Source organism: Botryllus schlosseri, chromosome 2, assembly GCF_051294905.1.
Source record: "Botryllus schlosseri isolate E-star chromosome 2, Bs_hap1, whole genome shotgun sequence".
NCBI classification, from domain to species: Eukaryota; Metazoa; Chordata; class Ascidiacea; order Stolidobranchia; family Styelidae; genus Botryllus; species Botryllus schlosseri.
Window position 1 is genome coordinate 7,597,900 of NC_137237.1, and position 222,193 is coordinate 7,820,092.

Genomic DNA, 222,193 nt, shown 5'->3' on the forward strand with positions numbered 1-222,193 from the left:
TGTATCACGGTAACTGATCCTATTTGAGTAATAATATTGACTAATTTTGGCACCTCTGAGTATAGAAGTCAATGAACTTACACTGACCATTCTGGGGATGCGGAGGTTAAAACAACCAAAACGGTAAAATACATCTGGTCGGACATAGTTGATTCTCAATTTACTCCAAAAACGTAGATCTTACTCTATATTCCGAACATATCGGCGCCAACGACACAAGAACGTGGAGCAATTAAGTGTGCTTCTATAAGATTGTCACTATACTAAAAATTGGGGTCGGCCCCTTTATCTTATTTTCAGGATGCTTGTGTGAGAGACTATGAATCACTGATTTAGGCTCCTCCTCGCTACATCATCCGTGTAAGCAGTGTCTTATAAAAGCCTAGAAGTGGGCAGTGCTACAAGTCGGCAGCTACGGAATAAAACTGACGAAAATTGGCCTGGTGTAAATGACCATAGTAGTCGACAAACATTATGAATATCACAAACAACACCAACTGATTTCCTATGCCGAGATGCATGTAGCCAATAGGTGTTTTATTTCCAAGTTTATAATAGCCCGGATCTGGTATGGACTATGGACAGATTATATAGTAACATGCGATCTTTTTATAGGTCGAAGGCTAAGAACATATTTCTTCCCATATGCAGTCGTGCGGATCATTGAAACCAAAGTATTCCAACGCGTCATCTAAATTCCATAATCCGTCGTGACGCGGGTTACCGTGTAAAGGCATCGTGAGCAGACGTTCGTTATGAAATATTTGTAACTTCATTTGATCTGTTAAATTGAATATAGCAATTTACTGACTTGCAATTGACTCGAAATCTGAAAATTGGAAATGGCTTGACCTGACTCGAATTAAAATTTGCAGTGATCCGAATGACTTGCGACTCGGTAGTGACTATTGAAGCCAGCACCATCTCTTAGGCGAAACATTTCTATATAATTTACTCACCGTCACAAACTGAAGTCTGAAAACCGATGAATAGATCCATACTGGTAAAGAAGCTATATATCACTAACCATCGCATTTGTTGAGGACGAAAGCTACATTCCCGCTACCTGGTATGAGATTGGACATCTTGAATTTTCGATTCAGTTTCGACCGGAAATCTCGGCCGCGGAAAGGACCCTCGTCCTTGAAACAAAGAAGTCATCATATTTTAAATTATATGGTGTATATTCAATTTAAGGAGTTTAGTTGAAATATAGATTATGAGTGGATTTGTCCAGCTATAAAACTTTGGATAGCTGCGTAAACCGCGACAGAACTGTCTGTCTATGGCCCGCGACTCGTATTGTACAATGTACCATTGTACAGTGTACAGTAGGGCTCTTCAAAAATGACTCTTTTTCTCAAATCGTACTGGCTACTTGATAAAATTGTTAGGTTACCTAATTTAAGCCTACACACAAAATTTGGTTCAATTCCCGCCAGTAACCGCTTTGCTACAGGAGAAGAAAGTTTCTATTTATTATATAAAATTAAATAATAAAAAAATTTGAAAATTTTCTGTTCACCTCATGAAAGAGTTGGGCTGTCTATAGAAACGATGCTCACCAAATTTGGTTCAATTCCAACCAGTAGAAGCGCAGTTATTGCCGTCGAAAATTTTGGATTTGAATAAAATAGTATTTACGGTGACCGATTCTTTGTTTATTTATTTTAGTTGTGCTCACCGTAAATACTATTTTATTCAAATCCAAATTTTTCGACGGCAATAACTCCGCTTCCACTGGTTGGAATTGAACCAAATTTGGTGAGCATCGTTTCTATAGACAGCCTAACACTTTAATGGAGTGAACGGAAAATTTTCAATTTTTTTATTATTTATTTTTATATAATGAATAGAAACTTTCTTCTCCTGTAGCAAAGCGGTTACTGGCTGGAATTGAACCAAATTTTGTGTGTAGGCTTAAATTAGGTAACCTAACAATGTTATCAAGTAGCCAGTACGATTTGAGAAAAAAAGTCATTTTTGAAGAGCCCTACTGTACAGTGTACAGTGTACAACATGTACGTACGTACACTACAGGCTAAATTAAGTTCCAAAGTAAATTATAACAAGGTAATTACATACCGAGGCGCACCAGACCGTGGTGATAAGAGTCACTGAGACTTTTTACAATAATAATAATAATAATAAATTAATAAAATAAAATTAATAAAATCGGTCAGCAGCTGTAATGTATTGTCTGTTTCGTCCGATCCGTGTGTCCAAAATATATTGAAACTTAAAATTGCGATTGATATCGAGGAATTTGACAGCATGAATCCGATGTAGGATTCATCTATACCTATCATTGAAATTCTCTGAATACTGTGATTAGCATTAGATTGTCAGCTTCATCAAAATAGTTGCATAAGGGTCGGGATAATATATTGTATATACGAACTAACCTCTATCATCTTCATCTCAGTCAACAGCGATAGCAATGTTGGCTTATGAGCGAAAATGAAGTGATTTGTCTTCTGTTCATTTGACAAGGCTTGCGAGCTGGCATTTTTCAGGGCAGACAATATGTAATGTTTTAACACACATGAGTGCCTATAACTGTTGACATGTCCGAAACTGCGCTTCATGTAGTCCCTCATGTCTCTTGAATATTCCAAAGCTGTAAGTGGGAATAGGGAAATCAATCAATGCCGATCTCAAAAGCTTACATCACATTGCAAAGTTTCGGTTAATTGTTGGAATGCCGCTCCTCAATAATTACATATATCATTCTACCTAACAACCACATACCTTCCTTGTCGAGACGGCTCAACGCCAGGCACCAAGGGCTATCCTTTCCTGTCGCCCACTGTTCCCGGGCGCAACCTTCCATGTATATTGTAGGTATGAAAGGCGTCCTTACGTTTTGCGGAGGCACTCCTAATCGCGCTGCTATATTTTTGCCAATTTTACCTACCAATTTACCTGAAAATATGGATTTGCTGCTTTTTGTATTCTCCGCATTCACAATAGTGGGGAATTTTGGTTTTGTTTCTTAATTAAGGTCTAATCTAGTAATTCATCTTGATCTGCAATAGCAATAATTAATATTTAGATTGAAAAGCTAGTATTAGCTTCCTGAAGCTATATATAGTCCTTCAAGTTCAGCTATGCTTATGAAATGTTCCCGAAATTGCTTATTCATACAGTCTATCCTATATATACATAGATTACTGAATGTCGCAGGAGATGAATTAAGGGCACATTACCGTTGAGAAAACGGCTCACTTTTCTTCCCAATTTTCTTCTGCCGACCGCGGTGCAATTCTCCCACGACATGGTTATGAAGTTGTCAATATCTATTTCGTATCGTTGTGATAGCAACGACGCATTTCTGAATACTCGTGCAGACTCCTTCGTGCGTTGGAAATTCGATGAAATGAATCTACAGGTGAAATGCAGAGCAACATGTTATACCGTTTTATGCTTCGGTTTACGATTATCTTGCGTTAGATAGGCCTGTAGGATTCCGGTTAATATGCTAGCTGCCAGGTTAGTTTCTGTTAGTGTTAAGTGTACGGTTAGGGTTAGCGTGGACTCCTTTGAACGAATAAATACTCGCTGTGTTGACACTGACTATTTTGAAGGCGAGCGGTATGCGCATTACCAGCGTGTACTCAAAGGTGGTGTGGACGGTGGACAGTGGGTACTCGAAAAATCACGTGACCGTCACACCCAGAGACCTTTTGTCACTTTGTTATCGTCGATCCGTATGCACTATGCAGTAGTAATTATGGACAAAGTCGCTAATGGTCTTTGTCGATTTTGACTGTGTTCCATATCGAGATGGGTGACAGGATTTAGCATGGTATATTTTTATGTTGTCATGTAACACTGTACCAAGTTTCAATGCTTTAACTCAATGATTAGCGTAGTAATTTCGCTGTCGAAGTCTGGATAGATCAGCGCGCACCGATATATTGCCGACTTCGATAACGAAATTACCAAGCGAATCATTGACTGACAATCCTGAAACTTACCCCGAACTTAGATGACACAGCCAAGATGTACCATGTCAAATTCCGTCATCCATCTCGGTATGGAACACTTTCAAAATTCAACCAATATCGATTTTTGCGAAAAATCCTTCATGCGATAGCCGGTAGGCTCAATGCCACATCTGCACACGCAGACCCTGGCATACTCGACTTTGAAAACGAAGTTACTACTGTAATTATTGAGTCACAGCCTTGAAACTTGATACAGTGTTAGATGCCATCATGAAAATTTATGGTACGAAATTTTGTTATCCATAGCCGTATGCAGCACGATCAAAATCTACATATACCAATACTGTCCTTCGCAAATAATCTGTTATGCGGTAGGCTGAATGCCAGTTGAATGCATCTTACACCGAACCAATTTCAAAGGCTGTGACTCGATGATTACGATGTATTTTCGTTATCAAAGTCGATTATATCAGGGTGCGCGCTGTTCTGACATCCATCTTACCGTATGACAGATATTTCACAAAAGCCGCAATTGGTGTATGTAGATTTTGAATATGTTTTGTTCCGAGATGGATAACAAAACTTCGCAATAAATATTTTGATGAAGGCATCTAACACTGTACTGAGTTTCAAGACTATGACTCAATGATTATGGTAGCAATTTCGTTATCGATATTTCGTTAAGTCGAGCAGGGCAATATATCGGTGCGCGCTGATCTATCCAGATAATCGACTTCGACAGCGAAATTACTGCGCTAATCATTGAGTTACAGCTTTGAAACTTGGTACAGTGTTACATGATAACATAAAAATATATCATACTAAATCCTGTCACCCATCTCGATATGCAACATAGTCAAAATCAACAAAGACCAATGGCGACTTTGCCTTTAATCATTGCTGCAGACGGATCAACAATAACAAAGTGATCAAAGTTATCTGGGTGTGACGGTCACGTGATTTTTCGAGTGTCCACAATGTCCACACCACCTTTGAGTACACGCTGGTATTGCGTTACCTTTGTCCTTGATGGTTTGAGAACAATTCGGGATATACTGCTGCGAAGCGTTGGCCCAATCCTTTCATCTCCGCTATCCCGGTAACAGCGAGATCTTGATCCAGTGAAGCTTGGTACCAATTACGCCACTCTATAATTTTCTGACGAAATTCACGAGTGGATAAAATCAATAAGTAAAGAGCGAATATGCTTGCATCCTCGCGAAGTAGACATGTTAAACGCAGATTTTGGCATTAGGGCGGATTTAATCCCCCTGGCAGGAATACACCTAATTTCCTGACTCGTTTAATTTTTTTAAAGAACAAATTTACTAGTAGGCTATGCATTTTCACTGATGTTATAATGGAGTTGAGATGGACATTACTATTAATCAATACCGCACTTATTTCAAAATATGCCGGTAAAAACGATAGACTTGTCGGTCATGTTTGTTATTAGCATATTTCTCTGCATAACGGAGAACGAGTTATCAGTAGGGCGATTGTTTTAGGATATAGTAATTGGTGAGTGAGGTCCAAGGTGTTTACAAGCTCGCTCCGATATTTCAAATCTGAATCTTGACTGCATGGTGTACACTGTGCAGTAGGGCTGTTCAAAAATAACTTTTTTTCCTGAATCTTGCGGGTTACGTGATTAAATCGTTAGGTTGCCTTAAAAAACGACGCACACCAAATTTGAATTCATTCGAACCAATATTCGCGGATTTCGTAGAGTTTGAAAATTTCGAATTTGCCTATGAATGCAAAAAAATTTTTTTATAAAATTTTTCTTCCAACCCCATAAAATTGTTGCGCTGTCTTCAAAGATGATGCAAAACAAATTTGACTCAATTCCAAGCCGTAGAAGCGGAGTTATTTGAGCTTTTCGATGATAATTCTTGGATTATCCTTGATTGGGGGATAATCCCAGAATCGTCATCGAAAAGCTCAAATAACTCCGCTTCTACGGCTTGGAATTGAGTCAAATTTGTTTTGCATCATCTTTGAAGACAGCGCAACCATTTTATGGGGTTGGAAGAAAAATTTGAAAAAAAATTTTTTTGCATTCATAGGCAAATTCGAAATTTTCAAACTCTACGAAATCCGCGAATATTGGTTGGAATGAATTCAAATTTGGTGTGCGTCGTTTTTCAAGGCAACCTAACGATTTAATCACGTAACCCGCAAGATTCAGGAAAAAAAGTTATTTTTGAACAGCCCTACTGTGCAGTGTACATGTACATTGTACATTGGTTCTTATAGCACAGGGGTTATCAGCGCATGGGTGGATCGCGAGATGTTTCCAAAACTCAGATTTGGGTTGTGGTCTAAAAACGCGACGCAGTCAACATTATCGGTATGAAGCAACAGCACTCCAGCAGTATATAGCCTATACACTGAACTTTAATACTACTAGCAACCAACTGCTGCTGTTGAGCGTTTTTCTCTATTAATTTCAAGCTACTTCGTATAAGGACTGACAGATCCAACCAAAAAAGTAGAAAAGTACCAAAAATCTAACATTATGTACAGCAATGCCAAATTTAAATACTTGCGGGCTAAATGTTGCGATTATTAAGCTTTTTAATATCAGAAAATGTCAAAATTTTATTTTTTAGTGCGAAATCCTCCGTTTTTTAGGTCAATAAATAATATCCCTAGTTATCAGCAATCATGACACTTAACGCATATAAGAACCGTCGGAACAGCATGTTCGGAGCGATGAGTTTGAGGTTGCATTCTCAGTCGCATAGAGCACGTCTAGTAGTTTGGAAATGGCCGGGTCACATGAATCATGCAAAGTTGATTAATTTCAATTAAATTATATTTATTCGGTGAGGCATCACTTGCTTTCGCGAGGGGTATAGGCCTACTCACCGTGAGGTCGTCTTTACAAAGAGTAGCTTTGCCGGTGATGTTCAATATTGATTGCAATTCCACTAATTGACGGTAAGAATCACTTGCGGCCTTCCCAGGATGCCTGGAACCATGCCTCGCAATTAGTACCACAGATTCGGGCGTGCAGCCTGCGATTATTTTGAAGGGCTTTAACATTTTATCGCCTTTATGAGATGTAGGCTGTAAGCAACCCATACCGACAACAGGCCGTAACAGCCGTACACCAAACCCCTAAATTGAGGGGTGGGGCGAGCTCGAAGGGCCCCAAAATAATCTAGTAAACAAACATAAATTGTAAACTAATTTTAGGTAGAAATGTTAGCTTCGCAACTTCGTAGCTCATGAAGGCGGCAAAACAATTTACCCGAGGTCCTGTCTGATATCCCTATTTCTCCTCTGACTGTGTCGTAAAGAGTTGCGCCATGGAATTGTTTGTAGGGATATCCAGCCTCTCCAATATGATCTTTTGAACAGAACCCATCCGATAGCCGTGGAATCGTACATGCCATAATAATGCATAATAATGATATGGCCGAAGGGCTGGATTCGTCCGCCATGTCACGAGGATTTGGTTAGGACAGCACGAGCTATAAATCAAATTGTTTGAAATACATAAATAATATTTTAATATATATCACTATTACTCGGCTGCGAGCCTGCCACGATGATGAACTGTGGGTAATTCACACAGAGGCGGTCGGTAACGAAGTATTTCTACTTTTTCGATGTGGTCAAGTAGTTTTTCGCTACTTGCGGTACTTACTCAAGTAAATCTAATTTCCAGCTACTTTTACTTCGTAATATTTTGTGATCTACGTTCTTACTTTTCTATATTTTCAGTTTGTCAAGTAGAAGTAGTTTAATCCTGTAATCAGAAACATAGCCTGAGCTTGAGCAATTTCGGGGCTGTTTTGAAGGAGTACCAACATTGGATTTTCATAATAGTTGAGTAAAGCCCAGAATTTTCACGCACTTCGCGGACCGTGGATATGGAGTGACAATCATGTTTTCACTAAAGTATCGCTGACTAAGAGTTAGATAGCGGGTCGTGTGGTTCCGTTCACACCGTACTGTCGCCCATATGGAATATTTCATCACAGTAAATATTGCCCATCATCATAACGTTTCAAACTACCGTTTCGCAATCTCGCAGCAATATCGTAATCTAGCATGGCGTGTCCTAATCTGGAAAAGTGGACTCCGACTTTTTTTAGTGTTAGACTTGTTTTAGCATACCAACGTTTAAACTTCCTGGACAAAAGACATGAAATATATTTTCCACTTTTCTGAAGTATAGTATTTGTATTTCCCAGTATCATACTTTGAGTTTTAATTGGTTTCAGTTCTTTTGTCTGGAGAACATACATGTTGATGTATATAAAAGCAAGTGTATAGTAATGCCTCTATTTTCCGAAAATAAAGCTACACTATATATGGCATTTTTACGAACCGCCATATTTTTTTATTAACATATACTAATCGCGCATCATATCCGATACAACTTCTCCGTATTGCGTTTCGACTAAACTACGGGCCTTATAATATGGTGGATGGCACCATGCCATGATATTTTCTAAAACGGTCAAACAAACAATTAGTATCGCATTTTCTTATCAATACTATCATTTGCATCTCGGCATCACCATTGATGCCAAAATGCCTTGAAAGCAGCATATTGAATGCACAATATCAAAACTAGCTCGGTGTGTGGGAATAATGACCCGTCTGCAATCTTTGGTTTCTAGATCAATACTACGAACCATCTACTTCTCTCTTTTCCACTCTCACCTGCAATATGGAATCATAGTATGGGGATATGCATGCACAAAATTTTTGTGCAGAATTCGAACCCTGCAAAACCGTGCGATACGATTGATCTAATCTGTACCTTTACGTACCAAATTATCGTCTTACTACCGTGAGCATCGAATTTTGCAAGTTGACGAACTATATCGCTTCGAAGTATCAAAAGTTATATTCACAAATATTTTTCCAAGTTTGCCTCCTGTGTTTGATGACTTTTTCATACAAGCTAAAAATGTCCACTCCCTACATGAGATCCTCGTCAAAGGGAAATATCTACTTACCCCCACCCAATAGCAACCTAACTAAGAGATCTATCGACTACTCGGGACCTATCATCTGAAATGCATTACCACCACATATCCGTAAATTGCTTATATTAGATTACAAAAAGACCTGCTTAATCCCCTCTTGTCGTTATACTAACACTGTTGCCCTACCTCGCCCAGACATTGCTTCATTGATCATTTACTACCATTGTTTAATTTTTCTGTTATTTTCCTTTTTTTAACTAACATTTTTTTTACAGCCAGACTGTATAGAGTCAAGTGTGTAACACGAGAAATGGTCAAGTGATTGTGAGCCTCACAGCTCAGTAGTGCCCTCTCTGGTTGGATTTTCCCCTCGTGTCTTGATAGTCACTTGTTGAAGTTGAGTCGCTTTGTTGCTTGTAATATCATTGGATCAGTGATTGAAGTTAGGCTAAATTTAGTGATTCAACGTGCCATTTAGGGCATTATTTGTATTGTGTGAGTATTGTATAAGTTTAGGCCATCATTCAGGTGATTGTATTTTGTTTAGATTGTAAGTTTAGAGCCTAGAGAGTTAACTGTTGTTAACCGCTATTGTGACTGTTGCCTCGACGTTGACGTGATCTTTCTATGTAGTAAATTGCTATCCTATTCTGTAACTGTTTGAGTTACATTTGACCGGGTCTCAGGGGTAGGCTCGGATTGTAGGAAGCAAAGAAAGCGAGGTGGTAGTCTCAATTCGAGTTGGCAAGCTACTCGACAAGCCTAAATTGTTACAGCCAAAACTCTAATCAAGTAAATATAACGAACTATCGTTTGAGCTAGGCAACGACCAAAACGTCCGTTATATTTAAGTTAACAACAATCTCAGAAGTGATAGAAACGGTCGTCCACAGTTTGATATATCCAAGTCTATTGTATAGACTTGGCCATTGTTGAATATCAATTGCTGCAAGTGGAGTACCGGTATTGTACCATTGACAACTGCTAGTTGCATTCGAAGAGCTGACATTGAATTGATTGTTAGAATCAGCTTTAGTAGCAGTTGATACAAATTCGTAAGTCTATTGAGGCTGGTGTTCCCAATAGAAAATTTGACTGCTAAGCCAAGGGTTCTCAGCAGAAGTATTTTGCATTTGAATGAGATATAGGTTCTCATATGAGGCTAGTGTCCTCCATACATGAAATTGTCCTAGTTGTAATTGAAAGTGGAAGCAAGTTCAGGAGTTGTTAATTGGCCCACCATATGTAATAAGCAAATTAGTTATAGTTCACGCCAGTCAAAACGGTAATGTGCAACTGAGGTTTCCAACGTCTCTCCAATTCGTAACTGATGAAAAACAACAATGACCATGGCAAGAATTAAGTGTGTGTCTGAAGAAGAATTGATTCAGAAGTTGGCCGGACTGCATAGAAGATATGAAAGCATTGAACACGAAATATTGACCCGAGACGTAAACATCAATCTTCTGAGACATCAAAGTGATCTACAGTGTATGTTTCAAGAATATTCTACACTCTGGAGTTTATACCTCCTCGGAGTCGAAGATGATCTAGAAAAGATTGCATGTCATAAAGATCATGATAAACAAGTGAGATTTTATCATGAATTCCAAACTAAGTTGGAGAGATGCATGCAAGAAAGATCGAAACATACACGTTCGAATTATATTGGAAGCAGTCGTCATGTGTCTCGGCGATTTGGAAATGCATATTCTGCCAGCATACATGATACTGTAAACGTGAAGAGAAAAGAAGCAATCATCCAAAAGAAAATGGCTCATTTGAAATTAGCTCATCAGTTCAATCGCGAAGTTTTGGAAGATGAGAAATTAATGATTGAACGTAAAACGTCACGATTACGATTGAAGCAAGACTTTGAACTTGCTTGCGTTGAAGCAAGTATTTGGAAATCCTCAGCTAACGTGCACAAGCTACATTCATACTCGCAGAAGAATACTGAAGAAATGCCTGTTTGTCAAGGTACTGCTCTGAAGCAAAGCAGTGTAAATACAGAGAATCCAGTTTCTCCTGCCCTCGTTGGACTTGCTGTGAAAGGCCTTGGCAACACTGCACAAGTATTTGTCAATGGGACAAGCAAAGACAAATCTGATGTGAAAGGTCAGGATGTGGAATGTCCAAGTAATTCTGAAGCTGCAGTATTCAATTCCACTGAAGTCGATGTTATCGTCGATCCTGTCAATGCGTCACACCCAATTGAAGATTGCATCAATGCAAATACTTGTGTTCAGGACCTTGGTATTTTGAAAGGACAACGTTGAGGACTGTGACACAGAATGTTCTCAAACCACAATGGTTAAATTTGACAGTGCTAGGTCTCGTAAATTTCCTGATATTGGAAAGGCGCTGAAATGTATTCCGGAAGACGTTCTCCATGTGAACAGAGTTGATAATCATATTCCGGAAGATACATTGTTGTGTGAACACTCGGGTTGTTCACGTGATGCAAAGTTTGAAGGTGAAACCGAATCACCTAATGCGCATGATGAAGTATCAATACTTCACAAGTCAAGCCATCCTGATCCAACTGGTAATGGTCAGGTAGAAAAGATACCTGTGCAATTTGTGCATAGAGAAGTGACAGGAAATCAATTCACATTTGAGAAACGATATTCTCTTGATGCCAATATTGAAAAGTTGATGACACAGGTGTCAATGGATTGCGCATTGAATTCAAAGATTGAAGCATGCTCTCGTTCCATAACTGGTGACGATGGGATTCTCGATGTGAGTGCTAATTTCCAATCGCAATTGTTGAAGGATCCACAAGGGTATTCTGACAGCACTGAGTTTGATGAAGAAGCATCTCTTTATAATGGGGCTTGTCTTCAAGAGCTTGCTCTGTTTGGTAGCATGGACAAATCAATGTTGGAGTTGGCTGCCATTTGGATTGGCACTGACATATTGTCATTATCCTTCTTTTATAAGGAGGTGCAAACCGAAACAGCTTTGGAGACCTTGAAGAAGATCGAGTGTCTGGTGAATGCCATTGTGCGATGTGGATCGAACTCCGATGTCTCCCAAAGAATAAGAGTGGAACCTTTCCTCATGGAGTTCCAGTTTTTCGTTCGTACTTGGTTGATTGTACAGCCAGTAAACAGATGGTTGTTCGAAAATGTTACTTAAGACTGTTGATATATTTGAGAGATTTACTGAAGTCTCACCAACCTTTTGAAGAACATTTGACCTATATTGATAGTGACATTGTGGCATGAGTTGATTGGTAATTTGAATTACTTTTCTTTGGCTTGATAATATCTCGTGCTATTGGGTTAAGTCGATGTATTCTCGTAATTCCTACATCTGTGGGGGGGAATGTAACACGAGAAATGGTCAAGTGATTGTGAGCCTCACAGCTCAGTAGTGCCCTCTCTGGTTGGATTTTCCCCTCGTGTCTTGATAGTCACTTGTTGAAGTTGAGTCGCTTTGTTGCTTGTAATATCATTGGATCAGTGATTGAAGTTAGGCTAAATTTAGTGATTCAACGTGCCATTTAGGGCATTATTTGTATTGTGTGAGTATTGTATAAGTTTAGGCCATCATTCAGGTGATTGTATTTTGTTTAGATTGTAAGTTTAGAGCCTAGAGAGTTAACTGTTGTTAACCGCTATTGTGACTGTTGCCTCGACGTTGACGTGATCTTTCTATGTAGTAAATTGCTATCCTATTCTGTAACTGTTTGAGTTACATTTGACCGGGTCTCAGGGGTAGGCTCGGATTGTAGGAAGCAAAGAAAGTGAGGTGGTAGTCTCAATTCGAGTTGGCAAGCTACTCGACAAGCCTAAAAGTGTTACAGCCAAAACTCTAATCAAGTAAATATAACGAACTATCGTTTGAGCTAGGCAACGACCAAAACGTCCGTTATAAAGTGTACCTGTTTGATGCGGGTGCGATCAGACAAGTTGACCCTCAAGGCCGTATCGATCATTCCTATCTAATACCGAATACTGTGCATGTATATTTTCTGTACCACGATCATTGCCGTCTGTTGTTATGTATTTTGGTTGGATGAAAATAAAGACTCTCTCTCTCTCTCTATCATTTGCATCCCATGATGCGTACGAATGCTCATATGATGTCGAAAATTGATACCTCCTGGGACGCATCATGAATCAAGCTCTCTACACCTTCCGCAGAGCTCAATTCGCAGCTTTTGACAGTCCATGCGAAAAATTACGACCGTTTTCACAACTGCTTACTTACTTGCGTAGACTTAAAGTCAGTCAATTCTGCTTCTACTTCAAGTAGTTTTAGGCTGCTTTTAAACTACTACTTCCACTCGTAAGTAAATTTTTGCGTCGCTACTTCTACTTTTACTTGAGTAGCTTTCTTGACTACTTTGACCACCTCTGTTCATATTGTTCATGAATGTTTCGTCACAATTTCAATGAATGCATCGACTTTTTGTGTATTGATTGGTAAATATCGGCTTTCCAGCTGATAACATTGCAAATGACAGATATAAGCCAAGTGCGCGACGGGTGCAAATTTGGCTGTATAGGAAATGTTGTCAAATTCAGACATCACTGCCATATTCAGATATCAATTCAGATATCACAATTCGCTCATAATTACAGTAACGATTTGCATCTTATGGTGCATATAGTAAATTCTGAGATAGGGCGTGAACAATGTGAACATTGAACAATGAGCATCAACCTATCAAGTCATTGCCACAGCTTTCCTTTCCCGCAGACTTCACCCTCGCTGTACTCCGCCGTTCGGATCTGTTTCTAGGACTAAGACACTAGGCAGCCTATGTAGGCTAAAGAATAAATTAGTGTTATTCGATCGTCGAAAATAGGATTAATACAGCATTAATAAAATTTCGATGATAGCGCGATTATGCGCAATGAGTCAACGTAGCCAACCTCGTCTCAGAAATATCGACCACGTTGATACAGATCAACTGAACTGAGCTGGAGCTTAGGATCTTCTCCGCTACGCTAGGTGAATTTCGGACCCAGCATATCATGGACTGTACCGGAAATTATTGACGGCGATTGGGAATAGAACATACAGAAAGAATGATGCATTCGCGGTGATGCGACAATGATTCGGAAAGTAGCCTCTGCAATATCAACTCGTTTGATGTCGTTCTGGTGAAGGTTAACTATTTCGAGTCAGATTCAGCGATTCGTATAATCCAATTTAAATACAAAAGATGTATCACAATCATTATATTTTGTAATTTCTCGATTCAATATCAATTCAAAACACCACAAGAATTTCCATTCCATGAAAACAAAGGAGGTGAAGTCCAGCAATCAAATTCCCACGTTGGCCTACAGATATATATTATAGTAATGAAATATAATATTTAAAGCCATACACGATGCTACATAGGCTACACACTCAATGTGAAATAGCCTTCGAAAGAAGTTTGAAAAATTCAACCCGGCAATCCCAAAACACGCGAGAAAGCACCATGATAGACCGTTCGGATTTTGTCGTTGTTTGCGGTATTCGTGATGTTTTCGAATCCAATGGGTATTTACACAACTCAAGGGAGGCCGATATTTTGTTACTATGATTTCGTATCTGTATACTTGTAGCACTTGTAGCCAGTGTTGGGATGACTCGAGTCATGACTTGACTCGAGTCAGACTCGAGTCACCTTTTTCGTATGACTTGACTTGACTCGAGTCACTTTGCTAAAATGACTTTGACTTGACGTGACTCGGCGTATCAGAAATGTGTATTGACTCGTGACTCGGAGCAAAATTCACGAGTCAATTTCAAGTCATCAAGTAATCGGTGTCGATAAATATCACTGTATCTTCCATATGTTCGGATTGTTCGCGAAACGCCTCCATTGTTCTCTCACAAATAAATTGAACGCAAATGAAGTGATCGAAGCTTACAGCTTACGTTGTCGTAAACTAGTATAGTAAAGAAATTTAATAGCAAAATGACTATTTCTGTTATCTGTTCCAAACCTCTTGTTTTATTTAAATAGAATAGAATATGATTTATATAGTCCTCAACCATTGGCGTAGGCTCGAATTGTATCATATCAATTTGTAAAGGGGTATGTATTGCATCTTATCCATTCGGTTCTCTATTCTCTATTTCGCCTGGTAACTATAACTGAGGCTATGCAATTACTTACGTAGTTTAACAGTGCTACGATGTGAGCGATACAGCCCCTTCTTGCGTGTATATTTAGGTCTATATCCGTTCATCGGTTCAGAATAAATGACCACTCAATATGTATTTGAGACATTTAGCAAAATTCAATGATGTAATCATGCCTCATATCCCGAAACGGCAACTTGACTTGAATTGTGACTTGACTCGTGACTTGACTTGACTTGACTCGACTTGACTCGAGTCACCTCCAAAAGTCGAGTGACTTGACTTGACTCGAGTCACCTTCGAAAATCGATTGACTTGACTTGACTCGAGTCAAAATGTGCAATGACTCGAATTGACTCGTGACTCGAAGGTAGTGACTTGATCCCAACACTGCTTGTAGCAGGCCCACTTCCAGGCTTTTTTCAAGACACCGTTTACGCGAATCGGATGGCGAGGAGGCGAGACTAGATAAACCTCCAACATTTTATGAAGTGATTCTGTAGTCGACCTCGGTAGGACTCTTACGCGCGACCCATTGACCAATGACCATTGGTGTTGTAGGTGCGCAAAGGCTATGGCACCACCAGGCTATCTCACCACTAGGGTCTGACTTCTTAATCACCAGGTCGTGGCTTCAATCCACTGAGCTATCACCTACTATAGATAACTATAAACTCCGTAGGTTAGTTATCTATAAGCCTATAATCCCCCGGTCGAGTCAGACCAAGGTAGCATAGAGAAGAAAAAATATGGTGGTGCTGACTCGATAACCTCACTCAGATGCTCTATCGCAGTGCTTTTCCACCTTTTTGAGCTCCATTCGCACTTTTTTTGTAAAATAAATTTCGTTCGCACAAACTAACCGAAAATTGTTATGCAAAAAGAAGATGAAGATACTTAACAACATTTTGTTCAGATGTGCGGCTTGGCTTTTTCGCTCATTTTGATTTCAACTATTTCATTAAAACCTTTCTCGGTCAGACAAGTTGGTAGGTTTTGTAGAAGAACGTCTACGTCTACTAGTGCTTAGTGGACAGTGTGCATCAATTGTGTTATTTCGTCGTTCCTTGCATCTCAGACTGAAAAATATACCACTTGAGCCGTAGCCAGAGATGGCCTCGATCCAGTTCAAGAGCCGGAGTAGGAGCCAGTGATGAGCGGATGGTGCTTTTCGAGACTCCGAATCCCTCCGACAACTTTAGTCTCCGAGGAAAACTCCCTCCGACTCCGAAGAGCCCAATCCCAGACTCCGCGATACTCCGAATAATTTCGTCAAGTATCCGAAATTTTATGAACTACAGACACTGCTCAACGAAAATGCCTTGCTAGATCACCAGGTTAAGATAGCTCGTGTCAAATCATACCATTTAACCAGTTATATGTAGCATTGGAGTGGCAAACATGGTACACTTGGTTATGTGTTTTACTAGATAAATGTGATAATATGGTTAGCCTTAGAGTATTGTCTACTCTCCAGTCCCCAATTGCAATGCAGATGGCTGATTTTTATGCACTTGGCAATCATTTTTGCATGTTACCCGTCATATTACAACTTTATAAGGTGTCAGCTGTCTGTGTTTTGGTTTGTTATCAATAGTGTCTTCTGGTCAGAGCAATCCAAAGATATCGGGGACAAAAGTTACAAAACTCCGAAAATCTCCGAAAAAATATCTGTAGTAAACTCCGACTCCGCTCCGAGTGTCACAAAATCGGCAAAACTCTGCTCCGAATACACTCCGACTCCGCTCCGATGCTCATCACTGGCCGGAGCAGGATTGCATCGATTTTTAGCTCAGTGGATTTTTGAAGAAGCCGGACTGGTTCCGGAGATTGAATTTGCTTTGAAGCTCGGATTTTAGCAGGATTTCACCAATGAAATAAGAAAAAATTAGCAGAATATTAGCAGGATCATTTCGGACTCCGAATTTTAAATTGCCAGCCGGATCCGGACGGATTCGGATTCAGAAATTTGCGAATCCGACAATCTATGGCCAGGCCATAGCCACAGTACCGTACTACTGCAGTACTTAAAATCAAGATTACCAGACCACAATCTGACATATCGACCGCGCCTACCGACACATGCAGCATTCATTTTGCTCGCTTCCTTATATGTTATCTTTTCCTAAACCCAGTGCGCATTGTGCATGCCTCAAGCTGTGTCTGATTAAAAGACTACTCCAAGTCGTTTCGGCACCCTCTTATCTTTTCATTATATCGCAATCTTGTAGTGTATTTATTTGATAAAAATTTTAATAAATTGATGACGATGAAATTTTCAATCAAAATGATTCTGATACCATCGGCGTCGTCAGTAACGCAAATCACGTCGGTTTCGTCGCTATTTTAACCTAGGCGACGCGTGTTGTTTACTTTTTTGTGGAGCTTCTGTGGTCGCGTGATTAGGGTTGTGGACGTGGTCGGTTACCTGCCCTGCTGGTCATTTCTGATCTGGTCTGTGTCAGGTGTCACGATGTCAGTCAGTCAGACATTATCCATTCAACGCACAAAAGGAATTGAATTGTAATGAAAAGTCAAAGCGAAATGGTGTAGTCCAACCTTGTTTGTTCGTTTGTTTGTACAAATATACCGTGGTTCCTTTCGGATTCATGAAGTATAACTTAATGGATAGAGTTCATTTTGGAATGACACACTGTATGCTGTAACGTATCCGATCTTGCTGGGCATCATTACTGATTGCGTCTAAGAGTCTAGTTCATCCATTCTTCATTGTTTTTTTTTCCTTTCTATTATGTTCTGTCCAACTCCAAGGCCACTCTGCGGATAGTTGGTTATCGACTATGTGTTGATCACAACTAAAAAGAAAAAATTTTAGGCTAATTTCTTGGTTATTGAATCGATTGTCTTGACCACAATAATGAGAACTTCCATTATTCTATTATATATACTTCAATCAATGAAATTTCAGTCGGTACGGTAGTAGATCAAATTCTAACATGGCATGGCAACATTCTCAGTGCTGTAATAGATGCAATCATAAATATACTTCAAGATTGGACATTTTTCGGCACTTCTTCGTTATTCCCCACACATCCAGAAGTGATCACCATGAAACCAATAAATGATTCCCATGAACATGTGAAATTTTATAGACGTCAAAATGAATTGTTTTTCGCGTTGGGGTGGGATAGACGGATATTAGGGTTGAGGAGAGGGGAGATATTAGGGTTGGGGGAGAGGGGGATGTTAGGGTTAGGGGAGGTGGGATATTAGGGTTAGGGGAGGTGGGATATTAGGGTTGGGGGAGGTGGGATATTAGGGTTAGGGGTTAGGTTAGGGTTATGATTAGGGTTAGGGGAGGTGGGATATTAGGGTTGGGGGAGGTGGGATATTAGGGGTTAGGTTAGGGTTAGGGGAGGTGGGATATTAGGGTTAGGGGACGTGAATATTAGGGTTGAGGGAGAGGGTGATGTTAGGGGAGGCGGGATTTAGGGTTGGAGAGAGGGGGATGTTAGGAGAGGGGTGATATTAGGGTTGGAGAAGAGGGTTAGGGACATGATATCCCACCGCCCCTAACCCTAATCATAACCCTAATATCCCACCTCCCCTAACCCTAACATCCCCCTCTCCCCCAACCCTAATATCTCCCCTCTCCTCAACCCTAATATCCCCCTCACGTAACCCTAATATCCCCCTCTCCCCCAACCCTAATATCTCCCCTCTCCTCAACCCTAATATCCGTCTATCCCACCCCAACGCGAAAAACAATTCATTTTGACGTTTATAAATTTTTCTGTTTATGTTCATGGGGAAACATTTATTGGTGTCATGGGGATCATTTTTTCGATGTGTGGGGAATAACGAAGAAGTGCCCATTTTTCTTGATTGTTTTTTTTCTGTACCCTTTTAGTTGTTTTAAAATGCTTTGCTTTTTTGCGTCATGTGAATTTTAATTTGTCTTGTAAGATGTAAATAGACATTCAAACTTGAACAAGCTCTCAATTTGATTTGAAAATTATATAACGAAGTGATCCCATAACTATATCATTGCCTTTGTTGAAACATTAAATTACTGACTCCATCAATCTTGATCAATATGTTTTACAAACAGTTGAAAATGTCTACTTACACTTACACATGCATCACGTGTCACGTGACGTTTCCGCACGCGGAAATGCAAAGGCAGCATTACAAAACCGATTGGCATCGGTACAACTTGAAGAGAAAAGTAGTCGGAATGCCGCCCGTAACTGCCACCACATTCCAAGACAAAGTGAAAGAGCACAAGGTCACTTCCGACAACGACAAAGAAGCGGAAGGTATCTCCGGATTCTGTTGCAAGCTCTGTCAGAAACGATTCGGCTCTCACAAGGCTTTCGAAAATCACCGCAATTCCAAAAAACATCGCGCTCGAGAGACCAGCCATCTTCAAAATATCGAAGAGAACATGTCTAGAGATGGCGATGGAATAAGGGAAAAAGGTGACGTCTTAATCGAAGATGAGATCAAAGTTCAGAAGATGTTAGCCGATGCCAAAGCAGACATGGAGAAACCGAAAATAATCAGGAGCGCAGACACAAAGACAGCTAGAGCGTTCGCGTCTGGAGATAATCCGCGGATGCAATGGTTCAAAAAGCAAGCGAAAGCTTTAGAAGAGACGGAAGATAATGAAGATGGATGGGAAGACATGGAGGAAGACGGCACAGATGAGGAAGCAGAAATGGTGGAAGACGCAACAGAAGTTGATGAGGATGCTGACGTTGAATCTTTATCATCCGAAGCCATATCCTCAACCAGCCAACGACACATACCTGTCAACGAGTGTCTGTTCTGTTTTAAAAACTCAAAAACCATGGAATCAAATATCATCCACATGTCTAAGAAACACGGATTCTTTGTGCCCGACCTGAATTTTGTAATAGACTTGGACGGCCTCTTGAATTACCTCGGAGAAAAGGTTGGCGTCGGTAACGTGTGCTTGTGGTGCAACGAAAAAGGGAAAGCTTTTTACAGCATGTCTGCTGCCGCGAAGCATATGAGAGACAAGGGGCATTGTAACCTTCTTTTTGGAGGCGATGCTGCTTTGGAGTATGCCGATTTCTATGATTTTGGAGAGATGAACGATGATGATATGGATTTTGAAGACGATGAAACGACTGAAATGCCTTCTGGAGAAGAATCTCAAGAACTTGAATTGGTATTACCTTCTGGAGCGTCAATCGGGCATCGCGCATTGATGAAGTATTACAAGCAGAAGTTTCCTACTGTCGACAGAAGCTCTACGAAAAAACAGAGGACCTTGACGAGGCTTTTATCGCGGTACAGAGCTCTAGGCTGGCATGGAGGAGTCCATTCGCCCAATAACCAGATGCAGAAAGACCTCGCTTTCTTGAAGCACAAAAAGACCAAATATCAGCTGAAACTGTCTGTTAATAACAACAAGACTATGATGAAGCACTACAGGAGCCAGATTTTGATGTAGATATATTTGCGACTATGTGTCACTTCATTTCCGTGAAACACCAATACATGCGAATGATGCGATTAGAAATATAGCCGTGTTCCTTTATATGTCTCCAGAAATCAGCTAGGTACTTAGTCAAATCAGATCAAGATATATCCACTTACAATACACATTATTTAATGGTACCCGCCTGAAAGCAAGTCAGTTTGCTCCACTGTCAGATGTCAAGTGTTCTCTACTTACTGTGTGGTCTGGCGTCAATATCTGACTCGATCTACCAATACTACGACTGTGCTTGCAATAATATTCGTTTCAATATCTCAATTTGTCACTGGTCAAAAGCGTTGTATTCAACTTCAAAAATCTCACGGAGTACGTACAATTTTCTATAGGGATGTAAAATTATATGAAATAGCTTAAAATGCCACTGGAATATGATTTCTAATTTGCATTATAAAGGATCATAATAAATGGCAAAAATTCTGGCTAAGATTGTTCAACGATACATCAATTCATGAAAAACTGAAAGTATGGGTGGGCAGCATTGAAATAACAAGTAGAAATTTGATCGACTAACAGCGAAAGTTTACATTTTGTTTGCACTGCGTGTATAGACACACCATTGATTTGCAGCTGCGTCAGATTTCTTAGTCAACCCAAATACGCAAATAATTCTGAGCAACAAAGCAGTGACACTTCCATTCAACAATTATACTCATGAATAATATACCGGTATTCATACTGAAATAAACCGGAATGTGTTCGGCTGACACTCGTCAGGAGTTATGGTCAGCAGCTAGTAGTGTTGGCAAGAACATTGTATATCAACAATTGTATCATCGAATATGACGTCACGATTGTTGATATAGAATGTTCTTTCCATTTTTCCACTAGTTGCTGGCGAGCGTCAGCCGAAAATATTTTCGTGTATTTCAAATGCATTGAATATACTACTCAATTGTATATTGAAGTTCTGCACCTCCAAGAAGCTCTTCAGATTATACTCTACATCTGCAATATCAGAACATATACGATATCATGCCTTCAAGAAAATTTGTGTCGGTAAAAATTTAACAAGCATACAGAAACTTTGCAATTGTTCATTAGTAAAGCATAGTCACGGCGATCACACTAGCCAACTTTTGACATACTTGGCAGACAACTCCCGAGCGACCTTCAAGTCCTCGGGATCTTCCGGATGATCCGGGTACATGATCGCACAATGTGCTGAGCTCGGAGCATATAAAGCATGAAACGTTGGATTCACATCATACTGTAGACTCGGTGTGTGGTCCGGATGAGGCAAATAGGACATGGCATGCCACGGGTCCACCCCGCCGTTGAATAGACAGGCGTTGGATACTTCTTCCGCAATCTTTTTCGCGCCATAATTCGCGTTTGACTCGCTTATGCCGTCTTTGATATTCTCAGGCGAGAACTGCGGTCCAAATATTTTGTCGCACATATCAAGAAATAAGTCTAACGAAAATCCTCGGAAAGGTTGTTTCGAACTGTCGGTCGTCTGGAACCAGCCGAATTCGGTGCAAGTCTGGAAAGGTGTTGAATTTTCTTGGCTATCCAACTTGAAATCAAACTATTTTTAAAGATACCTGAAAGGTCCATGTCCTTCCAGCATCAAATATAGGATTTCTCATTTTCTTGATGAAATTTTTATAACTAGAGTCGACGCACTCGCCATTGCCATTACGAATGCTTCTGTATCGTCTGGACAGCTGAAATATCAAAATGTATATGTTCTCAATCAGAATTTATGACAAGGATGTTGATGCATACCACTCTCTTTCGGCGATAAAAGCTTCCAAATAAAGACGGTATGGTCGCATATCGAGCAACCTCATCGCCAACACTTTCATCAGTCATGTGTCTGCAAACAGCTTGTATTGTCACATTTCCTCCTGCAAACATATAATGAATGTAGTGTCGACTGTTTATAGCTAGTCTAGTGTGATCCATACCAGTAGGTAAAATTAAACACCTGTGTATGATTGAACAGTTGTAAAACATGAAAAGTTCATTTTATGTATTGCAAAGGATGATTTCTTCAATCAGATTTAAAGTACTAACCTGTCGCGCCTTCAAATGCTCTGTTGTCTCGATTGTATTGCACTGTTTCGGCTATTGGGTCGTAAATTGTACTTTGGAAGTATTCATCGTCACCTTCCTCTAGTGGCTGGCAAAGGTTAAACGTTTTCTGAAGTTCCTTACGGCCATCAGCAGACTTCAACATCTGCTCCACTTTGTTTGTAGCCACGGTGATACTTTGGACGCAATCTCGTCCACCAAAATTCGTTAAAGACCTGGATATGGATACAGTAATTTGACTTGAGAAAGATTATCATTGGTCGACACGATTTGATAGACTATAATATACCATCACCATCATCATCATCATTGGTTTATTAGCAATTTTATCAGTTCAATACACCACAAAAATGCGATACAATGAAAAGATAGGAAGGCGTCGAAGCGACTTGGAGTAGTCTATGGAATCAGACACCCAACTTGGCCTAGGCGATGTAAAGAGGAGGCATGCACACTAAATGAAAAGTAAAAAAGATAGTATAAAAAAAGCAAGCAACAAGAAATGGATGGCATGTCATGAAAGGCAAGATCGATAGGTCAGTCGTGTTCCGGTAATCTTGAGGGTGGACTAATATTCATTTAGTAGTAATTGCTTGTATTTCGACTTGAATGTGGACATGCTCGTCGACAGTCGGATGGCCGGCGGGATACTGTTCCCCACATCGGGTCCGGCATATTCGATGGAGCGATGATCTTTTCGGTCGATCATATGATATTTGGACGACGTGAAAGCGCGTGTGTTGTACTTGTGCGCTTTTGATTCCGAAGTAAAAAAGTCACTGAAATATTCGGGACAACGACCGCAGTGGAACTGATACATAAACTTGGCGATTTCTAGTTTCCGCATATCATCTATGTTTAGGACACCGAATCTCTTCCGCAGTCAATCTATCAATCTAGATATCCCAGATACCGATGTATTAAGAAACATTTATATATAAACATTGTCGCCTGTTATTCAACAGTATGGAAGGGCAACATAACAAGGACACAATGAGAATTGAGTACCCAACGTTTTGTTTTGATAAAATAGGGTGTATGTTGTAGTTGTACATACCACTCCCCACTAAGTGCAGATTTGCAGACAGCAAACAAAAATAACAAGTTGCATAAAACAAAGGAGATTAGCGAATAGTTAGAGTACGGTAACCATAAATAACAGTATATCAAGTATACCAATTGCTATGAAACACCTATCAAAACCAATACCATGATGTTTTTAATTGCCCTCATTAAACACACCAATGACAAATGTATGCCAACTACTCACCTGTTAACGACTTCGTTGTATTCAAAAAAATTCATTTTTGCCAGAAGTGGAGCACTGGCTGACATTGCCCCTAAATTGCATAACAAATATCCTATTACAGCTCATGAGCTAAAAATATGTTCATTACTTGCCTCGTATTAGTGTAGGATATTTCAATCTCATCCAAAGTGACAAGGATCCCGGATACGATCCCCCAAAAGTCACCCAGTCACTAATGCCCGTTTCAGCTGTCTTGTTTTGAATAAACCTTGCAAGGTCAGCAAGCGCTTGTTCACTCGATAGGTATCGCAAATTCTCAACTGATGTATCATTTGTCGGTTTACTTTCTCCATAGAATCTATGATGTAGATAATGCATGTTAGTCATATTTTCCAAGCATTTGCTCTCCAAGATATAGAAACCTGTGCTCCACAATGAAGACCATTGCTCCCACATCTTTGGCGATTTCTATCCAATGACCTTTGGTGAGCCATGCTGGGCTTTCAGGACCCTCACCTCCAATCTGGATGAAAGCTGGGCCACCCGATTTATAATATTCGTCGGAGGCGAAATACCTTTGCTTCCAGGTATTATGGTCCTGTAAAATATGCCAACAGTGTCAGTGACGAAATTTCACGATTGAAACTGTGTTCTCTTACTTCATAGTTGAAGTGATCAAGTCGTTGAGTATACCATTCCTCTTGTGCCGAAACACAGGATATGATACAGATTACAGACACCAAATACTTCATCTTCACTGGATTAAATTGGATGAATCTTAAAGCCTGTTATAAAAGATTACATTGATTTGTCTTTTAATTATGTCACTTCAAAACATAACGTTACAAGGCACTGAAACAAAATCACCTTGTTGAAGAATGTTACTTAATTAGTTCGATAGTTCGTTTGTTAGTTAATTTTATTTTTATTTATTAATAGTTATCGAGTGTGAAAATTGCTCCTGTCCTGGGTGGCTCGGCTCTGAAGACTTTGTCATATCGAGCCTCCCGTCTACCTTGCAAGTCGCATTTCACTGTTACATTTTTGTAGTGTAATGTTGGTATGTAATACGCATGAAGATTCTCTCTGTGACTGTGTGTGTGTGTGATAGGCCTCTGTTAGTGTTAATTAGGTTAAATGCACACATGCACATTGCACATGCCACTATAAGATGCTATATATCCTTATATATGCCTAAATATTATTGTGGTGTATTGACCTGATAAAAATTCCTAATAAACCAATGATGATGATAATTTATACCGTAGTACGTTAAATCTTAAACTGACATATTGCAATTTAACTACGTTAGAAATGCCAATACGCCCACGATGCGCTACGTCTAGCTCTTGAGAACTACTCGATTAAGTCACGAGTTCATCAAACATTTTCCTGTGTCAGAAAAACACATCAAAATTGCAGCTATAGCAGAATCTTGCCACTGGACTGTGACAACAGATAATCACGGCTGGTTTCGAGGGGAATCCCGGTCACATGATTGCTGCATTTGTTTTGCAACGCTTGAGCAACCTCGGGCTGCCAGTAAAATTTGTGTTAGCCGTTTGCTGGTACTGCGTGCTGGGACGTGATGTCTGATTCACGCCTTGTGTCTTATATATTGTCTTTTTCCGTCATATTCCACCACGTTAGTTGCAGAAATGTCTTAGTTATCGTAGCAGATGATTACGGATTTGAATCGGGCACGTATAATAATACAGTTATTTCTACACCGAACATTGATGGGTTAGCAAAAAGAGGAGTCGTCTATAAGAATGCCTACACCGTCGTTAGTAGTTGCTCCCCTAGCCGTTCCGCGATTCTCACCGGATTACCTCCGCATCAAAACGGAATGTACGGACTGCATAATGGTTACCATGACTTCAATTCATTTGCCAAGGTAAGAAGTTTGCCGTACATCCTGAAGAATAGTGGCGTGAGAACTGGAATTATTGGGAAAAAGCATGTGGGTCCAGAAGAAGCTTATCCATTTGATTACGCGGAAACAGAAGAAAACAACTCAATCATGCAAGTTGGCCGAAACATAACGCGTATCAAAGAGTTGACTCATGAGTTTTTGTCACAAAATAATACCGATCCTTTCTTTTTGTACATTGGTTTCCATGACCCTCATCGATGTGGTCACACTAATCCGCAGTATGGCGTGTTTTGTGAGAAGTTTGGAAATGGTGACCCTGGCATGGGTGTGATGCCAGACTGGAAGCCAGCTTATTACCGACCGCAAGATGTTATCGTTCCTGGTTTTGTTCAAGACACACCTGCTTCAAGAATGGATTTGTCAGCACAGTACACAACAATATCGCGGCTAGACCAAGGAGTTGGATTAGTACTAAAAGAGCTTGAAATATCTGGGCATGCGGATGACACGTTGATTATATTTACCTCGGACAATGGTATTCCTTTTCCTAACGGTCGGACCAATCTCTATGAATCTGGAGCTAAAGAGCCTTTCATCCTGTCGAATCCAAGTAACAAGAATACCTGGGGCTCTGAGTCTAACATGCTAGCAAGTACTCTCGATATTACACCAACAGTTTTAGACTGGTGGCAGATTCCATATCCGCAGTATAAATTATTTGGTAGACAAGTCGATCTGGAGGGACAATCGCTATTGTCTGATGCGCTACAAGATGCCTTTGTGTATGGCAGTCACAGCCTTCATGAGGTGACAATGTATTATCCCATGCGATCTATAAGAGATCACTCATTTAGGCTTATCCATAATCTCAACTACATGATGCCGTTTCCAATAGATCAGGACTTCTATCTATCTCCGTCATTTCAAGACCTGCTCAACCGCACTCGTTCTGGTGAGGACACGCACTGGTTCAAAAGTTTGAAAGAATACTATTACCGTCCAGAATGGGAGCTGTATGATTTGAAAAATGACCCGCTGGAAATGAATAATCTAGCTTACATGAACGAATATGCCGATCTCGTGAAAAAATATAAGTTTTCACAGATGCAATGGTTGAATGTGACGCACGATCCATGGATCTGTTCTCCTGGCGGTGTCTTGGAGGATGCGGGAAGTTACAAACAGCATCCCGTGTGCATGTCGATGCAGAATGGACTCTGAGAATGATGTCTTCATTTTATTAAAGTGCAATGATGGTGGTATTGAATATTGGTGCTTATCAGAACCTATTTTATACTTGCCCTTGAACTGTATAGCATTTTCATATTGACTTTTTTCACTCTGGTTTTTAATGCATTATCATATTTTAGCTTTCTTATTTTCCAGATGGTGGGCTATTGATAATAATAACAGATAGCTACAGCACACTTTCGTAAACTTTGAAGTAACTCAAGACAATTCCAAGGAAGCTTTGTCATAAAGAATCCGAAATCCAAATCCAAGTACTTTTGAGATGATACATTGATTTCTTCAAACTCCCAATAGCAAATAGCGCATATTAGCCTCCTGATACTGCAGTCATGTGGCATTTGGGTCACCGAGACCCGTAGTGGCCCCTCCAAATTTTCAACTTGGGCATTTTAACTTCGCTCGTTTTCATACTTCCCAACATATATTCGTGACGTAATTATTATTCCATACCCCCAATTTTCATCCCTGCTACGCCTACAGAGACCACCCCACATGGAAATGCTACTTGCTACTTGATATGGTGCTTTAGAACAGTGCTTTTCGACCTTTTTTTGGTGTGGTGCTCACTTGAAGTTGTTGCGACGAGTAGTGCGTGGTTGATAACGTCATATTTCAGAGGCTAGTTACTGAACAAGGTACTGGTGCACCCAATGCATAATTTAATACACAATATGGTGCACCGTACACATCGGTTGAATAGCACTGGTTTCGATCTTCTGAATTTATCTATAACCTGAGTGATTTGTGTTGGCGTTGATTTTCGTGAGCAAGGATCAAAAGGTCACTATTATCCCGACATAACGTTACGCGGCATTTTTAGCGTGATAGTTAATATTTAACTTTCAAATCATGGAACATAATCAGTACTGGCTGCTGCATTTACGATTCTTATGTACTGCTGACTATATAACAGACTTTATAGTATAGTATAGTATAGTAGAGTGTACGGTTTCTAGTAAAGTACAATAATTATGAGTGTACCGCTCAATCAAGAAGTAGACTCGGACGACTGCTTGAAGGAATACAAGTATGTCTTTCAAAGAGACTTGCTGAGAGGAAAAGTCGCGTTCGTAACAGGCGGCGGGTCGGGTATAGGTTTCCGTATCGTCGAAATATTAATGAGACACGGGTGCGATACAGCGATCGCCAGCAGGAGGCTCGATCGAGTGCAGACTGCCGCTAAAAAGTTGGAACAGGCCACCGGCCGCAAGTGTCTTGCCATTAAAGCGGACGTGCGCAATGCGGCCGAGGTTGAACAAGCGGTGGATGATATCCTTCGACGGTACGGACGTATCGATATACTAGTCAACTCGGCTGCTGGCAATTTTCTATGCGACGCTGAAAACTTGTCGTACAATGCCTTCAAAACTGTGATCGAGATCGACACGATCGGTACCTTCAACACCAGCAAGGCAGTGTATCAAAAGTATTTCAAAAAGAACGGTGGTAACATCATCAATATTACCGCCACGTTGGCGTACAGAGGCGACGCGTTGCAAGTGCACGCAGGCTCGGCGAAGGCCGCGATCGACGCGATGACCCGGCATTTGGCGGTGGAATGGGGCCCGGACGGCGTTAGAGTTAATAATATAGCCCCGGGTCCTATCAAGGGCACGGAAGGCATGCGAAGACTCGGTGGGAAAAGCCCGGTCGCGGAGATGATGTATTCGTCAATCCCTTTGAAGCGCGGAGGACAGAAATGCGAAATCGCGGAAGCCGTGGTGTATCTGTCCAGCGATGCGTCGTCTTACGTAACCGGCACCGTTCACATTGTTGACGGTGGTAGTTGGTTGACAGCGTTTAATGACTTCTCCATGCGCAAACAATTTTTGCAGTCGAAGATGTGAGGGCTGTTCTAGTTGATTACATTTTTGACATCGAACCTCGTTCACCCTGCCGATATGCTCGAATTAATATTTTTTGCAATGCTTCCGTGTTTGCATTGCGATCGCGGTGTTTTGCAGTCGTTTTAGTGCTGTTAATTTTATTTGAAATTAAACCCGCTCCTTTTAAATAATCAAATTTTACTCTACAAATAAATATCTATTTACATGACCTGACAGCTATGCTCGTGAAATATGCCAGATATCTCGCTGAGCCAGTATGAAAGAAAATATGGGTCGTGGAGGTTACCATGTTGAATGTAAAACCGCTAAAAATAACACGCATCTAGCAGAGGTACTATTCGGCGGCAGACATTTCGGTGCTTGGACACTGGACACGGAAGGTACGACCAATCTATACCTCGGCCATTTTTGACCAAGATTTATCGCCGTCATTCATTTTGAGAGCGAACTTTGCGGATTCGCATATGTTAGCCAAAACTCTGTGTGTGCTGTGCTGATCTGGCGCCGAGATGAAGTTGCGAGAGAGAGCGTTTTTTTTACATCCAACCAAAATACATAAAAACAGACGGCAATGACGATGGTACAGAAAATATGCATACACCTGATCAGACTAGTTGACCCTCACGATCGATACGACCGTGAAGGTCAACTAGTCTGATCACACCTGCATCAAACAGTCTGGCTGTATAAAGTGTTAACTTGAAAAAGGAAAAGAAAAAAAATTAAACGATGGTGCCTCATGTAGTCTATATACTCAGGGCCGTAACAGAACTTCATCAGCCAAAAACGTGGGCCCCCCATGTGACGATAAACCGAACTTCTGGGCCCCCCAGACCCCCCTCAGGATATACGCTCTTCCCCGCTACTTATCTTCTACATTTACAGAGTCGGCTCTTCTCGCCTAAACGCTCGTTCGTGTTACATAGAGCGTTCGTGTTTTTTTAGTCAACCGACCACAAAGTAGGGGAAATGTACCATTTTTTGAGAATTCTCCTTCGGTTTTGCAAGTCTGAAAATTCTGAAAAAGTGTCCTCTTTTCAGATTTCCAAAATATGGTAACCCTATACTATACCATATATACCAGTGGTCGGGAACCTATGGCTCGCGAGCCATATATGGCTCTTTTGGGTATAAGATATGGCTCTTTTCCAAATATTTATTTTTGTACTGAATTGATCAATATTGCAGCAACTTGTTAGTACATTTTAATCACGGCCAGATAATTATTCTCGTGGCAGTATAAACATGTCTGTTAGAGGTAAATCCTCAAATTTAAGTTACTATCGCGCCGGCGACCAATATCAATCGCGAATTCGATGCACCCGATTCGCAATCTTAGATTGCACAATACGTTGATTGATCAAAGAGAATAGCAGACATGCCGACGCCCATATGACAACGCAGTTTTCAAATACACATTGTCTTCCTGATCTACGGCGCGAAATGAACTGCCTGTAGACGTAGAATTCACAATTACAAACTCGAATTACAAACAACGCCATAGCTATCCACGTTCTTGATTGCTAAGTAGCTCTGTAGTATCGGCGATAAAATGTAGGCGAGATATCGCAACGCTATGTGTTACCGCCGAATACTTTGAGAATTGAAAAGTCGATCAGTATTTAGATTTTTGGAATCGTTAAAGCTACACTCGATTAATATCAGTTATAACAAATTCTAAACTATTTACGATGAATTGCGTTATCAATGATGACTTGGCCCGTCTGTGCCTTAGCTGTCGTTTCGCGCTTTAATTTCGAATAATAAATATGCAAATTGTGTCATTTCGGGAGAAAAATGTTCAAAATCTTGTCGTTCATGAACATCGATAGAAAATACCAATAGTAATTGAAGGTTTCACAATTTTCGTTCACTCATCATCCTGACGAACGCGGAGGTACTGCACTGCCTTACTTGCCTTCCCTGATCCGACGTCACTGATGTATCATAGCTTAGAGTAGGTAGGTAATTAGCCATATATACTGCTGTAGTGACCATGCTCGACTCCACGTATGCATGTGATCACTGGTTTTCGCGTTTAAAAGGTTCATCACCACGAACCTACGTTCTCGTAACTCAGGTTTCGCGTGCTTAAATAAGGCAACCAGCATGATTAGAACGAGTTTTTAAAGAGACGTGGTGCACACGACGAATCCAATGTAATGAGTTCGAATTACTGCTATCGCGACGTCACGAATTGTCGATTGTGACGTAACAGGTGATTGACATGTATGGCTCTTTGAGAGTTAAAAGGTAAAAAATAAGGCCGATATGGCTCTGCGGACAAAAAAGGTTCCCGACCCCTGATATATACTATAGTTACTATATACGCACCCGTAGGTTGTGCAGTGTACATGCGCTGTGCACTCCGCCTAGACCAGGGGCTCTCAAACAGTGGGCTCTGGCCCACTGGTGAGCCACAGAGCTGTTTCGAAAATTGTAGATTTAGTGAAAATTTAGTTATATTTGTTATGTTATTCGCTCAATACATACATTCATATTATCGAATTATACGTAGCATACGTCAAGCTTTTCAACCGACTCTCATAAGACTTTTAAACTGTTCGTCATGCGTTTCCAAATCCTAATTCTTGAAATAATGCAATCAGCGCACGTGATTAGCGGTTATCCTCACCTCACAAACGATGTTATGTCAATAAGCAATGAAAGATATGGTCGAAGGCCGTCATTTCAACAAGATTTGGAGCACCAAATATTTGCTTACTGAAGTCAGCCGTGAACCGGTCTTTTTAGTTTATGGTGAGTACCGAGCAAGGAGTATATAATAGGGTGGAGTGAAAAATGAAAATTTTGAATTTCAATAAAGGGTCTTGATATGTGGTGCCAAATGGTAAACAAATAAATTCTATCATAATTTTGGGTTCGTACACCCTCTAGTGGTCGTGCAATTTCACTGAACGAGCCAAAAACAACTAATTTCGCCATATCTTGATCATCACTTACACTAGAAAGTCAGTTTTGGGCTTAAAAGATGCAGAAGCAAAATGTTCCTATCTCACTTCCATAGAACTTGCTCTTAAAAATGAACAGAAAAAAAGTTACAAGCAAATTTCTGATTTTATAGGTAAAATTAAGCACTGAAGCAGTGGGTAGGATGTCAAAAGCGTGTAGTGATTGATCTTATGACTGAGCAACATACCCTATCAATTAGAACTACTTTTCAAAGCTTGCTGAAACAAATGAAACCCCCTACAAGCATAAATAGGGCTCGGGCATCGAATAGAGACTGCAAAAACTGTATTTAAAACAGCGTACATTGGTAGTGCAGCGTCGCGATATCGGTAAGTTTATAACAACGGCCCTCATGAGATTTCTTACCAAAATGCTGTCGTAGGGTTTGTATCATATTTGTCACAAAGCTCCTGAATGAAAGCACAAAAATTAAAAATACACATTCAAAACAAAAACATCAATTCTATACTGGAAACAGAAGATTTTTGTAGCAGTATCACATGAGTATCAGTGTGCACGAACATTAAAATCATGTTTAGTATTGAAAGATTTCATCTGCTTTCAAGACTTCAGTTTTTGTCTGATGAGGCTATCGCTACGTTCAAATCCTGACATATGGGTACGGGGTAGATGCTTCAGTAACCACGTTTTAATGTATTTCCACTGCCTGGTTGTGGCAAGGATGACTGAGCCGTAAAGGTGATGATCTTAGGTTTTCCACCTCGACATCTGACAAGGTCGAAATTGCATGCGTCTGTTCAATATCTTTGTGGTTTAAGTTGACAATTTGGTGGAAAGATTAAGCCTTGATGTTGATAACTGGAATTTGGAAGAAACTGATGCTCAATGTCGCTGTTTTTAGGTTTAATGTCATTTATATATATCTTCCTTCAAATTCATAATTGGAATTTGGTACGGCGTGGCTGTTCTGCGCATAGCAGTAATCTTGTTAACTGTAAATCTTCGGACGTTTCCCTCCTCGTCACCAAAGCATTCCCAGCAAAACATTTTCTGGATGTTCTAAATGAGCATTTCTTCGTAGCAAAGATAGTGCAAGATAGTGAATTCGGGTATCAGTCAGCTTTGTGACACGGGAAACTATATTGTGGAAATTTTTAGCACCATCAACAATGGATTTGTGCATTTTTATTTGAAACCATGACGGAAAATAGACCTCCATGCAGAATTGAGCAAGACAGCTCGGATTTCTCGATGGACGAATCTGGCCCACATGGTACTTTGAAATTTGAGACGTGAGAGTCAACCATATTGAATGAACGATGGGCCCAGCCTCTACATATTTCAGATCTGGTTCCAATTGACGACTTTGAAGGAGGGTATATAAATGAAACCAAACCCTAAAGCAGAAACATTGACACCAGCATCAGATTCTTCCAAATTCCAGTTATTAGCATGAAGGCTTAATCTTTCCACCAAATTGTCAACTTAAACCTCAAAAATATTGAACAGCCGCCTGCATCGCAATCAAGACCTTGTCTGATCACGAGCTGGGAAACCTATGATCATCGCCATTAAGGCTCAGTTATCCTTGCCACAACCAGGCAGTGGATAGACATATGACAGTGGTGACATAAGCATCTGCTCGATGTTTCAGGATTTAAACGTAGAGATGGCCTCATCAGACAAAAACTGAAGTCTTGAAAGCAGATGAAATATTTCGATACTAAACATGACTTTATTGTTTGTGCACACTGATACTCATGTGATACTGCTACCAAAAATTTCTGTTTCCAGTATAGAATTGATGTTTGTGTTTTGAATGTGTATTTTCAATGTTTGTGCTTTCATTCAGGAGCTTTGTGACAAATATGTTACAAACCCTACCACAGCATTTTGGTAAGAAATCTCATGAGGGCCGTTGTTACAAACTTACCGATATCGTGACGCTGCACTACCAATGGACGCTGTTTTAAATACAGTTTTAGCAGTCTCTATTCGATGCCCGAGACCTATTTATGCTTGGAGGGGGTTTCATTCGTTTGAGCAAGCTTTGAAAAGTAGTTCTAATTGATAGGGTATGTTGCTAAGTCATAAGATCAATCACTACACGCTTTTGACATCCTACCCACTGCTTCAGTGCTTAATTTTACCTATAAAATCAGAAATTTGCTTGTAACTTTTTTTCTGTTCATTTTTAAGGGTAAGTTCTATGGAAGTGAGATAGAAACATGTTGCTTCTGCATCTTTTAAGCCCAAAACTGACTTTCTATTGTAAGTGATGATCCAGATATGCCGAAATTAGCTGTTTTTGGCTCGTTCGGTGAAATTGCACGACCACTAGAGGGTGTACGAACCCAAAATTATGATATAATTTATTTGTTTACTATTTGGCACCACATATCAAGACCCTTTTTTGAAATTCAAAAATTTTTATTTTTCACTCCACCCTAGTATATAATTTGAGGCTAAGGGTGAAAGATCATGCGGTGAATACACATATTCTCCCGATACGTACCTGCTAGCGAAGCTACCAAAACAACAAGACTATTTTACCAAGCCACACAGGGCTAGGGACACAGCCTAATATTAACGTACCCTCTCAGCAACATATGTGTTAGTTAACAATGTAAAATAGGGTCTATAGCAGGGCCGGCCAACCCGTGGCCCGCGAGAAGGTTCTGAGTGGCCCGCGACGTAATTTCCGAAATTAGTAATATTATCAAAACTGGATTACACAAATTGTGAACTTGCAAGGTCAACCAAAAATTTGATTAGTCTGGCCGCAACACTTCAGATGTGATGACAAAAGTATCAGTTCCGACGCATTGGCAGATCCATGAGCCAGTCACATGTTGGTAGATCTTCGCACACTACAATAAAGTAGAATAATTTGCGATAGATTTATCAAAAGTAAAAATTTTCTGCACGCTTCGCGCAACATTTTATCACTCAATTTCTTGCTTTTATATTGTTACCCCTTTCTGAAAATGAAAGAACGCCTGATGTATCAGATTGAGTCTAACTATCAGATTGAGTCGAACTATATTCGCGATTACGAGACGAAGTGTCGTTCAACATATACGACCTTGCGACTATGCGACTATGAAACATAGGTACAAAATGATTGACGCATGTTGGTCGAAGCTTTTGATATCGATATGTCCAGGTGCGCCGAATAGTCCATTCTTTGCAAACTGAGCCCAGCGATATACAGCAGGCTCGCAATATAGTCAAGTGACAATATTATTGACCTATGAACTTCCAAAAATTTTCGCGCTTCGCGCGGCTAGTGGCCCGCCCAATAGTTCGTCAATAAAATGTGGCCCTTTGGCTTAAAAGGTTGGCTACCCCTGGTCTACACGCTTCGCGCAACATGTTGTCACTCGATTTCTTGCTTTTAATATTCTTGCCCCTTTGTGAAAATGAAAGAACGCCTGTATCAGATTGAATCTAACTATATTCGCGATTACGAGACAGAGTGTCGTTTAACATATGCGACTTTGCGTTTGCACTCGCAGAAAGACCCTCGACTATGAAACCTAGGCACAAAATGAGTGACGCATGTTGGTCGAAACTTTCGATATCGATATGTCCAGACGCCAATAGCCCAGTCCTTGCAAACTGAGCCCAGCGATACTCAGCAGTCCGGGATATAGTCAGGTGACAATATAATTGACCTGTGAACTTCAAAAAATTTTCGCGCTTCGCGCGGCTAGTGGCCCGCGCAACAGTTCGCCAATCGAATGTGGCCCTTTGGCTGAGAAGGTTGGCCAGCCCTGGTCTATAGTTTTTGTCTCGGCCCTCCAACGTAATATTTTCTGCTTCACATTTGGCCTGTCAGGAAAAATAATTATACGCATCCCTGATTTAAAGTGTGAATGAAGTTATGGGTCGTGGCGATTACTCCATATGTATGAGCGCTAAAAATACTATGTAGGTACCGGAGAGTTGCTGAAAGTAGTCATCGTCGATACTGACGTCGTAAATTTCTAGTCAGATATACCAGTAGAGATTTTCAATTGAGAAAAATCTAAGTATTGAAGGTCAGTCTATTTGAAGCGCGCTACTTCGTTAGCCTACTGACTGTGACCGCCTCTGGCGGCAGTGAAGGTATTCGAAGGTGACCGAACTCGCACTATCGTTCTGGGTTTGCGCAATGCGAACCGTACCGAGCCAGCGTTCACTCCCGACCACGGTATAGAATTGATTACAATATTTTATACAAGGATATATATAATATATATATAAGATATCTGTACGCATAATTTTACAAATGCACAAAGCAAATGCCAGTACTAGCGAACTCATTACGTTTCTCGTGTATCATTGGCATTTATCATGTGTGTACCAAATGTCGCGATCACAATTGTGTAAAGTAGGCCTATCCAATCCAGTCCCCGCAATAAATAGTGCTCAGTCGGCTTGTCAAGAGAGGGAAGACAACTGAACATGTTGCAATCGTTCGTGTTACATTCCGACTACACATATCATTTCATATTGAGCGAAAGTCTCTAAAACCATATTTGTAATTTGTGATTTGATTTTCGTTAACGCAACACTTCACGAAGAAATGCAGTCAATAAGCGGCTACTCGGTGAGGATGCTTGCGCGAGGAATTCCCGATATGTGCAGTTTCACTTTGACGCACGCCATTGGCGTCGATATTAGTGAAGCTCCCCGTATCCTGCGAATCTTGCGACTCCATTGATTGTTTTGGCTGTTCAAGACAAAAACGTCATGGATTTCCCGGGATTCGAACCGCCCACTAGAAGACCTGCAATGAGAAATATCAGCTCAGCTCATTATGAAGTTTTTATCTAATCAATACACCACAAGATTGCGATGCAATAGAAAGATAGGAAGGCAAATGGCACCAAGGACTTTCGTATTATCGATTTCTATAGTCTTTGCGCCTTCTGCTGTTCTAATTTCAATACATGATGCTAATCACAGTCAAAGCCACAAAGTTGAGTGGTGTCGAGAAAAGAAAAAAAATTGATGAAAATAAAATTAGAGTCACTGTATAGTCCTGGTCAAGGTATAGGTCTATAAACTCTGTACCGATGCTCCGATTACAAAGATATTCGAACAAAGTCCTGCCTTATATCCTGCCTACCTTTCAGTAATGTATCCACCGATGGCGTGGATTTCTCCATTAAATTCTGTTGCATGCTGCGCACATCTATTTCCCGGAAAACTCTCTCCGTAAATCCATCTTTCACTGTCCATGTCCAGACGAAATTCTTCAACGCTGTCAAGGATACCAATGTCGCCGGAGCCGCCGAGAACGAATATTCTATTTCTCGTGGAATCCGGCGTGGCGGCATGCAAAAATCGCGGTGTAGCCAGAGGGGCGACTTCAATCCATGTATCGGTAGAACAGTCCAAACAAAATACGTTTCCCACGAGATTCTTACAGCAAAATATAAAATTTAATTTCGACGTGTGCGCTACGACGTCTGATGGTGGTAGGGACGTGTTAGGAGAGAGAGATATGGTATTCTTTTTCGCCTGCACCATCGAGATGCTTTGACGACGGAGATGCGATACGGCCTTTATAGTAAGGTCATCTAGTCTAGAGTACCCCCGTTTTTTTCTCCTCCATGCTATCCGTGACTGCTGAGCGCCTAACAGGATAGATGCGGATACCAGTTTTTGAGTCTTTGGTCTGACCCGGTCGGTGATCGAACCCACGACCTACCGATCGGCGAGAAGCCGGACGCACAACCATTACACTATCTCGCTCGGTATAATCGGATATAATCAATGTAACTATATTTGGATATCCTGCTGGTATAAGTTGTGGAATTTGGGATGAGCATTGCTCGATTATATCCTTTATTCTACACCATATATATATATTTATGAGTTTATAGTCAATTTATACCATTACACTGCGACGTCTGATTCAATCGATGTCATATTATGCTATTACGGTTTCAAATGTCATTCCAATCAAATCAGTTGTTGATGTGGAAAAGAAATGTGCCCTACTTTTTGAGCTGTTTTTCCTCCTGTTGAGTATATCATATCTTTATAAGATGCTGTAGCGTGTCCATAAACTGCCATAGGCATGGGTGTGGCCTCACACCAACTGTTATCGTCGATTTCGTACTTATAGACGCTACTCACTACCTCCCCATCGGCTAACGTTTTCCCTCCTAGATTAAAAGAATAAACAACCGATGTTAAATATATCGTAACTATGCACTGGCCTATGCTTAACTACAACCATGCGAAAGCCATGTCGTCGATATAGGCCTACTGCTATCCATATGGGAATGCGAGAACAGAATGCTGACTTAAGTCATTCGGACTCTCGAAGAGGCATCTTCAAATGTGCAATCTATCGCAAATATACTGAAAGTTCTTAGACAACTAAATTGCAAGACTTGAGTATGAGTATTCAGTAGCCTACACTTACAAAATTAATCCAATATAATTTGAGAGAAGTTGTTCTACCAGTCAACTAGCTTTCTATAGAAACTCTATTCTAGCCGAGAACTATAGCGTATTCGTTTCATATTCCACATAGACATAAGTGTCAATATCGTTCACGAACCCATAACGTAGAGATAGCCGCATCCGTCTCCGCAAGCCGCCATACATCGTGGCGTGGGCATTGATGCACAAGACAGCCATGTAAGCGTGCCGATTTCCAAACGGAACAGCTTGGTTCTCACCTTCAGCGGTGTAGATCTCTCTATTTCCAGGCCTATGGGTGTATAATATTATTTGGATGGTTGTACTAGAACACGGATGAAATTTTATATTACAACCTCCCAGCAGAAAGACAGACCCGTCCTCGGTGGCGTGAGCTTCTGGATTCTTCATCATCGGAATATCTGGCGACCATCCGAACCGGCAAGTCTGCCCGTCTTTCACTTGGGCTTCTGGTCTTTCAACTAAACAACCGTAATATTCGGATCTTCCGTCCGGGTTCAAGGCAAAAGTTCTTCGTCCGTTCGAGAATAGCAACAACTCTCTTGTATTCATCCCAGCTCGCGGTGTAATATTGAGGGGAATTTTCACAGCCTTCTCAACCCCCTGGATGGGCAGCAGATAAAAAGGAATACCGCTGCTGGTCTCGCTGTCGCCATCCAATCTCTTCGTGCCTCCTTCATTGATCTTTTTGGACATTATGTAGGACTTTGCACCATCGATTTGTATTCGCACAAGAGGATGCTCCAACACCATACCTTCCTGCATATTGCAGAGAGAATCCATAACAATTTTACAGATATAGAATTATACATGATAAAAGATACACACTAACAAAATTGTTCTCGCACCTCTAGAATGCATTTATCAATAAATTCCTCCTTGATAAGGGCAAAGCGAATGTGTGAGAGAACTTCTGCGGTGAATTTACTTCTGCCATTGAGATCGGATACTAGCCATGATAGTGCGGCTTCGTACACGATTTCTTCACTTGTTATCTACATTAGTAAAAAGTAAACGTGTGATAATGAAATCTAATAAGAACAAAATGCATTTCCTCGTCCCTATCCCAAATGTCCATTACAGGTAGCATGTGTAGAGCTGATGAGCACAAACACTTGGCTGCTAGAATCCCAATCGAATACTGATTTAAAATATGACTCTACTACTGTGAGTTGCACTCAGGAGACTATAGATATTATTTCACAAACCAGTCCTATTGTTTTATGGCCTATAGCACCAACGAAATTGTGCAACCTCGATATGCTATATGTATGTGCGTCTGCGTACAAAACACACAATACGTTGCACGCTGTGACACTGGGTCAGGTGGGTATAGTTTAGGGTTACCATACGTTCTCTTTGTCCTATTTTTTGACTTTTTTGAAAGTGACCTCAGAGGACGCCCTAATGTCCTCTTTTTTGAGAATTTTGTATAAATATAGGGTAAAATTGGAGCGGGATACAGCAAATCAGCACTGAAGTAACGCTGCGGCGGGTATTTCTGGAGCGGGGACGTGAAGTTGACCTGTTTTTAGTCAACCAACCATTAAGTGGGAAATATTTGCCATTTTTCAGGATTTTCCTCCGTTTGTGCAAGTCTAAAACTTTTGAAAAAGTGTCCTCTTTTCAGACTTCCAAAATATGGTAACCCTTAGTATAGTTAAAAATGCGACCACTTGAAAGATGGTGACTATAATGACACTTAGCATTGTTGAGCTTATATTCTCTTTGAAAATGTACCAAGTGCTTTTTAACATAAAAAATACCTTACGGTTCTGAGATTAGAATCTGAAATGTTTGGTGTGCATGTCGCTTTGGGGGATTGTGGCGTAAGCCACGAGAGAAACTCAAATACTTGGATTGGACTCAAATCAGTCTGGTATTATAATTTCTATCACACGTATCACCCGTATCCCCAGGCCCAGTAGGGTATAATTAAGGAACTTCGTCTGCCACCGTGCTTTCTCTAAATTATTGAGACAGGAATAACTTTCTCTAAGTCACCCATAAATCGTCCAATCCAATGATATCAATCAGCTCGTGTTTGCTCATTTTCAACCAATCATCTGTCGCCGAAACATCCCGAAACCGTTTACTGATGAACCTTAAAGCTTCGCTTTGAAGCCTGACGCAGCATATACTTCGCGCCAGCTGATACATCGAAACACAGTTGTTGACGTCAACCCGCGTGATCATGTACTCTCTGCTGGTATTGTAAAGACTTGTCATCTGAAAAAATATATCTGTACCACTCAGGGTTGTAATGAGTCGAATCATGACTGGACGCGAGTCCCGATTTTCTGATGAATCGACTTGACTCGAGTCATTTTCTCAAAATACGGAAATGACTCGTCCCGACTCAAGTCATTGCGCATGACTCGAACCAAGTCATATGACTCGAGACTTAGACGGCCAAGGCCGACGTTTCATTGTAATTTCGAAGAATAGTAAAGTAAACCGTATTGGGAGTTCATCTATTGGTATTGGTACTTGAAACGCGACCGGAAACTATTAAAAGTGAGGAAAATTAGTATATTATAAATGCGAACCATTCCATATTACCAAACAGAGTTATAGCATCAGTGGGTTTAACTAGACTTTATCTGGAAACTGAGCAGACTCGGACTCGAACTTCTGCACGATGACTTGGACTCGGACTTGACTCGGTGGCGAATTGACTTGACTGGAGCCAAAACTACAGAAGTGAGATTGACTTGTGACTCGGAGCCTTGTGACTTGGTTACAACCGCCTGCGTACCAATGAGAGAAATATATACACTGCACTCAACTATACCCACAGTTTGAGTGTTGACATGACCTGACCATGACCATGACCAATGAGGCTGTTACTAAAAATAGAAGTTACAGACTACAGAAGTTATCAAGTTTTTCACGTAGGCGAACCTTGACACACTTAATTTTTTTCTGCATGCACAATTTTTTAATTCTAAAAAAGGTTGATTCAGTTGGCAACTAAAACGTTTTATTGTGGAGTCAGAGTTCTGTGAAGTAAATATTGGAAGTCGGAGATGAAGTCGATGTGTTTAAAGTTTCCGGAGTCGCAGTCGGCGGTACAGTGAGCAGCAGACTGGTTTTGATAGCTTTTATTCGTCTTCACGAAGCCTACTAAAGTTAAACTTTGACATTTCAATGCTACGAAAGCTACGGTGTAGCAAAGCAGCATGTGCCACCCGAATTGTTGGAATTTTTGTATATTAATCGCTATTCGTGCTGTATCGACTATATATAGATTATAAAGCAGCAAACTTATGCCCCATGCTGGATTTGACTGTTTGCTGGTTTTGCTGCCGCCTAGAAAATTCGGTAATATGGTAGGCAGTGGTTCTCAAACTTATTTAGACACGCACCCTTTATGATAGTGAAAAATTTCGCGCCCCCTTATCAAGATATCACAAAATGCAAACAGAATGCTAGCAAGGATAGTTTGATTACATGGAAGGTTATGACTGTTGATGAGGGAATTCTCAAATATGACATTCGGACTGTACACAGAGTTCAGTTGACCGCGGCTTCGCGCCCCCGGTCAAATGCTTTCACGCCCCCCCCCCCCAAGTATATGAGAACCACTGTGCTAGAGGTTTTGAAGTGGTCGATGACCCTAAAATATGTTACTATCAGAATGGGGGCATGAATGTGCAGTGAAATTCGTGCGATATCCACACCAGAGAGAGAGAGAGAGAATCTTTATTCGTATACATTACATATCAACATAACACTACAAAAATGTCACAGTGAAATGCGACATGCAAGGTAGACGGGAGGCTCGATATGACAAAGTCTTCAGAGCCGAGCCACCCGGGGCAGGAGCAATTTTCACAGTCGATAACTAATGAAAAAAAAAATTAAAATAAACTAACGAACGAAAGGGAAAATAAGACACAGTATCATGGACCAATTTGAAATACAACGCAAATACAATTTAGCGTAGTTAGAGATAAGAGATTGAAAACATTGTTTTTTAAAAGCACAAGAGTCTAAATTGCGGAGATTAGGTGGCAGCTTATTCCAAACATTGACACCAATAAAACTGATTGAATTTTGCACTAGACTGGTAGAGTGGTGTTGCTCAGACAGAGACAAGTTAGAAGAAAATCTGGTATGATGTTGGTGGGTATCTGAAGGTATCTTGAACAGATTATCAAAATATAGTGGCAGTTCACCAGTATTGTCCTACGTAATACACACTCGATTCTCTATTCCGGTAATTATAGGAGCATGACAGTGCCAAGTAGTATAGATTTGCTTTTACGTATAATAAATCATTGTTGCCAACACTCAATAACTCAAACACATTGAATATTGCCAATATGAGTTCTAAATATTCAAGGTCACCAAACGAAATGAAACAAAGGTTATGATGTTCAAGTAATCAGTCTACCTGAAGAAGACTGCATGACGTCAATAAAGACTGTGCGTTGTCATCCGTCAGGGCGATTCTGCCCGTATATATATAGTCAATAATTGCTTCCAGAGACGGCCGATCAACTCCAGATATTTCGATCTCCCCCTTGCTCTGCTCAATCATACCATGTGAAAACATTGCTCGAAAGTAGGGCGAACTGGATGCCAACATGAACCTGTCACATATGTTAAAGACGACTCGGACTGGTTCGTGGTAAACAGACTTTAATTTCTAAATTAGTAAATTCTATTACACTGCACAGTGGATTGCACAGTGTATAGGCCTACTATATGATTGTACGAACCCCTCGAGTAAACTGTTTGCCACATAGGCTACATACTTATAACAATGAGACAGAATAAAATCAAGTAACAAACTTGTGACAAGGCTCGAGACGTTGTCCATCCACAATAAGAACCACGTCAACAAGAATTTTATCTGAGCGAAGCGCATTTGCATTCGCCATCCCGATCAACTTTCCGTCGTACTGATTCGTTGAACGATCCATCACGGTAAAGTTTACGAAATCGACATATAATAGGTCCAGTTCACGAAATTAATGGGTCCCTCAATCTGCAGTCGCTTTTACTCTACTACAGTACAAATATTTATCGCAGTGTCTGAAGCGTTGCATCGTTTGCCTAAACAACACTTCGTAATTTTGCAGCTGTTGCAGATGAGTATGCGAACTGTACATTCGTGTGATAATGATAATGCTTTCTGAAGCTGAGCTATCCCATGTGATTAGCGAGATTACGCGGGTGAATTTTGATAGCAATCCATCAAAAGAATTGAACTTGAAAGTGATTAATTTATTGATTTGTGGTTTGTATATGTCCACCAATCATTTAGCGAATCCAGCTCAACCTGAGCCATTATATTCAGCTTGCATCATACAGTTGTAGTGTGGGCTATGGCCTAATTGCATTCTTCCATATATTATTTCATCTTTATTTAATGCAGGGGTGGCCAGCCTTTCTGATATTCGCGGCCGCATTTCGATTACTCATTCAGCGCATCCCACGGCCGAATTCCCGGGTATAGTCGTAATGAACTAACTGGACGCCAAATACCCATGTTAAACTATCCGTGTCCATTTTCCGATGAACTCGGGAATAATCTATTTATTCATATCGGCTTACAATACGCACCGAAATCATGAGTGGTCCGGTTATGAATCGTTACTAGGAATCGATATATTCGCGCTAAGCGCGAAAAATAGTTAAGATTCACGAATGAATTTCGCCATTAAAAGTAGTAAACATTTATCTTTTCTCAGCCAATGTGCTCAGATTCACCGGTAGATTTGATGGAAGGGGTGCTTTCAAAAATTTAGGGAAAGTTATAAATTATGATGGATCTTCAGGTCGGGCAATTCTTAGTAGTCACTTTGTTGCATGCTGTTATTTACATCGAAGAAGAACTGTGGCATCGGGCACAAGGTCGAGATGGATGCCATGCAGTTTATGAGACCGCAACTGCATGGTCGTTCGACATCCTCCTATCTGTTTATTGCATCGAATTGTGTAGGCCTATTATGCATTGTACATAGTGTGTGTCTCGTTCAGATGAAAATATCACCTGACGATTATATCGATTATTATTTATCGACATCCCATCAGTATTATCGGAATGTCGGTATAGTGAAAAGATAATGGAATCACCCAAACGGAGCAGAAGCAAATTTCTTTCGATTCCAAGTTGATATTTCTATATGGGGCGCATCATTTTCCTCTGCTATTCATATATATGTACTGTAGGGCTCAGATTGCAAATGCCATTATTATATTAAAATCGTAAAACGATGTCGTATTGAATCGCGCGCAGCGCGAATAAAATTTCAAGATTAATTAAAATCTTTCGAAAATTCGGGAGTCAATTCGTAAATTCAATGTGCATGTCGACGGCCGCCAGAATTACCTGTCGACGGCCGCACAAATTCCCTTCTGCGGCCGCATGTGGTCGTACGACTGCAGGTTGCCTAGGGTTACCATACGTCCTCTTTTTTGACTTTTTTTTTTAAAGTGTCCTTGGAGGGCGCCTAAATGTCCTCTATTTTAAGAATTTATCCACTTTTTTGAAAATTTTGGTCCAATATAGGTGAAAATAAATCAACTGAGATGTAGGAAATCAGCACTCAAGTAACGTTCCGGCGGGTATTTCGAAGTCGAGCCGGAAATTTGACCTTTTTTTTAGTCAACCTACGGAAAAACTGATCGAAAACCGGTAAATAGGGCTTTTTTAGTCAACCGACAGCAAAATCGGGAGAAATTTACGATTTTTTCCGGATTTTACTCAAGTATTGTTACTCTGAAAATTTTGAAAAAGCGTCCTCTTTTCACATTTCCAAAATAGGGGTCGCCCACTCTTGATTTAATGCAACGGGAGAGTGTCGGTGATTGCAGATTAAATTAAACCTTCTGGACATTCGATGTTGCGATCGCAATACAAAATTTATGTAGGCAGGTCTCCCACAAGCGCTGGCAAATCTGACGTAACCCGTTGTAGTTGTATATATAACAGGGGCGGGCAACATACGGCCCGCAGGCCGGATCCGGCCCGAGGAGGGATTTTGTCCGGCCCGCGGACAGTTTTCCGTCTTATATGACAATGTGACCCGCGGCTGCCGAGATTACCCGCTACTTGCTCACTACGTCAAATTTTAGTGACTGTATGTTATTATATACATGTATGCGCACTGCGCAGCGTGTGAGAGTGGAGCTTACGCATAAGTTCGTCGAAGCGGGAAGACTTGCATTATCGGCATTTATGATGTACTCAACCCTTATATCGTTTGTGGTAATCATGGTGTTTGTCGACTACAATGGTCATTTACACCAGGCCGATATTTCTTATTTTTCTTTCCGTAGCCGCTGACTTGTAGCACGGCAGACTTCTAGGCTTTTGTAAGACACCGCTTATGCCAGGGGTCGCCACCTCAAAACGGGTCGCGGGCCACTTTTCAAATGTCGTAGAAGCAGTGGTCCGCATGAATTCAAAATCGAGATAAAATAGGCCGCACAGTTGAACAACGACGCTATCTCGTCACCTACTCAGCCCTAATGAATGGATATCCTGGTAAATTTATTGTCCCGAATGGTTATCGAACGCATTCACATCTTAATTAGTGATTGCACCTTGTGGTGATTGATCAGAGAGAAGCAGACATGGCGGCGCCTGTATGACAATGCTGTTCTCAAATCCACATTGTCTTTGTCATTATCGGCGAGAAATGGCTTTGAAGTGACATTGCTGTCGTTAAAATACATTCATTAAATACGATTTACACCTTGTATATGTTGATAAATGGGCGAATAATGTATCGATTCAGCAGTCCGGCCCGCCAAGTATTTAATTTTCCTATATCCGGCCCGCCGACTGGAGAAGTTGCCCGCCCCTGATATATATAACGTCGCTTCAACTCATTTGCACGAGTCCATGATTCGATAATAATATCCGATATTGAACAACATCCAATATGTGAATATGCAAGGTACGAAAGCACAGTGGGCCTATAATCGATGGTGTAATCACAAAATGAATTTAGTGTAGAGTTACCATACGTCCTTTTTTAAGAGGATTTGTCCTCTTTTTTGAGAATTTTGGTTAAATGCACGTGGGGAAATTGGACTGAGATGTAGGAAATCAGCGGCCAAGTAACGGTCCGACGGGTTTCTCTGGACTTGAGCCAGAAAAATGATTTTTTTTTAGTCAACCGACCACAAAGTCGGCGGGAAAAATTTACGATTTTTTCGGGATTTTACCCCAGTATTGCAAGTCTCAAAATTTTGAAAAGTGGCCTTTTCCAGATTCCCAAAATATGGTAACCCTAATTTAGTGTAACACTTTGAGTAATTAGCTGTTGCACAAATATAATGTCATGCAATATATCTCCTCTAACGTACGGGCTCTCTCTACCATTTAACTATATTTAGCTATTCCGAAGAGCAGTTCTGATTTAGCCAGATCGTTTGGACACACTTCTAAGTATGTGATGCAGTATGCCCATTGTAAAGCTATACTTGACGATACACAATATAGCATCAACTAATTCTTGGAAAGGGTCGAATCTATATGAGAGAATACAGCGAAAGCTTATAGCATAAACCACATATCTTAACGTGACGCAAGGGTTACACACTTCCGTGCTGCGGATGTTGAGTTTCGATCACAGCTTTTGCTAATCACGGTGTTCCAACATCTAGGCTTTTGCGGAAGAGTAATCAGGACCAGCAATACCATCGTTTCGATGAAGTTAGTCGGAGTCTCCTACCTTCATTTGACCTCACAGTAAAGTTTATCTTATGAGGACATCTCCAGAGCAGGGCACCATTTACATAACGTCTCGCTAAGATATATTGCAAGAACCCTCGGGGTTCGCGGAAACATAAGTAGATACATCAATCGGTGGGAGCTCAATATATTAAAGCAAGATAGAAATCAGAGCATAGCGAAATTGCGCACCGTATTCGATCGTATCGATCAATTGAGGTTTACTATCGTCCAGTATCAGTATCAGTTTATTACTATTTTCATCATTTCGCCTAGCTAGGCGAAGTAGAGTAGCGGCATGCACACTGAATGAAAAGTAAAGCAGAGGATATAAAAGGCAAGCGACAAAATGAGGTGGCATGTGGCGGAAGGCGAGATCGATATGTTAGGTCGTGGTCCGGTAATCCTGCAGGCTGACAAGTATTCATTTAGAACAGGGGTGTCAAACATCCGGCCCGCGGGCCGCATCTGGCCCGCCAGACAACTTCATCCGGCCCGCGAGGTCATTCTGAGTAAATTGAAAAAGTATCGTATTATCCAGCACATTTCTAACAGAAGTTGAGGTTTTTAGTAATAAATACTTTGACGTAAATAATTATAATCCCTCAAGACAGTAAATGTCGAACATGTTCATAGGCCATTATTCCATCTCTCAGCTGTGTCGAGTTATCACACAAGTAAACATCAGGAACAAGTCGGTGACATTGACACTACATTCTGTGAAGGAAAAAAGTGCATTCTCAGCTCGGGCCTTTTTGGAAAAATTGATCAAATAATAGTTATCCACAGAGGCGGAAACGACAATCCGAAATCGTTGTATGTAAAATACAAGGAGAGTATGATAGCTACACGAAGAATATAATTCAAATATATTTGCTCGCACTGCTGTTTACCTTACTCAGACCCAAAAAGCCCCAGCCCCTATCTCCATAGAAACTCGATTGGTGAGTCGTTGATATAAAAATAATGAGGCGCGCGTCAAGATTAAAATAAGGGGGGCATAGAAATATTCCAGCTTGTATCGTCGTCGGACCACTGTTTTAATGATAGGCTATAGAACTGTATTCAATCGGCGTATCATCGTATTTGTGCCAATTCCATTGTGTGCGAATAACGGTGTTGCTCGAATAGAGCCCTCATTATCCGTGATATAATGTTTAGTATAGCCTACTATTTTGCATGGCGCTAATGGCATTCCTGTCAGAAGCAAAGGTATAGAATTGAACGTAATCTGTAATCATTAACTGATCCGGCCCGCGAACGATCAAAACTTTTGAATCCAGCCCGCGACCCAAGTTGAGTTTGACACCCCTGATTCAGAAGAAATTGCTTGTATTTCGACTTGAATGCGGACATGCTCGACGACTGTCGGATAGCCGGCGAGATGCTGTTCCACAATTGAGGTCCGGCATACTTGATAAAGCAATAATGCGTTTTCTTGTATTCCGTCCTGATCATGGTAGTTCATAGTGGAATATGGTATCGAAATCATAATTCTGGTTCATAAATTAACCCCAAGTGGCAAGGAATGTATATGTTCAGTATTTCAGTACAAGGAATCATCTTTGACTACTCGACTGGAATCATAAGAATCAATATTCGATTCACATTCGAGTACTCGAATCGTCAAGCCTAGCTGTACTCCTGATCTGGGCGTTGATCGCTGCGGAAGTGGCCGACTGGCCGTGTCATCAAGCAATTATTGCTTGCGAGTGCGCTACACTGAATCATAATTAGCCTTAATACGATTCATGGACAGTGGACACTGAACAGAGTGACTGAATGGTTTTTTCAACACAGGTCCAACACTACTACCGAGTCAGCACAGTCGAAACATGTTCAAGGGAAAGACAGCAGTAGTAACTGGGGCTTCTAGTGGCATTGGCCGAGCGATCGCGCTGCATTTTGCCAGTGAAGGAGCATCTCTGTTGGTCACCGGGAGAAACGAAGATAGGCTTGCGGACGTTGCATCGGAATGCACGGACAAGGGCGCGGCCGAGGTAAAACGCTCTATTGATAGAGTTGCTCTGTTGTTTGTGGTGTTCATGGTATTTGAAGACTCCTATGGTCAAGGTCACTTGAGTTGCTCTGTGAAGTAATGTTGGTGAACTTTAGGGAAACATTACTTCCTCCTCCATGCCCAATTGCCCATATTGCATATGTAATCATCCGCATATTGCACTGCGTATTTGCGGAGTGAACAGATTTATGTAATGATAGTTTATCTTATGAAGGTTTGTTTCAGGTCGTGCAAGTTATCGCTGATCTCTCGAAAACTGAAGATGTCGGAAAGCTTGGAAAAACTGCCCTGGAAGCTTTCAGTGAAATTGATATTCTTGTGAATAACGCAGGTTCCGCCGTCGTGTGTACTTTCCAAGAGGTAATTTGAATAGGTGCTATTCCTGAACTGAGTATACTGCAAGTTTAGTAGTTCGCATGCAGTGCACTGTGCAGTGTGCAATCACGCTAAGCGAGGTACTTATATTTAGACAACAGTTGAAGAATTCGAAAGAATCTTGAATGTTAACGCACGTGCCCCATTTCTACTGTGTCAAGTCATGCTTCCTGCACTAGAAAAGTCTGAAGGTACGGGTCCGAGGGCATATCTTCTAGTCTTGGAAGCCTACTGAATCAATTTTTTTTCAGGCTGCATCGTCAACGTATCCAGTCTTACTGCATCGCAGATATTTCCCAAGGGACTAGCGTACGGCATGAGCAAGGCGGCTTTAAATCACTTTACTGAAGCTCTGGCGTTTGGTAAACAATCCATCTTGCTTGTACTTAACAAACTTCGGAAGGGTGTGATCATGACGAAGGCTAAAACCCCGTTTGAATTTCAGCTGTTTATTATTTTTGAAGTAACACAAGATTCGCAATCATAGCGAATGTGATAAAGCAGCTAGCAAGAAGGCGACACGGGCAGACAAGAGTCGCGCTTGTCAATATTGATTAGTGAAGTCTGAAATTGAAACATTGACCTCGGCACGTGAAAATTTAGATCCAGATTCCAAAACTGTCGCTACCGCTTAATATCACATGAGCCTTGAGTCTCCCTTTTGCGGTATCTCCTTCCCTCTGACCCTGTAATTGCCTTTGTAATGCTATACATCGGACTATAACCCATACCAGTGGTTCTCGGGCGTTTTAATTGACGGTCCTATGTCAATTTTTTTCAACATATCGGATCAACTACTTTCCTTTCCAATTGGAGTGCATTTTATAACAGCTTTGGTAGGGCTTACTCCGTGCGATGGCGGATACTTCTTGTTCTATATGTCATGAATTTCGCATAGGACACTGGTTTAGGTGAAAATTAACCTTCCAGGCTGAATTAACGTTATGATATATTCTACCTTGCTCTACAAAAGAGCTCAAATGATCGGAAGACTCGTGCCGCACATTTTTCAACATATGTCTAGTCGCGGGCAGAAAGCGTCGGATATTCTAGTAAATATTTATCATGGCTGCGGCTATGTTCAACATCTTGATGTTTCGACAGAGTGTTCGAAAAAAGGTGTGCGGGTGAACGGCGTCAGGTGAATATATAAGTCTTCTCGCTAATTCTTATTTGCCACAAATGGTTGTACATGTTTTCCAGTCCAGGAACAGTGAAAACAAGACAGCTCGCTGGGGAGGGCGGCGAGAACAAGTTATCTCAAGAGGAAGTCGATGCGGTAATTGGTTTTTCTTTCAACTGTCTTTCTATTGTCATTATTGTATGTCTACGACTGGTCTGAGCGTACGCCAATAGGACCGTGATGATTCTGATCCCAAGATTTGTAATCCAATCTAGCAGATTGAGGAGAGCCTGTCATAGGCTACATCGGTGCTTTTACATCTGTGGGATGGTACACACTTGTCGAGGTGAAAATCATATAATTGTTACTTTTTTCTGACGTGGAATATTTCAAATGAACTTGATAGGAATTTCAAGTGCAGTGGCTCCCCAACCTTTGTTGCTGTGGCGATATCGTACCCCAACTTCTGTCGCCGTGGCGCAATCGTAATTGTAATTGTCTCGCCCCAGCTCTGGTGAACTATTTGCGCACTATCAAAAGTACGGCTCGAAAGCGAGTGTAGTGGAAGGCATACAGTATGCATCGTCATGTCGTAACCAGTGGCACGCGGGAAATGACGTCGAATTAACTCCTGCTTTCTTTCTCCGAACAATCATCATATTTTCGTAACAACGGCTCGATTAGCACGGGGCGCAAGGCAGTAGCAATACATACCATCATTACTGACTCGCATTCTGCGAGCAAGCATTTTTCACTCGTGGAAAACCCGCTGTATTTTAAAAAACAGTGCTGGGTGGTTCTCGAAGACCTGACAAACCAAGCACTAGACCAGGGGGTCTTGAAGGTGGGCCACAGGAGTAATTTGAGGTGGGCCACAGAGCTATTTGGAAAATTGAAAAAATAGTGGAAGTTCAGTTACATTTTCATATTCATATATTCGTAAATATTTATTCATATTATCGAATTATACGTATAGGCTAAACTTGAAACTTTTCATCCGACTCTGATGAGATGTATACAGTGGCACGTATGGAGTCGCAATGTGCAAATCGAAAATGGGAGGGGAAAGGCGGGGCTGTTGTTCCCCGCCTATGACAACCTGCGTCCGACAGCAACGACAATAATTTCGATTATATAATAACTGGAAGTTAATGCTGAAGTAACCAAGGATTCCCGCAGTGACATTCGTCGTATGCCCTTGAAATGGTACTCTGACTGAAATGTAGCTACTTGATGTAGATCTATGGTAGGCCCAATTCGTCAGTTCGTATTATTGTGACATTAAAATAGCCACAATTGCAATTGATTATCATTTATAAACTTCCTATGGAAATAGATACTGTACCACCGCAACGAATCATAAAGGATTAAGAATTTAGTGCAGCACATTTTGTCTTTGAAGTCGGTCTAAAAATGTCCGGCCTTGAAGTCATTGTACATAATGTAAGAGGTGCATGAATGAATTGATTGTATCATTGGATTTATAGTTCTCACATCGTAACTTCAATAGGTAGGCCTACAAGACACACTATGTACATTGTACGTACATTCTAGCTAGCACATAAAATCTCTTTCTCAACTTCTCTGTTGCATCCCATTCACCAAAGGATTGTTTGAAGCGGGCCCAGAATGATAATAATATTCCCCACCGTAGTGAAACTAGGACCCCAATCGCACAGTGGATGGGGGTATTGGGTCTCACGACTTGAGTGGAACAGCGGAAGTTGGCCTACACAAAGAGTTATATACGTTCCTCGAGGGCCGTAACTGTCGCACCCTGAACCCCCCAATCAGGGGGAGCTCTAATGGGCTCAGAATTATTTCGTTGGTTGTTTGTTGGCGGATATTTATTCGACGTGGGAAATTTTCGTCGCGCGTAACTCGATTTTACGTCCCGTGGTAAGGCCTATATTAAATCTGATTATTAGGAGATGTGTAGATTTTAGAGAAACAAATATAGCGGCGGCACCGATAACCACACATTGCACAGGAATATGACTCTAGGGGAGCCACAGAGCATTTTAAACCCGAAAAGGGGCCATGGCCGAAATAAGGTTGAGAACCCCTGCACTAGATGTTCCTGTACAAAACCGAAACACTTAGTGCCCTATAGTTGAAATCAAAACGAGGGGAAGATAGTTGATACACTTGATGGCCTAAATCAGTAGACTACTTCTCACACGTATGAACGAAGTATTATCGAGGATCTTTTTTCCTTTTTGTATAACAATCTTCCGTTTGTTTGAGTGGGATGCCGAAAAGGTGGAAAAGCACTGGGCTACACGACAGGCCTGTGTGGAGTCAAGACGAGTCTAGCTAATTTTCGCCTGCTAATTTTCGCCTAATGGAGCGAGTTGTAGCACGCCTCGAAATCGGAGTCGTGAATTCTATAGTGGATGGAGTCGGGGTCGTGGAAAATACTGACTGGAGTCGGAGTTCGTGAAAATGACCCTGACTCCGACTCCAACTTAATTATGAAAACGAATGCTTTCAATTGCTTTCACAAAGGTATCTTTAGATTACGAATACTACCTAAAATAGGGTTTTCATGTAGCATCAATCCAGTGTTAGGATAAATCAAGTCGTGACTTGACTCGAGGCACCTTTATCGTATGATTGGACTAGACTTGACTCGACGTTTGAAAATGCAGCTTGACACGTGAAGAACTCAAATTTACTAGTCAATTTCAGTCATCAAATATTTTGTGTCGATAAAACTCCGCCGTATCTTTCATACGTTCGGATTGCTCTCGATACGCTGGTGTAACCTGCGAGAGCGACCGCAATTTCATTCATTGAATGACTTCGCATTTTATTGGACCCACCATTTTTCTATCACAAATAAATTGACTGCAAACGAAGTTTGGAGCTTACAGCGTACGTTGTCGTTAGCTGCTAAGTATCCTTTAGGGCGGAGCGGATCGACAAATTCTCTGGTCCGACTCCGATCCGGTTTGTCAATTCTCTTGTCCGGCTCCGGCCGTATCAGGAAAAAGTACTGATCCAGCTCCGGCCAAAATGAACCAAGTCCGGCCGGAAATCCGGCCCTACACGGTGCGATGGTTCCGTGAATTTATAAATATGGTTCATTTTTATTTTCGCACTGGCTTGGCGGTTACTTGCGTGTGGTTGGTTGTTTTAAATGATTCTGGCCTTGTCAAAAAAGTACTGATTCGGCTCCGGCCGTATCAAAAAAGTACTGATCCGATCCGATCCGGCTCTGGCCAAAAATGAAAAAATCCGGTCGGATATCCAATCCGGCTCCGGTCCATGCTCCGCACTATAGTATCCATCTGTGTTCTGTCGACTGGTCGTTGGTGCCCGGTGCCCAACTTTCAAACCTCTTGTATGATTTAAATTGAATTCGAATTTAGTTCATTGCTAATCAATCATTAGCCTAGGCTTGTATTGTATCCCATGGATTTGTAGGCAAATTTAGTAGTGCATCAGATTACTTCGTTTCAACTATCTGTGGTTTCGCATTCTATTCTCTATTTTGACGGATAATTATAAATGTAGGGTATATACAGTTGCTTGCGTAGTTTACCAATTTGACGCATGCGTGTGAGCTGTACAACTCTTTTTTGTCATCAGTCTTTTTATTTCTATATTCGGTCATCGATTCAAAATCGATGGCAAATGCAATGACTCAATCATACCTCGTACTTCGAAAGACAAATTGAATCAAATTGCAACTTGACTCATGACTTGACCTGACTCGAGTCACCTCTAAAAATCGAGTGATTTTACTTGACTTGACTCGAGTCGAAATAAGCAATAATGCGAGATGACTTGTGACTCGAAGGTAGTGACGTGATCCCAACACTGCATCAATCATTGTTGTTGGTAGCGATATAGATGAAATTGTACATTATTTGTAAATTACAATTCAGTTCCATAGGGGAAGAAAATCGCAATATGCATCTTCGCGATACAGTCACAAATTGATGCAATTTTTGGAATCATACCTTGGTACTGTGACGGAGTAAATGCATCATCTGGTTTTGTAAAATTGATGTAAATATAAGTAAAACGCTGATTCCCACTTGACAAAATTGAAAATATGTGTAGTGTAGCTTAGCTGCTTCCGTCGAACAAATGATTGAGACTGCATGTCTTAGTCCTTGAATATTTGAGTAAGTGCATAGTAGGGATGGTGTGAACCTCTGAAAGGTTCGGGTTCGTGTGAACGCGAACCATTTTGAAAGGTTCTGTGTGAACACAAACGTGAACCTCGTGACGTCATATTGCTAATTCCAACCGTATCTTTCCTATATTAATGTACACGATACCTAGCGAAGACTCGGGCCACATAATGTCACATTGCTGAAGTACATATTGGCGTTTTAAACGTCGCTAAATGTATCAACCGCGGTTATCAAAGGATATAATAATCTCATAAAACCAATACATTCCGTCGCTTTGCCAACAATTTCGACGAGGACTTGCCAGGGAATATAAGCTTACGCCTTAACGGTCTTAGCCAGATTGGATAATGTGTTCGGAGTCTGAGTATTGCTACATTTATATTGAGCAGAGTGTAAAACGGGTTTCTATACTCGCTACCGATACCATAAACAACAAGTTATATAGCAGTAGCCAGCATCTTAATCGCACGGATTTGGTTTTAATGATACAGTGAAGATATGAAGTCAAGATTGACCCCGTACGCCCGCTCGATTTTTTATATCAGAAAACGATATCAATGCCATTCATTAGTTGAATAAGCCCCATTCGCTGACTACGTATATCGCTCGTGATGTTGTGTGATTGCGGGTCAAGCGCACAGCAGAGAGTCACTAAATATTCACAAACGGAAAGCTGGATATTTCGAGAAGTTTTTTGTAACAAAAAAGCAAGTAAAACTTCTAAGGTTGTCAAGGTGCATGCTCGTTTAGCGTTGATTTTTTATGCTGCACGCGCCATGCATAGAGTGACCCGCAGTTGAAATGCAATAAATTTGAACCAAAGATTTTATAATGAAGTGTAAATTACAATTTATTAAAAAGGTTCACAGTGCAGAACCTACCAAGGTTCTGTTGTGAACGCGAACCTCCAAATTTCCGAGGTTCACACACAGAACGCGAACGTGAACCTCACGTTCACACCATCCCTAGTGCATAGACATATGCTATTTCACTACTTCCTATTTTATTAGTAGTGAGTGTGTGCCTGGAATCAATGAAGTGTGCAATAAGAAAATTAGTAAGTTACATCTCTGTATTAGTTACTGACTAATCTACATTTTAATTAGAGTATGATTGGATACAGGATTGGATGTATGTCGTGTATGAATGATTCAAACAGATTAGGATATTAGAGAGTCCATGTTATAAAAACTTGAAATATGAACAAGGGAAGGGTATTTTGAGATGCACTATTTCCTGTTTAATTGCATAGTGAATAATTCGAGCTGTGCCACAGTGAAACAATTTTGCATGACATCGTTAATCATGTGTTGGCATGATTCATGGTTGTATGGCAGTCATTTAAACGTTACTATGGCTTGAAATTTTTACAGTAAATTGGTAATACTGTTGGAGTCGGTACTTTGAAGACTCGGGAGTCGGATTCGGTAGATTGAAAATGTGGTGATTCGGTATAATGAAAATATCGGGAGTCGGAGTTGAGAGTCCGTGGTAACATTTACCGACACAGCCCTGCTACATGATTAGTCGAACACGCGGGGTAAAAACGACTTTTGCCTCTTATTCCAGACCGTGAACTTCATGGCTACATGCCAGCCACTGGGCACGCTGAGCGGGCTCATCTCTGCAGACGACGTCGCAAAAGTCGTGTTATTTCTGGCTTCACCATCGGCAACCTGTATCACCGGGCAGACGATCGTTATCGATGCGGGATATCACCCTTACCATGCAATCTAGTTACTATCATAGAACCGGGATCAGCCGTTAATGCGACTCGACAAGCGAAAATAAACAAGTACTAAATGTTCATTGTCCAACGACACTGTTTTAACTTTTCGACGGTAACCGTGTCAATTTCAGAAGTTGACAATTTGCACAACTGGAACTGTTGCAAGACTTTTAATCGGTCAAGGATTTGACCCGTCTCGCCGAGAGAGATAGGGTAATGATAGATAAGAGCGTCTGTGGGTCGTGTGTCCCATCCGCGGTCGGGTAAAACTGGCATCTGAGACTTTCCTGCTAGACATTCACCATGTCGGGTTCTATAGCATGTAGAAAACTGTTGGTGGTGCAGGTAGACTAGAACGCAGGTTGTATCATAAAGACCCGTGATCGGCAGCCGCTGGTCCGCGGACCCGTGCTGGTTCGCGAGGAGCTCGTTGCTGGTCCGCGACAGGTTCGTACACTTTCTCCTAGCAGTCAAGATCACCAGGGAAAATTTAGGGAGATAAAAGTTACTCATTTTCATGTTCAATCGAGCAAAACATGTTTTTAAGTGTGCAGTTTGCTGCACCCTTTACTGGCCTTGAATTGTATGAGGGCCAATCAATTTTCAACGTTGAACATTTTGTGTTACGTGAAAGTGGCCATGCGCGCGTTGTAATAGTTTGGGGCAGGGGTTTTAAACTCAGATGACGTCGGGATTGAAACCTTCAGATAGCTCGCGGGCTGCTCCAGTCAAATGATTCCAAGATGTTACCTCAAACTCATTCCAAAATGTTACCTCAAAATCAATGTCCTTGTTTTTCATTTTAATACTTAGCCTAATCAATAGTATATTACATTATATTACGGATGATAGGGAATCAATTCTAGCAACACCTTTATTCGCAAACAATGAAATTGGCAATGATGCGATGATTGGGCGGCTAAAATACAGTTCTAAACCGACAGAACAGTGGCTCCAACGGTGGTGTAAGTTGACATATTTCTATACTGCCTTCGTTTTAGTCGTATAATGGCGTCGACCCTGCGTAAGCGTTGTAAGGCATCTCAAGGTTTCATAGCTGTAAATTCGAACGTTGGAAGCTTCATTATTATTATATCGCGATTCGGGTGAATCAGAAGTGAAGCAGTAGCGCGACCACAGATATTTCAATTTATATTTCTGTGTAAATATATTATATCCTCTATGTAACCTGCATGTAAGGGTTTCCCATTGGTGTTTTCGCTTGTGTGAATAACTCACCGCAGTGTGGCGGTTATAAAGTCACCTATGAACAGGACTGTGGAGTCGGAGTCAGAGTTTGGGGAATTTCTCCGGAGTCGGATTCGTGAAAACTGTGGTGGCTGGAGTCGGAGTCGTGGAAAAAATACTGACTGGAGTCGGAGTTAGTGAAAATAACCCCGAATTCGACTCCGACTCCAACTTCTTTATCATGTAAACAATTGCTTTCAAATATATCTTTTAAATTACTTATAACTATAATAGGATTTTTATGTTATCAATCAGTGTTATTAGTAACGATACAGATCAGGGGCAGCCAGACCGTGTCCCGCAGTCCAAATGTGACCAGCGAAAAGGTTTTGTGTGGCCTGCGAGGTAATTCTCGAAATTAGATATAACATCAGCGAGTTCGTCGGCGATGAAACATTTGCGCAAAATCACAGAGGCATGTTCACCGATACCGTCGACATTGCTATGTCTAAAGCGCCAAATAATCCTGTCCTTGCCAAATGAGCCGATTTCTATGCAGCGGCAACCCCCAATATATGCAAGTAATATATTTATTGATCGAATTCATTCATTACCTTTGAAAAATGTTCGTCCCACGCGCGACCAGGGCATGACTGCACTGCACACTGCACACTGTACAGTGTACAAGTACAGTTGCACACTGAGTTTTAATGACATAAATGTTATCAATTTTAAAGCGTAGTCATATAAGTCTTAATTGTTTTCAATGCTACCGAATTCGGTTCGTTCCTATCGGGCGACTAAAAAAAAAGGTTATCAACATTCAAGTAAATCCATAAATCTCATGTGGCCCTTTGGCCGAAAACGTTGGCAACCCCTGACATAAATAGAATTGAAAATTATCTGCAAAATACAATTAAGTTGCATAGAGGTCACAAATTGATGCACTTTTTAGAATTATACCATGATATTGTGACACAGCAAATTATCGTCTGGTTGTAAAATTGATGTAAATATAACCAAACGCCCCTTCCCACTTGACAACATGTCGTGTTTGAATGATTCATACATATTAGGTTATTAGAGAGTCCATGTTATAAAAACTGATAAAATATGAAAAAGGAATGATATTTAGAAAGGCAATCTTTCATGCAGAGTGAATAATTCGAACTGTGCCACAATGAAACAATTTTGCATGCCATCGCTAATCATATGTTTGCATATGTTTAATGGTTATATGATAGTCATTTAACCGTCACTGTGGCATATAATTTTCGAAGTAAATTGGTAATACTGTTGGAGTCGGGGTTGGAGTCAGAGTCGGTATTTGTGGAGACTCAGAGTCGGTATTTTTAAAGACTCAAGAGTCAGAGTCAGTCCATTGAAAATGTGTGGAGTCGGAGTTGGAGTCGGTGGTAAAATTTACCGACTCCACATCCCTGCCTATGAACAATGAACATAGTATACTCGATATTTGCTGTCTTGAGAGATTATTTAATTGATGTATTTCATTGTAAAAATCTCAACGTTTGTTAGAAATGTGCTGAATAATACAGGCATTTTTCAATCTACTCGAAATTACTTCGCAGGCCGGATGAAATCATCTGGCGGGCCGTATGTTTGACACCCCTGGTTTAGGGTTATTAATATTACCATTTTTTGTGGCTCAAATTCCGGACACTCTTTAGCGGCCACTAGCGGATTCCCAAATTACGTCTATATGACGTCACACTAGAAAAGTTTTGCATATAGTCCAGAGGTGGTCACGAATCACGATCCAGTTCAGGACATTTTCAACCCCCTCCCGCCCAAATAAACACTGATCTTGAGCCCACCATAGGGTAATCGATGCAACTTTTGGGGGCTTGCTATTAGGGATGGTGTGAACGTGAGGTTCACGTTCGCGTTCTGTGTGTGAACAATGAACATCCGAAATTTAGAGGTTCGAGTTCACGAACAAACCTTGATAGGTTCTGCGCTGTGAACTTTTTTCATACATTACAATTTTGACTTCATTATAACATCTGTGGTTGAAATTTCAACCGCGGGCCACTCTATGCATGGCGCTGGCAGCATAAAAAAATCAACATTTAAACGAGCATGCACCTTGACAATCGTAAAATTTTTACTTGCTTTATTACTAAAGTTTGCTCGAAATATCCAGCTTTGCGTTTGTGAATATTTAGTGACTCTCTGCCGTGAGCTTGACCCGCAATCACACAACATCAAGAGCGAAATACACTACTATTGGTTCTTCCGTATACTACTATATGATATGATTTGATATTCTCTCCGTCCACATGATCAGGGTTAGCGGAAGAGCTGCTGGAGGATGACTTCGAAAATGCAGGGAGTGTGGGTCATGTTCATGACACACCGATAAGATTATTTATCAGCCTAATGCCGGTACGCACCACTGAGCTATATAAACACCACGCATCCCCCGTGGTTTCCAACCTTGCATGGTCGCGACTGCATTTCCAATTTCTAAATGTTCCATGGCCCAGCTCAAAATTTGATGAGCATGATTACTAAAAAAAGGTCAGCACCTTTGCCCAGACTTACTGGCGGCTTATTTAGGAAGCTGATTATACGTTCAACATCTTCGCGAACCCCAGAATAAAAGCAAACGACCCCGACCATTAGAACCACTATCTTTGAAAAAAAAAAGCATTTAAGCGTCCTTAACGGACTCTAGGAATATACCGGTCTCCTATAATTGCGATTACAATTAGAATTATTTCAATAAGTGAAGGTTATATTTATTTATTTTTGGTTGCAGTTTTTGCAAGGGTGGTAGTCCCCATGTTAAAATCAAGATGAGTGATCCTAAATCGCGCGCAGCGCGAAGAAAAATTTCATGTGGCATAAATCTTCACAAAAATAATGCCTTCAAAATTCCGGACATTTAGGCATATTTTTTCAATATCCTTCCGGACGCAGTTTGAACAGTGAAATTCCGGACATGTCCGGACGCATGGCAATTGGCAACCCTAGTATAGTTTCCTAATTGTTGAGTATCCGCTCCTTTGCAAAATCAAAATATGGGCCTAAATACAAATAGGCCTACGCATGATGTTCAGAATTGAATCAATATTGAATTGAAACTGTATTCGTGTGTGCTGCCAGCGGTAGCGGGACCATTAGGCAGCAGCTTTTCGGCGATAAAAAGACACCAAGGCAGACTTGGACAACTAGAAAATGTTCAGCTTTTCCAAATTAGATTAGAATTAGATTACTGTCATCTCGATCTAATGTAGTGAAATTAGACAACTAGAATGATCTAGTCCAAGTCTGCACCAAGGCAGATATGTTTTAGCCAACACTGAGAGATCGCCGGCGAAAACGAATCATTTTGAAGCCGGCACGCAGAGCAAGAAGATTGCCGACCTCTGGTTAAGTCCATCCTCAGAGCACCTCGATGGTGCAGACACAAATATCCGATCTATCTCCCTCGTACGAACATGACTGTACTCTTAGTTCTTGCTATGCCGAGTAGCTCACACACGCCAAGTATTCAATTCACCCACGCCCGCTCCCCTAATCCTCAGCTGTAACTAACCCAATCGCCGACAAAGCAAGACAACAGCATCCAAGGTGTCAATGGTACTGTATTCCAATACTAAACAAGACTACCGCACTCATCAATCGGCATTTCTTTACAAAGATGATGCACGTTTAAAACAAAACTCTTTTTACAATTAAAAGCTTTTTAAGGAAATACGTGAAAATGTAGTCCAAACACGCGACGAGATAGATAGACAGAGAGCCATGTCACGCAACGGATTGTACCAAGTTCGAAGTATCAAAGTCGGCCGAGTACTATTCGTAACGTCGAAAGGCCGTCGCGCGTACTACCCAAGAGGACGGGAGAGGCAAGGCAAAAAGAAATAGTGTTAATTAATCTCACGCGCGACCGCGAAACAACGGAATCGTCTACTGAAATGATGGTAATAATTAGGAATCGTGAATTATTGCACAGATGGTCGTCAGACTCGTGCGACCTCCTTGTCGCGCAACAATCAAATCGCTCGACCGCGAAGAACTATTAGGATCGCGGCCTTTCGTTCAGCAAGACACGGGGCGGGCTCCGCAAGTATAGGGCTACAGGCACAATGACTCGAGCAGTCGAAGCTGAATCGAGCATTTATTGCAACGATTAGGGTTGTGAGAGATATTTTGGAGTACTGAAAACCACGCTCCTCGCCACAAAGAGTTAATTTATCAACGTGAACTATAGGATTAGAGTATTTTCCTCTGTGGAAGTCTTGATCGGTCGTGATGAAACACGCACTACAAAAGCTACGCACGTTCGCGGAAATTACATTTTTGCGCAGTCGCGACCGTCCCGCAGCATTGCCACACAGTGCAGTGAAATGGTTGCGGTCGAAAAATACCATCTTTGATGTGATGTAAAACTGACATCATGTTAGTGCAGGTCGCAAAAAGGGACATATTCAAACTATTCGCATAACTTCATACTCGATTCAGAATCTTACCACTAAGTACTAGATTTTGCCCGGTCCAGCCCTCGCACCATTTCATCAGCACGTGATAGCTGCTTCCCGCAAAAACAACAACAACCGACAGGCAATCGCCGACATGATAAGTACAGTACCGCGTAGTGCATAAAAAAGCGATCGTGTTTGGCGAAGCGCTGTCTGGTAAAAAGAGAGAGTCGAGATAGTGGCAGCGTTCCGGCCTGGTGTCGTCAAGCGATGTCCTCCGCGTCGGGCCAGCTGCGGTCAACACACGAGAGCGGTCACCGTGAGCGTCGCCACCAAGCAGCGCCAGCAGAATCGAAAGAAAAATAGGCCTGCGAGTAAACAAAAAAACGCGGCGGGCAAAAATCAGGCTTGCGCCAAACGAAGGAGCAAAGTATCGCAGAACGGGGAAAGAAAAGTCGAATCGTTTCCGTTCCGCGGCGGCATGTCTCGACTACATGTGGCCTCGCAGCAACTCGTTGACGTCGATGCACGACTCGAATTGGTCCGGCATCTCGTCGTAGTCCATGCTCGGGTTTACGTCGTTATGGGGGAAATTGCTGTTACTACCGGCCTCGGACGCTCTGTAACGGAGTGCAACGTGTTTTGTCTGGTGCGTCATCACGGCGGGCGCGCGTTTCGGTATATCGATTTAGTCGCCGGGAAAGTGAAAAAACGAAATAAAACCATGCTAGGCGCGAGAACTCGGAAAACCGCGAATTTAATGCGGACGTGTTCAAAGTACCCTTCGTTGGTACTCGGGTAGAATCAGAGACTACCGAACAAGCAGAAGATTAAGTATTACGGACGTAGTTTTGCCTAGAAAACTGACAAGAAGTGGGTCTACTATTATTATTGTCCAGTAAGCACCGAAGTAGGCTAAACTACTGAGAGTATACGCACCATGTTACTGACAACCTCATGTAAATGCTTAACTATTTCTGTGAGAAAGCAGGGCTTTTGAAGAAGAACTTGTAGTCCGAAAAGGTGAGTAAGGCGTAAGCGAATCGAGAATTCACCTAGAAGCCATGCTCTATAAACAGGCCTATATCGAACTTATTGCTGCGAGCTGCTGCTAAGACTGGCGGCATTTGCAACAATAGTTTTATGTGAGATTAGCTTGTTATTTTCTATAAGTGCAAGGCAATTTGATCTGACCGTGTCGGAAATTCAGTACTGGCGTACTTTTGTTTCCTAAGCAAACATCCAAACAGCAATGTCAATAACGGATCGTTAACGTTGCGAGGTTAGTAGTGTTACGAGAGCCAGTGTTATGTCTCTACGACGTACAGGCAGCATTTCACATGATATCGAGAATGCACGGGGCGTGTCGGCTGGCATCAAGGCTTACACATTGCAACGCGGAAGATTTTCTCAAATCCCTACATTGGGTTCAGAATTACAAGTGAAGTCTTCCCAGCTATAATATTCTCAAAGTGCCACAATGGGTTAGGATCAGAGTCCGGTTTATGGGTGTGGGATGGGTTTTTCTGGTCTTTAGTTTCTCAATCCATCACATTGGGCTGGGAGTGGGTTCAAGTTTCCAAGATATAGGACAATATTTCAGTTTATTATTTGCTTAATGCATCACATTGGGTTGAGATCGGCTTCAGGCTTCAAGACAGGAAAAGTTATTCCGTTTACATTTTGTCCGGATATAATTTTCTCGAGGCACTGCAGCAAGTTTAGGATCCGGGTCTAGTGAAAGGGAAGTACCGCCAGAAAAAGAGTATGCGCGTGCCATCGGACTCGTACACGACAGCAATCGACCGTCATAAGCGACAAGTCAAATTAAACAAAGCATGCATGCATTACTAGTAAGGCTCACCCGTCGCAAAATAAGAAGGCGGGCGGCGATCCGCTGGACGAGCGTGTAAGTATGCGGCAACAGTCAACGCATGCACATATGATTCCATGCAAAACAAAAAGGCAACGAGACGCAATTTAGTTTGCGAAATTGCAGCCCGATTATAACAAAACGTAGCGAGCGAGTCCAACTTAACAGAAAAACGAATGCATAGTCGAATGAAAATACTCACACGTCAAACGGAATCGGATTCCCAGAGTGCGAATTTGAAGGGGGCGGAGAATTGTGAGGCAGTATCGACGCTTCGTAGGTGCTTTGCGGCGTGCTGGGGGCGCTGTTATCGCTGAAAAAGCTTCCGAACTGGCTTCTGAACGCGACAAGTATGATGTTTGACGAGTGCTACGACGCGATAAGTGTGCGCCGGAAATACTCACCCGGGATTCGACATTGACGGTATCTTCTGTATGAGATGTGTCTTGACATAGCCGTCTTGGGCTTGAACTGAAAAGAGATGCGTACACGATGTTCTTACGCCGGCAGATTTAGACAACGAAATTATTCTAGTTGCCTAAATAATGCGAAATGTCGGTAATCTTATCTACTCTAATTCGTGAAATGTCGCTATGTTGTAATTCTAATCTAATTTCGGGTAGGCCTATTCCTGGAAATTCTCCACGACGACTGTATACTGCAAAATGAGCCAATCTCGGCACAGACCGTGGTAGACATTTGCCATTCTCGTGCTTATCGGGCATGAACTCTGATTTGATACGAACTGAACTTAATGTATGTTGAGTTCATTTGCGATTAAAATTTAATTCAGTAATCCTAATTCTAGCCCAATTGGGAATAAACTGTGTCTCGCTATAATTCTAATTCCAATTTTATTTGGAAAAGTAAAAAATTTTCGAGCAGTCCAACTCTGTACGGCGGCGCCTTGAATGGATTTCAGCGCCAAAACGGTGCATGCACTGCATCCGTTATGTAGGCACAGAATTATCGGCACTTGCATTTTCCCATGTTCCAAACCAAGTCTGCAACATCACTACCGATAAAACACTAGGGCTGGGGATGGAGATTCTCGAGTGGTTGCCCGACATATGAGCATGCGACACAATGGAAAACGACAGTTCAACATGGGACACTTCAGCATGTGACTTCATAGTCTAAAAGCTTTCCCTAACCCGAAACATAGCCCTGAAATTAACCCTTACATATATCCTAACCCCAAGCCTAACGCTAACCCAACCATATATCCAGCCCTAACCCACCCCTAACCTGTAATTTAACCCACATGCTCATACGTCCGCGGACCGATTCGAGTACCAATTTCCTATATATGTGTCGGAGTGGTGAAAGTCTATGATTTCAAGTACGTTCCTCATTATTTATTGATGGAAATTGTCGTTGCGGTATCGTATTGCCACTGTGAGAGCCTTAAACCCTCAACACGAGATGGCACATCACCCAATACATGCAGTAGTGAGCTACCAAGTTCATGGCAACGAATTGAATCGTTATTACATGCTACTATCCTAATTTCAAGCAATTCATATAAGTAATTGTAGCTGGCGTTATTGACTTCGTGAACGCATATTAAGTATGTATTTGGCCGCTTTTAGTCGTTACGGTTGATGCATCATAATGCGGTAATGCGGGGTGCTGGAATACTCAAAGCTTCATAATTGATTCGTATCCAATATTTCACTGCGTCGGCCTTATTTATTAATCAGAAAAGCCAGGCTGCTGTCCACACTGACACTGAACAGGCCGCGAAAAACACGTCGAGACGGCAGACTCACTCGAACTGCTGTCCGACTTGTTATAGTATTGTCCGAAAGCCTCGTCTTTCATCTTTGTCGTGTCGTCTATCTTGCAGAGGTACATGAGCTGGTCCAGGTCCTTGATACGGTCGGGCAGCGAACGAATCGAATAGTCTCGCAGCGTTTGCGGCTGTAAATTCCAGACCTTCGCCACCCCTGCAAACATCATGGTCGTTTCCAGTTTAGACGACAATGTTTCACGACCGCTGCCGACTCGTTCTGGTTGACACCGGTTGTTATGATCCAGCAACAAAATATACATAATCAGATCTACGATACGGCGAAATCACACATTTGACAACAATATTTCACGGCTGTCAGCGAGTCTCGCAATTCTTCCTAATTGACGCCGATTGGTTCAACCCGTCTACGAATGGGGCAACAAAATTTGCACATTCGAATCTACGTTATGTCAAGAATGCAGACTTGATGACGCGATATACAAAGATATCGTTTGCTGTTCAATCGACACCGACACAAACGCATCAAAGTGGACACTAGGGTGGTCTAACAAACGAATTTTGTAAAGTTGTAGGTCTGACCCTGCCTAAATGCTCCTGTGACTGTTGTTTCTGCCTGTCTCACAGAGAACGAGGTGCGGCTGTAGATTGCATTTGGAGTTGTTGCTGACCTCCGCAAAATGTACCGTAAGACCCTGAAGCAGACCAAAATTATTATATTGGTCATCATAACACCCCAGCCAATGATCAGCTAACAACCAGACGAGGGAACCCAGGCTTTCGAGCATTGGCCCAATAGCAACTATTGAAGTGAGTATATGTGTTCTATACCTAATATTAGGGTTACCGGGTACCATATTTTGGAAATCTGAAAAGAGGACACTTTTTCAAAATTCCGAGTCTTGTAATACCGGAGGTAAATCCTGAATTTTTTTTTCATATTTCGTGGTCGGCTGACCACAAAAAAAGAGAAACTTTCCAGCTCAACTCCCAAAATACGGTTTTTCTTTCACATAATCCGTTGGTTGACTGAAAAAAAGCTGCCGAAACAGCCGCCAAAGCGTTACTTCAGTGCCAATTTCGTGCATCTCATTCGAATTTCGCCCTATATTTGAGCGAAATTCTCAAAAAAGAGGACAAATCCTCTTAAAAGAGGACGTATGGTAGCCCTACCTAATATGGGTAGAAATTCGGATTCATTGAGCGCTGAGCCCCCTGTAAACATTAGTGAATAGGAATAAAATTGACACAGGATGTATTTTAACCAAAAGGAACATTCCAGCAGGATCAGACCAACGACTTTCCAAAATTCGTTTTCAAGGAACGCACTATCAAGATACTGAAGAATGTTTGATCGCATCAATCAAAACATACCATGATCCTCGGCGACCCAGGCGATGGTGAGACCGCCTATCTCGGAGTCGGAATATCGCAGGAGAAAGGTTCTGTTTGGCTTCGACAAGAGTTTATCCTGCGATTCGGCCTTACCGATAAATCCGATGATCGCTCTGAGAATCAAGAGTTGACCTGAGATTTTGAAACCAGACGAAGTCATACCGATCTCGGAGAGACGATTGATGGGATCGGTACCAGCTGGCAGACAAAAACACCCCAGATGAAAATGAAAACGTGTGTATTACGGCTGTTCAAAAATAACTATTTTTTTCATATTTTTAGACTGCTTGATAAACTCCAATTCCAATTCCAAAACTGTAGAAGCGTAACTATAAGAGTAGTAGATTTTGGATATAAAAAAATGGTAATTACGGTGGGATATTCTATCATCAAGAATTATGGAATTACCTAGTGTAAATACTGTTTTTTTAAATTCCAAAATTTGCTACTATAACTTCGCTTTTATGGGTTGGAAATGCGCCAAATTTGTTACGTATCGTTTTTTAGACAAATTGACAATTTCTATTCGCTAGCAATTCTTGGAAATTTGTTTTTATTTTATCTAACAAATCTGAAATTTTCTACTCTCATAGTTAAGCTTCCGCAGGTTAGAATTGAACCTAATTTGATGTGCAGCGTTATTTTCGCCAACCTAACAATTTCATCAAACAGATAGACAAATTTGAATATAAGTTATTTTTAACAGTCCTAGTGTATATAAACAGTGGAGGCCTACCAGAGGTGGTCAAAGTAGTCAAGAAAGCTACTCAAGTAGAAGTAGAAGTAGCGACGAAAAAATCTACTCAAGTACAAGTAGAAGTACTTCTTCCATAAGCAACCTAAAACTACTTGAAGTAGAAGTAGAATTTACTGACTTGTACAGTACTCAAGTAAGTAAGTAGTGGTGAAAACGATCCTAATTCGTTCACATTGATTGTAAAAAGGTGCAAATTGAGTTATGCGAAAGTTGTATAGGATACGGTGTGAACACTTTGCGTGATTAGTAAACGTTAATAAAAAATATGGTGGACCGTAAAAATGCCATATTGTGTAGCTTTATTGCCGGAAATTAAAGGCATTACTACACTTGCTTTTATAATTCAACATGTATGTTATCCAGACAAAAGAACTCATATTAATTAAAACTCAAAATATATGATACTGGGAATTAAAAGTGAAATATAAATACTACTTCTAAAAGTGGAGCATGTATTTCATGCCTTTAGTCCAGAAAGTTTTAAATGTGGTGTGCTAAAACAGCTCTAAAACTAAAAAAAAGTCAGAGTCCACATTTTCAGATTAGTACACGCCATGGACATGCTAGATTACGATATGACAAGTAAATGCTAGATTACGAAACATCAGTTTCAAACGTTATGATGAGCCATATATACTGTGATGAATTATTTCATATGGGCGACAATGTGGTGTAAACGGAGCCACGCCAACCCGCGACCTAAATTATATTCACCGATACTTTCGTGAAATCATACTGGTCCCTCCGTATCCACTGCGCGAAGCTTTACTCAACTTTTGTAAAAATTAAATGTTGATACTCCGTGAAAACAGCCCCGAAATTTCTCAGGCTATCTTCCGGATTGGAAGATTGAACTACTTCTACTTGACAAACTGAAAATAGCGAAAAGTAAGCAAGTAGATCACAAAATATTACGAAATAGAGGTAGCGAAAATCAGATCTACTTGAGTAAGTACCAGAAGTAGAGGAAAACTACTCGAGTACTTTGAAAAAGTAGAAGTACTTCGTTACTGACCACCTCTGAGGCCTACACCCTTTTCGGTTTAATTGGGTGAAATAACGTACCCGTCATTCCAGTGAACTTGAAGGTGTTTGCTTTTCGTAAGCTCCATCACGCCGTTAAACCACTGCCAAAATGTGAAGTTCCTCTTTGGTAGCGTTTCCCTGTTGAACTGCGCCCACGAAATGTTCTTCTCGGAATTTGGCATTACGGGTTGTTCTGCGGTACACAACGAGTAATTTCCCTTGGATCATCGCAAGACTTGGAATAGCGCAACGCGAGTATGAGCCACATAGTGAAAAGGATTCAAAATAGCCTTCATTCCTTTTCTATATATCGACTTGAGAGTATAATGCACAGTGGAAATTGAATATTGAAGTTCTGTACCTCCAAGTTGGAAATTGAAAATTAAATAGGAAATGCAGTGTAGTAGTGTACCGCAGACAACGTCACGCTTGTCCTTAAGATATTGTAAACATGACAGCAGAGGTGTCAACATTCAAATCGAAATACACGCAGGTTCTATTGGTTAAATACTAGTCAGAACTTGAGATTACCAGACCGCAATCTGATATATTGATGTCGCTTTTCGTTTTGTCTTTATGTTATATTCTAGTACTTTTCATTCAATGTGGAATGTGCATGCCTCCGCTTTACTGCGTCTATGCCAGGGTGGATGTCTGATTAAAAGACTTCTCCGACTTCTTTCGCCACCTTCCTATCTTTTCACTGTATAGCAATCTTGTGGTGTATTGATTGGATAAAATTAATAACAAACTGAAGTGAAGGTGGTCAGTGACCAAGTACTTCTACTTTCTCGGAGTACGCAAGCAAGTTTTGCCTAGTTGACTCGTTTTTGGATTTTGTGAGGTAGAAAGTATTTTTGGACTATGTTTACATCTCTTTATGAGTGAAATTGTCATATGAACTTGGCAAAACAGCACTGTGTCGCAGTAACTACACATATTTTCGAAAATTGCGGCTCACGGCTTCTATCTCTAATTGAGTACCAGAGCTGACTACTGCAATCCCCTCTGCATGACTGCGTCATACACTACATATCTAAAATGTTGACCCGCATTTTGCCATGCTTCCATAGAGCGAGATACTCACTAAAAATTTTGTAGGCAAGATACTGTTTCGCTTGTGAAGTCAGTCCCCGGTCACTTCTGGTTTCGTGCTTCCATTTATGGTCGAGGGCCTCGATCAATTTCGCCCACGGTACTTTGTCCGGCACTTGAAACGGTATCCGCCCCTGACACAAAAGCGACAGTGATTATGGAGACCAACCCGCTATCGCAACATTCTCAAAGCGCCAAAGTACACTGAAAGCCATCAAAAAAGTGCGTCATCTTTCCTTACAGATAGTATCATAATAACGGATAACCTCTGTCGCCCGTGGTGCTATTTGGATGAAGTACAAAGAAAGAGAATCACTCTGACCAAAATTACAATACATTAAGGTGGACGACTCAAGAATAACCTTGCAAAGTCTATCATTACATTGTCATTTGTGGCAAGTTGATCGTGACAGGGACAAAATACAAAATTACAGTGACCAACTCGTAAGATATACTAAATCACTAGCGATATCGCGGCGTCAAGCTCGACGTCATACTAATGCGTAGTTTTCAACAACCCAAATACATTATCGTGATTGAGCATGCGGACTTGAAACAAAATTACAAGGACGGCTCACACATTGAATTAGTTAACGCTCCTCAATTCCACCTGAACGTAAGTGAAATTCATAATTGACTGGTTCAGATTCGCAAAGGCTATAATTACACCATTTCAATGTCATGCAAGTAATCATAATTTTCTTCAGATTTGCCACGAGTTAACGCCACAAAATTACCCGTAACGATCGACAAACATTTAAAATTGAGTTAGCAACCCCCGGCTATCAGTGAGAGGCTGCAAATTATAGCGTGTTTCCGTTTCCATGCCGGTACCTCGTTGGCAAAAGCATTATCCCACAAGATGGTCGCTTTGGCATTGCATTCCTGGCTGACATTAACAATCGCAACAATGGGCAACGATATGGCCATAGGCTGAATGCAAAGAGAAATAGCCGTTAGCACGATCTCGATGTGTTTACCTGTTCGGCAAATGCGTTGTCCCACAGTATACTGGCGGCTGCGTTCGCTTCTTGATTACCATGGACAATCACGACCACAGGAAGAGATAAAGTCTGGTAGAAACACACGACAAAAACCTTTAGTTACGTAGGTGAAATGATGTCAGACAGAGTCCTTGGAATTGTTTAATAAACAAAATTGGCATTACATTTTCGGCAGTCACAAGACCACACTTGAGCCTGGCTTCAGGCAAAATCGCTACCACTTTCGGTAGTAATCCGTAATTCCAATAACAGCGTAGCTTGATTAACCATTCAACCGAGAATAGATCGAGCATTAATGTCTCGCCGCCTTGTCGTTCAATTACAATAGGGTACGTAGTTTCCTCAAGATATTACACTCGTGTTATATTGCTTCCTGCGAGCCATGAAAATATGGCAACTTCCTGCCTCAAAATGAACGCGCACGCGCCAGATCAAGCCTCTTACAAATCCGTATTTAATTAGGTACTATAAGCTAATCTGTATCGTGTAGGATTGAACAGTGTCTTCAACAACATGTAACTATGGACGAATGGTACCAACTCTATCATCAAAGTAAAATGGTAGGATCAAGTTGTGATGTCATTCCTCGAGCACTTGAGAAGCCACTCGATATCAGGACGTTCTACAACAATGATTCTGTTATCAACTGGTATCATTTAAGATGACATAATCAAACGGTCCTACTTGAAATTCACTCGGAAATTCAGAAATAAACGTAGGCCGATCGAGGCGCATTGTCAAAGAATTGTTATTTACTATGACTCCTGACATTTGAAGTCTACGCATTCTACGCACGCACAATTGCAGATAACTAATGAGGTATCAAATCCATCCCGTCCAAGTCTTGACAAGGAAAAGGAAACAATCAGTATCTTGCGCATCAAACATATTGTTGATGGGACGCTACCAGTAGACTCGGTAAATGTATCTACTACAAGTGGTGTTCAATTCTACAATGCACAATCTCAAAACAAAACATTAACACCGGATTCCGTTATATCCGGTTGAAATTTAGATATAAAACGCGGTGGCAGCTAAAAATAACAGTTGCATCCACCGGTTTGTCTTGGACAGGGCCTTACAAAATGATTAATACTGAGCGATTTGCGCAAATATTACCCAACAAACGTTTCAATTATCAACGCCCGAATGAGATGCACCGTTAAAAATAACACCAAGATAAACTTAATACGAATATCTTAATTTAGTTCGAAAAATTCCAGATACATAGTTTCCACATTCATTCATCCTTGGTTTCGTTCCGAAATTTAATATTACTAAATCCGCCACAGAGAAGCATGCTGTTATCAAACGTGAATATCTATAAATAACGCACATCATCATAAGGTACATCACAATGGCCCCACGGTGGAAATACATAATTTATTATTCCAAGGAATACCAATGGGAGCAGTTGGATGAGACTATCACACAATAGTAGACCGCTTTGGGAAAACAGTAGGCATTTACTGTAAAAGCGCCAACGTATGTCTACACTTGGACATCTGTTCTCGGCAAAACACAAATAAGCAGTAGTAATAACCTAAATAAACACCCCAGTGCGAAGATTCTGCTATTTCCTGTTTTGTAGAAGAGAAAATGATGAGACATTACGAATACTGAACAAATATAACTATAAACTATGCCCAGCGTGTTATGTTATTTGTGTGTAGGATTGTTATAAGTGTAGTTTCCATGAACTACCTGCATCATTGACTTGTTAATCATAGAGAAGCGCAGGAAACTAATGTGACATTACGAATACCCAAAAATAGAACTACAAACTATGCATAGTCAGCCGAGTTACTTGTGTGCAGCATTGTTACAAGAATCGTTTTTCGTACTACCTACCGATGTACAATAGCCAGAAACTATGTATCACAATGCATCACGACACGATTACCGACAATAGGAGAGCGCACCGAAACTTGTTCCCTTCATCCTTGGGTGAGGTTAAAGCCAGCGGCATAGTTAATAGATTTCGAGAGAAGAAAAACAATTTTCATGCAAAACCGAGACCCCGCGAGCCGCGATTACCTGCCAATGAGCGTCTCATTGACAGCGTAGATCTAACACTGCGGCATTCAACGGGAAGCACACATCCTAAACAATACCGAGAATTCTTTATGGCAGCGTCCAATTACCGCGCTAAGACGAGGTTAGCATTCGCGTTGTAATTGTGGCACTAATCAAGCTCACCCGAACTTGAAACACCAGTTCGTTACCGCCCACGCTGAACTGCGATTGAAACAAGACGGTGAACTTCTCTTCCGTCACCGACTCGGCGCCGCGCTTGTCGGAACGTTTTATCCTCCGCAGAGACTGCAACAGAACACGACGTAACACACGCCGAAAGTCATTTCCTGAACATTAGCGCGACATACCATGTTCCTGAAATTGACGCTTAGAACGCCCGACTGGGGATGGTACTCCATCACGCTTTCGCGGTTCAGAATTTCGCCGCTCATTTCGCTCAGGCTGGAATTGTGAGGATCGGGATGTAAAGCAATGCACGCCATAATGGCTAGGGTTCAAAGTAGCAAGCCTATCGTAGACTGAAAACAAACATGCATTCATTCACATTTTATAAACAACATGGGGGCCGAAACGGTTCGTAGAGGTCACCGGCCAGCAGAAGAATAGTGGGTGCATTATGCAGGGTTGCCATTGGTATGGATAAAATACCAAGGCCAGACAAAAGTTCTCAAATGGTTAAATGTGAAATATGTAAACTGATCACAAAATTAAAAATAGGTCAACTCCTTGGTTCAGCCAGTCCTAATATTATGCGTTCTCGGCCATTTTGCCGGGCTGATGGTTAAAATAGTTCATACTTTAGTACTTTTACGACCTCAGTGTCAACAATGAGGACAAATCTTGGAAGTGAGGACAATGTAGTTTTACAAGATATCTTCCTTCGAAATGAGGACGGTATGACATGACAACCCTGGTGATAAGTTTGTGTTCTTGCCACGCAAAGCGTTTCTACAATGTCCACTGTTGTAAGATGACAAACTACAACACTTCTCAATATAGCACCATTGTACGATTAGTAGTTCACAGCAGATCCTACTGACAAGCAGAAACTACTAAGGGAAAGCCATCGTTTATTTACTGCAGCCAGCACAACATAACCGGACCAATAGGATTTTGAGAAAGTGACAGGTTATGACCGTGTTACGACTGATATCTATTAGTCTACTCTACTAACACAGAATAGTCAGTGCAGTTGTCTGGCACTGGCGAAAACAAGAGTTAAGTTTCAGTATCGAAGATACTCGCACTGCTTACATATCGTCAGGTACACGGCTATTTATCATATAGATCAATGGATGGCAACTATGCGATTCCGACACATCCTTTATACCAAAGTCACAAACCGTCAACTTTATATCATAAATTTAGGAACATCTAACAGGAATAGTATTATGTCTTATAGTAAGAATCCTGGTTATTACTCTCGTGGAAATTACCACAAAATCATGTCGGAAAGCGGCGTTTCTTACGAGCATTAGCACACGTATCAATAATTTATTCATAGAACAATTAATAATGGGAAATGGTGCCGTGCAACATGAATCTTCGACGCATTCTAGCAATTGGAACGCAATTGCTGAATTGATGGCTACAGACCAAGGATCGCAATATAATATCCAGTTCCATCAAAGAACACACAGAGGCATAGCAACCTTTGCAATAGCAGACTTGGCATTACTTCGGTATTCAAAATGCAGAAAAATACATATTTGCTGAAGTCTACAAAGCCAATACCAACGTACAGCGACTTCTACTGTCCTAGGGGTGCTGATTTTAAAATAATGATGTAAATGCACAGAATGCTCCACTAAAGAAAAACACTGACAGCCAAGGTCATAACAGCATAATAAGCCGCAGAGTGGTATACAGACAAATTAGAACGAGTTGACCTGCACCATTTAATAGAAAACAGCTCATAAAGTACTATTCCTGTGGTACCGACATGATTGCACAGCAGGGGTGTGCATGCGTAGATTGTATGACATCGAGAACAGATGCCTATCTAATAACCAGCCCAGTGGTTCTCAACCCTTTTGCCCTCATGGACCGTGATCCTTCAACAATCAAAATGAATCCCAATTTTCATTACGACCGATGCACGATACTCAAATGTATATTGTGATTTGTGAACTTCAGTTCTGTGCCCCCTTTTGCTAGCTCTTATTACACGACCTCCAACTTGATCGTGATTGTCCGGTAAAAGAAATGCGATGCATCTCGCTATAGAACTCCATCGTAGTGCTAGTGTCGTTTAATTGCACTGTCGGAATTTAACGAAGTTTGTTCAGAAGTCTCCGCAGTTTCCACATATAAATTGTTCGAAAAGAGTCGTAGCCTACATTGAAACAGTTGCACCATTGTTACATACGCCCAAACTAGACTATAAACCCTCTAGTACGACATAACGTAGAAAATACATTGGCAGCTTATCAATCAATTTATAATTTGATGTTTCATTCCACTAATTAATGAAAAAGCGTCAGTCTTTTCGCATTTTGGAACTGAGATATAAAATTCTAGTACAGTTAGTCGACGGATAGGAAACTTGACACGGGCTGGCTGTTGAGAACCACTGAACCAACCTGTTTTTGAGCCAATTGCTAACTGAGCCTTTTTAAATATCAAGATCGTAAAGTCGTAGTAACGTTCCACCATTACAAATGAACTTCAAGAAGTACAAGACATCAGTGCAAGTCGCAGAGTCAGATAATTGCGCAGGTGTATCATTTAGCATAAGAATGCGAACAACCCCGTTCCACAGTATAATAAGACTACACCGGCATGTTGAAAGCAGCAAATCCAGAGTTAATTAAAAGCAACCAACCTCCTGCTTTCATTTTTTAATAATGCTTTGGCTTGCGCCTCGCTGATGATGCTGGCTTTTACCGTAGGCGGATTCATATGTATATTGAGTTTGCCTCCCACCAGTAACCTGATGGTAGCTCCGAAACGTGTCTGCGTCTTCAGAACTTGCGGCGGCTGCTTCTCGATTATAAAAGTGCTAAACAAACACACGCAATCAATGACCTAATTCAATCCGCATTATGTTAACACGTCGTCGCGGCCTAGGGTACTTACACCGATTTGGCCTACTTCAAACCAATAAGATACATGAAAATACGCCAGAAAATGACACCAGGAAATAGCCATGAAACAATCGACAGAATTTAGAGAGGCAAATGCATTCCTTACATAAGACAGACTATAAGCGATCAGCCGCATCACACTTGTTGGGATTTAGACATCGACGGTCGTCCATCCTTGACGGAAAATATCAAACAGTGACATCGACTGCAATTGGTAGTGGTAGCTTATATATTTTTCTTTGCTGATGGAATCATGGGTCATTGTATTGTGCCAACAACTTTAGTTGAGATAATTGGTAAAATGGTGCTAACTGTAGCACCATAACTAATACCACTACCCAAAACAAAAACAGAAGATTATGGCAACGGCGGTGTCAACAGTTCACAAAACAATGCTGTTGACAAGCCAGCAACGGTACCAACACATAGGCAGCTGAATGATACTTTTACGACGGATTGGTCCATTTCTACCCCAAAGCCGAGAATCGCTACCGAGATAAAACTACACAAGATCTCGACAAAATTCACAGCACATGCCGTTATAAAAGCGATTATACATTAACCATCCAATTATTCGGATATTTCACCTCCACCCCACCTTCCACAGTAGACCTTCGAGAATCGCCAATTTCAACTTTACACACTACTAATCATCTCTTAAGTATAGCTCACAGGGCAGATTTCAATTTCGACCAGGGAGTACCCTCACACATATTTATACAAAGGTCATGGAATCATTTAGTATCACTGAGCTACGATCAATCAGTATTCCATGATCGACAATAAAGGGGCACTGCACTATAAAAGCGATGTGGTCTCAAATTGAAGGGTAAAACGAAAAAAAATATTTTGCCACAGCCATTTTCTTGAGAACACCACCGTCCAGCAGTCACACAGAGATCAAACTTTATAGTTGTTAGCCGAAGTTGTGAAGGAAATATGTCGTGCACGCCAAGGTGGTTTAGATACCGCGTTTAACGGAAGATGTTCAGTCAGGAGATTTATGTCAAAATCAGGCCTAGTGTATTCTATTTCTTTACGACAGAAATAGATCATGTCCTATTGTTATGTATAAAACACTGTTAGACATGATTTATTTCTGTCTTGAAGAAATAGAATACACTATGCCCAATTTTGACATAGATCTCCTGATTGAACATCTTCCTTTGAATGCGGTATCTAAACCCCCTTGGCGCGCACCACATATTTCCTTCATAACATCGGCTAACAACTATATAACGTTTGATCTCTTCGTGACTGCTGGAGCGTGAAGTTTTTGTGGAAATTTCAATAAGTTACAGCTCGTTACGGTGGCGTTTTTTCCGTTTTGCCCTTCAATTTGAGACCAGGTCATTCTTAGAGTGCAGTGCCCCTTCAAGACACGGCCAAAAGAAAAGCTATCAGAACACCAGACTGGTCGTGTATGTCATGGAATTTTTAGCTGAGAATCCGAAGGGGACGAAAAAAATAATGACTGAACGTTCAAGTATATGGCTATGACGTTATCGCGCAGATCACCGGTACCAATGTAATATTTCAGCAAGGCAGACACTATGACGCGCCTACATAGATTACGTCAAGGGCAACAGCACCATTCGAATAAAACCATCCGCACCTCGTGACTAGAGTGGACAATAAAGCCGTGATAGTGGAATTCAATTCCGGAAGTAGATCCCGACCCGGATTGTTGATCGGTAGCTGTTGCCGTTGCAGTTCGACCTTCTTAATTTGCTGACGGTTCTGCCAGATGATTTCGGCTAGTCTTTCACACCTGCAAAACCAACAACGTCCTGTCGACGGCATATTTTGTACTCGCTCGCTGGCTTTCACACCCGACCGATCATCTCAAAATCGCAGTGAATTATACGTCACACTGGCGACATGATCAATGTCGTGGAACGTGCCAAAACAAGCTTGATACACACACAACCTGTTACAGCCAGCGAGCTATACTCAATTTAATCATAGCTTGTCAAATTGTTTGAGCCAAGTCTACTCTACAAATCTACATAACGTTCATATTATGCAGAGAGTTGACACATAACAGGCAAACCAAGTACGATTATTGAAGACAGCACTATGTAAACAGTCTTTGGTACCTACTAAAATAACTGAAAACAAACAAAAGCATACACAACATCTCCTACGTAACGCCATACCATTGTTGCAGCTGATCAAGATTGTTTTCGTGCTGGACGCCATTGTAGGCGAGCGCCTGGGCCCGTTTCCACTGGATTAGTTCCTCCTCTAAAATTTGACTCTGAAGTTGCGACAGCAAAGAGAACGTTTCCTGATGCTTATCGGCAACACCCTGAATAAACAAGGGAATAAAACCACGTGAAACCACAGACGGAACAAGTCATGTATAATTTGTGGCTCGACCAGATAAGAAAAAACAAAGTATAACCCACGAAATGCAGTATCCGTTCATCATTAGCTCGAGACTTGACATCAGCCAAAACGAAGACACAGCGGACCAATATTTAACCAACATACCTTCACTAAATTCAGATTAACCATAACCATCAACTTAGTTGACCCTGCATGTTTCCACCACAGGAATTAGCACTTTCGACAACACAGAAGACATCACCACGCGCTCTACGCTCTATTTTCGATCGTAAAGAGACCACCTCGCCTAATCCAAGGCCACAGAATAACTCGGTAAACATACCATTCTCAGCTGAAGAAGTTTCTGCGCTTCCAACCTCAAGAGCGAGTCCACGTCGTGTTGTTTTCGGATTAGTTTCTGTTCCGCTTGGATTCTGTCTGGGTCGCTGGGGAGGAGCTGTTGCACCTGCTGCAAATGCGCTGCAAACAAAAAAACGCTGCTGTAGGGAGTTGTTATCAGATTCGAAACCATAGCTTGTCAACGACAATGGCCTCAAGGTGTATTTTTGACAGGAGTATTTAATGCAGCAGCCTGCACGTGCTGATTTTGCAATCAGTAGAATAGTGGGGATTACATACCTGAACTGGGATATTATTATGAAAGACAAGTACAAAATCAAAATCTGTACGGTAGTTCTAAATCAAACTGTGCTGTGCAATTCCACCGAAATCCTATTGGACCATATTACTAAAACCATATCACAGAATTCGAATCAGTACTTATCAAACTGTAGCGTGTAATTCGACAAAAAACATATTTGACCATATTACAAAATCCGAATCTGCAGTTGTCAATAAACTGTGCTGTGCAATTCGGCCAAAAACAAACCAACAACACTATTCAAGCGACATTGGAAGCAGCAAAATGCATATAGATCAATTCATGTTTCTGCCTCTTATCCATTAGCCTCAAAATGACACGGCAGCACATAGGCTACTAACAAAAGTTCCAGTTTATTGAAAATGAGAACAGACAGGATAGAAGGACATATGCTTCTACTTAACTATCATATTACAGAAGAAATCTAGGTAGTTATATTTATATACTAAATTATATAATATTGCATACGTGGGCCTGGTTGATTTAGTCTCCAAATAAAGGAGTTTGTATACATCTAAACTCCATGTTGCAATATTTAAAGTTGTGCAAGTCCAAATGAAAACTTAACTTTGAGTTCCTATCATCAAAATCCAGCTCTTTCAGCAAACTGACATGAACAAACGGGAAAAAAACATGTCTTATACATTTTTCAGATCAGATCATTTCAATGTGGTGACAACGACCTTCAGTAGTATATTCATTTCAAATTCAAGACTACATCACACATGTTAAAGAACACTATGCATGCAACACTCCTGCAACACACCCAGATGAAAAATCTGCACGCATCTAGTTCTTCAAAATTCCATAATACTAAACACTAAACAATAATTAATCTCAGCTTCGCAAACAAAGTTCGGTATTTGCCCACCCGATTACCACGGATATCCAGGAGAAAATACCATCTCAACTCAAACACGTCATGTTGTCAAACAGAACTGGCAAATCAGAGAATAGTGGACTTCATGGAACCCATCGCAGGCAACAATCTTACCTCACTGGCAAAATACCGCAAGTTCAATTGAACATTATCTCAATAACAATATCAACATCAGCAGAACATTAATACGCCATTAAAATTTTCTTCAAGAACCACTTTTTGCCAGAAACTGATTACAATTACAAACAGTGAGTCAGACATGTTGATAGCAATCGGCCTTGCCACAAAATCATATCAACGAGATCGTAGTTGCGGCAAGGTAAAAAACTTTGAATTTTAGAATGATTATACCCAGCTTTGGTGCAGCTGGACAATATTGGCATATTGCTTTATCAAAATTCTTCAACTCAATATTTTAGGTATATATATTGTATTGAACTCATCAGAGGACCTCATAATAACCTCCATGGCAATTATCAGCAATAACTTACTCCGAAATGAAAGTACTTCAAGCGACAAAATGTTAACAGCCCAGACCCCATTTATCAGAGCTAGGATAGACAAAGCCTCGCAATAATTGGCACAACGGAATCGTCATTACATTACAGGTACTATATTTCATGAGAAAAGCCTTTTTAACTTGGGACGCGCCATAACTGTTGGCAAAGGGTGCTGTGCGTTAGAGAGGCCTACACAAAAATAGCAAAATTGGCATGGACAACTGCAGTACACATTACCAAGCATAAGGAAACGCCCATGTCACAAGTCTATTTATTTCCGACTTGGATACATACCAGTCTAATATTTGACAAGTGATCGACGTAACGTATCTGCACGCATCACTAGAGACACACTATCACAAAATAACTTAGTCGCATGCCAACGAGAATGTAATGTCGATAAATGACAATGCTATACTGTATCCATAGCCTAATGGAATAGATATTTCTGTCACCCGTCACACATTTCCACAAATATTGAATGTTAGCACAGAGCTTGTCAGATAACACAAAATGACAACCCTGTTTCTGTGCAAAACAATCAGAAAATAGTCAATGGAGAAGCCCCAAGAATTCATACACACTTATATTTCCAAGTAAAACGCACACCCGCGAACAATCATACTTATATCCATATACTTACAACTGATTTTAAGACTCTCTTGATAGTGAATAACGAAATATTCCTGTTTAGATTGTAGTTTCCTGAGGTCATTGTCGGTGTCACGAGTCATGTTTGCCAGTGTTTCGAGCTCCTGGTTTATCCGAAGCACCTTCTCGGTATGTTGCGAGAGATGCGTCAACGCACCGCCGTCTCCTAGCTGTTAAAACACACCGAGCGTTTGCACAGAGTGCATGAAAAACAACACAAAAGCTGCATCACTTACCGAGTTTGATTGATTGACAAAACTGGACTCAGTTGCTAAAATCTTTTTGGCGGTTCTGACCAATTCCAATGGAGCTGGACCGTAAATATTCTGCAATGATGGAATATCGGGCTAAATTATAATTGCCGGTAACGGAATCTCAGACGTATGCTCATAGAGTCAAACCGAAATGGCAATATGTATGCAGAATAACAAACCCGTCTCAAGTTATCATTTGCAGGGAAACTGAACTATGAATCATCATAACAGGATAGATTGACAGATTTTATTTCATGTTACCGGAATATCAATAAAGCTCCAGTATGCACCGACGCAGGTGCCACCTGCACAAGTTCCCAGCGGCAATATTTGGCAAGAGGATACAATAAATGTATAAACCATAAAGGTAGGTAACTGGAGTAAAAAATATTTGATAGAAATCTCTTTTACCATAGGATATCATCTCCGGCACGGAATTAGTGAACCAATGCACTCAAAAATAGAACTACATCAGCGGAGAACACTGGTGTTCGAATCAACGCTAAATCATTATACCTAACTGCTTACACTTGAAGACAGATTAGCGCAAATCACAAATTACATGCAATGCGCCATCCAGCTGTTCATTATGATATCTGTTTTGATAAATTAGATTTAAAAAGTCATCGGGTTTCACCCTTCCATTAATCTTCATATAGGTAACTGCACTGCAGACTTGATTTACGACGTCCCAGATAAAATATTTACAAAGCGCACCTTGAAATGGTTAGCGATCTCACTGAAACGCAGTCTTTGAAGGAAATCCCGCGCCTCTGTGAGACTGTCGCATTGTCTTTCAATATCGGTCAAGAAGGTGTCCAAAATATGCCTCGCGTGAAGTTCATCGTTGATATTATCCGGGTCTAATTGATCCCTGGTGGAAAAAGATAAGTCTTGGTGATCGAGTGGTGGGGAGCCAAAAAAGACATTGCACAGACCATCGCCTGCTTTCAATGAGATCGGCGAAATAATGACGGAATTCAATAGGAAAATTCGGACCGTACAGGTTCTGAAGTTGTTGCAATGCATCTCCTTCCAACTCCCGTACTTGGGCCCACAACGACATCCCAGAGCCTTGATTGTGGTCTAAAAAGCAGGAACAGGATGAAGCGGCAATTACAAACTGTAGTGTATAGCCTACATTTATTAAGATATTGAAATTGCACATCTTGGAGGGGTCACGTCATGGTGATGCATATTTTATCAGCATAGACAGAGTTATCGAATTACCAACTATGGACCCTACTCGCGATGATTTAGTTTATTGTAATTCCCCACAATGTATGTGGGTGCATGTTCAATATAACTGATAAAAAGTTGTGCTGATTGTGCAGAAGAATGGCAAATCGCAAGTAGCGAGAAAAGATTTTGTCAAAAGACTCATGAGCATGAATATTGCTAAAATAGTTGAGCATATGCCTGTATTTATATTTTGACTGTATCTTAGCCTGATTTAAATTTCGTTGAAATGCCCAAGACCAAGCTAAAACTAAAACTAAAAAGCTAATCAAAAAAGTTACGATTATAAAATTTCAACTCAATAGCAATAACACCATTGAAAGAGTGATTAGATGTAGCCCATGAAACGGACGACTAGGAGATCCCCTATCTAGACTAAACCCCAAGGCACAATTTAATGAGAAGAACCATAATCGGAATTGTGAAAAGAAAACCAAGGAAGTCAATAAGTATGAAATTGTAATAAAAATGTGATCGAAAATCACAAAAATTAGTAATACAAAGTTGTAAATAAATTACTAGAATCCTAGATCTGTTTTAGAAAATAAGAAAGGTTTGCGATTTTGTAAATCAAAACCAAGTGGGCTAACACTACACAGTTCTAATTATCAACTCAAGCATAAAATCTTTTTGACCTTAAAATTGTGCTTGGTGTTAATTGCTTCATGCATGGGTGGACACCTCTTCCTGGGTAAATATTTCAATCCAACAAAAACCACCATTCCTCAACAAATTTTATAGTGCATTTCTATTGTATTATGTATTTTCTCAACTTGCTTCTCAGACGCTAGACGCTACACAAAGATTACAAAGATGAAAGACTAATAATAATATACATACATACAGGGGTATGGTCGATACAGCTACTGTTATACACACATTAATGATGCCATACAAAGAATCAATAACAAGCATTGTTATATAACATATAATTGTGGAAAAAAGAGACCAATTGCCATACGTTAGGAAGTAGGCCTACTTTGATATAAAAAGGATTATCCATAATAAAGTTGCATAACAAAATAGCCTACTTGGAAGCCACCAGAGCGCAGAAAACTGATTACAGGCAGAATTTGACATGCACATTAACATAATAATGCAAATTGTGTGCGAGCTTATTGCAAATAGCGACAAGGAATGAAACCACATGACGTAATTCACAAAGTAAAAAAATTAACCTTAACGTCATCATCAACATTCCACATCCATGAAATTTTCGAACCGAATCTACCATAAAGAAAATACACACTTTACCTATCCCGGCCGGTTCCATCTTGATATTAGACATGCCATTTGGCCCATTTCGCTGCATAATTCACAATTTCTAGCCTTCGGTAGAACTCAGCGGGAAAGAAAGCCAGGCAATTATCCCTGGCCGCTATGAAAAGATAGCAAATTATAGATAAAATTAAAGGATCAAATTGTACACTATCAGAACTTCAACACTAGTGATTAGAAAAATATGCACCTCGGACAGAAGGGACACGGGTCTTGGCAGCACGGTCAGCTATACTATACTATATCCAACATTGCTATAACTGGAAATAGGCACAGCGAGCCACAATTAAACCGTCTGAAAACTGAAACTGCTTAGTGCTATCACTATTATTTACAAGGTACGGATGCGACGAGTCAGTTGCTAATGATAGCGCATTTCGGTTTTTATAAGCTAACAAATCATTGGCGTAACGAGAGATCGAAATAACTAGGACGTAGCGAGCAAACAACAACTTCCGCCAACGCTGTAGGAAAATCCGAAGCGCTGATTACATCTCGCCGCGATGCTGCAGCGAGCCTTGCGGCGCCGACACTGCCGAGAGCGTGCCATTGTTCCAGCGCGCGATTTGAACTCAGTTTCCTGTATGCGAATGCACGATCCAATTAATTTTTACTTCTTTCAATAGTTCGCTACAAGCGGGTAACCTTCAGTTTCGATATTACCCTGTCTCGCGGCTAACAAACACGAATAGTTAAGTGGCACCGTCACAAGCCGACCGATTGCGTACGGGCTGATATTTAACGTTCCTAGCTACATAATACAGCACGATAGCTACTATACGCAGGCTGATACGCAACGCATCGATCGATTTTTGGAAGCATGGAATATGACGTTTTGCATATGCCGAGCGAATCTTTTGTTAATACGTCTTTTGTACTCGCCCAAAAATAGTCGGGAACGCGTCACGCCGATGCGTATGCCGAAATCCTAGCCTAGACTGACAGCGAATCCCGCGACGCTGATTTATAGCGTTTGTGATTAAGCCAAATAAGGCGTAAGATGGAGGCAAATCCGAAAATGTCATCGTTTTACGGTTGCTGTACAAGTGTACTGTACATGACTTTATAGAAGCCGAAAAGAAGCCTTGCAAAAGCAATTAATCGAGTCGAGCGCATTAGTCGCCCGAGGCTAGGGTGCCCAAGATTAAACAAGCTACCATCATTCTCCCCACTAAACTATTAATCGCCGTTGACTATTTAATGTGTAGTGTGTGCCGTACTTGGTACACACTGACGTAGATCTGCACGAGAGCCTGCACCACCGCGACTAGTAAATATGCCTTTCCGTAGAAATGCGGACTGAGGTATAGCGGAGAAGTATGGAAATCTGCAAATAACAGCTCCATACTGACATCTCACTAATAGAAGCACGACCACTGCGAGATTCGCGGCGAAACTGATGCTTTAATAGCGTGGCAGAACCCGTATGACATAAGGCTCAAGGCGAAATAACGCTAACGGAAAATTCGAAATGCACGCGAGACTATTACGACCTGTTTTGATTTAATAATACCAATTCGACACGAGATTATGACGGGCGTAATATAAAAATAAACTGGCCGTGACTCTGCTGGTGAGGAGTCCAAAACGAATCGGAGGCGATGATTAATTACTCTAGCGAGGGCAATCTTTCTTCGCAAACTTACCGCTTTAAATGGGAATCGGGAGGAAATAATATCCGCGCAGGCGCAACAATTGCAAATTTCCTCGTGTACGGGCACCAAGTTATTCTTTCTAGCACAACAATTTAGCCATGTGAAATCGGATCTCGACTTCCGTCTTGAAGCATGATCATTATTATATAAGTTTATTAATTTTTTACTTATTAATTCAACCATAACTTATTTTCCAGTTGTAGGCCTACTCAGGCTGCAGTTGACTTGACGATTTCGCATTACTTCACTGAGACACCTAATCGTTTTTGCACTATTTTGATCAATTATTGTTTAGAGTGGACTGTTGCTATAACAAAATAAACTTGATTGATTTATTCTAGAAATTAGCCTTTTGAAGTACTGGCATGGCGTTGGTGGAATAAAGGTTAGAAGTAAAATAAGTAGTTAAGCTCAAATAAAACATTCGATCATGTGTGTGACGTAATTAAAAACAAGAATACGTTTATCGCAGACCGATTCGTCGCAACAAAAGGTCAGGCATTGAAAACAGGGGTGCCCAACTTTTCCCAGATGGGCTGCGTAACTACGTCTGCATTACACTATTAGCTTACTCACAACCACCGAAGACCTTATCATCGCTCAAACTGTCAAGATTCTGCGCAGTGTATATTGAGGTGCTGCCCTTTAGCATTGGAAAGTCAGAGCTTGTACTGGCTTATTGTTTGGTGTATTACTGAGCAATGATTTAATATTTTAACATCCTTTTTATTAGGACAATAATCACCAAAGAACATTTGGTTGTAATCTGCCCGCGACATACATAATGGTTGGAAGAATATCCTTGCTACTTTTTGCTGATAGATGGTGAAAAAACCAACAAAGCTGACATGTTTGTTTATTATTACTATTATTTCCCAGGCAGGTTATGAGCACTTAAAAAAGTTTTAAATATTGGTTGCATAGGCACAGATTCTTATCTTTTTTAATCAAGTTTATGGTTGAATGTTTAAATTATTTATTTACATCTATTGCCTAGACCAGGGGTTATTTAGGGTTGCCCGACATATGAGCATGCGACACAATGGAAAACGACAGTTCAGCATGGAACACATCAGCATGCGTCACTTCAGCATGTGAGTGTATAACCCAATAACTTACCCTAACCCGAAACATAGCATAACCTAACCTAACCTAGCCTAACCTAACCTAAACCCTAACCCAACCATAAACCTAACCTAACCTACCCCTAACCCGTAATTTAACCCACATGCTCATGTGACGCATGCCAAATTGTCGCATGCCGAAGTGTCGCATGCTGCAATGTCGCATGCTCATATGTCCACGGACCGTTATTTAGATATGTATCAAGCTATAGGTCTTAAAAATGAGCTATGCTTGGAAATCCTAAACTAAACTAAAAAAGTTACCATGCGCAAATGCCAGCCATGCATGACATTCCACACCTGCAATCAACTACATAACCGCCAAAAAAACAAGGCTGAATAGCGGAGACCACAAATACTTGAAATCAGAGCAGCTCAAATGAATAAGATTATCAGACTAGATCAGTGGTTCCCAACGTGGGCGATATCGCCCCCCAGGGGGCGATTTGGCGGTCTAGGGGGCCGAAAACGACGAAGGGGGCGATAGGGGGGTGAAAATGGACAAAGGGGCGACAGGGGGCGAAAATAGCAAAGGGGCCGATAAGGGGGCGACACGTCGCGTTAAAACGGCTATATCGGAGTCAAGTCGGAGAAATGACCTTTTTATTTTTTTTTTTAGGTAACCCACGAAAAATTGGTTGCAAAAGAGTAAAACTCGGCATCGAGCCTCTTTTTTTTAGTCAACCCACCGGTGATATTACAGTTTGTATGCCCATTTTTCGGTTCACAGAATTTGGGGGGCGATGATCAGTGTTGAACTTGAAAAGGGGGCGATGGGTCAAAAAAGGTTGGGAACCACTGGACTAGATGAATATAATTATATGTATTCCGCAGAATTAAATCCTCTCCCCCTCTCTCTACATAATTAAGTATAAACTGAATTATTGGGCAAAAGGAGTCGATGAGAAGGGTGCACACTGCACAGCTGCATGAAGATGTGGAATTTTCGGTAGTATGCTTTGATACAATAGTAAGTGTCGTTTTGAGACATTGGTCAATAAGCCCCACTCTCTTCTCTTTAGCAAAAAGCATACTAAAATAGTGTAGAAATGGAAATTCTCGCATTTACCTGATTTCTTTTCAAATATACATCAAGATTATCAAACCGTCTTTAATAGAAGTGCTATATACCATTTTTGATGTTACACACGTTGTACCATCACTAAATAAACCACCCATAATACTATACTACTTTTACTTGTTCTTCGACCAATGATGCACCGGTATTCAGAAAAATAGAAAGAATTTATAGAATGATAATTTCAGGTTAACCCAGAAATATACTAAGGTAGCTTCCAGATTCTAGCACTGTTTGGATCAGGGTTCATTAAATACATGGCTTGAGACCAATTGCTCAACACATATACTGCATGTCGCAGGAGCTTCAATAATATCTAGCAAAGTTTATTTCATATCATTTATTTAAATATGCATGATTACCTTTCTATATCAGATTTCTGTCATTTCAAGTAAAAAATAATTATAATCTCAGGTAAATCATGTACACTGTACAGTAGGGCTGTTCAAAAATAACCTTTTTTCCTGAATCTTGCTGGTTACTTGATTAAATCGTTACGTTGCCTTAAAAAACGACGCACACCAAATTTGAATTCATTCCAACCAATATTCGCGAATTTCGTAGAGTTTGAAAATTTTGAATTTGCCTAAAAATGCCAAAAATTTTTTTTTTCAAATTTTCCTTCCAACCTTATGAAATTGTTGCGCTGTCTTCAAAAACAATGGAAAACAAATTTGACTCAATTCCAAGCAGCAGAAGCGGAGTTATTCAAGTTTTTTGATGAAAATTCTGGGATGATCCACCAATCAAGGATAATCCCAGAATTATCAAAGAAAAACTGAAATAACTCCACTTCTACGGCTTCGAATTGAGTCAAATTTGTTTTGCATCGTTTTTGAAGACAGCGCAACAATTTCATGGGGTTGGCAGAAAAATTTGAAAAAAAATTTTTTTTGCATTTTTTGGCAAATTCAAAATTTTCAAACTCTACGAAATCCGCGAATATTGGTTGGAATGAATTCAAATTTGGTGTGCGTCGTTTTTTAAGGCAACCTAACGATTTAATCAAGTAACCAGCAAGATTCAGAAAAAAAGGTTATTTTTGAACAGCCCTACTGTACAGCATGAAGGAAATATTGTTCTGAATCACTGTTCTTTTGAAAGTAGACTGTCACATAAACGTGATCAACTGAAGTGCAACAATTGTCTGTCAATAACAGACTTGGATACTTGATTATCAGATGACAAAAATTGATGTAACCTACCGTGTCAGTGCTGGTGAATTATACCCATTTGGTATTTGCCAAGTTACAAATATAAATATCCTATACCTGGCAATCTTCTGTTGTGTACACTTACACACACATGCACAGAAATTGTGTCACGCCTAACGATGTTTATTTATAGTACGGTACATTAATTAGTACAGTGGTTCCCAACCAGGGGGGGGGGGATTTTGAACTTTTTAGGAGGGAATCTGGCTTTGGCGTTGTATCGGAATATACTCTGGGTTCACATTGTATGGTGAGTAGCGTAGTGGTATAATCCACAGCTGCAACACCAATAGCTTGTGGGTTCGAGTCCGACCGAGGACAATTCCAGAATTCCTGCTTAAGTGTTTGGGGTTTATCTAGGCTCCTCCTTGCCATCTAATCCGTGTAAGCGGTGTCTCATAAAATCCTAGAATAGGGCCGTGCTATAAGTCGGCAGCTACGGTAAAAAAAAGAAGGAAATTGGAATGGTGTAAATGCCCATAGTAGTCAACACACACCATGCACACCTTAAAACAAACATACTGGGTTCACAAGGTTTTTAGATTTTATGGCAGAACTCTCAAGTAGAAACTAGTTATTTACAATTGTATGTTTCTTTGGCGGATTTTAAGCTGGGTGTATGTTCAAATGCCTTCCGTGCATATTACACCCCCTGGTAAAGTGAGGCCCCCGAGACGATTTCGTCGGGCCCGCGACAGCCCCTCGACCTAATTGCTACTAAGCAGGAAAAAGTCCAGCCGAATTCAGCGCAAGGCCGCTACCTTTTCAAGCCAACATATGAGCTAACGTGAAAAACATCAAATTCATCGACACGACTCAAGGCCATAGCAAGCGGACTTGGTGATTTGTTTTTCGTCCGCGGCTACCCGACAGGTAAAAATGAACAAGTCAAATTTAGCTGTACTTTACCAAAGTGTAGTGCGGTCCGCATTCGACATAGTTCGGACATATCTGAATATGTTTGGCGAGTAATTGCTCAGTCAACAAATGGTTGAGCGCTAAAAAGCACCTTTTTCATAGGGGGGGGGGAATTTTAGCTCAAATATCGGCCAAGGGGGCCACGAGACGAAAAAGGTTGGGAACCACTGAATTAGTACATCATCAGTTGCGGTTAGTTCTGAAATTGCACAGACTGGGCATGCATGCTTTGCAACAATACTTCACTAAAATAAGTGAAAAACTTTCACCGAATGGCAGTTAGGGCATAAAGTCACTGATGCCTCAATTAATACATATAATATCAGTCACTTATATATATTTCCTCACCTCGAACAATAAAATAACTTGACTATGGCCTCATCAAGATGTGGAACTAGCAATGGAAAGAGTTCGTCTGTTGAATAGAGGCAATAATCTTGAGCCTGTTGAGTATTAATTTTACTAGTTGCACGACAACGCTGTATAATACAATACATACATCAAACCCATTACCCATGTAATACAACACATGACCGAAAGATATTCTGGTTGCATATTCTGTTCCAGTTGCAAAATTTATCAGGTATAAGCGTATAACGTTGAACAGTTAACAGTGTCAACAGCAACAATACCACCGAAACTTTCGAGAAATGAAGGTTGTGGATGAAATTTCTCTCTACCAAAATAATCGAACTTGGTCTGCACACCTCAACACCGCATTAAAGCAATATCATAGTACAATGTCGTTATATAACTGACATTGGGCTGATTGTAAAACATCACTATAGGCCAAGATAAATTATTTTTCAGCAATGTAAGAGAGAATTGGATCCTAGGGAGCCAACCCGTAAGTCATAACCCAAACTTCATGATATTGCATGTCTGTGGCACAGATCTATACCAAATTCAGCATCCCTTGACATTGTTGTCAGATTCCAATCATGAAAGTATGACAGCAACATCCCACAATAATGCCAAATGCCATTAAATAATGCCGAATTCGGAAATATTGAAGAATACTATCATATAGTGTGTATCGGAAAGACAGCGAAGATAGGTTGCAACTCTATAGAAGATTCGCTGTTTTCTTCGCAATGGATCATGGCATTTTGTAATCAACAGCCCTGAGCGACATTTTTATATCCCTCAAGTAAGGACTTTCAGAGGTTTCAACATTTTAAGGTATTTACAATAGGATGTGCTATGAATTCTGTGTCATCAAGGGAAAATCATTCAGATGAGAAATATAACAGCCAACACTTATCATATGAGTGATGACGATAGCTCCTTTTTGTTTACATCAATGATACTGGAATTACCTATGACAGGAATGTCGAACAGACGATTTCATCCTGCCTGCAAGACATTGACTCAAGTTCACGTTCATGATAACTTGATTAGGCAGAATAGACTAGACCCGAATGGTGTCCAAGCGACAGAACACTGGTGCTTCAATCGGTATGGGTGGGGACATGCGAGCATGCGACGCGTGAGTATGTAGGTGAAAGTTAAGGTTTAGTTTTGTCACTTTTGTGATTATAAAGTGGCATTCTCAAGTGTTGCATGCTCAAAATGTCGGACAACCGTTTAAATACATAGTACGCGGGTAGCATAGCAATAAAATACGCATGGAACTGAATCACGAAATTACATGTAAATCTATGAGCCATAAAAGCCACGGTACCCAAGGACTCTTCCAGATACATTCAAGCATGTGCAATTGTACGTATCTTTAAGCAATCACATAAATTTTGCCAATGGCACACTCTAATGCAGATCTGAGGGAACTCTGACATTCCTGGGCAGAGCTTTCTAAAGGTTGTTGTCGTCGTCTGCCCCCTACTGGTAGATAGTTCGTTGTAATCGTCTACTTGTGTGATTCTCAGCCGTATTCGTACCGGGTAGCGGGCAGTGATGAGAGGATAGTGTTTTTCGATACTCCGAATCCCTCTGACAACTTTAGTCTCTGAGGAAAACTCCCTCCGACTCCGAAGAGCTCAATCCCAGACTCCGAAGAATCTCGTCAAGTATCCGAAACATCCATATCAGTAGAGTTCGGCTATTCAATAACATTGTCGAAGAATCCCAAATGTACAGCTCCGCTGAGAACAGCTATGCACTAGGATATCACTAGTTGTATCTCTGAAACAGAACGAGAGAAAAAATTAATTTAAGACTGTACGTGCAAGCATCAGGAAGGAACTAGCAAGGGTAGCACACACAGAGAACACCGTTAACTTGAAGCAGTGTAAATGAAGTTCATCTCCCTTAGGAGGTATTGCATCTAAGACCCAAAAATATCGGGGGAAAAAGTTACAAGACTCCGAAAATCTCCGAAAAAATATCTGTATTAAACTCCGACTCCGCTCCGAGTGTCACAAAATCGGCAAAACTCCGCTCCGAATCCATCACTCCGACTCCGCTCCAATGCTCATCACTGGTAGCGGGCAAACAATCGTATCACAAAATATGACGGATGGGCGCATTAGCAAATAAGTCGGCCCGGATCTTTTGAAATAAATACGGCCCACGAACTAATCTTCCCCTGATTGATAATAACGCCATAGCCTTTATAAAGGCTATGATAACACTGTCGATTATAAAACACACCAACAAGGCAAAATTTAATGTAATTCTTCACCACAGGGTGATCTAGGCCGGGTGCAACTACAGATATGTTAACACGGTAATTTTACTGAAAAAGAAATACATTTACCATAGTCGTTTAGTTCAAGTTCAAGTTTATTATTCACAAAATTTCATCATTTCAGAACATCACAAGACTACGATACAATGAAAGATAGGCAGGTGTCGAAACGACTTGGACGGGCCTAGGCGATGTAAATAGGAGGCATGCACTGCGCACTGAATGAAAGTAAAAGAAGATAATATAAAATGATAAGTGACAAAATCAGGTGGCTTGTGACGGAAGGCGAGATCGATATATCAGGTCGTGGTCCGGTACATGTTAAGGCAGGGGTTCTCAACTTCCCTCGTATAACGGGCCGCATTTTCACACTAAAAGGCGCCGCGGGCCGCAGAACATTATCACCATGTATTTGTGAACCACTATTAAATTTAGGCTACTGTAGCCTATTTACCAGTCTTATACGGGAATTTAGTACATTTTTATGCATTCTAAAGCATTAATGGAGAGCGTTCGTAAGTTTGCAGTTGCTGTTTTTTGTGAGGATATCTACAAGTGGCGCAAGTAAATCCCTTCATGGAGCGTACATTCTATTCGTTTCCATGTTGGTATATGTACCCTTCAAACCTTTCCACCAGAGAACCGAACTCGCTGTTTCAATGCGTGAGCGAGCAAGTATAAAATTACGGTGACATTTTCGTTACAGAGGTTATTATCACTTTGAGCTCTCAGTGATATGAGAAGAAGTCAGATTTTCGGGGACATTTGTGAGCAAACCAATCAAATCTTCTCCTTTCCTTCCATGGCTGGAGCCATACACCAGTAGTTACAGAAGCCAGCTTTTTCAAATTTATGTTTTTCACTGGTCCCCTTCCCACGTTTGCCACGTCAGCATTTCCTCTGGAAATATGTCTACTCTGATAAAACGCACCTGGATAATTTGCTATGCAATGTGTGTGCACTGTGTGCAGTCGATGAATTCGTCCAATGCTAGGCTAAAGTAGTCTATGCGTGGCAACGTACTATGTTTCAAAACATGCGATAAAAGATCGACTGAGATAGCTGGTACTCTTCTGGTGACTGTTGAATCAGACAACTGTAGCCTCGAATTTTGACAGGTGATGTTAGACTCGCTGCTAAATTCCGGAAACAGCGAATATTTGCCCAGTACGTTAAATTGATATTGAAGTCACACATTCTCTAGCAGACTCTTCGGTTTATCGATAATCCAAGCAATTTTGAACAATGCGTCCGTCACGTCGTCGGCAATTTTAAAAATGCCTCGAAAAATGGATTGCTGGGCTTGAAACCAAACTAACTCCTGATAAAACTATAGTGCTATCATTTCAAGCTTCTAGGCTTTGTTACAACAACTGTTCTTCCATAACAATACTGGAAGAACATAACAATACTGTACCAGTAGTAATTGCGTTCATATTGAAAGATGTCGCGGGCCGCAAAGGAATCGTCTGCGGGCCGCATGCGGCCCGCGGGCCGCGGGTTGAGAACCCCTGTGTTAAGGGCTGACTAGCATTCATTCAGAAGAAATTGCTTGTATTTCGACTTGAATGTGGACACCGGACAAGTGGACATGCTCGACGACTGTCGGATGACCGGCGACATACAGCTGTAAACGACTATGCAACTATGCATTTACTGCGTACCACCTGAAATGACCTCGCGTACATATAATATATTATATACGTTGCAAGTTTCTGTGAGAGTCTACGCTGTTGCTAGAAGTGGAAGCAAAGTCGGTGACGAAAGACATATTTTCCACGTGATTTCTAAAGAAATAGGACTGAGAGTCGCGAAAGTGCATCAATTAAGAAATAATGCTAGCTGGAAATTTCCACTGCGCTATATAAAATGTAAATTTTGGACGCGATGCTGGATATGGATCAGTGCTTCACATCGTAAACAAATCAGCCAAGAAACAGAAAAAATCCCCTCTGATACTCATCAGCGCATTCTAGTGTCAGCCTTCTGATGTTTTGTTATGTAATACAAAAAATGTCCATACAGGATCTGGACTCTGGAGAATGGGCAGTTTCTTTCGTCGATGTACGTGAGCGCGTCGTTGTAGTGTTCGATGGCGAGCAGGTTAATATTTACGCAGCTGTTCGGTTAAAATGTGTCATATACTAACATGAACAGGGTCGGTATTTACAGTCTTAATTGACTATTCACTCTGAAGGTATTCCGATAATCTTAACTTTTGATGGAAATCTGCTGGATATGGATAGTACTTTCGTTTTGTCACCATTGCATCGCAGTCCGGATGAAATCGCCCGTTTGACATGCCTATCTTAGCTCATTCAGTGTTTTAACGATCGAGAGAGTGAGAAAAAGAAATTATTATTCATCGCAAAATATAAAATTTCAGACGTAATTCATAAACTGCAAATGACGATAGATCGACCTGTCGCAGTAACGGAAAGCATCAGCTCATGAAGACTTTTGATACAAGCTGTATGATAGTAGAGGTATAGGCCTACTCATGATGTATAGGTATTAGTAATTGCAGGATGAAGATGCAGCGAATTGATCTGGTGATCATGCAGTCTCCTGCAGCCGTTAAGGCGTAATTCCATCTATATTAGGGTTACCATATTTTGAGAATCTGAAAATAGGACACTTTTTCAACATTTTCAGACTGATAATGCTGGAGTATAATCCGGGTAAAATGGTAAATATTTCTGAGGTTGTGGTTAGTTGACTAAATAAAGGCATTTTTCTGGCTCAAATGCCATAAAAGCCTTATTAAATAAGAGGACAAATTCTCAAAGAAGAAAACATTTAGGCGACCTCCGAGGACACTTTGAAAAAAGTCAAAAAAGAGGACAAATCCTCTTAAAATAGGACATATGGTAACTCTAATCTATATTATGTACATTGTGGTCACAACAGCGAATAGTTAACATGTCATAGTAAAGAGAAAAGTGCACAGGATCAGTCAAGTCATGTAAGAAAAATGAGAAATATATCTGCTCCAAGGAATATAATATTATGTTGACTAATGTACATAACGATATATTAGTTCATGATAGGAGTACTTGTAACTTTGCAAGTGTAGGTTTTTTCAACTTTGGAGGATTCAATAAGAATTGTTCCTATAATATTGGAGGGAAAGGAGTTCCTTATTATATAATAAGACCGTAATATGCGATTGTGTAGCCTACTCATTTTGTAACCGAAAGATCATGGTTAGTCTTATGTACTGATTTTATAATCTATTTTCCATGTATTTTAGAGCGTGCTATTAAATGATGAAGATATGATATTTGTTCCTGCACAACTATATCCACGTACGTACAGGTACAACTAAGGGGCCCATGAATGAAACTTAGCAGACGGCATGTTTTTGCCGGTGTTTCTTTATCTGTACTGTGCATGGATACCAAACTATGCAGTTGGAAATGTAGCAGACATCACTGGATGCAGTTTTAATTGCTCGAAAGAAGTTGAGATTGGATTCAACCGCGGCGGAACTCAAAATTTTAATTTATGTATGGAAACATGTGTTACCAAGAAAGGGAAACCATGGCCATTGCTCATTAACAGTAGTACGTGTGGTAAGACGGGCAAAACTTCGGGCAGCAAGCAAGTCTGTGCAGCAAAGAGTGTTTATGCTCATTATGTGTACCGTACACATAAGACGGATTCATCATCTGAAACCAGGGAATATCTCCTAGTTTACTGGGAGCCATGCGCTATTGCCTCAGAACACTTACAGGGTTACATGATATCATTACAAAACTATGAATTGAGTGGATATCATAGTGATTGCATTCAGATTGCATTATCACGGAACTTGACCCAAGAAGATATGGATGACGAATTTGCAGCGTTATTCTCTCAGTTTCGACTTGATTATAATACTGACTACAGAGTTACTGTGCATGGTCTGCCTTTGCAAGATGATAATATTGCGACAGACTTTATTTTCAAGTCATCGCCATGCCCTAGTTTGAACGGATTTGGCAGCTGTCACTGTGGACTGCCGTCATACCGCCCTGTACCAAACCCGAATATATCTGTGAATGGCTACTGTGTAACAGTATCAATAACGCCACTGCCATCTTGTTTTGAAATTCGTAAATATGAATTGTACATATTTCTCAATACAACAAATCAAGTCATTATGAAATTTGAACAAGATTTCATGGGTGATGAGATTTTAACTGCACGGTTTTGTCCTCTCTATCCACCTCGCAATATTCCGGAAGCCCATTTCGCTGTGAAGTATAGAGCATTAGATTTTAATCATGAACATGCTGATAGTAGAAGTGTTCGTCTGAATATTATCGACTGGATTCCAAGTCGGCCAACTCTACAGATCTCAAAATATGGCCTGAAAGTCACTTTTCATTGTGCACCCACGACATATGGAATCAACAAATATCAAGTTAGACTATTTCACAATGAATCGCAAGTCAAATTGCTCACAGTAAATGCATATTGTAGCGACCAGGGCAATTTTACAGCCCTAATAAAATCTCTTGATCCTGGAGAATACTCATCGCAAGTACGAGAATGGCGTAACTCATCGTACAATGCAGCTGCTATGTGGAGCCCATTGTCAAACACTGTTAAATCAGACAATGTAAATTCACTGGACGATGGAGGTGCTACAAACAGTGTCGCAATTCTTATTTCTGCAATAGCAGTATTCTCGGTTGTTGCCAGCCTGGTGACTGCAGTCTTGTGCTGCCGCCACAGAAATTTTTGCATAAAAGTTCAAAGGCTGCCAGAGTCTTTAAGACTCACCATTCACGCCCAGCCCGATCATACTCATATTTGTCGAACAGTGTGGGTAGTTTGGCAAACTGATTATAAGAATAGTCACGCTAGTGATGTTCATGCTGAAAATGTGCGACACTTGGCTTCATTTTTAGCGAACCAATGTGGGCTCAATATTATTCTTGATCAGTACGAAGCTACATCCGCACCGAGCTTGTCTTTGTGGTTGCAAGAAAAGCAAAAGGCAGCAGATACTGTCCTGTTCGTGTGTCCTCACCAAGCAATATCTAAATCTGATTGTTCAATCGATCAACTCATGGGAAACTTTCTGTCGGTATATAATTTGTATGAGAGTGCTTTGTTGTTTGAAAACTTGACCGTGAAGTTTGCTTCGGTGGTTTTGCCATATTCGCAGCCTGCGGTTTACAAAGAAGCGAACCTTCTGCTGCAAAGAATTCCTTCTTTCCAACTAATGGACGATATTGAAAGCCTCTATTTTTTCATACAAAGCCGTGGAAAAGCAGGCCCGTACGGTCGCTGTCACTTAGAAAACGTCAATAAGCATGACTATTCCAAAACGGCTGAAGGTGCCAAGCTGAAAGAAGGGTTTCTGAGAATGCAGCTAGTTCTGATTGATGATTCATCAGGCTTGTTACCCTCGGGCGAATCTCTTGTGATTGAAGATGTGCAAGAAAGAGATATTGTTGTTAATGACATAGCAGACCGGGAAGCAGATTTGGAATTTTCTGATAAATTCGAGCCGCTTCCTCCGCCCCCGATACAGCCCGAGGAAGATGCTGACAACACACTCTACTTGATAAATACAAGCGACTTGTTGAGCCAGCAACCGATTGATAGCGAATGTGTCGAAGCAGTTACATTCGATAGCAATTGTCCGTTGTTGCAGTCGAGTCCTGTTGGTACAACTGTTATGATTTGATTTTGTTATTTTCGCTGTATTGTCTGTTATATAATGTGTGCCACACTTTTGCGACCGTGAAAATATATGCCACGCTGTTTGTGCAATTAGTTTCTGTACCGGTACTCTGAATATTGCTCGCTTGCTAATCCCACTCTCTTGCCATTTGCGCCAAGCCGCGTTCAAAGACTTGTCTCGAAATTTTAATCATACCAAGTTGTGCAAGTCTTGCCTCATTACCTACTTCTGCTTTTTGGTACCCCGTCATGGTGTTTACATCTTTTTGACGGTACTGTTTTTTAGAATCGTTCACGTAAATAGTGGTACGTCTGAAAATGTATGTTGCAATTTGATATCAGTGTTCTTTCTATTGCTTTTTAAATTATGTGTCAGGTGTCGTTACTAGTGAAATCGCATCTCGGTTGTGCTTACTGCTTACCATCAATGAGTTGGCCATTCATGAAATTATTACCTATTGGAAGTATACTGTTATGTTGCTGTTGTTGTGGAAGGATTTTGTGCTATGTTTCTATTTGGGTGCCTGTCTGAATAAATGAATTTGATAGATGTGCTACTCGCTACTACGGTATTGGTTTACCAGAAATGACAAGACTCATTACAGTTGCCCGTGATTTATGATACAGCTTCGAATCCCATGCAGTTATTAGGCTAGTGATTTATGACACTTGAACCGCTCAACTGCAGCAGTCTTTCCAGAAATGAAAAGGCGTGGCTTAGTTAGATCTTTGCGATCTATTTTGAGACTCTCATCTCCAGCAAATTCTAGCTTGCTTCATGGAGTCAGTGATTTATGTCACTATCTTGAGCCAACCAGCTGTACGTTGGTGACAATTTCTTTGTTGCTTTGTTAAACCATACTGACAGTTATACTGTAGTTATGTACCATGACTACATCTGATTCGATGATCATCTTCACTGCGGTCATATCGCTGGGATTGTCTGTTGGTGTTTTACGGAGGCTCACTTGCTTTGAATGTATAAATCTTGACTGCTAGTCACCTGACATGCTGCATCACTCATTCCCTTGATGACTACATACGCTTATTTCACAAGTTTATTAAACTATACTCGAAGACACCCATTATTCTCAGATAGCAATCACTTGAATGAAAACCCGCCGATCTCAACATATTTCGACACTTGATCAGATGGTACACAAAAATTGCCACATTTCAATGTTACATGAATTGATAAATGGCGTGGAATGATTGCTCAAAATCGTTAGTGGACGAGAATGTCGATTCTCAATGCAAACAGTGGTGGAAGTTGCTAGCCTTCATTCACCAAGTATAGACATACCCACAAATGAACAGTGACCAGCTATGTATCGTTTAGTGTCGGTGCTACGTCACCATGCTGCGTGGAGGCCCGAAAAAGCGCTGTGATTTGATTTCGGGAGGTTGTGCAAATAAAAGACGTAAAATGGAACTACAAGAAATACTCGACATGACATTGACCAGCCCGCCGGCTTGGCTCCATCATCGGTTTGGTAACAATCCCCGTTGCGTGAGACCCTCAAACCTTTTGTAAGTGTAATTGATGAAGACCCAATCCTTCGAATCGTCAATCTCTTTGCCTTGCAATTGCTCTGTAAAACAAATAGCAACATTAGCCTTCGTTGAGACATTTGATCTGACAACACTAAAACATGAGCTTTCAGTAACAACTACATCATTAGCTTCCAAGGCGATATTAAATCATGATTTTTCAGATTGCATCCCCACTTCTACCAGACAACCGCTTTCAAACTATCGCCGACAGTATTGCTAATATTGTTCAATTTATAAATTGATGCTATGTGAATCATTCCTGCATTGCAATTCTACGAAACGCAGAATGCTGTTACATCCCGCAAACATCTCGGTTAACAAACAAGTAACAAGTTACAGGTTAACAGTTTCCGAACATGTTGAAATCCTGTTGATGAGCCATTGTCCGTGTTCTTAATTGACCTGGATAATTCAAGTATTTCCTGTGAAAATCGGATTCTGGTACTGTCACGGTGGGATTAGCGAGAACAATTTGAATATGTACATACGCCAGGCCGATCATTACGGATGTGGACAGGAACATGAGATCCTGAGAGCACTACTTGAAAGTCTCTAAGGTACAGTGGATATACATCCACCATCATTTCTCGGTAATATGGGGACAGGATATATTGAGGAAATTCAATGCTCGGTGAGAAGATGGCAGTGGCAGAAAAACTATTGGTTAATGTGGCTTACGAACAGGGCCATTCATGACGATCAGTGGCAAAACTCAGTAATGAATGTATTGACGATCGCCTAGTGGTGACAATCTAATCTGACTCCTTTGAGTGTGAGAACAATGCCGCAAATGACCAATTGAAGCTTATCGCTTTGGTCAAGTACTCTGTTGATACTTGCGCCAATGAAGAAAATTTATGCGAGTAGGTGACTGACACACAACGACTGCACTTCATAAGATAGCGCTATTAATATTTCCAAATTCCTGTCAATGGAGACAGTTGAGCAATGAATGTTATGCCCAGTGGCGTATCCAGGGGGGGGTTTTAGGGGGTCGGAACCCCCCCCTTTTCAAAATCCTAAAAATTGATGTCAATATAGCCTCTAATATTTGCTAATTTATTAGTTTAACATATTCGTTTTTACGTATGAGAAGGCGAATATGGCGTCTTAATGTTATTTAAGGGGACTAACACCCCTACAAAATATTGGAATTATGCGCCGAATTAGTCGAAAGGATAAAATAGGTCATTATAATTCGCTAATTCCATACGAATTCTGCGCTTGTTCAGCTACATTTCAGCTGTGGCAATTGCTGACGTTCTCAACTTTCTTCCCTCGATTTCTCTCTCGCCTTGCTAAAACGAGAGACGCACTTTAGGAAAATCTAATCTAATTGGGCGACGCGATACGTAATTGCAAAGACGAAGTTGTCGGCAATCAACATCGCTCGCGAATTCGCTGCACCTGCTCGCCTTGAAATCCTAATCAAGAATTGCACACGGCGTGTTGATTGATCAGCGAGACGCAGACACGACGGCACCAGTGCGACAATGCTATTCCCAAATCCACATTGTATTCGCGATTATTGGCGAGAAATGGCCTAGGATTGACATTCACATTTCAAAATACAAGCCTAGCAATCCACGTTCCCGATTGTTAGGTGGCTTGCTGTCGTCCAAATACAGGCCTATGTTGTCGCTGAACGGGAGAATTGAGTAGGCCTAGTAGTAAAGGTAACCTAATTATATCGGCTGACAAGTTTCTCGGTCGATCAAGTTATTATCCCAGTGTGTACTCTGTATTAGTTGACTGACTTGCGTGCTTGCAATTAAGGTCTAATTATCTTCGCGCACACTACACGCTCAGCCGTAGCCGTAGCCGCTAGTAAAGCCATCGAAAAGCACACATTCGTATACGACGTACACTGTTCACACCACACCTCTCTGTGGCGATCGCGATCGCCCTCGTTTATGCTACCGCCCTATTCTGCGCTTGTTCGTCCGCTGCGATACTACCGACCGTGCGCATAATATCGTCAAAACCCAACAAAATCGCGCATCTCTGACCGGAACCAGGCGCTTGAAGACGGGCGGCGTTTGCCGGCTCATGACTAGATGTGACCCTTTTACGAATTTCTTTCAATCATACCGTAAAAGAAACGCGATTTTCAGGCAATGTCCGTATCGTATTCGTACATCTCCCACTCACCGCAAATCTCTGTTTATTATTAAACTATGATATCTAAATATTCGCCATGGCGTGGAGACGAGTGATCGTAATGATGACGTCACAATAGCCAATTTCGTAACGCAAACCCCCCCCCCCTTTTTCGCGCTCTGGATACGCGCCTGGTTATGCCTAAGGCTAACCACTGCTAAATTGGTCTCTGATGTTTTCGCCCGAGTATGATAGCGTGGGATGGTTGAATCAGTCACTAGATTGATTCGATTCCAGCCCGGTAATAAGCTACGAGTGGAACATTCAAGTACCACTTGTCACACATGGAAAGTGACACCTAGCTCAGTCTAAGTCCTTTCAACAACTACAGCGAAACTGATGCAAACTAGGTTTGAATGAGTCTTCTGCATTTGGCGCAGAGGTCTGCACTGTACAGTCTGCCGCTTGCTACTTAAGATAAATTGTGCGGACATGGGTAAGTGTGCCCACGGTCCATCATGAATGGTCTGAGTGAGATCAATCTATTATGTGTGAACGATACCAACAATTGAAGTCGTGAAGTTGTTCCGGGGGGGTCAACTCATCTTCTATTTTTTAGCACGACACATAGCTGCTGCTTGATAGTAGGGTTACCATATGTCCTCCTTTAGAAGGAATTGTCCTCTCTTTTCAGGATATCAAAAATGTTCTACTTTTTGGAAATACGTTCTCCTTTATCGGTTTTATCAATATGTCCCGTAAAAATATTACAATCAGTAGTTTTCTAGTCTCGTAATCTACATTTTGTTAGCCTACTCTGGCACTTGCTTCCACCCGCCTTACTAACGGTGAGGTGAAGAAGGTTACTTTTAGTTTTTCAGAGTACTCAAGTACGTTGTGCCTTCCTGCACTACTCAATCATTAGGTTATGTGTTTAGAATGCTACCGCTTCTAATGTACAGTGTTTCAGGCCGAACTACGTACTTTTACACTTTGTAGAAAAGTTGAAAGTAGTTTCAAGTCAGGTTTACGTCACTTTTATGAGTGGAATTGTCATAACAGCTTGGCGAAATCGCCCCTATATCACAGTAACTGAACATATTTTTTTGTACGCGGCAAAACTGCACCCTGCAACTTCAAAATATCCGACAAACTGTCAAAAGTCTGGCACCCCACGAACAAATCAACTTCTCGAAACATCACACTCCAGTCCTTCTTCCGTCTGCGTTTTCTACATCCACTTGAAGTACGATGAAAATGTCATGGAGACTGCTACTCCTACCATGTCGTTGCAGTGGATGCTGCATGTCCACTTTTTAAATTTTTAGAAAATAATCAAGTTTTTGTACAATTTTAATTTTTTTCGGCCATGGTTATGTTTGTCACATGTTTTAAAGTAAAGCGACTTTACAAAATCTTCTCAAAATCTGTAAAATAGACAGAAGCTACTCCTGATTTCACAGTGACGAAGAAATTAAGCATTTAATGTGTTACTTTTACTTCTACTTCATCACCAACATGGGTTCTCTGACAGCCTCTGCCAACATACCAGTTTATCAGAGTGGTGTTTTTTTGACGAAAGTATAACCTACCAGGTTTGATCTCGGAATCAGGAAATTCATCAAAGTTCGATGTGTCCGTCAGGCTTTTAATTTGCACCGGCAGCGCGGCCGGACGATCTCGTATATGCTCCCAGTCGACACCCCTGTAACCGCAACGTCCACATTGAATCTCCCTCCGTTTACGAGAAAACATAAAAGCCTACTTGAAAAATTGATGATTTTTAATTTCTTGAACGCAATCAATGCCGAGACGACGGTCCGCTTCGATGCACAATGACAAAATCAGGTCCCGGGCCACGTCGGAAATTGGCAGTTCCGGAGGGAAGACGAGATGCTGTCGCCAGTGCATCACTTTATGGTACGTTTCTTGTGGGCTTTCGGAGCAGAATGGCGGGTATCCTACATGTAAAAAGGAACAGACATTGTCACTAAGCTTACAACATTAATGACAAAACTCTTGCTCTCAATCCATGACAAGGCGTTGTCTTACAAAAGCTTAGAACAAAAGGGATCACACAAAATACCTTATCGGACTGGTATGAATTGACTGTAGAAGCCGAAGCACCGTGAATACGAAACAAAGATACCAGGTGCTGCCGTGCCCTTCAAGGGGCTAAGTCATGATCCATGTTTGTTTGGTCAAGTACTACAGTAGTTGCCTATACCATAGCCCAATTCCCATGTAAACCTCTTCGTTAGTAGCCTGAGCTAACCGGCTTCAAGGTTTTCGAGCAGCGGTTCTCCAACTTTTCGAGTTGGACTCATTGCTCCCTTATCAAACTCGACATGACTTTATCGTCCCCCCAAAAGCCAGAGCTCATTAGTAAGAAAGTAAATCTACTTTTCTAGAGTCCTCAAGAAGTTTCATTTACCATTAATACCTATTTCAGTAGTTTTGTTGTATTTTTTTAACAGTTCTATTGGAGAAATACTTATTTAGGGATACCTAATTTTGTCAAGTTGAACATAGTTTTTGGATGCATTACAATGGTTTTGATGTGACTGAATCAGCACACAGGCTTAGGCCCAGATATGCAATAGAGTTGAAATCTCTAACTAACGTGACAGAATTTAACAAGGTGTAAATGCATTTGAGTCTATCACTTTAGTATGATGTCCATTGAGGGTGTTCAAAACAAAGTTTTTTTTTTTTCAAATTTCATCGGCTTAGTTGTCAAATCGCCAGGTTACCTAAAAACGTTGCACACCAAATTTGACTCAATTCCAACCAGTAGATACTGAGGTCAGTCAAATTGAAATTTTGATGATTTTTGAAATAATAGTATTTACGGTGACCAATTTCGTCACACCTACATGACCAAAAATCGTGTTCAAGGTATGCCTAAAGAGGCAGGGATCCATGTCTTTTCCGCTTGTTTTGATCTTGACAAGGGCCTATCGTGGAGTTTGGATGAAGACATCGCCAGTAAACGAAAAAAAGATACGACACGGATTAGCTAAATTAGTCCACTTCATTGAAATAGTCACGTTAAAAGGATGGTGACATAATTTTCAAATAGAGTACTTCACGCACTGAAATTAACGACAACGAAAAAGAAACGAACTGACAAGCAGGTAAAATATGGGTGAATATATTTCTAAAGTGATAGTCATATCTAGAAGTATTTTCGTCGGACCAATTTAGATTTCACAAAATCTATCCCGGTCATGCAGGGCATACCGATGTCTCTCTGCCTTGATTCGAAGATTTTACTGATTGCAAAATCGCCATTCCCAAAATCTCATCCACAGAGACATCAGCTGCATTCCTCAGCAACTCAGTGTTCGAATATTTCTCTACTACTTGATATTGACCGATGCAGTAATGGTGCCAATGAATAGTATTTATGAGTTGAAAAAGCCTTTTTTTAACATCCCTATATTTTTTAACGTCTATCAAAATTCATCTATGCAAGAAACTGAAAGTGAAGGCTGGCAGACTTGGTATTTTCGCCCCTATTGGTGCCTTTTTCTTCCACCAAATCAGCCACGTTGATAACCACTGTCCACTGTTATAGACATTGTCAAACGTATTCGAAGTGATCCGAGGAACAACCTCGTGTGGATTAAAGGCCTTGGAGAAAAATATTTAACCTAGTTCGATATTGAATGTTGAACTAATGGAGTGATTAGGTCTTGTTTCGAACTTTCCAATTGCAATAGAATATAGATTTAAGAATGTCGAGATGGTTATTAAAAGAACACAGCAGCGTACCTATCAGACACTCATACATGATGACTCCAAGCGACCACCAATCGCAAGTCTTTGTGTAGCCAGCCTGGTGGAACACCTCGGGCGCGATATAATCCGGAGTGCCTACTGTTGAATACGCAAGCTGCCGTCTCTTGCTCTTCCAAGTTTCGGCCTTTCTTCGAGAATCATGAAGGCTGAGCGGTTTCGAGGCTAAAAGCGTAAAAATAAAATTAAGGGAGTTGTAAACACAAAACGGCACGTATCCGTCCAAGTAATGACCAGAAATAGAAAATGACATTCAGGGGTATGTACTGAGGCACAAGTATAGAATTACGAAATACAATATCCATTGTGACAATGGCGCCGCAAAGAGCTATTAAAAGAGACTTTTGGGAGAAAACAACCTGATGATACAGTCAGTTGTCAGATAATAGTTTATCACCCAAAGCATTTCAAGCCAACACTCATCAATTGTAACCTTACGAACATTCAAAATCTTTGCACAACAACAACCGGTAACTTCTTCTGACCGTGTTTGCATTATCAATCTCTCGTTTTATGAATTTGAAACTTTACTCGTTGTACCGTGATGTCACGATTAGCAATACCGATTATTATTGACAAAGTTTTTGAATGTTCACATTATAGCTGATGGTAGCCTCTGATGACTGACAGCTCGAAAAGCTTCAAGTAATAAATATGAATCTTTTATTGAACGGTGTAATATAGAGATTCTCATCTTGCAAATCACAAAAATTTTGCTGTATTAGGTTGTGTAAGTTCGGGTAATATCAGGTCTGAAGAGCTTCTTGGAGGTACACAGCTGCTCTATACAATTGAATAATATATTCATATTGAAATAAACCCGAATATTCTCGGCTGACACTCGTCAGCGACTAACAGAGAATTGGAAAGAACATTGTACGATTGTTGATGTACAATGTTCTTTGCAATTCTCTACTCGATGCTGACGAATGTGACGATTACCCCTGACAAGTGTCAACTGAAAATATTAGGCTATATTTCGATATGAATATACTATACCAGAAATCTGGAGCACTAGTCTAACCATGCTACAATTACTGCTCACTTAAATCCATCGGATCCGCTCGTGTCAAATCCCGGTAAAAATCTGTACTGTGCGCTTTCTTCAGACCCGTGCACAGACCGAAATCCGAGAGCTTCACATGTCCTCGGTCGTCCAACAGCAAGTTATCAGGCTTGATATCTCGATGTATGAAATCGAGGCGGTGTATGGAATCTATAGCGAGGATGGCTTCCGCCATGTAAAACTGCGTCTGCTCTTCGGTCAAAGTGTCGTATTTCATCAGAAGTGTCATCATATCACCTAAAAGCGGCACAAATCAATGATGCAGCGTGAGACCGATTTCCCGACAGTGTGTGTCAACAAAAATCAGGTAGGATTTGATATGCTGATCAATTTCCAGAAGAGCACTCACCCCCTGGGAGAAATTCCATGATGAGGTACAGATTGTAGGTGTCTTGGAAGGAGTAAAACATTTTCACGACCCACGGGTTCTCGGCTTGCACTAGAATATCGCGTTCTGCTCTCACGTGCGCAACCTGAATCGATTCGTACACTCGAGAATGATTTCTCGAGAACCAGTGTAAATTACGGTACCTGTTCCTTATCCATCATGTCTCTCTTTCTAAGCATCTTCATCGCATAAATATGCCCGGTGTCTTTCTTCTGTACCAAGTGAACCTGGAGATGGGAATTTTGGTTGGATTTTAATATCTGCACCGACGAAAAGCAGGTGCTAGAGTTGGGAATCAAGTTTGGATCAGGAATGGGTCTGGAGTCGCTTGGATCTGCAATTTTTTACCCACTAATAATCAAAACTGGAGCTATTTTAAAATGAGTGTGATCCAACGATCTCAAGTCTTATGTTGATTACCTATTGCGGACCATTTGCATCTTTTCTAAATTAGATTAAAATTAGAATTATACTGGTAGCTATAGTTTTTTTAAAGTGAGACAAGAATTAGAATAGAAGCCACACAGTTTTTCTGAATTAGATTGGAATTACAATCACTGAATTTGCAAAAAACCTGGAAATTTGATGAAGTTCACTTCATAACAAATTACAGTTCATCCTCGTATGTCTGTACTGCAATCTTGACTCGTTCCGCACAATACATACAGTTCTCCTGTATCATTTTCAGAGGAACTAGAAATTACACTAAAAATAAAAATTATAGTGTAGAAACATTTCAGAAATTGGATTAGAAATAGAATCAGAGCATGAATAAACATTTAACAGATTAGATGCGAATTAGGTTACGGCCGTTCACTCTAATTAGTGTAATTATTCAACTATGATTATCTACCTGTCCAAGTCTGCTTGTAAGCAGTTTATTAGTTCGCTTTTAATGAAAGAAAACTTTGACTAATCGAATATAAGAAACACCAAAAAAGCTAAGATAACAGCAATAGAACCAACGCAACTACACAAGATAATGTACGGTGGATGAGAAACATGTAAACAAATGCAATTATTGCGTTTGACAAACGATATTATGACACCATTACTAACGCACAAAGGTAAGTGACACCAGTACCAGCTTGATATCCAAAACACGTCACATGGACAGCATGGTGTACATAGTACATACCTCACCGAAGGCCCCTCGACCTATCACTTTCAGCATATCAAAATCTCCGAGACCTAGACGAGTTCTCTTCAGTCTTAAAAACTCCGTTTCTTTCAGAGCATGCTGCTCCCGTCGACGGTCTCGCTGAAAGATAATTCATAATCCTTATTATTCAACCACTCTCACAGTCCTAAATTCACGACTTGTGATTGGGCCTACCAGTCATGAGTTAATTCAAACTGCATAGGTAGGCATATTGTTCTAGTTAAGCTGTTATATTGGGAAGAGTGTGAGCGTTATTATTTACTGAGATGCAATATGTAGCGCGTTTTTGTTAAGCATTGTAAATGAACAAATAAAAGACTTCTTATACATTTTTGTTAACAGTACAGTAGGACATTATTTGAGTCGTATTTAGTGTCCAAACATGTGACGTTACCCACCTTGAGGTACCAAACGATACTAAAATCAAAATTTTGAGGGCGAATGGGACTTTTTGTTTAATTTCAACCACTATATTTCAGTAAAAAAATACAATCCTTCACAGTTCACATAACATCAACTAGTGCAGAATATATAAACCTGTTATCAGAGTATTGTAATCTACAGCACTATATAAAAACTCAGTCATGAATTACCATACTTCAAGTCAATATATCTCATCTTAGGTGCCACTCAGGCATACCTACTGCTAATGCAATTTTTATGACCAATCTATTTGAAAGAGGCACTGTAATGTTAACCCAGAGTCTTAATGCTGTCGGCCGAGGGCTCAACAGAGGGATTGTTACAGTACATTTAATTACGCGGAGTCAAGTACAGAGAGAGAGAGAATTTATTCGGTTCCTCTAAATATATTTATATATACAGAGTGAAATAAAAAACAATGTAGAGTAGAATCAAGCTGTAGCGAAGGAATCGGGAGATAATTAAATCTGCCACAGCCTGACTGGAGACTTGTTGCATTACATGGAAACTCAGAATAAAATAACACACTCGTTTTACGGTAGTAAAAACAGAAGAATATTGAAGTAGTGACACTCTAACTAATGGTCAAAATGATACAGTGGCTCGTGTATACAAGATAATTAAGTTATAGGCTACAGCGAGTCTGCTACCTGTAACGAGCTCAGACTTATTAATATCAGAATCTATCATACAGTAGAATGGAAGGAGCACACACCTCATCAACGGGTAGATCTTCATGATTCATGGTTTTCTCCAGGTTACTCAGCCGTTCCTCCCTTTCGACCTGCTGATTCAGCAGATTGGAATAGAATGTCTCAATTGTCACTTTGGCTTTTGTCACTTTGTCCAAGGTATGTCCGCTCAGCACAGCATTGTCATGAGCAGCCATCTTGCTGCGATGTGATTTCCAAGCAGTGAAAGATCAGGGTAACCTACAAATGAAGTAGACGAAAACCTAGAAAAATATTGAATGGATGAGCAAAAAATAAAAGTGGTCTTTTTTGACACTGAAGTATGGAGTAAACATGAAAAGCACTGTTAAAAATTTTCATTCCACAATAATGACATACCAATATGTTTATATCGCAAATTATGGTATAATTTGTCAAGTAATCACGCATATAACTCGTGACCGTCCTACTGACAATGCATTGGCAAGGTGCGGCAAGCATTTACTAGAAAATCATACTTGTGCTGCTAACTATCAAGAGGACATGTTCTCTATATTGGCTAAGGGTCGCAATTTATTTCATTTGTCTGTTCTTGAGTTCACCGTCATCACTATGAGTAAACCTAGTCTATGCCAACAGAAAGAATTTGTGTATCATTTGAAAATCGCGCATTAACTGTTTTGCTTCGCTATCTCCATGCCAACGCATCAGTTCTCTCGTTTTCCTTACTTTGTATATTTCCTGTGTGACGTCATAATTAGCGATATATATTGTTGCTGAACATAGTTATTCGAATTCTCGCAATACTGCTGACGATATCCCCTGACGAGGGTCAGCCGAAAAGCTTCGGGAATAAATATGAATATTTTATTCAAATGCGTTTTGATGTTCTGTACTCCTAAGCGTCTCTTTGTGTACATCCTGAAAATGGATTATTGGATAAGATGATTGGCCAAGTTAATTTTGTAAATTGTTTTAGTATCAATCAACAATAGATAGCCTAATTGACTGGATGAAAGTTATCCAACCTTGTTATAACTTTACAATCAGGCATACTGATTAACAAACACAAAAATTATTTTGCTTCAAGTTATCAATGACAAATAAAAAGAATATAGAAATAATGAACCAGATGAATTTAACCTTCCCTTAGATAGCCTAACCAATCGTCTAGTACAGGGGTTCTCAACTTTCCTTGTATAACGGGCCGCCTTTGACAGCAAAAGACGCTGTGGGCCGCAGAACAATATCACCATGTATTTATGGGTTACTATTAAATTTAGGCTACGGTAGCCTATTTACCAGTCGTATACTGGCATTTAGTACATTTTTGTGCATTATAAAGTATTATTGGACAGCGTTCGTAAGTTTGCAGCTGCTGCTTGTTCTGTATCTTCTAGCGGCGCAAGTAAATCGCTTCATGGACAGTGCATTGCCTTCGTTGCCAAGTCGGTATATGCAACTTCAAACCCTTCCACCAGAGAATCGAATTCTCTGTATGAATGTGCGAGAGAGCAAATACAAAATTACGGTAACTTTTGCGTTACAGAGGCCATTATCACATTGAGCTCTGAGTGATATGAGAAGAAGTCTGGCGTTCGAGGTCATTTTTGAGCAAACCAATCAACCCTTCTCCTTTCCTTCCATGCCTGGGGCCCTACACCAATAGTTGCAGAAGTCAACTTTGTCAAGTTGATATTATTCGCTGGCCACCCAGTATTCGCTGGCCCAGTATTCGCTGGCTAAGCTTGGCCACCCAGTATTCATCTGCATATATGTCCACTCTAGTAAAATTCAACCAGAGTTATGCAAAGTCGGTGGATTCGTCCCACGCTGGGTTAAAGTAGTCCACGCGGCAACGTGTTTCAGAACATGCGATAAAAGATCGACTAACATTGATGTTACTCGTCTGGTCACGATTAAATCGGACGACTGTGTCTTCAAAATTTGTCAGGAGATGTTGTCCTTGCTGCTAAGTTCCGGAAAGAGCAAATATTCGCACAGCAGGCCTGTGTTAAAGGATTAATTGAAATCACTCCTTCTACAGCAGATTTCTTGGGTTAAGCGATACTCCAAGCAATTTTGAACGATGCGTTTGTAACGTCGTCGGCAATCTCAACAACCGTTCGCGGTGAGTCAAACACTCTTAAAAATTGTAGGCCTACTACGTGGCGGGATTCTCCTGAACCAAAGTCCAGCCGAATAACGATTCGAAACTATCTGAAGTCGACCATATATCAAGAAACGAGAACACATTAAAGCAGTGGTTCTTAAAACTTTTTTAGACAGGCCAGCCTTTTTTTTTACCTTATCGTCATATAGCAAAATGTATCCGGAACGCTAGCAATACAAACGGCTAGTTTGATGGCATGGAAGGTTATGGTTGTTGATGAGAGATTTCTCATGAAGGAAATTCGGACTATACACAAAGAAATAACTTCGAATTGGAGATAAATTGCGCGCAGCGCGAATATTTTTTCAGTTGACCGCAACTTCGCGCCATTTCCCCTGTTCTGACCCCCAGTTTGCAAACCACTGCATTCAAGAACGAATAATCAAACGAAACAAAGACGGTGCAATAAAGTATCTGAATTAATATGTAACAATACCGTGTCAGTAGTAATTGCGTTTATAATGAAACATGTCGCGGGCCGCAGAATAACCGTCTGCGGGCCGCGGGTTGAGAACCCCTGGTCTAGTATAATGTTGAATTCTGCACCAGAATTCAATTTGAACGAGTAGCCCAGAAACAATCCTTCACACGTAAACACTAGTTCACAATGAGTCTACATACATAGAGGCTTTCATTATGACACCAAGGAACGAGCCAGGAAAGTCAAACAACCTAACCCACAACATCCTCATTAAGGAAAATCGTTCCAAGAACTATATACCGTGAAGTGAATCGCAATTAGGGAAGCCAGTGCACATGATCAAGATATCGGGACAATAAAAGCTTCAGTTACAAATTGACAGAAAAAAATTGAGCCATTGAATGTAGACCAATGTCACACGGAATCAATATTACACAATTGTTATAACAAGATTAAATTGCATGATGGACCAATCAATAACACATCAAATATGACAACCCGGGCAGCCTATTCTGTGTGGAATCACACCAACGACATATGTAAAGAAAACATTTGGTGCTCTGGCATTTCTTTGCTATCATGGTCACCGCAGATTAACAGTTTAGGTTCACACTCTATCCGAATGAAATGAAGGTTATCGAAAGCATGACTGTATGATACAACTACAATTCAACTTTCAAATACCATATACTACAGGGTACAACCATGACGGGTAGTCATAAAATTATGTCACTTCCGATCATGTCATATTTTGCGCAAATCTTGACATTTATTCACACAATTTCAGTCATTGAGTAGGTTGCCGTTGAACTCGGCACTTGGTGAATTCGGCCGGACGAACTCGGCCCTTGGTGAACTCGGCACTTGGTGAATTCGGCCATTGGTGAATTCGGCCATTGGTGAACTCGGCCATTGGGAAATTTCGTAATAAAGTGTATTAACAGCTATTAATATGAATTATTAAACTAACAATAGTATTATCAAGTGATTAACAATCTTTTAAGGAGGTCAGGGCATGCGTAGATCACGCAGTCACGGCGTGATCAGATCACTTAATCACGGATTGCGCAAGCGCGGGAGATAAGATAACACGACGTTCGCACATCAACCACGCGTAGTCGGCTCTACGGCTCAGTATTGATTTGACTTGGCGTGGGACGGACGGACGACTTTTGAGAAGATAGATATCTGTGTTTTATGTAATAACGAAGTTTTAAAGGATCACCAATCAACGTTTCCCACTAACACGAACAAAAATTTATAAACGTCAAAATAAATTGTTTTTTGTGCCTTTGGAGAGACGGATATTAGGGTCAGGGTGGGAGTATTAGGCAGTGTTGGGATGACTCGAGTCATGACTTGACTCGAGTCAGACTCGAGTCACCTTTTTCGTATGACTTGACTTGACTCGAGTCACTTTGCAAAAATGACTTGACTTGACTTGACTCGACGCCTCAAAAATGCGGATTCACTCGTGACTCGGAGCAAAATTCACGAGTCAATTTCAAGTCATTAAGTAAACGGTGTCGACTAAATCCCCCTATATTATGTGTGTTTTGGTTGTTAGCGATACGCCGCTGTCACTTGTGAGAGCAACCAGTCTTCAATATTTGTAAGTTTCACTGATCATCCATTGTTACATCACAAATAAATTGACCGCTTACGAAACCATCACACCTACGTTGTCGAAGAAGCAGTAGATTTATCTAATCGCATCGTATCTCTGTTTCTTAGGCAGCTTAGTGCTTACATTGCGCAGTGCTCACCTTTACCAACACTCTTGTATGATTTAAATCGAACGAATATACTTTATGCCTTTATATTCGCACGGAGGTGTAGGTAGGTAGTGCCTATTGTACCACATCAATTTGTTCAACTTCTTGAGGCTTCGTATTCGATAAAATCAGACTATAGCATGTGGCTATACAGTTACTCACGTATTATATTATCAGTTCTACGTTTGCGTGAGCGATACAACACCTTTTTGCATCAATATTTAACTTTATAATCGTCATTTGATTCAAGATAAATAGCCAATTAATCTATCCTTCACACTGCTAGCAAAATGTAATGACTTTGGATCATCACATATACTTCGATAATTCAATTTGACTCGAATCGTGACTTGACTCGTGACTTGACTTGACTTGACTCGACTTGACTCGAGTCATCTCCAAAAAACGAGTGACTTGACTTGACTCGAGTCACCTTTGAAAATCGATTGACTTGACTTGACTCGAGTCAAAATGTGCAATGACTCGAGATGACTCGTGACTCGAAGGTAGTGACTTGATCCCAACACTGGTATTAGGGTTGGGGAAAGGGGGATATTAGGGTTTGGAAGGGGGATGTTAGGGTTGGGGAAAAGAGGGATATTAGGGTTTGTAAGGGAGATGTTAGGGTTGGGGGAAAGAGGGATATTAGGGTTTGTAAGGGAGATGTTAGGGTTGGGGGAAAGAGGGATATTAGGGTTGGGGAAAGGGGGATATTAGGGTTTGGGGAAAGGAGGATATTAGAGTTTGGGGAAAGGGAGATTGGAGGTGGGTTAGGGTATCCCAAGATTAGGGTTGGGGATGTTAGGGAAGGGTGGAATATTAGGTTGGGGGATTGGAGGTGGGTTCGGCTATCCCAAGATTAGGGTGTGGGGATGTTAGGGAAGATATTAGGTTGGGGGAAAAGGTGATGGGAAGTGGGTTAGGGTATCCCAAGATTAGGGAAGGGGGATATTAGGTTAGGGGAAAGGGTGATTGGAGGTGGGTTAGGGTATCCCAAGATTAGGGTTGTGGGAAATGTGGATATTAGGGGAAAGGGGGATTGGAGGTTGGTTAGGGTCAAAGTTGGGGTTAGGATATCCCAAGATTAGTGCCGAGTTCACCGGCAAACATTCCAGTAACCAATCATGGTGACCGGTACCGCTACGCGATCTACCACGGCACGTGATTCTTCTTTATCTGAGATATATATTTAATGCATTTTTATTACAAAATTTCCCGATGGCCGAGTTCACCAATGGCCGAAATCACCAAGTGCCGAGTTCGTCCGGCCGAATTCACCAAGTGCCGAGTTCACTGGTAATCATTGAGTAGATATTTCATGATATAAAATATATATCAAAACCACAGTTCGCAGCGAAGTGTCTCTGCTAACTAACAGCAAAAAAACTCCATGACTTCTAATCTGATGAAAATAATTAGTCATTGCGGTAAAATAAAAATTATTAACCTCATAGCCTACTATACTCGTAGTCTCGTACGATAGTCATAGCACACCTCAAAATCTCTACTCTTGATTGAGCCTTACCTTAGCCATTTTATATTTATAAATATTTCCTCGTATCTCACCAAGCCATAAAATTAACCTACTTCAACTATAGTATAGTATACTAACTAGCCTTCACCATAGAAATTAATCTAAACTTGAATTCACTAATTCACATATACCCACGTAGGATATTGCGGACTTGCGGTTATATATTTCAGCCGACTGAGGTCATCCCTGATGTGAATTAGAACAGAAGATAACCATACTACTTAACATTCATCAAGAATTGACTAGTATAATGACGCAAACACGAATCGTCATACAAGGGTGCAATTTCAAACGTCACAGTTAGTGAGGAAGCATAGGAGTGATGGGTTTTGTATCATCAATTCATCATAAGCTCCAATTTCTTCACTAGATGAAATACATACGACGGAGATCGCAACCCTTTATAACAAATAAAACATACCGCACCCCAACTTCCAGTCATTAGCCAATCATCCCTATCGTTCGGCGACAACGCAGTATAGTACCAGATCATAAAGATGAAAGCAAAAGTCCTATCATGATAGCGGCACCAAATGCCAAATGGTTAACAATGAAGCCGCGCGTCGCCCCATCGTAGTAGGGATTATATAGGAAAATGAGTTATTATATTCCTGCTTTACATGAACATAACGAGACATTTACTTATTTTTAAGAATTGTGACATCATAAAGTGAATATAAATTGACAAGAACACAATTTTCAGCATTTTTCGATTGCTGCCCTATAGGTGAAGCCATGGCCGGTAGCACGGCGAGGCTTCGACCTAATCTACCACAGTTCTCCTTTTTGGGTGCAATCAGACAACTGTTTCGGGAGAATAACCGAAGCGGCAAAAAAGAAGGGTCGCAGGATCCAACAAGGAATATACGACTCTCCGTTATCGAGGAAATGAGCGAAACATCGATTGCTTCGTACTCCCCGAAACAACAATACTCGGATTCAGAGTCTGCCATTGGTCGCATGGTTGCAATGAGCATGAAAGGTAGCTCAAGGTGCGTATATCTAATGACTGATCAAGGAGTGTAAATTCCTCATGTATAAACCATATTCATTCTTACCGAAGTATCCTAGTTGCCATATAGTGCTTCCGCAGAATTGACTTTCCTACAGTAAGCCAAGTGTATCCGCGTATATTATTTGAAAACTACTGTGGCTCTGATTTTCGAAATGTAAATATCCCTAGATTACAATCCAATTCAATTTACCATTATCATCATCATTGGTTTATTAGCAATTTTATCAGTTCCATACACCACAAAAATACGATACAATGAAAAGATAGGAAGGTGTCGAAGCGACTTGGAGTAGCCTATGGAATCAGACAATCACATTGGCCTAGGCCAGACCAAGGCAGAGTGCGGCCCGCGGAGCTATTCTGAGTGACCCGCGAATAGTTGCTTGAAATTCAAAACATTAAACCTACTTTTTCATGTTCCTGCATGGACTAAAACCATAGCTGTGGAAACTAAACCAAACCGTTTACTTTCAAGCCTGTTCAGTAATATGTCAGGATTCGAGTACTGAAACTGAAAGTTAATTTATCAGCGAGAATAATAGCTTCGGTACTATTTTCCAACGTGGAAGCCATGAAACCTCGATTGGCCGTATCGCAGCATACGAAACATATAGTACAAAGCTGCGAACGTTACTGGAAATACACATTTCCCAAGTCATGATCATCCCACAACATTCTCACAAAGTGCAATGAAATCGGTATATGGTCGAAAAATACCGAAGTATCTTTACTGTGATGGATAAGAGGCGTTATATCCTTTGCGGTGGCATAAAAGGTACATATTTGAACTTTGACATATCACAATAGGTTGTGACGTCATAGTGAGTGATACTCGAATACTCGACTTGACTCGAAGCATAATACGTGATTCAGTAGCGAATCACTCAGGTAGGCTACTCGATTTTCTCCAGCCATACCTAGCCTATATAGCATAAGTTACTATGCGTCCTCGTTTAAGAGGATTTGTCCTCTTTTTTGAAAGTGTCCTCGGAGGACGCCCATATGTCGCCTTTTTTGAGACTTCGTCCTCTTTTTTGAGAGTGTTGGTTAAATATAGGGCAAAATTCGAGTGATAAACAGTAAATCAGCACTGAAGTAACGCTCCGGCGACTATTTCGGGAGCTGAGCCGGAAAGGTGACCTTTTTTTAGTCAGTCAGCCTACCAACCAACCAACCACATTTTTCCGGATTTCACTCCAGAATTTTAAGTCGGAAAATTTTGAAAAAGTGTCCTCTTTTCACATTTCCAAGATATGGTAACCCTAATATAGCATCCCTGGCCATAGCGTAGTACTACAATACCTCATTATCTGGCACTACCTGGCGGATCCGGTTCGATTCCCGTCAGAGGTTTATTTGGGCTCCTCTTCCCCCGCCGTCGCCGTTCTTACGGCGACAAAAAAAGCCCAGAAAAAGACCCGACGAAAGAAAGCACTCACAAGGAATGGAAAGAACTAGTAGAAAGGGCCGCGGCTTCAAAAAGATCAACATCGAAAAGAACTGTGACATCGGGCACTCTAGGCCGAGGTGGATGTTGAGTAACGGATCGCTACTGATGCGTGTCGTTCGACATCCTCCTATCTGTTCATTACATCGCATTGTGTCTTATCGTATTGTGCATTGTGTGTGGCTTGTTCAGATTATACGATTATAAAAAAAACTTGAAATCCCGTTTGAGAACTAGTGCCTATAGGGAGCTATGCCTGGAAATCTATCTAGTTATCGCGGACACATCACGTCAGCCGGGATGGCCCGTATGTGCTGACTGCATTCTATATTCTATATATATAATAATATTTTTGTCAGTTCAAAACACCACAAGATTGCGAATCGCGATACAATCAATAGAAAAGATCAGGTTGATGTTTGCAATAAACAGTGTTCAGTATATGTCATGGATATTATCAACCCTACAAAACACATAGGCCCCGATGGCATATGCATGGCTTACATCAGACCAAAAACGAAGAATCGTTTATTAATTTCAGGCCAACCGACGGAAAGCGGGCAAAAAGGTGTCCGTATCTGGCACGTATGATAGAACGTCTTAGGAGATCGGGACGGGCGTCAGCGGAGCCGGAAAATACCCGAAAACATCTCGGCGAAAATATCGCTACAGGGAGGCCGATGGAATGGGAGCCGCCTAAATATTCCGGAAAAGGTGCCCCCAAGCCCAGGCCGAAACGAAGGCCGCCGAGATCTGAACGGTGGGAGAGAGTGGTGCATTCAGTCAAACATTCCTCGACCAGAGCTTTTAGTAAGTATTACGCCTGGGCAAAATAGAGTAACTGAACATGTGAACAATTCGATTCTGAATCGAGTATTATTAATGAAGCCTCGATTCAAGTCGAGTATCACTCATGATGACGTCACAATCATGTGAATGATGCGGAAAATTCAAATATGTACCTTTTACGCTACCACAAAGAATATGGTTTCAGTTCTACATCACATAAAAGATAATTTGGTAATTTTTTCGACCATACCTTAGATTTCATTGCACTAGCCTGTGGCAAAACAGATATGTCATTTCCACTAAATTTTTCTTTACAGGCTCCGTGAAAAGAAATGAGAAAGGTATTTGCACGGTTCTTCGAGTGATCGCCGTGATGTCGTTCTGCGCATGCGCAGCCGGAGTGACGTTTCTTGCGATTGCATTGGGTATGCGTTGTCAATTTTCGCGCGGAGTTATCTGGCCCGCGTGTATAGGGGTAACCAATCGCTGAAAGTCGCTCTTGCTGGTTACTACCTTGCATACGACGCCGCGGCGGTGGTCAGTAATCAATAACTTCTTATTTTTCCGAGTACTCGAAGTAGATTTTAACTACTAGCGGTTATGTCTTGAGACTATACTATCTTCCACTTGGAATTTTTAGGCAAAGCCACTGAATTTTTTCACCTCGGAGTTTGAAAAGTAAGGAGTAGTTTTGGAATGCTTGCATCAATTTTATGCGTGAAAACGTGAAATTTTCATGACAAATGGGCGAAAGAGTGCCTGTATTGCTGTGACTGAATATATTTTCAAAACTGGCACCTATAGATTTAGTATAATTACAGTTATGTTACGTTAGTCCACGGCCATGGTTAGTCGCAAGGATGCATCTTTCAATCTCGAAAGTGGTCACCTCCGCGATTAACCGCAAAAGGTATGCGATCCATCGACCAAATCTACTATGTCAAATTACTATCTTGAGTATACTTTTAAATTTTAATATCTTGATTCCCCTTCCACTTCAAATAGTATTGACATGCCTCTTAAACTGCTACTTCTACTTGTAATTGATTATAGAAATTAATGCGCTACAGATATTTCTACATGAGTGACAACTCCAACTAATTTTTTTTTACCGCCGCCGCGTCGCGATTCTATCTCAAAATACGCATTTTGACAGGAGCGTCTCATCTACTCATGGGTGACTCAAGTGCGGAACAGCAAGGTTCCATGCGCCAGTTCCTCTTTACTCTTCAGGTGCGTTTCGCATTTCCATCGCTTGCATTTTCATGTTGAGTTGTATTGATTTTCATTCAGTGTGCATGCTACATCTTTTTTACATCGTTTACCCCGGAGGGTTTTCGACTCATTCCCCTCCCCTGTTCAGTTCGACATAAATTTTCGCCCACCTTATTTACGGAGCCAAAAAAGAGGACATATAAACGGGAAATTTATTTACTCAACTCTGAGAAAGATATAAATGCCCCGAAAACTGGTTTCCGCGTCTACTTTCCATTGCTTTGACATTTTTAGTCCACTTTTGCGTCATATGCAGAATATGCCGTCTTCAAGCGCATTTTTTTGGCCTTAATAATTAAATTTGTGTCACTGGGCGTTCTAGCATCTCCTCTCCGACGCCCTTTGGTATTTTCACCCCCTTGTTTCTCAAAATCGCCCACTGGGGGCGATATCGCCCACGTTCGGAACCACTGGGGCAGCCCCAGGTATAGGTATCTGATATTTCGAGACTACTCCAGGTCGTTTCGACACCTTCCTATCTTTTCATTGTATCTCAATATTGTGGTGTTTGTTAAAAAGTAAAATTAATATTAAATTGATGGTGATGATGATCGCTATTTCAGGTTCAGGAGATAGACAACGCTGACACGGAATGGAGCAGTGACTTGAATCAACTGGACTCGCCGAAGGCGCGAAATATCATTGATGCGCTAAGTCCAAAAGTGAATAGTCCTCGGTCAGTAGTCTGTTTGTGGTCACAATCATAGGCTGTTTCTTCAGATCCGCGAGGCTTTCGATTCGGAAGGATTGAATGCGGAAGACATACGCGCGACTGAAATTCGGCCAGTGAGCGTGGCCTTCTACAAAGTGTTCAACAACACGGTGTCGTCTCTCACGTCTAACGAGGAGATTTCGATGGTATCTAGTTATAAGGACGATAACGGCAAAGGAATTGCTGAGGATGACAGGGTATAAAGTGCACGCGCTACAATCTCTACCCAGCTATACACTGTAAACGTAAACCAAAATAGTGCACAGGGTGAAAATCTGATAAACGCCGCTTTATGGTAAGATATACTTGCCTTTCATACCCGTTACAGAGGGTGAAATTGAGTCAAATACACCAATCATTATGGAGGTGGAGATACATCTCAGGGGTAATATGCTAATACGTGTAATAAGCTAATAACTGTTGATCCGACGATGATATCGAGAGTTCCAACCATTCCATATCGTATACGCCCGACTATATCGGGTGCAAATCGTCCGTAGGCTCATATACTACATGCTTTTTCGAAAGTATTTACACAATTATGACATAATTATACAACCCTCCACTCCACACCAAAGTAGGAGTTGTGCATCGGGATCTCAAGAATTATGAAAATGTGAATCGGCACCGCTAAGATTCGGGTGAACAATGTACGCAAATTGCACCCCCCACAGTTTTAGCGAAAAAAGTGTGTATTCGCTCGCATCTTAAACGTGGTACGGAAACAGAGTCCAAATCAGAATTATGTCGCGATTATAAATCCTACACTCCTTTACGTACAATGTACATGCAATATTTGGATGAAACTGTTATGTTTGATTTATACCGTGGTGTAAGTCGGAGATATGTTCTGCCTTCGTCTACCACGGGTGTACTGTATATTCACACCTGTATATCACGGGTGGTACACGGTTGTGAATGCGCACTTTTTTTTCGCTAGGAGTGCACATATAATCCACGCCTCAATCTAGCTTTTCCCCGTCCCGCTGGCGAATACATGATTACTGAATCTGCCTTCGTCACAAGCAGTTGCGTCACTATTTGTAGCCTATTCCCCAAGGCCATCGAAACGTCATCCGGATTCTCTTCGAAACAACCGGAGACCCGGCCAGCAATCCAGGAATGGCGTCGCAAGTCGGGGATACGGAGAACGAGAAAATAAAACTGATGCTCGACAAGTACCTGGGCAATCAAGGCGTCGTAGCCAAAGCCGAGTCTTTCGCCGGTAGGTTTTTGTCACGGCGCGAGACTGAGATGATGAATTTATCGTATGCGACCGTTTAGTGTCACCCGAATTCCGGCGATCCGCGAGGACTTTGCAAAAGCCGTCGGACGGCGCTGAAGCAACGGTCGATGGCGGTAACAGTAAGTATAGATAACTAACCTACGGATAGATACACAACCCCCGTCGTCACGCTTGCTTGCCCGGAGGAAATTACTGCTCAGCAATCTGAACGCAACATCATTGCTAATCCCATAGCTGACGACCCGCTTGCCTAAATTCAATAAAGTTGATCTTATTTGAAAGCTACTGCGGCACTGATTCCGAAAATATACATTAAAATCCAATCAGGGCAATGTAGCTCCCTTGAAAATCACCTCATAGTCTGAAAATCGGCATTGTTCCAAACAATCGCAGCGACATAGCACAATGACCATAACGATGGCCCTTGCGTGGTCGCGATTGTTCATAACAATGCCGATTTTCAGACTTTGAGGTGTATTTAAAGAGGGTTCCATTGCCCTGATTAGATTTTAATGTATATTTTTGGAATCAGTGCGACAGTATCTTTCAAATAAGATCGACTTTATTGAATTTAAGCTCGCGGGTCGTCAGCTATGGGATTAGCAATTATGTTGCGTTCAGATTGCTGAGCAGTAATTTCCTCCGGGCAAGCAAGCGTGACGACGGGGTTGCGTATCTATCCGTAGGTTAGTTATCTATACAGTAAGTGATATCTATTTCTGCATGCAATGTTCGCATATGGTCGCATTGATCACCCGAAAGTAGTGCGCTCAAACTCAGTTTTCTATATACAGATTTTAAGGCCAAACTGGCCAAGTGGCCATGGTCATGGTCAATAACGCCTAAACTGCAAACCTATCGCTGGAAAGTAGGTGTATATATCAGGTTTCCACCACAACACACGGTGTAAATTATTTCTATCCCCATAACAATTGGTGCCAAACACTGAATTTTATTACAATTAGACGGAATTACACCCTTTCTCCTCCTATGAATTAAAGCCACGTTACGGTAATTGGTAATGCGATTTTTTGACAGGTCAAAAAAAGTCAAAACTGTAGCGTTACGTAAAAAAATGTCAAATTTTTTTACAAAGTTAAAACTTTTTTTCAACCTGCATTCCGTTTGTATCGTAGATTTTGCACTGTGGGTAACTTATCATTTGACATTTTACAGCTTGTAGCCTACTTTATAGGCATACGGTTGTATACGGCCCATTGTCTGCTCGTTGTGAAACAGAGACATTCAAATGAAACAAATAGGTTGACATGGTGTTATGCTCAACGCACTCGGTGGTAGTATATAATTTCGATGATATTTCAATTAAACAATTTCACGATCTCGTTATGATCATACCTTGCTGGCAAAAGTTGAGGAAACCGCTAAGTCTATTCGTGGGCTGAATTTGTAAAATAACTTCCATTTGTTGCTTTTATGTCCGTTTTTGTAAATTTTGCTTCCAACTACGAAGGGAATTTAAGCATCATCAAACTCAAACCCGTTTTCGTCTGTAGGCATCTCCATAGACTGCTACAGAACTGGAGAATCGTTGGGTGTCACCCGTTCCACCGTGATATGCCCGCCAAAATGCCGGGATGTCAAAAACGGCGTCGTCATAGGAACCGACTGGTATTATATCAGCTCCATGATTTGCCTTGCTGCTATTCATAGCCACCTTATCGAGGTAAGACACTCATTTGGAAATGTGACAAAGGCTAATATTCATAGAGGTTCGTGAGGAGGAGATATCGGCTGGGTTATTGCCTTACTAAATTGTGGATGTGTGTAAGACTATTTAAAACAAAAATCAATTTGAAATAAACACGTTTAAAACATGTCTTCGATTGTTCATTTTAACCATGACGTCACAAATTTTCGGTTGTTACGTCACGGTGGATTGGCATTGTTAATTGGTTACGAGTCTTACAATCGGAAATACATTTCATAGTGTTAATACGGTTCAGTATCGAGTTCGAGTTCGGTTAAACTCACGTCTTTGAAACTCTTGGGTGATATCGAAGGCCTCAGAGACATATATTCTCTTTGCATGTAGTTAGTGTATAGAGCCGGCTATAGCGTCACAGAACTAACCTTCTCCATACACTATACCAGTGGTCGGGAACCTATGGCTCGCGAGCCATATATGGTTCTTTTGGGCATAAGATATGGCTCTTTTCGAAATTTTTGTTTTTGTGCTTAATTTATCAAAACTGCAGCAACTTGTTCATAAATCTTCGGCACCACCAGTATAATTTTTCTTGCGGTATTATAAACATGTCTTTGAGAGGTTTATACAGTTGCGTAATCGGGGTTTGGGGCTCGGACCCCCTTTTCAAAATCCTCAAATTTAAGCTGATGTATCGCCGGCGACCAATATCACTCTGGATTTCGATATACCCGCCACGAAATCTTGGATTGCACGATACGTTGATTGATCAAAGAGCCCATATAGGAGACATGGCGGCGCCTGTATCACAATGCAGTTTTCAAATACATATTTTCTTACTGATCTACGGCGAGAAATGAATTGTCGTGGGTTGAAGTGACATTCACAATTACAAATTCAAATTACAAACAACGCCATAGTAATCCACGTTATTGATTGACAACGTGTAGCTTGGTAGTCGCTTTTAAAATATGGATGTGTGCCGCAACGTTATGTTACCGTCGAATACTTTGAGAATTGAGAAATCGAATCGGTATCAGTGCGACAATTACATTCGATTAATATCAGTTATTATAAGTTCTAAGATATTTCCGCCGAATTGCGCTATCACAAGTAAGGCATGGCCCGGCCGTGCTTCACATACGCCTTACCTCTTCTTTCGCGCTTTATTGTCGAACAATTTGGTAGTAGAAATGTTCAAAATCTAGTATACAGGTGAGGCGCTGGCTCACTTGCCTCCCCTGATCCCACGTCATTGACACATCACACATTACAGTGGGTATGTATACTGCTGTATAGTGACCATGTCTGGCTCGACCTACGTATGTCATCATGGGTCCTCGCATCTAATTTTGTATGAACAACAATTATCAACCAATCAATCAATCAATCATTTTTTATTTGTCACACCAGTGAAAATCCGGTACGGACCAGGATGACGACGAGGGGCCGCAAGGCCTTAGTACACAGTCGCCACCTGAAGGAGTATACACATTATATTCAATGGCACAAAACAAATGACAATAAATATACAAAACTACAAGAAAAGCAGAGAAAAAAAATTCAACAAGGATATACGAGCTATAAATATTACAGTCTCAAGACAGCAGTGCAGAAAAGGGTCAATAGAGTAGATTATACGGTACTTTCCAACAATAAGACAGTAGTCAACCAGACTACAAAGCCATCAGGAATAACATGCAACACGAGAAGATGCATTAACTGTTAAAAGCGTGTAAAAGTATATTCACTGCTACTACGTATGTTGGAATTCTAAATGTTAATCGTCTTGGGCTTCGAAAAATATCACAGGCCACCCAGTGCAATACGATTAGAAATATATAACTTGCAAAAGATCTATGTAACTCAAGTTTGGTATGATCATTACTCAAATATGACGATCAGCATGATTAGTAAGAGTTTTTACCGAGGAAATAGGTGCAAACGACGAATCCCGTGTAGTGATTTCGAATTTGTGCTACTATGACGTCACCATTTTTCAATTGTGACGTAATAGCTGATCGACATGTATGGCTCTTTGGGAGTTAAAATGGAAAATATAGGCTCAATATGGCTCTTCGGACGAAAAAGGTTCCCGACCACTGCACTATACAGTATACATGTATCTTGAGGAAGTGAGTAAGCCCCTTTAATGTCGAAAAATTTAACTAGAGATGTGCCAACATCACGAAGTCACTGTGAAGAATGTGGAACACGATGCCTATACTGCGTAGGCCTATACTTAATAAATAGACTTTAATATTTATCACATACATAAACGTATTTTTGCGAATAGTGAAGCAGTGTACTTAATACATAACAAGCCTATCACGAATATTTAGAACGATGCGGGCGGCAGCGTTGAGTACCTTCAATCGGGAAACGCGTTTCTCTTCCCGGGCTCCACAAAAAATGAGGTAACTTCCACAAGCCTCTTCAAATACGGACGCAGGTTTTATATCAAAAGTACGCCCATTAGGTTTTAGACATTTGATTTTACGCCAACTACCTCAGCGTTGAATATTCAGGACCGGGTCCTAGTTGGACGACCACTACGATACCTGCGCCCCAACCTACTGTTCTACCTGGACTGCAGGGCACACGCGGAGTCGTAATGACAGGTAAATCGGACTGTTTTCATTGGGAGGAGATTTTGACAACGAAACGGTACTCATATATCCCGACTGTTCCGTATAGGTCAGATGACAGCTATATCGCTTGATGGAAACCCACTGACTTATACATTGAGTTTATCGTACAGCTCAGTGCTGAAAGGAAAGATGACAGCTTTGTTGCAAAATAAGGTATTTATAGCCGTGTTTAATCTGCTGATATCAGTAACACCAACGTCCACCATGATAGGGTTAATAGCGAATTTTGTCGGCAAAATCTCTCACTGATGGAGATGACATCATAGCCCTCACCTTGAAATATAGACTATGTTTATGTCACTTCAGTTCTTCCCCCCTAGTCCGTGCGTAGTCGCACCCTAAATTTGATACGCGAGAGCGGAACCCAATACCTCAGAATTCAGAAGCCCCGTTCTCGGGGTGTTGATCGCCTGGACTGCTGTGTTTCAATTTCGAGTGAATTTGAGCCAATCATTGTTATCAGTCGGCGTTTGTCTTTCTTTGTATATATTCAATTGCAAGTCAGGTTCGTCTGGTTTATGAAGAATTTTCATCCTTTCAAAACACCACACGACCGCGATACGATGAAAAGATAGAAGGGTGTCGTATCTACTGGGAGTAGTCGTTGAAATCAGACACCACCAAGGGCCTAGGCGATGTAAAAAGGACAAACTGAGGTGGCATGTGACGGCAGGCCAGATCGATATGTCTGGCCGTCGTCGGGTAGACTTGAGGGCTGACTAGTATTTATTCAGTAGAAATTGCTTGTACTTCGCAAAAGAGACGGTTGGTTGGATTGATTCATGCTCTAAATCGGGGGTCATCAACACACAGCCCGCAAGGTCAAATTTTGCGGCCCGCAACCTAATTTGAGATTTCGTAAGAAAATTGATTTCAGTTAAAAATATTGTTGTTGTTGTTCAAAATAAGATATTCTACGCACTAGCTGATACGGCTTCGGCGATAATAAGAAATGCATATTCATTGTACTGTAAACTTGTAATGCCGTGGAGCACAAAGCCTCAAAGACAGGCTATAAGCACCACTGATGTGAATGATAATAATAATAATAATGTGGCGATGCAAAATAAACATTGTACCGATAGTCATTGGCGCTACAGGGGTCGTGAGCAAAAAACTCATGAGACATATCCAACAAATTCCGGGTAACGTTCGATTCGACATGATCCAAAAGATCACATTATTGTGTACTGTGCACATTCTTCGGAAGGCCTTGAATGCACCACTGGACTAAAATTACACTTGTGAATCACAGCATAATTTCTGTAATTCCGATTCTTCATCTTCAATCATCTCTACCTCTGCTCTGTAACCCTTGATAATTCTTCATCTGCTGCAATTCTGTAATCTGACTTCTCCGTGTATTGCATAGGAATAACAATTTGAATGTGTTACTGAAATTTTAAAAATTTACTCCAATCTCGCCATTTTCCTTTGGGGGCAGGTTGCTCCCCGGATTATGTGTGTATCTACCAGTTTTACTGTGAATAAAGAATATAATAATAATACCGCGGTATCCATTCTATTTTCGTGTGGCACCTTTGGGGTGTGGATACACACTACACAGTAACACACTCTTTTGTCTAATAGTGAGGTATGTTCGCTGGTAAGCGTTTTAATATGCCGTGTTCGATTTGACTCGAAGCAAATACACCTATGCTATGTATATTGTATATTTGCGCAAGTCTCATGATTATAGTCCGCCAATTTCCAAATATCTTTCGAGCTCTTCTACTCACTGGAGGACATGAGTTTCCGGGTCGAAAAAATACGAGTGTCCAACTTTCAACCAGACACCGGCACTGCGATTGCACTGCGTTTCTCCTTCGAGATGCAAGGCAACTACGCGAAAAATGCCATGGTAAGCGATACGCACGTTGGCGTTTAGCGTCCGAGAAAGTAAAATTTGACCCGTACGCAGGCGATATCACCGTACATGCCGCTAAACGACGAGAATGAAGCGGACTTGACCGCTAAACTTGCGGTGAACTTGATGGAAGAGGGTCTGGGAACATCTGGACTCGTTGCCGAAGGTAAAGCTATTTTATCTGAGACAGAGGTGTGTGATTTGCCAATCGCTATTTAGGCCAGCAGTGATCAACATAGTCCGTGCTGGTACTCAAAAAGAAGTTATAGAAGTTTTACAACTTAGTAAATTTCTACTCAATCCCAAGCAGAAGTGTAGTGACTTATAAGACATTTGAAAACTACTTGAAGTGGATGTAGTCTGGGGGCGGATATCATAAAGTTAGGTGATCCAGAAGAATGCTAATAATGGTGTGATTAAAAACTGGTAATCGTGGCGCATTTTAGGCGGAGATCAAAAAGTTTGCTGTACCGGAAGAATGCTAATCGTGTGATTAAAAACTGCTAATCGCGACGGATAAAGTAGGATAAAGGTTACGCGCGATGATTACTCCAGGTGTCCCGAGTTTTCAATTACCTGGTGTTATCTATTGCATCACAATGCGAAAACCCTCCTCGCCCCCTCATCCTCGTTAAGCGGTGTCTTACAAAAAGCCTAGAAGTGGGCCGTGCTATAAGTCGGCAGTTACGGAAGATAATGAAGAATGTCGGCCTGGTGTAAATGACCATAGTAGTCGACAAAGGCGACAACGTGGTTTGGCTGTCAGTCGTCATTTGTTGAATCCTTCGTCCAGTCCTTCGTTACTGACCATGACCACCTTTGTTTATGAGGCTGAGTATTGTGAAATTAACTTTTATGGTCAGACTTCACCGATACAGGGTTTTGATAAGAATTTGCGAAAACATTTTAAGGATATTTTTTTAAAAAGACGAATTTATCTGTATGTCCAGTGTTTGTTTTGTCCGGCATGCGAGAATACGTGTCCGGTCAATACCGAGAACGCTATTACCGAGAAGGACAATACCGAGAATGGACACCACCGAGAATAGACATTACCGAGAATGCAATATTTGCAATGTTATGTATATGTATATGCATATGTATATGCATATGAACAGGTCGTGTGTGTGCATCACGGCGTTGCCACATTCGGTATCGATTCTCAGATATAAATTTCTCGACAAAGCCCGTCCCACTAAGCTAGGTTCTTGGCACTCACCATTCTCGGTAATGTCCATTCTCTGTAATAGCATTCTCGGTAATGTCCATCTCGGTAATAGCATTCTCGGTAATAGTATGGAAACGTCGTAAAGTCCGAAGTTTGAGGGTGCAATATCGCAAATTCTCGAAAATCGTTATGTTTTTTATACACGCTGCGGTTTTGTGGTTTTCTGTGACTCGACGATCTGACATTTATATTCCAGTTAGCGACAATGTCAAAGTCGCATGGTCGGAATTGGACGGCACAGAAACGGAAGGCGACGATAACGCGAAGTTATTCTGCCCGTAAGTGACATGGTTTGGTTACTCACGATACGAAATCAAACGCTCCGTTACGTTACCACATCTATATAATAGGTGTACGGATGTGTTCTTCGTTGTCGAGACGTCCGCATTTCGATCAAAGACAGACGCGAACAACGTGTTGAAGATGCACGAAAGAGTGTTCAGGCTTGCAGAATTCGATCAGGTTGGAAATAGGCTATATATTACCGGACGCGGTGAAAAGTAATCAGTATTGCTACTCAAGTAGAAGTAATGTTGAAAGAAACTCAATTCCAAGTATAAACTAGCGATTTCTAAGACGTGCTAAAAATATACTTCATGTACTGTACAAGTAGTAAATAAGAGGGGGCTATACAATCAACTTTTTTCAACTCTGCTCGAGTGATATAGAATGGCTCGCATTCATAATATTGTAATTTTCCTCAGTCCGAACAGTTTCTGGCCCTATTTCCAACTGTTTCATACTATTACCGAGAATGCTATTACCGAGATGAACATTACCGAGAACGGATATTACCGAGAATGCACATTACCGAGAACGGACATTACCGAGAATGCACATTACCGAGAACGGACATTACCGAGAACGGACATTACCGAGAATGCACATTACCGAGAACGGACATTACCGAGAATGGACATTACCGAGAATGGCCAATGCCAAGAATCTAGCTTAATGTAACGGACGTTTGTCGAGAAATTTATACCCGAGAATCGACACTGAATTTAGCAACGCCGTGATGCACATTGCACACACACGACCTGTTCATATGCATAACATGCCTGCCTTGCATATATTGCATTCTCGGTAATGTCCATTCTCGGTGGTGTCCATTCTCGGTAATGTCCATTGTCGATATTGCCCATTCTCGGTAATGACCATTCTCGGTGGTGTCCATTCTCGGTAATGTCCATTCTCGGTGGTGTTCATTCTCGGTAATGTACATTCTCGGTGGTGTCCATTCTCGGTAATGTCCATTGTCGATATTGCCCATTCTCGGTAATGTCCATTCTCGGTGGTGTCCATTCTCGGTAATGTCCATTCTCGGTGGTATCCATTCTCGTTAATGTCCATTGTCGATATTGCCCATTCTCGGTAATGTCCATTCTCGGTATTTTGCTTCTCGGTAATAGCATTCTCGGTATTGACCGGACACAATTTCCAGGTATCAGGACTGATAGACGAAATACCAGTAATGTGGTGACTTTACTAATCTTCGAAGACAATGAAATGCCAGTCTTGGCCGTCCTAGTCTCGAGTCATGCACAATCACTCGAGTACAAGTCGAGTCAATACACAAATTGACTCGAGTCGAGTCATTTTACGCATTTGAAAAAATGACTCGAGTCCTGTCATCAAATACTCTGATGGTTTAGAAATGCGTCTTAATCTAGATACAGGGCCGTAACAGCACTTCGTCAGGCCCCCCCCAAAACTTTGGTCTTGGGCCCCCCATAGTGTTATAGACCGAACGTCTGGGGGGCTTCGCCCCCCAGACCCCCCTCCGGCGATACACTGTTTACCACTATTCATCATTTTCATTGGGAGTTTCTTTAGTCAATCAGCTTTAGTCGCCTGAGCGCGCGAAGCGCGCAAAATTTCTAGTATTCAGGATTTCATCGGTCAGTATGATCGGGAATTGCATACATTGTTATCGATTTTTATCTTCTCTCTGCTCACGTAATCAGATTTGCCGGTAGAGCTGAGTGAGGTGTGTTTGAAAAGGTAGGACCACTCAATAATAATTAAACATCTTCGGGCGTATACCCGTTGGCAGGAACAAAACAGCACCTCGTCAGGCCCACAAAAACGTGGGTCTTGGGCTCCCATAGGGTGATAAAACGACCCCCCCCCCCATCACGTTGATCGCGTTTGTCACGAAATTACCCGGACTGTATTGTGAGCCAGCGCGAAGCGCGAAAATTTTCGATAATTTATGATAAAATCGGTCAATTAGATCGGCGACTGCATATATAATATGCTATCAATATATTGTCCTCTCTACTCACGTAATCAGATTTGCCGGTAGAGCTGAGTGAGGTGTGTTTGAAATGGTAGGACCACTCAATAATAATTAAACATCTTCGGGCGTATACCCGTTGGCAGGAACGAAACAGCACCTCGTCAGGCCCCCAAGAACGTGGGTCTTGGGCTCCCATAGGGTGATAAAACGACCCCCCATCACGTTGTTCACGTTTGTCACGAAATTACCCGTACTGTATCGAGAGCCAGCGCCAAGCGCGAAAATTTTCGATAATTTATGATAAAATCGGTAAATCAGATCGGCGACTGCATATATAATATGCTATCAATTTATTGTCTTCTCTACTCACGTAATTAGATTTACCGGTAGAGCTGAGTGAAGTGTCTTGAAAACGGGAGGGCCCGTAAATAATGAATAAACATCTTCGGGCGGGCGGAACCGTTGATATGACTTCGTTACATGATGTTATTTCGTGACTTCCAGTCTGCTATATCAGAAAATATAGAACCGCCCAAACGTAGGCTTCTAAACTAAGAGAAGCACACGATTTCAAATTGGTATTTCTTCACTGGCATAAAATTTTTCCCAGCGGGATGGTATTTGTCTTGTGAGGTTCAGATTGCAAAGACAGGAACATTCGGCGCCAGTCATTTAGGCGCCTATGGACAATTAAACCTATATGTATTTTGTATATATATCGAAGTATTTGATCTGCATAAGGGCATAGGCCTTTTCGGCCAAGCTTTTCTCGCTGCCAATCGTTATGGCACACTTCTTGGAGTCGCATGTTATATGGCCTAAAACTTGATTGTATGTCTTGGTGGGTCGTGGGCGGTAATGGCCCAATACCCAATAAGAAAGATAAATGGCTACGTGAATTCGCGCGCAGCGCGAAATAATTTTGAAAAAATTGCATAAATTTTCAAAAAATACTCTATGATTTATGCTAATTCACGAAATAATTTTGGGCCCCCCATCGAGCTCGCCCCCCCCCCCAATTGGGGGTTTGGGGTGCGGCAGTTACGGTGCTGTCTAGATACCATTTCTTTTAGAATTTATCGGGTTTAAAGGTGAAGGTGCTATAGTTGTCGTTTTTATCGTAATCTGCTCAAATATTCAATATCTGTCGGGCTCTATTTACGACACTGCAATTACAGTACTTTTCGAAGTTTTGTTACCATGATACCAGGGCTATTTCGCTCTGTTGTTATGATGATTATTTTTCGACTAATAGATTGTGTCGTCATAAAATTCCATCACATCACAATGAATATTGAGGTGATCTTTTCAATTTGATATGTTCATAGAAAGTAGAGTGAACAAGTTGGATTAGAGTGTCATGGTAATGAATTACGCGTTTGAATTTACACCTAATTTCTGGAATTAGGAATGTTACATCCAAGCGCACGTTAAACGTTACAATTATACAAACAGTTCAATATCCGATTCGGCATTGCCGTGTCGCAAGCCACGGACGTCCCCTATCTGCGACTGATCACCGACATCGGCGACCTATCTGTGGAAGACTCGCTCACGAACTTGGAAATGGAACTGATGTCGGCCGCCGCAGGCAACGCCAACTCGGCTGGCACAGACACTCGGGTTTGGCTGGACTCCTTCAACGTAAGTCTGGTTGTTCCAATCAGGGTTGGTCAACTAGAAAATGTTGATCTTTTCCTAATTAGATTATAATTATAGCCACACAGTTTTTTTCAAATTTGATTGGAATTAGAATTTCTGAATTCGTGAAATGACGTTCCGTTCGATTTTTCAGGCCAGTGGTGATATTGCAGGGTTACCATATTTTGGAGTCCAGACTTTCCAAAACTCATAAAAGTTAGTCGGCTGAAATTGCAAACAGCTGATTTAGAAATATTTACTGGAAATCTTGTGTCTTAATGTTGACTAGAAAAAAAGGTCATCACTCAGATTCGACTCCCGAATGAGCCTCTCGAACGTCCGCATTACACTGTAAATAAAAAAAGGTATTCCTCCACACCTATAAAGGTGTTACAAGCAAAACACCCCATATACCTCTGGAGGTCGTTTATGCCATGATTCACCTACCTCCTAAGGTGACCAAGCTACATTCCCACCCCTTAGCATCGTCGCCTACTTGGGTGTATTATTAGTTATCTCACCTTTGCTGAACCCTATGGATTCCATAAAACCGGCTCAATTTTCAATCATATATTGTAACAACGACAATTGAATTGCGGCAATAAATGAATCAACGAAATAAATCGAACTAGAAATAGCTCAACAGCAGAGGTGGTTAGTATATATACCGATTTTGCGTCATATGCCGATCTTCAGTTGACCCTGTCAATTAGCCTAGCTGTAATAGCTGTAAAGGAGGACGAATTGCCAAAAGTTGGGACATTTAGGCGTCCTCGGAGGACATTTTCAATTTCTTGAAAAAGGGGTTACAAATCCCACTGTAGGACAATATGGTAACCCTATGATATTGGCGAACCAGGTCTATTGCAGACCCACTAGTTCAGGATAACGATGATATCGTGCTCACCAGGCGTGTTCTACTCGATAAATTAGGCCAGAGACTATAGCGAGCGCACAGCAATCAACGACCTAATTCCCGTGCAAATGAAAAACAATGTCAGCGAGAGATCGTGTACCATTGTACGCAGTCAATTCTCGCTACCTGGCAACACGCTTCTCGCTGATTGGCGCTGATCGCAACATTGATAGTTCGAATTACTGACTTGCAACTGAATATTAGTGAGATAATGGGCATTACAAAGAGGCGGGGTTTCGAGCTCGAAAGGGGGGTTCAACGCCGCAAAAAACGCTGACTACCCGCCCTATAGTGCAAGTATAGACAAAATCTGCCTGAAGTGCTTCGAAAGATCGGAGTACTCGGTTCCTGTCGGAGGTGGTCAAAGTAGTCAACAAGTAAAGTATGATACTCGGAATTGGAAGTGATATATAAATACCACTTCTTAGAAGCGGATAATATATTTCATATCTTTTGTCCATAAAGCTTCAAAGGTGATCTGCTAAAACAGGTGTAACGTTAAAAAAGCCGCATTTTCTAGATTAGCAGGACACGTCATGGGCCGCTAGGTTACGATATGATAGGTAATTGCTAGATTGCGAAACGTTAGTTTCAAATCTTATGGTGGGCCATATTTACTGTGATGGAATATTTGATATGGGCGACAATGCGGTGTGAGCGGAATCAAGCAATCCGGTACCAAAATAATATTCACTGTTACTTTCGTGAAAACATATTTGTCACTCCATATAACTACTGTGCGCGAAGCGCAACAATATTTCTGGGTTTACTTGACTTTTATGAATATCAAATGTTGCTACTGCGTGAAAACAGCCCCGAAATTCTTCAGGCTATCTTTCGTATTGAGGTAGGCTTACCATATTTTGGAAATCTAAAAAGAGGACACTTTTTCAGAAATTTGAGACTTGCAAAACCGGAGAAGAATTTTCAAAAACCGGTGAATTTTTCCCACTTTGTGATCGGTAGACTAAAAAAAAAAGGTCATCTTTCCGCCCAGAGCTACAATAACCGCTTTTCACTCCGAAATACCCGCCGGACCGTCAGTTATGTGCTAATTCAAGGCATATCACTCGCAATTTGCTCTAAATCTGACCTAAATTTTCAAAAAAGAGGACAAAATCTCAAAAAATAGGACAAAAGGGCGTCCTCCGAGGACACTTTCAAATATGTCAAAAAAGACGACAAATCCTCTTAAAAGAGGACGTATGGTAACCCTATATTGAGGGATTAAACTACTTCTACTTGACAAACCGAAAATTGCGAAAAGTAAGTAAGTAGATCACAAAATATTTCGAAGTAGAAGTAGAGAAAATCAGATCTACTTGAGTAAGTACCAGAAGTAGAGGAAAACTACTTGAGTACTTCCAAAAAGTAGAAGTACTTCGTTACTGACCACCTCTGGTTACTGACCACCTTCATTAGCTTCATTATACAAAAGGCACCCCATAAGCTTAGCTCGTTTCGCGCTATACAGTTCTCCTGTAGCATTTTCAAGAAAACCAGAAACTCGATTAGGTTTAAAGTAGGAGCACAGAAGCATTTCACTATAGAAATTAAACATGGAACGGCAACGGCCGATTTTGCAGCTTCGTTCCGCTTCGCCGAGGCTGGAGTGGAGAATTGTTTTGCGTAAGCGACAGTAGGATTTCTGGCAATCCAAAAGCTATCTTCCCGAGCGCAGATATCACTGAATTTGGTCTTGATCGAAAGCTACTGTTGCACCGATTCCGAAAATATAAATTAAAATAATAATCAGGCACTGATCCATCTACAATCCGCCTCCATAACGATGACCCGTCGCGACTCTCCGATTGTTCGAACGATGCCGATATTTCAGACTTGGAAGACGGATTCTAGGTGGATCAGTGCCTGGTTATTATTTTAATTTATATTTTCGGAATCGGTGCAACAGTAGCTTTCGATCAAGACCAGATTCAATAATTTCTGCGCTCGGGAAGATAGCTTTTGGATTGCCAGTAATCCTACAGTCGCTTACGCAAAACTATTCTCCACTCCAGCCTCGGCGAAGCGGAACGAAGCTGCAAAATCGGTCGTTGCCGTTCCATGTTTAATTTCCATAATTTCACAAATTAGATTACATGTATTTCGTTCTAATTAGTCTAATTAGACTCCTAGAATTATCTGATTGTCCGAGTCTGCCGCGACGACCCTTTTCTCATTTTCAGGACGTACAAAATCTCCGGTTTTTCAACGAAGACCTGCAGTTTCGCGATAAATTACTGGTGATCTATTCCGAATCGCCGTTGAAGCGATCGTACGCAGAAATCTTCAAGACCCTGAAATCGAAATCCGTTAAAATCCTCAGCGTCGGATACGACAGAGAATCGGAGTAAAGTGGTTATTCTGTGGCGCGGCAGCGCTTCTAGCTTGAAAACTCTCTTTTCCCGTTCAGAGACGATTCGTACGAACAATACGTGTCCAGCCCGACGCAGGATTTCTCCAAGAGAGCGAGAAGCGTGACCGACTTGAAGGAATTGGCGCCGTACACGATCGACGTTATGCGGTTAGTCACGGTATATAGCTGTAGGGACGTGGTCTTTAATCTTTCTTAACCCGGCGAACCCAACGTTTTTGCCTAACCTATTCACAAAAACAAACCACCATATTGAATATCGTACACTCGTAGCGAAATAAGTGTATATTCACACCCAAAGGGTCGTAAAGAATGATACAGAACCATACTCAGAATGATAGCGCGCTCACGGTCATAATTCCCACGTGCGTTCGTGCACACCACAATTTGGATGAAATGCTGAACTCTATTTATACCGCGGTATAAGTCGGAGGTAGGTTCTGCTTTCGTGTGTCATGGGTGTATATTAACACCCTTACATAAGGGGTGGTACACCGTGAAAATACGTACCCTTTCCGGTAAGACTGTGGGCCACGAAACCAAATTACACATCCGTATAATGCATTTCTAGAACACCAGTGCACAAAATGAACTGCGCGCAACAGTGTTAAAAGAACAACACCATAGTTTTGACCATGAACGAATATTTTCTGCCAATCGATGAGATATCTGCTGGATGAGTCGCGTGTGTGTCTTGGCATCGATACTGAATGTGGCAACGCCGTTGTGCACACACACGACTTGTTCATGTGCATAACATGCCTGCATTGCATATATTGCATTCTCGGCGGTGTCCTTTCTCGGTAGAGGCATTCTCGGTAATGGTTTTCTCGGTCGGACACCGTTCATCCAATTTGGCTCGATTCCAATCAGTAGAAGCCAACGTAGAGCAACTGAAATTTTTGAATCCCTTTTCGAATTCACTGTCAATGCAGGAAATTGTTGAATTGCCTAAACGATGCAAACCAAATTTAACGCAATTCCAACCCGTAGAAGCGAAGTTATTTAAGTTTTTCATAAACAACTCTACGAATTTCCACCGTCAATGCTATTTTTGCAAATACAAAACTTTCAACTGCAAAAATTGCTATGCATCGTTTTTTTCGGCAATATAACAATATCATGAGGTTGACAGTAAAATTTGAAAAAAAAATTCGTAATAAATTCAAAATTCAGGGTTGTAATGACTCGAGTCATGACTCGACTCGCGTCAGACTCGAGTCGCAATTTTCAGATGACTCGAGTCAATCTGTGTAATGACTCGACTTGAGTCATTACGCATGACTCGGACCAAGTCATATAGACTCGAGACTCAGGCGGCCCAGACCGACATCTCATTGTAATTTCGAAGGATAGTAAAGTCACCACATTATTGGTATTTGGTCTACTATTCCTGATACTTGGAAAGTAGGGCCAGAAACTGATAACAGTGAGAAAAATTAGTCTATTATAAATGCGAACCGTCCGATATCACCAAACAGTTATAAAACGTCGGTTAAACAAGACTTCAACTGGAAACCGAGCAGTCAGCACAGTGACTTGGACTCGGACTCGAGTCATAATACCATGACTCGGACTCGACCCTCTGCTTGCTGACTTGGACTCGGACTTGACTAGATGGGGAATTGAAAATGACTCGACTTGACTTGAGTCAAAACTATAAAAGTGAGATTGACTCGTAACCTTGTGACTTGGTTACAAACCTGCTAATATGTCGACCTCGCCTCCCGACACATGCCGTCTCATTTTTATCGCTTGCCCTTGTTATGTTATCTTCTATCGCTCTTCATTCAGTGTGCATCAATTGTGAATTCCTCTTCTTTACATCGCCTCTAGGTCCCGTGGTCGTGTGCCATTGGACCCACCGGGTGGTGACCGATGATACGTTCGAGCAACAAATTTTAAACGTTTAATAATATTTTTTGAATAGGAGGATATCCATGTAAATTCCCGCGATAGTTAGAGCTTGTATCTTGAGACAGCAAAAGATCCGCTATTCTTGACTGAAGATTTGAGGGCTAGAGATCATTTTGCAATTTTTGATCCATCGGTACCACATCTTCCCTACTCCTATAGCCGCTTCGACACCGCCTATCTTTTCATGTATTGCAATCTTGGGGTGTTTTGAAATGATGAGAATTATCAATTATAATAAACCGAATTTATGCACCGATTTTTATTTAGGGAAAACGGATATAGGCTATAACCACAAATATGTATCTTTCAATAGGAAGTATTCCTGTTTGGAGGCTGTCGACGGAGTTTGCTCGAAGACAGTGAACGTGACTATTGGCCAAAGTGAGTATTTAAATGATTTGAATTACATGTACTCATGTTCCCGCGTGTCGGTCAATGCATAGAAGACCGCGTTCGTGAATATGTGATATGTGCTCTTTACTAATGTGTCGACACTTTGTGGAATTTGATCTCATGACGATACCATGTACCTTAAAGTTTATAGATTTATATTGTTGGCCAATATTCTTATACACAGATATAGCCAAAAGACGACTTCGATATTGCGAATTAAACCACTTGCGTTGTGACTTGTGATAGCTGAACAAACATAGTCGACAATAACAGCTCAGGGCCAGCAAGTTACAGCGTCAAAACTAAAAAGGAAATGCTTTTTGTCAATGTCACCCGAACCTTATCATGTCAAACAGAATTACGAATTCATGATTGTGTCGCATGAACACTAGGGCTCTTCAAAAATGACTTTTTTTCTCAAATCGTACTGGCTACTTGATAAAATTGTTAGGTTACCTAATTTAAGCCTACACACAAAATTTGGTTCAATTCCAGCCAGTAACCGCTTTGCTACAGGAGAAGTAAGTTTCTACTTATTATATAAAAATAAATTATTGCCGTCGAAAAATTTGGATTTGAATAACTCACCGTAAATACTATTTTATTCAAATCCAAATTTTTCGACGGCAATAATTCCGCTTCCACTGGTTGGAATTGAACCAAATTTGGTGAGCATCGTTTCTATAGACAGCCTAACACTTTCACGGGGTAAACAGAAAATTTTCAAATTTTTTATTATTTATTTTTATATAATAAATAGAAACTTTCTTCTCCTGTAGCAAAGCAGTTACTGGCTGGAATTGAACCAAATTTTGTGTATACGCTTAAATTAGGTAACCTAACAATTTTATCAAGTAGCCAGTACAATTTGAGAAAAAAAGTCATTTTTGAAGAGCCCTACATTGAACAGTCGCGTCCTTTGTGCAGGTGGCGCAAGCGGAAAAAACACGATAAGGAATTCGTACGCGCGCGGTATACCACCTGGCGTCGGTTTGAAGAAATACGGAGAAATTGGCGGTAAGGATTTACAACTCAACATGCTCAATTCCGCATCAGCCGTATAACCGATGACGTCAACTTATTTATCGCTTCCGCGTCTATACGCCGAGAAATTCCACCGGGAGCAAGTATTCTCGATATGCAATGCCAGTCACTATATTGATGACGTTACAGTGTCAAGAATCAAAAATTGATAGGCTACGGTACTGCTGAACTGGTATTACTGAACTGGCCAATAAAAACGATATAGATATATAGCTTAGAAGTGTTGTAGCTAATATATATAGTGGCGTGACATCACGAAATGTCACATATCTATCAGTCTCAGGAATATGGTAACGCGAAGGACCTCTACTCAGTGGTGGCCTACGATCGGGCGGGGGGGGGGGGGCTGGGCGAGACTTCCGGGGGGGCAGAACCCGTGTAGCGGTCGACGCAACGACTTGTTGCAAGACACGCTGGTATAGTGCTCGATTGGAGTCAATCAATCAATCAATCAGGTTTATTAATATTTTCATCGTTTCAAAACATCACAAGACTGCGATACAATGAAAAGATAGGACGGTGTCGAAACAACTTGGAGTAGCCATTAAGATCAGACACCCACCTTAGCCTAGGCGAAGTAAATAAGAGGCATGCACACTGAATGAAAAGTAATGCAGAGAATATAAGACGCAAGCGACGAAATGGGGTGGCATGTGGCGGAGGGCGAGGTCGATGTTAGGTCGTGGTCCGGTAATCCTGAAGACTGGCTAGAATTGATTTAGAAGAAATTTTGCTTGTATTTCGACTTGAATGCGGACATGCTCGACGACTGTCGGATAGCCGATGCTACAGTTCCTGTTTTACGCACTAGCAGACTGACTTATGACCGCTATAGCTCTCTTGCAATCCTGATCACACACGCAGATCCAAGGAGCTTTCTTTAATAACATAGAACAGTCAAATAGTAGTAAGTAGCTGTCAGAAACTTGTAGATTTACCAGGATCAAATCATACTGCAATATAGGCCTATTAACAAATATAAAAGAACACAGTGAAATGAATCTAATTGTCTATATACGATTCTGCGACTGAAGCGCGAGCACGCCCGCTACAAGCATTGCGAAATGGTAGTTTCAAGAGCTATGATGGGCCATATTTACCGTGATGAAATAGTTCATATGGGCGACAATGCAATGTGAATGGAACCACGCAACCCGCTACCTAAATTATATTCACCGATACGTTGGTGAAATTATATTAGTCTACTGTGCGCGAAGCGCAACGAAAATTCTGGGCTTTACTCAACTTTTATGAAAAATAAATGTTGATAGGCTACTCATCCGTGAAAACAGTCTGATTGGATGATTAAACTACTTCTACTTGACAAACTAAAAATGGCGAAAAGTACATAAGTAGATCACAAAATATTGCGAAGTAGAAGTAGCGGGAAATTATATCTACTTGAGTAAGTACCCAAGTAGTGGAAAACTACTTGAGTACTTCAAATAGTAGAATTACTTCGTTACTGACCACCTCTGAGACTATTGATATCTCCAACTCTATATAAATTAACTAAGATCCGTTTGTCTTCTTGATACTACGCTCATTTGCTTCATTTAGGAGCGGTTTATAACGGAGAGGTGCTGGCCAAGACAAGTCAAAGCAGACTCACTGAACCAGACGCCAGTCAGGCTTTTTACTCCTCTTACGAATGCGGAAAGTCGAACGGAGTCAGTCCAAGGAGTATAATGCAAGGAAAGATAGTGGGTATGCATCAAGAACATCTGGACAAGCACTGGGCTTTTGTGTACGAAGTAAATAATATTTGTCGCATTATTATTACTGCAGGAGGTGAGAACGCGGTGTCTCATGCGTGGCCGTGGATAATAAGCATCAACCGGCTTCGATCGAGGCGCGATACGCTGACGGATAGAGAAATATATACGTATAACTTCTGGGTGTGCGGAGGAACGATTATATCTTCTGAGTGGGTGGTCACCGCTGCCCATTGCTTTGCGAAAGGAAATGAAAAAAGGTGAGGCCGATGTACATAATGGACGTGGACCCACTGTATTCCCGTGATTTTACATCATCGGTACGCATTATTAGTCTCGATAAAATGGCATACAACAGTTACCAAGATCTTGTGGCCGCCGCGATTTGGGCCTGTACAAACCACGGCGGATTCGCGTGGCTATCACCACTATTGAACTAGTAGGCTTACCAGCCTCTCAGCTTATTCGCAGGTACACGACTTCCTACAAGATCCTCACTGGGGCTCATGATCAAGAACTGCTTAGTAGCATCTCTTCGGACGATGTTTACGACATCAGAAGGATCCTATACTATCCCTTCTATGACGACACCAAAAACAAGTTTGACGTTGCGTTGCTACGAACGAGCGTAGGTAGAGCCCCTAGCGGTACAGCTCGAGAGATATAACACCGCAGAATTCCTTTTTACAGAGAGTAATGAGATTCCGTCGAGAGGTATCGCCAGCGTGCTTGCCTAACCCGGACGTTGTACCATTCACCGACAAGCCTTGCGTCGTGGCAGGGTGGGGCTACACTAGCACAAAAGGTTTATGATGTTAGAGAACGGAAATTGATTTGTAGGGAGTCCCTGTTACTTAGTGCTCCTGTGATCTGGTGGCCATAATCTGATACGACCATCGTATATGCACGATCGTTCACCACTCAACAGCGGTCTGCAGCCTAAGATCTGACCAAACCAATTCATAACTTTTCGGCCTAGCTATCCACAGAAAGGAAGCCGGCGTAGATGTGTGATACCGATCGTGCAAATAGATGTGTTGCACGACGCGGCTACCCTTTCATCTCGTACAGCTTTGTCCATAGATATGAGGCTACTGCAATGTTACGAGACGCAGAGGGTTTACAGCAGGGGTTCTCAAACTGGGGTAGCCTACACAATTTTTCTGGCACTGTGAAAACAACGATATATTTATGGGGCAAGTGAGAAAGAATTGTAAGCTTTCTAAATGCAGCGTTTAAGGCACCATGATTTTATATTGTTCCGCTTACAGTTGCGAGCTAGGTTTTTTGTGCGTTGCGCACGATGAAGAAAATTTCGTGTCAGATTTTAGGTTGAACCTCGGTTAAACGACTTAAACGTATTCCTTTCCAACACACTCTCACAAATATTGTATTTACTCTTAAGAATTCATGCATTTAGTCTTTTAATCTACTAAACTTTGCGTGGTATTAATTTCAATGAGTACCCATTCATGCAGTTTAAGAGTAAGGGTATGCGGATAAAAATAAAGTGAATCTCATTTGTATTTGTATTTTGTACATTCACAAGACCAAAGCTCAAAACCATTTAGCAAATACTTCCAAGCTATTTCAAAGGTGACACAGCACGAAACATATTGAAGCAAGCCTTGCAAGTCATAGAAGATCCAACTAGATGTCAGAAGGTCTATCGGAGCCTTGGGTACGATCCCAATTACAATACCTGCTCAAAAAAATCGGAAGGCAACACCGTCGATATGCAGTGCCGAGTATGTAGTGTCTTGACTGAGAAATTTTTTGAAATTATAACGCTACATTCATCTCAACAGGGAGATTCCGGAGGGCCTCTGGTGTGCTTTGAAAACAACAAGTGGGTGTTGTACGGCGTTGCGAATTACGGCCCCAGGGATTGCGAGAAAGGAGGAAACGGCGTTTTCTTGCTCGTACCTAGTGTTATGGAGTGGATTTGCTGTTATATTTCAACTAAACTAGTCCCGTGCACCAACACAATATGCAATACAAAGCTAACTTGAGCAGGTGCTGACATCATTGACTATATTGCTGTTGAAGACGAAGTTCAAAGTCACCCGCCAATGTACAGTACAATGTACAGTACAGCCGTACAGGCATTGACAGCGATAAGCACACACAACATAATCCGAAACACAAAATAGCCGATATACTAAAAGGAATGGAATTGCCGTCGCAGCCATACTGTTACATAGATCTATACAAGCGCATTCAGCGATTCTTGACAACAGTTCAGGAACACCAGTTTCCAAATGCAAACTATGCTCAAGACACCGCGGATAATATAACTTGCGCAGCAATCTCTCCATTGCTACGCACAGTCAATTGCATCGTCACTCCGTCTCTGAGCACAAGCCTGGCCCTGGCCAGTACTTCAAATCCGCCCCGGTACGTCCCCGATAGATACAGCGTGTGAGATGACTTTCCTTCCGGGACCTTGTCCGACCTCTCGCACGCTTGCATTCCGAGGTATTTTGTAATATTCTGCACCGCTTCCTGCAACGTCTTCATCGACGATAGCGCGTATGTCTCTTCCAATTCAAAACCGTCCTCCAATTCATCCCAGGCTGCGCTGAAATTAGACTTCAACGTTTTTTGCACGTGGTCAGCGACAGTGACGTCAATATCTTCTATCTGATAACTTTCTTCGTATCCTTCCTCGTCTGTTTCGGACGTGTTAGGATCGCAGTCCTTGATCATCGCCTTCATCGTGCAGCCGAGAGTCGTGGTTACTTCTGCGTCGTCGTCATCAGGAACCGACACACAGGCATATGTAATTCCAGGCTCGTTATATTTGAGCACGGGACAAGGGACGTACGCGATCACGTCAAATCCGTCGCTTGGCTCAATCTGCACCGTTACATCCTCCAAGACTTGGTCGTTCAACGTGTTGACGCAGTCAAACTGAAACACCATATGCTTTTCGAACGTGTGTTTCACACAAGATATCACGTATTCCGTTTCAGGCTCTGTAAGCTCGACTGGTTTTGACGATTTGAAAAGCGGCCCCAGTATTGAAAACTCTGTGATGCGAGACAGCTGTTCTGCGTAAATCTCTTGTCTCGACGCTTTCGGCTTTTCGTTGATAGTAGCTTTCTTCTCCTGATCACGTTTAGCAGGGGCTGTCGTCAGCGGCACCATCTTCAAGCTGAACGGCTCATCCGGCAATTCTTTCGTGTACTGATTCAGACATTGTTCTAACGAAGGGATCGGCACGATAAGTCCGCTCAAAATGTACGTCGTATTCAATTTCTTGTCCTTCTGCAGCAAAATATTGTAGAAAAACGTGGCTCTATCTCTCACTTCATCATCGTCATCGAGCATGGATCGTCCCAGAAGTATAAGCACACTGGCCAAAAGCTCATCGGAACTCGCCCCAAATTTAGCGAGCGCAGTAACAGCCGCAGCCCGCACCGCTTCATTCTCCAGAATAATACGGTTGTATATGAACCTGATGTATTTCGACGGGTTACTGGTCGCGGGCCCCTCTGCTCCAAGAAGATTGATGATTTTCGTTGCCAGCACGGTATGTTCACAATCCTCGATGAATTCACAAAGATGTTCCAATCCCACCTCTTTCGATTCTGGGCTTTCTTCTATGATGCTAATGATGCAATCGACGATCGATTTTTGGTAGTCAAACCCACCGTCTCGTAACATAGAAGAAAGGTAATTCATCATAGTAGAATGCTGCCGGGGGTACTTTTGGCAAAGAGCAGAAATAGCCTGAACCACCACGACTTTGAATTCTTCCGAAATCTCAGACATGAAGGAGCTAATCTGTTTCATCAGCCTGTCAACACTGCTTTCGGTGCCGGTTTTCAAAAGCGTTGTAATCGCCAATGTCGCAATGCTGCGATTTACATCGGTAATGAGATTTTCCAAATCGAGGTTGCACGCTATAACAGCAGACGGATGTTTGATAGCAACTTTATTCAACGTTCTCACACCTGCGTAACGAAACGATGCTTTCGGCGAGCTCAAGAATAGCTGAAGAACGGAAACAGCAGGGGCTAATTCACGGGCCGTACAATTTGGCATATTGACGATAGCAGACGCCGCTTCATAGATAACAATTTCATTTTTGTTTCGAAGACATCCCTCTATGAAATCAAAAAGTGGGCTGTCATGGCCCGCGTCATTTTCCTCCAGCAATTTACTAGCGATGCGGATCAGCAGGCAGTACGCAAACGGGGACTTCAGTCCACCTTTCATCAATTTGGTCACCATTTTCGACGTCCCCAGTCGGTCACTTTTTCTCAAGTAGTACAGCAAACCGAGGGCGTGATATTGCACCATGATATTGTCACTCATGCAAGCCTCTTGTGCCTCATTTGCCCATCTTTTGACAACATCAGGAGCTTTATTGGCTAAATGACTGGATGAAACTAGAGCAGCACTTGATACAGAATGCACTTTATCCACGATTGCCTGCTTCATGTAACGCTCGATCCCTTGCAACGTGCTTACATCAGTGATGGCGCATAGCGCCCTCACAGCAGCTGCCCTGAACATATCTTCTCTGCCGTTCATGTCCTTGGTCAAACTTTGTGTCACAATAAAAGCATTTTCGGTCATATTTGCCATTGCTTTGATGGTCAAATAGCACATTCGTCTCATTACAACATCATTGCATTGAAATAACTTGGTCATTGCAAAGAATGTGTCGGTCGCTTCATTTGTCGTGAAATTTTCACCCTTGTTAATCAGATATAGAATTTTCGTTAGAATTTCACAACATCTTCTTGCATTGATTGGAGTTTGATGAAATACCCTGGCCTCTTGTAAAACCGCAGACCGATCCATCGATGAGAATGGATTAACACCACCCAGTTCATCGTCTTTCTTGTCACGTCGCATGATCAGAAAATAAACTATCAAATTCGAGTATATGCTTAGAAAGATTTGGTCAGTATTATACACAAGTACCAGTAAAAAGGTATTAATTTCAAAACAAATAATAGATATGGAACAAGCGGAGAAAAATGAGCCATCCGACTGCGTATAATGTCATATCGGTAATTTTAATTGTTCAAAAAAGCATTCCAATCAAAACACATCAAATCTAAATATCGGATATCAAAGTGCATCAAGGGGAGTGTAGCGGCTTCAAAACACAACATGGTATGAAAAAGAACAGCTATAGTAAATCTATCAAAGTATATGCATGTTTAAAATTGCAAAGAAATAAGATGTATCTTTGGGGTCCCTAGGCTATCCAGTGGATCAAGTAGATGAACCACAAAAGCTAAAGATTTGAGCATTCCAGAGTAGGCAGCATTAAATCAATTAATATAGCAAGTTTCTCTACTACGGCCTGATTGGAATCGCTGGCCTTTTTGACTGTTATATCAGGTGAGCAGCGATGATTTTCCAAGTTAAACTAATTTAATGAAAAATATTTGAAAAATAAAACATAGTCAGCACAGGACACCGATTCCATACAGGTACTACGGTATAATATAATAAACACTCATGAATCGTACCTATTCAAGTCTCGTATGAAGACTATAGTTGTGCAATGTGCATTGACTACTCCCTGCCGATTCCAGCTCAAATATCCCTTCTCTTCGAATCCAAGAACTAGTTTTAATATTTTTCAGCATAGGCCTAATCACTCAGACGTGATTAGACGCACTCATGCACAATGAGCGTTTCCACTCGAAAATGAATGTCAGAGTTGTTTGACAAAGCATTAAGTGGCTGCCTATCTGCGAAGGATCAATACTGGTTAGGATCTTTTACTCCAAACCAGGAACCGCTTAACCTAGCCCGAGAATGTATCAAGTTTCGTGGGGAATAACAGTCGGGAGTCGGCGATCACGGAAATTGAAACACATAAGATTTTTACACATTCATTGTTCAGGGGCATAAACTGAAGCGCCGATATCTGGCAGTTGTAATATCGGCATTTGTGCAGATATTTACCCAGCTAAAACGTTCAGAAAGAAGTGAAGCACCTCCTTACCCTTTTGTAAAGCTGACAATGCTCCTATTTTGTTAGCTTCGACAGAGGACAGTCTACGATCTATTACTATTGCCTATTGAAAACTCAGTATGCATTCATAGAATAGGTTGCATGTAGATTCTGGTTTGAAGGTACCGTAAACTGTAATATAATTGAATGTATGGAACTACAATTATCATATCAGACGGACTCGAAAGAAAGAGGGACTACCGGTATTCCTAGCTAATGTCCTCATGACATCACGAACTTTATAATATAGACTCTAGCCTGAATTCCTCCACGATAGTATCTGGCCTACGTGTGTGAACTGGACTATCGACGTTTGCGAACCACATGCCGCAACCGCTTTGCAACGGTGGCTACAGTCAAATTCTAAAATTCAGAAAAGCAGCTTCACAATCCCAACCTAGCTGAATATCGACTCGACGAAAGAAACCCGCAATGAGCCACATACACGTGGAAGTCGTTACAACGAAAAGAATTGCTCAAGAATCATGAAAAACGGATCACAATGCCATTCTGAGACTAGAAGGGAAGTATCGAATGTATTCATTTGATACTGGAGCTCTTGACTTGTTCTACGTCTCTACACCACAACATCAAACACGAATCACGATTCACAATGAAATGAAATCAACGATCAAAAAAACGACTAAACACCAATGGGTTGAGGGTTGAGTCCGATTCCCTTACCTTGGAGGTTTACCTACATTACATTCGAAGGAAAAGCTCTTCCGCATAACCTGTGTCTTACAAAAGTCTTGATTGATATGGGACCACGTTACAAGTCAGCAGGTCAGGAGTCATACTGATCAAAAATATCGGTCTGGTGTAAAGTGACAATAGATGCCGAAATACCATGAATATATATATCGATATATGTCAACGACATTTTTGAAACCTCCTCATTGAACACCACACTGTTCGCTGATGATACTCACCTCCTCTCTTCCGCATCTTCGACGGCAGAGCTGGATGCCCTGACTGGTGACCAAATGCCCAAAGTCCATGAGTGGACGGCCCAGAACAACCTTTGCATAAACGCCTCGAAATCGCAATTGCTGACAGTTAATTCAAAAAATAACCTAACCGTTAATATCGCTGGTCAGCCCGTTTCCAACACAGATAATGCCAAATATCTCGGAGTTTTACTGGACTCGAACATGTCCTGGAAGAGTCATATTCAGTCCCTAGAAACTAAATTATCACCGAAGTGCGGCCTGTTCTACAGCCTTGGGCGCTTCATGCCAGCATGGGTTCTTCTGATACTCTTTAAATCCGTAATCCAATCGAAGCTACATTATGGCATCCTCTGTTGGGGGGCTGCCAGTAAAACTGCACTCAAGCCACTGCAGAAACTACAGCATAAAGTGCTCCGAATCATAGCTAGGGCCCCAAAGGGGCCTGGCTGCCCATCCAATAAGTCGCTGCTGAAGAGATTCGGCGTCCTAAACATAGAAGATATGCGGAAACTAGAAATCGCCAAGTTTATGTATCAGTTTCACTGCGGTCGTTGCCCCGAATATTTCAATGACTTCTTTACCTCTGAATCAAAAGCGCACAAGTACAACACACGCGCGTCCACGTCGTCCAAATATCATATGATCGACCGAAAAGATCATCGCTCCATCAAATACGCCGGACCTGATGTGTGGAACAGTATCCCGCCGGCCATCCGACAGTCGACGAGCATGTCCACATTCAAGTCGAAATACAAGGAATTACTACTAAATAAGTACAGTCCATCCTCAAGATTACCGGACCACGACTGACCTATCGATCTCGCTTCCCATGACATGCCGCCCTATTTCTTGTCGCATTCTTCTTCCATACTATCTTCTTTACTTTCATTCAGTGTGCATGCCTCCTCTTTACATCGCCTAGGCCAAGGAGGGTGTCAGATTCCATAGACTACTCCTTGTCGCTTCGACATCTTCCTGTCTTTTCATTGTATCGCATTTTTGTGGTGTATTGAACTGATAAAATTGCTAATAAACCAATAATTATGCTAACGCAACGCGCTTTAACGTAATCGTCAGGTTGTATATCTTTTTTTCGCCCATTAGCCTACACAGATAATGTAGTCTACGATGCGATACACAAGACGATGCAATAAACAGATAGGATGGCAGTCTCTTTGACTTCAAGTTCAAATTTAGGGCCCGATGTTAACTTTTCAATAGTAATTCTTTTTTGATTGTCATTATCATTTAGACCAGTGATTCATAATTGCGGCTCCCAGATAGCCTTTTCGCGGCTCTCATTGACGTTTGAAAATCCCTTAAAAATATTTAAAAAATAGTTTTACAAGAAAACAGTAAAATTCATAGTAAAAAATTACCCTTGCTTGGTAACTATACTCTGTCGCGCTTGACAACTCGAAAGATCTTACCAGGACGGAGCAATTAGCTGTGTTTATTAGGGAGTCATGCCGGATATTACGATTTGTGAAGAATATATCACTTTGCGTTCTATTCATGGCTCAACTAAAGGAAGAGATATATTTCGTGCCACTCTAGAAGAAGCACAGTTGCATCCATCAAAGTTGGTTGGAGTGGCAACGGATGGTTGTCCTTCCATGCTTAGAGCAAATCAACGGCTCATCAATAAATGGAGAGACGAGTAGTATCTTGCTCCGGAGACGTGGCCTCATTGCATTTTACACCTAAGTCACTCAACATGGGATATGGATGTGGTGACAACAACAACAGTAAACTGTATTAGAATAAACGCACTTTAGCATCGTAAATTCTTCTTTCAATCGAACTCTACAAGGCACCAAAAAGCTTGTATATTACAGCAACTGCATTAATTAATAAGCTTTTGTCTTTGGAATGCGCAGCTTGCAGGTGCGGGCGTTTCAACACATTTTCCAACGCTATCTGACCACCAAACCAATTAAAGTATCAATTGATGCATACAACAGGCGTAGCAGCAACTTGAGTGATGAGTTCAACCGCCGCATTGACGAAATGAATGCTTTTTGCTCATGATGAAAATGTTTTCAAACCCTGTTGCAGTTAAAAGCTGTAAACCAATTGTTGGGTTGACTCGAGTCATTACTTGACTCGAGTCAGACTCGAGTCAACATTTTCGTATGACTTGACTTGACTCGAGTCACTTTGTAAAAATGACTTGACTTGACTTGACTCGGGGCTTGAAAAATGTGCATTGACTCGTGACTCGGAGCAACATTTACGAGTCAATTTCAAGTCATCAAGTAATCGCTGTCGATTAAATCACTCGATCTTCTGTGTGTTCGGATTGTTCGAGATACGCCGGTGTCACTTGTGAGAGCAACCATAGTGAGTCACTGATTCTACTTTACACTGATCCTCCATTGCTGCATCACAAATAAATTGACCGCGAACAAAACTATCACAGCTTACGTTGCCGTAGTAGTACATCAATCAATCTAATAGCAACGTGTATCTGTTTCTTAGACGGCTCAATGCTCAAGTTGCGCAGTGCTTATACCTTTACCAACCCTTTTGTATGATTTAAGTAGAACAAATATAGTCTGTGCGTTTATATTCTCACGGATGTGTACATGGGTGGTGTAGGCTATTGTACCATATAAATTTGTTTCAACCTCTCGCTGTATTAGGTTCTATATCAATCACGTGTTTTATTAGCAGTTCTACGAGTGCGTAAGCGATACAACGCCTTTTTGCATGCATATTTAACTTCATGTTCGTTATTTGATTCAAGATAAATGTCCAATTAATCTGTCTTTCACACAGCTATCAAAATGTATAGTGACTTTGAATCATCTCTCATACGTCGAAAATTCAATTTGACTTGAATTGTGACTTGACTCGTGACTTGACTTGACTTGACTCGACTCGACTTGATTCGAGTCATCTCCAAAAAATGAGTGACTTGACTTGACTCGAGTCACCTTCGAAAATCGATTGACTTGACTTGACTCGAGTCAAAATGTGCAATGACTCGAGATGACTCGTGACTCGAAGGCAGTGACTTGATCCCAACACTGTGTAACCGAGAGACACTTCTTGGAAAACGGCGAAATGAGGTTTCTCAACAATTACCGTATAAGCAAGTATAGCCATATTACCACGTGAATAGAATTTTCGGAAACGTTTTTGTATGTGTACCGCGAATAACTTAGCCTATATATCTTTATCTGAATAGTATATATTCATATGGCAAATAACCTATAGGGTTACCATATTTTGGAAATCTGAAAAGATGACACTTTTTCAAAATTTTCAGACTTGTAATACCGGAGGAAAATCCTGAAAATATGGTAAATTTCTCCTACTGCGTGGTCGGTAGACTAATTAAAAGTCAGCTTCCCGGCTCAGCTCCCGAAATAGCCGCTGGAGCGTTACTTCGGTGCTGATTTACTGTATCTCAGTCGAGTTTTGCCCTATATTTAACCAAAATTCTCAAAGAAAAGGACAAAAACTCAAAAAAAGAGGACATTTGGGCGTCCTCCGAGGACAGTTTCAAAAAAGTCATCAAAGAGGACGTATGGTAATCCTAAATCAACCGGAACGTTTTCAGTTGGCACCAGAGGTGGTCAGTAACGATCGAAGTATCTTTACTTTTGAAGTACTCAAGTAGTTTTCCGCTACTTGAGCACTTACTCAAGTAGATCTAATATCCCGCTACTTCTACTTCGTAATATTTTGTGATCTACATACTTACTTTTCGCTATTTTCAGTTTGTCAAGTAGGAGTAATTTAATCATCCAATCAGAAAGATAGCCTGAGGAATTTCGGGGCTGTTTTCACGGAGTATCAACATTTAATTTTCATAAAAGTTGAGTTAAGCTCAGAATTTTCGTCGCGCTTCGCGCACAGCAGACTAATATGATTTCACGAACGTATCGGTGAATATAATCTAGGTAGCGGGTTGCGTGGTTCCGTTCACACCGCATTGTCGCCCATATGAAATATTTCGTAACAGTAAATATAGCCCATCATGGCGTTTGAAAATACCATTTCGCAATCTAGCATTTACCTATCATGTCGTAATCTAGCAACCCATGACGTGTCCTAATCCGGACAAGTGAACTCCGAGTTTTTCTTAGCTTTACACCTGTTTTAGCAGACCACTCTTGAAACGTTCTCGACAAAAGACATGAAATATATTTTCCGCTTTTATGAAGTAGTGTTTATATTTCTCTTTCAATTCCCAGTATCATACTTTGAGTTCTAATCAGTTTTAGTTGTTTTGTCTCGAGAACATATATGTCGGAGTATAGAAGCAAGTCTAGTATTGCCTCTATTTTTCGAAAATAAAGCTACACTAGATGGCATCTCTACGACCAGCCATATTTTTTATTAACGTTTACTAATCGCGCAAAGTGTTATCACCGTATCCGATACTACTTCAACGTGTTGCTCTTCGACCAAACTGCGGGCTTGGGGAAGGGCGCCATAACCTGATATTTTATAAATCGGGGTGTTCAAGTAAACAGAGGATTAGTATCGCATTCCCATATCAATGATATCATTTTCATCCCATGATGCGGACAAATGCACTGTCGAAATTTGATACCTTCTGTGATGCATCATATGAATCAAGCTCCGCACCTTTCGCAGAGCTCAATTTGCAGCTTTTTAACAGTCTATGCGAACTCATTACGATCGTTTACATAACTACTTACTTATACTTGAATATATTTAAAGTCATTCAATTCTACTTTTACTTCAAGTAGTTTTGTGCTGATTTTAAAAGGATCGTACTTGAGTAGATTTTTGCGTCGCTACTTCTACTTCTACTTGAGTATAACTTGACTACTTGACCACCTCTGGTTGACACTCGTCCATTTCAATTTCAATATACTATTAAATTGCATAATGAAGTTCTGTACCTCCAAGAATCTCTTCAGATCTTTATGTATAGCGTTGCACGATAAATCAATCAGGTTTATTAATATTTTCATCGTTTCAAAACATCACAAGACTGCGATACAATGAAAAGATAGGAAGGTGTCGAAACAACTTGGAGTAGCCTTTAATATCAGACACCCACCTTAGCCTAGGCGAAGTAACGAAGAGGCATGCACACTGAATGAAAAGTAATGCAGAGAATATAAGACGCAAGCGACAAAATGAAGTGGCATGTGGCAGATGGCGAGGTCGATGTTAGGTCGTGGTCCGGTAATCCTGAAGACTGGCTAGTATTTATTTAGAAGAAATTGCTTGTATTTCGACTTGAATGTGGACATGCTCGGCGACTGTCGGATAGCCGGCGAGATGCTGTTCCACAATTGGGGTCCGGCATACTTGATAGAGCAATGCGTTTTCTTGTATTCAGTCCTGATCATATGGTAATTGTTCTTCGTTGACGCGCTTGTGCTGTAGCCTACTTGTGGGCCTTTGTCTCCGATGTGAACTGGTCGTTGAAATTTGAGGGACATTGACCGCAATGGAACTGATACATATACTTTGCAATTTCTAACTTTCACATATCTTCTGAGTTTAGAACACCAAATCTTTTGAGAAGCGATTTATCAGTTGCACATCCAGGTCCCCGTGGGGCTTTGGCAATGATACGGATGATCCGATGTTGCGCAATAGCACTGTGGACTACTTGACTACCATGATTAGATAACCGGATATTATATATATAGAAATCGGTCTAAAAGACCTGTATACGTTGCTGGTGGTATTATAGTAATAGACGGAGGTTGAAGAATTCATAATTGCACAATTGACTCCTCACATGATCGCCAACTTCCCATAATAGGCCACGAGTAGACCTGGACGAAGGCATACTGATCATATTTTTAGTAGAGCTTCTTGGAGATACAGAACTTCAATATACAATTGAAATGTTTATTTATATTGAAATGAGCCCGAATATTTTCGGCTGACACTCGTCAGGGGTAATCGTCAGCAACTACTAGAGAATTGGAAAGAATGTTGTATATTAACAACCGTATCACATGATATGACGTCACCAGCAGGAAATGAGATCTCAAATAGGAGAGCGTTCAATGTACTATTGCAGTGGTTCCCAACCTTTTTTTAGACACGCTCCCCTTTATGATAGTGAAAAATTTCGCGCACCCCTTATCGTCATATCACAAAATCCAACGAGGATGCTGGCAACCCCAACAGATTGTTTGATGGCATGGAAGGTTATGAGTGTTGATGAGAGAATTAAAAAATATGAAAATCGGTATCTATATAGAGAAACACGCGTGAATTGGAGGAAAATCGCGCAGAGCGCGAAAACTTTTTTCAGTTGAGCGCTTCTTCGCGCCCCCTTCAGATGCTTTCACGCCCCCAGGTTGGGAACCACTGTACTATTGTAAGATGGTATACGAACTCCTTTTGTAGACAAAGCCTGGGCTGATGTATTTTGATAAAGGTCGACTCCAAGGCACACAGATGAAAGTTAGAGCGGCCCCTTCCGATGACGCGAAATCTGTCGCCTCGATAATTTTTCGCACAAGCACGATTGTCCAACAGATGTTGGCCAATGGCAGAGTTTATGGCCTTTGATCGCTCGACATCAAGCTTAAGTGGATGAGACAAGGGTGAGCTTTTCACCGAGCGTGATGCACGTGTTCTGATAAATCTAGGGACATGGTAGTTCTTCAACACGTAAAGACGTGCTTCCTGCACTTCAACAAAGTAATGTATAGTGTAAGAATTTAAGTGCCACTGTGGTTGTGGCTAAGTCGGAAGAACGATGGCAATGTACTATTTTTAGGTGATACACGAACTCCTTTTGTTGACAGAGTTTTGGTTGGTGTATTTTGATAAAAGTTGATTCCAAGGCACACAAATGGAATTGTGAACGGCCTCGATTTCGAATCGTAGGTCGAGGCCGTTCACAATTCCATTTGTGTGCCTTGGAATCAACTTTTATCAAAATACACCAACCAAAACTCTGTCAACAAAAGGAGTTCGTGTATCACCTAAAAATAGTACATTGAACGCTCTCTCATTAGAAATTTCATGCTGGTGACGTCATATTTTGTGATACGATTGTTGATATACAATGTTCTTTCCAATTCTCTACTAGTTGCTGACGATTACCCCTGACAAGTGTCAGCCGAAAATATTCGGGTTCATTTCAATATGAATATACTATTTAATTGTAAATCACATTATAAAATGTATTATACATAAATATCCGGATTCCCTGGATAGCATTCTTCTCTTTAATTGGTTATACTTACAGGCGATCTAGCATTTTTGAGGTAGGGTTACCATAGTTTGAAAATCTGAAATGAGGACACTTTTTCAAAATTTCCAGACTTACGATACTGGAGTAAAATCCGGAAAAAATGGTAAATTTTTCCCGACTTTATGGTTGGTTGACTGAAAAAAAAAAAAAATGTCATTTTTGCGACTCGACTCCAGTAATATACACTTCAATCGAATTCTCCGTCGGTTTACTAAAAAAAGGTCAACATTCCGGATCAACTCCCGAAATACCCGCCGGACCGTTACTTGAGTATTGATTTCCTATACATCAATCGAATTGTTACTTATATTTAACCAAAAGAGGACATTTCGGCGTCCTCCGAGGACACTTTCAAAAAGAGTTTTAAAAAAAGAGGACAAATCCTCTTAAGAGGATTTTGCTTCTAAGAGGACGTATGGTAGCCCTAATTTAAGGTAGTATAATGTTTAGGGTCTAGAAGCCAAGACGTCCGATCGGTCATTTGCAGCGGCAGACGTATGATCTCTTTCGAATATCTTTTTCTTTGGTATTTATCGGCTACCCTTTCTTCATTCCGAACTTCTTCATCGGAGTCTGTGCTCGGACACACTGAGAGATCAGAGCTTGAATAAGATCCATACCCGCTTTTCAAAAATACGATTTCTTCGTCTTCATTGATTCGTGACGGTCTATGTTTGGTGTGCTTGGATTGGTGGCTCTTGGATTGGTAGACCTTCTCTAGCAACTTGACATGTATAAGCCGTCGTAGCCTAGATATTTCTGACAACTTTGACGAGTAAAGAACTTCCAGTCTGTGAAAATATATACGACGACTGTCAAAATTAAAGTAATCTGGTAAAAGATGTATATAGTTATGTAGATGGGTAATTGGGCATCATCACCTGAGCATATCGTCCGCTTCGAAAATACTTCGATGTTTCCGCAGCACATCGATCCGAATCAAACCTTTCTCTATGCTTTTCATTTCACGTATTGCCACCATCAATTGTTTAGAGAGTTGTTGAACTTCCAGAGAGCTTTGCAGGATACCTGACTGAGTACGGTGCCTTTCGAGCGTTTCACTAGCTTCTTTGATTGTTTCCCTCAGCTGCCGTATAGTTGATTCACGTTGCTGAAGCCTTTTAATTGATTAGGTTATATATGATCAAAATGTCATCCATAGTTCAAAATGAAACAGTGACCGTTCTGATATACCACCTATAATAGTTGTCCTAGCGCAAACGAGCTCTCATGTGTCATATCTTACTTTAACCTTCCCAGCTCAATTTTCTTCTTCATGGCAAATGTCTTCTGCGTGAGGTCCTCGATTGCCCTTCTCTTCTCGAGATCCAGAGAACTTACCTTTGCCTTCAATTCTATTACTTCGACTCTATTCTGCAAAAAAAAAAAAAAGTTGATCAATAGCACGTTAAATCACGACCTCACTTTCCATGACCTTTGCTCAGAAGTATAGGAGTAAATGCTTCTCCGATAGATTTAAAATGATCGATATATGTAGCCTATCTGATATGAATGACATCTGAGCTATGATATAGCGCTTACCTGCTTTTCCATTAGCTCAATTTCGCAGCGTACCGTTCCAATTTCGCTGCGCATTTCATTTATGATCGCATTACGTAAATTTTTCTCTTCCTCCCAGTTCTGCCTTTCTTCCAGCGCCTGGGGATTTTGCCCATCGTCATTTTCTGTTCCGGGAGTCATTGCCGTTTCGGCATCTGCCATTATGACTCTTGATTCTGCCCAATTATCCTTTCCTTTTGCAATCTAGGAGAAAATAGGAGTGGTTAAGGTTCGGGAGCGAGAAAGAGAGTGACATTAAATACTACATAGGCATTGACACAAAAAGGGCATTCGACCAAAAAAGTACAGGTCAGGTAAGTACCTTGCTTTTCAATTCGATCTCAGTCGCCTTGATAGCGTCTGCTCTAGCTTGCTTTATCTTGGCGTCAACCTTGATGGCTTGAATGATTTTCGTGCGTATGGCACTTCTTTCGAAACTATTGATGGAATTAGACGTACGTCTGTTAATGGACCTACATAGCCTACTTATCTCGTGTAAAATGAACTTGAGGAACCTTTTTTTCAGTTTGCTGATTTCTCGCTCCCGCTGCTCGTCGGACTGCTGAAGAGTTACCGTCATTTGCTTCAACTTCTTTTCGAGTGCGACGCTTCTGTTATTGCTTTCCATCGCCATCTGTTGCAGTTTTTCATCTCTTTCCTGTTCAAATGTAAATACTGTGACGTCACTGATCGTTTGAATAATACGAAAGTGTTAAAATTGTCAAACCCCCGTATGTACGGTTGCATTTAAAACAAAAATGAATTTAATGCAAAGATGTTTAAAACAGGGCACTTGTTTCAAATATTTTTTTTCAGTCATTGCGTCAGGAATCTTTAATTGTGACGTCACCGCGGATTGAAGTTGTTGTGTGGTTCCCAAAGATTATAATCGAAAATATAAGGTCAACATGGGTCCTTTAACGAGAAAGGTTTCCGAGCCTTGTCTTGAACGGGCCAGAAAATATATTTGAGGAGAACTAAATCGCCATTTAACATTTTACGGTGGTCGGTCATCATCATCAGAAGAGCCATTCCGTTCCAGTTACCATATTTTTGTGGCTCAAATTTCGGACATTATCTGTCACAGTATCAAAGCTTTGCCTATCAAATTTATACAGAAGTGGAACTATGGTTGCATCTAAAACAAACGGTGTTTTAAAACACTTTGTTTAAAACCTGCTTTACACAGTGTTTTAAACAAAAAGGCCTTTTTGAAAAACAACAAAATTGTGTTTTCGAGGTATATCGATATGGGATGGTTGGAACCCTAAAAACAGTCAGTTCAACAATATAATAGTACATATATTTTGTCAAAGGAGCTATATTTACCCTATATTTTCAATTTTCAATGTCAATCCACTATGACGTCACAACTGAATATTCGTCGCGTCATGGCTTGAAAAAAACACAAAAAAAAACATTAAAAGACATGTTTTAAATTAGGGTCTTGTTTCAAACATGTTTGTTTTACAATGATTTTTGTTTTAAATGCAACCCTAAGTGGAAAATAGGTCCTGAGTTTGGCCATCTCTATGCGAGCTCAGATGATTGCTGTTATAGTGGTTTGTATTGTCATTTGGTCTGCAACAAATGTCGTCACGGGCCAGATGAAATTGTCTGCCGGCCCGCCGGTCGTGTGTTCAACAGCCCTGCTATAATGTTAGGTCACTGCATCAAAGTGGTTGTGTGTTGTAACAAGCACCGAAACAACATTTGCTCAGCCCCCTCCCGGCCCCCCAAAAAAAACAAACACTGATAATGGCCCTCCATAGGGTAAACTATGTAACTTCTAGGATGCTTACTGAATGCATCTGCTGGTTGTTAAATTTTGTGAATGAATTCCGTCAATAACATCAGTTCCTCCATGTATTACTAAAAAAATTGAATCTCTCTCCTCCCAAGTGTTCGGAGTTAGCTGTACAGAGCTGGTGGTGGATGAACATGAAGATGAAATATTATTTCTTTTGTGGTAACTATATGCCCGTCGGCCATGCTAGAGTGCATATAGCACTGTACTGACGTAAAGTTTTAAGTACATAGTTGTTAAACTGTGTGGCCTATTTTATCTTGATATTGGATTCATGCGGACCGCGGCCTCTAAGAAATATGAAAAGTGGCCCGTGACACGTTTTGAGTTGGCGACCCCTGTCCCCTAATCTAGTGCAAAGTCGTGCCAATGATCATGCCACATTCTTTATCGAAAGTATTTACTCAATTATGACATAATTATTCAACTTTTCCAAAAAAATGTGTTGTTTGCATGTGTCTTTGCTTCGCCATTTAACTGTAAAATAAATTCTATCTCATAGGAAAGAGGAGCTATTTACGCCGTGAGGCAGGGAGCGTCTAACTAAAGTTAATCTGCCTGGCCAATCCAAATAATAATTTCCGTACCTTGTAAATATCAATTATTGGTTGCGTTTCAACTTCCAACCGTCGTAGTTTTGTTTTCAGATCTCTTGTTTCAACTTCGCTCTTCTTCGTTGACGTATCCGCAATGGTCAACAGCTCGCGTATTTTCACTTCCGCTTTCGTCCTTTCCTCTTCCATCTGTCGAATGAGAGCTGTGCTGATGCTAAAGAGAGTCTCATATAGTAATTTGATTGCGGTAAATATATCATGGCGAGTTATTTGATACACATTTACGACAGGATCAACTTAATAATAATAAGAAGGCAGCATCTTACTTCTCTTTATCACGTTTCAATTGTTCGTTTTCCGTCTTTAAGTCTGAAATCACCGCCTCGAAATTTCTGGTACTCGCATATAATTTTTCATACTTGCCTCTCCATATTTGCACTAGTTTTATAAGTTTGTCTCGTTCACTTTCCTGAAACTGAACATATTTTCAAAAATTTACCACAAGTTAACTTCAATCTATTCAATTCAATACAATTATTTTTATTTATCGCCGTTTTTCTGGTATTTTGAAGAGAGAGAGAGAGAGAGTCTTTATTTTCATCTAACCAAAGTAGGCCTACATAAAACACAGACGGCAATGATGGTGGTACAGAAAATATGCATGCACAGTATTCGGCATCAGATAGGAATGATCGATAGGACCGTGAAGGTCAACTGTAGTCTGATCACATCCGCATCAAACAGGTAGGCCTACACTTGACTCTATACAGCCTGGCTGTAAAAAATGTTAGTTAAAAAGGGAGAAGAAAAAGTAAACGATGGTAGCAAAAATAAATGAAGACATGAAATTGCTAATAAAATGGTGCTGGTTATGAATCTGAATCGATTGAGGGATACCTGCACGGTTTCTTGAGACGCTATAGTTGACTTCGACTTCGAGCGCTTCATGTTCTCTATGTCTGCATATTACGGCGGACAAAGCACGCAAGCATGAGCTTCTTAAAATGTAACCCACGGTCCCAGCTTGTTTCGATGTGTTTGTGACAACATCGGTGACATTTGTATTATTCAGAGCACTAAGCCGATCATGAATAATTAACTTATCGCCACAAATGCGAAAAGAATTGCTCTGACGAACAATTCTATAGATATAATCCTTCCCTATACCTATAGACCAGAACCATACATCGGGAGGCGTGCGCATGGGCAATTATATGTAAATTGAATATACGCAGATGCGCTTCTAAAGCATAGTTTTCGTCCCCCTCCACGAAGTGAAAGAATTTTGAATGCATATTGATTCCTTTTGTTCCCTCGCGCAGTTGCTAATGTGGAATGGTTCCTATTCTATATGAGACGCAAAGTGGATGTATACTGTAGGCTACATTGTACAATTTCGCTTGACTTGATCGTTCGTGTTCTCTCTTCCTTTCTTGAACTAAACATCCCCTGGTCGGTATCCATGCAACTCAAGTCTAAACTTATCATCATTGGTTTATTAGCAAATTTTATCCGTTCAGTACACCACAAAATGCGATACAACGAAAAGATAGGAAGGTGTCGAAGCGACTTGGAGTAGTCTATGGAATCAGACACCCACCTTGGCCTTATATGTGTTGTTTGAAGAAAAACTTGGTTTGGATACCATTCCACTTCCTCTATATACAGCTGTACATCCAATTTCTTTGCGATCACGAGACGGACGATTTATTTGTTTTTATTGCAACATCTGATGGTAAACGATACTAAAAATTGCGACAGTCACTATCAAAACAGTTACAGCACCAAGTACGAATTGCCGAATTCCATAATGTCGACGGACATCAGTTCGTGAAATGTGACTAAAACTTGAAACACCATAATTTTCGCGATTTTGTGTCAGCTTTATTTCCTGAAAATGCAAAAAAAGTTATAAATCGAAATTGAAATTGTATGAAGTCGAGGACAGTTAAATATTGTACGTAACAAGGGGGAGGCATATACAGGGTTGTAACCAAGTCAAAAGGCTCCGAGTCACAAGTCAACCTCACTTTATAGTTTTGACTCGAGTCAAGTCGAATCATTTTCAATGCACCACCGAGTCAAGTCCGAGTCCAAGTCAGCGATCAGAGGGTCGAGTCCGAGTCATGGTATTATGACTCGAGTCCGAGTCCGAGTCATTGTATTGACTGCTCTTTTTTCCGTTAAAGTCTCGTTAAATCCACTTTTTGTAACTCTGTTTGGTGATATCGAATGGTTCGCATTTATAAATAATAATTTTTCTGACTTTTAGCAGCTTCTGGTCGCATTTTCAAGTACCAGTACCAATAGACGAAATCCCAATAGTCTGGCTCTATTACAATTCTTCGAAATTACAATGAAATGTCGGTCTTGGCCGTCTGAGTCTCGAGTCATGTGACTTGGTCCGAGTTATGCGCAATGACTCGAGTCCAAGTCGAGTCGATACACAAATTGACTCGAGTCGAGTCGAGTCATTTCCGTATTTTGAGAAAATGACTCGAGCCAAGTCGAGTCATCAAAAGATCGTGACTCGAGTCATTAGTAATGACTTTTATGGATCACCCTCTATTGAACAATCCCAATACACTTCACAAGCAACATTGATGTTATATGCCCAGGGTTGTAATGACTCATTACAACCCTGGGCATATAACATCAATGTTGCTTGTGAAGTGTATTGGGATTGTTCAATAGAGGGTGATCCATAAAAGTGCATTGAAGCGTCACACACAGCAGACTTGTCGGAAATGCTGATAAATACTGTGTCATCCCAATTAGCCTCCCACGTTTCTCATCTATGCGTTGCATTTAAAACAGGGGGTGTTTTAAAACACGTTTTGAATCTTCTTTAAAGAAATGCTTTTTAAATTTTTGTTAAAGTTGTATAATTATGTCATAACTGCGTAAATACTTTCGAAAAAACATGTAATGAGCTTATTTCGGACGACTTGCAGTAAATTGTCGACGCCTGCAAGATGGAATGGTTGGAACCTTGGGAATCGTTGTAGTTTCACAGGTTAAAGCACGTCGTCAATACTCTGGAATGTAATGGATGATCCGATAATGATGATCGCCAACCGTAAAAATGCCTTACGGTGTAGTTCTGGTCATACATATTTTTGACCCATTTATGACAGGGGTCGGAAACCTTTTTCGCCAAAGGAGCATTATTGACTCTGTATTTTGAATTATAATTCTCAAGGAGACGTGTAACAATGTCAATCCACTGTGATGTCACAATTGATGATTCGTGACATCGTGGTTAAAAAAAGCAAAAAAGAAACAAACAAGCAATAAAACTTGTTTCAAATAAGGCCCATGTTTTAAACCTGTTTGTTCTAAATTGATTTTGTTTTAAATGCGCAACGCTATCTGCAATCGTGCATGGCTATATCGGCGAAGCTTCTCGCTATATGTGACATTGGCTATAGTCAGGTCAGTGATACAGTTAATAACAAACATATTTCCCGTGGATGCAAAGTTCATGTTCACCCAAGAGTTCCAGTGTGTGAAGTTAATCCGGTATGACCGTGACCAGGGCCGTAGCCAGGAGGTTTCGGGGGTCGACCCCCTTTTTTGAAACGCGAAGCCCCGTCCTTTGAAATGACCATTCTGATGCTAATATTCAGTTGCAATTCAATAAGTCGTATTATCAGTGTTGCGTGCGGCCAATTAGCGAGAAGCGTGTTGCCAATTAGCGAGATTCGTCTGTGCAGTGTGCACGACTGCACGACGCACGGGCACGATGTAGCTCGACGCGATCTCCCGCTGAGATGATCGCGAAATTTAATTAAATCATTGAATAACATTGATTGGCGTGCGCTCGGCAATCGTCGCTGGCCTGATTAATCGCGTCTCCAACTATAGATAAATAACCTCTAACCTCCGTGGGTTAGTTATACTCCATCATGCCTAATTCCGCAGGCTTGAAAAATCGCATCTGGAATAGGCCCGGTGCGCACTATACCATCGCTGACCTAATCGCATATGCATTGGTATGGCGCGCACGATATCATCGCTGGCCTACAAAATCACACCAGCGATAGGCCTGGTACGAAAGATATCATCGCTGGTCTAATTATCGTGTCTCGGGTCTAGCAGGCTTTGAGTCTTATCTTTCGATGACTTGGAGACAATGCCGTAAGTGCATGCTGATTAGCGATTGTGAATAAAGACATCGCGAAACTGAATGACATCGAATGTCTGCAAACATGTGTGTGGGTCTCCCTGTGCGTCGGTGTTGGGATGACTCGAGTCACTTTTTTCGCGTGACTTGACTTGACTCGAGTCACTTTGCAAAAATGACTTGACTTGACTCGGCGTTTCAGAAATGCGGATTGACTCGTGACTCGGAGCAAAATTTACGAGTCAATTGCAAGTCATCAAGTAACGGTGTCGATAAAAATGGCTGATCTTGCAAATATCCGTATTGTTCGCGATACGCTAGTGTGACATGTGAGAGTGAGCAATCACTCAGTGATTGTGGATTTTACCGAGCCTCCATTGCTTTATCACAAATAAATTGACCGCAAACGAAGTGATCGGAGCTTACAGCTTACGTTGTCGTAAACTAGTAGTAAATTAATTTAATGGCAAATTATCTTTATTCTATAGACTGCTCAGTGCCCGTTGTGGTCGGTACCTACCTTAACCAAACGTCTTGTATAAATTAAATCGAATTTTAGTATAGTTCATCAGTTTATACTCGTCAACCATCGGCGCAGGCTTAACTTGTATCCCACGGATGGGTATATAGGTAGGGTTGCATTTAAAACAAACGGTGTTTTAAAACACTTAAAACAACATGTTTTAAACAGTGTTTTAAACAAAGGCCGTGTAAAAAAATTGTGTTTTTCAAGTTGTAAAATTATGCCGTACAGATATTTCGTCAAAGGAACTATATTTACCCTATATTCTTAATTGCTGATGTCAAACCACTATGATGTCACAATTGAATACTTGTGACGTCATGGTTTCGAAAAAACAAAAACAAAAAAGCATGTTTTAAATTATGGCCTTGTTTTAAACGTGTTTGTTTTAATTTGATTTTTGTTTCAAATGCAACCCTTATCTAGGTGGCTAGCGTATTGCATCATAAGGTTTCGTATTCTATTCTCTATATATTGGCTGATAAATTATGGACTGAGGCTATACAGTTACTTATAGGTAGTTTAACAGTTCTACGTATGCGTGAGCGATACGTATTTTTTCATATTTATTTAACTCTATATTCGTCCCTCGATACAAATTTCAAATGGCAACTTTCAAACAGCTATCAAAATGCAATGACGTAATTATGCCTCGTACTTCGAAGAATCAACATGACTTGAATTGTGACTTGACTGGTGACTTGACTCGACTTGACTCGAGTCACCTCCAAAAATCGAGTGACTTGACTTGACTCGTGTCGTGTCACCTTCAAATATCGACTGACTTGACTCGAGTCGAAATGTAAAATGACTTGAGATGACTCGTGACTCGAAGGTATAGTGACTTGATTCCAACACGTACGTACGTACTTGATTTCCGCTAATTCTTAAACACAACCATCTGAAGAACCGTCTGAAATCGGTGCCATTGTAGAACAGATTCCATAACAACTCGGACATTTTGACTTTGCGCAAATCATCGCCGAGGCTACGTGATACGCGTTGACAGCACTTCCGGACTCGTTGGCAAAGCTTATCATACTTAACCCTAATGAATTGATGCAATATTAGTAAACTCGAAAAAATCGAAACACCCCCCTTATTTTTCGGCTGGCTACGCGCCTAGGTGTGTCGTCACAACAAAATCGTCGAAAAAATCAGCTGCCTGCATATAATTCTACGTGGGCAGCGGGATAATAAAATGCATGACGAGATTCCTACGATATTGTGTTAGTAAATCATATCACTTACGTTCAAGTGATTGTTATCAATATTATCTTCCGCTCTGGTCAAACTGTTTTGCCTGGAAACAGATTGAAATTTTGCATTTGTGGTATACAGCTTTTCACCATGCTCTGCCGTCAAATCCCCAAGATTGTGACTTCCTCGGTCACAGAAACCAAAGACATAATTTCCCGGAGCAATAGTTTTTTCGCCGAGGCAATAACTGCAATTTCTTTGTCGAGATCCATTTAGCAGTGCCCCGCTCGCGAGAATATTTGTGCCGAATGACCAATTTCCATCCAAATGCCTCGACCAGCAGTGATGTTTTATGGTTTCGTTTTGATTGTTCGACCCAACACAGAAGCAATGCTTCCGAGGATTTAGTTTATTTAATTGCTTATCGCAATGATTACTGCGTGATTCGTTTCGGACCGATTCACAAGTATTCTTTGCCTTACTGGTGATTTCCTTTGGCTCAGTTTGACGAACCCAGCGAGTAACAGGAGCTTTCTTATTCCTTATCGGAGCATCATGTGAATTTTCCTGCCCGGTATCAAGACTGGTTGGCACAAGTCTCCTTTTTGTTATTACTTTTTCTGTAAATTTAAGACCATTCTTTTCCTTGGACTTGATATTGCTGCTTTTCCGCCTCTTAGGGAATTTTGAGCTCTCGACCGCATTATTTGATCGTTTTTCAAAATCAGATATCCTTTTTGATATGTCATCAAACTTTGTGTCAGCAGTGGTTAGCATTGCGCGACAAGACGGATTGCGGTTCTTACTCTTCATTACTCGCATCTGGCCCGCGGACTTCACCTCTCTATCACTTGGTACCCATCTTGAAAACGGAATTTCTGCTGCTTTCTCATACACCTTCAATCCTGATGAGGAAATCGGTCTTCGCGAAGTATTGCAGCGCACTTTGCTTGGAATGTCAGGCAAATTAACAGCATGATCGTTATTAGGAAAAACCCGATTCTGCCTCTCACTCTCACGTGAATTCAAAATATGTCGAAGTATCGAAGATGGATCCATTTTTGAATTAATTTTGGGATAAAACGCAGCATTCCTGTATGCCTGGTGTACCACATTTCCTCCTTTCGGAATTTGACCAAAATTTCGCGAAAAGCAATGAAAACTGGTATTTATTTCGGGCTTTCTTTCATGCGCGCATATTTGTTCATTCCGTGCTTTACTGTACTGTTTACTTGACAGGTCGTTCCATGCATCGTTATGGAATGTACTACGCCTTGTCTGCAGTCTATTTTCAACTCCCACATTTGCTATATAGTTTGATGACGCTGGAACTCGACTACGGCTGTATTCTGATACATTCATATTTGGCTATACTCCGTAGCCAGAATGTGTAACTAACAACCATACCGAGTTATACATTGCGATACTGCTAATGGCCAAATTTCGACTAATTTAATAAATTACGAGTAGGCCTATACAGACTAATCGATACATCCGACACCAGTAAGTTAAAGGGCACCATTGGTGCATAACAGCGATAAGGGTATATAGTAGGCCTACTTGAGTGCACTTCATAATTTAGCCTATTATCGACCTTCTATATGTACGTTTTAATTGGTCATATGTATAAAGATATGAGTCAGTTTTCAAAAATTCACCTTATGTTAGTTACACTTGAAGTTCAGAGTTGTCGGATATTTGCATCGCACAATGCATATTACTTACAAGTAGGGCGATATTTTTGACTTGTCAAAATTTTGTCAAAATGTAGCGTTAGGTCAAAAAATAATTTAAAATTGTTTACAAATCAAAAATTTTTTGCAACCTGCATTTCGTTTGTATCGTAGATGTTTGCACTGTCGGTGAACTTATCATTTGACATTTTACAGCTTGTGTTAGCCTACTTCATAGGCCTACCGTTGTAGACGGCCCATTATCTGTTCATGGTGAATCATCGACGGTCAAATGAAAAAAAATTGGTTGACATGGTGTTCTGCTCAACGTACCGCAATATCCTAACTGAAGCAAGACCGCGTGAACTTTGGTTCTTATATCAAAAAGCGCATGATAAAAATTGTGATGTAGAAAATATTGTCAGAATGAAGCAACACGGTGTGTCACCAGCAGCAATGTACGCACAACATTAGTGTTGCCAACCAACAACTACTGCTGTTGAACGTCCTTTCTCTATTCTCGGCAAGCTATGGCCTACTTAGTAAGGACAGACACTTTCTACCCGAGAATGTAGGAAACTATCTTTCGTTGTACTACAACAAATTTTAGTTATTTCTACCATTATGGTGATGGCGTGATGTAACTACCGGAATTCTTCATAGGTTCTGATTTCATTAAAATAAAGTTTTTTCATGTAAACATTGTGGGAAACACCTAATTTGCATACATGAGGTCAAAATCGAGTTTTTTGAGGTAAAAAAATGTCAAAATTTTGATTTTTAAGTGCAAAATTTCCCTTTTTTTTAGGTAAAAAAATCGCCCCACGTATCATAAGCTTCGCTTCTTAGCATACCGCGCAGATTTTGCATTAGTTATTTCACAACATTCCGTTCACTCGTACGATTATATAGTATATTCATTCATTTTCTTCGCTTTATATGGCGCAATCGTAGATTGGTCTTTTGGTTGCGAACTCAGATACCACAATCTCTTTAATACCACCCAGCAGAACAGAATCAGAGAGACGCTAACTACAGATAAGCAATAACATGTTGGCCCATGGCCTAAAAGATTTCCGCATGTTTGCGGGACATTACTTTATTTCCATGTCTACATGGTATTCAAGCTGTTCCTATAATTAAAAACCCGTTGATTCGTAAAATATATTTATTGAAATATGAAATAAAATGTGAAAACTCGAGAATATCAACTCAAAACCTTCTACGAATTACGACTAGTTGGCAAGAAAATGTTTTGAACAGTTCAATCAAGCAGACGGCATCGTTATCTGTGCGCTGTATTCCAGAATCGATCGATTTTAGCAGTTATCCATCTAATCTTCAATATCCTGCAGCTCGTCTTTGTTTCTGTCGTCACTCTCGTGATCTTTCATATCCGACGTCCATAGAGTCAGATTGTCCCTCAAAAGTTGCAAAATTAAGGTAGCGTCTTTGTATTCGGACTCGTCCCGTTGTCCAACTTCACTTACGGCGTCTTCGAACGCGACTCTTGCTAATTTACAAGCCTTATCGGGAGCGTTAAGAATTTCATAGTAAAACACCGAGTAATTCAGGGCGAGCCCTAGCCTCACAGGATTGGTGACGGGGAGATCCTTTATCGCCAAGTCGCTCGCTCGCTTGTACGCCTGTAAGCTGTCTTCGGCCGCTTTTTTGCGTTCGTCCCCTGCCTGGAATTCTGCCAGGTATCTTTTATAATCCCCCTTCATTTTGTAATAAAATATGATCGCTTCCGCGCTAGTGCAATTTGGGATAAGACAGTCATCCAGTAGTTTCAAGAGATTGTCGCAGTGGTTTTTCAATTCGTTTTCGACTTCCCCAATGTAGGACCTTAAAATCGGCTCGTTTTTGCGGTCTTCCTCTCCGCTTTTTGCCGCAATAGCACTTAAGATACGCCACGAGGCTCGGCGAGCTCCAACGACATTTTTGAAAGCAACCGAAAGAAGGTTTCTTTCTTCAACCGAAAGTTCAATTGTCGAGTCCTCGACAACTTTCGTGACATACATTGTCATCTCATCATAACGTTCGACCTGTTCCGCTAATTTTGAGTTATAGACATTGATGTCCCTTTCTGAAACTCCAGCAATCTCCGCCATATCTAGTGCCTGGCCAGCTATGCTTTCAATGTACGAATTTACAGGTCCTTTTTCAAACAAACAGAGGAAACGCGATACGAAACCACGCCATCACCGAGGTATCGCTTTGTTGTTAGTCACGCATCAGCGATTGTAGAGGTAACGGAATTTTTACGTCACAGTCTTTCGTGTTGTGCATGTTTGTGATGCAGTATAATGTAAAGAACGCTGGAGAATGTAATCGGTGTAAAGTGGATTTTGCTCCTGACTCGTTTATTTTCTCGTCTAAACGCATGTGTAAAAATTGCTGAGAAATGAAATGATAGTAATTTGCAGAGCGCATGTCAACAATTTCAAGTAACAAGGTAAGCGATTTAGTAATATTTGTTGCTGAACATTAACTCTGGGCCCTGACGAGTGTCAGCCGAAAATATTCGGGTTCATTTCAATATGAATATACTATTCAATTGTATATTGAAGTTCTGTACCTCCAAGAAGCTCTTTTTTGGAGACAGTGATGCTGGTTACAATTTCATAATTATTGCTCAGTTCAATCCACGGAAGCAAAATATGCATATACTGATCAATCCGTATGGAATATTGATTAATTTTTTGAAATAAATCCTGCGTGATGAGAGCTTTTCTGCATAGAATAATTAAGTAATTGAACAAAAAGTTCTGCGTGACGTTGCCACCAATTCTACTCTGACTGATCAAGATCATGAAGTATTGTTTATGAATTCGCGTGGATTGGTATAGTTCTCATTGATCATGTAGAACACATACAGATTTTTGTCGCTTGCTTTTCTATATTATCTTCTTTTACTTTTAAGTGTGCATGCCTCCTCTTTACATCGGCTAGGCCAAGGTCGACCGTGTCTGACTTCAAGGACTGCTCAAAAGTCTTTTCGACACCTTCCTATTTTTTCATTGTGTTGCAATTTTTGTGGTGCACTGAACTGATAAAAATTGCTAATAAACCGAGCTAATGAACTAAAACTATATAGGTGTATTCCCTGTTCAGCTATATACGTTTAGCGTAATATATTTGGTGTGCTAAGACGGTTCTCAGTATCACACCTGATGTGTGTAGTCAGTAGAATCTTTGGTGTGCGTGTGCACAAGACACATATTCCATATTGGGCTATATATAGCTAACATAGGCCTACTATAGTTCCTGATGACTTTTTTGATTTTAATTGTGTTATGTGACTCGTAAATATCGCCAATTGCCTGAAGTTGAATGTAAAGTATTGATATAACTATGAGACTACCTAAGCTTTATGAAAAAATGCACATAATAGTAAATTCATATAACCCATGGTAAAAATAGAATCAGTGTCCTGTGTCCAATTCACAGAATGGAACTCACCAATGCACATGATTGACAAGATTGCACGGGTGACCTGCACCTGCGAACTGATATTAATGAATGTTGCCAATCTGAACTATGAAGAATGTAGGGTTTAGCAACTGTAACAGTACGTACTTTATTTATGTTATAAAGTTCACTATGAAGGCCTTGCAATTTCATCAAGCGTTGCTGGAGCATCAAACAGGAAAGTTGGTCCTTTTGTGCAAGAATTCGTCCTAGCTAACGACCATAATTTTGGATGTTACTGAAATTCCAGCTCAGAACCATTAGCTCAGTTCAGCCTATTAGTTGCCGTTCCCATATAGGCCTATTTGATTGAGATTGCATGTGCATATTGTGCATTGTTCTTGTGCAATAAGATTGACTCTTTTTGACACCTGTATTTCACTAATCTACTCGCTCCTGATTAGCTGGTATCGCTTGCATATTATATTCAATTAATCGATTAAGATAAGTTTTTTTTTTTCAAGATTCAAACAAGGATCCAACTGACTCTGGTACTATTTTGGTTGCATCCTAAAACCGATACACTTTGTTCTTATCCATTCATTACGTGCAAATAGAATAAAGGGCGTTGGTTGAACTTATTAATTTAATGATTTGGTTTTAATCTGATTTTATAGTAAAGAATGTTTGTGAAAAATATTTGATTCCTTCAGAATATGTGCTAAACATTTTTTCTCAACAGAATCCGGATTTGACCTAGCATCCTAGAGTAGGCTAGACATTGTTAATATTTAACATGGAGCCAAAATATGTTCCTGTCGAGTTTATAAGGTGGGACAAGTCCATGTTTCAGCATTCGGACTATCTGGATTGACAGGTTGACAGGTATGTTGACAATTTTTTTCATATCTCTGTAACTAGTAGACCATTTGTGGCATGTGGCGACCATTGACAATTTTTGAATAATTATAATCATTGCTCATAATTGGTACCTTATTGAAAGCTATGGACGTTTTAGGGGTCGCAACATGAAAATTGATTACTGATTACCAACAAGCATCACACCTAAAGAGTATTTTTGCACACTGTATGTTAGGGTGTTGTGAATGTGAGGTACTGTGCAAATTTGCAGTAACTGCTGTCTGTTTTGGGTCAATTTTTGCGCATAGCTGTTGGTAATATGTTGTTTTTGCTTGATTGATTATTGAATGTTTTCCCCGAATGATAAGAAAATAGCATGTGGATTTTCTTCGTTAAAAAATAATCATTTCTATAGGCATGTAAATAGTATCAATGCTTAACATACTACACAGCTCTTGTGTCTAACTGAGCGTTGATAAAGGAATGTTTGATGAATTAATGAATTTACTTGTCAATGTTTTAAGCATTAAACTTATGATTCTCCTTCTTTAGAAATTGTGGAGGAAAATTCTGGAAAGAGGAAGCATGTCACACCACGGTACAATATTTTTCATTTTTTGTCTATAGCAGTAAAACCAGAACATATTGTGTAGACAAGATATTTATATATGTGATGGATTGGAACTAGTGAAATGTGTAGGTGTTGACTTTCAGAGATGTATTGGATGCTAGTAGCAATTTTATTGTCCTAGTAGTTTTGTTTATATCGCCGGTACCATACTGAAAAGGTGTTTTATCAAGTTATTACAATGAGAAACGCCCTCTTTTATTCTCAACGCTTTGATCTCGCTTCTTAGCAACGCTGGCCATGTTGACGTTTCTATATTTTCTAAACACCTCTATTTATTACATGGTGTAGGATGTTAATATTCGTGATCAATGATTAATTAAACACCCAAACAATCTTATAACTATCTTCATGTTCTCCACACGTGAGTGGGATGATGTTGTGGGAATATAGACTACCATACACCCACACCTGCGATTGGCTTTTCTCCCAAGTTTGGTTAGATCGCCTACCATAATTACTTGACATAAAGAAACACCTTATCTATTTAAGTACTCAGAAAAAAGGTTGTGTAAAATTAGCAATGTTAAGATATTTTCATTTTCGAACATTTGGTGTTAATTTCGATGAGAAGCGACTGAGCCATTGTGTTTTACATCCAAGTGCTTACAACATGCTAATATGTGTCTTATGCATGTTGATGCAGTTGAACATGAGATACACGAGGCTGAAAGAGCTGTACATCAAGAGGAGCGACATCTTGAACATGAAGTTCAGCATGTAGAAAGAGAGATGCATACGCCCGGGCATCACATGCATGGTGTGGGTCACCCCGGCCATCACCCTCATCACCACCATCACAGCCATAGCCACAGCCATTCGAGTTCTAGCAGCTCGTCATCTTCCAGCTCGGATGAGGAATATGTAAGGGCAAGATGGTTTTATTCGGCCTGCGTGCAGATTTGTACTAACTACCAATCTAGTTGATTGACGGTCAACTAACCACTTTTTTTGAGTAGTTGTAGTCCTGCTTCTAGTTGCACATTCAAAAAATGTTGGTTGCCTAACAACTAGAAAACACATCTCGTCGTTAGGGTTGGGCAAAATCGAGTCTCTTAGTGATTTGGCTCAGAATTAAGTATTAGGATTGGAGTCGAGTATTCGAGTACCGCTCACTAGTGTTATGTGACAACAAATAATATAATGCCAGCTCTACATCACATTTGAGCTAATTTGGTGTTTTATCAACCATGCCGGTATTTGCGTTGGTTGATAATTACTTTTTCATTTCCACTATTGTCCGTACCAGTGTTGGGATCAAGTCACTACCTTCGAGTCAGGAGTCATTTCAAGTCATTGCACATTTTGACTCGAGTCAAGTCAAGTCAATAGATTTTCGAAGGTGACTCGAGTCAAGTCAAGTCACTCGACTAGGTAATAATTGCATAGCCTCAGTGTATAGTTGTCAGCCTTGATAGAGAATAGAGAAACGAATTGATAAGATGCAATACCTTACCCATTTATACATATTGCTATGATACACTTCAAGTCTGCGCCAATGGTTGAGGAGTAAACAAACTATATTCGATTTCAATTTGAAAAAAACAAGAGGTTTGGGTAAGATAAGCACGGAGAACAGAAATATAAATTTACTATTAAATCACTTTAGTACTATGTTTCGACAACGTAAGCTGTAAGCTTCGATCAATTCGATTGTGGTCAATTTATTTATGAGAGAGCAATGCAGTCTCAGTAAAACACACGGTCATTGAATGATTGGTCGCTTTCACGGGTTACACCAGTGTTTCGCGAACAATCCGAACATATGCAAGGCATACAGTGATTTTTATATCGACACTGATTAGTTGATGATTTGAAATTGACTCGTGAATTTTGCTCCGAGTCACGAGTCAATCCATATTTCTGATACGTCGAGTCAAGTCAGGTCAAGTCATTTTAGCAAAGTGACTCGAGTCAAGTCAAGTCATACGAAAAGGGTGACTCGAGTCATCCCAACACTGGTCCGTACATGTTTCGTATACTGCGATATGACCAATAGAGGTTTCGAGGCTTCCGCGGTTGAAAATACAATCATGACTATTTTCGTTGATAAATTAACTCTCTCCAGTAGTTTGTACAAGTCTACCTGCGTGCGTGGGTGAATGCTCGCACGATTTTCCCATGTCTGTCTTTATTTCAGCGGCATTTGTCAAAGCATGAGAGAAAAGAGCTGAAGAAGAAGAAGAAGCAGATGAAACATCATCACCACCATTAATGCGGTCGACCAACGTTCGAGTTGTAATTGAGTTACTAATTCTTATTATTTTCCGCTGATCATTCCCATCGCACATACACATTGTTTGTCCACGTTTGATTGAATTGATACAAATGCGTTCATTACGATGTTCATACTGACATCCAAACGGCTGCATGTTCAAGGAAGATTTGTCTTCATTTCTGATGCAGTATTACTATACTTCACCTATACGGACCAAGCATATCTATCGGCAATTTTTGTGACGGCACTTTATGGTGGTAGGGAGTTGGACCAACAATCTGCTACTTCTAGACTGGAAGTATTGATGTTTCTAGTAGCGTCACTTTGACCAAATGAAGCCTTTCCACTCTGCTACATGTCCAAGTATAGCAGTGGTTCTAAAGCTGTTTGAATAAATACTCCGAGGTTTTGGAAATGCGCGTAAAGCTATGTTATATCTTTTGAAAACCAGCTGAATATGTCGGGGTTATTGGTGAAGGTTGTTGGTTTTATTGGGATCGGTTTAAAAATCTAATATCTGTTGGATTCTAGTCTAGACACAATCCGTATCGCTTATTATCGAATGTGTTTCTTCATTATTGAAAACCAGGGTAAATGAACAGTGAACATTCTACTGGTGTTCGAATTTGTGTTTGAATTTTGTGAATGCTACATCAACGTTTTAAATTTTATGATACTACCTGCTACCTTCAAGACATTGTTGAACATTGTCCACGTGGACGTTCAGAATCTTAAGATAGAGACTTGGTACAGTTGATACATTTTTTGTAGCTTGCATAGAATTTAGCGTTCCGCGCAGTTATTTACTAGCAGTTGAAATTATGAGAGGGGAAAATGGTTTCCATACTCGCACTGATATAAAGCTGAGACTGGATGTTGTATATGATGAACATTTCAAGATCTTTTTAGCCTATGTTATTGGCGGGAAATACCGACAGTTACGTTTGTACTTGCCCTGAGTGATTAAAAATACTATTTCAATTCAGTGAACATAGCTTTCCAGGTGCTTTCGCTGAGTGGTGTATGGGTATTTAAAATACCACTGACTCTGTGAACATCATGGCTTTCAAACTCTTCAAAGGATGTAGAAGTGCAAAATGAAGACATGGGGATGTCTCGCTGGGAATATGTGGCCAAATTGTAGCTTAGATAGCATTCGCGAATAGACACAGCGGATCGAGAGTCATCACTTTAGATTACATGACGCGATTCGAATTTTTTGCTACTAATGTTGCAGCTTTTTTACGATGTTACAAGACAAGTCGACAGTAACATATCTCGTACTTCTGCGTGAATACTGGATACATCGATTGTTTTTTCCTACGTAGGAGTCGGCAATGGGGTAGTGTTATCCGCAGGTCGCGAATAAAAGATACACGCGGCTATATATCGCCGTTAACATTTTACTATATATACTGTTACCAGATTACTATAAAACACTAGTTGTGCCTTGTGCGTCCACCGGGGGAGTGTCATTCAACCGTGGCAGAGAAGGAAGTATCGTTGAGCGTGAGAGAGCTGCGCAGATCATTAGTGCGCCGACGCGCTTTGCATTGTGGGATTAGTCGAAATCTGTCGATCCGCCATGATGGACGCGAAAACAAGGGTCGAGCGGGAAGTGTCTGGTTGGGTTTTTCAGTGCTATGGCTGGATCTGAGGGCGCAGACAGAGAAGTTACGCCTATCGACAGGTGTAATACGCCTGTGCAGTTGACGAGAAGCGCAGAATTCGAAAGCGGCGTAGGTTTAAGGCGGAATAAGGCCGGGAAGGATACAGTACGACAGTCATGAGTAAGCTTTCATTTCGGGCTCGTGCGCTGGACGCCACGAAGTCGATGCCCGTTTACCGCAAGGATGAAGTCGCTGACCTGCCGGACTACTCAGTATTGAATCGAGCGGTGCCCCAAATGCCCACAGGAATGGAGAAAGAAGAAGAATCTGTAAGTTTGAATTCAAGGGCGTTACCGAAATTAGGCTGAAACTGCGTAAAATCACCGCCGCTAGTTGGCGTCGTTGAGTGGACAAAGCGGGAACAGCATTATGCACGTGCCATGTGAACAGTTGAACAACAATGAACTGCTCCCGCGCAATATTGTTTACATTATCCTCAATCTAAATTGTACTTTGAGTTGTTACCGATCAGCACACGTGACCATGAAGCGTTTTCAATTATGGGGTTTACTGTGCAGTGTGCACACTTGATTGAACTTTCGTCAACTCAAAACTGAATTTCATGGTCCAGCCGATTCCAGCGTATAACACTCGTTTATGGTCTGTTTATTATAGTTTCCTGATTCATTGATATTGTCATGCTAATAATATCTATATCTGTTCACCGCACCCCAAGTTTGTAGGGCTACCCCTATGTCCTTGGTCACACAGTAAGCTAGATTCTAGTGTTCTTGGTGCCAACAGTCGATTACCAGTGAACTCGGCCCTCGGTGAATTCAGCCCTCAGGAAATTTTGTAATAAAGTGTATCAACAACTATTAATTATTAAACTACTATTATTATCAAGTGATTGGTCAATCTCAGATAAGGAAGAATCACCTGGAATGTCAACGACCGATTTTGCTGCTTCGTTCTGCTTCGCTGAGGCTATATTCGGAATTATTTTGCGGCAGCGACTGTAGGATTTCTGGCAATTAAAAAGTTAGCCCATCTTCCAGAGGGCAGAATTTACTGAATCTGGTCTTGATCAAAAGCTACTGATTCCGAAACTACAAATGAAAATATGGTCCTCTTTTCAGACTTCCATAATATGGTAACCCTACATAATATGACTGGGGGATATTCACGTCAGGGCACCCTAATCTTGGGATACCCTAACTTGAACCCTAACCCATAACCATCCCGACTATCCCCTCCTCCAACCCTAATATCCCCCCTTCCCCAACACTACTGTCCCCTTCCCTAACCCGAATATCCTACTCCAACCCTAATGTCCCTCATCCCCTAATCTAGGGATACCTTAACCCCAACTTGGACCCTAACCCACCACCAACCCTAATACTTCCCTCCCCTAACCCTAATGCCACTCCCAACCCTAATGTCCCCCAACCCTAATGCCACCCCAACCCTAATGTCCCCCTACCCAACCATAAGACCCCACCCCAACCTACAGTTGCAATAACGAGCAGACCACGCGTGGTTGATATGTGAGCAATAACAAATCGTTGGGATATATATTTCATCTGAACAAGTGACACACAATGTACAATGCGATAAGACCCAATGCGATGTCATGAACAGATACGAGGATGTCGCACGTCCGCCCCTCGCCAAGTCAACTCGACAATGAGCTGGTCACGCGTGGTCGATATGTGAACTTAGCGTTATCTCCCGCGCTTGGCGCTTGCGCAATCCGTGATCACGCCGTGACTGCGTGATCTACGCATGCCCTGACCTCACAATATTGACAAATCAGTTGATAATAACATTAGTATAATAATTCATATTAATACTTGTTAATACACTTAATTACAAAATTTCCCGAGGGCCGAATTCACCGAGGGCCGAATTCACTGAGGGCCGAGTTCACAGGCAACCACAGTCAACAGTAATCCCCATGTCCCTCACACCTCCAAGCATCTATGACTCTGGTTAAGTTCACAATATGGTGTGGGATTTGTATTCGGTCTTTCATTCACCCCTTTGCTATATCATTTTAATCTAACATGTACGGTAGGGTGTAGTATTCGTATATGTGTGCTAGACCTGCTATTGGACGCTAGACTTCCGAAATGCGGGTAATCTGTCTGTTATCCACTCCGAGACAAGCATAGCTCACAGTACTAGGCTTATCATATTTTGGAAATCGAAAAAGAGGACACTTTTTCAGAAATTTGAGACTTGCAAAACCGGTCCACTCTGTTTTTCTCTCCACATTTCTAGGTGGATGACTAAAAAAAAGGTCATCTTTCCGCTCAGAGCTCAAAATACCGTTTTTCTCTACACATTGCTAGGTGGATGACTAGATAAAAAACATAAAGGTCATCTTTTCGCTCAGAGCTAAATTCGTCGTTTTTCACTCCGAAATACCTGCCGGAGCGTCACTTCTGTGCTAATTTATGGCATATCACTCGCAATTTCCTATAAATCTGACCTAAATTTTCAAAAAAGAGGACAAAATCTCAAAAAAGAGGACAAAAGGGCGTCCTCCGAGGACACTTTCAAAAGGAGGACGCTTTCAAAAAAGTCAAAAAAGAGGACAAATCCTCTTAAAAGAGGACGTATGGTAACCCTACACAGTACGCTCTGCTCAAACTCAAATTTTTGCCCCGCACAAAGGAGAGACATGGTTAGCCACAAATCTTCACCCAGATCTGTTACATCATGACAAATTGTTGTCATCTAAGTGCAACAGCACAATTATTCCGTACCGTTCAAAACTAACTTGATGACAACACATTGAGGGGGCATACAAATCCATTCTGATGAAGCAATGCTGTGACGTGGGTAGATGTAATTATAACGGTGTTGTTTTGCTGTGCTCGTAGGTAGCAATTTAGCAACTGGTCATGAGCGACGCATCAATCGAAAAAGAAAATAACTTCCCTTGGAATTAGCTGTGCACGATTCAGCACAACATATGAATTGGCGCCAGGTGCGGGTTTTGAAATATATGGGAGATATTTAGATTTTTCCGAATTTACTAATATAACATCAAATCATTAGGGTTGAGTGCATGCGCAAATGACGATCATACAGTCTCCTCGTGTTGACGATTACATGCGTACGATAACCTTGTCGACGAGTCTGGAAGTGCTGTCAATTAGCGAGTCCCTGATCTGTCGTGAACAGTTGAATACGTTTCAACCCCCGAAACCCCCCCTCTGGCTACACACCTGAATGGCGCCTGCCTATTAGTAGGTTATTACATTAGGTTTGCCCAATTCTCATCCATATTACTATTAGAAAATTTTATTACGATTCGCAGAAACCTAGACTTCTGTAACTACACAATAAGCAGGTACCTTTGCCCATATGTTTGTAGCCGGCATATAATTTTAAGATTATATATGACATGACAGCAATTAATACTTTCATTCCCATACTCTGCTGATATCCAGATATCTGCAACTCTAACACAGTGAGCAGTTACCTTTGCCCACAGCCTACATGTGTAGCAGGCATGAAATTCTTGTAAAATTCCAATACAAATACAATATCCATTGATATTTTTGTTCCCACACTCTGCTGATGCCGGGGTATCTGTCACTGTTACCAAGCAAGCAGTTGTCTTCGCCCATATGCTTGTAGATGAAATCCTAATCATATAAATATGATAGCCATCAACATTGTTATTTACACTCTCCTAACTTTCATTTGCAGGAGCATCATCTTCAGCGAGCAATATCTGCCCAACAAGTGTATGGCGACAAAAAAGTCATGGTCATACCTGTGCCAGAAGCTGAAGTTGGTGTGGATTATTACAACAGTATCTACAAGAAACAGTTCCGCCTCCCAAAACAATACATTCATAATCAAGGTGGGTACGTATGTTGTCGGAACAGTAGTTTGATATGCATGTTATTCTGGCATTTGGCCTGCCAATCACTGAAATCGATGACAACGTTTATATTATGAAATTGATGATCCCATGAATCCTTATTGTTGAAATCCATTGCCGTAGTATTACTTGTGATAGAAAAGCAACTTTTTGATCTTGATAATGGTTGCTTCTATGCCAGTAGGGTGGAGTGAAAAATGGAAAATTTTGAATTTCAAAACGGACACTTGATATGTGGTGGCAAATTGCAAAAAAATAATTTCTATAATAATTTTGGGCTCGTGCACCCTCTAGTGGTCGTGCAATTTCACCGAACGTGCTAAAAATAGCCAATTTCGTTATATATGGATGACCGCTTACGCTAGAAAGCTGATTTTGGGCTTAAAAGATGCGGAAACAACAAGTTTCTATCTCACCTCCATTGAACTTTGTCTTAAAAATGAACAAAAAAAAAGTTACAAGCAAATTATTGATTATTAGTAGGGCGATTTTTTTTTGACATGTCAAAAAAAGTCAAAATTAGGTCAAAATTGTGGCGTTAGGTCAAAATTTGTCAAAATTGTTTACAAAATCAAACATTTTTTGACCTCTACATTTCGTTTGTATCGTAGATTTTGCGCTGTCTGTGAACTTATCATTTGATAATTTACAGCCTGTAGCCTACTTTATAGCCCTACTGTTGTAAACGGCCCATCGTCTGCTCATTGTGAATCATAAACGGTCAAATGAAACAAATAGTGACATGGTTTTATGGTCAACTAACCGCAATATCCTACCTGAAGCAAGACTGCTTGGGCATTGCATGGTTCTTACATCAAGAAGCGCAAGCTGAAAAATTGTGATATAGACAACATTGTCAGAATGAAGCAACACGGTGCATCACCAGCAAGCAGTGTGCACACAATTTCAGTGTTGTCAGCTAACAACTGCTGCTGTTGAACGTTCTTTCTCCATTCTTGACAAGCTACTTAGTAAGGACAGACACTTTCTACCCGAGATAGCGCAGTGGTATAATCCGGGGCTGCAACACCAATGGGTGTGGGTTCGATTCCGACCGAGGTCGACTTCATAATTCCGATAGCTAAGTGTTGGAGGTTTACCTAGGCTCCTCCTCGCCACCTCATCCGCGTAAGCGGTGTCTTACAAAAAAGCCTAGAGTTGGGCCGTGCTATATGTTGGCAGTTACGGAAAATAATGAAGAATATCGGCCTGGTGTAAATGACCATAGTAGTTGACAAACACCATGAATACCACAACACAAACAAACAAAACAAACACTTTCTACCCGAAAATGTAGGAAAGTATCTTTCGTTGTACTACAACAAATTTTAATTATTCCACCATAATACGTAATGTAACTACTGCAATTCTTCATAGGGCCAGATTTCGTTAAAATACTAGTTTTTTCATGTAAAAATTTGGCAGTTTTTGAGCCGAAAACGTTCTTTCAGGTCAATCTACTTTGTAAGGACAGACAGTTCTAACCAGAAATGAAGATAAGTAGTACAATTTTAACATTATGTGCGAAAACACCTAATTTGCATACGTGAGGTCAAAATTTGGTCAAATTTCAGTTTTTTTAGGTCAAAAAAAGTCAAAATTTAGATTTTTTAGGTCAAAATCTTCCGTTTTTTAGGTCAAAAAAAATCGCCCTAATTATTAGACTGTTTTTCGGCAAAATTAGACACTGAAGCAGTGGATACGAGGTCAAAAGCGTGTAGTGATTGATCTTATGACCGTCAACTCCATATTGAAAGCACATAAATTGCTAATCCATATTGAAAACTTGAAAACATTAATTCTATATTGAATAAAGATAGATTTCGAAGATGGTTTCACTACCAGAGTATTAGTCTGCACACACTTTGAAATCCTGTTTCGAGTTGAAGGATTTCATCTGCCTTCGAGACTTCAGTTTTTGTCTGATTAAGCCATCTCTAGCTACGTTTAGGCCTATATCCCTACACATGAGCATATGCCTCGGTCAACGCTTTAATGGTGATGGCCTTAGATTTTCCAGCTTGAGATATGACAAGTATTTTATTGCTAATGGCTGTTCCACATCTATTAGATTCAAGTTGACAATTTGGTGGTATGATTTGGCCTTGACGTTTATGATTGGGATTTTAAACAATCTGATCCTAGCGTCAACGTTGTTTTTAGGTTTTGGTTGATTAACATATCCTCTTTCAAAATAGCCAATTGGAGTCTGGTATTCTGTTTGACCTGCTCATAGTTGTAATCTTGTTAACTGCAAGTCTTCTTAGGCCTTCATCATCATCAGCGAGCATTCCCAGAAAAAAACATTTTCTGGATGTGCAAAATATGCCTTTTGTTGTGTCACCAAAGATAGTGCAAGATTACGAAATCATGTATCAGAAAGCTTTGTAACATGGGAAACTATGTTGTAGAAGTGTATAGCACCATCAACAATTGAAATGTGCATTTTTATTTCAAACCCTGACCGAAAACAAACCTCCATGCAGAATTTTGAGGTTCTATGTGCGACAGAGTCATCTATCAAGCAATCTGAAATATCTTGTTCAATTCTGCATGGAGGTTTATTTTCTGTCATGGTTTGAAATGAAAATGCACAATCACGGATAACTTGGTCCCACATAGCACATGTCAAATTTTGAGGTTCTATGTGCGACAGAGTCATCCATGCAAAAAATATCTTGCTCAATTCTGCATGGAGGTTTATTTTTGGTCATGGCTTGAAATAAAAATGCACAATTCCATTGTTGATGGTTTAAGTCCTCAGAAGACTTGCAGTTAACAAGATTACAACTATGAGCAGATCAAACAGAATACCAGACTCTAATTGGCGACTTTGAAGGAGGATATGATAATAACCGAAACCTAAAAACAACGTTGGCACTAGAATCAGATTGTTTAAAGTCCCAATTATAAACATCAAGGCTGAATCATGCTACTAAATTGTCAACTTGAATCCAAAAGATGTGGAACAGCCACCAGCAATCAAAAACTTGAACTGGAAAATCTAAGGTGATCATCATTAAGGCTCAATCATCCTTGGCCCAACCAGGCAGTGGAAAGAGACGTTAAAATGGTGACAGAAGCATCTGCCCACGTGTCGGGATTTAAACGTAGAGATGACCTCATCAGACAAAAACTGAACTCTCGAAAGCAGATGAGATTCTTTAATATGATACAAAATTTTAAAGATTGTGCAGACTGATACTCTGGTAGTGAAACGATCTTCGAGATCTATCTTTTTTCAATATAGAATTGATGTTTTTGAGTTAGCAATATGGATTTGCAATTTATGTGCTTTCATTATGGAGTTGTCAGTCATAGGATCAATCACTACACACTTTTAGCATCGCATCCACTGCTTTAGTCCCTAATTTTACCAAAAAACAGCCAAAAATCAATAATTTACTCAAAACTTTTTTTCTGTTCATTTTTAAGACAAAGTTCTGTGGAAGTGAGATAGAAACTTGTTGCTTCCGCATCTTTTAAGCCCAAAATCAGCTTTCTAGCATAAGCGGTCATCCATATATAGCGAAATTAGCTATTTTTGACTCGTTCGGTGAAATTGCACGACCACTAGAGGGTGCACGAGCCCAAAATTATTATAGAAATTATTTTTTTTATATTTGGCACCACATATCAAGTGTCCGTTTTGAAATTCAAAATTTTCCATTTTTCACTCCACCCTACTATGCCAGTGGTTGTCAACCGCCCGTCCACCAAATGTATTACAAGTTGATATCTTGACTTGAAAATGTTAGAAGTAGGACGCTTGTCCATTAATCAAAGAAATAAAAAATTAAAGATTAAATTGCTTTGGGTGTATTTTTTGCATGGTGACGTTGCAGAGAGTCCACGGTCTACTTTAGGCGTACACCACAATGGCGCAATGTTTTTTGAACGGTACTGTTTGAAAGTAGCCTGCAACTCGTTGCAGTCAAGCTATCCGTGAAATCTACGGATACTTTTAAACAACTTCGTATTAAGCAACACTTAGCAGTATAATAGAGGCTATAGCAAACGGCAAAGTCTTTCAAGCGATACACAGATCACAATCAAGTTATCGGTCTTCAACAGACTTTGCGAGCTTCGCCTGGTAGAAATTTCAATGAAACCACATACATATCCAATATCAGAAAGGCAGCATTAATTAAGTTTCCAATATTACATTCAGGTTGCATACATTTGTCATGATTAAACTAGAGGCTTATTATGATTATAAAAAATTCACCGGTCTGCAACATTTGTTTTGAAATTTCATCGATCCGTGATGATAAAGGTCGAGAACCGCCGCTCTACTCTATACTTCCATATCATATCACCTTCAGAATCATATTTCACTAGTGCATCGTCACTGTTGTATCAGAGTAGGTTATGTCCCATTTTTCACATCTTCCCGTAGATTTTCATTTTCTTTCGACCATATCTTGGCCGTGGTTCCGTTTGTTACATTGATAAGAATGGACATTGGACATAAGCCAGTCTTGATTGCGGCGGTATGTTGGGTTTTGAGACCTGTGTCTAGGCAAGAGCTTAGCCGGCCGACAAAAAGATATGTGTTTTTAAAAAAGGATTTGTTTGGTTTCATGTTCAATTACTGATACCACAGCGATCTGATAATCATAACTGTGCTGACAACTTTATAGCCATATAAAAAGACAGAACCCAAGCATATTAAATTATAGTTCCACTTTTGTTCACTACGATAATAGCTTGAATAGAGAGAGAGAGAGATGTGAAACACCCGCCTGCCTATGCCACTGTGTGTAGGTAAGTATCAGATTATGGTGTATAGGCTACTGTATACAATATTACACTTATCGTTACGCGTCACTCGCCTCCAATGACCTGTTCTAATGTATTCATTTTCCATATTCCATTAGTTTAAGGAGTTTTTGATCAATGGCTGTTGTGCAAATTGCCGATCCTATTCTGTGTTCAACATGGTAACCTGTATCTTTCAGCTCAAGCCCTTAACTCCATTATGGAGCAAGAGAAACCGGATTACGATATGGACAGTGACGACGAACGTTGGGTGCGCGACACCAACAAGCGCACCGGCCTGGAGATCTCAGATATCCAGTTTGAGGAGATGATCGACAGATTGGAAAAGTCTTGTGGGAACCAGGTACAAGACCAGCGTTAACCCTAGTCTCACACACGGTTAATTTGTAACTGATTCCGAGGTGATTAAAATAGATCCTTGCGTGTTGGACGACGTTTCGTTTGATACAAACGTTCCGCATCTTGAACCGAGCTTTTTCATTCAGGTGGTCAGTCTCCAGGAAGCGAAGCTACTTCTCAAAGAGGACGATGATTTAATCAAAGCTGTCTATGATTATTGGCTTCAAAGAAGGGCCAAGTCAAACAGCGGTTCGATTACATTCCAAGTAAGATTTTGTGCTAGGTCTCTGCAGCGGTTCTAAATAGTAAGGTGGGTCGCTGATTGTTATGGTATAAGATGCAGCAGTCCTTTTCAATGTTGAATCCAGGGTCCAGGCCGCATCTGTATCAGTATTGAGTATTTGCTTAGCTAATTAACAAAACTAAATCCAGTATCGTTGATTTACAAAAGTGCGAAATATGCCGATTCTCCCACTAGCTGTGACTAACAGAACAATAAAGACATGTTGATTATTACTTTTGCTAATACCGCTTCACCGGATATTAAGCAGTAAGCACCGTATTGTATTTGTGCGACTGTAAAATATTTCACGAGAGTTTAATAGACCTAAGCAAGATTTATAAATTTCGTAACTGCACTATTTTGTTAAAGTGATGTTTGTGATGGTCATGTAGCAATGCCGTCTGTATGCAAAGCATTACTCTGTTTCGAGGCTTGTAGGAATTGCTGCTCTAAATTTTAGTGTCAGTGTGTCCGTTAGCTGGTAACTGCATATAGGAGATTATGTTTTATGATTATGCAGTTTCCTTCACTCCCTTCCTAGTTTTAATGTGTAATGAAGTTTAGGCTGCGCCATTCTGCCATACCTACATCTTATAGGTGGTCAAGTTATGTCACACGCATGTGATTGCTGGATATGTGTCTCGATATACTCAATGTCTTGATGATGGGTGCCAGAAATATATTGCAAAGTCTTGAGATTTATTGTTTTTATTCCTTCATTGTTGCAAGTCAAATTCGCAGCAAAATCATGACCAATTCCTGGGTCTGCTTTGATTTGATGAAACATATCATACTTTGCTTGATGCAGGTGAGGCAAGAGAGACGTGATGGCTCTTCCAGCGGGGACTCGTACGTTGCTTTCCGTAGGCGGACCGAGAAAATGCAGACGCGAAAGGTGTGTGTTTTGTCACCGAGGCGTATCGCTCTTTTCTTATGTATTCTCTCCCCAGAACCGTAAAAACGACGAGGCCTCGTACGAGAAGATGCTCAAGTTGAGACGGGATTTGACGCGCGCCGTGACGATCTTGGAGATGGTGAAGAGGAGAGAGAAATGCAAATGCGAACTGCTTCACCTGACATTGGAAGTCGCGGAAAAACGGTACGATTTAACCGCTGTGAACAGACTTGTACGAAATACCAATATAGTCGGTTGACGCTCAACGGAGTGCTGGTTTTTTGAGTAGTTCTAATACTAGCTACTGGTACTGCTGTTCTAGGTGACGTTCAACTGACTGCTGGTCCAGTTCTAGTTCGGATTTTGAAAAGTGATTAGTTTTAGTTCTAGTTGCACATAGAAGTAATTTAGTTGCCGAACAACTAAAAAACTAGTGTGGTCATTTGGCGTGAATCTCAATACTGGTGTTCTGGTGTGTGATGTTCTGCAGCCATTGCTAGCTCATAATCATCACTGCAAACAGTGGTGTAGCCAGCGGGTGGGCTTTGTGGGTCAAGGCCCCTCCCGTTTCAAACTAGAAACCCCGTCTTTTTGGAAGCCGATTCGTGTCCGATAAGATAAAAATGAACGGTTTCCTTTGAAATTTAATCTATTTGGTTACTGTAGTAACGATTTTTAAAGGTGGTCAGTTCTAGGTACGAGATTTGAAAAGCATTCTAGTTCTAGTTGCGCATTTTGAAAATCCATTAGTTTGTGCAAGTGTGACTGCGAATGGTATTACGGTCAACCTTTTGATGTCCAATCGTAATATTTCAACTACCAGGTACCAAATGAGAGACTGGGACGGCAAGGGACTGAAGATGGCCAAGCGGGAGCTGGCGATCGGTCAGGGCAACCTGAAAGCGATCACCGGCAAAGTGAAACATCTCTCTGGGAGTAAAGCGGCCGGCGCCAACGCGGCCACTGCCGTGAAGCACCGCATCAAGTCCGAGATCGAAAGGTTCGGAAATCGAGTTTGCCGTCGATATGTTTGAGATTTTGTAATTGTCCCGTTGGAATTCTAGGGAAAAAATGAGGCGGTATAAGAAGAAAGATAAGATTCGGATGGGTGCGAATGCTTCTGCCCCGGTGTCGTCCACTCCCTCCGTTATGGCGACTAGCATTTCATCGTTGCCCGGCTCGCACGTTGGTATCCAAAAGAAGGTACGATGCCTTTGAGGCGTTTCCTACACCTCTATATAATTGGATAGTATTTTCATGTCAAAATGACCCGGAATATTATCGGCTGACGCACGTCAGAGGTAATCGTCAGTGGCTAGTAGAGTCAAAAAGAATTTTGTATATCGGCAATCGTATACGATAAACGTTGCTCATGAGAATTTAGTTACTGACGAGTGTCACACGAAAATCTTTGGGTATATTTCAATAAGAATATATTGCTGTATTGTATGTTGAAGTTACGTGCCTCCAGGAGTCTCCTTGCTGTACCCACTTTAACTGGCAATCGTGATTTCTTCGGCAGAGCGTTGCGTTCCAAGCTAAGTCTGTGAGTTACTCGAACCTGACTTACGAGCAGGCGGTCGACACGATGAAACAGTACGAGTTTCATTCGAGCGACGAGGAGGTCGTAAGACCTAAAAGCCCTGTGAGTTTGCGGGTCTTGGTACAATTATGTCTTGCATTGACGTTGTTTTTTTCCGTTTCCTTCCAGGTTTCTGGATCTGTGGCGCCCGCGGACGATCGAAAGAAAAATCCAGACGGACTATACGCGTTCCGCAGGAAGCCCGGATGCAAATACGAAGCTGTAAGGACGATGGAATTGACAATGTGGCTATAGTAGTTTGAAATTACTTGGTATGTGTCTGTGTTTAGCCTCGAGACGATCTCGCTGGCGATCACTGGCCGTGGATGACGGACGAACGGCACCGTTACTCATTAACGACGTTGACGATACCGGAGAAATGCATGGGACTTTGTCGTCGAAGGTGAGACACTGTCAGGTGTTGCGACGCTCTGACTGTTTTCTGTGCGAGGGGATCGATGTAGTAAGCTTTGCTACTCCAGTAGAAGTAAAAGCAACACCGGGAATTGCTGCTCGATTACAAGTAGTTTTACAGAAAACACAAAATTATTAATGACACTGCAAATATGTACAATCTTCGAAAATGTGTCCAGTTCTGTAAAACGATGGGTGTTTCACCCTGTTCTTAATAACAAATTTACTCGTAAAAAAGATGGAGATTCGTTGGTAAACTGCTTTCTGCTTTGCAGAATCTAAACTGTGCAGATTATGTAGTATTACCTAAAAGGTTGTCGAGTACAAGTGGACGTAGTCTAAGACAGTGGTTCTCAACCTTTTTGTCTTTGCGGACCCCTTTTGGACCGTCAAGGACCCCACGGACCCCCGAAGTTTTAGTTCAAATTTAGCTCAATTTGGCGAGATAGCGTAGTGGTATAATCCCCAGCAGCAACACCACTGGGGTTGCGGGTTCAGGTCCAACCGAGATGGACTCCAGATTACCTACCCAAGTGTTGGAGGTTTATCTGAGTTACTCCTCGCCATCTCATCCGTGTAAGCGGTGGCTTATAAAAGCCTAGATTCGGGTCAGCAGCCACGGAATAAAAATGAAGAAAATTGGCCTGGTGAGAATGACCATAGTAGTCGACAAACACCATGGATACCACAGACAAGCTCAATCAATAATCGTACAACCGTCATCTGTGTTTTGCGAATAATGATTGCAGGCTAGTGTCAAATAGCAACAAATTAGCATCACACTAATTATGTGGGAATTTGGTAGACGGTAGCGAATTCTGCAGCTCATTTTTTGAGTTTACATGGTCGTATCTTGGAAATCCGCCCCTTCGATTTGATATGAACGAGTGCCGAAAATTTATTTCTACAAGTATAGGTGGTGACGAATGGTATAATAACGGGCACCGACGACCCCTTTGAGTATGATCGCAGCATATATACCACCGAAATTGAGACTCAGGTTTTTCATTGAACAGATAACGTCCATCCTAGTCATTTCTATCTAGCAGCTCATCTTGAAGTTGTTTTGGGATAGTGGTTATGTATGTCACCGGAAGAATGGATTTATGCAAACATTTGAGGTCACACTCAGGCGCGTAGCCAGAGGGGGGGTTTCGGGGGTCGGTACCCCCTCCTTTAGAAGCGTGAAACCCCCTTCTTAAACGCGAAACCCCTTTCTTTTGAAATGATCGTTCTGACGCTAATGGTCGGTTGCAATTCAATAAGTCGTATTATCAGTGTTGAGTGCGGCAAATTAGCGAAAGGCGTGTAGCCAATCAGCGTCCGTGCGCGATGGACTGCACAATGTAACGCGACACGATCATCCGCTGAGATGATTGCGAAATTAGGTCATTCATTGCCGCGTGCTCGGCAATAGTTGCTAGCCTGATTTGTCGCGTCTCCAACAAGCCTAGTTCCGCTGGCTTGAATAATCTCATCTGCTATAGGCCCGGTGTGCACGATATCATCGCTGACCCACACAACCGCATCTGCAAGCGGCCTAGTATACGAAAGATATCGCTAGCCTAACTACCGCGTCTCGGGCCTACCATGCTTTGGCTCATATTTCCCGATGGCTCGGATAAAATGGCCGTTAAGGATATGCTGATTAGCGATTGTGATTAAAGAGTGACATCTCGAAACTGAATTACATCGAATGTGCGCAAACATATGCGACGCGTGCGTACGTACATGCGTAATTGATTTCCGTTAATACTTGAACATAACCATCAAAAGCTGTTTGTCAAGGCTAAAAAGAGGTAAGGTTTGAACCACCTGAAATCGGCGTCATTATAGCCCGTATTCCATAAAAACTCGTACATTTTGAATTGCGCAAATCGTCGCAGAGGCTATGTAAGACGTAAGACGCATTGCTAAGCGCGCGTATTTAGTTGTTCGACGTTCGACGCATTGATAAGCGCACGATATCATTGGTTGGCCTACACAATCGCATCTGCAATAGGCCTAATACGAAAGATATATCAATAGATCCTCGCTAGCCTAACTCCATCGCTAGCCTAACTATCGCGTCTCGGGCCTAGCATGGTTTGGCTCCTATCTCTCGATGGCTTAGAGACCATGCCGTTGATTGTATGCTGATTAGCGATTGTGATTAAAGAGTGACATCGCGAAACTGAAAGACATCGAATGTCCGTAAACATGTGCGACGTGTGCGTAATATATCTCCGTTAATACTTAAACTTAACCATCAGAATATGTGTAATTTGTGTATCGACTTGAGTTATAAAATAGGACAGGTTTGAAGCACATGAAATCGGCGTCATTATGGCACATATTCCCCAAAATCTCGGACATTTCGACTTGCGCAAATAGTCGACGAGGCTGCGTTGATGAGCGCGCGTATTTAATTGTTCGACGCTTTGATAAGCGCAGGTATTTAATTGTTGACGACAGATCAGGGAGTCGCTAATTAACAGTACTTCCGGACTCGTCGACAAGCTTATCAAACGCGTATAATCGCGAACACGAGGAGATTGTATAATGTATTATCGTCATTTACGCATGTACTTAACCCTAATGAAATGACGCTATATTAAGTAAATTCGCAAAACATCGAAACCCCGCCCTTCTATTTTAAAATCCCTTCCTTATTTTTCGGCTGGCTACGCGCCTGGTCACACTAATTGACCTTATTATTCCAACTTTTTCATTTTTTCCACAAACCCCGACAAACATCTCTAAACGGCAATATATTTTTATCAGCAGGCTATTGGCAATTTGGCAATTAAAATGAGTTTGCACAGTTGGATATTTCATCTCAGACGGCCATTCTGTTGATGTGAGTCATGAAGTTGTAGCAGTAACGAAGCGAAACTGCCTCGTAACAACCAATCAGTTTGCAAGTTTAGAGGCTTCGCGGACCCCCTGAAAATGCTTCGCGGATCCCCGGTTGAGAACCACTGGTCTAAGATATAACAGACTTGAGTATACAATACAGGACATTGAAGAAAAACCTGCTTTAGCACTCCAAAATTGTAGAAACACCTTGTTACTGACCATATGGTGTGGTTTGCAGGGTCGGTCGGGGAGGGAGAATCATGCTGGACCGCGCACACTCGTCGCGTAGCAGGCAGTTTGCCGAAATCGACCTGCATCCCGACTCTAACCACCTACCTCACAAGCAAGACCTGCAAGAACTTTTACAAGGTATGAATACTCGATTTCGTTTGACGAGCGGTATCACTCACGCCTCAATTCGCTCGCAGAAATTAAGCACGGGCGTTGGAGGCGCTATCGGCCGTACAGTTCGTCTCCGCGCAAACAGCAGAGGTCGCCTCGTCACGATCTGGGGGATAAAATACCGGTGGAAAGTACGCCGACAAAGGCGTTTGGTCAATCATCTGTTGGACTAGCGAATCACTTCAACAACAAAGGTACCGACTACGCGTTTCCATGCCGTCTTTTTTTCATTTCTGCGGAATTTAGTTTGTAGGTCGAGGATACCCAACCTTTTCACACCGTGGCATCCCAATTTTTTCAACCTTGTGAAAAAATGACGGAACTGTATTTTAATTGAAAAATTGCCGGAATCGGCAGTTATAATTATAAAATGATATAAACTGGAAAAGAAAGAACGTAGTTAATTTTTTGTCCTAGATGTTTTTACACCGACTCATGATATACATACACATGATCTGTGCCTAGGCATATCATGAGTGCATGATGCGTCAAGTGGGCGAAGTGATGGATGCCAGTGTTACTAATCAGGTCTTTGGTCTGACCCGGCCGGGGTTGGAAACTACTGATGTGGAGATGTTAGCTAGTAGTGAACACTGAACAGCATGGTTTAGGAATACCATCATGACACCGGTAGTGGCATGTGATTTCTAATTGTGTATATAACTTTGTGCCTTTCTCTCGTCAGGCCTCTTGCATAAACGATTGAGTACCAAAGGCCATACAAAATCGCCTCAAAAGAAATCACCGCAGAAACGTATAAACGGTGAGTCTGCTGCATTTTATGTGCTTTACTGGCAAACAGTAGTAGTGCCTGCCTGCGTTTGTAGGTTTGTTTGTAGTCTTTCCCGTCGAGTTCACACGTATTTTTCACACACCCTGGTGCTATGTTTGAGGTTTTGAACGATTTGCTGGGATCCGTTATCTAAGGCCGTATTTTTCATTACGAAATCACTATCATTATTGAGTTTGGTGCCTTTTGTCTAGTTCGAGGATCTCAGTTGGACAAACCTACTGCCCTCTTCGCTGTCTCAGCCTTGGTCACTTCAGGTGAGACCAGATGCTAGTTATCTCACATGCGGCTTTTGTTTCTACTCTGGCTTGTTTCCGCTTTTCCTTCCCCCAACCACGTAATGTCCCTGTTCCGGCTCTGTTCTTTCGACTAACGCCTGATGCATGAGTTTCGTTTGAATTTCACCGGGCAGAACGTGCTTGGTGATAGCCCGGGTGATCGTTTCAAATTACATTGATTTGCTGTCTGCAGTGCGGGCTGCGTCTTCAAAGTGAAATCGATAACATTTATTTGGTCGTATTAGAGCTGTCGTCTGATTTGTCACTTTGTGGGGATTGTTTACGGCATGGCTCACAATCGTTTACGTTTATGTTTCCTCATTTCCATCTCCTGAAAATGTAGACCCCAGATCATTTGGAATATTGTTGGGTTATAAACAGAGCTGCAATTGACATGGATCAAAAACTTACTACAGCGCAAACACTCTGAGTAGCCTAATCACCCGTTCACAGCCCACTTGGGTAGCTGATGACTGAAAGAAATCTTGTAAATATGGACAATGCAGCTTTATAAGTTTCCTAGCTTTTCAAAAGAAGAATTAATCTTTGAAATCAGGACGATATTATGGTGACCCTAGTCAGCAATAGCAATTTAACGATTGGAAATGTTTCTGAAACGATTCAATATCGAAACATACATTTCTAACGCCCTGTCTCTCATCGTTCGCAGATTCCTCGCCGAATCCAAAGTCGCGCGCAAAATGTCCCAGGCCCCAACAAGTCCGGTTGAGTCTCGTGTCGTCGACATCTTCGAATTTCGTCAACTCGGTCGGAGGCGCCGCCGGGATGACGTTTATCGGCAACATCACCGGTCAGTCGCCAGGCAAGTACTCGTCCAACGTGCCCGCGTCGCAGCTGGGCCAGTCGGTCACGCTCAAGAAGGGCGGCCGCCTGAATTTAGACCCGAGCAAGCTCGGGCACGCCACGCTGATGCCGGTTACGGGCTCGAAACCAAAGCCGCTCACCGCCACCTCGGTCACTCTGACTGTGACCGGACCGCCTTCGAAGGTCTCCCTGACCAACGCGTGCGGGTCGCAAACATCCAGTAACAGTAGCCCCGTGACAACGACCCACTTGTTGAACAGCAGGACATCTGTCAAAACCGGGGCGCTCTCGACCGATTCTTTGGGCGAAACGCCGGGGCACAAGTCTGTAAGTAACATGCCTGTGGTCATGGCTACTTTGAGAATCGGAAATACGGGGAGTACTACCGGGACAACGACGCTGCAGGCCCAGGCCACGACGGGGGTCGCTTTGAATTCGCACACGACGCTCAGCGGTACGCTCGGTCACAGTAATCAAGGCGGTAATAATTCCGATACAGGGATGCTGTATATCGCCCCTCCGACAAGGTCGCAGTCTACAAAAGGTGTTGCCGAGTATCAGCTGTCCGGAAATCTGCCCTTGTCCGGCGTTAATACGACCACGCTGGTCCCGTCGCAGTACAAACCAGGTCAGCACGGAGTGTTGCTCGGTCATCAAGGCTCGTTGAATCTGGCGCTGACCCCCGCCACGCCGCAAAAGCACTTGGGGCTGTCTCAGCTGTCGATACCGAACAGCAGCGGGCACACCCCGACTATATTAATTGCGACCCCGGCTAGTGGGACTTTGGCGTCTAGCTTGCCGCCCAACTGCAACACTGGATCGGACGCGGGCACTACTGGTTCGGCCACCTTGAATTTAAACCAAGCCAAGACCGTCAGTATCAACGTGGCTAGGGTGCAGACGCCTTCGAGCGGTGTGGGTCAGATTTTTACGCTACAGCAGCACCCCGACGGAAATATCGGGACGTTGACTGTGTCGGGATCGCCCCAGCAGGCCGCGCACCACGCGGGATCTACTTGGGTCTCTGCCGGCTCTGGCCCGAATATTTTAAAACTGGGGCCTCACGGCGCTCAAACGGGCATCCAGATACATCCGGTCACGGCCGGTTTTAAGATGGGTCCCAGCAACAAGTCGCTGACTGTCATTTCGAAACGTCCGCGCGTTCAGCAGGCCAGCGTCAACGCGACTCGCGCGATAAACATAGCAACTTCGAGACAGCTAGCCGCTAATCATTCCAAAGTCGGTGCAGTTCCGTCTCATATCACGCTGATACCGGACAGCCGGTCGGGGCATGCGTCAAAACCATTGATTTCTTTCGCGCCGAAGAACAACCCGGCCGTCGTGATATCGAAGAGCGTGCCGATGGAGTCTGCGTTGGACAGCCAGGCAACGTCGGCGGCTCAATCGGAAAGCGTGGCTGTTTCGGATAATCCAGGTTTGAACAGCAGCGCGAAAAACGGTCAGCCCATGGAAGTGACGTGAACGCTTTGGCGGGCATGTTGTGATCGGCGCGAATTTCTTTATTTTGCAATTGTTACATTATTCAATTTATTCTTTTCTCACCTTAACGATCTGATTTTTTACACTCTATATTTTCTCACTATGTGTTTGTGTCGCTCGTGTTTTGTGTTTGCCAAATCTGTTACGTGTTCTACCGGGACGGTTATGTCGGTTGTGCGTATCGAATCGAAACCGCGTTATTTGTGCGGCCGTCTGGCCTTCATGTATGTCTGTAATGTTTCGTGTGTTGTCTGTTATATATTTTGTCGCTTTGAGATATCCCGATCGGACTTGGGCAACTGGGTAATTCTAGATGTCTAGTACAGCGAAATGCTGGTAGTTCGAAATGCTTCTATTCTTAAATTTTAATTCTAATCTAATTTAGAATCGCTGAAAACTGATTTTCCTGTTGTCCAAGTCTGACCCTGATGTTGCGTAGCTACCGTACTCCTGTTCCCTTCCTCGGTAGGGTGCGATTTGTTTATTGGCACCTGCAGTGTTTTGGGGTCACCCGACTTTGAAGGAGTCTGATATGTTAACGCTTCCCGTGCAGTTTTTACTGTTGTCTGTCTGCGCGGTAACCGACGACTTTGCGAAGATGAGTTGTGTGAATAATGTTCTCGATCGGTTCTTAGACGTTTACCCGTGTTTCTAACCACAAACCCGGAATGTTTTGTCGTGGCCGAGGCACGGAGAGTTTTGTGGGGTGCCGTGTTTGGTGGCTGCACAAAATTTTCCGTGCCTTGGCGTTGATTTATAATACACGTTGTCGAAAGCAAGATGATGTTTCTGTGGTTTTTCCGCTAAGAGCGGGTAAGGGCTAGAGCAGCGGTTCTCAACCGGGGGTCCGCGGACCCCTAGGGGTCCGCGAAGCAATTTCAGGGGGTCCGCGAGACCTCAATTTTTTTTAAATGGTTGATAACCTAATTTTTATTTTTTATTTTTTTTAATTTGAGAAAGCATGAGGCAGTTTCGCGCCACAACTGCTAAAACCTCATGACTCATATCATCATCATAATCGTCTGACATGAACTATCGTAGTGTGGAAATTCATTTTCATTGCCAATTTTCCCATAACCTGCTGATACAAATGTATTGCTGTTTAGAGACGTTTTGTGGGGGTTTGTGGAAAAAATAATATCGAGATAGTAACGTCAATCAGGGTGACTTCTTGATGTCTGTGAAACCTTCTCGATTTGAGGTTCTCAGTCTCATCAAGTTAGTAAACAGTCGTTTGAAATGAGAATTTCCGAAGTATTTCCCTGATTTGTCGCAATGCAGAGATTGAAACCTCGCCCCGAAATCCATTTTTTCCCGTGATATCCATAACCACGATTTGAACCGCTTCTTGGAGGTACAGAACTTCAGTTTACAATTGAATAGTATATTCATATTGGAATGGACCCGAATATTTTCGGTTGACATTGGTCATAAATCGGACAATGATATAGGCTACCTGCTCTTAAAGCTCGGCTGTCTGATTTGGCGCATTTTCATTGCGGATGCCCTATCGACAAGGCTGGTTTTTTGATGAGCAAGAAGTGTTTCGTTGCTATCAAAGCATTACGCTCCAACCCTGAAATTCATAGCACCAGTTATATTGGTACGCAGGCTTGTCTTGTTGTTGTTTAATTGTTCATGGTCGAAAATGTTTGATCGTAAATATATACGTAGACCCGAACAAAACAAGTCGTTTCATGACAGTCTTTCTCGGGTTGGAAAACTTGGATCCATTCTTTGGCGCATAAAATTTGTCTGTACTTTTAGATAAGTATTTCACTTTGAAGGTGGAAACTCTCTGCGTGCCGATCAAAATGCCGTCGCGGCCCGCGGTCCGTATATTGCCCGCCCCTGCGCTAGATCCTGGACGTGATATGTTCATAAAATATATGTCTCTTCATTTTGGTGCCATAAATGTTGCGATCACACCAAAAGTATCGTCGTAAGCGTTATGCGTTAATATTGCATTAGCCTCCATTTATCTGTGCGGAAATGGTTTTCGGCACTCCTCGTTCATAACAAAACGAAGACACGGATTTTCAAGACACGACCACGTACCTCATGAAATACAGCAGCAAAATTAGCTTTGAAATAATAAAAGTCTACCAATTTCTACATAAGTAGTATGAAGTTATTTTCATGAAAAAAAAACATCATTTTGCTGTTCATCGCAAGCCTACAGTTCATATTTGCACAATACAGACGAAGGTTGCACCACAATAGAGCTAAAATTGATCCCAAACTTGAGGGGGTCCGCGAGGGTCCGTGACGGTCAAAAGGGGTCCGCGAAGCCAAAAAGGTTGAGAACCACTGGGCTAGAGAAATGTCGGTTCAAGGATGGATCTTCATGGGGCGTTTGAATGGCGATGCCGCTGTAGCTTAGCGGTCACACCTTTGGTCTCAAGTTCGATTCCGACTGGCTTTTTCCCGAGTAAACACGGGTGAACGGATTTAGTATACTCAAGTCAAAGAGGGGAGTTGAATCATTTGCGGTGACTAGAGTCCGGTCAGGTCATTTAGAAAGTTGACTCGGGCCATCTCGAGTCCGTTTATTGGTAATCATAATCAGTGGTTCTTCTGTCCGCTCAAGACACCCAATGTAGCCCACAGTTTGATAGGCAAGACGAAAACGCGACGAACTGAACAGATAGGAGGATGTGGAAGAGGCCAAGTATGATCTCTCAATCTAACATCCACCTTGCCTGCACTTCCTTGTCCAGCGGCATATGCACATCCTGCACTCATGGTATGCATATGCACAGATCGCGTGTATGCGTATCATGAATCAGTGTATATGCCGCAAAACATCAAGGACAAAAATAAACTACGTCCTTTCCGGCTCTACTTCCGGATATCTATAGATGTCAGTCAGGGTTTTGGAGCCGCAGCTCTACATAAAATTCAGGTGGGGCTGGAGCCGGTTGTATGATCATTATAGTAGCTCCGGCTTCGATGTATTTCATAAGATGCTATGTTTTATTGGTGATTGAATTTTCGCATTTTACGATAATCGTTCAAAAAATTAAGATCTGTTGCCTCGTTAGCACCACTTTTTCTAACTAACCAGTAACCATGTTCATTGTTCATACATAGGCGCCAAACCTAGGTAGGCTGGATTTGCCGCGCATACTCCGCAATTTTTGTATTATAGGTATAGTCAGGGCCGTAGCAGCACTTCGTCAGCCCCCCCAAAAAACTTTGGTCTTGGGCCCCCCATAGGGTTATAGACCGAACTTCTGGGGTGCTTCGCCCCCCAGACCCCCCCTCCGGCGATACACTGTTTACCACTATTCATCTTAAACTTTGGGACTTTGTTTAGTCAATCAGTTTATGTCGCCGAAGCGCGGAAAATTTATGATTTCATCAGTCAGTATGATCGGGAATTGCGTATTTGTTATCAATTTTTATCTTCTCTCTGCTGACGTAATCAGATTTGCCGGCAGAGCTGAGTGAGGTGTGTTTGAAAAGGTAGGACCACTCAATAATAATTAAACAGCACCTCGTCAGGCACCCAGCACTTTGTTCGCGTTTGTCACGAAATGAACTGTACTGTATTGTGAGCCGAGCGAAAGCGAGGCGCGAAAATTTTCGATAATTTGTGATAAAATCGGTCAATCAGATCGGTGATTGCATATATATTATGCTATCAATTTATTGTCCTCTCTATACTCACTTAATTAGATTTACCGGTTGAGCTGAGTGAAGTGTCTTGAAAACGGGAGGGCCCGTAAATATTGATTAAACATCTTCGGGCGGGCGGACCCGTTGATATGACTTCGTTATGGTGTTATTTCGTGACTTCCAGTCTGCTATATCAAAAAATATAGAATCGCCCAAACGTAGGCTTCTAAACTAAGAGACGCACACGATTTCAAATTGGTATTTCTTCACTGGCATAAAATTTTCCCCAGCGGGATGGTAATTGTCTCGTGAGGTTCAGATTGCAAAGACAGGAACATTCGGCGCCAGTCATTCAGGCGCCTATGGACATTGTGCGACCGAGCATCAAAAGTGTAAATTAGAAACTAAAAAAGAACAATGGCAAGTTTATTAAAATCATATGTGCGCTTCGGGCGGCAGTGTAAACAAATTCTGCGACCACGAGTATGCGATTCAAATTCAAGAACAAGCGGGAATACAGAATAAATAATACAGAGCACAGTCACAGATGAAGTTTGCCTTCCTTGAGTATTATTTTCAAATCACTCGGAAGCCTGTACTTGCCGCGAGCTAGTCTCCATCGTTGCGCTCATGATAACGAAGGAATGGCTGGGCTCTGTTTACTATGGTTCCATGGCGTTTCTCTATCTTCCGAATTGTTGTTTGTGGTATTCATGGTGTTTATCAACTGCTATGGTCATTTACACCAGGCCAATTTTCTTCATTTTTCATCTCGTAGATGCCGACTTGTAGCACAGCGCACTTCTAGGCTTTTATAAAGATGCCGACTTGTAGCACAGCGCACTTCTAGGCTTTTATAATACACTGCTTACACGGATGAGGTGGCCATGAGGAGCCTAGATAAACCTCCAAGACGTAGGTAGGAATTCTGGAGTCGACCTCGGTCGGACTCGAACCCGCAACCCATTGGTGTTGGAGCTGTGGATTATACCACGACGCCGGGCCCACTACGCTTTCTCGCCACCGGCCACACTATCTTCCGAATTACAGACACGTTTTTCTAGTCGTGAGTAATACGCACAGTTCATTCTGTATTTAATCCGATGTACAAATATTTTATTCGATGACAATAAATCATCACAAGACAAGCAGTCCGTCAATCATAAATTAGTGACAGACTCATTCGTCTGGCGTAAATGACAGCAACAGTCGACACGAGTGTCGTTAAGTTTTCGAAGGGCGCCGTCACCAAAACAAAAGTTTGGAAACAGCTCGTACAGATCGTTTTTGGTGCAGTTTCACTTCTTACGAGTTACGATTCGAGGTTGTAGAAATATGAATAACAACTTTGTTGTTGGTATTGCGGGATTCCTCAGAAGTGGCGAAAGTCATCGTTGGTTCTCGCTTCTCAAGTAGAAATCAGCCATAAAGTTTACCGGACCACGATCCGACATATCGATCTCGCCTTCCGTCACATGCCACCTCATTTTGTCGCTTGTCCTTTCATATCATATTCATTTACTTTTCATTCAGTGTGCCTGTGCATGTCTGCTCTTTACATAGCCTAGGCCCGGGTGGGTGTCTGATTTCAAATACTACTCCAAGTCGTTTCGTCACCTTCCTATCTTTTTCAGTATCCATAACCAAGTAAGCATGAAGAAGTATTCTGAGCCCAGTCTTGGCAACAAAAACTAAATTCTGTTGAGTAGATGTAGTCCAAAACCATAACCACTTGCCTAAGCACTGAAAGTAGGCAAATCCTGAATTGTCGGACCCACAACAACACAGCACAAGAGAAACCTTACGAGACATGTCTATGATTGTATTAAAAAATGCCAACGAGGCCAACCGTGTAAAAAGCAGCACCACGACAGTAAGCGTACAAAATTTGGCAGAGACATCCAGATGGAGTGACAGTGAAGAAGCTAGGAACTCCCGTAAGAACGCGAAAATCAACGAAAAACGACGCAATCCGAAAGTATCAAGGTGAAGCGTCTTGCGATGATCTAACGAATCGTCGGCTTCTGGGGCAATACTTCGTCAAAGAACGGGTGGGTGAGCATCTGCTTCGCTGAAATGCGCCTCAACGGATCGTACACGAGCATTTGCTGCAACGGGATCGTCACTGTTATTCGACCGAACATTGTGAACAGGGGTGGTCAAAGTATTCTTGTGTTGCTACTAAGGATAAGTAAATCCGTAAATTTCTATTTAATTGCCAATTTCAAAGTCATGTCAAATGTCAAAAATGAAGATCTGAAAATTGATGCAGTAGTTTTTTGTCCGCATACTTTTAGCAATTAATCGAGTTGACAAATCGCGGGGAGGATCTTCGCTGCCACTGCAAAACGACAACACAAATGGGAGGAATTTCCTAATATATATGGTATTTGCATGCTACAATGTAGTCAGCATTGCTATTTGAGTAGTAGTAACCACATCAATTGCTGCTCAATTACTAGTGAAAGTAGCAATTCCCAAGACATGTCTAAGCTACTTTAAGTGGACAATAGCGTTGTCCAAAATTTGGAAAATCTTACAAATCCTCCGTTGTAATGTCTTATTCTATAGATTATTGATAAAAAACGACAACGGGCCTAAAAGAAACTCACAGGAAGGCCGTTAAGATTTCGTGCAAAGCGTTTGAAAGTAGCTGCCTAAGAATGGGCGTGCCACCGACCATAGAACGGCGTGAAGACTAGTAATCACGAAATCACGGCTCTTGATTTGCTAATCGGCTATGCTTCAATGGCCACGAGAGCAGCAGCTTGTTGATTAGGTGATCAAGAAGTCTGCTACCGGCGGCGATTGTGAAAGCGCATTGCATGTAGGTTGGCAGATACTGGTTTAGGATTGATTCAGGGTATGTTGAGGTACGAAATACATGAAGAACAAACAACAGCTGCTTCACAAAAACGTCCAAAGCATGACCGCTTTATTGTGAAGGAAACCGCCGCAGCCTATATGCCTTGTTTTCAACGAGGGAAAGCATAGGCGCTTATGCAAGTGGCGATGGATTCCTAGTTTTAGAAAGGATATATCATTATTGAATACAAATATAAAGCTTAACAACGACACTATTAGTTGTGTGATCTTATTGGGCTCAGGTTGTAGTACATAGTTGAAGTTTTGAATGCTCTAAGAATCGGCGGGTTATGCTTGGCACTTATCAGATGCTTACATCAAATTGTATTCACTTGCAAGTGTTGTCAAAGTCATTAATGATGACGCAGGAAAGCGGTGTAATAGTAAGCACATACTATGCTGGATATGATATGTCAATGATATGGCAAAGTCCTTAATAAACGCGCAGAAAAGGAATGTAAAGGTAAGCACAGAAAATACTGCATAGTGCATAGTATCCAGCATAGTTTGTATATCATATCAAGCACAGTATGTGTGTGCTTACATTTACACCTCGTTTCTGCGGCATCATTTGGGACTTTGAAAACACTTACAAGTGAATTCAATTCGCTGTAAACATCTGATAAGTGCCAGGCCTAACCGTCTGATTCAGCCGATCCCTAGAGCATTCACAACTTGAACTATGTACTACAACCTGAGCCCAATAAGATCACACAAATTATAGTGTCGTTGTTAAGCTTTATATTTGTATTCAATAATGATATATCCGTTCTGAAACTAGGAATCCATCGCCACTTGCATAAGCACCTATGCTTTCCCTCGTTGAAAACAAGTCATATAGGCTACGGCGGTTTCCTTCACAGTAAAGCGGTCATGCTTTAGACGTTTTTGTGAAGCAGCTGTGGTTTGTTCATCATGTATTTGGTTTGTTCATCATGTATTTCGTACCTCAACATACCCTGAATCAATCCTAAATCATAATCTGTCAACCTACATACAATGGGCTTTCAGAATCGCCGCCGGTAGCAGACTGCTTGATCTAACCTAATCAGCAAGCTGCTGCTGTCGTGGTCATTGAAGCATAGCAGATTAGCCAATCAAGAGCCGTGGTTTCGTGATTACTAGTCTTCTCGCCGTTCTATGGTCGGTGGCACGCCCATTCTTCAGCAGCTACTTTCAAACGTTTTGCACGAAATCTTAACGGCCTCCTTGTGAGCTTCTTTTAGGTCTAATGTCGTTTTTTATCAATAATCTATAGAATAAGACATTACAACGGAGGATTTGTAAGATTTTCCAAATTTTGGACAACCCTAGTGGACAACCAAGGGTAATAAAACTCAGGTAATTTCTAAAAGTACATTTGGATGTGGGGTCGCATACTTTTAGCAGTTAAGCAGAGGTGGTTATTTCGCAATTTCAAGACGTATCTCCGACACTAAGGTTCAATATTCAAGAATATATTCGGTTCCGTATTACAATGTCTATTTCACCCGGTTCTCATTACAATTTTACTCATAAAAGTGGCGAAAGATCCTCACAAAATTACTGTCTACTTTTCAAAATACATAATGTGAAAAGTAAGCAATTTTGTCTAAAAAACTGTTGAGTAGTAAGTAGTGCAAGTTGGCAAAACCTAATTGAGCGCTGGGAGACAGCAGATGCACTTTGTTACCGACCAAATCAATTCAATTACCTCCAACGCCTCGATGCCCACGGGGGGAAGCTCGGGCACGGTTTTTAAGAGCGGTTGTCGCGGCCATTTCGGAAATTTGGATTTGAAATCCGGCAGCGAAGTGACGCCGGGCCACACGCTTTCGTCGGGCGTTCCAAGCGTGCGGAATATTCGGAAGAGCTGGTCGATTTCAGAGTCGCCGGCGAACAGTGTCTTTTTGTGTACCTTGACAAAACAGTACGGACAGGGTGTTATACGGTATACTCTTTCCTTGATGTTTTTGTACAGGCTACTTGATAAAATTGTTACTTTACCTAATTTAAGCCTGCACACCAAATTTGGTTCAATTCCAGCCAGTAGCTGCATTGCTACAGAAGAAAGTTTCTATTTATTATATAAAAATAAATAGACAAAGATTTCCAAATTTTCTGTTCACCCCATGAAAGTGTTAGGTTGTCTATAGAAACGATGTTCACCAAATTTGGTTCAATTCCAACCAGTGGAAGCGGAGTTATTGCCGTCCAAAAATTTGGATTATCAATAAAATAGTATTTACGGTGACCAATTCTTCATTTCTTTATTACAGGTGTGCCAACCGTTAATACTATTTTATTCAAATTCAAATATTTCGACGGCAATAACTCCGCTTCCGCTGGTTGGAATTAAGCCAAAATTAGTGAACATCGTTTCTATAGACAACCTAACTCATGGGGTGAACAGAAAATTTGGAAATCTTTGTCTATTCATTTTTATATAATAAATAGAAACTTTCTTCTGCAGCAATGCGGCTACTGGCTGGAATTGAACCAAATTTGGTGTGTAGGCTTGAATTAAGTAACCTAACGGTTTTATAAGTAGCCAGTACAATTTGAGAAACATGGTCATTTTTGAACACCCCTAATACACATACACACGGAAACGGTGTCTGTGCGTATGCATAACCCGAGTGAACGATCTGAATATGCCGCTGAAAATGCAGAAATAGCTTTTTAAATCTTTATAAATCTGGCACCACCCCTCCATGCTATCCCCCTAACATGGCTCACTTGACCAGTTATGATTACATCTAAAATCGCATCGTAGTCATATTCGTCAGGTGTAAAATCACAATTCCTACCATACCTAACAAATAGGCTGTCACAGATCATTAATAACGAAAGATCATTAATGTCGAAAGTAGCATATTACCATTTCCGCAAATATGCATCCGATGCTCCAAATATCCACGGATGTCGAATACATTTTGGTACCAAGCAAAATCTCCGGCGGCCTGTACCACAGTGTAATAACCTGCAACGACCATCAATCAATCCAACAAAATCCGACGAATCGGCATCCCGTCCTGCTCACCTCGTGCGTGTAAGTACGCACCGGGACGCCGATGGCCCTCGCTAATCCGAAATCCGCTAGTTTTATGCAACCCTCGGCATCGATCAATAAATTTTGCGGCTTCAAATCTCTGTGCAAAACTCTGTGCGAGTGACAGTATGTGATCCCACGAAGTAATTGATAGAGGTAGCTCTGTAGGAATGACAACATAGTTGATACGGTTTCATGCGCAACGAAATCAGTACGAACCTTCGCCAAATCCAACGGAAGTCCTTTCGGTTGCGTGTCCATGTATTTTTTCAAATCTTTCGATAAAAATTCAAACACCAGATATAACTTTTTCTCATTGTGAATAACGTCCAGGAGTCTGAAATCAGAAATATTGCGGTTTAGCCACAGCAACTGCGCCAGAAAATCCCATAATAGCTAACTCTAAAAACTTCAAACAATCAAAAATTGAAATGGCTCATTACCGAATATACAACAATCCAATTTATTGATGGGGTTTGTCTCCAGAGATTCCCTCATCGAATATCACTAGACTAGTCCTATCACTTAACGCTTAGGAAATGCTTTCCACTGCTACGGTCATTATAAAATCCAATATTATGCCCATTGCTGACACTGCCAAACTAGCACTCACACTACACATCAAGCAGAGCACTATTCTTTTACATTAGTAAATTCTCTATTCAATAACAGTAGGTGATGATATTGTCAGCGAGGCTCAATTAAACTCAGTTAAATTCCACATGCAATTCAGCCTATGACAATGCCAGCAACAATAAATCATAAAAATTTCACCTGAGAGCAGTCCATAAGCTTAATCCGAAATAGGCAACCATGGCAGACTTGGATAATTCTAGTAGTCTATTCAAAGCAAAATGCTATACCGGTAGTTCCGATTCTTAGTCTAATTTGGAAGAAAACTGTGTAGCTATAATTCTAATCGTAGTGGAATTTGGAAAAAGGTGTTAACTTCAATTATAATCTAATTTGGAAAGCTGAAAGTTTTCTAGTTCTCCAAGTCTGAATAATGGTTCCGTCAGTGCAACACCAAAACATGACAAAGCCTACTGAACTGCAGTTGTGTTTGACCAAATTCTGCATTCACGCAAACTGATGCCGAAACACTTACTTGACAATATTTGGATGGTCTAATTCCTTCAGCAGTGATATCTCCCGTATTGCTGTACTAGGAACTCCTTCCGTTTCACTGAAATCGAAAGAAACAATTTAGTGGCACAATTCATTGCAAAGAGAACGAGGGACCTACGTGTCCAGTCGAATTTTCTTCAAAGCAACCATGTTGCCGGTCAACTTGTCTCTGGCTTTGTACACGACTCCATACGTGCCCTCCCCAATCTTTTCCACTTTTTGGAAACCCTCCATTTTCATAAAATATCAATCCATAAATAATTTCAATTGGCCGAGTACTGAAGCACATAACAGAATAAATATAGGATATAGCGTTAACGGTCTCTAACTGTCAGACCTACACGACTGACGCATATTATAGATGTATAATAGGGTGCGAAAAAACATGCAAAAATAACGTTGTGGGAATGGGAATGTTGCCTAGTGAAAAGATGTAGACTTTTCTGGGAACAACGCTGAACTTTCAGCAGCACCAAACAATTATTCTATGGCCTACCCCTCCGGATTATCTACATCAGGGTAGTCCAAGACTTATGAGTATCAAGTAGGGCCTACAGGAATAGAGACAACTGTGATGTATATTAAAGAATTCTAGATGCTCTCTGCTTATTTCAGACTTAAAGTACGATTATCTACTGGTGAAGGCAACATATAGGTTACACATCATCTTAGTTTACAGGAATCGATCACCAATTGTTGCTAATATTGGGAATAAGTCTCATTTATATGCAATGGTCGACAGCCACGAGTATTTTTTTAGTCAAAAGCGACTGAAAAGCTACACACGGAGCATGACTCTGAGATAACTGGAAGAAAAAAGTCCAGGCCCATTTTCAAAGTTGTCAGTTGTCGCTAATCGCAATTAATGGTGTGAAAACTGTGAGTACTATCATTGCTAGGGTTTGGACCACCCTGACCTACATAGCCGAGCTAGTACTTTTGCACGTGACAAATATTTGAACAACATGACAATTTCAAAAAGAAATTTCGACCTAGTACAATTTCAGCAATATAACAGTCTACAAATCTACACCACCTTAGGTTAATTCGCTCAAGGATTCTATGTTAGTATCAGCACACAAGATAAAGAAATTCATAGTCAGGGATCTATGCATCATGAAAGTTCAACTTCATGAAAATATATAGAAGCACAGCAGATCACTTTTACTATTAGGTCACATTTATCAGGTTTACCCAGACAATGTGTAAACACTAGTCGATAGGCGCGACTATTCATAACTACTGTATCCAAACAATAGCAAATAACGACATGATTCAGAAATTGCACAAAACAACATTGCAGCGTGTGTGTGACCAACTGCATGCAGCAGCATACGTCCCAAGCATTCAGTCTTAACCCCGTGAAGTAAAACATATTCTTTGGATCAAATCACAGGCTCCATATATATCGAGTGCTAACAACGAAAATCTCCAAGCAAGACTGATCTCCTTCAAGATTAACAAGCATCAGAAATGCGCCGATCCGATTTTCAACCTAGCTTACGAGTCCATCGCAATTTTTGAATGTCACATCAAATTTTGTTAATCACTAAAAGTCAAAAGTCAACTTGAAACATATCCGCGCAAAGCAGCATCCCAGCGAGGAATTCTCACAATCTAAATATATCCCACCAACACCAAATGACTCTACCGCCAGACTGACAGTATTCACGACAGTTATGACCGCACTTGAAATCTGCCCGCCTTCGTAATATACTTCACACCCTTGAAGGGTTTATATTTCTCCCCGTACATATCCAATCGGTTGACTCTGACACCAGACACGCAAAGCTGCTGCACTTTGAAAGTAATGGCTAAGGTCGGTTTCTCTTCGGGCGCCGGTAACCCGGTCTGTATCGAAATAGATCCGCGTAGCGAAGGAGGCTTGCCCGCTGCGATAGCACCCACAAACCAAGTCATGACTTTATCGACTTGGTCATACATATAATGCCCTTGGCTGGGGTTGAGATTGAGGCTTGTGACTTGACTCGGCATCGGTGCTTTCACGATCACGTCCTCGATAGTCTTACCCATCGTCTGTCTCGGCCCGACCACTATTTCGAATTTACCGCCTGTGCCCGCGTACTGAATATTGTGCCGCACGTAAATCGGAATCGCCACTACACTCTGCGCGCTGACTTGATATGAACAAAGCTGGAAAGCGCCATCAGGCGGAATGAAAGAAAATACTCTTTCGCTTTCCCATCGCTTCAAACGTATGCACGGATGTAAGCTCACATCATCAAGAAGCCGTGGGTTGACAAATGACAGCGTTAAGTCCGGCATTCCAGACAGCTTAATGCTAGCTTCGATGGTACCCTGAATTTCAGCAAATATTGTCGAACCAGAACGATCAATGATACAATCGATTTCTTCGGTAACATCAAAATATGCTTCGTTACTTGTGTATTTAACACCTTGTCGGCGCCAAGGTACGTTGGATAATTGCCCCGTTGGCAATGTGTCTGCAACATTACTTTGTCCGGTAACAGTGTTGACTACGCTTCTTAAGATATTCGGTGGTTTGATCAACTCTTTCAACACGTTACTTTCGGTCGCTAACGGGAAACCGTTGTCCAACATTTCTTCTAAAAGCTCATAAACGACAACATAGTTTTCTTTGATGGTAGTCTCTGTGCATTCGTCAAAGTATTCCGTGAATGTGTCGACAATGCGATGTAGGAACTCGATCACAAACAGTGGCTGCGTCTCCTTGCTTACAATAGCGACGAAATGAAGTCTGTCTCGCAAGATATTGATCAAGTAATGATGAGGGGTGGGTATTATGGGAGCTATGTCGCTGGGACTTGAGGCTTTTTCTTGAATTTGAAAAAAGTAATCGCACACCGATCGCTTGATCGCCGTCTTCCAGTGCTTTTCCATGAAGATATCGCCGCGAGAATTTATCATGAACAGACTATGAATCATGATTATTTTTTCGCAATTTTCTGCCTACTAATATCCTAAAAAACAAAGAAGAGCTTAAAGAATACAGTAACAAGAGTATGAACGATACCAAACCATGAAAAAGTACAGAAGAAATTTTCGAAGACAAGATACTGTGAAATGTGACCTCCGCAGAGCAATCCAAAACAAAACTGGTACCTTCATTAAAAATTTAATATAGACTGATGACCAGGCCTCCTAAAATTCTATGTGATAACAAATTTTCAGCGCGACCATTATTATATTTTCGAATTTTGCCGAAAATGTCAATATAAACCAGAAAAAACCATGGGCAATGAAACTGATTGACACTGCCCAAGAGACATCTAGCAAAGACTATATTTATATAATATGTTTCTAGCTATCATCCACTTTGACAGCTGAGGCATGTGCGTCAGTGCGTGCCAATATCTTGATGTATGTGCCATGGACAGCAAGGAAAATTAGACTGTATGCTGACGCACGCAGTCTTAGAATTGAGGCACTTTCAGGATTAAAAAATCATTGATGTGTGGATGTGTTTATATAGCTCAGTGCTGTGTACATAATCTGGTGTGCACTTATTCCACATTCCAAATTTGAGAAATGCATTAACTATTTTTTCTTATTTGATACTCAGCACAAATTAGAGTTATTCTCATGTTGAGTCAAATTCAAGGAGGCCGGTCTATTACACGCTCAAGAAATTTCATACGGCAGCCGGTGTAGCGAACATATAATACACAGTAAAAAGAACGACTCGACTGAACAAAGGAAACCGAATCAATGCGTTACACGAATCTTCGATAACATTGATAGCATAGTATCAGTTACTATTGCAGTGTCACCTCAGGGAATGTAGGGATAAAAATCTTGAAGTTTTCATCCCGAAAGAAGGTTCATCTGAACCCCGAAAGTGCCATCATGAAATTAAAATATAAATTTACAATACATATACACTGATACGCAAACGTTCTCGCTCAAGTTATCACTATTAAGGCATAAAAATAAATGTCACTATCTTTTATTCAGTGACATGGATTTCAAGATTAGAGGAATTATGGTACATAGGCAGGCGGTGGTTCCGGCTCACTACCGTTACTCGGATAACTATCATTGCAATCATCTTCCGCCTCTTCCATTGCTTCCAGCAACTGTTCAGCCTGTTCTTCCTCTTCGGTTGGATATTGCCTCATGAGATTGGCGGCAGTCGCTAAAATCGCAATTCCACCCGCGGCAGTAGCTAAATAGATCCCGGTACCGAATGCGACTTCAATTTTACTTCCAGGATATGGTTTATTGGCCATCTGAACTTCTTTGATTTCTTCAGAAGCCCAGAATGCGAAGCCAACAACTGTGGCCACATGTAAAACACACAAAATATACCCAATAGCGTATCTTTTCATGGATCGCCAAAACGGGCGTTTACGGGGTGATATCACATCCAAAACAAATGAATATAAACTGGATACGATGGCGAGGAAGCAGAACGTGACGACAACATGCAGGAGCATCAGAACTTGAGAATTTATGCAATATGAAAAATGATTTTTACCGGGTTCGCACGACAAAGATATTGACGACAATGATAAATCTTCCATTGTCAACTTCCCAAAAAACATATTTAATCCAATGTAGGGCAAGCAGCATTTTCCGCCTCTCAATACGAACCATTCTGGTTCGACGAGACATGCACATAAGATTACCAGTGTTGCGGTTCCGAGGAAGGCTGAGAAAATGTTCATATTTCTGTGCTTTCCAGATATTCGGGCTCTAGACCGGCCATTTCTATGAGTCGAAAACATCTTCTTGTATTCTATTCGGAAATTTCTCGTATCAGCTTCACCAAGTTAGATCTCACGCGATTAGCTAATCATCCACAACTATAAAATCTCAAGAGCCGAAAAATATAACAACGAAACCAAAGTTTCTACTACCGATTAAAAAATCAACGTCACTAAAATGTAGTGCGCTCGGCAAACCGTGCTCAAGTGATCATGTATAACATTTATTTGGTGATTGGAGTTAAAGAAATAATGATACACGGAAAATATAGTCATGATGCAGGTATGCATTTTCATTTTTATCAATTTTTTTTAAGACGAAAGGATCAATCAATCAGGTTTATTAATATTTTCATCGTTTCAAAAACATCACAAGACTGCGATACAATGAAAAGATAGGAAGGTGTCGAAACAGCTTGGAGTAGAATTTAAGATCAGACACCCACCTTAGCCTAGGCGAAATAAATAAGAGGCATTCACACTGAATGAAAAGTAATGCAGAGAATATAAGACGCAAGCGACAAAATGAGGTGGTATGTGGCGGAGGACGAGGTCGATGTTAGGTCGTGGTCCGTGATCCTGAAGACTGGCTAATATTCATTTAGAATGAAATTGCTTGTATTTCGACTTTAATGCGGACATGCTCGACGACTGTCGGATAGCCGGCGAGATGCAGTTCCACAATACTTGATATAGCAATGCGTTTTATTGTATTCAGTCCTGATCATATGGTAGTTGTTCTTCGTTGATGAAAGTGAATAATCATGTAAATGAAATATGAGAACATATTGGGAATGGCAGTATCGCGACATGTAAGTGCAAGACAGATTAGTAAATGAAAATTCGAATATGGCTGTTAAAATCCGCTGGCAAGTCTCTCTCTCTCTCACACACTCTCTTCGCTTTTCTCACTCTCTCTCATTTTGTGTTTTCATTTGCTGATCGCAGCACTTCTGTTTCTGATCAGCTCTAAAGTCCAAATGGACATAAATACAAATCAATCCTTGCTTTTTCCTCTCGCAGTATCCTATCATAATCCAGAGAAGTGAGTTGCTGCTCATTCGGTTCCGCGAATCAATCTTTTGAAGAATAACGAGATGGCTCCGCCAAAAGCAAGGAAGATAGCCATCATGGGCTATCGCTCCGTAGGTATGTAAATTGGATTATCAGTGAACCCGTCCCTCGGTGAACCCGTCCCGTGAACCCGTCCCTCGGTGAACCCGTCCCTCGATGAACCCGTCCCTCGATGAACCCGTCCCTCGATGAACTCGGCCCTCGGTGAATTCCGCCCTCGGGAAATTTTGTATTCATCGGCAACCCTAATATCCCACCCCCGGCAACCCTAATATCCTACCCCAACCTTAATATCCCCCCTCCTTCAACCCTAATATCCCCCCTCCCCCAACCCTAATATCCCACCTCCGGCAACCCTAATATCCTAACCCTAACCCTAATATCCCCCCTATCCCAACCCTAATATCCAGGCCGTGTTATTTTTGGCATATGCCAAAACTGCCAAAAATAACTTATTTTTGGCATTTTTCGATTTTTATTTTTGGCAGTTTTGGCATCGTCCTCTAAATAGATAGTTTCAGCCTCGAATTAGTCACAAAAACGCTTTATTTGGGCTAGTTTGTCAAAAGACACCACAAAATGTGCAGCATCCACGTATAATCAGTGCCAACAAACAATAAGAAGAAGAAAAAACCTAACGATTTCATAGGTTAATAATATCAAACGAAACCACAAAATGTGCAGTATCCATCGGAATTGGTGCCAATAAGCAAAAAGAAAAAGAAAGAAAAGCCTAACAAACACGCTCAACAGCTGATTGTTACAGCTGTTGAATAGACTTAACTCGTCTGCACTGTAACAATGCTTCCAAACTCAGGTCAGCTAAGTTTCTCCTAAATTCATTTCTCGCCCAGCGAATCTGGGAAATATCGGCTTCAACAGTAGCCGTTGAGGGAAAGAGTGTTGCCAATCGTTCACAAAAGGTTTTCAGAGCTTCAAAATCTTTGGAGGGCCGAACCGGCTTCCATGCATCATGAAAAGAGATCACTTCGCCAGTGCCATCGATCTCATTCGCGGAAAGAATTTTCTTCCCGATCCTTTTCCAGGAGTTTCCTGTGTTGTCTCTCAACACATTCTATTTAGTAGCCCGACTATCATTTCTCCTTCAGTGTACCGATATATTTTCGGAGGACTTTTGTCACTTCAGGTGGCTTTGATATTACCAACTCGCATGGAAGAGTCCTGGGAAGGTTAGCTTGTTTAAGAATATTGACACAACAAGACTATGCAACTCAGAAATAGCCAGACAGTTTGTTGCGTCCCAATGTTCAACTCGATCACAATGCAAAAATCGTGGTTAATTTTGGGGGTTCCTGTTCCATGAGCAGAATATAATTTACATTTTAATAATCAGTACTGCGGCAGCTTCTCATTGATACCCGTTTTATCAAATTTAGCGCTCGACAAGCCGGTCAAAAATGGTCGTAAAATTGCCTGTGGACAAATGGAAAGTATGACGTAAACCAAATGCAGTCAGCCGTTCAATCTCGCTGTGCCCACACTATTTAGGACACCATGCTTTCACCCCTAATGGGTGGGCTGGACCCAGATTAAGAAACCTGCCTTTCACAAACGCTCTTCTCGCTTGTACCGCGGCCCTGTTAACACAACACCATGAACGAAATACACTAATTTGGCAAGCCGTGTTATTTTTGGCATATGCCAAAAATTGCTTATTTTTGGCATTTTCAAATTTTTATTTTTGGCAGTTTTGGCATCTGGCTCCTGAAATGCCAAAAATAACACGGCCTGCTAATATCCCACCTCCGGCAACCCTAATATCCTAACCCTAATATCCCACCTCCGGCAACCCTAATATCCTACCCCAACCCTAATGTCCCCCCACCGGCAACCCTAATATCCCACCTCCGGCAACCCTAATATCCCACCTCCACCAACCCTAATATCCCCCCTCCCCCAACCCTAGTATCCTACCGGAACCCAATGTCCCACTCCCCGAACCCTAATGTCTCCCCCCCCTACCCTCCCCCAACCCTAACACCCCACCTCAACCTACAGTTGCAATAACGAGCAGACCACGCGTGGTTGATATGCTGTGAGCAATAACAATCGTTGGGATATATTTTTCATCTGAACAAGTCACACACAATATACAATGCGATAAGACCCAATGCGATGTCATGAACAGATACGAGGATGTCGAACTTAATTTCAAATACACTTAATTTCAAAATTTCCCGAGGGCGGAATTCATCGAGGGCCGAGTTCATCGAGGGCCGGGTTCACCGAGGGCCGGGTTCACGGGACGGGTTCACCGGGGGACGGGTTCACTGGCAACCTGTAAATTGAAATGTATATTTATTAGATGAATGAACCAGTAATATTGAAGATCATGATAGAAATTCAGGCAGTAACATATGTTCAATGGGAGTGTTGAATCTTTACTTTACTCCAATTAGATATTTTATGGCTGTATCACTATTATATGCACGAAGTAAAATCTACCAATAAGTGATCTAATAAATTATATTGCATACTGATATTATGAAGATGACCCGCTATCCTGATTCCTGTCAATGTCAATACTTGGTTCAACCTCTTTGAGTGATTTTTTCATGTTTGCACTTGGCATATTTCCTTGTAGGTGTAGCAGATGCTGTTGTTTTCGGACTTGGGTTGGTTAAGTTACCTTTGTTATTTAATTTGAACAGTGACCGGTGCCTTCCATTAATCCATGTTGTCTAATTCTAATTGTATCATAACTCTTTTATTGGATATAAATATTAATAATCATGAATAAAATTGATTGATTGATCTCTTTCATTTTCAGGTAAATCATCCATCACTATTCAGTTCGTCGAGAACCAATTTGTTGACTCGTATGATCCAACAATTGAAAATAGTACGTCTAAAATGTAACTGTTGCCGAATATTAGCACAAATCCAACGCGATCTTTTTCAGCATTTTCTCGTTCCATGAAGATCAATAACCAGGAATATAATCTACAAATAATTGATACTGCTGGCCAGGTAGCTAGTTGATAATTGGTTCTTCGCCATAATTCTGAAATTTGAACCATTTTCAGGATGAGTACTCCCTCTTTCCGGAGGCATACACCCTTGATATGAACGGATATATTTTGGTTTATTCTGTAAATTCCAACAAAAGGTGGGTAACATTCTCTGGTAATGATCAGTATCCTTGAAACTTATTGTTGCGTGTACAATTATTTCCTTGCATTGATAATTGAAACATTTGCTGTTCAACATGATGGCATACAGACGTGGCCTAACTAACAATGGGCATAGTTAAATTATGGCTAATTTCCAGGGTTGTAATGACTCAAGTCATGACTCGAGTCAATTTGTGTATTGACGCGATTTGTACTCGAGTCATTGTACATGACTCGAACCAAGTCATATGACTCGAGACTAGGACAGCCAAGGAAGACATTTCATGAAACTTCGAAGGATAGTAAAGTCACCTCATTATTGGTTTCTTCTATCTCCGACTCGATTCTTTACTCACTGACTTGGACTCGGACTTGACTCAGTGTTGAATTGAAAATTACTCTACTTGACTCGAGTCAACACTATAAAAGTGAGATTTACTTGTGACTGGTAGTGTCGTAACCTTATGACTTGATTACAACACTGCTAATTTCCATCAACAACGAACGGAAACCTGATTTGAGTAGCCTACTAAATTCTGAGTCATGTACCGTTTAAAATGATTAAAGTTGGGTACGGTAGCGATGTCGATTTTTTGGAGTGCTGATGTTATGCCTCTTCTGACTAATATTTATTTTATCAACTAAAATCACTGAACTATTTTCAACCATATGTTCCATTTGCAATTTTGATTTGAAAATCTTTGTATATGTTCAGCTTTGAAGTCGTCAAGATCATACATGAAAAACTGCTTGATATGGTTGGGACGTTGCAGTAAGTGAAGCTTCTCACCGGCTGAGAGGGTTGTGATGCTCACGCAATTTACTAATTAAGAGTCCCTGTGCTGCTGGTTGGTAATAAAAGCGACCTTCATATGGACCGAGTAATATCTACCGAAGAAGGGAAGAAGGTGGCTTCAAGTTGGGGAGCCCACTTTATGGAGTGCTCCGCAAAGCGTAATGCGGTATGTGTTATTAGCTGTAAGGCAATGATTGGTACGGTATTGATAGTGAGTGAAACTTTCATAACAGTCGAAGTAGCCCCTGTATCACGGGAATTGAAGAATATATTATTGGAAATTGTACCTATTTGTAGTGTCGTTAGTCATTTTGCGTTAGTCGCGAATATGCCCCTACTGTGTACATGTGATACCTCGACCAAATCAACTTAATATAAGAACTTGGTAGATTTCAGACATACATTTTCTATTTGATATGTCATTGACTATCAATGCCGTCTACGTAAAAAAGTCCGGTCTTATTTCAGGATGTGCAGTCCATCTTCAGAAGGATAATCACGGAAATGGAAAAACTGGATGGAAATATTGTGGAAGAGAAAAAGAATTGTGTAATATCGTGATGAGGTGACCGCTGCAGTTGCGAAGGGCTGGCAGCGTCCCGCCGAGCAATCCATCCGGCGCCATGTAGAGCGTACGTCACGTTTGGAAGGATAATCTCTGCCTTGGACCCGTGGCTGTTGTTAGTTTGAATTGGTTTCATATTGGTCTCCAATGTTACTGTCGTTTTTTTCAACCGTCGGGCAACGGTTATGGAATACTTTGTGTCGAATGTCTAGCAAGGGTCCGACAGCTATGTCTGTCCTACAGGCTACCACCTATTATGAATTGTAGAGGTAGCCTACTGGCATTGCAACCTTGCAATAAAGTACAAATTTGGGAAGCAAGATTGTATTGTAACTGCTTTCGATATTGTTAACCTATTCAAATGAATGTATTCTTTCGACCTGCGTCCGTTCTTACCTTGACAGGTCACCGTAGCTTGTGTACAGTCTGATGCTGTGAAATTATTCATTTAGAATCTTGTTATTTGATGTATCGTTTCCATTTCGCTGTAATATAATTAGGGATGGGCAAAATCGAGTACCTGAGTGATTCGATTCTGAATCACGAAATATGCTTGAGTCGAGTTGAGTAATCGAGTTTCACTCATTATGGCATCATAACAGAATGTGATATGTCATAGTTCAAATATGTACCTTTTATGCGACCACTAAGAATATAATGCCTGTTATCCATCACATTAAAGACACTTTGGTATTTTTCGACCATACCGATTTCACTGCACTTGCGGTGACAATGTTGTGGGATGATCATTGATCATGACCTCGGAAATTACCATTTCGAGTAACGTTCGTAGCTTTGTGCTATATGTTTAGTATGCTCTGATACGGCCAATCAAGGTTTCAAGGCTTCAACAGGGAAAATTAGTATCAAAACTAAAATTCTCGTTGATAACTTAACTTTCATTGACGAGGAGCATATAATTCCTGTGCTTGAAAAAATCGTCTTTTACTACTCGACTCGAATTATTAAAATTATCAATTCAGGTTCGAGTACTCGAATTATTGTGCCCAGCCCGAGTAATAAGTACCAGTTCAGCTGACGTATGCTGCGAGATATTTGGGACCGGTAACTAGTGTAGGTAGAGAAGAGCGACAATATCGGAGGCAAGTGGTTTACCGATGGAGGTGGTGCAACATTGTTCAAAACGCTTTGGTGACATACCACCGTGCGTGAGTACACGATGTACGCATAGGACTCCTAAATTGCGCAAGCGTCGTTTAATGGTGAAAACTACATCGTACGACCAATTTAGGATCGGCCATACTTGATATACAACTAAAAACGTTCTGGCAATTGCGCACAAGCCTGTAGCGTCAATGCTACAACAATGGAATAGGCGTAGCCTGGAGACGAAAGAAATAAACTTGAACGAATATATTTTCATCTGTGACCTCAAAAATATTTTCACGTACATTCAACTCTTCAATTGCCGTTCCCAAATTTCCATTCCGGCTACGCCTATGCTGGTTACAATCAGTTACAACTCAATAATGGTATGTTGTGATCTCGAAATGACGCAACGGTGATGTCATGATCGAAAATCAATAGGGATATAAAGCAAAAGGTCACGGATTTGATTAGTAAAATGTATGATCGGCCGAAAATCGATGGTTGTTGGCTGCCTCGACAAAATTCTTCGCGATCGATAGGTTGGGGATCCACTGATTACTTTCGAGTTTCTATATAGTATCCCTATCTCTAAAATGCCGAATATTTGCCGATATGGCATTATCCGGATTCTGGAACTGTACGGTATCAGGCTACTCGTCAACGCCGATCAGGCCACTCGAGTTTGACGAGCCCCGCGGCGGCGTAGGATCCTACAATAAACTTGCCTTCCGCGTATTCATGAAACTCCGACATAGCGCTGCAGTGCTTCCCGCTTTTATCAAAATGTATGCTCTGGACCGCGAAATCTTTGGAAATCTTGACCGCGGCGCCAGAAGTCGAGAAGCGAGCGACAGTCAAGTAAAATAAGTAATCGTGGCTTATCAAACCTCCCATGATGTCTCTGACGACGGGGAATTTCTCGGTGTAAAACCATTGCGGTCCGCCGAATGCTGCAATCGGCGCCCAATAGCCCCCCGACACGGACCGTCTGATGTTGTCAGACCCTCCGGGAAGCAGTATCGTGTTGACTTTCTCGCTAGTCGCAACGTTAAAAACAGATATACGTTTTCTGGCAAATTCGGACACGAGAATTTTGCTTTCGTCAGCGCTCAACTCCAAACCGTTCGGCAGGCATAGATTGTCTTTCCAAACGCGGAATTGATTCGTTTCCAAGTCTACTTTGATGATCCGTCCCGAACAATCTCCTTCGGTTATCATCCAGGCTGCTTCGGAAAACGTCCAACGCGCGCTGCTGTCGACGAAATACAGAGTCCTCCCGTTCTTTGTAATCGCCAAATCGTTCGGTAACATCAACGGCGGCGTTGTGTCCTTGTAACCGACGATGTTTTGCCATTGCAAGCTTGTTAGGTCTATGGAAAAAACGCCCTGAAAGGAATCTGCCACGTACAGCTTGTTGGCGAAATATCTGATTCCAAAGACTCGCCTCGTCGAGCGATCGCCACCCGCCGTATACGCGACATTTTGCGTGATGTCGACTACTGTTTGTTCGGGTTCTCCGAAGTTGATAATCTTCACAATTCTACCGTCCACCAGTCCGGTGTATAGATTCCCAGAATCGTCAATAGAAATTGACTCGGGAGCGATCAAGTCGTCCAAGAATCTCACTCCTCGTTCGAGGTCTTTGTTGCTTTGCTTTGCCCAACTAGGAATCTTGTGGTTATCAACAATTGATATCGACGACAGTGGTGATGTCAGGTAGCCGTAACAAAGTACTGACATCAGTACTGCACATAACAGGATTATTGCTCTTGAGAAAAGCTCGCCTGTCTTACGCGAGCTGGTATCATAACTTTCTGTCTCACGCGACTGCGTATTTTTGGCAGCCTTTCGCCTACGTACTGTATTTGCATCCATGCTTTACTTATGCACCTGTTGCGACACCGATTGTTGTCTATCAAACTAGATTCGATTCGTAACCGTCGGCAATCGACATGCACAGATTAAGCTAACGATGATTCAGCACAATGAATATGAAATATTTGTCCAGCGAAGATGTGTTTGCGGATATATGAAACTCAAATATAGTCGACACTGTCGAAGTCGCGAGTACCGTTTTGTTCCAATTACTTGACAACACATGGATCGAGTAATGGTCCTTGAATTTCAATTCATATCAGTCGTTGCGTCACGATAGTAACAAGAAGGAAACTTTAACGCAAAACTTAATTGAAGAGGAATCTTGCGACGCCATACTGATTTTTGATTATTTCGCCTGACACGTTTTGTTAATTACAATAAATGACTCGCTTCTGCCACTGCTACGAGATGCCCACAGATACCAGATGAGACGGAAATGGTGTATTTGGGTCCGTGTTCGCGGGCCCCGAAGATCGTCTGAACAGTGTTCAGTGTACAGGTACACAGGGTTGTTCAAAAATAACTTTTTTTTTCAAATTCAACTTGCTTAGTGATAAAATTGTTTCGTTGCCTGAAAAAACGCTACACACTAACGACTTGTTACAACACCCTATGATAGGGATGTTAAACTGAAATTGCGTCGCGGTCCGGATTCATATCTTCAGAACACTAGCGGGTCGGACCAGTCTAATGATTCTAAAATGCTACCTCTAAATCCATGCCATTGTTTATTCGTTTGATTACTCAAATATCAAGCTTATTAACATAATAATAATGACCATAGGGTTCTATTCTATCAAGGTATTCTATAAACCCCTCTATTCGCAAACAGTGCAATTGGCAAAAATACGATGATTGGCCGATTGAATAGTTATATATACTACTAAAACAGTGGCCTTTTTTATTTTATAATTTTCATCTGAACAAGTTACACACAATGTACAATGCGATAAGACACAATGCGATGTAATGAACAGATAAGAGGATGTCGAACGACACGCATCAGTAGCGATCCTTTACTCTAACATCCACCTCGGTCTAGAGCAGGGGTGGGCAACATACGGCCCGCGGGCCGGATCCGGCCCGCGAAGGGATTTTGTCCGGCCCGCGGACAGTTTTCCGTTTTACATGATAATGTGGCCCGCGGCCCTAGTCTGCCGAGATTTCCCACTACTTGCTTACAATGTCAAATTTTAGAGACTGCATAGTGCATGTTATTATATACGTATGTCGTATATGCGCAGCGTGCTAGAGTGGAGTTTACGTGTAATTTCGTCGAAGCGAGAAGACTTGCATTATCGGCATTTGCGATGTACTCAACCCTAATGTCGTTTGTGGTGATCATGGTGTTTGTCGACTACAATGGTCAATTACACCAGGTTGATATTTATTATTTTTCATTCTGCAACCGCCGACTTGTAGCACGGCACACTTCTAGGCTTTTCTAAGACGAAAACACTGCTTATACCAGGGGTCGCCAACTCAAAACGGGTCACGGGCCACTTTTCAAATTTCGTAGAGGTCGCGGACCTCATGAATTCATTATCGAGATTTCTCAGGCCACACAGTTGAACAACGATGCTATCTCGTCACCTACTCAACCCTAACGAATATATGTGTTGGTAAATTAGGGGTACCGGGGTTATCGAACTCCTTGAAATCTTAATTGAGAATTGCACCGTGTGTTGATTGATCAGATAGAAGCAGACATGGCGGCGCCTGTATGACAATGCTATTCTCAAATCCACATTGTCTTCGTCATTATCGGCGAGAAATGGCTTTGAAGTGACATTACTGTCGTTAAAATGTATTCAATAAATGCGATTTATTCCTTGTATATGTGGAATGTGGATAAATGGGCGAATATTGTATCGATTCAGCAATCCGGCCCGCCAAGTACTTAATTTTCCTATATCCGGCCCGCCGACTCGAGAAGTTGCCCGCCCCTGGTCTAGAGCGCCCGATGTCACAGTTCTTTTCGATGTTGATCTTTTTGAAGCCGAGGCCCTTTCTACTAGTTTTTTCCATTCCTTGTGAGTGCTATCTTTATTCGGGTCTTTCTCTGTTTTTTTTGTCGCTGTAGAGGGGAGACCGACGACATACGTTGGCATATTGCTATGATTGCTTTGTTTTAGTCGTAATCCGACAATATAGTCACGACGAGTATGCCTGTGCGTAGTGAGGAATACAAACGATTTAACCGTAAACGCAGACGTTATGAAATTTTGTTCATTATATCGCGAATCCAGTTTCTAACTGACGTTTTCACTTCTGCACATAACTACTTTTGGTCCGTTTTCCCATTAAACTGTGAAATCAATGTGCATTTTTTGCCTTCTCGGAATTGGTGTCAATGGGAGTGGCAGCAACGTTCCTAATGGTTACCAGAGCGAAACCACAACACTGCTTTCGGATGGTTAAAATGTGGCCTATGAACATGAATTTGAACATACTCGACATTTTCTATATTGAGGGATTTTTAATGAAAGTATTTCGTACTCAAAATTTCAACATTTGTTAGAAATGTGCGGGATAACACAGACATTTTTCAGAGTCGCGTCGGTGGCCGGATGAAACCGTCTGGCGGGCCGTATGTTTGACACCCCTGCCCTATGATAAGACATCGAATGAGTGACATCTTGAATTTAACCAAGTGTACCATAACACTTGTCAATAAAATGAACAAAATTTTTGTTGGCAGAACATCTAGGAGCCTTTTCTGGGGTTTACAAGGTTGCTGGTTACGAATATCACATTAGTTTTACCATATTGGCTCTAGAAAAGAAGATATTTATACCCCTAAAAAGCTTAGAATCACTGTATTTACCCTTGAATATTTCACTTGGTAGTAAGTAAATCTAAGATTTTTCTACTTTTATGCTGCGCATAAATAGATAATCAATCAATCAATCAGGTTTATTAATATTTTCATCGTTTCAAAACATCACAAGACTGCGATACAATGAAAAAGATAGGATGGTGTCGAAACAAATTGGAGTAGCCTTTAAGATCAGACACCCACCATAGCCTAGGCGAAGTAAATATGAGGCATGCACACTGAATGAGAAGTAATGCAGAAAATATAATACGCAAGCGACGAAATGGTCGAAGTTGGGTCGTGGCCCGGTAGTCCTGAAGACTGGCTAGTATTCATTTAGAAAAAATTGCTTGTATTTCGACTTGAATGCGGACATGCTCAACGACTGTCGGATAGCCGGTGAGATGCTGCTCCACAATCGGGGTCAATTGTGCGCTTTTGTCTCCGAGGTGAAGTAGTCGTTGAAATTTGAGGGACATTAACAGCAATGGAACTGATACATAAACTTGGAAACTTCTAGCTTCCTCATATCTTCTATGTTTAGAACACCAAATCTTTTCAGAAGCTATATATCCGTTGCACATCCAGGCCCCCGTGGGGATTTGGTAATGATACGGAGGATCCGATGTTGAAGTTTTTGCAGTGGGTCAATTGTATTCTTGCAGGCAGCACCCCAACAACGGATTCCGTATTGTAACTTTGATAAGAATAGAGTTTTGAAGAGTATCAACAGCACGCTGACTGGCAGAGTGTAGCTAAGGAGGAAAAATAGACCACATACCTTCGATAGTTGTGGTTTGAGTGATTGTATGTGACTCTTCCAGCGGACATGTCCGAATCCAGTAAAACACCAAGGTATTTGGCATTTTTAGTTTTGGAAATTTGTTGGCCAGAGATGTCAACGGTTAGGTTATCGCAATAGTTCACGACCAGTAATTGGGATTTCGAAGCATTAACCCGAATGCTATTATGGGACGTCCACTCATGCACGGGTGACGGCATTTAAGCTTGCGGTAGCAGGTGCGTGAGATAGAGGTGAGTATCGTTAGCGAACAGACTGGTATTCAATGATGAGGTTTCAAAGATATCATTGACATATAAAGTAAAAAGGACCG

The 222,193-nt window shown here is 41.2% G+C and overlaps 21 protein-coding genes, 1 long non-coding RNA gene and 1 pseudogene across 37 annotated transcripts; 10 read left to right on the top strand and 13 right to left on the bottom strand.

Moving 5' to 3' along the window:
- Positions 1-498: 498 nt before the first annotated feature.
- LOC145456090 (multiple inositol polyphosphate phosphatase 1-like) lies at positions 499-7,699 on the bottom strand. 2 transcript variants are annotated; one of them, XM_080334141.1, is made up of 9 exons: positions 7,670-7,699; positions 7,210-7,432; positions 6,825-6,973; positions 4,969-5,108; positions 3,210-3,385; positions 2,752-2,925; positions 2,406-2,620; positions 1,028-1,142; positions 499-781 (listed from the first exon to the last, which is right to left on the bottom strand). In XM_080334141.1, exons 2-9 carry the CDS (start codon positions 7,400-7,402, stop codon positions 624-626), a joined length of 1,320 nt encoding a protein of 439 aa, XP_080190267.1. In that variant the 5' UTR covers positions 7,403-7,432; positions 7,670-7,699; the 3' UTR covers positions 499-623. The 2 variants fall into 2 exon arrangements, with proteins under 2 accessions (XP_080190267.1, XP_080190260.1); XM_080334134.1 differs by lacking the exon at positions 7,670-7,699 and having other exon boundaries at positions 7,210-7,475.
- An 11,306-nt stretch (positions 7,700-19,005) lies between these two features.
- LOC145433234 (cytoplasmic 60S subunit biogenesis factor ZNF622-like) lies at positions 19,006-20,510 on the top strand. The gene has a single exon (XM_080310264.1). The coding sequence runs from the start codon at positions 19,056-19,058 to the stop codon at positions 20,439-20,441; it is 1,386 nt and encodes a 461-aa protein (XP_080166390.1). The 5' UTR covers positions 19,006-19,055; the 3' UTR covers positions 20,442-20,510.
- Positions 20,511-20,743: 233 nt separating this feature from the next.
- Positions 20,744-24,589, bottom strand: LOC145433233 (putative serine protease K12H4.7). The gene is made up of 8 exons (XM_080310263.1): positions 24,435-24,589; positions 24,198-24,373; positions 23,928-24,133; positions 23,797-23,866; positions 22,509-22,741; positions 22,218-22,339; positions 22,034-22,156; positions 20,744-21,972 (listed from the first exon to the last, which is right to left on the bottom strand). The coding sequence occupies exons 1-8, from the start codon at positions 24,525-24,527 to the stop codon at positions 21,550-21,552; spliced, it is 1,446 nt and encodes a 481-aa protein (XP_080166389.1). The 5' UTR covers positions 24,528-24,589; the 3' UTR covers positions 20,744-21,549.
- Positions 24,590-25,306: 717 nt separating this feature from the next.
- LOC145433232 (N-sulfoglucosamine sulfohydrolase-like) lies at positions 25,307-27,038 on the top strand. Its single transcript, XM_080310262.1, has one exon. It carries the CDS (start codon positions 25,364-25,366, stop codon positions 26,870-26,872), a length of 1,509 nt encoding a protein of 502 aa, XP_080166388.1. The 5' UTR covers positions 25,307-25,363; the 3' UTR covers positions 26,873-27,038.
- Positions 27,039-27,831: 793 nt separating this feature from the next.
- LOC145433235 (peroxisomal 2,4-dienoyl-CoA reductase [(3E)-enoyl-CoA-producing]-like) lies at positions 27,832-28,957 on the top strand. The gene has a single exon (XM_080310265.1). The coding sequence runs from the start codon at positions 27,874-27,876 to the stop codon at positions 28,747-28,749; it is 876 nt and encodes a 291-aa protein (XP_080166391.1). The 5' UTR covers positions 27,832-27,873; the 3' UTR covers positions 28,750-28,957.
- A 7,174-nt stretch (positions 28,958-36,131) lies between these two features.
- LOC145433237 (kelch-like protein 41) lies at positions 36,132-43,329 on the bottom strand. Of its 3 annotated transcripts, XM_080310266.1 has the most exons (9): positions 42,928-43,288; positions 42,527-42,725; positions 40,132-40,356; positions 38,976-39,122; positions 38,463-38,886; positions 38,246-38,398; positions 37,678-37,844; positions 36,800-37,095; positions 36,132-36,457 (listed from the first exon to the last, which is right to left on the bottom strand). In XM_080310266.1, the coding sequence occupies exons 1-9, from the start codon at positions 43,056-43,058 to the stop codon at positions 36,271-36,273; spliced, it is 1,929 nt and encodes a 642-aa protein (XP_080166392.1). In that variant the 5' UTR covers positions 43,059-43,288; the 3' UTR covers positions 36,132-36,270. The 3 variants fall into 3 exon arrangements, with proteins under 3 accessions (XP_080166392.1, XP_080166393.1, XP_080166394.1); XM_080310267.1 differs by lacking the exon at positions 38,976-39,122 and having other exon boundaries at positions 42,928-43,291; XM_080310268.1 differs by lacking the exon at positions 37,678-37,844 and having other exon boundaries at positions 36,267-36,457; positions 38,246-38,886; positions 42,928-43,329.
- A 5,293-nt stretch (positions 43,330-48,622) lies between these two features.
- LOC145456162 (putative oxidoreductase SSP0419) lies at positions 48,623-56,295 on the top strand. The gene is made up of 7 exons (XM_080334226.1): positions 48,623-48,822; positions 49,068-49,202; positions 49,312-49,408; positions 49,469-49,579; positions 50,322-50,358; positions 50,421-50,496; positions 56,058-56,295. The coding sequence occupies exons 1-7, from the start codon at positions 48,658-48,660 to the stop codon at positions 56,223-56,225; spliced, it is 789 nt and encodes a 262-aa protein (XP_080190352.1). The 5' UTR covers positions 48,623-48,657; the 3' UTR covers positions 56,226-56,295.
- Positions 56,296-60,998: 4,703 nt separating this feature from the next.
- On the bottom strand, positions 60,999-90,860 carry LOC145433238 (signal transducer and activator of transcription 5B-like). Of its 7 annotated transcripts, none has more exons than XM_080310270.1 (21): positions 90,011-90,858; positions 83,650-83,773; positions 82,095-82,242; positions 81,874-82,030; positions 81,139-81,228; positions 80,895-81,072; positions 78,554-78,690; positions 78,039-78,190; positions 77,495-77,650; positions 75,618-75,794; positions 73,141-73,234; positions 72,956-73,078; positions 70,587-70,685; positions 69,745-69,886; positions 68,697-68,850; positions 66,854-66,987; positions 65,499-65,675; positions 64,131-64,197; positions 63,929-64,063; positions 63,718-63,750; positions 60,999-62,473 (listed from the first exon to the last, which is right to left on the bottom strand). In XM_080310270.1, the coding sequence occupies exons 2-21, from the start codon at positions 83,705-83,707 to the stop codon at positions 62,344-62,346; spliced, it is 2,541 nt and encodes an 846-aa protein (XP_080166396.1). In that variant the 5' UTR covers positions 83,708-83,773; positions 90,011-90,858; the 3' UTR covers positions 60,999-62,343. The 7 variants fall into 7 exon arrangements, with proteins under 7 accessions (XP_080166396.1, XP_080166398.1, XP_080166397.1 ...); XM_080310272.1 differs by lacking the exon at positions 70,587-70,685 and adding an exon at positions 70,733-70,825 and having other exon boundaries at positions 90,011-90,851; XM_080310271.1 differs by lacking the exon at positions 90,011-90,858 and adding an exon at positions 83,864-86,607.
- Positions 90,861-94,394: 3,534 nt separating this feature from the next.
- LOC145455931 (uncharacterized) lies at positions 94,395-98,545 on the top strand. The gene is made up of 2 exons (XM_080333968.1): positions 94,395-94,412; positions 95,563-98,545. Exon 2 carries the CDS (start codon positions 95,668-95,670, stop codon positions 97,990-97,992), a length of 2,325 nt encoding a protein of 774 aa, XP_080190094.1. The 5' UTR covers positions 94,395-94,412; positions 95,563-95,667; the 3' UTR covers positions 97,993-98,545.
- A 487-nt stretch (positions 98,546-99,032) lies between these two features.
- On the bottom strand, positions 99,033-115,613 carry LOC145456040 (serine/threonine-protein kinase 38-like). The gene is made up of 10 exons (XM_080334070.1): positions 115,478-115,613; positions 109,198-109,437; positions 108,036-108,158; positions 107,041-107,124; positions 106,859-106,982; positions 106,489-106,746; positions 105,420-105,608; positions 103,408-103,603; positions 103,235-103,347; positions 99,033-99,580 (listed from the first exon to the last, which is right to left on the bottom strand). Exons 2-10 carry the CDS (start codon positions 109,369-109,371, stop codon positions 99,471-99,473), a joined length of 1,371 nt encoding a protein of 456 aa, XP_080190196.1. The 5' UTR covers positions 109,372-109,437; positions 115,478-115,613; the 3' UTR covers positions 99,033-99,470.
- On the top strand, positions 114,379-114,716 carry LOC145456370 (uncharacterized). Its single transcript, XR_013920590.1, has 2 exons — positions 114,379-114,500; positions 114,568-114,716. It is a non-coding gene; the product is annotated as an uncharacterized LOC145456370 (long non-coding RNA).
- Positions 115,614-115,778: 165 nt separating the features above from the next.
- On the top strand, positions 115,779-143,217 carry LOC145455833 (uncharacterized). 5 transcript variants are annotated; one of them, XM_080333860.1, is made up of 27 exons: positions 115,779-116,048; positions 118,060-118,328; positions 118,625-118,732; positions 119,464-119,540; positions 120,146-120,244; positions 120,303-120,491; positions 121,342-121,519; positions 121,579-121,659; positions 123,055-123,224; positions 125,549-125,672; positions 125,735-125,827; positions 125,904-126,010; positions 127,584-127,718; positions 127,779-127,890; positions 129,149-129,230; positions 129,303-129,414; positions 132,650-132,838; positions 135,938-136,101; positions 136,165-136,275; positions 138,356-138,423; positions 139,363-139,452; positions 141,040-141,186; positions 141,268-141,454; positions 141,666-141,822; positions 141,885-141,999; positions 142,791-142,942; positions 143,003-143,217. In XM_080333860.1, the coding sequence occupies exons 1-27, from the start codon at positions 115,792-115,794 to the stop codon at positions 143,204-143,206; spliced, it is 3,777 nt and encodes a 1,258-aa protein (XP_080189986.1). In that variant the 5' UTR covers positions 115,779-115,791; the 3' UTR covers positions 143,207-143,217. The 5 variants fall into 5 exon arrangements, 2 of the variants coding, with proteins under 2 accessions (XP_080189986.1, XP_080189979.1); XR_013920439.1 differs by lacking the exon at positions 143,003-143,217 and having other exon boundaries at positions 141,655-141,826; positions 142,791-142,889; XR_013920438.1 differs by lacking the exon at positions 143,003-143,217 and having other exon boundaries at positions 141,655-141,822; positions 142,791-142,889.
- On the bottom strand, positions 143,203-146,134 carry LOC145455922 (coatomer subunit gamma-2-like). The gene has a single exon (XM_080333957.1). It carries the CDS (start codon positions 146,061-146,063, stop codon positions 143,469-143,471), a length of 2,595 nt encoding a protein of 864 aa, XP_080190083.1. The 5' UTR covers positions 146,064-146,134; the 3' UTR covers positions 143,203-143,468.
- Positions 146,135-155,537: 9,403 nt separating this feature from the next.
- LOC145433239 (uncharacterized) lies at positions 155,538-160,350 on the bottom strand. Its single transcript, XM_080310277.1, has 9 exons — positions 160,165-160,350; positions 159,594-159,742; positions 159,301-159,481; positions 157,422-157,564; positions 157,229-157,343; positions 156,889-157,110; positions 156,593-156,720; positions 156,228-156,464; positions 155,538-156,137 (listed from the first exon to the last, which is right to left on the bottom strand). Exons 1-9 carry the CDS (start codon positions 160,213-160,215, stop codon positions 155,771-155,773), a joined length of 1,593 nt encoding a protein of 530 aa, XP_080166403.1. The 5' UTR covers positions 160,216-160,350; the 3' UTR covers positions 155,538-155,770.
- A 618-nt stretch (positions 160,351-160,968) lies between these two features.
- LOC145456014 (uncharacterized) lies at positions 160,969-166,725 on the bottom strand. Its single transcript, XM_080334048.1, has 2 exons — positions 165,168-166,725; positions 160,969-161,158 (listed from the first exon to the last, which is right to left on the bottom strand). The coding sequence occupies exons 1-2, from the start codon at positions 166,476-166,478 to the stop codon at positions 160,985-160,987; spliced, it is 1,485 nt and encodes a 494-aa protein (XP_080190174.1). The 5' UTR covers positions 166,479-166,725; the 3' UTR covers positions 160,969-160,984.
- A 1,218-nt stretch (positions 166,726-167,943) lies between these two features.
- Positions 167,944-169,007, bottom strand: LOC145456170 (14-3-3 protein epsilon pseudogene; annotated as a pseudogene).
- A 2,486-nt stretch (positions 169,008-171,493) lies between these two features.
- LOC145456241 (uncharacterized) lies at positions 171,494-174,900 on the top strand. The gene is made up of 3 exons (XM_080334322.1): positions 171,494-171,662; positions 172,339-172,556; positions 173,833-174,900. Exons 1-3 carry the CDS (start codon positions 171,650-171,652, stop codon positions 173,905-173,907), a joined length of 306 nt encoding a protein of 101 aa, XP_080190448.1. The 5' UTR covers positions 171,494-171,649; the 3' UTR covers positions 173,908-174,900.
- A 550-nt stretch (positions 174,901-175,450) lies between these two features.
- Positions 175,451-195,128, top strand: LOC145455884 (uncharacterized). 2 transcript variants are annotated; one of them, XM_080333914.1, is made up of 16 exons: positions 175,451-175,849; positions 179,244-179,400; positions 184,383-184,546; positions 184,689-184,808; positions 185,634-185,720; positions 185,776-185,924; positions 186,544-186,720; positions 186,785-186,923; positions 187,243-187,365; positions 187,432-187,524; positions 187,593-187,705; positions 190,793-190,923; positions 190,983-191,150; positions 191,642-191,719; positions 191,941-192,003; positions 192,695-195,128. In XM_080333914.1, exons 1-16 carry the CDS (start codon positions 175,697-175,699, stop codon positions 194,329-194,331), a joined length of 3,552 nt encoding a protein of 1,183 aa, XP_080190040.1. In that variant the 5' UTR covers positions 175,451-175,696; the 3' UTR covers positions 194,332-195,128. The 2 variants fall into 2 exon arrangements, with proteins under 2 accessions (XP_080190040.1, XP_080190045.1); XM_080333919.1 differs by lacking the exon at positions 191,941-192,003.
- A 4,643-nt stretch (positions 195,129-199,771) lies between these two features.
- LOC145456112 (cyclin-dependent kinase 2-like) lies at positions 199,772-206,645 on the bottom strand. 2 transcript variants are annotated; one of them, XM_080334173.1, is made up of 7 exons: positions 205,113-206,639; positions 204,975-205,052; positions 204,086-204,203; positions 203,858-204,028; positions 203,696-203,797; positions 202,529-202,732; positions 199,772-200,078 (listed from the first exon to the last, which is right to left on the bottom strand). In XM_080334173.1, the coding sequence occupies exons 1-7, from the start codon at positions 205,232-205,234 to the stop codon at positions 199,977-199,979; spliced, it is 897 nt and encodes a 298-aa protein (XP_080190299.1). In that variant the 5' UTR covers positions 205,235-206,639; the 3' UTR covers positions 199,772-199,976. The 2 variants fall into 2 exon arrangements, with proteins under 2 accessions (XP_080190299.1, XP_080190291.1); XM_080334165.1 differs by having other exon boundaries at positions 203,858-204,203; positions 205,113-206,645.
- On the bottom strand, positions 205,273-207,922 carry LOC145456107 (AP-3 complex subunit mu-1-like). The gene has a single exon (XM_080334150.1). It carries the CDS (start codon positions 207,920-207,922, stop codon positions 206,672-206,674), a length of 1,251 nt encoding a protein of 416 aa, XP_080190276.1. The 3' UTR covers positions 205,273-206,671.
- A 35-nt stretch (positions 207,923-207,957) lies between these two features.
- Positions 207,958-209,889, bottom strand: LOC145456178 (transmembrane protein 127-like). Its single transcript, XM_080334249.1, has one exon. It carries the CDS (start codon positions 209,722-209,724, stop codon positions 208,978-208,980), a length of 747 nt encoding a protein of 248 aa, XP_080190375.1. The 5' UTR covers positions 209,725-209,889; the 3' UTR covers positions 207,958-208,977.
- Positions 209,890-210,646: 757 nt separating this feature from the next.
- LOC145456213 (GTP-binding protein Rheb-like) lies at positions 210,647-215,784 on the top strand. The gene is made up of 7 exons (XM_080334302.1): positions 210,647-210,852; positions 213,569-213,640; positions 213,701-213,768; positions 213,825-213,907; positions 214,627-214,683; positions 214,744-214,873; positions 215,176-215,784. The coding sequence occupies exons 1-7, from the start codon at positions 210,801-210,803 to the stop codon at positions 215,266-215,268; spliced, it is 555 nt and encodes a 184-aa protein (XP_080190428.1). The 5' UTR covers positions 210,647-210,800; the 3' UTR covers positions 215,269-215,784.
- Positions 215,785-216,749: 965 nt separating this feature from the next.
- On the bottom strand, positions 216,750-218,360 carry LOC145433240 (adipocyte plasma membrane-associated protein-like). Its single transcript, XM_080310278.1, has one exon. It carries the CDS (start codon positions 218,255-218,257, stop codon positions 217,040-217,042), a length of 1,218 nt encoding a protein of 405 aa, XP_080166404.1. The 5' UTR covers positions 218,258-218,360; the 3' UTR covers positions 216,750-217,039.
- Between the last annotated feature and the right edge of the window lie 3,833 nt (positions 218,361-222,193).

Excerpts from the sequence above, each read along its gene's own strand:
- LOC145456090 (XM_080334141.1), bottom strand. The coding sequence starts at position 7,402 with ATGGCGGACGAATCCAGCCCTTCGGCCATATCATTATTATGCATTATT. Across the intron at positions 6,974-7,209 it reads GATATCAGACAGGACCTCGG|GCTGCACGCCCGAATCTGTG; the intron begins GTAAATTGTTTT and ends AAATAATCGCAG. Across the intron at positions 3,386-4,968 it reads TCAAACCATCAAGGACAAAG|ATTCATTTCATCGAATTTCC; the intron begins GTAACGCAATAC and ends TTTCACCTGTAG.
- LOC145433234 (XM_080310264.1), top strand. The coding sequence starts at position 19,056 with ATGTTTTACAAACAGTTGAAAATGTCTACTTACACTTACACATGCATC.
- LOC145433233 (XM_080310263.1), bottom strand. The coding sequence starts at position 24,527 with ATGAAGTATTTGGTGTCTGTAATCTGTATCATATCCTGTGTTTCGGCA. Across the intron at positions 24,134-24,197 it reads GTCTTCATTGTGGAGCACAG|ATTCTATGGAGAAAGTAAAC; the intron begins GTTTCTATATCT and ends TCTACATCATAG. Across the intron at positions 22,742-23,796 it reads TACAACGAAGTCGTTAACAG|GTCTTTAACGAATTTTGGTG; the intron begins GTGAGTAGTTGG and ends ATCCATATCCAG.
- LOC145433232 (XM_080310262.1), top strand. The coding sequence starts at position 25,364 with ATGTCTGATTCACGCCTTGTGTCTTATATATTGTCTTTTTCCGTCATA.
- LOC145433235 (XM_080310265.1), top strand. The coding sequence starts at position 27,874 with ATGAGTGTACCGCTCAATCAAGAAGTAGACTCGGACGACTGCTTGAAG.
- LOC145433237 (XM_080310266.1), bottom strand. The coding sequence starts at position 43,058 with ATGGATCGTTCAACGAATCAGTACGACGGAAAGTTGATCGGGATGGCG. Across the intron at positions 42,726-42,927 it reads CGTCTCGAGCCTTGTCACAA|GTTCATGTTGGCATCCAGTT; the intron begins GTTTGTTACTTG and ends CATATGTGACAG. Across the intron at positions 39,123-40,131 it reads TTGGATTGGACGATTTATGG|ATAACAAGTGAAGAAATCGT; the intron begins GTGACTTAGAGA and ends TTACTAATGTAG.
- LOC145456162 (XM_080334226.1), top strand. The coding sequence starts at position 48,658 with ATGTTCAAGGGAAAGACAGCAGTAGTAACTGGGGCTTCTAGTGGCATT. Across the intron at positions 49,409-49,468 it reads TGCACTAGAAAAGTCTGAAG|GCTGCATCGTCAACGTATCC; the intron begins GTACGGGTCCGA and ends ATTTTTTTTCAG. Across the intron at positions 50,359-50,420 it reads GTGCGGGTGAACGGCGTCAG|TCCAGGAACAGTGAAAACAA; the intron begins GTGAATATATAA and ends CATGTTTTCCAG.
- LOC145433238 (XM_080310270.1), bottom strand. The coding sequence starts at position 83,707 with ATGCAGCGAAATGGGCCAAATGGCATGTCTAATATCAAGATGGAACCG. Across the intron at positions 77,651-78,038 it reads CTTGATCAGCTGCAACAATG|GTGTGAAAGACTAGCCGAAA; the intron begins GTATGGCGTTAC and ends TTGGTTTTGCAG. Across the intron at positions 66,988-68,696 it reads CAAGTTCACTGGAATGACGG|AGCGATCATCGGATTTATCG; the intron begins GTACGTTATTTC and ends CTTGATTCTCAG.
- LOC145455931 (XM_080333968.1), top strand. The coding sequence starts at position 95,668 with ATGTTTTTGCCGGTGTTTCTTTATCTGTACTGTGCATGGATACCAAAC.
- LOC145456040 (XM_080334070.1), bottom strand. The coding sequence starts at position 109,371 with ATGGCTGCTCATGACAATGCTGTGCTGAGCGGACATACCTTGGACAAA. Across the intron at positions 106,747-106,858 it reads CATGGAATTTCTCCCAGGGG|GTGATATGATGACACTTCTG; the intron begins GTGAGTGCTCTT and ends TGCCGCTTTTAG. Across the intron at positions 103,348-103,407 it reads AAAAATCATCAATTTTTCAA|GGGTGTCGACTGGGAGCATA; the intron begins GTAGGCTTTTAT and ends TTGCGGTTACAG.
- LOC145455833 (XM_080333853.1), top strand. The coding sequence starts at position 115,792 with ATGGCCGGTAGCACGGCGAGGCTTCGACCTAATCTACCACAGTTCTCC. Across the intron at positions 129,415-132,649 it reads GGCTTGCAGAATTCGATCAG|TTCAATATCCGATTCGGCAT; the intron begins GTTGGAAATAGG and ends TTATACAAACAG. Across the intron at positions 142,000-142,790 it reads GGGCTACACTAGCACAAAAG|GTGACACAGCACGAAACATA; the intron begins GTTTATGATGTT and ends GCTATTTCAAAG.
- LOC145455922 (XM_080333957.1), bottom strand. The coding sequence starts at position 146,063 with ATGCGACGTGACAAGAAAGACGATGAACTGGGTGGTGTTAATCCATTC.
- LOC145433239 (XM_080310277.1), bottom strand. The coding sequence starts at position 160,215 with ATGAAGCGCTCGAAGTCGAAGTCAACTATAGCGTCTCAAGAAACCGTG. Across the intron at positions 159,743-160,164 it reads CGTCTCAAGAAACCGTGCAG|TTTCAGGAAAGTGAACGAGA; the intron begins GTATCCCTCAAT and ends AAATATGTTCAG. Across the intron at positions 156,138-156,227 it reads GAAGCGGACGATATGCTCAG|ACTGGAAGTTCTTTACTCGT; the intron begins GTGATGATGCCC and ends ATATTTTCACAG.
- LOC145456014 (XM_080334048.1), bottom strand. The coding sequence starts at position 166,478 with ATGAATGTATCAGAATACAGCCGTAGTCGAGTTCCAGCGTCATCAAAC. Across the intron at positions 161,159-165,167 it reads TTGATAACAATCACTTGAAC|GAAATAAAGCTGACACAAAA; the intron begins GTAAGTGATATG and ends TTGCATTTTCAG.
- LOC145456241 (XM_080334322.1), top strand. Across the intron at positions 172,557-173,832 it reads CCAGCTCGGATGAGGAATAT|CGGCATTTGTCAAAGCATGA; the intron begins GTAAGGGCAAGA and ends TCTTTATTTCAG.
- LOC145455884 (XM_080333914.1), top strand. The coding sequence starts at position 175,697 with ATGAGTAAGCTTTCATTTCGGGCTCGTGCGCTGGACGCCACGAAGTCG. Across the intron at positions 175,850-179,243 it reads TGGAGAAAGAAGAAGAATCT|GAGCATCATCTTCAGCGAGC; the intron begins GTAAGTTTGAAT and ends TTTCATTTGCAG. Across the intron at positions 184,809-185,633 it reads GCGGTTCGATTACATTCCAA|GTGAGGCAAGAGAGACGTGA; the intron begins GTAAGATTTTGT and ends TGCTTGATGCAG.
- LOC145456112 (XM_080334165.1), bottom strand. The coding sequence starts at position 205,234 with ATGAAAATGGAGGGTTTCCAAAAAGTGGAAAAGATTGGGGAGGGCACG. Across the intron at positions 205,053-205,112 it reads AAGAAAATTCGACTGGACAC|TGAAACGGAAGGAGTTCCTA; the intron begins GTAGGTCCCTCG and ends TTTCGATTTCAG. Across the intron at positions 200,079-202,528 it reads TGGGCATCGAGGCGTTGGAG|CAAATGCTCGTGTACGATCC; the intron begins GTAATTGAATTG and ends ATCCCGTTGCAG.
- LOC145456107 (XM_080334150.1), bottom strand. The coding sequence starts at position 207,922 with ATGATTCATAGTCTGTTCATGATAAATTCTCGCGGCGATATCTTCATG.
- LOC145456178 (XM_080334249.1), bottom strand. The coding sequence starts at position 209,724 with ATGTTTTCGACTCATAGAAATGGCCGGTCTAGAGCCCGAATATCTGGA.
- LOC145456213 (XM_080334302.1), top strand. The coding sequence starts at position 210,801 with ATGGCTCCGCCAAAAGCAAGGAAGATAGCCATCATGGGCTATCGCTCC. Across the intron at positions 213,769-213,824 it reads TAATTGATACTGCTGGCCAG|GATGAGTACTCCCTCTTTCC; the intron begins GTAGCTAGTTGA and ends AACCATTTTCAG. Across the intron at positions 214,684-214,743 it reads GATATGGTTGGGACGTTGCA|AGTCCCTGTGCTGCTGGTTG; the intron begins GTAAGTGAAGCT and ends TTACTAATTAAG.
- LOC145433240 (XM_080310278.1), bottom strand. The coding sequence starts at position 218,257 with ATGGATGCAAATACAGTACGTAGGCGAAAGGCTGCCAAAAATACGCAG.